This window comes from Mesocricetus auratus, unplaced genomic scaffold (assembly GCF_017639785.1).
Source record: "Mesocricetus auratus isolate SY011 unplaced genomic scaffold, BCM_Maur_2.0 Super-Scaffold_100009, whole genome shotgun sequence".
Taxonomy (NCBI): Eukaryota; Metazoa; Chordata; class Mammalia; order Rodentia; family Cricetidae; genus Mesocricetus; species Mesocricetus auratus.
The window spans coordinates 12,357,361-12,627,231 of NW_024429193.1; the positions used below are offsets into that span (position 1 = coordinate 12,357,361).

General features: G+C 44.0%; 7 protein-coding genes and 2 long non-coding RNA genes across 14 annotated transcripts in view; 5 read left to right on the plus strand and 4 right to left on the minus strand.

Annotated features, from left to right (window-relative positions):
• Positions 1-13,854, plus strand: part of Dnase2b (deoxyribonuclease 2 beta) — a 34,585-nt gene extending 20,731 nt beyond the window's left edge. Inside the window, exons 3-7 of the mRNA XM_040751626.1 lie at positions 2,349-2,517; positions 6,451-6,532; positions 8,981-9,142; positions 11,127-11,324; positions 13,180-13,854. Coding sequence (XP_040607560.1) covers positions 2,349-2,517; positions 6,451-6,532; positions 8,981-9,142; positions 11,127-11,324; positions 13,180-13,520 — 952 coding nt within the window. The 3' untranslated portion in view covers positions 13,521-13,854. The remainder of the gene's footprint in view (positions 1-2,348; positions 2,518-6,450; positions 6,533-8,980; positions 9,143-11,126; positions 11,325-13,179) is intronic.
• A 53,392-nt stretch (positions 13,855-67,246) lies between these two features.
• Positions 67,247-79,388, plus strand: Rpf1 (ribosome production factor 1 homolog). Its single transcript, XM_005081900.4, has 9 exons — positions 67,247-67,511; positions 68,795-68,851; positions 70,650-70,730; positions 72,615-72,710; positions 73,211-73,364; positions 77,524-77,606; positions 78,088-78,269; positions 78,388-78,514; positions 79,223-79,388. Exons 1-9 carry the CDS (start codon positions 67,284-67,286, stop codon positions 79,262-79,264), a joined length of 1,050 nt encoding a protein of 349 aa, XP_005081957.1. The 5' UTR covers positions 67,247-67,283; the 3' UTR covers positions 79,265-79,388.
• Positions 79,389-80,356: 968 nt separating this feature from the next.
• Gng5 (G protein subunit gamma 5) lies at positions 80,357-87,114 on the minus strand. The gene is made up of 3 exons (XM_040751632.1): positions 86,958-87,114; positions 83,297-83,436; positions 80,357-80,566 (listed from the first exon to the last, which is right to left on the minus strand). Exons 1-2 carry the CDS (start codon positions 87,036-87,038, stop codon positions 83,311-83,313), a joined length of 207 nt encoding a protein of 68 aa, XP_040607566.1. The 5' UTR covers positions 87,039-87,114; the 3' UTR covers positions 80,357-80,566; positions 83,297-83,310.
• A 114-nt stretch (positions 87,115-87,228) lies between these two features.
• Spata1 (spermatogenesis associated 1) lies at positions 87,229-127,805 on the plus strand. 3 transcript variants are annotated; one of them, XM_040751629.1, is made up of 15 exons: positions 87,229-87,317; positions 93,106-93,275; positions 96,130-96,236; positions 97,707-97,824; positions 98,989-99,042; positions 99,133-99,346; positions 106,943-107,042; positions 107,590-107,656; positions 110,605-110,701; positions 111,289-111,414; positions 116,342-116,520; positions 118,724-118,822; positions 120,601-120,688; positions 123,999-124,068; positions 127,486-127,805. In XM_040751629.1, exons 2-14 carry the CDS (start codon positions 93,240-93,242, stop codon positions 124,019-124,021), a joined length of 1,308 nt encoding a protein of 435 aa, XP_040607563.1. In that variant the 5' UTR covers positions 87,229-87,317; positions 93,106-93,239; the 3' UTR covers positions 124,022-124,068; positions 127,486-127,805. The 3 variants fall into 3 exon arrangements, with proteins under 3 accessions (XP_040607563.1, XP_040607562.1, XP_040607564.1); XM_040751628.1 differs by lacking the exon at positions 127,486-127,805 and having other exon boundaries at positions 123,999-124,257; XM_040751630.1 differs by lacking the exons at positions 111,289-111,414; positions 127,486-127,805 and having other exon boundaries at positions 123,999-124,257.
• Positions 122,323-135,994, minus strand: Ctbs (chitobiase). The gene is made up of 7 exons (XM_040751631.1): positions 135,829-135,994; positions 132,643-132,781; positions 131,986-132,194; positions 127,466-127,637; positions 126,425-126,522; positions 125,962-126,123; positions 122,323-123,359 (listed from the first exon to the last, which is right to left on the minus strand). Exons 1-7 carry the CDS (start codon positions 135,958-135,960, stop codon positions 123,168-123,170), a joined length of 1,104 nt encoding a protein of 367 aa, XP_040607565.1. The 5' UTR covers positions 135,961-135,994; the 3' UTR covers positions 122,323-123,167.
• Positions 135,995-141,194: 5,200 nt separating this feature from the next.
• On the minus strand, positions 141,195-142,558 carry LOC121142295. The gene is made up of 2 exons (XR_005879273.1): positions 142,220-142,558; positions 141,195-141,943 (listed from the first exon to the last, which is right to left on the minus strand). It is a non-coding gene; the product is annotated as an uncharacterized LOC121142295 (long non-coding RNA).
• A 771-nt stretch (positions 142,559-143,329) lies between these two features.
• On the minus strand, positions 143,330-179,541 carry LOC101842643 (SSX family member 2 interacting protein). Of its 4 annotated transcripts, none has more exons than XM_040751635.1 (14): positions 179,403-179,541; positions 165,528-165,656; positions 164,843-165,012; positions 163,557-163,769; positions 160,335-160,445; positions 158,567-158,702; positions 157,024-157,099; positions 156,769-156,949; positions 154,446-154,596; positions 152,733-152,869; positions 152,261-152,431; positions 148,525-148,639; positions 147,641-147,806; positions 143,330-146,747 (listed from the first exon to the last, which is right to left on the minus strand). In XM_040751635.1, exons 2-14 carry the CDS (start codon positions 165,568-165,570, stop codon positions 146,570-146,572), a joined length of 1,848 nt encoding a protein of 615 aa, XP_040607569.1. In that variant the 5' UTR covers positions 165,571-165,656; positions 179,403-179,541; the 3' UTR covers positions 143,330-146,569. The 4 variants fall into 4 exon arrangements, with proteins under 4 accessions (XP_040607569.1, XP_040607567.1, XP_040607568.1 ...); XM_040751633.1 differs by having other exon boundaries at positions 152,261-152,434; XM_040751634.1 differs by lacking the exon at positions 179,403-179,541 and adding an exon at positions 170,875-170,942 and having other exon boundaries at positions 152,261-152,434.
• On the plus strand, positions 175,808-181,402 carry LOC121142256 (vegetative cell wall protein gp1-like). Its single transcript, XM_040751521.1, has 3 exons — positions 175,808-175,895; positions 179,234-180,414; positions 181,203-181,402. Exons 1-2 carry the CDS (start codon positions 175,808-175,810, stop codon positions 179,956-179,958), a joined length of 813 nt encoding a protein of 270 aa, XP_040607455.1. The 3' UTR covers positions 179,959-180,414; positions 181,203-181,402.
• Positions 181,403-243,095: 61,693 nt separating this feature from the next.
• On the plus strand, positions 243,096-254,128 carry LOC121142296. The gene is made up of 2 exons (XR_005879274.1): positions 243,096-243,522; positions 249,500-254,128. It is a non-coding gene; the product is annotated as an uncharacterized LOC121142296 (long non-coding RNA).
• Positions 254,129-269,871: the final 15,743 nt, after the last annotated feature.

Here is a 269,871-nt window from a genome sequence, read left to right on the forward strand (position 1 = left end):
AGAAAGTGAGGTCCAGGCTAGACTGGCTTGTGTGAGATCTTGTCTTAAACGAATGGATACACAAAGTAATTAATCAAAAAGAAAAGGACTTGAAGTGTGCCAGTGGGCTCAATTCCCAGGCAGAGATGGTCGCTGAGTGGGTGAGTTGCCCCTGAGAAAGTGCCAAGCAGTTCTCTGGAGCCTTAGTCAGTGCTTTGAGGGAGGGGGAGCACAGTGTGACTGAGCTGACAGCGTCACTTGGCAATTTCCTTTCATCTCCTGTGCCCTTTCTGAGATACAAAGCTGGGAAAGCTTTCTAAAACTAAGGCGTAGCTTTCCCCTCATGGGAACAAGAAACGGTATGTGATGGAGACAAGCATTGCTTGTTAACCTTCATTCACAAGGCAGCCCTGGCATGAGCGACTGCTCTTTATCACCTCCTACATCAATGTGGTGAGGTCCTCCTTGGGAATCTGGTCTCTTTTCTACTCTTTTACTCTGGTGTTAGGTCCCTGTGGCAGTTGACAGCATTGTGTGAGCTAAAGAGCTTCAATCAGTCCAGTCTTTCAGCATTTTCAGGCCTACCCAAAGTTTTAAAGACAGAGATATGAACAAAACATAGTTCCTACCCTCCCGAAGCTCTGTTCTCTAGGATTGACACAGGATGTTAGGAAGCACACAGCCCAGAACGCTTCTTTGAGTAAGTAACGTTGAGCAAAGTTTTAAGAATAATTATGTAGCTGTTTTAAAAATAATAGGGAGATGCTGTGGCAGCTCGGGCTGACTGAGGAGGGAAGAGTTAGTGCAGAACCAAGGGGTGGCATGGAAAGTTTGGCACTCAGAGTGCTGTGATGTCACACGGCTTGAGACTCGGGAGGATGCTCAGAGGCGTCTCCTTGATATATGATCCAGTCTACGTGGCAATAATGCAAAAGACAGATGGGAGAGAATTGATCTAGAACCGCAGAGTAGAAGGATCGGTGGCTTTTGAGGTCATATGTTCCATAATAGCATAGGATGGACATGTTTGGTGCAAGATACTATGAGCTTGGTTTCAAGAATATGGAGCTGAAAGATTCTGGGCACCCTTTTGTCTAGGTATCTAACTCAACCTAGAGTTCTAGGCTAGGAACTGCATACAGAAATGGTCACCCAGGAAAAATGACTAAAAGTACCACTATCACCTAGTGACCATGGCATGGTAACAGTCTTTAGTTGCTCTGCTTGGAGGGGAGTGCCAAATTGTGATTGGTAGAATTTTTTGTGACAACTGAATGGGTTTATTTCTTAGTGATACGCATCAAAAAGACAGGCCTAGCTGCTTAGCAGAGAAATTGCTGAACAGTCACAAAGCCAGCATATTTCCTGTCACGTGTGAGGACTTGGACCTGTGGCTAAGAAGGCTGGACCTTGAACTGAAGTACAAGTTCATAGAGGACCAAGTGTGAGGAGTGTGATGCTCTTGGGTAGACTGCTGCATTGTGATGGTTTATGTATTGTGTTTGGTTCACTGAGTCTCTTGGGGCTAATTATAGCATTTCATGCTCTTGTCATGTATTTGGCTAGACCAATAGTTTTTAGATTTGCCCTTGGGGGACTTCTGACAAAGTCTAGGGACAGTTTTGATGGCCTCAACTTTGGGATACTTTTGGCCAGATAGCCTACAGGACACAGGCCAGCTCAGGAAACATAAACCTTGATCACAGTGGGACTAGAGCACATGAGAAAGCCCAGGCTCTCCCAGGGTGACCTAAGGCTGGCTGAACGCAACAGAGACTTGTTCACTTGTCCTCACTGGGAGATATGCAAAGGACATAACACCAGAATAATGACAGACGCATGAGGAGAATACTGCGCCAAACACTTGGTAAGCAAATCCTCCATTCACAACATTCCAATAAGCTGAACTGAAGAAAGTTGCTCAGGACCAAGCATGGGAAAGCCACCAGCTCAGACAAACCCCACACCCACCTGTCTAGCCCCAAAGAGACCAGGTGCTAAGCAAACTCAAGACTTCCCAGTGCAGACCTAGACCTTGGCCTTCTCTCCCAGTGACCACTGGGACTATGGGGACCACAGAAAGGAATCACTCTCAACACACATGAACTTTCCTTTCAGGGGTCTCAGTCACTTAGGCCAGCTACTGTATTAGATTCTGATCCTTAGAGCGTACCACCCATGCCAATCTTGCCTTCCCTGGAGAAAGGTAAAAAGAAGAGATAGAGAAAGGGCCGGAAACCCTGAGCACTCCCTTCACTTAGAGGCCTCCTATTAAATACAAGGAACAGTACACTTAAGTATTTTGCATAGGCTGTCATCAGAAAAGTAGCCAATAAATGATAGCAATTCATAACTATTCGCTATGTTAGGTTTGTCTTTTATAAGCTACCCAAAAAAGTTGGCGAGGATATCGGGCTGCAGTACATGTTCCTGGACTCCACAATGGCAAGCTGGAGGAAGAGTCGCCAGCTGGTAAGCAGCAAAGAAAGCATTTTGGGAAGGACCTTGGCGCAGCTATATGAGGCGTATGCCTCCAAGGTAGGTTACAGTCAATTGTTCAGAGGAAATCATACAAAGTCTCAATCTTCCCCCAAAAAGCTCCTTTGGAATCTCTCTCTCTCTCTCTCTCTCTCTCTCTCTCTCTCTCTCTCTCTCTCTCTCTCTCTCTCTCTCTCTCTCTCTCTCTCTGTCTCTCTGTCTCTCTGTCTCTCTCTCTCTGTCTCTCTGTCTCTCTCTCTCTGTCTCTCTGTCTCTCTGTCTCTCTGTCTCTCTCTCTGTCTCTGTGTGTGTGTGTGTGTGTGTATTGATATATTATTTATGATTTGTTAAAGCTTGCCTGAAATATCAGAGTGGAAAGCCAGCCATACTATACTATAGAAGCTAGGCAACAGTGATACACACCTTTAATCCCAACAGTCATACTAGCCAGCCATGGAGCCAGGCAGTGATGGCACATGCCTTTAATCCCAGGACTCGGGAGCCAGAGGCAGAAGGACCTCTCTGAGTTCAAGGCCTCCCTGGCCTACACAAGAGTGCAGAATAACAGAGCGCATGCCTTTGATCTCAGCACTTGGTATCACGGGCATTTAATCCCAGCACTAGGGAGATGGAGACAGGAGTGATATGGCTAGGTGGAGAGAGGTATAAAAGGAAGAAAAGGGGTCTCATATTATGGAGACTTAGTTTCCAGACAGGAAGGCATAGGATTGTAGTCTGAGAAGAGCGGTGAAGTTTGGAGATGCAATCAAAGAACACAATTGCCCTTTGGTCTGAGCATTGGTAGAGGTGAGAAATCTCTAGGGCTTGGCTGTTTTGCTTTTCTGATCTCCAGTTTGAAGCTTGAACCCCAATATCTGACCCTGGGTCTTTTATGATTTGAATTATACCAAGCAGTAACGGGAATCTCCATGAATGCATTCCCTGACAATAAGTTATGGGTGCGTTCAAAATGATTGCTTCTATTCTATGGTAAGTTCTTTGCTGGGCTTTTCACCTATTAAGTAATTTAATTCTCACCACAAGACTGCTTTAGCTTCTAGTACCACCACACAAGTCTACCTGAACATTCACCCAGGAGCTGTCACTTTGTGTGTGGTGGTGAAGAGGGGGAGGGTGGCTTGTTTTAGTCACCTGCCATTAAAAGCAACCTTGAAGGTAAATCACACAGTTAAAATGGCTCTGTAGGCTGTTTGAGTACTTGTGGTGTGCCAAGCACTGTTACCGTGCTTTTCTTGAAGTTATTTGATTCAACAGCATCCCTGTTTTAAATAACCAGGTTATTATGTAAAATGAAAACTGACTGAACGCTTCTGCTTCCCAAGGCGATAGGAACCTGGAGCAGAACCCATTAGTGAGAAAATAAGCCCCTACATTGTTCTCCTCTCCATCCCAGGGACACCTGGAACAGAGAAGATGAAAAGATAACACAGTCAAGCCACTGCCATTCACCTTACTTTGAGTAGATAGCATTTGACTTTTAGATTGGCAGATTGATAGTAATGAGCTAGGGAAATGAAAGGCAGCCCAGTAAGTGCCTAGGAGAGAGAAGGCATGACACCTGCTTAGCAGAACAAACACAGGGAGAAGGGTCAGGTGTGGCTTACACCTATAATCCTAACATTCAGGGGGATCACTGAGGCAGGAGGGTCATCATGAGTTCAAGACCAGCCTGGGATAGATAAGTGACTTACAGGCTTGTCTGGATTTCAGAATAAATTCTTGTCCACTCTCATTCTAAAACTAAAGGAATTAAAGAGTGTGTGAGAAATAAATGGGAAGTTGGGGTAAAGCATAGCAAACGATGATGTAAAAGCCTTCACTGTCGAGCCTCGCACGCACAGTGCTTTCAGAGCTTGGTTCTAGAAAGGAACGTGTCAGGAAAGGGGCTGGTTCTGTGTCTGATGAATGCAGAAGAAGAAAGCACCAGAGCAAATGCCACGTGGGTGTGACTGGGTGTTCTTTGGAAGACAGAACTATCTGCCCCCGGTGACGGAGAACTGTCTTCTCTACCCTTTGACCCGGTATTGATCTTCTAACTGAGAGTGGGATGTGTGATCAGACCAGCTAATTTTGTATCACAAATGTCCAAAGGCCTGGTTACACTTGGGATTGTTCCTACACTTTTACTTTTGCAAATAGGGACTCTCCACATTTCTTAAAACTCAAATCACATTGCAGCGGCTTATTCTTGCCTAACTACGTCTCCTGCTAGACCAGGATCAGAGGAGAATAATCCCCTCAATTCAAAATCCGATAATCAAGACAGCACTTAGCATATGGAGACAGAGCCAGCGGCCCTCAAAGCCGGATGTGGTGAATGCCTACAGCCAGCACAGAAGGTGGAGACAAGCAGATCTCTAGGATTTGATGACAGCCAGCTTAGCGGAACCTGTGACCTCCGGGTCCAGAATCTATCTCAAAGCAAAGACGGAGAAGTAAGGGAAGACACCCAGTATCGACTTCTGTCTTCGCATGCACCGCTCAGTCCAATGCACCCACGTAGACACACGCACATCCTAGAGAAGGGGCCTCCCTGTGTAGCCCAGGCCAGTCAGCTAGTCTCAAACTCATGATGCACCTGCCTCATCTCCTTAATGCTATAATTACAGGTATATGCCACCAGGTCTATCCTGTCTGTCCTATGATCTTTTCCACTCTTTTCCCACCAAGGCTGCAAACAATTTAATCATAGCTGTCTATTGTAACAAGATTCTTTCCCGCCAACTGCCTGGGTCCCACTGCTGTCTCAGCCCCCAAATAACACACGAGACACTATATGAATCATGAAGCTGTTGGACATTTGTTATGGTTTCTTAATAGCTAGCTCTGACTTAATTATTAACCCATAATTACTAATATATATATGTATATATATATATATATGGTCTTATCTTACCCAGAACACCAGACTTGCACCCTCTCCTCCCGGGATCACTTGGCGACTTTCTATTCTTGACTGCATTTCCCAGAATCCTCCTCAACTCCTAGTAACACCTATCTTGTTTCCCTACTGGCCAACAGTGCTTTATTTATCAACTAATAGGACAACGTATACACAGAAGGACTTCCCCATCAGTCTATTACACTCCTGGAGGTAATAAAGCATCTATTGCAAGAATAAATATCCTCGATAAGTCATTCTTCTGCATGGCACATGGAAGGCAAACATAAGGCCTTGTTACCACAGCCAATGCCAGCTCACAGTAACCAGAGCTCTCAGGAAGGACAGGCATTGCCATTCTGTAGCTGCTGTAATTGTGTATACAAACAAACAAAGAAACAAAAACCCAAGGCTAAGGAAACAGCTTACATTGGGAATGCCAATACAGAGTAGCCAAAACTATACTGCACATTTTAAGTGTTTTTGGATTGCCTCAAGTAATTAACTTCAAGAGATCTATTATCGACTTTTCTGTCTGAGGAAAGGATAGGGGTTATTTTTTTTCCTTTAAGGAATTGAGGTGTCCTTGTTGCTTTTATTATGCCACTAGGTTTTTTTTTCAATATCAACATCATTAGTTTCAATAAAAGTCGTGGCATCATGACACAGATGGGATGGAACAGATGTAAGATGTTCCCAAAACGTGACAAAGAAATGCTCAGACAAAGAATGGCTTTCCTCTGACTTAGAGGATAAATAACCTCTTTGGAGAATCTCGCCAGAAGAAATAGGAGGAAAACGTCAGTGTGGCTCTGAGAAATGATTTGGGGTAGGGGGACCCCTTCTGTGTGAGACAGGGCAGAGAGTGAGTAATGAAGAATCTGGACTGAGTACACAGTTATGTGAAGCCAGCAGACACCGGCAGAGGAAATGAGATCCCAACAGCCTGCCCCGCACTGTACCAGAGTGTCAGTGGGTAATTTCTGTGTGTACTAATGAAAGTTCTGTGCTGTAGGCTGTGTAGCCAATAGAAATAGTGAGAGTAGAAAATGGAAGATTTGTGCCATTGTAACTCTTATGTATTCCTGCAGCGCAATGACACAGCCTATCTAATATACAACGACGGGATCCCTGAGTCTCAGAATTACAACAGAAAGTATGGACACACCAAAGGTGAGTCAGTGGTTCTTGGCTCCCTTTCCTACTGGGAAGCAACATTTTCTTAAGCCTTTTATCGAATTCTCATAATCCACATTACAAAGACAGCTTTTGTTTCCATGACTTATCATGACTCACTGAGATATGATTTCTATGTAACACTTTACAAAATAATTGTATGACAGACAGACAAAAGAAGTCGCATAAGGCTTTGACAATACACCCACTCTTCTGGCTGCTTTTCTCACCAAGCAACAGCCCTACACACTGCCCAGCCCTCTGCAGAGAGAAGCCTGAGGGTGATCCCTCCCAGTCTGGAAAGACCTGGACCCAGGGTGCCGAGGCCTGGCAGAAGAAAGTATAGCCACAGAAGGAGAGGATGGTTCCTCAGCATGGGTGTCAAGGGCTGTTCTCCCGACAGACTTCAGAGCATGTCTCCCACAGTGTCAGTAGCCCAGAGTCCCCAGCTCTCTTGACTGTCCAGGGCAGGATGGTTTGGCACCTGTAAGCTCCGGTAAAGTCACCAGCAGCATCTAGTGAAGAGTTGCCCCCTGGGAACCACCCAGATGCTGGATGATGGGGGACACAGAGAGAAGGATGCTGCTCCTGCCTGGGTAGGAGGAAGACTTGGGTCACAAGGGGATGGTAAAATGTGAAAATCTGTGGCCATAGCCACAGGGTTCCTGAGTACTGGTCCTTTTCTCTGTTCAAGAATGACTGCTCTCTAACAAACAGCATGGTTTCCCGCCTCATCCTGATGTAGCTCGGGGGATGCCTGCAAAGCCAGGGAGGAGCAGTGGGGAGAGAGGAAACCACTGTGAAGACAGAAGAGCAGGGAGCCGTGTCCTCCAGGAGCACAGCGGAGCAGAACCCTGTTGAGGGCAACTGCTGGGGGCTCAGAGCAGAGGCATGGGGCAGTGTCTGTCACCACTGGTAAAAGTCCCAGAGCAAAGCCCTATCCAATGGGGTTGCATAACCTCCTTACACATGCAAGCATACAACTTACTCTGTCCCCACACACACACACACACACACACACACACACACACTTTAGCACACTCTGTAGATCCCTATCAGTGCACAGCCCTATTTGGACAACACACACACACACACACACACACACACACACTTTAGCACACTCTGTAGATCCCTATCAGTGCACAGCCCTATTTGGACAGCACACACACACACACACACACACACACACACACTTTAGCACACTCTGTAGATCCCTATCAGTGCACAGCCCTATTTGGACAGCACACACACACACACACACACACACACACACACACAGGTATCCTTTCTACTGGGCAGACATGAAGACACAATGTGACAAATGGTGAAGGCCACCCTCGTGAGATATACATATGTCCCTTCCAATCACCAGACAGGTGCATACCAAGGGCACCGATATGAAATCCGTTTGTGGGGATACACTCCAGCACGTTTTGTCCAGTGTTCCAACATGCCACATTTTCCATCCTCACCTCCAGTGGACTCTGACCCCCCTTTTTTTCCTGACCTGTTATTTGCAAAAAGGATTTGGGGAAACAAAAGAGAGTTTAATGTGAAGTTGGGCCTTCATTTGATCCACAGGTACACTAACACCCAGGAGGTTGGGATACCAAGGTCGTGAATCCTGTTAGACAACAGAATCTCCAACAGTTTCCACCACAGCACACTTTCTCAAGGGGAACTCTTTGAAAAAGCAAGTCAGGCATTTGAGTGGATTTCCTGGCATATTCATATGTAGCCTGGAGCTCTGGGGAGCCCGCTATATGTCTATAAACATGGAAAGTGTTTTAGACAAGGGACTTTCTGCCATGTCACAACCCGCCTTTGTGACTTATATTTTAGTAGGCTCCTGAGAATATTTTTTTATAAAAGCATTCTCAACAAGGATGGTTTCTTTTGTTGTTGTTGTTTCGTTTGGGTTTTTTGTTGTTGTTGTTGTTGTTGTTTTGCATACTTACCTGTTTTTGTCTCTTTTAAATGAGCTCTGTAGAGAGCCTTCTACAACCAGTGAGCAGCTGCCTCTTATAACCAAGTGCTGCCAGCACCCCACCCCCTGTTTGCTCTGTCCCTTTCAACTGGCTTCTAGCAGCCCTTTGAAGATAACCTAGGACTCAGCAGAAAGACTCCAGCTGGAGCTTGCTAGGTGACTGTATATTTAACAGGGTCAGATTCAGTTTAGCAAACTCTCCCAACTAGTTTCAACATGGGATTACTCCTCCCTCTTCACAACGTGTCTTTCTTGGTTCCCCTTTTCAGTTAGGGGGCACCATGAGGTGTACCTGAGTTGTTACTGAAATCCTTAAAAACTGAGTCGATAATTCTCAAGATCCTAAGAAAACATTAGCCTAAAGTGCAAGTAGGCTCAATACTACAGTTCCAAAATGTATTTTGAGAGGAGATCTGATTTTTTAGCTTTTCCAAATCAAGCGTGTCTTTCTTTGGTAGGTCTACTGGTATGGAACAGAGTCCAGGGGTTCTGGCTGATTCATTCTGTTCCTGGGTTCTCTCCGGTTCCCGAAGACGGCTTTATCTACCCATCCTCGGGGAGGAAGAACGGACAAAGCGGCATCTGCATAACTTTCAAATACAGCCAGTTCAAAGCAATAGGTAACGCTGGCGCGTACCTGAAGGGGGCAGTGTGGTGAAGAAGGAAGTGGAAGCCATATAAACAAGGGCACCACTTTGTCCGGTAACCGATTCGTAGATCTTCTGGTGCCCAGGTTCTCCCACCGTCTCTGCTGTGGTGCGACCCTGGCAGGATCCCTTACCTAGCCTCAGTTCCTGGCCTGCAGATGACATTGCTGAACTCGGCCAGGGGCAAAAATTTCACAAAAAAAAAAAATGGATGAGGCAGACAGATGTTACATGAGCACTGGAGACAGTGACAAACTTGGGTGGTGGCTTTCCCTTGGATGTCGTCAGAGGCCTCAATACCATCATAAATATAGAGAAACACAAGATGCCTGTGTGCGTGCGTGCGTGCGTGCGTGCGTGCATGCGTGTGTGTGTGTGTGTGTGTGTGTGTGTGTGTGTGTAAGAGACAAACCCTTGTTTTAAAACATAGACTCAATGTTAGTTTTTTGAAAATTTCTTCAGACCGAATGTTGCCTCCATACGGCCAACATGCCACCTCAGCAGCAGATAAATGTCTTCTAAGATCTCATGCTCAAATAGCCCAAAATACTTCAAACTATGGTGTGGAAGTAAGAAAAGACGTAGTGTGTTTTATCTTCAGGTACAGGAAGCTTAGGAAATGTTCCTCATCCAACTTTCACCTTAAACCTTAGACCAATGTCTTAACCTTCTTAATGCTATGACCCTTTAATACAGTTCTTCATGTTGTGGTGACTCCAACCATAAAATTTATTTTTATTGCTACTTCATAACTGTAATTTTGCTACTGTTATGAATAGTAATGTCAGAATCTGGTATGCAGGATACCTGGTATGCAACCCCTGTGAAAGGGTCACTTGACCCCAAAGGGTTTGCGATCCAAGGGTTGAGAACCACTGGCCTAGCTCTAGAGGAACAGAAGTGATAGCATGAATATATACATACATGAGATTTAAGAACGTGACTTATAGCTAGTCCATCATTGGTTGTCTACCAACGGAAAGTCCAAGAATCCAGCAGTTGTTCAGCCCACCAGACTGGATGTCTTAGTTGGCCTTCAGGGTATGGCTGGACCCCAAAGAAGTTAGCGTCTAATTTCAGTAAAAGATTGAACTTGACACTGAGAGTGAAAGCAAGCAGGCAAAGAGCAAAAGCTTTTACGTCCTTTACGCAGGCCGCCACCAGAAGGTGTGGCCCAGATCAAAGGTGGGTCGTCCCTCCCCCTCCCCGAGCCGCCTCCCCCCACCCCCACCCCCACCCCACCCCCCACCCCCCACCCCCGCCTCAAAAGATTCAAATTAAAGGTGGGTGTTCCCACTTCAGATGACTTTGTTAAGAAAAACCCTCACAGGTGTACACCAGCCACTTGGGTTCTCGTTAATTCTAGATGTAGTCAGGCTGGCAATCAAGAATAGCCAATGCGTCCCTCATCTAAGTAGCTGAAGTCACGTTAGAGTGCTGAACACTACAGAGATGAGATGGACAACAAGCTCATTATTCCTCAAGCTGGATGTTCGGTACTAGGAGTTCTTTACTTTTATATATGCCCACATGGACAGAAAGAAAGCATGGGACCTCCAAGGCAGGGCTATGTAAGAATGAACAAGTTAGAACTCAAGGAGTGACACCCGAGGTTGTCCTCCGACCACCACATACGTGCCATGGCAGGCACGTGCATATATGCACACACATCACAGATACACACATGCTTATAACATTATGCACCCCACCCCCCCAAAAGATTAAAAGGATACATAAAACCACAAAAAATGTATGGAGAGTAGGTATGTTCAATAGGCTTCAATTACTTTAACCACAAGACATTTGAGGGTCGTTGCTCTAAAAGAGTAGGGAGAAGTACCCACATTTGGGGAATTTTCTGTGTCTGTATTTTAATCCTCATAAAAATCCATAATATCAGTAAGTATTTTCATTTGTGCTTAAGTTCTCAACTTTTCTTTGCTGTCTCCTGGTTTAGATTCCCAACTCTTGATCTACCAGCCAAACATCCGCAGCTGCTCCATCCCAAACACCTTCCACAGGGAGCTCATCCACATGCCCCAGCTGTGCGCCAAGTCCAGCTCCTCTAAGATCCATGGCCGGCAGCTCACCAAGCTCCAATCAGCCCAGGGACTGAACTTCCTCCATTTTGCGAAATCCAGTTCTTATTCTGATGGTATGAAAGGCTATCCACATGTTAGTAGGAATTGTGTGGCTTGCTTAGAGAAAGCACTGGTTATTTGTGGATAGAGTGGGAAAGAGGGAAAGCTTGAGAAGGAAAAAGGACACCAGGCATCAGCTCCTGCATTTCCATGTCCTGTAGGACTGGCAACCGTTGCTGGCTCACCCACGGAAGTCCTCCATACACACACAGCTGGGCCTCTAGAAACTGTCTCTGCTGGGCATAGAGCCATGGCTGTTTCCGGGATCCGCTGGACAGTTGCTCTGAGCCCTCCTTGTTCTCAAACCCTTTAAACAACCCTTTCCTCTCTCTCATGGTGAGAATGAAGACCATAAGGGAGCAATCACTTAAGTTCGGTACCCCCCTCACGCTTAGCTATCTTTATGCTTTTGTACCTGGGTTTGTATATATTCCAGCAGCCACCATCACTCTCTGTAACCCACTCTAGCCTCAAAATACCTTGAGTTTTTTTCTACTGGATCTGTTTTGTCTTTCAAACCTCTCACCCTCACAGGTTCTTTCTTTGTAGAACACGGGTCTATTTAAAAGCATTCCTCAAGTCTAAACTGCCTGTCTCTCTGGCTTCCACTTCTCCACCCAAATTTCTTTTGGAACAACCCCTGAGCCTTCAGCCGCTTGATTCTCTTCACTGTGAGTCTGCTTCTGTCTATAAACAATCTCTCACAGTCACAAATGTTTGTGGCCTGCCATCCTCTTTGCTTTCTTCCTTCTTTTATACATTACAGGGAATTTACTGAATATCTACACCCTATGTCAGACACTAGAGATACAGAAACTAACGGGACAGAAGAAGGCATTGCCGGCCGTGGCACTGATGAAAACCTTCCCTTCACGAAAGCTCTCCTTCACTGATTTTGGGAGCATATTCTCTTGGCCTTCCTTCTGATGTATTGAAGTCCCTTGTGCCAGACCCACCTCCTTAGGAGATGAGATTGCTATATGGTTTTCTACCCTTCCTTATATGGCTCTGTGTACATAATTCCAGAAAGCCCTTAGATGATTTCCAAGGCTGGGATTTCTGCCCCAGACTTCTACATTAACGGATGTATCCAACCACGAATGGGCTGTTTCCACTTGGAGCTGGTAGAGCTAGACCAAATGCAATGTGCCAGATTGACCTCGAGGTCATCCCCCATATACCCACTCTTTCTTTCATGTTCTTCACCGTCTCCAAGACATTCCAGTCTTCCTCTTTCCCATTCTTCCAACAAACCACCAAATCCATCCAGTCTCAGGTCCTTGGTAGCTTTCAGGTCTCTCATATCCTCTCTAGCTCCCCCTCCACCATAATCCACACCAATGGTTTTGCCACAGTCGTTGTGAAAAATCTGATGTTTCCTACACTCTCTGAAATCCACCCTCCAGGTTCATCCTGGACATTTCCTGTCAACTGATATTTTTGACCATATGTTTCTCTTTGTCCTAAACTAACATTTTTCTAAAAATTCTCCCACTGACTTCAAAACAATTCAATTGTAATAGTATGGCTTATAAAAATCCTTGAAATTGCCTCTAGTTCTCCAGCCTTATTATTTTCAGCAGAAGTCTTTTCTTCATGTGGGAGAGAAGGCATTTGCAGACTCTAACATCTCTACAGTATGACAATAAGAACTTTTGTGTGATCGTTGCTTTAAGATTTAGAAACTATTTTCCCCATCCACTATGTTTATAATGTGGTCATGCTGTTACTGTTGCCAGAAGCCCAGAGCAAGGGTGAATGGAGGCTTCCACTCCCTAGCAAGGGTGAACAGAGGCCTCCACTCCCTAGGGTCTTTTCAGGGATGACCTGGCTGATCTCGTTCACGGTTTCTCTCCTCCTGGCCTCTAGATATCTTTGCAGCCTGGATGGCTCAACACTTGAAGACACATTTACTGGCAAACACCTGGCAGTGGAAGGCATACGCACTTCCTTCAAACTGTTCCCTTCCTTACCATGTCTACAACATCAAGAAACTTAAGACACCTGACCAATTTTACTTCCCTTCTTCCTCTGACCATTCCAAGTGGTGCGTTTCCACCAAGAACTCCAGACATCAATGGGTTTGTATTGGAGACCTAAATCGGAGCAAATACCAAGTCTTCAGAAGTGGAGGATTCATCTGCACCAAGAATCGGTACATTTACCAATCGTTTTATAGATTAGTCGTCTCTTATGAACCGTGTGACTAAGCTTGGGGAAAAGATGCATGCACTCTCCTTGGAAACACTGGAAATGGAATTTCTTGCCTTGGATCTACTCTCCATATGTTAAAGGCTTCTGAGTATGCACAACATAGCGTCCATTTACTGTTCTGTTTTCATCAGTAGAAATTTGTCTCCTTTGTGTTTATGGAACTAGAAATGCAAATGATGGCATGTAAATAATGAAAATGGATGAAATGAAAGAAGGCATTCTCTTTAGTTTGGCCATCTTTAGTGGCCTATCTTGTGTATTAAATTTAGTCTCTTTCACAAAGCTCTCCTGATTGTCCTGTTTGAAGAAAATAAAAGCACCTCCCCTTGCTCTGTGTCTCTGTCTCCCTCTCCTCCCTACTGGCTTACAGATTGGTCTTGCCAGATTTGCGGGCACTGTTTACTGATAATACACTCTTGAGCTGCTCACTTGAATTCTCCACGACATTTTTTATTATTTCAGTCTAAGACAGACAGATCATGTCTAAGCACGTTCAGGCAACTCATACAGAACTTGTCACGTAGCTCACAATTGAATCACTCGAAGAAGCCAATCCCAGCTACTCAGGAGACTGAGGCAGAACTGTTGATCACAAGTTCAAGGCTGGCTTAGAGTACAAAGTAAATTCGAGGCTAGCCTGGGCAATTCACTAAGAACTTATCTTACAAAAAATGAAAAGCATCTGGGAGGCAGCTCCGTGGTCGAGACTTTGTACAGCATCTGCAAGGCCCTGGGCCCGATCTCACCCCACTGTCATACAGGACAGGCTGTGAAACGCTGGCAAAATTCGACCTCCCCCATCCCCAATAAAATATGACACAAAGAAGTTTTATGAATGATTTTTAGAAAAAATTGGTGAAGAAATGGAACGAAAACAATGTAAGTATAAACTCATGAGTCTGAAGGAAATAAATGTAAATGAAGAAGCAAAAATCAAGGGTAGTAATCTTAGTTTCGGTGTTAGTTTTTCTGGCGTTCTCGGCATGAAATGCCTGGTATGCAAAGGGATAATGATAAAATGAAAAGACTTGGTTGCTCAGCAAACTGGGAGGTGTGCTTCCAAGTTCTGAAGCTTAGAACCAAGCAGAAGTCACCACACGGTGACTGCACCCGGTACGTCCTGACCACATAGCATGATGCAGCCCACGTCCTCTGCTCGCTGTCCCATTTAATCTTTCTGGCAATTCTTTCAGCCACAACTTTCACTATCCCCGACTTCCTGACAAGTCAATGGAAGCTTGCAAAACTGCTTGGCTCTGAACTTGGGCTCTTATCCGAGATTCCAGAAGACAATAAAGGAAGTGAACAAATATAGGATCATAATTATCTTGCATCCAAGGAATGACATCATTAGAAGCAGTGGGAGACGCTTCAGGGTGTCAGGAATGTTTTCATTAATTTCTCTCTGGAAGAAAGGGGAGAGCATAGGGCATAATAACGAGTTAAAGTTAAGTCCTAAACCATGGTTTAAAAACTGGAATGAGGGCCAATGTGGTGGCTCATCAGGTAAGAGTATCTGTCTAGTAAAGTTAGCAACCTGAATGCAAGGAGAAAACCAACTCCCTAAAGTTACTACACACACACACACACACACACACACACACACACACACACACACACACAAAGATTACACATCAGGGACTGGAAAGCTAGCCTAGGAATTATGAACACTTGCTGCTCTTGAAGACCCAATGCCCTCTTCAGGCCTCCAAGGGCACCAGTCACACACATGCTTGCACGCAAAGCACCCTACACATAAAATAAAACTTAATTAAAATTAAATGTGAAAATATTTTAATTAAAAAATCCGTATCTTAGTTAGGAGTGTATCTTACAATAAAACATAAGCTGGAAAACAACCGTGAAGAGAAGAAATTAGGGACGCATATGTGCCAACAAAGTTCTGAGACGGAGTTCAAGGCCAGTTCAGCTCTTCTTTCTCAATCTCCTAGAAGAGCTTTTACTCTCTGTCTGTTATTCTCAAGTGAACTTTTCCTCCGTAAACCCAGATGACTGAACCGTTGGCCAAGCTAAAGAGATCATATTTGGGAGTAAACTTAAAGTAATGGTCCCAAACTGAACTTGAGAGCTTTAGGCCTTAAGTCTGGAATAAAGTGCTTGCACAATGTAGGTAAGATGGTTGGGTTTTTTGTTTTGTTTTGTTTTGCTTTGTTTTGTTTTGCTAAAGCAGAAAGTCCTGGACTTCACCATTTAAGAAACAGTGTAGAGACACTACAAGAAGCCCAGGAGTATTGAGCAAATGCTACCAGTTCCACCCACTCAGACATCAGCTGAGTTCCTCATGGAGCTCAATGAGCCTCCTGGGTCACACATGTGCTATGACATTTCCCCTACATTTTTTTCACTAAGTGACCCCTTTTAGCTTGGTGCATCTATTGCCATGATGAAACTGAGTGGCCAAAAGCAAGTTGAGGAGGGGAGGGTTTACTTGGCTTGCATTTCTGCAGTCTATAACCGAAGGAACTCAGGGTAGAACTCCAACATGGCAGGAGCCTGGAGGCAGGGCTGGTGCAGAGGCCATGGTGGACTGCCGCTCACTGGCTCGCTCCTCATGGCTTGCTCAGCCTGCTTTCTTACAGAACCCAGGACCACCAGCCCTTGAGCTGGGCCCTCCCGCAACAATCACTAATTAGGAAAATGACCTACAGGCCTGCCTACAGCCCAATCTTATGAAGGCATTCTCTCAAATGAGGCTCCCTCCTCTCTGATGGCTCTAGCTTGTGTCAAGTTGACATAGAACTGCCCAGCACAAGGTCCTCGTGTATTTTCATGAAGGCAACCTTTGCCTATGTATGGACACAACAATGACAAAGTGAGTTTGGTACCAAGCCTTTTCAACAGAAATAATAATTGAGACATGGATTATGAGGCTCAGAGTGTTCCAATTACTAGCACTTTAAATGTCAACATGGAATGTGGGCAAAAGAGGAAATAAACAAGAATGTAGCATTAGATGGAAAAGTTTTCACAAGAAGCAGTGGAAAGAAATTGGTGGGATAAAATTAAAAAACTGTTAGGACTTCAAACATTCAGACATTTGTTAGGGTTCTTATCCAGCTGAAAGAATTGTTGATTGACTTTTGGCTTACTACACTGACAATTCCAACTCCCAAGGAGTAGATGTTCTATCTAGAGGAAATTCCAGCTCTGAATCTAACTCCTGAAAACAAAGAAGATTCTTCCAGTGAAATAAAAATAATGGTATCCTCGGTGACAAGTGTGTCTGAATGATCATTAGGAAAGAGGTGTTGAACAGACTCCAGGTTTGTAAGATCTGAGATGGAGCCACAGAAGGAAATACGGCTCAGTGGAAGAAGCTGCTGAGAGGGAATCCAGCTTGGGATGCTGAGAAGAAATAGTGACCGTGTGAGTTACCCAGCAGGAAGAGAGAGCAACTACCCAGACAGTGACGCAACAACACAGCTGCCATTTTAGAAGCTTGCTTACGACGTGAGTGACCTGAATACCTGCCTTTCTCGAAAAAGTGCTGTGATTAAAAAATATTTTATAAGGCTGGAGAGATGGCTCAGCGGGTAAAAGCACTTGTTTTGTGGGCCTGACAGCCTAAGTTTAGATCCCAGTTGCTCATGTAGAAGCTGGACACAGTGGTGATGTCTGTAATCCCAGCAGTCCTGTGATGAGATCACGAGACGGATGTGGGAAATGGAGTCTTTCTGAAGCTTTCAGCCTAGCTAGCCTGGAGCACAGCTGTCATCAAGGGAAACCCTGCCCCAAACCAAGTATATGGATACCAGAGGTTGTCCTCTGACCTCCATACTGGTGCCATGGCAGGGATACACCCTCATACACACACACACACACACACACACACACACACATACACAACACGCATGTACAAAGATAAGTATCTAGAAATACTTTGCATTTGTCTTTTTGGCAGAAACTAACAGTGATGAAATATGGATGCTAAAAGAAACCTGCCTTTTCTTTCCAGCGAAGCAGATAATATTTGAGTTAAGATGTAGGAAAATAATCAGAAATAATTCAGTCAAGATTGCTGCAAAGCAGTATCAAGACAACATAGATCTTTACACTTAAGTAACATTCCCAGGTCAATAAATGAAAGCTAGGACTTCTAGAAGAGTAAAGATGTTTGAGGAGACACATAACATAGACAACATCCTAACTTTTAGTCTCCAGCATCTTCCACAGTTTGAATCTTCAGTGGCTTTCAAGAGCCAGATTGTAAGCATGTAGAAAACTATCATCTAGATAGCCTACAGCATGTCTATGAATTAGGCGTCTCAGCAGTGATGGAGATGGAACCCAGAGACTCACATGTGCTACATAAATTCTCCACCTCTGAATGATATCCAAACCTGACCCAGACTTCTCTGGATACTTCATCTCCATCTACAACAGAAGGAATAAGACTGGTGTGTTGTAATAATGTCAAGATGGCACAAAACATAAGCCTTTCTTGATATCTTTATGGTCAACATGATAACACTGAGTGAATTCCCATTTGCATGCACAGTGATTATGAATTCATGCATTATCCAGAGGGTAGAAATAGTGGGCTCCGTCCATTTGAAAAGAGAGTTCAACCACCTTTCCGATTACATCCACTGGTATGTTCTGTCTCAGGAACACCAATGTGCAGAAAAGAAGGCAAACAGCCTCTGCTCTGGTTTCAGGGGTCTGATAGTTTACTGCCCTATGTTTGTTTTTAACTAACTGCTCAGTTTGAATCTTAAGATCCCCCAATGCTCATCTGTTAAAGGCGTCATCGCCTAAATAGGAGGACTGGCAGGAACTTCTTAGAGGTGGGGACTAGAGGTCTTCATGACATTACAGCCATGTTCTAAAGGTGACGAGGGGGGCATCTCATTCTCTCCTCTCTCTCTCTGTCTCTCTGTCTCTCTCTTTCTCTCTCTCTCTCTCACACACACACACACACGCACACACACACGCACGCTAGCCATAAAGTGAATAAGTTTGCTCTGCCATATGCCCCTATCAAGATGTGAGTGGCCACAGGATCAAACGCAATGAGACAAACCAATCAGTTACCTGAACTCCCAAAACTGTGAGCCAGACTAAGCCTGTTTTCTCAGGTATTTGTTATAATAGTGGAGAACTGACACAATGATTTGGGGTGAGCATTGAAAAATGTATTTATTTCCCTGAGAAATGGATAAGAGGAATAACAGATCCAGAAGAGATAACAGCATTGACTTCCCATTACAAGCATTAAATCAAATAGTACTAAAAATGTTAATGGTAGATTAACATCAAAATAGAACACCGTGGTGTGGTACTATATTATTTATGATTTATTAAAGCTTGCCTGAGGGTTCAAAAAGCAAAGCTAGCCACAAGACATAGAGCTCAGGAAATGGTGAGACACACCTTTAATTCCAGCAGCCATATTAGCAAGTCATAGAGCCAGACAACGGTGGCACACACCTTTAATTCCAGGACTCAGGAAACAGGAAGATGGATCTCTCTGAGTTCAAGGTCACCCTGACCTACACAAGAGTGAAGAGTAACAGAGTTCACACCTTTGATTCCAACACTTGGGCTCACACATCTTTAATCCCAGCACTAGGGAGGTCGAGACAGGAGGATATGGCTGGGCAGAGAAAGGAATAAAGGAGGAAACAGGAACTGAGAGTTTTTGCCTCTGAGGATTAATGGAGACAGGACAACCTTTTCAGCCTGAGGTAGAGGTAAGATCTAGGGGCCAGCTGCTTTGCTTTTCTGATCTTCAGCTTGAAGCTTTGACCCAATATTACTCTCTGGGTTTTATTATTCCTGCTACACAGTGGTCACAGAGAGATGTAGGGTGAAGAGACATGTAATGCAGCTGCATTAGTACAGAAAACTGTCTAGAAGTCCAGCCGACATCTCAGCAGGACTAAACAAGGAAGAGGCTGGAGAAAAGAAACAGGAAGAAGAGGCCATCACGAGGAAATAGCCGACTCCTACGCTGGTGATCTAAGTGTAGATTTTATAAGGATAGAAAACACAGGGAAAGTGTGGAAAAATTACTAAGAACAGCCAAGCTCCTGGGATGATAGGAAGCCCAAGGGGAAGAGATGGAGATATTTGTTTCCAAGTAGTCTCCCACGGACAAGACAGGGATCTCCCACTGTGTCAAAGGCTGGTGGGACGGAGTCTACACTTGTCCAATCTGTTGCCCAGGAGCTGAGACAAAGAGATGGGAAGGTGAGAATAGTGTATTTCAAACAAGCTGCAAAAAGAAAATGTGTCGTGCAAACCTCTTGCAATAGCTATGAACTCTAGATCTAACCTTGGCTTCCCACCCCAGCCATTCTTCTCACCCAGTTACAAGTCATCTACCTTCCTTCTCCCTAGACTGCCCAAGTAGCACGCTCAATCACCGCCCCGCCCCCAGCCATGACGTGCTTTTCCAGTTGTCTAAATATTTTCCCCAGATGTGCAAGCACGTGGCTGGACCTTTCTCACCATTAAAGTCTTTGTATTAAAGTGATTTTTTTTTGCCAATTATCGGAATGGGGTACTGATGCATATAGCCTCTCTCTTTTTTTATGCCTAATGTTTGCTTCATAAAGTGAATGTCCCGGTATTAGGCACATGTACATTTGCAATTATTTTAACTTCTTGGTGAATTTATCCCTTAATAATTATATGGTGACATTTTCTGTCTCTTTCTACAGTTTTGACAACATCTTATCTCAATGTATCTGCTGCTGGTCACTTAGTCACCATTTTAATAAAATAGGGTTTTAACTCCTTCACTCTTGGTCTGCACACCTTCATCCATGAACTGAGACAAAAACAAATGAACACCATGACAAAGTCCATGACTTAAGGAAGTGACTCTCTGGCTGAGTTGCTGAGCCTTATAATTAATTTAAACTAAACAGTGTCCCTCCAAGTCTACAAACGTTCATTCTTTTCTACTTTACTCCATTTTAAGAGACTCTGAAAGGCAATACTGATATGAGTGAATGAGAGAGAAGAGAAAGGAGAAAGAGAGAGAGAGAGAGAGAGAGAGAGAGAGAGAGAGAGAGAGAGAGAGAGAGAGAGAGATGCCGTGGTCCAAAACATAAAACAAATGGGACAAGACAAGCTCAACACGCATGACATTTATAGAAAAGTATCCAGATCATATGTCCAAATTGAAAAAAAAAAACACGTTTCCATACTAAGAACCCAAGCCATGGCAAGTATTCAAGAAGCTTTTGCTTATATGCCATGAAGCCCAGTGGACACTAGCAAAAGAATCTTCAGGCCTGTGTGTAGGAGTAGGGTGAGGCTTCCTTCAGATTCCTTTGCCAACAGTGTTCCCAAGGTGCTGACTGATCACACCGGGGCAGAAAAGATGTCCCGTATGTGAAAACACAGTCCCTGTTACGTGGCATATATGATGAGGCCTTACTAGGATCATGCTCTATACAGGCCACTGGACGTCTCTTGGTAGCTCGACACAGCCTCTGTGAAAACTGTTCCTAGCTATCCTGCTGGAACTTAGGTGAGTACAGTTCTTCCCCTTTAATCCAGACCTGTCCGTGAAGGCCTAGAACATCAGCTTCTCTGGAGACTGAGGCAGGAAGAGTATGGGTTCAAGGCCTGCGTGGGATAGAGAGTGAGTACCAGGCCAGTCTTGGCAGCTTACTGAAACTGTCTCAAAATAAAAAATAGAAAGAGGCTAGAGATGTAGCCTAGTGCTACAGTGCTTGCCTCGATGGTACAAGGCCCTGGGTTCAATCCCCAGCACTACAAAATAAATAAGTACAAATATATATTACATGTAAGTCCATAGATATTATATGAATGACGTTTTGCTCAAATAAATCTATTTGAAACATCATTCAAATAAATAAACATCACTCAAAATAAATACCCATAAATACATTATATATATATGTATATATATATATATATATATATGTAGCCAAATGAGTCCAGGTCCTTCAGTTTAGTATTTTAAAAACCTATCCCTCCTCCTTCCATCCTTGCCGCCACTTCTCTGTAAAGAATGCTTTCAGAAGCCACACACCAACCAAACACTGAAATCACCTCATCTTTCTGTGGCACTGACCCATGCCCTGTGACTGTGAACTCCCTTCAAAGCGTGACTTCCCACCTTTGGCTGTCTTGGGCAGAGAACGAGATCGGCCATGTCTAAACCATTTCTCCCTTCCTCGTTAACTGGTTCCTGCCTTCATCTCCTTCCACACGGCCCTCTCCATACGGCCCATTTATTTCTAACACGACTCGATTTGGTTGCGGTTGGGGCTCACCCGCATTTTTTTTTCCAAGCTCTTTGAATGAAGCGTCAAATAAATATGTGTTTCTTGAACCAATTAAAAGTGATACCCATGAGATCCCAGGTAGATTTGGGAGACACCGTAGCACAGCATAACGGTTTTGGAATCACCCAAGCTTGTTGCCCCACCTGACTCTGACGACCCTGGGCAATTACTTGCTTGTGTGACCTTGAACCAATTACTTAACCTCTCTGCCAGGTTCCAACTGGAAAAGCAAGCATGTTCATAAAAGGGATGAGGTAACTAAGTACGATAGTTCAGAGTTTAACATTTAATGTCTTTCCTCTGTCTTCCATTTTCAACTGCCAGGAAAACAATCGATATGAACTCTACTAATTAATCACATTACTGCAGAGGTTCAGGCGGGCCAGTTCTCTCTCTGAGCTGCATTTTAACAACTGACTGCATGAAGAACTCTGTCTAGCAGATTGCCTTAAATAGAACAAGCCACAGCAACTGCTGTTTGAATTGCCCCCCACCCCTCTGCGTGCCGATGGTGGTTTCTCAATAACAGAAAATCCAGTAAGTTCTACTTTACCTCACACTGGTAGAATCAAGTTTAGAAGATGTCAACTGTAGAGCTTACAAATAGCCATTAGGTGTGCACGTTCCCTACGTGGCATTGACAACCTGACTAACGGACGAGGCAGCGAGCATTTGCAGAGCAAACAGGTAGGAGGCTGTGAGGGCAAAGGGAGCCTTCCATTCCAGGACTGCCACTGCCCAGCTATGTGAGATTTGCTTAAACCCTCGAGGACGTGATTTCATATCTGCAAAATTAAGATAACTAAGGAAAAACAATACACATAAAGTTCTTCAAGCAGGTACCCAAACGTGTATGGAGCCCTTGCCTTCTGTAGGAAATGTTGGCTGGATCACAGTGTGTAGTCTGGCTGGGGTTGCTAAGCTACGCCATATTCGGTACACAGGAGGTTTGAGTACAAAGAGGGACTTTGTATCTGGGTGTTAGGCATTCGGGCGATGTTCCACAAATATCTGGTAGTAGTTTGCTTTGGCTTTGATAGAAGTACTTTGTGTGCCCAGTACCCAGCCTAGGGTCATCTTCATAACTTGTGCGGGTCAGAAGATCCTGGATTGTCTGGGTGTCCACAATCCACCATCAAATCCCATGACCCCGTCTCATTCAGCATGGTTTTTCTTCATTTCCTGTGGTCCAGAGCTCTCTGTAGAAAGCAAACTCCTTTAATGCAACTGTATTTAGGTAAAGTTTTCATTCTCCCCTAGCATGTCTGGATTTGAGACAGAATCGAAGGAAAAGGAAGAATTCAATGATTATCACAAATTGGCATCAATACCCTAATGATGTATCTATACATAATCTGAAACTTGGTCTGTGCCTCCTTTTTCTGTTTTGAGCTAGAAGATTAGAATAATCTTTAGAGGCTACTGACTCTTGGGGAAAGAGGAGTTTTGGACTTTGGAGACAGGGCTGGTCTGAGAGAATGGTTGGGGTATGTTTTAGGGGCAGGAAAAATTAGGAAAATAAAAGGCCTGTCTTTTTTTTTTAAAGACTTATTTTGTGTGTGTGTGCGTGCGTGCGTGCGTGCGTGCGTGCGTGCGTGTGTGTGTGTGTGTGTGTGTGTGTGTGTGTGTGTGTGTGTGTGTGTGAAGGTTCCCTCCGAGGCCAGAGGAGGGCATTGTATCCCCTGGAGCTAGAGTTACGGCTTGCCGTGAGTTGCCTAACGTGGGTGCTGAGAACTGACCTCTAATCCTCTGGGAGAGTGGCCTGTGCTTTGACCCCTGCAGCGTCTCTCCAGTCCCCTCAACCCTGTTTCTAACATAACTTTACAATTACTTTTTAAATACACGGTAATTTATTTCCTTTAAAATGTTCTCCATGAAAGAGCATAATCCCGTCTATGCAAAAGAGACAATTCAAAGCAACGTGAAAAAGATCAATAGTTAGGGGTGGATGTTACAGGAAATGAGACATACTGAAGGGGACATGAAGCGAGTTTTGAAAGATATGTAAATGCTTGGTTCTTTATTTGGTGGTGGTTACCTTATACATATAATTTACTAAGCTATATTCTCAAAAATCACAATGCTCGGGCAGGTGTCTCTGCAGCCCAGGGAGGTGCTGTCACGTGAGGGAAGAGCCCGAAAATTCTAGCCATGGCATAATCTGTCTCTAGGGTAGCTGGTTTCTTGAGACCCAGAAAGAAGGTCCGCAAACAACCAAATTTGGTGGGGACAAAATAATTCCTCTTGACTGGCAGAAAAACAACAATAGCAAAACACTCAACTTGGTGACTCACGCAGAGCGGTAGCTCAGGACCATCCGTATACAGGGGATTAATCAGCGCTTCCTAGTGACTCATTGTGCACTGCTGTGAGAGGGAGGTCTGGGAAGCAGAGACAAGCTGGTCCATGCTGTATGACTCGCCAGGTTTTTCCCCATCCCAGGAGTCAAGCCTGTAGCTCACTCTCAGCCCCCTTCTGATCCAGGTGGGCAGGAAGGCCTGAGCTCTTTTGGGTCAGATCTCTAAAAAAAAAGACTCCCCTAGCTGGACTGGCTGTCCCTGTGTCTGTGTCCTGCGGGGGAGGGGTTAGGATCACTCATTCTGCAGATGTGTCCAAGCGAATGTAACCCAGGAGGAACAGAAGTCGGGCACACTGACAGCAGATGACAAGGTGCTGAGTGCAGCCGGTTAGCGTTGGCCTGCAGCCCTGTGTACCCCAGACACTCCTAAGGGCACGGCTGGATCACACCACTTTGTGGTGATTGATGTCCAAAGTGAATCACCAAGGAAATGTCAAATTGTGTTCGGAACATTTTGTTTAAGAAGGGCAAAGTGCTACATAAAGCATCTTAGAGAAATTACTTTCCAAAATAAAAATTTTTTGATTGGTAAGTTTAGGCAGCATTGTGCTGGCTTTTAATATCATCTCTACTTAAAATATATGATGTATTTCAATTTACAATATTAAAAATCCCATCCAAAAAGAATTGTTTTTTCCACTCAGTGTTCTTTCTGATGTACAAGCATATATTCACACATAAATTATGCACATCTACATATATATTTCTGTGTTGTTTAGGGGGTCTGTTTCTTTTTATTTCGTGTGTGTGTGTACATGTCTGCAAATATGTCTATGCACTACATGCATGAGTTAGAGCTCCAGTTGGCTGTGAGCTGTCATGTAGGTGCTGAGAACTGAACCCAGGGCCTCCTCCGCAAGAGCATCAAGTACTCATAACTGATGAGTCATCTCTCTAGCTCTAGCACCAAAGCGAGTGTGTGTGCGTGTCTGTGTGTGTGTGTGTGTCTTTGTGTGTGTCTCTTTGTGTGTCTGTCTGTGTCTGTATGTGTGACTGTCTATATCTGTGTGTGTGTCTGTGTGTCTCTGTGTGTGTCTGTGTGTGTGTGTGTCTGTGTGTGTGTGTCTGTGTCTGTCTGCCTGTGTCTGTGTGTGTGTCTGTCTTGTGTGTCTATCTGTATCTCTGTGTGTGTCTGTGTGTCTGTGTGTGTGAGTCTGTGTGTGTGTCTGTGTGTGTCTCTTTGTGTGTCTGTCTGTGTGTGTCTCTTTGTGTGACTGTCTGTATCTGTGTGTGTGTCTGTGTGTCTGTGTGTGTGTCTGTCTGTGTCTGTGTGTGTGTCTGTCTGTATCTGTGTATGTGTCTGTGTGTGTGTGAGGTCTACGTTTTGATCAAGTGTCCCCACCAGTTACGCTCAATCCCGTTTCTCGCTGTCTCTCCCAGGACTTTATAGAATTGCGTCTCCGTGGCTCCACCAGTGCCCGCCTCTCTACTCTCTACTAGGTCTGCTCTCCCTCCCACAAACGTGCCAAAATCTGGAACTATAGCCTGAGTTCTACAACACCCCGTGTCTCCCGGCGCCAGCCTATGCCCCTCCTTCCCTTCGGGACCGCCCTGTGCCCACCAACCCAGTGTATCGTCTCTTGCTAACGTCCAGAGCTTGTGAAAGAGCCTTGGTTATACCTTCTGCTCATCGCACTGGACTGCGGCCCCCTTGAGCCTTTCTTTCTCGGTGATAGCGCTTTGCCTACCTCCCTTCCCTCTCTCCTATGCCGTTTCCCTTCAAGTTTTCCTTCCTTCCATCTGAACTCAAGAGTTGTGTTGCTCTGTGCTCTGTCCTGGATCTCATCTCGCTTGAAGTACTCTCCCCGAGCAGTCTAATCCACTATTGGTTGCTTTGATGACCACCATGTGTGTACTTGTGACAAGGTCTCGCTCTGTGTGAGTGTGTACAAGGGCACAGTCAATAGCTCTGTCTAGGTGGTGCTGAAAATGTGCCGAGCTGACGCCTCATTCTGACCAACAGACCTGTACCCATTGGTTTTCCCTGTCTGGGGGAAATCCAGTGCATCCAGTGATGTAACTTAGGAGAAATGAAGACCTTGTCATCTTCTCCATTCATTCGTCCCTGCAATCACCACTGCCTCTCAGCTCCCGGATCCTGCCTCCTCGATGCTACTTGACATGACCACTGGATGGAGAAATGTTACCTCTGCTCTCCTTCACTCCTCAGACCTCGCCTTTTGCCTCTGCTCCTTGACTCCTCTGGGGCATTTGGATTGGATTCGGTAGTGCAGGTCTCCCAGTCTTCTTCCCTACCACTGTCTGGGAGCTCTCGGTCTACACAGACCCACAATTCAGGTCCTAAGGCCCTATTCACATGATGTCCAGTGACCGCTTTTCACCCCCTCCTGATACATAAGGGAAAAATTAGTTTCTCCTAATCAAGGACAATTAACTACTGTCCCTTAACTATTTCTCAGTAGTTATGGTTCCCTGGAACTATTAATTCCTTGGTTGTCCTCCACTCCATGCTCTGAATAGTTTGAAGGTGTCTCTCCACTAATTGCCAAGTTCCCCATGGGGATTGTGTGCTCTGACTTGCCTGTTGATACTTGGTCACATTTTACTGCCTTGCCATACAGCCATTGATTTTGTACAGTAGAACAAGACAGTGAACATAAAAAATACCATAAAGATTCTGGACACTACTTTCTACAAAAGAGGGTTTTCATTCCCTCTGGTAAGCAGAGAGTTGAGGAGTTGGTCACGCCAATTATGCAAGACATTGGGGGCAAAGTTTGGGTTAGAGCTTGTAGATTCACTGGGAAATGCTCTACCTGTGGTCTGCCCTTGTTCCTGGTCCCTCAGAGCTTCTGCTTGTGTCCACTGTGGTGTCCATCTCTTCTATCCTAAAAAGCTTCAAGACATCCACACTGCCTCTCCAAAGTTCCAGTCCAGTACCCGTAACTTCAGTACCAGGGGAATTTCTTAGGGAAAGCCTGGAGACTGATCGGGATTGGGGTCTCTAGAGGTCGGTCCATGCTGCCTCAGCATTCCAAAGCTACGGAAGATGGGTGTCATTCTCTTTTAGAAGCTTTTGACCTGGATCCATAGCCTCCTGTGTAGAATCCGGATTCAGCAAACAAGGTATGAGGAAATCAGCTTTTTATTTCTCTCCTCTCTCCTTCCTGTCCATCAGAGCATCCCATTTTTAACTGCCAGGAAGTGAACTGGTTATTCTTTGCCCCATGGGATTCTCCAGCTGCCATCAAGTCAGCAAACTGCCTGACAAGACATATCTCAGCTCACCTTGGAGAGGGTCCCCTCTCTCTGGGATTTCAGCTGCCCTAACCTCCTCACTTCCAAAGAAACTCAACGCCTTTAAAACATATCTTTTGTTATTTCATTGGGCTATCTCATTTCATTGCACTAGAAATGTAGACAACTACATCTTGCCCGGAAGTGGAAGTGTTGTGTTTCCACTCTTAAAGGTCCTGTCACAGGGCTGCGGAGATAGCTCCGCAGCTGAAAGAACTTTCCATTCTCACAGAGGACCCAGGTTTGGTTCCCAGCACCCATCTGTCTGTATCTTCAGTTCCAGCAGATCCAACGCCTCTTCTGGCCACACCCAGGCACTGTACACACCACATGTGGTGTGCATACATACATGCAGGCAAACACCCATACATGTAAGAGAAAATGAATGCATCTTTTAAAAAAAACCCTCTGAAGTTATCTGAGTATTTTGTGCATAGTATAAAATAACATGTGAAACTTTTTAAAAATAAAAGAAATCATTTCTGAAGGAGGCAGTAATATTTGACATGAATTTAAGTTGTAATAAATACAAAATATCCTCAAGGAAGAAAATGTGATCTATATTCATATTTATTTTATTCTTACAATATTATTGCACAGGAGTTATGACCAGGAAGGTAAAGGCAGCCATGCGTACTGAAGTGCTTATGATGCTGTGTCTTGCTCTACACTGACCACGTTATACTTGTGAAGTCATTTCATGGCCATGACGAGCTGGAAGATAGGTACCATTTTCCTCTCTTCTAGGAATGAGTAAAGACTGAGAAAGGGTGAGGGAATTGCCTTTAAAAAGTTCATAACTAGCAAACAGGGAGCCAGTATTCAACTTCTGGGCCTCGATTCTCATTCGGCCTTACCTTTCAAGGCAGGTCAGCTCTGGTCTCTTGTGGTAACAGTTTCGCTGAAACTGGTATTCTTCCCTAAGCGTAATCATTCTGCGTTTTCCACGGATGACATGGAAACGCTAGGAAGTAGGCCAGCGAACTTGATGGATGCTGTTTTAGCATACTCAAACAACACTGAGTACCAGTATTGCCTGGTCTCAGATCAGCATTTCGTAAGATAAATGACCAGGATTAGGGATGTATCTGCAGCAACAGTAATAAGTAAGGCTGGGCCTCACAGGGCTTAAACTCACTGCTTTGACTTCGTTAGCACCCCAGCTGAACCCCTGAGTTAACTGATGGGGTAATGTGTATCAGCAGCAAAACCTGTCCCGTTGGTGTCCTTTAAATTCCTTGTTTTTTTTTTCTTAAGTTAAAACCCATACTGCTACATGTTAAATTATTTGTTGCCGTTTGGAAACAAAAAGAGATGTTGTGGGTGGGAAAGTCAGCCATTTCAGAGACTTAGTGGTGGAGATGCATGGTTTCTTAGCATGTTCATACGATACCTAATGGAGGCGGGTGAAGGGAAAATGTGCCCGCATGGTGTCTAATCAAGGCATATTATTGGATTCAGGTGGGTGTGTATTAGAAGACTTACTTGAGACATCATCTCTAATTCTTTATGAAAATGTGCTTGTGAAATAAGTGACATAAATTTCTCTTCACCAAATAAGAATCTTAGGAAGTAAAGCTTTAAAAATCCTTTAATATTTCTCCCTGAGAGCTATTACTATTCTCAGTGAGAGAGTGGAACAATTATTCCAAAAGTATAATACCTTGAAAAAGAGTTGTTTTCATTTTTGTGCCTCCTGTGTTATTTTTGCATCTAGATATATGCGTATATATGCTTGCCAAGCATATATAACCATATCTATGTAGCTATTATGCATGTATATGTGCATACACACACACGGTGCACATAGGCACTATGCAAGGATATTGTACATTTATGAGCCAAGCTAGGTCCCTTGTACGAATTTCTAGGTAGATATTTCGTGACTTGATTCTCAAATCCATTGTGTCTCTTCCTCTTTGTAAAATATGGAGCGTAGAGAGAACTGCGCAGAACAGGAAGTAAAATGCTGTCTTCGAAATCAAAGTAGAGTCCAGGTAAGAGTAGGGCCTCTCCTCCTGTTTCACACAGCCCTTCCCGCTGAGTCTGAGGACACCATGTCCCCATTTCCATCACTCAAACAAAAGGTCACGCAGTCTGGATGATTTCTCTCGGTCTACTGACCTTTTTTTTTAATGCGCAAATCGGAGTCTTTGTTTCTGTGTCCGGACGGTGCCACCTAAATCCTCCTAACCTGTGCTGAGTCCCAGCCTCCATGAGGGCTTTGAACACACCACAGCCTTGACGGAAACACACCCCACCCCATTAGAAGCATGCGAATGGACAGAAAGACAGAAGTAACAAAAGACAGCCACGGACCCCTTCCTACGGAAACATGTCTCAATTACACAGGAAAAAATCGCTATTTTTAAAAATAGCCACCATAAGGGAGCAAATGCATCGATCGTTTCATTATTTTTTTTTCCCTTCTTGTTGCTAGGATATAGTCATTATTAAAGGAGACGTGTTGCCTAGGTGAAAAAAAAATCTACCCAGAGCAAAGGAATGGTGTGCCCCCTGCTGGCCAAGAAACCAGGCTGTTGGATTCAATTGCAGGGCGCTTTTGTTATTTTTCTTGCTTTTGTTTTGCCTTCTTCTCCCCCATGCCCAAGTTTAAAACAAACAAACAAACAAAAAAGGCATCATTAGATGCCTTTATGAGACAGCTTCAGATTCCGCCTGCAGATTTACGTCCCAAGGGTATCAGAAACGGACAGAAAAACGATCCTGGAGAGGGGTTTTGTTTTTTGCACTCCCTCCCCTTCCGTGTGATGAGACATGAAGCCCATCTGTCAGGACACAGCTGCCCTGTTGCTGTCCACTCTTTCTTGTCCTCCGGGTTTTAACCCGGCATGAGCCTGACATTAAAGGCAGCTCTTGACTTGCTAATTGTAATTATTTGGTCATCTGTACTTACGAAAAAGCCCAAGACAAGCAAGTACCTGTATTACTAATGTTTGATTGTCACTTATTACTCACAATAAAAGGGAGAGTTCCATAGAAACGTTGGTTTCTTTCACCCTGGGGATAATTGGATGTTTCTAACTTCAAAACCAAGAAAGGGCAGAAGTGAGCATAGCCAAATGCAGTCTGGGCAAGCAGCTAGCCCCTGACTGAGCCCAGCTCGGTAGCCAGGTAAAGGAATTATTTATCTGTTAACCTGTACATCAGAGTTGAAATTGGGCATGGCTTTAATCAGTCAAAGAGAGAGTGTGTGTGAAAAGGGGCTGAGAAGGAGGGGCTTTTGGGGTGCACAACCAATACTGCTTAATAGCATTTTAATGGCGGGACTAGTCAGACTGTCCAAAGACTTGTGAAGACACCAAAGAGAGACTGTCGGAAGACATTGGAATTTCACAAGAAAAGTGGTCAGTATGGAAGGCAAAAAGAAGTCAAGAGAGATGAGAACTGGAGACCCCCCCAAGAGAGTTGCGGTGCAGTGGTGAAGTACAAATCCAACGTCAGTGAAAGGAAAGATAGTAAGAGGGAAAAATAAAACAAGCACTGTGAAAAGTGTGATGTGAGGAGACCAACAGGACTGCACGCGGGAAGGAGGAACAGAGGTTAAGCTTCCTGACATCAACAGACCGGACACTGAGGGCTAATAAGGAGAGCCGACGAACAGGGACACATGGAGGGACACCTGACTGGACTGTGCACGTTCAAGGGAACGTGGAGAGAAAGAAACACCGAGCGATCGAGCATACAGGCTGATGGGAAAGAGGAAGCACGCATTCTCTTCCGGGACCCCGACTGGACTGTGCATGTTCAAGGGAACGTGAAGAGAAAGAAACACCGAGCGATCGAGCATACAGGCTGAGTCTTGGGAAAGAGGAAGCACGCATTCTCTTCCGGGACCCCTGGAAACTGGGAGAGAAACAGGAGAGACTTCGGAATGGAGATGATGACTTTGGGGATGGCTGTGCTGAGGTGAGGGTTAGTGCCTCTGGCCGGAGCAGCCCTTTGGAAGACAAGGAAAGCAAAACTGGAAACAGACACAAGGGCCCCGCGAAGGGCTGAGGGTTTAGCTCGGTGTTAGAGGTCTTGACTGGTGTGAGCAAGACTCTGAATTGGAAGCAGAGCACTGCATGGGAGCAAACAAACAAACAAACAGACAACAAACAGCTTGTCCAGACTGGAGACATACAGCTGAAGTCAGCTCTGAGACCACATACATACGGGCAACAGTGTACCAAGCAGGCTGTGTTTACATACTTAAGAACATGTGTGTGTAACAGTGATTAAAGAAAAAGAGTCTGTGAGTTGAGAGATAGAAAGAGGTGCATGAGGAGAGTGGTGGGGGAAGGAGAGAAAAGGGGGATGACATAATTATATTACAAATTCAACAAATAAATATTATTTAAAAGCTGACAAGGTGGTTTTCTCCAGCGGCAGCAGATAAACAAAAAGTAGACTAGTGTTTACCATGGCATACAAATGAACTCTGGGAGCCCATTCCACATGGAGGGATGCTTTCTCAGCCTAGACACATGGGGAAGGGCCTAGGTCCTGTCCTGGATGAAATGACAGATTCTGGAGATCCCCCCAAGGAGGGCCTCACCCTCCCTGGGGAATGACATGGGGATTGGGCTGGGGGTGGAGGGGTGGGGTGGGGCTGGTGGAGGGAGAAGGGGGGAGCCGGGATAGACATTTGAAGCATGCATGTTTCTAATTTAAATTAAAAACATACATTAAAAAAAGTCGGGAACGAGTCACGGGGTGGACTCGGTTACAGACTGGAATAGCAAGGGGAGAGAGAGAGAGAGATGCTCGGTTAAGGAAGGAGCAGTGAGTGACGGGTGGTGATCTGGACAGAAAGGCCTGGGTTGGGGGCGGCTAGCAGTTTGGGAAACATCAAAGAAGCCATAGGGGTGAGAAACACAGTTTGTGGAAGGTTGGCTGGGAGTTGAGGATCAGGTCAGAAGCAGGAGCCTGGAAGGGTTTGAGAATGCATGATCTTGGGGAAGGAGCCTTTCCTGGTGTAGATTTTGCTGGAAATAGTGATCTTGAGACAAGATGAACCTACAGCCTGATGTCCAAGCCTTCATAGAATGAGGACAGATGGTTAGTTCCTGAGGTCAGGTTCAAATGACTGAGACGGGGAACCAGCGTTTTAACCCTCTTTGTCCCCAGCTCCATGTGCATGGTTTGTGCGTGGTTCCCATTTGTTTGGTGCCTCCCAGAGAGAAGTTAGCATTACCTCAGTTACAGAGTACGAAACTGAATCCCATCTACCCAAGTTCCCTTAGTTCACAATACAGTATACATGCACATATATAATGTGTATACATCATATCTATGCCATGGGGACATTTCTCTGAACTGTGAGCTCCAGATGACCAAGCTTCATAGTTGTGTCCAAAGCAACTGAAATTTCCAAACACATTTCAGAAACTTAGAAGTAAATAAAAGTAAAGTGAGTAAGGTGAATGAATAGAAAAGAAGGCAAAAAAAAAAAAAAAGGCAAGAAAGGTCTAGAAAGCGCATGCTCTTCCCACCATTCCCCAGGGATGTGGCCACTGCCCCTCCACACTCTGCCTTGCTCAAACCCATTATATTACATTCCTAAGGCTAGCCCCCAAGGTCTGTTCCTTATTTGGCCACTTTCTCCTCCTGAGGCTGACTAAAAAGTTTCAGGCATCAAACTATTGAAGTCCAGCAATCAAAATCCCTCTTTGGTTCACCTAATTAACATCGCAATTAAAATTAAACACCTCATCTTAACAAGCGTTTCCCATTTTACCTTTAAAAAAAAGCCATTTTCCTATAGGGCAAGTCTGTCTCCTCTCTGTCCAGAGGCAGCCAGCCCTTTGTCCCACTCTAAGACAAATACCCCTTCTCCCTCTCCCTTGTTCCCTTCTCCCTTGTCCTCTACCTCCTGTCTTTGTCTCTTATTCCCTGCCCTCTGGTCCCCTGGGTCAAATAAATCTCCTTTGTGCTGAGAACAAGGAGGTCCTGAACCAGTACTGAGCTCTTAAAGCCTCCCCAAAGCCTCTGCTGCTTAACGAAAGATTTTATTCTAAGTCTGAGCCTAAGTTAAATTAAGAGTCTGCATCAAGCCTCCTTGGTTACACTCTGTCTACCCTACATCGTCTTATGGGCCAGGTGGGTAAAACAATTGTCTCTTCTCACAAGCGCTTTTCCAGAAACTACCATAGCTGTCACCATCCTGATATTCCATTCCCATCCCCCACTCCCCTCCCCCTCCCACCTCCCCATCCCACTCCCAAGGGTGGGCAAACAGTTCAGGTTGTTCCCGGGACAGAAACAGACAGGCGAGGAACTCCAGCTGGATGTTTCATGTCAAAGGGGAAAGGGAGAAACAGAAGTGTTTTAAGTGTCTGGAAACCGAGGGAGCGAGTTCTCACCAGTCACTGGAAAGGAGAGCATGCTTGCAAGTCTCCACTCGGGGCTCAGTGTTCTGAAGTGTTTGATATTGTCACAAAAGGAAGCAGCACTTGTGCGTAGGCCTTTGCAATACTTTCTAGAACCTTGCTGATCAAGCCTAGCTTCATGACACTGGGGCAAAGTGCCGCTGAGCCTACCACTTCCAGGGGCTCGTAAAGCTTCACCCTCCACAGAGGCTGCAGGAAGGCAAATAAAGTCTCGGGTTCGTGAGAAAAGAGATCAGACACCGTCCCCGTGCCCCAAATCCACACCCACACCCACACCCCTCCAGGGTTAGGAAGAAGCACAGAATGAAACAGTTGGCAACCTTGATCCAGCTGGAAACACAGACGTGAGGAACCCTGTGGCTTTCCATCTTGCCTGGCTCTGCTCTTCCTTGTTCCGGAAATGGGGATTCCATGGAAGACCCCGTTGAAGCAGAGAGCATGCTGATTAGCAAAGGGAATAAGCGAAATGACTCTTTGATTCTAATCTACTCTTTCAAAATGCACTATGGTTGTAATTCTGTCAAGTAACTATGCTAAAGGTGGAGTGCTGCGGTATTATCTGGTTCGACAAGACCCAAAAGCATCAACTTATTAAGACGTCTGTTGTGTAAGATTACAGGCGGAGGAAGAAAGAAACCTGGAGAAAAATGTCCAGAGCCCCCAAAAGGGAAAGAATGCCTATCTGTCCACCTTGAGGTTCAAGGAATAATGTGGGGGGCAGAGGTTTAAGAACCCAAAGGGTAAGGGACCACACACAAGACTATGGAGTGCTTAGGAAAATTCTGTTCCAGCTAACACTAGCCGCAAAGCCAGATTGGGCAAAGGTTTGAGGTATTTCCTGTGGCCAAGAAACATAGTTAAGAAGACAGCATGAGCATCTTAGAATTTAGAGAGAAGCTCCTCTAAACTTTGAACATTTCGTTTGTGTTAAATAATCAGACTTGGCTGACTACGGGCAGAAAAGTATATGTTAGAGAACTTGGGGAATGGGAGGGAAGGATAAATGAAATAGACTCAACTTCCTTCTATAGATGCAATGAAAATAACGTCAAACTCAAATCCACGGTCAAAACAGAAACAAAATGGCGTCAGGATTCAGTTACGGTCTATGTTACGGCACTGGAGGCCAGGAGTAAAGTGATGGGAAGAAAAGCATAAACTAAAGATAATTCGCTAGACCGTTCCTTGCCTGTTTTCCTTCCTATCAGCGTGCTATGAACAAGTGGAGCCCTGGGATCAGCAAAGGGTTTGCTCAGCTGGGGCAGCATGTGGATGCTCCCAAGCGCCCATCAGTGGGACCTCTGAAGCATTATTATCACAGGCTTTCAACCTTGAGTTAAGATGTATTTGTGGAAATATTCTGTAAAGGCTCTCTGCAAACCTAAAAATACACACAGTCCCTTCCCAACAGTGTGCATGGCAACGGTGCCCGTCAGCTTCTGGAGAAACACTGTTAAACTTTTCCAGGCATTGGTGGTAAAAATAAGACGCACTCAGTGTGATCTCAATGTGTTGTCTTCAATGTCATCCTAGGAAAATGCCAACAGTGCGGTGTAATTTAAGGTTCTTCTGCAGATAGGACTGTCTTGAAAGCTTGGCATGAAAACTGGGTTTCTATATATGAAAGAAAAGAAAATAATTCTTTTTTTTCCTTATCCAAAGCTGTTCCTCTTTTAAATCTTTGAACCTGGGTTGACACTCAAGGAGTGTCTTTTCTCTCAGCAAACAAACAATCCCTAAATGTTGTAAATCAATCTGTCTACAGAATTTACATCTTTGTGAAATACCATTTTCTTCTGGAGTAATTAATTATCAAGGAGATTTTTCTTTAGAAACTAAGATCACATATGGGATAGAAAAGCAAACATGATTCTAACTAATATTTTCTATAAATCGTTATTAATAGGAAAAATTAATCATGACAAGCATCTCTATATATTAATAGCACATTATAGCCTCATGAGGCAATGTATATTCCAAAAATAGATAATGAAATAAAACTCCAACCTGTAGCCAACAATTTTATCTTCTCTCTTTTCCCCTTCCATTCTATTCTTAACACAAAAGTCTTTTAAAAGTCCAGATGCCTCAGACTTTTGGTCAAATCCATACAATATTAGAACAGCAAACACTGTGGGCTGGGGAGATGGCTCTGTGAGTTAAGTGATTGCCACCTAAGAAGGAAGACTGCACTCTGATCTGCAGCCCACATGAATGTCAGACAGGCAGGGTGACCTGCCTATAATCCCAGCACTCAGGTAGCAGACAGAGACAGGAGATTAGCCTGGGCAAGCTGGCTAGTTAAGATAATGGAATTTGCAAATTGTCACGCTCACTCTGGGTTCAAGTGAGAGATTCTTACTCAATAACATGGAAGGAAATCAAGGAAGACACCATCGTCAACCTCTGGCCTCCACATGGAGACACACAGACACACCATACACATGTGAGACACACAGACACACCATACACGTGTGAGACACACAGACACACCATACACATGGAGACACACAGACACACCATACACATGGAGACACACAGACACACCATACACATGGAGACACACAGACACACCATGCATATGTGAGACACACAGACACACCATACACATGTGAGACACAGACACACCATACACATGGAGACACACAGACACACCATACACATGTGAGACACACAGACACACCATACACATGGAGACACACAGACACACCATACACATGGAGACACACAGACACACCATGCATATGTGAGACACACAGACACACCATACACATGGAGACACACAGACACACCATACACATGGAGACACACAGACACACCATACACATGTGAGACACACAGACACACCATACACATGTGAAATAAAAACAAAACCCTCTCAGACACTGCCTGGCTGGGTCCCTGTGACTCTGCTCTGACTAAGATGGCCTTCTTGTTGCTCCAGAAATCCTGGCACCTACTTCTTATTCATCATCACTGAGACACTCGACCTCCTAGGCCTGCGCTGCCAAGCTGACCTTCACTGCATGATGATTTCCTGTGGAGGGCCCTAAATAAGAATAGCATAAGAAAAGCCATCTTAATATTCCTACTGTATTCTTAGAGACTAACAGTTAAGTTCCTATGTCTCTGTGCCTGCTTATCCTCCTATACAGCACATTTTCAAGGCCTGCAGTCCAGTCTCTCCCACCCTTCTGCCTCCTGGCCTGCACTCCAGACTCCCCCAGCTGCAGACTTGTGTCCTGGGAACATACCCTGCCAAGGAGAACTTCTGCTCCCCCGCCCTTCTGCTACCTGCCCTACTTAAGCCCTGTTGGTACTTTCAATAAATGAGACTTGATCAGAATCCTGTCTTGTCCCCTTCTCACGTCCCCCCCCCCAGGGTCCCCGTTGACTGACCCCACGGGCCGGGGTGATTTCCATTCTGAAGAACCCCAGCCCCCTTTCTGTGGTCCCTTCCCTTCTCTCTTCTCTCTCTCCTCTCTTCTCTATCTGTTCTCTTCCCTGTCTTCCCTCTTCTTGCTTCTCTCTCCCTCGCCGTTCCCTCTCTCTCCCTGCCTCTTCCTTAGCGTTTTTCCACTATCTGATGTAACCTGAATTTTCCTTCAGTATCTATCTTGTGTGTCACTCCACACAAGAAAATAAACTCCACAAGGATGGAAATGCTTCTGGTCTGTGTTCTGAGATATCTGTTTTTAGCCCCTAAAAGAGTTCCTGGCAGGAAGAACACCATGAATCCAAGGTCCCACCTGGACCACAGAGTGAAAGCTTGCCTCAAAACAAAACAGAGCTCCTGGGAGCCAAGCCCGTGATGGAGTATGCCTATAATCCCAACACACTGGAGACAGAGGCAGCAGAACAAAGAGATGGAAGCCAACTCGTATAGCAAGATCTTGTCTCAATAAAATACTCACTTTAGTATGGTGATGGACAGGCAGGCCACACAGGGAGTTCAAGGTCAGCCCTGACTAGTTACCTAGTAAGTAAGACTGCATCTCAAAACAAACAAAACCCAAGGTTTTGTACCTGACACAAAAACAGAGGTAATTGTTGAATGAAGTAAATGAAGCCAATTAACACCAATTTGATGAAACAGAACAGGAAGGAGTTGAACAAAAGCAACTTAAATTCATCAATATTTATTGCTTCTTGACAACACATGTGGTATTCTAGACTCAGTCCTAAAGCCTAATCCAAGATCCTGGGTGATCCAAGAACCTGCATTTCCACAATTTGGTTCTAGGAGTAGGCAGAATTCTTAAAAGCAAAGTTAAGCAACATTCTTCCCATACATTGAATGTTACCTGCTTTCCAATTATCCCACTGTTAAACAGTAACCTCACCGAGACTGGATATTACTGAAGTGTAATTTTAGGGCTGACAAGACGGCTTAGCTGATAAAAGTTCCTGCTGTCAAGCCAGACAGAGTTCACTCCCCAGAACACACACGGTGGAAGGAGAGAGAGGAGCCCTGGAAGCTGTCCTCTGGCCCCCATACTTTCATACTGGCCTGTGAATGCCAATGAAACACGATAAACAAATGTAAAGGACAATTTAACTTTTGCGTTGCATTTTTATTTTATGTGTTTTGCCTGCATGTATGTCTGTGTGCTACCTGGGTGCAGTGTCCACGGAGGTCAGAAGAGAATGTCAGACCCCATTGGACAGATGTGGGTGGGTGCTGGGTATCAAACTCAAATCCTCTAGAAGAACTATTGTGTGTTATCTCCCCAGCCCCAAAATACAACTTGTTAAATATGAAACAGAAATATTTTCAAAGCCATCCCCGTGGATACATGACAGCATTTTCCAGTGGAGGACAGAAACTGATAGGGTTCAACTCCGTGTGTACCACAGATGAGCAGGAGGGAGTGGAGCGAGGGTCGGTGGATGGAAAGTTACTAAGAGGAAAGATGAGGAAGTCGGATAAATTCCGGACTAAGTCAACTGTGCTTATGATAGGCCAAGGTGGTCAGATACTGGTGGGGTGTGGAAGATGGGGAACCCGATTAAATGTCAAGGTTGGGTAGATGTCAGAGACGAAGGTTCTTGCAAAATGTCCCCAGAGTTGTTGGCTAATCCAGACGACACAAGGAAGTACACAGCTGAGCCTCGCAGATGCTGAAGTGTGACTAAAGTTTGTCACCCTGTTTGCCAGAGAAGTGTTGGCATGCGTTTGAATTCGATGAAAAGTAGACTTGGGAGATTTGCAGATACCGCAATCCACAGAACATGTGTTACTGTTGAAAGCAAGACTTCTCTTCTTCAATAGAAAACTCTAAGACACTACAAAAATCCACTGAAACCAGATGTAACTGTATCACATGTGGAAAAAAAGAAATCTGAACTGAGTGCTCTTGATAAAAACAATCATAAGAAAACAAGCGCTTATGAAGACTCTTGACACCTTTTATTTTGACATATAAATTTTCAAACTTCAGGGAATGAGCTACTGGCACTCTCTTGTTTATTATTTTGGTCTATATTGAGCGTTCGGGTTTTGTTTCATATGGCTTCTCTGTGTGACACTGGTAGTCCATGAGTGTTTGACTCACAGGGTGGTTACTAACTAGAAGACTGATTTTAGGCGGCAGGCTGCCAAACTCCCACCAACAGGTCCCTGGCCAGAAATAGTATTTATAAGAGTGACCCCAAAAGTTCTTGTCCATTGACTTCTCTAGGCCAGAAATTCTGAAAGACTTAGGAAAGATATTCTGAAAGATTTCGAAAAGGCAGACACTTCTTGGAAGTAAATCCTATTTAGAATCCTGGTATTTAAGTGAACAAAACAAGACCATGCGTGTTGAAGTGGGAGTGGAGGTTCCGAGTCCCTGTCTCATCCTCCAACAGCTGTAGGATCCCATAAATACCTCTGTCCAACCCTGAACTCTGCAGGAAGTGAATTGAGTCCACTGATTGGGAGGTTCTCAGATTCGCTGCTGAGGCAAGCTAAGCTAGCAGTAAGAGATGCCTATCTGAGCAGGGATGTGGATCCTTGTAAAACTAATTCTCTGAAAAGTCACTCAGACTTCATTTCTTTACTTTAAAGGGTGATTAAATTTATTTCAGGGGTAACCCAAATGCCTATATTATTTATGTTCATGTTTAGAATGGAGACCAAAAGAGTGGACTTTGGGACTAGGTTTCAAATCCAAGTTCTACCATTTATTACGTGTGCCATTGTGCAAATTATCCAACCTCCTGGTGCTTTGCCTCCTCATCTGATGAGAACAGCAATGGACTCTGCTTTGGAGACTGAATATGAACTAAAGAGTACAAAGTGATGTTATGTATGGTTTATGGAGTGCTACGGAAACTTCCTTAGCCTTCAGTAAAATGAAAATTTATCTTAACCCTGAAAACTATATTATTTTGTATTGTGAAACATTGGGGCTATCTTTTTAAATATGGCAAAATACAAGGTTTGGTCTCCCGTTCCGCATCAGGATTCACAAGAGGTAAAAACCGTCAGTCTTTCCCTCTAAAAAGATACAACATTTGACAACACTGATCTACACATAGCTTCTGCTAATAATTCAATGCTGGTGTCTAAGTTAAACCTACTAGCGTCCCCAGGCAAGTCTTCTGCAACATAAAGAGAAGAAACACCATGACCAAAGGAAAAATACAGGGAAATATCAAAAATATACATAAATCAGTGAAAGTAAGTGTGGTAAATTGTACTAATGAATGCAGATCAACATGGGACAAGCAAAGTGATCCTTTGTCATCTGGAAACACCTTAGGAGGCCTTTTGCAGGCTCCACTGTCCAATTTGGTTCAATCATTCAATGTCAGCATTGGGGAAACTGCTTCACAGAACAATCAAAAGACTTAATGCCTGTTGTTAAAAGCCACACTGCTCTGGATGACAGACCAGCTTCAGTAGATAAAACAAAATTTTCAGGAGAGATGGTAAAACAAGTATTTTGGAAAACTTCTACAAATGATCAAAGACCAAAGCTAAAAATACCAACAAATAGCATTGAAATGGAGGGTTTGATAGACTCAGATATAGATGAAACTATAATTTTATGTAGAGTAATAACTAATTCTAGAAATAGGCTTCATCTAGCTTCCTATACATGATTTCAGGGTTGAGTCTGAATCATGTAACTAGGAATTAAACTTGCATACTCCAGATATACTAAATATATTGTGATCCTTTAACCTCTCTGAGATTTAAAATGTTCAAGCTTTCTTCAGGGAACCATGATCATTCCTAACAGTGACCTTGAAATCTCCAAAACTATGATGGGCCCACAACAATTCTACCTGGGTCATGGTGTTGCTATTAATCTGACAAACACCACCCAAAGATCAGTTTTGGACTACAAACTGTTCAGGACCACTTCAAAGCTGTTAGTTGAGTACATCCAGTTTCACAGACTACTCGAGTCAGGACTTCAGGCAAGCCCTGCACTTTCCCATTAAACAGAAACTGGACAACAAGCTAGCTCTCCCAGGAATTGATCATTATTTCAATTTTCTCAGGGTACCCTAAAGATGCCGTCCCTCCCAGACAACAGGAAGCAATTTTAAAAATACAATGCCCACATTCCAAAGAGCTGGGGTTTTTGGTAGTTGGGTGGGTTAAGAATGTTTGTCATTGTTTAGGCGAGTTGGTTGGAAATTGTTCCTGGTCATGGGAAGAAACTAAGCAAGAGAGGTTGAATTCAAGTATCTCTTTCTTTTTAAAAAGAGGGGTGCGGGATATAGGAATGGTAGGATAAAAATAGATTATTGAATCAACATTAAACTAAAAAGCAACTATAAATTCCAAATATTTTACATTGGTATGGATTTTTGTATATGGATACAAACTTAAGGTTATTTTTGTTAAAACATACTCTATCCATGTTCCTACTTTGTTTAAGGTATTTTTGTATATTGATACAAATGTAAAGTTATTTTTTCTAGAACAGACTCTCTATATATCTCTCCTCTTGTTTAAGATACTTTTGTATATTTATACAAATTTAATGTTAGTTTGTTAGCTGTATGTATGTTTCTACTCTTGTTTAAGGTATTGGACTTAATAAGCTCATTTAAAAATATAACAGATATTTAAGAAATACAGTTAGTCATCTACAACAATCAAACTTGTTATGTTAAGCATGTTTTCAAGGTCAGGCAGAGATGTATTTTAGATAGATATGAGGTCTTCAAACACTTCAGAGACCTACAGAATGTGGCATTTAAGATGTCTTATTAACATACGGCTTTTCATGACAGTGAGACACATCTGCTCCTGGCAGCACCAATTCACTTCAAAAAAGGATGATTGACATTGAAGAGTCTACATATGGAGTTTGCTTTTCTTGTGGCAAAGTTAGCACTGAGCAAAAAATTGCCTTTGCCTCAACTGCTGACAGTATGCTGTCCAAATTGAACAAACAGGACACACACAAAGAAATGATTATTGAACTTTGCCAAGACAAGATAGGACAGTTCTTCAAAATTCCTGCTTCACAGAAAAACCTATCAGATATTCTAGGCCTGTAGGCCAAAGATGAACACCCCGACATTGTAGAGGAAACTTGGGTGACTGTCCAGGCAGCCAGGTGTTTCTGACATTTGCATAATCTTAGAAGTTGTTTGCTCTGCACATCCTGTTTACTTAGGTAATATTATATCCTTCTCAGGTCTCTGGTGGAGTTGAAGACAAGACAGTAAGAGTTACAGTTTTCCTTGTTACCAATGGAGAAAAGAAACTCACAAAAGAGGTGTAAAGTGTATAAGGTTGGAGACATAAATGCTTACTGTTTATCTAAGAAAATGTTTTGAGGTCTAAAAAGATATTTCTAGGCTGGTAATACAAGTTGGGATAGAAAGTGAATTAGGTACAAAACTTCAGACTCACCACGATGGGGTAGATAATATGGTAGTTTCTCTGTATTTGCCAAATACAAATTGCCTGAACATTATTAATATAATCCTTACCTGATAATTTTTCTTATTGTATGTAGTCTTCCTGTGTTAGAATTAAAACCTTTCCTTCTTATTTAGACAAAAAGGGGGGAATGTTGGGGGTATTCTATCACTTTTCATTTGCATTAACTAAATAAAGTTAACCTTGGGTCAGGAGGCTGAGTTAGCAACTAGCTGACAGGAAGTCATCATAGAGCATCAGAGGGCATCTGGGAGAGATGGGGAGAGGAACCAGAAGTGATAGGGAGGGATTTAGAGTGTCACAGCCAAAGTTAAAACAATAGTTTTTAATTAAAATTAACCACTGGTATTAAATAATATGAACCTCATAATCCCCTAAGGTAGTAAGATTATTCCTGTCTTACAAACAGAAAAACTGAAGCAGAGGGAAGTTAAGAAACTCCTCAGAGTCGCACAGGCAGCAAATGCTATCCCATTGACGAGAATGACTTTTCACCACCCTTAAGACTCTTCCTCTTTGGAGGTGGGAAAGAGAGCTGAGCAGCATGGAGGTGGGAAAGAGAGCTGAGCATCACATCAAAGTCAGTCCTTCGAGGATGTACCTGCTAGAGGACACAGGGTGAAGAGGAGAGGGGCTTAGTAATAGTTGCCATTATGCGATGAACACACATTACGTGGTAAGCAGTCACCTGAGTGCTTTGCATGCTTTGTGTCTCTGATTTCCCACAATTCTGTGGGGTTTGCATAACCATCCTTCCTAGGTAACAAGAATGGTAACTAAAGATGGGAAAGCTTAAGCAACGATACATGTGTAGTCCTTCCCAGAGCTGAGACTCGAAGCCAGCTCTGCCACCTCCAAACCCAGGTTTCCAACTATTCACAAGCTGTGGTTTTGGGCCGCTTGTGTGAAAAATGATAGCACAGAAGAACTAAGATTGGTGTCACACACACCTAGTGTTTCAACGTAGTGTCGAGGGCTGGGGGGCTCAAAGATGAGTCACTTGGAAGACAGTGATAACATTTGTGAAAATAGTAAAGTCGGAAAGAACCCAGCCTCTAGGAAGAACACAAGATTCTGTCTTGATGACTCCCTGTCTAAGTAGGGAGACTGCCTGCAGAGCAGAGACCTGAGGTAGCTCACACCATTTGTCTGTTAAATTCCCCTCATGGGGTGCGGACTAGCAACCCAAGTTTTACTTGCTTAAATAGACCTTCCCCCTGACTTCCGTCACCAATGGAACAATTGGCATGATTTGAAAAGTAAAGTCTGAAGGAAAAATTAGAGGTTTATTAAGGAAGAGGGTGGCCACTCTCTCTTTTCCTAAGGGATCTGTGTTGAACCTGAATGCAGCTAACACTTGGCTAATTATGATGCCGCCAACATTATGCCACATGATATGCAGGGGCTATCATAACAGACAATGCCAGAAAAAGAGAAAAGAAAGTTCTACCATGTTCTGAAAATTTCTGCTTCCTCTACCTCTCACTGACACCAAGCCCATGGCTAACAGTAACAACATGCCAAGTCTTAAGAGTGAAGTTCACTTAGTTCTCTCCTCTAGAAACTAAGTGGATTGGCTAGATTAAGTTAAGTTATGCCCTGATTTACCTAACATTTACTGAATAGACGATAGGGTCCATTCAAATACTTGGTTTTCTATTATTCATAAAGAGAGAATGGGAGTGCTACCATCTTCCACCCAGAGCGTGAGAGCTAAGTCCTGTGTCACAGGAAATGTCCTTCACTTAGCTGAGAAAGTGGCACCGAGGATGTTGACTTTGTCCTGGGTAAGAAGCCAGTTAGCTGGATACTTCCTTGCCATTGTGTGTGCTTTCTGTACCATGATGTCTTTTCTCAGCACCTTGGAGAAACTCTGAATGAGTTACAAGAGGGATTAAAAAAAAAAACTCCAAGTCTAGCTGACCTGAGAAAGATTTATGTGCTGAAGTTAAGTTCTTATAAAGTGAAACCCCATAACACTTCAACTGCAACATAAAAGTATTTGGGCTGAGTAACAAGCTTTTTATAGCTCAGTATACTGGCTAAAAGCCTCACAGAGGACTTCTGGTCATAATCCTGCAGACGTAGCACAACGGCTCACATCGCTCTGAAGTTTACGTCACTCTCCCTCATAGGGAGAGCCCTCTGTCAAGTCTGCATTTGGTGTTCATCTTGGTTTTGCTCTCGGAGGAACAAGGGAGGAAAAATTGGTCCTAAGCTAAGTAGATGGGGAAGAAGGTGATGGTGGACGGAGACATCCGAGTCCTCCACAAGCATCTCAGATCCTCATCTCTAACTCCCATCTTTTTACCGCTAGCCCGGAAAGATGAGGGGGCGGGGAAGAGGGAGAGGAAGAAAGAGAGGGAGTGAGAGAGGGAGGCAGATAGACAGATAGAGGGAGGGGAGAGGTAGACACACAGAGAGAGACAGACAGAGAGAAATAGCAAACATGAAATTTTAAAAAGTGAAGCTCATGTGAAATTGTGTTCCGCACTTCCGGAAAGCTATGGGTAGACATGTAACCGTGGCTACCCCGGGGCTTGGCTATGCTCAACCTCAGGCTGAGCTGTGGGGTTCAACATGACTGCTTGACTGGTACCTAGGGATTCATAAAAGACAGGCACTAATTAACATGGGGAAAACTAATCAACACAACAGACTCATTGTCTTTACACACTAGTTCTTTTTACCTTATAACTAAAAGAGAGAAAAAAACTGAACAAACCATGTGCTCCTTTTAAGGTAAAATTATCTAGAATATAAACTAGCTGCCCAGTCTGTATTCAAGAGGTATTCTCAGTATCCCTCTGACACTGGGAATCCTAGAGCTTCTTTCTGAAGGATAGAGTTCATCACAATCACAAATACGTTAGTCACTGTGAGGAGTCGCATTCTCATTCACTTGTTCAATCAACCGGTCACCAGCAAATGTTAGCAGAGTGAGAAGCATCTCTGTGTCCCCTAGGCAGATCCCCGTGCTGGGATCACTGCAGAGCAGTAACTGTATGAGTCCCCGAGCTCACAGAGCGGCTGTCTGTCTTCAACTGTCAACTGATACATTTGTATGAATCCCCGAGCTCACAGAGCGGCTGTCTGTCTTCCAACTGTCAACTAATACATTGAATAAGTGGTAAATAACAGCTGGTATAACTCACGGGACCAGACAAACTACGTTATAAAACGTAAGAAAAATGTCTGAATGTCACCAATTAAACATCCCACCTTCATCTCCCTTAAAGACCCCCTTTTCATTTCTGGCCAGCCAAGAAGTAAGTGTAATTCCCAGGAGGTCTTTTTACCAAGGCACACAGGATCAAGTAACAAGAGAAGAGGGTTTTACAGGCAAGAGGGAACCTGGGCTGATCACCCTCATTTGTGGAACTCTACATTGAAACACCTCAGATTTCCACAGCAAATGTTTAAAAAAAATGCGAAGGCCCCAGAAGTGGCATCACAAAAACCAGCAGTAAATACAACCCAGTGAAAACTTACTTCAAGAAGGTTTGGAGACGATTCCGAACAGCTTGGCCTTGGGGCTTCCATGTTAGCCTAAGCTCTTCTGGAGTCAGTGCAGGGCTGCTAACCTCCAGTCAGGGTTATTTCATCTTCACAGTGGCCTGGGTGGTGCAGCTGAAGAGGGGTGGGTCCGGCAAACCCTAGTGTTTCATCATACAGCCAGGTAGAGAGCGTGTCCCTGCCTCTGGGAAGTCAAGTTATGAGGACAAAAGCTTAGAAGGAAATCAACTGCAGCACCAAGGAATGGCCGCAAATTTGGAAACAGAAACATCAAAGCCTAGGTAATTATAAAAGCAGGTCTCTAAAGGAAAGAAAGGCGGTCACTGGACAGAGTCAACCTCGGAGCCAACTGGATGAGGGAAGAAGGTGGCTTCCTACTATATCAGGAGGGAAGGAAAGAGGAGAGGAAGGAAGGGAGGGAGGGAGGGAGACAGGAAAAGAAAGGAAGGTGAGGAAGGGCATGAGGGAGGGAGAACAGAAAGGAAGGAAGGGAGGGAGAGAGGAAAATGAAGGAGGGGGGAGGAAAAAAGGAGAAGTATGAAGAAAAGAAGGAAGGAAGGAAGGAAGGAAGGAAGGAAGGAAGGAAGGAAGGAAGGAAGGGGAAGGAAAGAGTCAGAAAGAAATAACAGGTGAATACCAGCACTTCCTAGCAGGAATACTGATACCTTCATGTCAGATAAACTTGAGCAGAAGGCAAACCCATTTTAAAAGGAATGAACGAAACTTTCTTCGATATCGTGTTTAACAAATCAGCATTTAGTTGACTACCAGCTACATTCATATAAAAGAAAAGTGTGAAAGCTAAGAAAAACTTGGCAAATATTGGCACTAAGATACAGGATTTTTAAAAAGCCAGAGAAAACAAAACATGTTTACGAACAAGCATAGAAAAGCAGCCCCAGGGAACCCAGAACACAAGCTACTTCCACTCAGAGGAGAGCGATGAGAGGTAAATTTGAATTCTGACTCCCACCATTGAACATCATCTCAAACAGCCTGGAAAATGGGCAACTTCACTCCACAGCAATGAGGCAGTAGAAACAAATTCCTGTTTCATTGGAGGAACCAAGGAATAAGGACCATCACCCCGAGTCAAATAGCCAAGGAAAGTGTTGACGATGGCTGAAACTTTCCTAAAATGACTCTCTTTATGCACAGCTGGAAATGTCTGTATCGGAACCATTTGGGGAAGGGGAGACAGATGGGGTGGGTGCAGGTGTGTGAAGACAGCAGGCAAGCGTGACATTTTAGTCTCTTTTCCTTGTTGACTACATTTAAACCTTTGCTTTTAAATACTTTCAAAATATTTTGAGGGTGTCGGTTTCTCCTTCGCACTCACGTTTCACTGTCATCTCTGGGTCCCTTCAGTTGTTCTCTTTGGTGTCTTTTTCTTCTTGCCTCCATCTTCTGCGTACTACGCAGTTCCAAGTCTCTGTAGCAAAGGAAGAAATGATATGAGAAAGAAACATCTGAGTGTGGAGGAAGAAATGATATGGGAAAGAAACACCTGAGTGTGGTCAGGATCAGAGGGAGCCCTGGTTTTGCCCACAAGTTCTACTTGGCTTCTCTCTTCCTGGGATAGAGCACTGACCAGAAGTCCCTTGAGGAGGAAGGGATTTATTTGATTACACTTCCGTATCACAGTCCACCGCTGAGGAAAGTCAGGGCAGAAAGTCAAGCAGGAACCTACAGGCAGGAACGGAAGTGGAACCGCCGGAGAAGGCTGCCTCCCGGCTTGCTTCCCATGGCTTCCTCAGCTAGCGTTCTTATGCAGCCAAGGACCGTCCACCCAGGGTGGTAACATCCACAGTGGGCTGAGCCCACACCCCTAAGTCAACCATCAATCAAAACAAAAAGAAAATGGCCCCACGAATGTGCACGCGGGTTAAGCCAATGTAGGTAAATTTCTCGGTTAAGGTTCCTTTATCCCAGTTAACTCTAGTTTGTGCCATGCTGACAAAAGTTAGTCAGCACACCACACATCTGCTTAGCTGTCACAAATGTCTGACCACACATCTGCTTAGCTTGTCAGTGATTACTGTCGCGAATGTCTGGGATACTCAGGAACTAAGGAGTGTATTAACACTCACATTCTTCTACTGCACCCCGTAACCCCCACCTTTTGGATCGGTGACAGTCTACAAAAGTAGACAAGGAAGTTTGCATTCCAGAAGTCACAGGCATGCATAGCAAAAATGACTCTGTGAGCCAGGCACAGTGCCTTAGACCTATAATCCCTTCGCTGAGCAAATGGATCGCCACCAGTCCGAGGCCAGCCTGGATTCTAGCGACACCTTTTCTCAGAAAAAAAGAAAGAGAAAGAGATAAGAGAGACAGAGACAGAAGGGAGAGACAGAGAAGGAGAGGGGGTGTGGGGAGGAAGGGGGCAAAGAAGGAAGGGGGAAAGAAGGAAAGAAAGATTGCTAAATGCCAATCCCTTGTCAGAGATCCAAATACCAACAGTCATGGCTGAATACTGACAGTCTACACCCTAAATGCTGTGATGAGAAGTAAGGCTTCTGACTTTATTACTCATGTTCAGACACGGTGCAATTACTGCTGGAATTTCTGTGACTAAAACGAACCATTTTTGGAGCTCAGGATGTGGCTCCATTGGTAGGGGGTTCTACTCGCATGCATGAAGCCTGCATTCAGTCTTCAGCTTCACATAAATGGGTCGTGGTGGTGTATGACTGTAACTCCAGCACTTAGGCTGAGGAGGGGGGAGGCTAAGAAATTCAAGACATCCTCTAGCTACTTAGCAGTTAAGAGACCAGACTGCTGGACTACATGAGGTCCTGCCACTACTACGACAAAAACCCACTATGTACCAAGGAAAACATCTAACAATATAAATATATACTATATGTTAATAAAGAATAAAATAAAAAAACGCACTAAACACTTGTAAAAACAGTGCATGAATCTTGTTTGGTTATTAAATGACAGAACATTTTGAAGTGTTTGTTTGATCCTTTCCCTTGTTCGTGCCCTTTCATTTTCCTTCTGTTTGCATCCTGTCTCCCAATTCAGGCACACAATTATACATTTATAGCCTGTAAGTAACCTTGAAGCAGGAGCAAGAGAGAAAGCAATAGAGGTCTATGAGGTTTGAAATCCTTATCCTTCCAAGGTCATAAAAATGCATGGGTGTTTTGTGGAAAGAAATGGTGTGTTGGTTAACTATAAGGTTAAAAAAAAAGACTTTCTTACGTAGAGATTCCACTTGCTCCAACAACGGGATGAGGAGAGAAGAGGCTGAGGTCTGCCAGCTCTGAGAGCAAAGCAAGCCAGTGTCCTGTGCACAGTGGTACAGCTTCAAGAACCAGAGAGGAAAGGGCTGCCGGCTGAGGTCTAGGATGCAAAGCAAACTTCGTTTAACATTTCCAGCTAATTTCAGCAGGGAAAGAAGTAAGAAAATCAGCTCTTCACATGGGGTCTTAGCTTGGAGACAAAGGAAGTGTAATTTGAACAGACTCTTACCTCCAGCAAAAATGGAATGTATTGGGAGCACGTAGGGAAGCTCGGGAAGTCAGAGGCGGTCTGTGAACACCTTCAGGAAGGGGAAGACTGAGGCAACTCTGGGAACCTGGCTACAGGAAGCACATGTGAAAATCAGTTGGAGCAATTTGAGAGTTTGGTTATTTGGACACTAAATTCTTTGTCCTACCTGCTGATCGCTATTATCCGTTCCCTCATTCTTCTGTCCCCACCTACTCTTCCAACTCACGTCCAATTCTCTTCCTTACCTGCACCCATATCTCCGTAATATCAAAAGACCTATGTTCTCTTGGTGTCCTTTTTCATAATCAACATCTTTCCTCATACCATCTTCCCTGCCTGGACAGCCCTTCCTTGTTCCTGGTCTACCTGGAGAACAAACTTGCCCAACTCAAACTCTTCCTCTTTAAAGACGCCTCCCAGATGAGTTCATAGCCCTTTTGTCCTTTTCCCATTACTTCCCATCATACACCTGGAAAAAAATCATCCCTGGTTTGCATTTTTCTTTTGCTGTGTTCTAACTATTTATATCAGTGTTTATTTCCTTATGGATCTGATCTTTGTGGGGAGATTTTTGAGCACTGATTTTTGAATAAGTCAATGGCCTTTCCCATCAGAAACCAACATCCCACATTGCGTAGACTCACAGACAGTGTGTACAGAACGTGTACTAAAAGCACTTGCTCCTTGACACAGGTGGGCAGAGCATTTGTGGAGAGGGTCAGTTCATAGAGATAGGGCAGGAGGATTTTATTAAAATCTCCAGACATTTGCTCTTCCTAACCTTCACCTTTAATCTCAAACATAATGTGCCCTTTTGCCTACTAGATCCACCAACATTTAATAACTTTTTTTGTTTTTATGTCAGTTGTGGAATAATAAACTTACACTCCAAAATGTCATCATATGTTTGATCACTAGCAAGACAGTATGCTTTATATGTTGAAACATTTCATAGCATGGCCACTGTGGATGTAAGAACTAGGCTGCCTGGGTGTGAATTCTGGATCTGACCAGGTAGTTAGACCTCTGCTCTGGAAATGCGGCCCATCGGCGTCCCCAGTGCTTTGGGTTGTCAAGAGGGTTAAATGAATCTGGGACAGAAAGTGCTGAGAACGTTGGGGTGTCTGAGATGAACTGCAGTGATTCCTGCTATACAGTGCAGCCCTCATGACCGTGCTGCTTGGTCAGGGGTCACATCTACTTAATAGGTGATATTCGAGCAAGTAAGAAGACAGTGACTCAAGGAAGAGAAAACCAGGAGACCATTTGTTTCCATCACAGCAGGGCCCAGGGTCTTTGGCAATGGGACTCTCAAAACACAAGAATTAATTCAAAAACCACTGTAACAAAGAATGGTCCATAAAAGGCAAAGGTCACCTGGTCTGAGGCGAGCAGGACAGGAAAGGGAGCTGCCTTTCGGTTTGCCAGGAAGGCAGCTGTGGGAAAAAACCAGCAACCAACCCTTCGTCGCGGTGGAGAAAGGAGCTTTGACCCCTCCCGGCCTGAGGAACTAAAGTTAATCATCACTTCCAGCTAATCTGGGAGTCAATAGTTCATATTTCCAGTCAGTCTTATTCCCTGGAATTAGAGTAGCAATGCTAACAGAAACTGATTTTATCAAGAGAAATATAAATAGTCTTTTCTCCTGTAAGCATATAGTGTAGTTAAAGTTTGTGGCATCCAGAATTAGTAGTTTTAGCTTTTTTTTGTTCTTAGTGGTAGAGTTTTTCATTTGTTTGGATGCACTAGCCTCTTAGTAAAGAAATATAATGGGATATACTGTAAGCTTGTTCAAAAGTCTACACCTAGTCACTTTTAAAGCGTATTTTTATTGGGTCTCATACAACCTAAGCCATAATGACTTTGAAATCCTTATCCTCCTGCCACCGCCTCCAATATACTAGAATCATAGGCACACGCCACCATACCCAGTTGGTCATTTTCCTTTGGAGAAAAATTCCTGGTAATCCAAACTTATTTCTGTAGGTTTTAATTCTTAAAAGTTTACTGCAGATGTTGTTTTGTATAGTATTTGCAAAAGCAAGCGTCTGCCCTTAATGACTAGGGAAGAAGCCAAGGTCATAACCAAGTCTTCAGATTTCTGTGGCATATTTTACATCCCCTTCTAACCTCTTAGTTATATACTCATGAACAAACCGAGAGTATTAGTTCTGTGGAAGGTAACTTGTAAGCAGTAGAGAGATGACTAAGAGGTTAGAGAGCTTACAGCTGTATCAGTGCACCAGAGTTTGGATCCCAGCTCGCGCAGCTCACAAACGCCTTTTAGTTCAGCTCCAGATGATCTGACACTTCACTTCTGACCTCTGTGGGCATCCGTGTACATCTGCACATCTGTGTGTGTGCCTGTGCACTCACACACACATGCAATTAAATCTTTAAAATTTTGCTTTAAAAAGATAACTTGCCTTTTAATTATTTTAAAAAGAGAACATGTCTCCTTGGAAAATAGCTTAGGTGAAGTGGAATCTGACGTCTAAAGGCTTCTGAGATCATAATATAAGAACCAAAGTGAATTCTTTAGTTTTGGTGCAACTAAAATCTCCCCCACTTCAGCCCCACCCTGCTGTGCTATTCACCCATGTCTTAGAGTGCAGATTCATTATTTATTACTTTCTCCTCTCTCTTATCACTTCCAATATTTAGCATTTCAAGATGACAGCTGTTCTCACACTGTGTCCTGTGTCTTCACAATTGTTGCCTATACTCCAGAGTTGAAGATGATAGATACCAAAGAACCTTGATCGTTACAGAGAACCAATGGAACACTAGACGTCATTAAAGTAGATGTGTTTCTCCAAGCACCCACCTTCCGTCCTCTCCTACATCCCTTGCCTTATACATCATTATACACTAGGTACATGAAGAAGTCCCGAAAACAAGCAACATGATTCTTCTTCTATCCCCAAACCAAACTGGGAAACTGAAACAAATTGTTTACAAAGGCAAGAAATACCTGTAAGAAGGAAATAAAAATCTGTTATGTGGTTGGGGTGTGTGGATGAGTGGTGGACTCTGTAGTATCCTGAGCAGAAGGAGACAAACAAGAACTTCAGTAAAAAGACAAGTGACTACAGTCAGAGCAGCAAAGTGTTTACAGTTCCCAGAAGTCACAGAGGCTCAAGCTTTAGCTCAGCTGCCGGCCAAAAAAGGCCCAAGTCGGGTAAGGGGGCCAACAGGAAGGAAGGGGCCATGCATGAAGGAAGAGGGTCAGACGTGAAGGAAGGGGACCGCACATGAAGAGGGTCAGACATGAAGGAAGGGGACCACACATGAAGAGGGTCAGACATGAAGGAAGGGGCCCGCACATGAAGTAAGAGGGTCAGACGTGAAGGAAGGGGACCGCACAGTAAAGGGGCCCAGCATGGGCAAGGCAAACATGGTTCTGGCAGGCCTTCCCCTGTTTCCACTGCCTTGCTTGAAAAAACCAAACAAACAAAAAAGAAAACATTAGAGTGCATTCCTAAAGTGGCCACCAAGTTCTATCCCCTTATTTGGCTACTTCTTCCTCCTGAGGCTGACCACCAAGTATTGAAGCCCAGCAATCAGAAGCCCCTTTTGTGGTTACCATGATTAACCTGTCCAATCAAAATTAAGCAGCTCATCCTGTCACAGGGTTTCTCCTTTCACCTTTGTAAGCTGCCATTTGCCTATGGCCACACCTGTCTCCTCTTCATCCACAGCCGTCCTTGTCCTCTGGGACACACACCCCTTCTCTCTCCCCGTTACACTTCTCCCTCGTCCTCTATCTGCCGTGTTTGTAGGGAGCCTCGGGAAAACGACATAACTCCATCCCCGTGGCCAGAACAAGTCTTGTTATCTGCCTACAATAGGTAGGCATTTTATAAGGAATGAATAAGTATTCAAGCTAAAGATTTAAGTTAAAACATGAAATACATCTATTTCATGTCCTTAACTAATATGTAAAATGCTGATGCATTAGTTTAGAGAAGGCTGGAAGGTAGTTTTCACAAATTCAAACTGTAAACCTAGGCATATTAGCCCATAGTTACACCTCTCTCTGACTGATTTGCTTGTATAATCATATCCAGATATTTGAAAGTCATTTGATTTCCCCAAAAGAAGCTTAACCTTGAAGAAAATATGTAATTCTCCTGGCTTCTAACCAATAATTCTGTAATTATACCAGTCAATAATTTTTAATGTATTACCTCATTTCATGAGATCATAGAGAACTATTTTCTACTTTGCTATAATTGAGAATACCTAAAATAAGTCCCTAAGGTTTAATTATAGAAATGAGAAATTATTTTTAAAATGCATATTTTCTTAATTTTATCAAAACTATGTCAAACTGTACTATCCACTCAATAGAAATCATGGGTTAAATAGTTCAACCAAAGCAGATATGGCCCGTGCATTCACTGCTGCACACACCTGCCTTACTTCAATGCTCTAAATGGAATTCAAGTGGTTTGTTTATGAAAGCAGATCTGAGAGCCAAGAAAATGAGCTCCATGCAAATGTGTTGGACTGTTTCCATCCATTCATTTGCCATAAGCAAGATGGGCCTACGACTGTGCTTATGGTTAGTTAAAAGTGACAGTTTATGGTAAAAGGTTATGATTTATAGTTTAATCTGGGTGTTATTTCCATATCTTTGGATTTCTATCTTCCCACTGGACAAATGAAGGTCCTTCCTGCCTTAAAGCCACCATAGAGGAATTGTATAAAGGTTCAGATGAAACAGTGGAAGCACTTTGACAATAATATCTAATGTTAGATGTTCACTCTTGATTCCCTTAAATAGCTTTGGCTGTTATTTGCATAGATAATGCTGAAGATAATCAGAAAGGGAAATGGTTCCTCCTAATACAGTCTTTGTTCAGAATTTCTCCAGCTATAGCAACAACTACAGCAAGATAATAGTTATGATTTTTGATTATCTTAAAAAATAAGATGAGTAACTAAATTCTATTCTAGAAATGTTAACTTCACCATGAACTGTTTACCTCCAGTGAGTTTTTTATATTCTGGTTTCTAGTGAAAAATTCTGCAGTTTGACCAGTTTTTGACGATGTCTATACACTTTAAACAATTTCTGCAAGCCCAAATTGAATAGTTGGTATTGAATTTATCCCCTAGAGTTCCTAGAACACAATTTAAAATATAATTACAGGTAGCACACTGAGTCAGTAGGTCAAGATCTGAGCTTGGTGAATGCCTACTTCCTGCAGCATATTGCACTAAGTATTCTGGAGGAGGGCGGGAGTGGGTGGGAACAGTCACCCATGAAATGATTTATGGATTATTATTAAAACAACATGTCATCAAGTGAAAAGCACTCAGGTAGAAACTGCATATAAAAGTTAAAGGGATGGAGAGGGATGGGGCTTCTTCCCAGTTTAATGATCTCTATATGTATAGTAAATGTGTTTTGAGGCTGTTGGTAGCTTTGGGAGCATACTGACAAAGCAAGTTAAACTATTGGTCTATAAACAGGCAGGCTGGGTTGGTACAAAGGATGTCTGTAATTTCTTCTAAATGGACATTCTTAAGGAACTCGGTAAAATGGTCAAGGAGAAATCTTTTATTTTTGAGCAATTTTAAATTTACAAAGAAGTTACAAAAAAAATAGTGCAGATAGTTGACGTGTCAACCTCCCCAAGTATCCCCAAATGTTAACATCTTACATCACCATAGCAAAGTCTTCAAAACCAACAAACAACACTGGTGCATTACAATTAAATAAATGAACTTTATTCATATTTTATCTCTTTCTCCACTAATATTTGAGGGTTTTTTTGTTTTTTTCTGTACCTCAATACAGGTACAAAGATACTTGAGTATCTCAATATTGAGATTCAAACAGCATAGGTTTCTCAACAATGAAACAAATCCTTCCAAGACATTATTGTTTGTAGAAATAAAATGAACTGAGTATCCAAGAGTCATCTGGCAGGTTGTTAGCCAAATTAAAAGAACAGTAAGCCGGATTTTTCAGTCGTTGATCTCTCTTTTATTTTCCTAAAGGTGCTGATTACATCACATTTTTACCATAACTGCTAAGTATTTCATTGCACATACATAATAACATGTTGCTGTAAAATTTTTTAGTAATGCCTGGTTCTGTCTTCTAGATATTTCTACATGAAGGAAGAAATGGGAGGAGACTGATTTGGACACTAAATCAGCTTGTGAGGACAGATCACTGTGGAAGTCAAAGGAACAGAGCCCTTAGTGACCTGCTTCTGGGTGTCATAAGAAGAAAACAGACCAACACTATTGGGTCTCTTATAACCAGATGCACGAAGAGCACCTGGAGGGCTTGCTAAAGTGGAGGTGTGTTGGTCCCAGGGCCTCTAGCTCAGCATGGCCCAGGCATCTGTACTTCTCATAAGCTTCCGGGTACTGTGGTCACTGCTCACGCCACTAAGCTAATCTTCGAAGGTACTTGTCCAAGAGGAACACGCAGGTACAATCATGGGTTCTTAGATTGGTTTGTTGCTTACTGGTCAGATGTGGGATCTGGTAACTGTCACTCCAGTTCTGAGCAAGAATAAAGTTAGGGACAAAACCAAGCATATTCAATTCCCGCAACACTCTTACCGTCTGGTTTTACCTTGAGCCACTAAATGAATAAATAAATAAATAAATAAATAAATAAATAAATACATCCTTAGTTTTTGACAACAAAATAGTATTTAAAACTAATCATAGGCCGGACGTTGGTGGCACACGACTTTAATCTGAGCACTCAGGAGGCAGAGGCAGGTGTATCTCTGTGAGCTCGAGGCCAGCCAGTCTACATAGCGAGTTCCAGGACAGCCTCCAAAACAATACAGAGAAACCCTGTCTCAAAAAACCAAAAAAAAAAAAAAAAAAAAAAAAAACTAGTCATAGCTGATCATGGAGGCACATGCCTGTCATCCCAACCCCTGGAAGATACAGGCAGAAGGACCAGGAGTTCAAAGTCATCCTCAGCTGTACTAAGGCCAGGCCCCCTGGGCAACATGAGACTCTATTTCAGCCATGCCCTTCATGATAAACAGAGAAAAGAAAGAAAGAATAACCCACATAATAAAATGAGTCTAATAAACTTTTTGTACTTTTTCTAGGCCTCTAATAAATTCCTGGAGAGATGGCTTAAGCTGGTGACGTGCATGTCATGCAAGCATGAGGACCTAAGTTCGATCCTTGGCAGCCACACTCCAGTCATGCCAGCGCACGCCTGCAATCATGGTTCTGGGGAGGTAGAGATAGGTGGGTCCCCCCTGGAGCTTGCTGGCATGCAAGGCTAGCTACACGTGGTCACTTCCTTAGACTTTACCTTTCGCTCTCCCAAAGGCCCCTTGGCTGTTTGTGGCAGTGATTATAAAAATACTTAGTTTTATTTTTCTCCTAAAATAAAGCTTAACTTTCAATGTTTTGTGAAACCAAGGCAACATTATACTATACTTACAATCCCTGTTACAGTGTAAGAGATAAAAGGTGACGAGACTTTATCTCTAATTTGTCTGTTCGCTGTAAGGTGTTGTGGGGTATTTGTTTGCACTGACACTCCAAGAATCACAATGAAGTTCATTTTGAGTCAAAGGGCAGAGTCAGCAACTAGCTGACCGGAATTAGCCATAGAGGTTTTGGAGGACCCAGGGTACATATAGAGAGCCACAGGAAGTAGTAGGGAGGGGCTTAGGAAGATGCTCCGGCCTTTTGGATCAGGGAAGGAGAGACAGAGAGGAGGTCTCTGGTCAGTTCTCCACCGCTTCTCTATCAATCAGGTTTTTACCAATATCTGCCTGCTGAGTTTATTTAATAACAGAACAATAAATATGCAAACACTTCATCCGATGCCCAACACAAGGCATGAGGTCGCAGGACGGCTACTTGCCTCCAGCTTTGCTGCTGCCTTGAGTCACTGCCCCTGACCGGCTGTGTCCTTCAGATCTCCCGCCCTCACTTCCGACCTTGTGTGTTTCTCCTGTATGTGCCCGGGTTAGCTTTTCAGGCAGCGCGCTCCCTCTCCCCACGGGTCGTGGGCTTTCCCTGGACCTCCTCTCCAGCCACCGCCGTGCACGCTTGGCTTCCTCGGCACCCCCTCCCGCCCACTCGGGCTTCTACTACAGCTGTCCCCACCGCACACCGTCAGCCCCCAGTGACCCCAGCGCCCACCGCTCCAGTCTGCACGCCTGGGTGCCCGGCTGCCACCCGTGACACAGCTAAGCACAGCCACCACACAGCGCTGTTGCCGTCATCATCCCTGTTGTGGAGAAAAGGAAGAGTCATCAGATCTGGTGGGGCACCTGGGAATTCTTTAAGGAGGGAGTTAGGTTTTATTGAAACAAATCTTTCCCGCGTTAAGAATGGGAAATGTTACAATGCAGGGAGTTAGGTCCCTGTACAGTTCACAATGGATGGCTTGAAATTAGAAAAATAAAATGAAGTAAATGAAATAACTGACATATCTGGGATTGACTTAGCGTCAATTATAATTAGTATCAGTTTGGTGATTCATTTTTTACCCTTAAAAAACGTGGTTTGATATCTGTGCCACATATGAAGGATTGGATGGTAAGATACAAATCTTAGAAAAGCCTGCCAATGAAATTAAGACAAATATTCACACAGAGACAGAGGGATTTAGGTCAGAACCTTCCACATCATGGCATGTTCAAACTGAAGAAGAGCAGCCCAAGGTTATAAGAAAACCAACCTTAGTCTATCCAGTTACCATACGAGAGTGACCACCAGATGATCAGCACCCCCAAGCTATGCAGAAGGTAACTGGAGTCCTGTAGAAATGTTAGATTTGTGGAGATTTAAGGAAGCAGTCATTTCCTGTGGTAGGCATTCACCCTTTGTGAAGCAGATGTTAAATTCATGAACAACTTGAAACAGAATTATTCCCCAAGACTGAAAAGATTTAGCTACAGAAATATCGGAAACTGGTCCTGAATTACAATAGAAAACATATTTAAGAGAGGAAGCTAGAGCCATAGGTCAATGAAGTACGGCTAGAGATACTGACATTTCCAACGATCATAAGAAAAATTACAGGTACTAGAACAGCTGGTACAGAAACAGCTAAATGCTTAATAAATTGAAGAATAGACTGTTCCTTAGAATTCTTCATTTGTCATTAAAAAGCAATCTGGACAACATAGAATAATACAAGTTATTAATAGGGGAATAGTAAGAGATCGAAGTCAATGGGCTCTTTGCAACCTGGAATTCGCTTGCTTGCTTTCTTACCTAAAGGATGGTGATTAATTTAAAAGACTGCTTTTTAGTATACCTTTATAAAAACAGGATAGAGAAAAATTTGCCTTTACAGTGCCTACTTATAGTAATTCTCAGCCTGTTAAAAGATGTCAGTGGAAAGGGAGGCTAAACAGCCTCATCCTGTATCAATATTTTGTACGATAGCCATTGGAAATCATTTATAAACATTTTCCTCAATCTTTAATTTACCACTATATGGATGATATAGTATTAGCTGATTCAGATACAGATACCGTAAAAGTGTTTGAAGAAGTAAAGAAAAGTTTGCCTTGTTATGTATTACAAATTGCTCCTGAAAAAAATCCAAAGAGGAGTTTCTATTGATTACCTAGGATAGGTTTACAAAAAAAAATCAACCACAGAAATACAAATCAGAAGAGATCAATTACAAACTCTTAATGATTTTCAAAAGTTTCTGGGAGATATTAACTGGCTATGGCCCACTGTTGGATTAAGAGCTAAGTAATTTATTGCAACCTTACAAGGTGATAAGGACATACATAGTTTAAGAACATTTTCAGCTGAGCCTGACAGAGAATTGGCTTTGGTGGGCAGAGAAATTATAGGATGCATATGTGGACCACTTGGATCCAGAGCATGATTGTATCCTGGTAATTCTACCTTCTACTCATTCTCCCACAGGAATTCTTTTTTTGTTGTTTTTGTTTGTTTGTTTGTTTTCAAGACAGGATTTCTCTGTTTTGTTTTGGAGGTTGTCCTGGAACTCTCTCTGTAGATCAGGCTGGCCTCAAACTCACAGAGATCTGCCTGCCTCTGGCTTCCGAATGATGGGATTAAAGGTGTGTGCCACCAACGCCCAGCTGCCCATGGGAATTCTTATACAAAGAGAAGATAATATCTTTAAATGCATATTTTTACAACGCAAACAGTGTAAAAAAAGTTTACTAAATTGATTCTAAAAGAAAAATTGATGCTTCATTAATTAACGGAAATAGATCAAACAGAAATTGTGGTGCCTTCTAGTACTGCCAAAACTGCCTCATTTTAACAGTAAATGAACATTAACAAAGAGGATGCAGTACCCAAAAGTAAGAGACTTCAGTTTATAAAACAAACTAATTACATCCTTCATCACACTGTATGAGGAACACCAATTTCTGGAGCACCCACATTCTGTACTGATACAAGTAAATTTAAAAAAAAAGACAGGTTATAAGTCAGGAAAAATAAGTACAGTGACTCAAAACCCTTACAATTTCATTCAGAAGTCAAAATTATGTATGATTCTAATGGCATTATTAGATTTTCCAGAACCTTTTAATATAGTTATTGACTCTCAATATACAAAAAGAGTTAGTTTACATATTTAACCACTGAACTTATTCCAAATGAGTCAGAATTAATGTTATTTATTAAATTACAAAGCATAATCAGAAACAGAATTATCTATTATATACAACACATATCAGATCTCATATGGGTCTACCAGGCCCTCTAGCATAGGGAATGATGAAGTTGATCAGTTGTTGGTAGGAAATGTGATAGAAGCCTCAAAATTTAGTAAGAGACAACCTGTGAACAGCAAAAGTATAAAGAAATGCTTTTGTATCACTTGGCAGCATGCCAAGGAAATGTCCTACTTGTTCTTTGTATAACCAAATTCCATTGTCTGCATGAAGCAATCCAAAGGGTACTCAAAGAAATGAATTTTGGCAAATGAATGTGTTTTATTTTGCTGAGGTGGAAAAATTAAAGTATACATACCATACCAAAGACACATATTCAAGATTTTCAATGGGCAACTGCTTTGAACTCCTAAAAGGACGATTCTGTAATTATTTGAAGTCATAGCCATTACGGACATACCCTTACAAACTAATTTAAAAATTTACAAAGCTCCAGAAAATGTCTCAAATAAAATGAAACAGTTTCTTTTTTTATATATTACAACATAAAGCATATTACATGTATACCACACAATCCTACAGGACAAGCAGCTATAGAAAGATCTAATTTCACTTTAAAAGATTGCTTAATAAACAAAAGGGGGTAATAAAGATACACAGAGATAAATTACACAATGCTTTGTTAACTTTAAAGTTTTTTAAATGCTAATGAGAAAGACACAACAACTGTGGAGCAATATTGTATAGTAAAAACAAAACAAAACCCCCCAAAATGCTGAATTAAATCAGCAAGTATACCTTAAATATGTTTCAACCCCAGAATGGAAACCAAGATATGTGTTACATTGGGGAAGAGGGTTTGCTTTTGTTTCCATGGGAGAAAAAAAGCTAAGGATGCCATTAAGGTTAATAAAGATTAGATTCCAACAAGAGAGACTTCTTGATTAGAAGAGGCAATAGTTCATCAAACTGTGACCATTCAATCTAAACAAATTTACAAGACTAACAAATACCTTTCATTTGGTCAGATAAAACCTGACAAAAAGGGAACTCCCCAAAATTAGGTTTGAGGTAGCATTTTGTTTTTGTCTTTCAGGAGAATATAACCATCCAACTAAGGAATCTGAAGACCACTGGACAAAAGAGACATGAAATTAATGAATAATCAAGAGAAAAATGCCCCCTCAAATGAATAAATTGACCCAATGGTATAGCATACTTCCAACAGTATAAAATTTCATAAATCTTCCCACACGCTTGTTTCTGATGTTTTCTCAAGATATGGAAGGCAAATGGTCTTTTTGTAGTCCCAGTCAATTAAAGGTTAAAGCTGGCTTTGGAGTTGAATGTGACTCTCTCCTTCTCTAAGCCCAAGCATGCTTGAAAAATCCAAAATCTCTGTCTCATTCAGAAGAGTCACCTGATATGGGACAGAAGGAAAAAAAACAAAAACTAAAGTAATGGTCTCTTCTATTGCCACTAATCTCATAATCCTTTGGTTTTATTTTGACTCTTTAAAACTTTTCTTAAGGTATACATGCTACCTCAAAATTTATCAGATTATTATATATATTTAAATTTCCTGTAATTATATTAATGGCAGTATAAAGTACTAATTTTAAAAATAGGCTTCATCTAGCTTTCTGTATGTGATTTCAGACTTGAGTCTAAAGCAGACAACTAGGAACTAAGTTTGTGTACCCCATATATACGTAATAAATTATGTTCCTTTAATCTGATCTGCTGTATATGACATTTAAAATGTTTAAGTTTTCTACATTGAACCATAACCATTCCAGGCAGTGACCTTTGAGGTCTCTAAGAAAATGATGGAGTCCTCCAACAATGAGTCCACCTAGATTGTGGTAATAACACTTAGCTAACTAACACCACCCAAAGATCAGCTTCATACTACAACCTGCTCAGGTCAGTTTCAAAAATGGTTAGCTAAGATGGTCCAGCCTGAAGCAGTAGTCCAGCCAGGATTCCAGACAAACCCTGGACTTTCCCATTACACGGAGACTGGACAACAGGTAGCTCTCCCAGGAATTGATCATTATCTCCATTTCCTCAGGGTCTCCTAAAGATACTATGAAGCATGGGGGGGGGGTCCGCATAATGCCAGAGTTCCAACAACACCCACATTCCCAAGAGGTGGGGTGGGTGTTTTCTGGTCATTCAGTGGATTATGGATGTTTAGGTTACAAGTTGTTATTGGTAATGGTCAGGGAGAAAACTAAACAAAGGAGATTAGATTCAGGGATCTCATTCTGAAAAGAAAAGGGGGAGGGACAGGAATTATAGCATAAAAGGGTAGATTATTGAATATACTTTCAAACTAAAAAAGGCAACCACTAATCTTAAATAGTTTACATTAGTATAGATTTCTGTATACTGATAGAAATTTAAGGCAATTTTTGCTAGGACATACTGTATATATGTTTCTACTCTTATTTAAGATAGTGTGCTTATACAGCTCATTTGACAAAGCAATGTAAAGTTATCCTCCTTGAAAGTTATTACAAACTAGGATAATTAAGAAATACAGGTTAGTAGTTAGTCATCTATAACAATCAAATTTATTCCCATGTTAGGTATATTTGCAAGGTCAAACGGAGATATATTTTAGATAGACAAATAGTCTTCAAACACTTCAGGGACTTCCAGAATATAGTGCTTAAAATGTTTTAATAACATAAGACTTTACATGACAGTGAGATATGTCTGTTCCTGGTAGCACCAATTTACTTCATAAAAAATGGCCATGGGCATTGGAGAACCTCCATAAAATGTTTGCTTTCATTGTGACAAAGTTAGTCACTGGGAAAGAAATTGTCCTTGTCAGCCAGGTGTTGGTGGCGCACACCTTTAATCCCAGCACTCAGGAGGCAGAGGCAGGCGGATCCTGTGAGTTCGAAGCCAGCCTGGTCTACAGAGTGAGTTCCAGGACAGCCTCCAAAGCTACAGAGAAACCCTGTCTCTAAACACCCCCCCCCAAAAAAAGAAATTGTCCTTGTCTCAACTACTGACAATATGCTGTCCAAATTGGACAAGCAGGACACAAAAGACAGTGACTGCCAGTCTTTGCTGACACAAAGTAGGAAAACCCTTCAAAATTCCTGCTTCACAGAAACATGTGTCAGATATTCTAGGCTGAAGATGGATGCCCATGTTGCAGAGGAACCTTGGGTGATTGTCCAGGCAGCCTGCTGTGTCTGTCGTTTCTATAGTTTTGGAAGTTCTTTCTCTGTACTTCCGGTTTACTCAGGTAATATTATATTCTTCTCAGGGAATAAAAAGAATTTTCAGAAAAACATGCAAAAGTTTATTACGATTGCCTGAAGGATAGTCATGGAAGCTGTGAGAAGCCTTTTTTCCTGTAGTGGGTCAGGAGAGAAAAAATCTTGTATAAACTTTGGTTCTAGTTAGGTACGGTCATACAGTGCAGTGTGGTTTGCACCATTGAGTAGCTGAAGAAACCCATAATGCACTCTTGACACTGCTTCATGGGCTAGCTTTCATTTTACACTACGACTTGGTGTTAAGATCGTTCTTGATATTTGATTAGTGGCAGCAATAGAAAACCCCACTGCCCATGACTCCTCATTTCTCCAAAGCCTTAATACTTCGGTCTCACTGGGGGTGTTACTCTAGTGATATGGAGCCAAACATAGCCCTATTAGGCATCCACCACTGTGAGCTTAACAAGTTTCAATACCTTGCTGATTAACTTAGTAGGTTTTTTCTGTTGTTTTTTATTTTGAGAATTTTTCATATGCTTAGTGTTTATGAAAACTAAGTGGACACAACAGTGTGTGTGTGATAATAATTAAAGTATAAGATTCATGAATTTGAGAGGAAATTAGGAGGACAGAGGAAGAGTAGAGGGAGACAGATGGACTGGAGCAGATGATTGAGAAAACATCTTTAAAGTTCTGGTAAAATGATGGGTGGATGGAAAAGGGAGGTGGGTCTGGGAAAAGTTGGGACTGAGTGAGTATGATCAAACCAGGTTGTCTGAAACTCTCACAGAAAAGTAATATTTGTTTTAAAGAATGAGCAGTCAGGAATAGGGCAAAGAAATTAAATTCACAATAACTTCAGCTTCAGTAACTTTGACCCATTGGTTTGCATGTTGTTTGTATGTGCGTGTGCACTTGTATGTCTGTGACCAAAAAGCAATAATGGTATATGTAATGTATCAACTATTGAAAGATATGGTAAAGCAGTATCTTCCAAAAGATGAATAAATGCATACTGTTACAAAGACACACACGGGTAAAAGATCCATTTGAAATGCAAGATGGAGTACTACATTTTAAAGTATGTAACAGAATATTAAACACTCATTGATATACTTTATAGATGTTTACTTGTTTTTGAGACAGAGCTTCACTATGTATCACTGTCTGTCTTGGAACTCAGTATGTCAACCAGGCTGGACTCAAAGTCACAGAGATCCACCTTACTCTGCCTCTGCCTCCCAACTTCTGGGATTAAAGTTGTGCTATACCATGCCCTGTCCTCATATCAATTAACCTTTAAGAAGATTACCCCTTGTCAAAGTTTGATGCAGTGCTAAATATCAATAATTTTCTGAAAAATCTCTTAAATATCCCTCCCTCAACTAGCTGCATAACTAAGGCCAGAGTTTCTCTGCATATTTCAATGAAAATTTTCTATAGAGATTACACACAATAATAGGTATTAATCTAGCTAAAAGTTCATAACATAACTATTTACAAATGTTTTTGTTCTCCAAGATAGTCATTTTCATAATGTACATAAATTGCTAAATAATGGTTTTATTGCTACTATACTTAAATATTTGCAAGCTTTATAAGTCCTAATTTAGATTTTTATTTTGACAGGTATAACTACATAGACAATAGTTCTTTAGGTTTCAGTAACTTTTAAGAATATTCTGAGAAAAAATGTCTGATAATATTTAGCATAAACTAAAGATTATGTTTTATTGCCTTACATTTGAAGTATTTGTGTCTCTTGCCTGGCTGATCTGATCACAGTGTATCAGTTTGTTTTTTTTTTTCTATTTTTGGTTTTATGAGACAGGGTTTCTCTGTATTGTTTTGGAGGCTGTCGGTCCAACCTGGCCTCGAACTCACAGAGATCCGTCTGCCTCTGCCTCCGAGTGCTGGGATTAAAGGCGTGTGCCGCCACCGCCCGGCTTAGAATATACATTCTTAATGATAGATTTCCAAGTATCATGTTTTTAATAGGCAATTTTATCACTGAGCAAACAACATAGTGTACTTATACAAACTTAGATGGCATATAGCTATCATTGGCATGCTCCTTTGATTTAATCAAGAAATATGATAAAACATGAAATATATAAAAACTGTTACAGGTGTAACATGGTACATTGTTTTACAGGAAAAAAATGGAGAAAGGAGTACACTCTAAAGATTAACAGTGTAGGACAGCAAACACATAAACCAGCAGCATTACATGTGCCAGTAACATAATAACTTGTCATAACTGTAATGTTGTAATTTTATAGGATTGTCATCACGGTGGGTTTACACCAGCATTACCACAAACATGGACTGTGTTCTGGTACAACTTTAAAATAGCTTCATCGCTAGCCAATAGGATTGGCGTCAACTCCATGGTAACTGGAGACCTGGAGTCGGGGTTTCTCACTGTTCTGTGACTGTCTTCTCAGTGTCTCCAACGGTGTATTTGGAAAGTGTCTTGATTGATGACTGTCCTTAGTATAAAAAAGCTTCACGAACCTGCTTCCACATTGGAACATGGTATTTCGGGAGACCTAAGCCTATGTTTCCAGGGCATGGTCACTCATTTGGCTCCAGAATTAACTACCTCTTTTATTATTTATGTTTGTTTGTTTATAAACAATCTTCATTTTACATACCAATCCCAGTTCTCACCCCCTCTCCTCCTCCTGCGATGCCCTCCTTCCCCCCAACCCATCCTTCCCTCAGAGACGGTAAGGCTTCCCATGAGAGTCAACAAACTCTGGCGCCTTACTTAAACTACCTTTTTCTCTTTGGGGCGAGAGCTGTGCTTATGTAAATCAAGGCTGTGAGTCTGGCTTTTGTGACCAGCACAGGCTCAACTTCAGCAAAGCCCCGCGTTTGGGCCATAGTGCCTCAGAATCAAAACCCCCGTACACACCGAGAGCCCTGCACCTCACATAAAACCCGGGGTCTTTACAAAATTTCCTCTCTCCTCTCTCTTGACCCTTAGCTGGACTTCTGGCGTCCTTTAAGCAGTGGTCACGGGTGCTGCTGCTGCGTGGCAGCTCTTATCTGCTTGTTTGGGATTAAAGGCTCTGCTGTCGGATTAGTGCATAAGCATCTCAACTTCCTAAAACCTCAGATGGGGGTAGACGCCCCTTTCCTTTCTCTTCATCCTCTTTGATTTTCCTGGCTTTATTTATTTATTTGTATTTATTTATTTATTATAACAGTACCCAGAACTCAGCACACAAATGTGTGAGCACTGTGTTTCTTCGCACCAAACTGTCACTAAATACTGCAAGGGCTGTCCCTCAGAAGAGGCTCAGTGAAGGCATCCGGGAACTCCTCTGTGTTAGCACACCGGGAACAAACCTTGGTTCTTAGCCGCTTCTCAAACATCTAAACCACAAAACAACAAGCGGGACGGTGTTGTTGATGCGCGCCTTTAACTCCAGCACTCCGGAGGCAGAGGCAGGGGGATCTCTGTGAGTTCTAGACCAGCCTGGTCTACAGAGCGAGTTCCAGGACAGCCTCGAAAACAATGCAGAGAAACCCTGTCTCGAATGAAAACAAAACAAGTCACAAAACAACAGACTTGATGGAGAACTTCGTTCCCCCCGGAAGTGGAGGCGTACGGAGACACTTCCGTTACAGACGGAGACACTTCCGTTTCCGCGCGGATGCAAGCAGCATGGCGAAGGCCGGGGAGAAGAGCGTCGGGGGCGGGAAGCGCGGCCTGAAGAGGAAAGCGGCCGCGGAGGAGCCTCGGGAGGCCGCGGCCGCGGACGATGGGGCGGCGGAGGGCGGGGCGCAGCCCCGGGCAGCGGCCGCCTTCCCGCCGGGCTTCAGTATCTCGGAGATTAAGAACAAGCAGCGGCGGCACTTGATGTTCACGCGGTGGAAGCAGCAGCAGCGGAAGGTGAGGGGGGGCGCGTGCACGGGGTGGGGTGGGGGACGCAGGGCGCGCGCACGGGGTTGGGGGGGCTGGGGGGGCGCGCCCCGTGCGCGTCCCCGCCCGTCGCTCCGCCGTCGGGTCTCCCGGATGATCCTGGCCGGGCGATCCGGGCCCTGCTGCTCCCTGGGCGCTCTCGGGGCAGGCGGACGGCTCCGCACCTCGGCTTTGCCCCGTCAGCCCCAGCGTTGGTTAATTTTCGCGGAGTAAACTCCAGTCCCGAGCTCTGCTGCTCTGATTCTCCCGGGAACGCGCCCTTCCCGAAGTTAACTGCTGTGAAGTGTCCCTAGTAACTGCATTTGGTGTCCCTAGTGACTGCGTTGGCCCTGCCGCCTGGTGCTCGCCCAGTGCTGGGAGTAAACACAGGCTGAAACAGACTTGTGAGGAGGCTTGCCCAAGGTCATAAAAATGGCCTGCTTGTGTCTCAGTTGCAGTTTAAAAAACAAAGTTCCTAATCGCTGCATACATAGAAACACGATGTTCTCTTAATTTTTATGTGCTTGTCGTGTCTCATTTGCTTGGCTGAATCTTTTTGTAAGTGCTAGGTTGCTACGGAGTTAATACAATGGACGAGTCATCTTTTGGGCTTGCAAATAAGAGGGAGATGAGGGAGGAATGTCTTAGAAGTCTTCTTTGCACTGTGTGGATGTGTAGACACCACAAAATTATACTTTTCTGTAGTGTCAAACATTGTCTGGAAGCCAGGAGATCCTGGTGTATAGCAAATTAATTTCCTATTTATCGTAAACGCTTGTTTTGGTTATACAATAGAAGAATGATTAATCGTGATTTTATTTGAAACTCATCTCCCATTTCTCTTTATTTTTAGTGGTTTCCAGAAGTAATCGTTATAACCACGTTCTTTAGGATGTAAGCACTAGGGGGAAATATTTTTTATATGTTTAATTGCAAAATGTATACTAAAAATTAAAACTACTGAAAGTTTAAATGCTCAGACTTAACATCAGTTTGACAAAGCAAGCTCTTTGGTTATGCTACCCATTTGTGGTTCCGTAATTCAGCTATTAAAGGAAAACCTGTGTCTTGGGGGGGATAGTAGTATGCACCTGTAATCTAAACACTAAGGAAATAGAAGCAAGCCTGGGCTAGCTAGCAGAGCTGTAAAAAGTTTCGTGTGCTCACTTTTAAAAAAATTACAATAATTCTCAGACTGTTCCTAGAACTAACGTGTTGTTTCAGCATGAATTTGTGAAATACCTGCTCAATATTGTCTATTTTTATCCCGTCAGGAAAAGTTGGCAGCTAAGAAAAAACTTAAAAAAGAGAGAGAAGCTCTTGGTGATAAGGTAAGTAAGGTTTTTAGCCATGTAATATATCTTAATATTAAGTAGTGTTTTCTGGTATTATGTTCATTTCTTCTAAAACATTTCAGAGGTTTAAAAATAATGTAACAAATCCCTTTCTACTCTATGTCAAACTTAGCAAATAGTGGTTTGCCTCTTCTCAAAGTCAACCACACAGATGAAATTGTTTAAGTCTCCCCTGAACTACACATTACTTAGCATGTATTTTCCAAACAAATAAGAACAGTATCGCTGTTGATTCTCAGGAGGCAGAGAATGCTCTCCCTGACTTTGGGATTTGGGAACTCCCTACTATAGATGTGAGGATTTAGCTCTTGTGACTTGAAGCTAAAAGAACTACTACATATTCCTGCATTGTTGCACAACTAACTGTTTCATTTTTCAAAGTTTTTGCACATATGCTTAGTTTATAATTTATACTTATAAAACTTTCAAGCATGTGGTTCTCCCCACTTCTATCTCATATAAGTACAAGTAAGAATAAGGATTCCTGGCCGGGCGTTGGTGGCATACGCCTTTAATCCCAGCACTTGGGAGGCAGAGGCAGTCGGATCTCTGTGAGTTCGAGACCAGCCTAGTCTACCGAGCAAGTTCTAGGACAAGTTCCAAAACAATACAGAGAAACCCTGCCTCGAAAAACAAAAAAAAAAGGATAAGGATTCCTGAGGAAGGCAACAGTGTTCAGACTATACACAAAATCACATAAAATCATCAATATTAGGCTATTTTGACCTTCAAAGTTCTAATATATCGTGTAATAGTTGTATGTCCGAAACTCCAGTAATCAGCTAATCGCAGCAAATTGGTATGCTAATCAACCTTTAACATTATCACTGGCCCTGGGTTGGGGGTGTAGGGGGTGTAGCTTAATAGGCTTTTGGCTAGAGTACACAACACCCTCCCTAAAAAACACAACACAAATCAGTTTGGGGACTGAGAAATGACTTCCTAGAATTAGCTTCAAAGAGTATGTAAGGGCCAGCAAGAGAAGGCCCTTGCTGCCAAGCATGGCAAAACGAGTTTAATCCTCAGAACCCTGAGGTGGAAGGAGAGAAGCGCCCCCACAGATTGCACACCTTAAACACATATGCACACCCAACGTCCTAAATCATTCACCACTCCATATTTCCTTCATATCACTGCATAGTGTCCACGTATTTTGGAATAGTTTTAGTATATCGTACGTCCGTTCTCCTTGACAGTTAACCATTTCTTGAGCTAAGCTGCATGGTAATTCCACAGTGTCCGGTCATTGATGTGTAGTTAGCTAGGTTACCTACTGTTGGACGTTTGCTGTACTGATGTTTATCTCCATTACGAATGACTACCTCCTACAGACCTTTTATGTCTTACCATAAATTTCCCCAAACAGTTACTAGCCCACTGGATAGACTTGTCACATTTTCTGAATACATTTAAGGAAGTATAGAATCAGTCCCCTAGATTTGTCCCCTTGTGATTTTTTTTTCCTTTCCATTCTGTTACTTTCCTTTTTTACTGTTAGGTGTCTTTCTTTGAGATGGGTAATTTTTGTGATGTCTGCTACCTTTGCCTGTCTTTAAGTCATTTGGTTCCTATTTACCATGTAAATGTCTCTTCAGATTGCTAAAAGGTAGCATTGTCGCTCCATTCTGTTTCAGGGATTTATGTGACAGGAGTTGCGGTTTGACATAAGGGACAGATTGTTTGGAGGTTTGAGGACTTTTTGTCTCCCGGCTGTAATGTAAATGCTTCTAAATGAAATGCTTTTTCTAACCCCCGTGCTTCCCTTCTTACTCAGGCTCCACCAAAGCCAGTTCCCAAAACCATTGACAATCAGCGAGTCTACGATGAGACCACAGTAGACCCCACCGATGAAGAGGTAATGTCAGAGAGCCCAGTGCTCACCCGTGCTGTGTTGCTGTCTCTCGTGGTGGCTGTGAGAGCCGAGTGCCCCTACCCCCCCACCTCCTTGTCCCTTGTCCTCTCTCTGTTTGGCCCTCTCAGGCATTTGGAATGGTACCACTTCATGCCAGCATGGGGACCTGCATAGGCTACTTAGCTTAGATTGTTCTTAAATACTGAAAACATGTTTCTGTAAATTTCGTGATCTTTTCCATACTGGTTTTGCATGTAAGTCATGTTAGAGCTCCATCTGTCCTGCAGCTCTTCTGTAGGGCACACACATCTCTGGAACTAGTGATCCCCTAACCGTAGCTTACCTAAACTGCTTCTAATAATTTATGTAAATGTTGGGAGCAATCATTTTTATTTAAAACCTCTTGTAAATATTGTCAGTCTTTTAAGAATAGCCCATCCCCTCCCCAGCTTCCTAATGAATAGAGCCTGGGCTCACAGGAAGAGCTGATAGACAGGAATATTCATCACATGATGTCATCTCCAATGACAGGGAGAGGCTTGTAAACACCCCTGGTCCATGAGACCCCCTGACCTAAGACAGGCACGGCCCTCTCATGGATATCCCCACCAATGGCCTTTTTATTTCATACCTGTAAGGGCCCTAATATAAGGGTGACACCGTAAAAAGCCATCTTAGTACTCCCATTAAGATCCTAATAACTGACACCTACTGCCTATTTCTCTGCCAACTCTCAGACCTGCAGTCCAGACCCCTCTCCTTCATCAATAAAAAGTAAGGGAGGAGATGTTGGGGACCAGGTCACTGGATCTACTTCTGACCTCGGGACACATCCCAAAACTCAGACGCCTTTCCACAGATGGCCTGGTGCCAGAGATAATGCATCACTTACCAATGCTAACACCTACATTCCCTGGTGAGATGTCCTGCATATCACACACGCCCCTAACAGCCCCCTGCCTTACTTCCTGGCATCTCAAATCTAACAACCCGGATCCGCCCCATGACCAAAGCCGCATTCCCCTATGTAAGCCTGTACAGAACTTTCATTAAACGGCAGCTTGCTCAGCCGGGTTGTCCTGCTGTCCATCTCCCCCTTGTCTCTTGTCTCATGCATTCCAGCTTCCCTGGGCTGGAACCCGTTGTGCTCTGCAGGCCGGGGCATCTACATGCTGGCTCCTCTGTAGATTTCAGATGATCACTTCTCCAGTGACAAGTTTATTTCTTGCTTTATTTTGCCCTGCTTTTGTGCTGACTGGAACTTCTGACACAGTGTTGAGTAAATAGAGAAGGCAGTGATGGTGCCCTTGCCTTGTTGCTAAGATGAAAGCATGTTGCCGCTCTGTGTGTTTCCCCACGTACCCTGTGTCTGGGTTTTCCAATGTTGAAAGGACCCTGCATTCTCGGGATAAGCCCACCTGTGTGTTTGTGGTGACACTGTCTTACGTGCATCTGCACCGCAAACCTCAGAGCGTTGCTTCTCCATTTCTAGCTACTCCACGCTTACCCTGACCCCGGTTTGACACAGCCCTGTGGTTCCACCTTTGCGATTCTTGTCCTCTGCTTCCAGCTGCTGCCCTCATCCCGGAAGCTGGCACTGCTGTTCTCTTCCACCAGCTGGTCGGATGCGGGTAGCTTTGGTCAGGACTGGTATTCCTGCCCAAATCTGTAACTATTTTGCAAGAATATACACATCTTAGTTTGTGTCCTGAAAGTGGTTTTTGATAGCTACCCAGCTTATACTCGAACTGTGCAGGTGAGTCAGTGTCTTCATGTCCCTGTCTATGTCACCATCTCCTGCGCCTGTCAGCTAACAGTGTCAAGCAACACTTAAAATTCGGGCTCAGTGAACCATGTGACATAAAATAATCTTTCCTCTATCCTCAGGTGGCTTACGATGAAGCTACAGATGAGTTTGCCTCCTACTTCAACAGACAGACGTCTCCTAAGATTCTCATCACGACGTCGGACAGACCCCATGGGGTAAGCACGTTGATTAGTGGAGTCCATGCATTGTTATGTCATATTTAAATAGTTAATTGCCTTTGATAGCAACAGTGAATAAGTTAAACAAAAATAACTGCTGATATGACGTAGGGTTACTGAGCACAATCCTTCAGGATAGTTTTATAACCTTGACAACTGTTAACATCATGCTGGGTAGCTCCTTGTTAGGAAGTGTTATGGTTACGGGATGTTTATCAACATCCGCAGTCTCTGTCCATTATTAAGCCAGCAGCAACCCCACACCCTGCACGAGTCCTCGCCACAAAATGCCTCCAGATAGTGCCGTGTCTCTGTCTCTATGAAGTAGCACTATTTCTTGCTGAAAATGTATGCTTTAGGGTAATTGGCCTTTGATACATGAGACATTGTCCTGTTTTCATTCACTTTCGGTAGTATTATCTTAGAGTCATCATTATTATTCCTGTCCTTATAAGTATATCCTTATTCCTTTACTTTCAGTAATTCTTTTCTTACAGAGAACAGTCCGACTCTGTGAGCAGCTCTCAACAGTTATACCAGATTCACATGTTTATTACAGAAGAGGATTGGCTCTGAAGAAAATTATCCCACAGTGCATTGCAAGAGATTTCACAGACCTGATTGTTATTAATGAAGATCGTAAAACACCAAGTATCCTTTGAGTTTGTTTTTAAGGAAACTTCCTTGTCCCTTTCCTCACCTGTTTTTAGACATTTTAGACTAGGAAAAAAGAAATCCTATCAGTTTTAGAATGGACATTTTTCCATAACGTTGTGGCTCTCTCCAAGATGCTGTAAGACTTTTGTATTCATGAAAACATTTATCAGGCTAGTGTCATAGCTCAAGCACTGCTGAAACCTTAGTAAAGACTATAACAACAGTCCGCATGCCATAGTGAGTTCGGGCAAACAGTCGTCAGCTGATGGCACTGTTCCAGAGACGTGTGGGGAGGAGGGCTTCACGGGGACACTTGAGCCAGGTCTAATGCACAGAGGGACGAGTAGTCAGTGGGAGAGGAGGCGGATGAAAGCCTGGCCCAGGGACACGGTATATGTTGGTGTGGCTTCCTCTTAGGTTGTCAGGAAGCATGTCATTGTTCTGAGGTAGGAGTGAAGCCGTGCTGTGTGGGTGCTAGCAACGCTAAAACTTCTGTGAGTCTCACATTGACACTAATGTCGTCTCACCCCGAGGCATGTCTGTCGATGAAAGAATATAAAATACATGCAGGCTTTTGTTTGTAGTTGCTACTATTTCTTGAATAGTGCCTATCATTTCATTATCTAGGAGATGAGCGATTGGGTGAGTCAGATTAGTAAAGGATGTATAAACATAGCAATGGGTCTTTCTGCTCCGCCACAGGACAACACATCCTTTTCTGTATCGGTGAACATTCACTGTTCTAATGCACAGTTGTTTTAAATCCATTTCTCACAGCCTTCATTCTTTTAATATAAAACTTGAGTGTATTATTTTGTTTCCCTATATTAGTTTTCCAGAAACTAAAATAGGCAAAAACTAGCTTTTTGATGTGTGGTGTTTGTTGACTAGCTTATGATTTGGATTGACTAGATTATTACAATTTTTTTATTCTAGTAAAGAAGTATTTTTAAAGTGATTGCTGCCTTTATAACTGCTTACGTAAATATAACAAGGTCGGTTTTAACAGTTAAGTTGTCATCATTTAAAGCTGCTAATAATGAGCCGTCATCATTTTATGTTTTCTCTTTGCTGTAGTATTTCATATAGGTACAAAAATGACACCATTTCCAGCTTGTAGAAGGTCTGCCTGCACTGTCTTTGCAATACAAGTCTTTTTATCTGCAGCACTGTTATTTTGTTTTACATTTAATCACCTTGTAGGACAGCTTGCGGTCCCTTTTCCTCATTACCGAAACAAGCAGTGGCTGCTTAATGTTGTTTGTGTTGTTTAAGAATACAGCTTAACGCATGTACCAAACAAGCTGAACCAGTTTATTCGGGAACCTATGAATTTGGAATCTGTACTTTGTTTTTGACACAAGCTACAATTTAATGTGGTTGTAGGTAGAATTCAAGCCTTTACAGACGTTGGAGGAAGTTATTTTAATCTATTAGTCTCCTTAATTTCCATGGTTTGTGGATGTCCAAGAAGTAAGAAAGTACTTGGCTATACTTCATGACACTGAACCTGGAGTGAGTCTTTGAACTCAATATTTGCCTTTAGTCTGTTTAAAAACAAACAAAACCAGTTATAGCAGCGGGGTGAACTAAGTTGGGTAAAGGGCATTGTCCTGACTCATAGCTGCCATTTTAAGCAGTGGGCACTATGGTAAGTTAATTCTAACTGCATGAAAAGGTGGGATTTGCAACAGTCCCTAATGGAGAAGCAAAATATTGAGGCAAAAATAGGTTCTTTATGTGTAGTATATAATAAGATTGTATGAGGACCTGCAAGTCAGGAAACATTTGGGAAAATTGGATATAAGAAATGTAGTTTGTGCTGGGCGGTGGTGGCGCACGCCTTTAATCCCAGCACTCGGGAGGCAGAGGCAGGCAGATCTCTGTGAGTTCGAGGCCGGGCTGGACCCACAGCCTCCAAAACAATACAGAGAAACCCTGTCTCGTAAAACCAAAAAAAAAATGTAGTTTGTACCAACATTACTGTGTCAAACTGTTGTCTTTATTCTGAACATGAGTCAGTGATGACAGAGAGTAGGGAATTAGCTGCAGCTATTCAAACTGTGATATGTGGTTTTCACTTGTCATTAGAAAGTATGGGGCAGATACAATGACCCAGCTAAATTCTCTATGGGTTAGAGAACCAAGGGTCCAATCCAGACTTGATTGCCATCTATATTAGAAAATGTACGTGGAGTACAGAGCACCAACTGTAACCTTATTTTAGTGATGCAGGTGGAAAACATCAACTAAGCAAGGTCAGGAGGAAGTGGTTTTAGAAGTGATATTAAATGAGAGCGGTAGTACAGGATGGATGAGTGACAGGTTGAAGAGAACGGATGATGGCACTGTTGTTTGTAAAGCTCATATTGTATGCACATAGACGTGAAATGGGGGTAGTCTTAATTTCCTACTACTGTGACAAGCCACCATGACCAAAGCAACTTGTAAAAGAAGGCATTCAATTAGGGGACCGCTTACAGTTTCAGAGAGTGGGTTCCTGACTGTCACGGCAGGGACCATGGCAGCAGGCAGGAAGGCTCATAGCACTGGGAGCTTACATCGTATCTACAAGTTGGAGAGGGAGAGAGAAAGGAGAGACAGAGATACTGGGCCTGGTGAAGGTTTTTGAAATCTCAGAGCTCGTCCCAGTGACAAATCTTCTCTAAGGTCACACCTCTACTCTTCCTGAACAGTCCACCAACTGTGAAACAAATGAGTCAGCTTATGGGGACCATTCTCATCTGAACACCACATTCCAAGGTTGCGTGAAGGCAATAGGGAAGTAACTAAAACCACATATTTAGGGTGATTTTTTTTAAAAGATTTAATAACTATGTATGCATGTATGTCTGCAGACCACAGGGGCCACCAGATCTCGTTACAGGTGGTTATGAGCGGCCATATGGTTACGGGGACTGAACTTAGGATGAGCAGCCAGAGCTCTCTAACTGCTGAGCCGTCTCTCTACCCTGACTGATGCTCTTTTAAAAGTGGGTGTAGTGTGGCTTCTCTAAGCTACCTTTAGTCCAGCAGTGGGTCAGGACCCCTTATAGGAAGGGTTGAACCCCCTTACACAGGGTCACCTAAGACCAGCAGAAAACTCAGATGTTTACATTATGATTTATAACGGTAGCAAAATTACAGTTGTGAAGTAGCAACAACGTAATTTTATGGTTAGGAGTTAGCACGATGTGAGGAGCTATATTAAATTTAGGGTTGCAGCATCAGGAAGGTTGAAGACCACTAATTGACTCAGCAGCCAAAGGGTTCAAAATCCGTGGTTCTGGTAAACTATCCCCATCCCTTTAAGTATTTTTTAATTTTGAGATTGGTTCAAAGTTGCCCAGGCACAGACAGGCCTTGAAATTTTAGCCTGTTGCTTAAGTCTCTAGGTAGTTGGGACTGCTAGCCTGGGCCATCAATCCAGTTTTTTATTTCTGTTGTTTCCCTCTCTTAACTAACAGCTGTCATTAACTGAAAGCCCTTGGTCAGCCGCCGCTGGCAGTTGTGTGTGCTTGTGATATGACTGGACGCCAGCTGTAACTTACTCACTGAAAAGCACGGGCGTGATTCCACTTTGTGCCACCAAACCGTGAACGCTAGTTTGTTCAGCGCAGCTGGACCTCTGATGCTTTTGCCTGGTATACTCGCTGCTAGGTGTCTGGCATCATTTGTTCATGCTAGATTATAGACGGATTGTGAAGGTTGATTTTAATTGCTCAGTAATTCAGAGCTTTTCTCGTAACAGGAATTTGCAATGCTGTGAGTTGATAACTCTCTCTTACCGTGTCCTAATCTTACAAACAGGGCACACAAGGGATGTGAACATTACATACTAGTAGCATTGAATCCCATCTTTTTTCCTTCGTCTTGAGTAGTGGTCATTGGATAGATTTCTATTGTTGTGTACTTTCACTTTGAAAGCCCAGTTTACCCTCTTGAGAATGATGTTATTGTAAAAACAAAAAAAAAGTTAAGAGTATTCTAGATAAATACGTGTTTTCTTGTAAGATTTGATGCAGTTTGACTTTGGAAGAACAAACATCCTTCCACTACTTTCTAGGTGCTTTCGAACATACAGAAGACAACTTATTTATGCACTTTAGGGCTTACGTTATAGTTTGATATGCTTCTTAACCTTTATGAACAGATGGCCTTATTTTGAGTCACTTGCCAAATGGTCCAACTGCTCATTTTAAAATGAGTAGTGTTCGTCTTCGTAAAGAAATTAAGGTGAGTCTTATGTACTCCTTTGTAATATTGATCTCAGGTTATCAGTAGATTGTTAATGATCTAATCAGTTTTAATTATTTAGCAGGTATTTTGTGAGACTGCAAACAATTTGGACAATAGCAGTAGTCCTTGTTACCACGAACGTTGATATTATAATAGGGTTTACTTTATGATGTGTTCAATGCATGTTAATGTTTAAATATATCTTTGTGTGCTCGATAAGCCATTTCTGTCATTTTAAAACTTTTTTTTAAGTCAGTATTACTGTCCTGCAGTAATCCCAGAACATGGGTGCCTGAGGCAGAAGGGATCAGAGTTTTAGGGAAGCCTGAGCTAAGACGTGCCAGACCAGTCTAAGCTAGAGTGACCCTGTGTCAAAACAAATTCTTCTTTTAAATGTTGTCTAAATTCTGAACCCCAAATATACTACATGATTTTTCTAATTATCTTTCTAGACATTCTATTTTTTAATTTTTTCCAGAGACGAGGCAAAGACCCCACAGAACATGTCCCTGAGATAATTCTGAATAACTTTACAACACGGCTAGGTCATTCCATTGGACGAATGTTTGCATCTCTTTTTCCTCATAATCCTCAGTTTATTGGAAGGCAGGTTGCCACATTCCACAATCAGCGGGACTACATTTTCTTCAGATTCCACAGGTAAGGGCAGACATTAACTTACACTTTTTTGTCAGCAAGATGTAACAAGTTCGTTAGGCTTTGCTATAGAAAATTAGTTTAAATGAACTCAACTGTTGTTCAACTTTTGTCTCTAAAGGTATATATTCAAGAGTGAAAAGAAAGTGGGAATTCAGGAACTTGGACCACGTTTTACCTTAAAATTACGATCTCTTCAGAAGGGAACCTTTGATTCTAAATATGGAGAATATGAATGGGTCCATAAGGTATGTGGCGATTATTCCACAACTATGCAGTTATGTTAAGGTGTGCAAGGTGTGTTAAGAGTTTCTTCCCCCATGAATTACAAAGAAGCAATCTGATGTGGTATCTTGACCAGCTGTTAACCTAGATTTGTTTGGCCCAAAGAATGGTGATCTTTTTTTTTTAAGATTTGTTTATTGTGTATAGTGTTGTCTGCATGTGTCCCTGCAGACCAGAAGAGGGCGCCAGATCTCATTACAGATGGTTGTGAGTCACCATGTGGTTGCTGGGAGTTGAACTCAGGACTCTGAGAACAACCACTACTCCTAACCACTGAGCTGTCTCTCTAGCCCCAAGAACGGTGGTTTTTAAAAGGGTCCAACATCAATGCAGGAGTGGGAAGTCTCAGCCCAGAACTGCCATGCCAGGTCAGCTTCCCAGGGAGTAGGTCCAGCAGTCTCAGCCTGGTGCAGCGAGTCTGCATCACTGTTTGAGAACTACCTCTGCTGGACTCACAACATTTGGAAAGCATCTTAAGTGAGAATGCTGCCTAGTTAGTGGCATTGTGACCTTCCCATCTTTACTTTAAAAACTCACATGCCGGCCTGAACAGAAATTTGCAGGGTCTCAGACATACCCAGTGTTTTGACGCCGTTACTCATAAAGATCTATGAAAGCCAGCTTTCATGTTACCTAAGTTGTTCTTTATCTTTCTCCCCTTTAATTTTCAGCCACGGGAAATGGATACAAGTAGAAGAAAATTCCATTTATAAAGTACTGAGGGAGTAGTATTGAATTTTGCTGGACAGGCCTGTCTGGAAAAACTTGGTAAATTATTTACACAGCACCCTTTTCAAATGGAATTTATTGATTTTATAAATCTTATATTTGAACAAATGACTAAGTGCCATGAATTTCTACTGTTGTAGTAAATATAAATTTTGGTGAGGGTGTAAAGTCCTAGAACTTGCTGTCATTTCACATTAGTTGTGAATAACTTAGCTGGAAATCAGACTTTCTAATTTGCATGGCCAGAAAAGGTATTGTTGTAGTTGGTGTGTACCCTGATTTAATACACTATTCTCAGAGGCTAGATTACCATAACTTGGTACAAAGTTAAAGGTTGCTGGAGTAAACTTTCAGATCCTGTTCCAGTTACCTTCTAATGCCCTACGTCATTCAGGTATTGTTTTTTGTTTTGTTTTGAGACAGTTTCTCTGTGTAGCTCTGGCTGTCCTGGAACTTGTTCCATAGACCAGGTTGGTCTCGAGTTCACAGAGATCCACCTACCTCTGCCTCCCAAGTGCTGGGATTAAAAGCGTGTTAACACTACTACTACCAGTCTCAAGTTCTTGATTCTTCTAATGGAATTCTTTGTTTCCAAACTGAAGCAGCTACCTTCCTGGTGTAGCTTAAGTACACTCCAAAGGGTCTTGTCTGGAATTTTTTGTTGTGTGAGGCTGGAGGACAAATGTCAAGTGCCTATGATCCCTTTCTGCCGCATTCAACAGGGTCTTAGTAAACCTGGAGCTCACTGTTTAACCCATGCTGGTGGCCAGCAAACCCTCTCCCCCAAGTGCAGGGTTACAGACATGTGTGGGTGGCAGGGATCTGAACTCCTATCCTAACCACATAGCAAGTACTCCTACCATTGAGCCACCTCTCCACCATATTTGGAATATTTCAAGTAATTCCTGTAACTAACTGAAAGATAGAAAATGCAAGTCTCCCAATCTTTGAGCAAAACTTTGCAGTTGTTCTGAAAGCTCCTAGAAGCCGCCTTGCCAATGTAAAGCACTGAATCTTCAGAGTTGGTGTTAGGAAAGATCAATATACAGCGCATTTCATAATAACAGGGCCAGAAATTTGCATGCTGTTTTATTGTATTCTACAGCCAGTGTATATAAAATAGTCAACCTTGTGAAACAGAAATCCATGGAAATTCAGAGAGGTAGATGTTAAGAACTGACAAGTAGAAGATTGTGTATTATGGCACGTGTTACAGAGCTTTTGTACAGACTTCAGGTTTAGTTCTCTTGAATAGTCACGGGTTCATGAAAAGTGGTTTGAGAAACCTGACGGGAGGGAAAAAAATAAAGTATCAATAACTTTGTTAAACATCTTTTATCACTGACACTAAGCAAGGACAATGATCTCACGTTTGAAAATGTACAGCAGAGCGGTGACATTCCCTACCTAGTCCATTCAGCTTACTATGGCCGGTATACATACACCGTAAGTCAGCCCCTCCATCTCTACGTGGCTCACTTGAATATCACTTTATAAAGGGTTTTCAATTAAATTGAGCCTAAGCCTACTATGTATCTGCTAACAATCTACAAAGGCACTGAAGTCCAACTTTCCCCTAGTTTTCACAATTGACAGAGTACCTATCCTGTTTTACAGACTCTTATAGATTATATCACTAAGATTACTACTGAAATCTACTTACTTTAGCATAATAAAACGGTAAATACAAAAATGTGCGATAAGGAAAATTCAAAGATCCTTTGAAAAAATGATTTATAAGATGGAATCACTTCTACTTATGTTCATTTAGAAAATATGCAAAGATTATTGAACATACTACTGATTTGTAAGATGCAATCGCTTCTAATCATCTACACAGAAAACTTGCAAGGTACTGAACATACTACTGTCAGCAGTATCAACAACCTTAATGCAGCCCATTAGAGCAATGATAGACAGTATGTATGTATCAGAATATTATTTAGCAGCTTAAATGACTGGACAGTCCATATAGGATAAACACAGATCTCAAAATTGAAACAATAGTTACACACTTAAAAACAGTATTATCTTGAAACTATAAATACAGTTGGGTTTATGAGTATAGGAGAAAGAAAAAACAGGCATAACAACTTCATACCAGGTTACTATAGAAAGTAGTAAAACCTGTTTTAAAAATTAATAAGGTACAAAAATTAAAGTCTGAGTACTTCATAACAAACACTGAAGAAGTATACAGCCTCAAGGACGGGGAATAGAAAAAAACATTTAACTTCACTTAATGGCAAATTTATCTCAGACACACACAAAAAGCACCCATGCCCAGAGTGGAAGACCAAAGATGGGCAGTAATAATCAAGTGTTATTAAATTTCTAAGTCATTGGTAGTTTTACCTAACTATACTGTCTATACTAGCAAGCAATGGTACCATTGGTAGCCACCAAAATGTCAGCCTTACCCATGGTCTCAAACTTGGAAACTAATAGTAAGTGAAGTAAATAATAATGTGTTACAGCTCAGCTGTTGATGTGAGATAGAGATCTTCTCAAGAGGAAACATAACAAGGGTCATTTCCTTTTCACATTCTTTGTTACTAAATTGCTAAAGTTGGCTTTGTTTTTAAAGGATTATAGACCCCAGTGATTTTCTTTTAATCCATGCCTTTAATGTACACTAGACTATCAACATAGCTTACAAAGAAATGCGCGTCTAGAGCCTCACCTTGGACCCACTGGGTTATAATATGCACTTTCAATATGTAAAAATCGCTCATGGTTTTACAAAGTAGTGCTTGTACATCTAAATGCCCTTTCCTTACTCAAATTGCTTCAAGGCATAATATCCAAAGTTTTCTTTTTCTTAAAGTTACAATTAACAGCCTTAATTTTACTCTCAGTCACTTATAAATGTAAGTCATTTAAATACTTAAGTGTGGACTCTTAAAAACAAAAAGGCTGTTATCAGAACCTCAGACTTAGCATCTTATATTAGGTGAAAATCAATTAATCTGCAAATATGCAGGAACTGAGTCTAGAAAAGAATCTTTAGTAAGTCTCAAAAAATATGAAACTCCTAGAGATCCCCAGTGAATACTGCCAAAAGCCAGAAAATATTACCTTAATGTTAACGTGAAGGATGAGCTGAACTGTTCCCAGTATTTCTTTGTGGAGAACCTGTTACCTAAAAGCAGCTTTATTCCCCTTCTAGTGTTTCAAAAAACTCAGTCATCTAACTAATTATACTTACTGGAACAGGACTTACACTTCCTGGATACTCCCAAATCTACAAAGTCTATGTAACAAGGTATTTTAGGAAGCAGCTTCCTGTACTTTTCAAGTCAGAAGGTTAGCATAAGGGTGTGTACTACACACAAGGTATTTTTTACAGCAGTTTACGTTTGCTTCCCAAATCAATATCAGCTAATGTACCAGAGTTAATTACAATTTAAATTAGCCACAGTTTTGGCCACATCTTTTGACCTTGGACAAGAACATAAACTCTTGACAGATTTACTAAGCAGCAAGTGATTTACTGTCTTAACCCTCCAGTCCAGCCCACTGCCAACACAAGTACACATCTCTTCTCTCCTGTTTTATCTTTGCCCAACAAATGGAAATAGAAGGTAGAAGTTATTTCTTATTCCAGATGCCTGTGCTAAGTTTGCTTATCCAGGTACCCCAACTACCTGGCTCTCCTACCCGGAAGTTATCCAAATCCAGAGTACATTCCTATAAGTACTGTAAGTTCAAATTTCAATTTGATGGATAAATAATTAGTACTTTAGAAGCTCCAAATATACATGCTTTTAAGGCCAGTGCTTTACAAACACATGCCTGCCTGTATTAGCGGTGCAGTTTGTGAATCTCCCATACCTTTTTAACAGTTATTACATCGAACTCTTTAGGATAAAAATAGAAACTAATCATTAGTATTCTAACTACTAATCAAGTTTTCACTGGCCTTCAAAAACAGGAAATTTGGAAAGCAAAATTATAGGGACAGATGCTACAACTAAAGACCTAGCTGGTTCTTCCTTTAAATGAAGAAAACTTACCTTTAGATACTTGACTACAAAAAGGAGCAGACTTTCTGGGGTCTGAAGGGATTTGTACTTGAAGACACTCCGGTCAGCAAAGGGTCATGTTGGGCATTCTGCAGACAGAACTGTTTCAAGTCTGCAGCTGCCTGGGAAACCTATAAATAACAGTGGAGAAATGTCTGTTGGTAAGGTTTTTAATGGTCTTTATGCATCTAAAAACACTTCCGCACCTCAAAATAATTGACGGCTAACAGTTCTATACTGGCTCAAACAGTCAATGAAACTGGTTTTTAATACTTTTTCCATTTACCACAAGCATCAAATGGTTCAATACAAAGTTCAATCCCACTGATCTGTGAGGCACAACCTGTCTTGTTTTTATGACAGGCTTGTTTTGTCTCTTGTATAGCCCAGGCTGGCCTCAAACTTTTTATGTGGCAAACAGCCTTGAATGTCTGAGCCTCTTGCCTCTGCCACCTGAGTACTGGGATTAAAGGCCTGCCCCATCAAGCCAGGTTTATTCAGTGTTGGGAATCCAACTCAGGGCTTTCTGTATCCATAGGTAAACACTCTTAACAACTGAGTCACATCCCCAGCCCAATAGCTTGCTTTTTTTTAAACAGTAGTATTTCAACAAAAAGATTAACATTATAGGGAAATTGTCTTGAAAGCAAACTAGAAATGCCCATGAATAAACCCAAGGTAACTAGCATAGAACTTATGAAACCAAACACTTTATACACTTCAATTTTTTTTGTTTTTTGAGACAGGGTTTCTCTGTATTGTTTTGGAGGCTGTCCTGGAACTCTCTCTGTAGACCAGGCTGGACTCGAACTCACAGAGATACACCTGCCTCTGCCTCACGCGTGCTGGGATTAAAGCCATACGCCACCAAACCCAGCTATACACTTCAAATTTATACCCATCCTTAACACTATCTTTCATTTAAGAGAGACATACATTCATTCATTTAAGCACCTACCATTATGTATTCTGGCTAGGAAATATAGATCATAAAAGACAATACTGAAATCCTCTTTGGGTTGCACCATATCCGTGTAGTAACACTGCCAAATCACAGCTGAAGCAAATACAGTGTTTCTTAAAGACAGGCAATTAAGAAAGGCGGTTCAGTTGGGCCTGAGTTTGGTTTCCAGAACGAACATAAAGGTGGAAGGAGGGAGCCAAGGGCTCTGTCAGATTGTTCTCTTAACTACCTCCCGATATGCACCTTGGCACATATGTCCACACACACCATGCATACACAGTTTCTCCAAAGTTAAAGCTGTTAATCTAAGGTACACTTAGCTTTTCAAGTCACCTGAAACAGTGCAGAAGGCTGTCAGTGTCGGGTTTTGTAACTAAAACAGTTGAGTTCAAAGCCAGCCTGGCTACTTGGCAAGAAGACCCTATGGCAAGCTTGGTTGAATACAACTACCACTACAACAAACTGATGGTTATGTAGACCATGCATGACTAAAATGCACCCAACCCATCTAATTCCCTTGTTTTCTTTATTCTCAATCTCAGCTATCTCTAGGGTAACAACAAATGCCTATTACCCTGGTGTTGTGTCTTTAAGCCCTCAGACAGCAGCTGTACTGTGACCAGTTTGACTCATGCAGTAATTCAGGACAGGAAGTCCCATGTTTGTCTCTGAACATGAAGTTCCTGCAGTCTTTGAATGCTTGTATAAACAGCAATACCATGCTTTGCCCCTTAAGATGTATGGGGGGTGAAGACTCAAGTTTCCACAATGTTACACCATTTGGCTTTGTTCACACCCATCAGTAAGCATCAACTGCCTGTTAATTGCTTTCCCACAAAATTTTCACGTACAATTATGTAAGTATGGACTGTACTAGGACCCGAGAATAATAAAGACGAGTGATGAAATGATTGACAGGGTAGTCACTTCAGGAAAGGTGTGTGTCCCTGAGTTGACATTCTAGCTTTGATTTCAATGGTAACAAACCTAGCTCAATAACCACAGTGAAAAAACAGCACTCTCAACAGGAACCTTCAGATGCAAAATGGAAAAGCTACTAGTACCCCAGGCACAGTAACAGTCACCATCCAGGAGGCTGACACTGTGACAGTTAGTCAGGCTTCCAGATGCACTGACCTACCTCTGGGAGTTTTGTAATTACCAACTAAACAAATGCAGTAGTGAGTTTATGCTAGCTTTGAAATGGCACACACGCAAGCATGGCACGGATAATGGGTGACGGCGCCCAACCTAATTTAGGAATCTGAAAAACTCGTTTAAATTTCCTCAGTGAGATGTGCCTTGTCAACTCCAAAACTGTGTTTATTTGTGGTGCTTTGAATGGTTCCAATCCGAAGCCTTCAGAAGAATTAAGCTTCCCCGGGCAAGATCAAGCTAGGGAGTAGCCGCCGAGCAGGTAGGGTTTTCAAGGAAAAGTTCAGTCTGAGAGCTCGTTTTTTGGCCACCAGGGCTAAGTACCACTGCTCTAATTATTACGTTCACCGGCCTTTCCTTTTATTTCCTCCCCCAACCCACTATTTTTTTCTTCTTGGCCTACTTTCTGGTAGTTAACACATATGAACGATGATAATAGGCTGCTTCCGATTTCAGAGCTCTACCTGGCCAAGGCTGTGTCACTTGGATGAGGTGAGAATTTGATCAGAGAAATGGAGTCCAAATGGTCTGATGGCGTCTCCCCCCTGCCCTCCTAAGGTTACCACAAGGAAGTCAAGCGGGTCTCTGACATTTCTTCTTGGGAGCTAAACAGGAGTCCTCTCCACAAAGCACGCTGGAATTAAAGCCTGGTCTCCTGAACATAAAATCTAATCACCTTGGGAACTGGCAGCTTCTGGCAGGGTGATTTATACTATCGTTTCCTTTTATAATCACGGGAGGGATTTCACATGTAACCCGACCTGCCGATGCGAACGAAGCCAATCTGTTTCGGATTTTTAGAATACGCAACAGCCCTCAGAACTGCATTAGAGTACCTGGTCGTCTGTCAGTCAGCACGGCCACAAGGCCTTTCCCCAAAAGTCAACAGCCCAAGAAAGGCGATCCTAACAAACAGGCGCAAAGCCAGCCCAGGCCATGCGGCGCTAATCGGTCGCTCCTCGGGCACGGCGAGCAGTAAACAGCCGGCCCAGCAAGGTCAGATGGGGCGAGCCGCGCCAGCGGGCTCGGGGCGCTCTTTGTTCGAGGCTCGGCTGCGAAGGGTGGCGACCTCGGGCTCCCGGGACGTCAGAAGTGTCCCGGGCAGTCTTAGGAGTGCTCCGAGGCCGAGCGGGGGCAGCGTGCGGTGAAGACCGGGGCCAAGAGTGTGAAAACGAAGTCGGGGCGAGACTCGGTGCGCAGGGCCGAGACCCGCGGGGGGCAGGGGGAAAGTCCGCGGAAGGAAGGGAGGGCGGGCGGGCGGCTCATCCCTCACCCCTCCGTCCGCGGCCCACAGCCCGCCGTAGCCCCGCCGCTCGCCCACGCCCGCGCCGCCGCTCGCCCACGCCCGCCCGCGCCGCCGCTCGCCCGCGCCGCCACCCACGCTGCCCGGCCGCTCGCCCACGCCCGCCCGCGCCACCACCCACGCCGCCCCGCCGCCGCCCGCCCGCGCCACCACCCACGCCCGCCCGCGCCGCCGCTCGCCCGCGCCGCCACCCACGCTGCCCGGCCGCTCGCCCACGCCCGCCCGCTCACCTTCACGCGGTTGAGCCCGGCCTCCAGCCGGAGCTGCTGAACCACCTTCTTCATGGCGGCGACGCTGGAGGAACCCGACATGGCGCTCGGGACAGCCGTGCCGACTCGTCAGTCCGGGCGAGGGGCGGCGGGTCGCGGGACGGCGGGGGCGGGGCTCCGAACTTCGCCGAAGTTTCCCGGGCCGCGCGCGCCGCGCATGCGCGCCACCTCCCCCCCCCCCGGGGGCGGCCGGCTGCCCCGCGGGCGCGAGCCGAGGAGAAGGGGCGGAGCGGCCGGTGGGCGCGGCGGCGACGGGGGCGGTGCGGCCCGACGCCCGGGCCGGCGCCTTCCGCGTCTGCAGGCAGGGCTGGTTCGGGCGAGGTAAGCAGCACGCCGTGTGCCGGCGCGGGGGGAGCCGCCCGCCGGGGGGGATCGCACGCTCCGACGCTGCCGCCGCCGGCCACGGTGTCCTCACGGAGCCGGCGGCCGGGGGAGGGCGCAGGGCCCGTAACCGCCCGGGGCCGCGGGGTCGCGGGCGAGCGGAGGCTGCCCAGGGGTCCCCGGCTGGCCGCTGGGCACCGCTTCCGGTTAGCGCGTTCGTCCGGGAAGCTGTTGCGTCCAGGGCACGTTTGCGCCTGTGGTTCTCTGCTCGCTGACTTCGTGAGGGGTTTTCGGGAGTTTTAAGTTAGCTCAGGCTCCGGGGTCCCGGGTGAGACCTAGCCGCTGCGAACGTGAGTTTCTTCCGAAGTGCTGTGTGTGCCACGTGAATCAAGGGAGGGAAAACCAACCTCAGCCCACGAATGGCATCACTGACCGGTTAATGTCAGTTCCCAAAAGTGTGCGCTGGGCGTGATGAACGTACCAGCAACCGTGCTTCGCGTTTGTTCTGCAGCCTGTCCTGGTTGGTAACCCTCGGCAAGCGCTTTAAACTGCCCAGGCTAGAGAGCTTCCTGGGCTTCTCGAGAATGAAATCGTCTGAGTAAAGAACGGGAAAGAAAGCCAGGCCGGAGAGAGAGAGCCCTCAGAGGTCTGAGGACCTGAGCTCAGGTCCCAGCTCACAAGCGCCAGTACTCCATCTCCAGGAGTACTGTGGCCGCCTTCAGATTCTGGAAACCTCTGTCTCACATACACCCAGACCCACATTCATACACGCAATTTTTAGGTTAAGACCCGGCCCCACTTTGTAGCTCTGGCTAGCCTGAAACCAGGCTGGCCCCAAACTTGCAGAAATCCCTGCTCGGCTGCCATCCAGGTGCTGTGATTACAGGCTTGCGCCACCAAAATGAATGAATGAATGGACGAATATGAAAGGTAACACATTTTACCGTGTGCCTTGTTGCTGAAATCTCAAGGGAGATTTCTGAGATAAAATGGGCAACTTAAGGAATGTTCTACTTCAGTTGCAATAATATTTAAGAACTGTGGAATGTTAGTGCTGGGAGGCATTTCAAAGATCTTACAAGGCACAGTACTCACTACTAAGTAAACGTTGAATAATAAACAAAGCTGACTTCGTCGTCTTCTCTGGAAGTTTCTTCTTTTTCTTTCTCCAAACTACTGAATTAGGAAACCACAGAGTGTATTGCTGTCTCAAACACCAGCTGTTATCTGTAGGGAGCGATCTTAGGTACCTGCACCGCTGACAACGCCCGAGCGCTCTCTGATCTCCAACCATGATCACAGCCCCAAGAGAACCCTGGCCTCCTTTCCCCAAGCTCTTATCTCCAGTCCCTACTACATACCAGTCAGCCGTGCAGGTGCCTAAGATCTGTCCTACAGTTGCCTTAGTTTTTTATAGTATGTCTAATAAGCAGTACATACTGGCATAGGAAGGAAAGAGAAACAGAAACCCCTTTAAGCTATGGGCACTAAATGAATTATCGCCATCTCCTAATAAAAGCTTGTTTTTTAAAATCTTCTACAGTGTTCTAAAATATTTCAAAGGCTTTACCGTATGTTTGCATTTTAGATGATTAAAGATCGACTTTACCAAAACAATACAGAGAAACCCTGTCTCGTAAAACAAACAAACAAAAAAAGATGGACTCTGTTGTCAAAAGTAACTTGACACAAGAGAACCTATTAATGAGTGGCAAGAAAACGCAAGAATTCTTGCTGCTTTGTGTTTTGTCAGCAGACACTGCCAGTTTAAATTTACCTAGCTTACACACCTTACTCAACCTTCATTCATTAGACCTGAGTTCAATACTGAATAAATAAAATACTTCCAAGATTCACAAGCCTTTGCAGTGAAACCAAAAGCCAAGCAGTCTCAAAGCGAGTTTCTCAATGGGTTTACATTCCTCGTGGGTCCCGCCATGGAGTGAAAAGCATGCTGAATTCCCAGGTTTACATTATTCTACCTTATAGTAGCTCTAGAAATTGGAGTTTGCACAAAATGAGCGACTTGCTTCTAGAAAAGCCACAACTTAGGTTTACCAGTTTTTATCCTACTATATATGTATCCACGGTTTTGCTCATGTATTGATACAATAATTGAATATGAACTTATAAGGATATTTTGTTAAAAAGAATTTTAGCCAGTAATAAGTTGAGTCATAACACTTGTGTTTTTAGCTCAACCACTATGCATATTATCGCCCATTTTCAGGGAATGGGGTAGTAAATATTCTTAGTCTGAAATGTTACATTTATTTTCCTTCTACCTAACCTCATGCTATGGGTTCTATCCTCAATACACTCAAAAGGCCTAAATGCTAAAGCTTGCTTGCCTGCCTGTGGTGCTATTGGAAGATTGGCCCTTGGCAGTTGCGGCCTAGAGGAAGGAAGATGACCATGCCTTTGATGGAGATGGCAGGGCTTGCCTCCTCCTCACTCTTTCATGTCATAAAGTGAGCGGCTCCTTTGTTTATTCCCTGCCAATTTCGTTCTTTATCTCTAGGGTGTCCTTGGGCACTTTATGTAGCTAACACAAGTTACCTTTTAGGAATTTAGAACTTTATTAGGTTGCCCATGAATTAGGCGGGACAAAACTCTCAAAACAAATAGAACCTGAATTTATCCTGATCAGAGAGACCTGTACCAAGAAGTATTCCAATCATTAGGTTGACTATATGTGATTTCTCTTACTTCCTGAATAAAGAGATTGTCATTTTTTAATGAATTTAAGAACTGAAAAGGGTCTTAATGAGCCTAATTCACTTTCTTGTCAGATTTAAGGCACTGAGACATAGACCACAATGAATGGTCTTGTACACTATAGAGGACTAGAACCTGCTTTTCTAGTGCCCAAACCATTTGATTACTTTATGTGGGATTCTTCTATACTTAAATGTAGCCTATGTCAAACTCCCAATTTTAGTGGTTACTTAGGATTGCTAGTTCACTGAGTATCTCTTTGTATAAGCTAGTATTAAGTCAAACAATTACTAAAGATTGTTCAAATCCTTATTTGCACTGAAGAATACTAGACTTTATTAAAATTTGATTTTAGCTCTATACCTGAGTCCCAAAGTTATTTTTAAAGATCTCTGTAGTCTTTTTCTGTTAAGAGCAGATATGGCCTTGGAATACTTTTCAGTAACTTACTTTATTTCATATTTTTAGCAGATTGTTCTGGGGGCTCAAAGCTAAGGGCCTTCCACACACTGTGCAAGTGATCCTGTACTGCACTGCACCCCAGCTTAAACAACTCACCTTTAGACGAATTGGTCACCATTTATTGGAATTCGTGTACAAGATAAGGTTGATTGCCCATTCTTGGCAGAAAGGTTGCAAAGCAAAATTTTGCAGTACATGAAAGATTATTTTAGAATTCTATAATCATCTTTTCTTTGCACATCAAATCTCCTTTTGTTTGAATTGTTGGCATTACTTTGTCCATTAGCTAATTATTATAAATAAATAATTTTAAAATTCCAAATGTTCTGTTAGGATTCAGTACGTGAAATGAATTTATTAGGTCAACTCCAAATTCTCATCGTGCCTAAATTTCAATTTAAACTTACTATTAATTGATTTAATAACAGAGTCAAGTTAGTCAAACATTGGGTTTGTATAATAAAGATAACATAGGCAAGTCATGGAAATTGATTCTGTGTGAAAACCCCCAAATTAGACCAATCCCACAAGTGCCAAACTGGGGGAAAATCCAAGGTTCAGGATGTCAACAACAAAATTTTTGGCCTTTCTTGCTTATAAGTAGGTTCAGCTATATATGCATCTCCTTTGTTTGCCTGCTATAGTCAATTTGCTTAGTCAATCTGTTTTTTCAATCTGTAAATCTCAATAAATTACAGCTTTCACATAGTATGAGCATTTCTTGTGCCTATGATAATGGCTTCATGGCTTCTTTCTCTAGATTCAGTTTGATTCAAAAGATTGTATAGCCCACAAAATGATATTTTAATTTTGATACCACAACTAGATACAACAGTCAGTGGTATCTAGTTGTATTTCATAGGTACAAGGTCAGAAGAGTTTTGAAATTTGTATGGCTTAAATTGCTACTTGGAGATCACTATAAAACAGTGCTTTGAGATACAAAAAAGCATTTGTTGTGCTAGTATAAGTATTTTTAGGTTAGTATATGTATCATCTGGGATTGGCCAACTTAGAAAATTTCTTTTTAGAATAATATTTCAACTACCCTTTTTTTCAGTCTTATATTTATGATATATTGCCATAAATTCTATGAAGAAAACCACAGGAAATAATACAAAAAATAATGCTTAATATCTTTTAAAGACTAGTTCTTTTTGCTTTTTTAAAATTTTATTATTTAAATTTTAAATAGCTTGTTTCACATGTCAATCCCAGTTCCCTCTCCCTCCCCTCCTCCCGCACCCCCCCCCACCATCCCCCCATCCTCCCACCCTATCCCCACTTCCTTCCACATAGGGGATATCTAGAGTCTGTCATTTCACTCAGGGTAGGGTCCAGGCACTTCCCTAAGAGTCCAGGCTGAGAGAGCATCCCTCTTTGTGTTATGGACACACGAAGTCAGTTTGTATGCTAGGGATAAACACTGATCCACTGCCCAGGGCCCCATAGGATGCCCAGGCCTCCTCACTGACTCTCACATTCAGGGGGTCTGGTTCAGTCCCATGCTGGCCTCCCAGCTGTCAGTCTCGGGTCCAAGAGCTCCCCTTGTTCAGGTCAGCTGTCTCTGCTGGTTTTGCCTGCCCATTCTTTGTCCATTTGCTCATTGCTCCTCTCTCTCTGTCACTGGGTTCCCTGGGTTCAGTTCACTGTTTAGCTGTGGATGTTTGCCTCTGCTTCCCTGTCACTGCATCAGTCACTGGATGAAGGCTCCAGGATGGTTATAGACATCAAGTTCATTATCAGGAATGGGCAATCGAGGTGGTCTCTCCACTATTGCTTAGCTTGCCAAGACTAGTTTTTTTTGTTTTTGTTTTTTGGGGGGGTTGTTTGTTTGTTTGTTTGGTTTTTTTGAGACAGGGTTTCTCTGTATTGCTTTGGAGGCTGTCCTGGAACTCACTGTGTAGACCAGGCTGGCCTTGAACTTAGAGAGATCTCCTGCCTCTGCCTCCCAAGTGCTGGGATTAAAGCCTGGCCCAAGACTAGTATTTTCAACTAGAATGATTGCTTATATTTATTCTATGTCCTAAAAAAATGCATATAAGAAAAAGTTTTCATCATTCAATGGCCATTGATATACACTCAGGCTTTCCCCTTGTAAAAGTAAATTCTACATTATGTATGTATTTAACCCAAATTTTGACTTGTAAAAACGAATCGTTTAGCAATAGTAAAACATGTCTTTGTCAAAAAGCCATCATAATGTAATTAACAGTTTATTATCCTCGACTGGCTTGGGGCTCCATTATAAGTTGAAAACAAAATGCATTTACTACAACTAATTTACTGAATTTTGTAGCTTAGCAAGAGGCTCACCGTTGTGATTCTGTAACTGACAGAAGAGCTGTGGCTTACTGTTAATGCCCAGCATTCCAAGAAACTATGGAGCCACTTATTGCTGGTTCAAGAAGAGACAACAATTCTAGAACTCAAGGACAGTATCACTTCCACCCCATCATAAGTTGAGGAAGATGTCTATACCACCAGACTACTTAGTGTTTAATGTCTTTTTAAACGAGAATGATAAGATTGCATACATTTGTAAGCTTATATTTTAGGTTTGTATTAAAGCCCTTATGTTTTTCTTTTTACCCTTTGAACACATCAGAGACCAGAAATAGCTGGAATACTATCTTAAGCCAAAAATCTATTTAAACACTTATTTAATGCTGCTTAAATGAAGAAAAATATATAAAACATCCAAACTCCACCTGGTAACTATCTATTGAGACACTGGTCAATATGTCACTCAATCCAAGTCGACCTTCTTCATCAGAGGTAAGAAAACCATGCCTACCATTGATTTTGAAAAAGTATGAATGACATAAAATGTTAGATGCTGATTCTTCCATGATCCCAACTTCCCATATCACATTATCAGATTGTGTGATTATGCTTCTTGCATTTCTAACCCACTTTATCTATTGTGACCAGCAATGACTTGGTCTTACCACTCTTTTTACTGTTTCTCAACTGGCAATGCCCTCCAGGCTTAGCTTAACTTCTGTAGGGCACAGGATCACTCTGGCTCATAGTTTGGACACTTGTTATCTCTTGCTTTGTTGTACTTTGATAAACAACAACCCTAATAGATATATTTCCCACCTAATCTTCCTGAAGACTTAAGGAAGAGTATCAAGTATAAGGACCATTTCCACTTTAAATTCATGACCTTGAGTCTCAAATGGAGTCTTTTGCTGGAAGGTTTTCATGCTATGTGTTATTCATTGACTAATTGTTTTGTACAACTTTTTGTACCTCCTTAAACTACCAGCCACTTCCTATTCTTGATCCACCCCATTCATGCTACCACTTTTCACAAACCTGCTCTTGTTAAATTCACCTCTTCATCAGGAAATTTATTAGTTCTTCTAAACATACTTGATCTGATTGAGTACAACAGCTGACATAATTGGCCCTTCTCTTCCTTGATAGAATTCCTTCCCATTGCTTCTTTTGTTTTGTTTAGTGTAACAGGGTTTCCCTGTGTAACAGCCCTAGCTGATAGGAAATCATGATACCAGATTTACTTTATTCTGTCAAGAAAGAGAGGGCATGCCAGACATGGTGGTGAATGCTGCTAATCCTGGCACTTGGGAGACAGAGGCAGGAAGATCAGAGTTAAAGTCTACCCTCACCTGTACAGTGAGTTCCTGTCTAGTGTAGGCTATATGATACCCTGTCTAAAAAATGAAAGAAAAAAGAGTAAACATAGGAAAATGTTAACTTTTATGTAAATTGTAGATATTTAAATATGCATGATACTTTAGAAGGATTTAAAGAGATAGATCTGATATCATGATTCTACTTTGAAATCTAATGCAAACAGAAAAAATATGAGACCTATATAGATATCTTTTAGTGTGTTTTGGGTTTTGTTTGTTTGTTTTGTTGGTTGGCTGGTTTTTCTTTTTTAATATATATTTTTTATTTTTAAATTTAAATTAGAAACAAGGTTGCTTCACATGTCAATTCCAGGTCCTTCTCCCTTTCCCTCCCCTCCTCCGGTGCCCTGCCACCAACCCCCCAATATCCCCTCATTTCCCCAGGGAGGGTGAGGCCCTCCATGGGGGTGTCCATAGTCTGTCATTTAATCCAGGGCAGGGCCTAGACCCTACCCCAAGAGTCCAGGGTGAGAGTGCATCTCTCATTGTTGGATGGGAACCCAAAATCCATTTGTATACCCGGGATAAATACTGATCTACTGCCCAAGGCCCAATTGATTACCTACGCCTCCTCACTGACACCCATATTCAGGGGGTCTTGATCAGTCCCATGCTGGATTCCCAGGCATCAGCCTGGGATTCAAGAGCTAACCCTTGTCAGGTCAGCTGTTTCTGGGGGTTAAACCAGCCCAGTCTTAACCCCTTGGTTGGCTGGTTTTTCAAGACAGGGTTTCCCTGGCTGTACTAGAACTTTCTCTGTAGCTCAGACTCAACTGAAACTCACAGAGCTATCTATGCCTGCCTCTGCCTTCCAAGTGCTAGGATTAAAAGTTTATGCCATTGCAGCCCAGCTTAATGTGTTTTTAAATGGCTAATGGTTTTAATGAAAATTATTGTTGATGAGTTGTTTGCTAAGGTGGTATTTTGAAAGAATATTTAACTTACATTTAAAATGTTCAATTTTTTCAACCATTAAACTTATAAAAATTACATGTGTTCCTTTTAAACATGAATATGAATATAAACATTTTAATTCAGGAAATATTAATATGTTTGTTAAAAATAAGGTCTTAATTAATTTCGTATTCTAACTAGGGAATAACATTTAAATGTTCTGTTTTTGAAAAGTTAGCATATGCCAAACATCCAAGTCATTGGTAATGTTTAATCATCAATAGTATAGGCATGATTTATTTGGCTGACAGTATACAAAGGGTAAGGATTCCATGAGGTCACTTTAAAGGAATTGAGAATGTAGGATGGAGGTGAGGGATAAAAGCTGGCAATAAGAAAACACCATCTCCATTTCTGACTTATGATCAGTGTTTGGGGAAGAAGCCACAAAGGGAGCAAAAAGAAGCCCCTGAAAGAGCACAAGATGTAGACCCAGGGATGGATGAGGAAGATAAGGCTTTCAAGCAAGGCTGTGAGGAAGACCCCCCTGACCACAGATGAAACTAAGAAGTCTGGCAAAAACAAGCTGTCCCTGTACTGAAGAAAGTAGTGAATTCCTATTTAAACATTTGGATTCCCTGCCAGAATATCTTTTGGCACTTAAAGTGAAGTTTTACCCTGGAGCCTGTTGTACATTGTAGTAAACTTTTATTGGGAGGGAGGGATGGAGGGAGAGAGGATGGAAGGAAGGAAGGCAGGAAGGAAGGAAGGAAGGAAGGAAGGAAGGAAGGAAGGAAGGAAGGAAAAATAGCATCTAATATTCTTACTGGATGCCACAGGAAGAATGTCATTTATCAAAGGTATTGAGTATGCTGTGAACCAACAGGTATTATTTTAAAGGAAAATGTGCACCAAGTATCAAGTGGTCAACTTAACAAATTTTTGTTTTGTCATTTGTTCAGATGACTGCAGACAGTCTATATTTCAATTCTGTTTGTCTAATTTAAAATTGTATAATAAATGATTCTTTTTCTACTTTAGAAAAGTTTTAACTGATACTTTTTCTTACTCAGTTGGTGGAACTTCATGTCTTTTATGTCCCTGAAGGATCGTGGAACTATAAATTAAATACTATTTCAATAGAAGTTATTAACAATTTTATTTCTGCTGGATTTATAAGGCAAGTGTTTTATAGCCGTGAAAACTGAAAGTCTTCTAAGTGAAAAATGCCTTGTTGATTTGAAGGACCCATTCCTAGTTCAGTAAGCACTGTTAGTAACAGCACTGTCAATGTTAGTGACATGACTCGGGTAGAGTAGAGTAATGATAAGATGCCAGGTGTAATCGCTAGTACTGCAATAAATATATAAGCTTTGTATCTTAACATTGCTGGAGGAATAGACATCGCCTACTCATAATACTGCTACTGCCCATAAAACTGTATAACTTATTAATAAGATTATATACAAAAATAGCAGAAATAATCTGAAGTTTAAAACCAGTTAAAATGTGAACAGTAGTTAAAGCAAAATATTGATAAGGCCTTTATAACTGTTTTAAGGGATATAACTGTAGGGGTGTGTGTGTGTGTGTGTGTGTGTGTGTGTGTGTGTGTGTATGTGTGTGTATTGTTCATCAAATAGACATGACACTATGTGATCTGGCTATCTGGCTCTTTGTTTTCCCCTTGAGGGTATCTCACCTCTTAAAATTCTCCATCACTTTTCCCAGTCACACTGATTTCCCTTCTGTTCTAAAACACATTACATATATCTTTTATACACAGTCCTGAGTTGCTGAGATTGCTCAACAACTAAGAGTACTTACCACACAAGTCTGGCGACATGAGTTCAATTCCTAGAACCCACACAAATGTGGAAAGGGAGAACCAATGCCACAAAGTGTCCTTTGTTCTCTATACACACAGTGGTATGCACACCCATACACGATTGATGGCGGATGTTCTTCTGTATGCTGTGAGTATGTGTTTCTCTTTATGGTTGATGAATAAATGCTGATTGGCCAGTAGCCAGGCAGGAAGTATAGGCGGGGCTACAGACCAGGACAATGCTGGGAAGAAGGAGGTAGAGAGGAGCCCCTGGGGAGATGCCATGTAACTACTGGGAAGGTAGGATCCCGGGCATTTTCTGGTAAGATGAGGCCATGTGGAAACACATAGACTTATAGTTACGGGCTAATAATTAAGAGAGAGCTAGCCAGTAAGAAGCCTAAGCTATTGGTCAAACAGTTTATAATTTCTATAAGCCTCTGTGTGTTTATTTGGGACTAAATGGCTGCAGGACCAGGTGGGAACTCCATCTTCACACAATAATAATATTTTTGGAAAAAGCATATAAATTCCAGGTTTTGTTTAAATCACAAAACTTGGATGTAGATTAGAAAAAAAGGCAATTCTTTTTCAATAGAAAAATCATTTTTGTAAACTATATTCATTTGTACAATTTTAAAAGACAGATTTTTAATCATTTGTTTTGAAAAATGCTTGAAATAAAAAGTTTGAGGCAGTATAGAAACATAAGACATTATATCTAATGCACTAAATTAGTATTTACATTTAAGTTAACTGAATAGACCTGCTAATTAATTAATAAATTCAAAATGTTTTTAAAACAATGTCATGGTATTTCAGAGTATCACCTCAACTTACTTTACAAGCTTTGAGGGAGCGCCTCGGTGAGTTTCTTGGTGTAGATGCTGTTGCAGAAAAGTTTTTATTTCTGAAATGCATTGGAAATAATTTAGCTGTGGTAAGTCTTCTTGCTTTTTTCCTTCTAAGTAAAGTCTACATTATCAAATTACATTTCTTAAGTGTTTGTCAAGTCAGTCTGGCGGTGATGTCGCACACCTTTAATCCCAGCACTTGGCAGGCAGAGGCAGGCGGATCTCTGTGAGTTCGAGACCAGCCTGGTCTACAAGAGCAGCCTCCAAAGCCACAGAGAAACCCTGTCTTTAAAAACAAAAACAAGAAAAATATTTATCAAGTCAGTTCCTTCACCTACTATGAGATAACTTAGGTGAAATTCTAAAATGTTTGTAATATCTGTTTTAAACAGACATTTATTAACATTTTACTGCATATAAAGATAAATATGGAGCCTGCCCTTACAGTGTACTCAGTGTAGTGGTCAGGGTAAATTATGTAATATGAGTAAGTCAGATGCCACATTTTATATAGTGAAGGAAGTGAGATTTTCCATCAGAAGAGGGTAGGTGGAGAACACTGAGGGAGAAGTGATACTCAGTCGTGGATATATTTGATCTTGAGAAGAATGAAGGGTGAGACGAGATTTCTGAGCAAAGGCGATGAGGAGAGGAGTAGAACGTCAGGCAAACAAGAAAGAATAACTGGTTGTCTTTGTTATGTTAACTGTGCCGAAGAGCGGGAGGGCACGGTAGAGAACCAGTTATAATGCCAGATGAGTATTAGTGATTTTTCTGAAGCCTAGGAGTTTAACATGAATAGTATGATTAGATCCTTTAATGAAAATTACTTTATCCTCGTTGAGAAGTGGGAAGACATTGTGGGCACAGATTGTAGCCAGTTACATGATCTGAGCAAGTCACTTAATTCTGTATGCCTCTATATCCCTATCTATAGATTAGAGATGATGTTCATGTTCATCTCATGAAATTGAAAAGACTAACTGAGCTAATTTATGTACTGCACACAGAATAGTACCAGACACACACTGATTCCCATGGAAATGATTACCGTAATTATTATACAGGACATAGAATTTTGGTTATGTTTGGTTCAGTGACTAGAAGTAGGATTGGATTCTACAGTCTCTGTGATCTAGCCATAGTTACTATTTTATTGATATGCTGTGTGTCTTCCATAGAAAAGCGCAGAAAAATAATTGAAAAATATTATCAAAGATTTAATTTTTTTCTTATGAATTTAAATCTAGGTGAAGGAAAAGCAAGAATCAGAACTGAAACTCAAATCATTTGCTCCTCCATATGTATGTACTTAGGATCTTAAGCTCAACTGATTTCAGAACCCAAAGTATATTTTGTTGTTTTGACTTTTTAAAAAATTTCCTGTGTTTTAGGCTCTTCAACCAGAATTATATTTGCTTCCTGTAATAGATCACTTAGGAAATGTTTATTCAGCATCATCAACAGTTACTTTAGATGAACAGCCCAGTAATAATGATGCTACTACAACAGAGATTAATGGAACAATCCACAGACCAGATAGTGTAACTTTATCAAAGGATGAACCTGGAGATCCAAGTTTGTTGGCGAATACTTGGAAAGAAGAAGGTGATTGTAACTAAACTGGGGAAGACAAAGAGTTTATTATGTGTAGTAAATATGAGCTGTCAAGCGTATATGTGAGTTTGGGGAAAATATAGCCTTACAAATAGAGCAAAGATACAAGGAAAGCTGTAGTTCAATTGTAACCTAAAAATGTACAGGTGGAAAAGAAATTCAGTGAAATACTCAGTTAAAAAATGAAATAAGGGCCATAGAGGCAACTCAGAGTGTAATATGTTAGACTTCCAAACATAAAGACTCTAATTCAGTACACAGTATCTGCATTAAAAACCAAAAACAAACAAACAAACAAAAGCTGGGCATGATGGTAGGCACTTAGTTGGACCGCAGCACTGGGGAGTCAGACAGGCAGAGCCTTGAGATTTACTAGCCTACCTAGACTGGTCAACTTGGTGAGCTGGAAGCCAGGGAGAGACCCTGTCTCAAAAACACAGTGGTGGGAGCTGGAGAGGTGACTGGGAGGGTAAGTGCATTTACTGTTCTTGCGGAGGGCCTGAGTTTGATTCCTAGCTTCTGCATCAAGCTGATGACAGATGCCGTTAACTGCAGCCAAGATCTGACTCCTTCTTCTGGCCTCCATAGGCACCTGGGCTAGTGTCCACATCCACACAAACACAAAAGCACACGCAGAAGTAGATGTTCCAGATATTATTATAGTTCAATATGAAATGTTTCTGTAAGACCATGTATTTTAAGATTTTGTCCCCGCTCTGGTTCTGTTTTAGAAAACTTGGCAAACCTGTTGGCCATGGGCCTGTGGGGGAGAGAAATTCAGTGTTATAGCTTGAATATGAATGTACTCCACTGTACATGTGTGTGAACACCTGTTCCCCAGCTTGTGGAATTGTTTTAGGAAGGTGTGAATATAGGACCTTTTAAGAGTCTTTTCTGTCCCACCATCTAGGTCCCAAATGACATGGAGAGTTGTTACTAATTTGGAAAACATGGCCTTACCTTAGGCTTGTTTCTAACTAGCTTTTATAACTTGAATTAGCCCATATTTTAAAATCTTATTTTTCCACATGCTCGTCTCCATTATACCCATCCTGGTTATCCTGCCTCTGCCTGGCTAGCAACTCTGCCTTCTTCCCAGCATCCTCTCTGCCCAGAAATCCTGTGTATCTATTGGCCATTCACCATTTTATTGAACTAACCAGAATGACACATCTTCACAGTGTACAAAAAGATTAATACACATTTCCTCCTTTTTGTCTAAATAAAAAGGAAAGGTATTAACTCTAACTTAGTAAAACTGTATACAATAAGAACAATTATCAGGTAAGAATTACATTCACAATGTCAAGTCCATTTGTATTTGGCAAATTTAGAGAAAATGCTCCATTATCTATTCTATCTTAGTCCAAAGTTCTGTACCTTAACCATTTTGTCATAATTTGTATTACTATGCAAAAAATACCTTCTTAGTCCTTAAAACATCTTTTTATATGAACAAATTAAGGTTTTATGCTTATCAACTTGGCTAACTTTACATCTCTTTTGTTTCTTTTCTGAATTTGGTAACAAGGAAAACTGTAAAACTATCTAGTCTTCAATCCCCACCAGAGACCCCAAGAAGGATAAAATATTATTTGAGTAAACAGGAAATGCAGAGAAAGCAAATTCCAAAATTATGAAATGACAAGAGACCTCTGGCTACCTGGAAAGTCACCCCAGGATTCCTCTGTAACATTGTGGCATCCATCTTTGACCCATGGGCCAGCCTAGAATATCTGACAGCCTTTTCTGTGAAGCAGGAATTTTTGAAGGACTGTCCTTCAGGAGTTGCCTTCTTTTGTGTCCTTCTTGTTCAGTTTGGACGACATACTGTCAGCAGCTGAGGCAAGGGCAGTTTCTTGCCCAGTGACTACCTTTTACCACAAAGAAAACAAACTCCACATGGAGGTTCTTTGATATCCATCATCCTTTTTTGAAGTAAATCGGTGCTGTCAGAAACAGATGTGTCTCACTGTCATGAAAAGTCTTATGTTATTAAAACATTTTAAATGCCATATTCCATATCTATCTATCTATCTAAAATACATACCTAACACGACTATAAGTCGGTTATACAGGACTACTAACCTGTATTTTTTTGTTATCATTTTTTGTTATCCTTTCAAGGACTAAAATTTTATATTACATTTTAAAATGAACTGCAAAGCTATAATATCTTAAGCAACAGGAGAAACATATATAGTCTAACAAAAATAACCTTAAATTTGTATCATTATAAAAAAATTCATACCAATGTAAAATATTTGAGACTAGTGGTTGTTCAAAAGTAGGCTCAACACTATCCCACAATTTTTATCCCATTTTGGCACTATATTGCCTTTTTCCCTTCCAAAAGACATCCCTGAATCTAACCTCCTTTGTTTACTTTCTCTCTGCCCACAACTAGTAACAATTGTAACCAAGCCTCCTAAATGATGACAAATATCCATAACCCACCAAATAACCAAAAGCTACCCACCCCACCTCTTGGGAATGTCGGCATTGTATTCTCTAGACTGCGTCCTGTTGCCTGTGGGTGACAGCATCTTTAGTGAACCCAGAGAAAATTGAGATAGTGGTCAAGTCCTGGGAAAACCATCCATCACATTTGTTGTTCAATCTCTGAGCAATGGAAAAGTGCAAGGCTTATCTGTAGTCGTGACTGGAGTAGTCTTTGGGGCTGGACTGTCTCAACCAGTAACTGTAGTTGTTTTTTACTCTTACTACTCTTTGTTTCTTTGCTCTTTACTCTTTGGGAGACCTGCCACCCAACTCCCAGATCACACACGGAGGTTTGTTATTACTTATAAATGCCTGTCCTTTGCTTGGCTTTTTTCTAGCCAGCTTTTCTTAAATTTCTTAAACTATCTCGACTACCTTTTGTCTCTAGGCTTTTTCCTTGTCTTAATTGTGTAATCTTACTTTCACTCTTACTGTGTATCTTGCTTGTAGCTGGGTGGCTAGACCCCTGATGTCTGTCTCTCTTTGTTCTGTCTTGCTCCTTTTTCTTCCAGAGTTCTCCTATTTATACTCTGTGCCTGCCAGCCATGCCTATCCTTTCTCCTGCCTCGCTATTGGCTGTTCAGCTCTTTATTAGACCATCAAGTGTTTTAGATGGTCAAAGAAGCATAATTTCACAGAGTTAAATAAATGCAACACAAACAAAAGCAACACATCTTTACGTCATTAAACAAAGGTTCCATAGCATAAATAAATGTAACACACCCTAAATAATTTTCACAACAAGCAGACTCGAAGCTGTTCTGAATGTAGAACTCTGAGGAAACTGCAACAGAGGCACTCTGAGAGGCCACCAATTTTAATTGGTGCCCGTAAACAAACTTTCAAAGGTAGCATATAGATTTGTATTATCACGATTATGGAATGTACAGTGTGCACAAGTCAGTTAAAGATGATTTTTTTAATGTTTTATCAGGTAAAATATACGTCACCTGTCTTGTAGCCTTTTGGGTTTATTTCTTTATGTCTGTAGCTAAGATTTTCAGGGGGTCTCCCCCCATCAAATCTGATCTCTATCAACCTTGAATAAATTCATAGCCTTTGCTTTTCTGTGGAAACATAAGCATAACATCTTCCCCAAAGCAATATGTTTTCTGACTTCCATTTTAAAGTTAAGGCACTCCTAAAGTATCTAGGCTGGTTTAATTCTGCAGTCCCTTCCATAATCCAGTGTCTCAGCAGCTGTCATTTTCTGTTCATTAGCATTCAAAAAATTCTGAATTAAAACAACACTATACAGAATCTCTCACCTTTACATGGTTTATACTTTTTATATTATTTTATTCTCTCTCTAAAGATTTTATCTTATTATTTATAAACTGTTATCTTCTATGACAGTCTGTACTCATTTTTTTAAGCCTACACACGTTTTTAAGCACACTGTAATCTTTTATTCCATCTGGATCTATCTTTGCTGAGCATCTACAGTGTTCTCTGATAGTGTGAGACAAATCTTTTTTAAAAGATTTTATTTTATGTATATGAGTGCTGTATTGGCATTATTCCTTTGTGCCAGAAGAGAGCGTCAGATCCCGTTATAGATGGTTGTGAGCTGGGAATTGAACTCAGGACCCACCAATGCGCTTAACCGCTGGGCCGTTTCTCCAGCCCTGTGAGACAAATCTTAGTCTGCTGTGGCAGACACCAGCCTGGCTCAGTTTGGTGCATGGCACTGGCGTATGGTGCAGAATGCCACCAGACTGCAGGGCTGACTGCAGTCAGCTCCTTGTCCAAAACTTGTCTTAGCTTTCTTAGGCCCTATGTTTGGATATTCAGTCTTCCACACTGGATGCCATATATAGATGGAGTTTTCTTTGGGTTCACAAAAAAATGACACAGAGACTTATTATATGAAAGCTCAACCTTAACTTAGGCTTGTTTTCTACCCATTTTAAAAATTTTATTTTTTATTTTAAATTAGAAACAAGTTTGCTTTACATGTCAACCAGCTCCCTCTCCCTCCCCTGTCCTTCACCAACTCACCCAGTCCCCTACTCAATTCCCACTCCACTTCTCCAGCGAGGGTGAGGCCCTTCATGGGAGATCTCCAAAGTCTGTCATATCATCCAGGGCAGGGCCTAGGCCTGAGAGAGCATCCCTCCATGTGGAATGGGCTCCCAAAGTCCAATCAGATGCCAGGGGTAAATACTGATCTAGTGCCGGAGGTCACAAAGAATGCTGAGGCCTCCTCACTGACACCCATTTTAGGGGGTCTGAATCAGTCCCATGCTGGCCTCTCAGCCATCAGTCTGGGGTCAGTCAGCTCCCTCTTGTTCAGGTCAGCTGCCTCTGTAGGTTTCACCAGCCCGGTTTTCACTCCTTTGCTCATCACTCCTTCCATTCTGCAACTGGTTTCCAGGAGTTCAGTTCAGTGTTTAGCTGTGGGTGTCTGCCTCTGCTTCCACCAGCCACTGGATGGAGGCTCTAGGATGGCATATAAGGCAGTCAGCAATCTCATTATTGGGGAGGGCTTTTAAGGTAGCCTCTCAAGTATTGCTTAGATTGCCAGTTGGTATCATCCTTGTAGATCTCTGGATAGTTCACTAGTGTCAGCTCACTCCTCAAACCTATAATGACTCCATCTACTATGGTATCTCTCATCCTGCTCTCCTCTATTCTTACCTCGGCTCAACCTTCCTGCTCCCTCATGTCCTTCTCTCATCTTCTCTTCTCCCCATCACTTTGCCCCAGCTCCTTCTCCCCTTCCCCCATGCTCCCAGTCCACTCAGGAGATCCTGTCCCAATCCCTTTCTCTGGGGTACCATGCATATCTCTCTTAGTGTCCTCCCTGTTTCCCAGATTCTCTGGCAGTGAGATTGTAGGCTGGCACTCCCCTGCTTCATGTCTAAAATCCATATATGAGTGAGTACAAACCATGTTTCCCTTTGTGACTGGATTACCTCACTTAGTATGGTTTCTTCTAGTGCCGTCCATTTGTCTGCAAATTTCAAGATTCCATTTCTTTTTCCATGCAGAACAGTACATTGTGTAAATGTACCACATTTTCTCTATCCACTCTTCAGTTGAGGGGCATCTAGGTTACTTCCAGGTTCTGGAAATTACAAACAATGCTGCTATGAACATAGTGGAAGAGATGTCCTTGTTGTATGAATGTGCATCTTTTGGGTCTATGCCTAAGAGTGGGATTGCTGGGTCTCGAGTCTACCATGTTTTTAAATCTATGCTCCTCTACACTCTCATTACCTCACCTCCATTATGCCCATCCTGGTTCTACCACCTCTGGCAGGCGACTCTGCCTTTTTCTTCCCAGCATATTCTCTGCCTGGAAATCCTGCCTAGCTATTGAGCATTTAGATTTTTATTAAATCAAGCAGAGTGACACCATCTTCACAGTTACCCAAAGATTATTCCACAACAGGACCTAGGTCATAGGTGCAGCAGGGTCTGTAGATCATTTCCACTTGCACCACAAACTCTTGGCTTTCTGGTCATTTCTGTGTCGCAAGCAACCGCCAGCAGAGCTACAAGCCGCCTCTGAGGCCATCAACGCCGCCATGCCTTGCCAGCTGTGGACTGTGGACCTCTCCGTCTCTTCATTTAGAAATTTGTGTCAGTAAGCTGAGTTCTAGTAATAGCAATCCACAGTTTTATGCTTAGCCAAATAAAATTTTGAAACTTTCAAGCTTTATATTTTGACTCATCCATTCCATTTGGGTTTGTAATATAGCTGTTTATTGTCATAACAATAGATTTTCATCTGCATTTCTTTTCATCCAACAAGAAGGAATTTGTTATTTTTTATAAGTCATTTAGGTTAATATACAAAAGAATTTTTGTAAATGTTCTATTAGTTTATTTTGTGTAGAAGAAAAGACCTGAAATCATTTCTTTCCTTGTGATTCACCCTATTAAGTATCCTGAATGTGAATTATCCTTACTGGAGAAGCATGACTGGTGAGAACGTGTAAATGTGTGTTCAGCAGGTGTATTAAAAGGGGGAAAGACAGATTTGGATATCCCTAATATGAAATGTGAAGTCCAGCACTCCAAAATTCAAATACCCCTAATCTGAAACTTGTTAAATGCTAACATGAATACCTCTGCAATCCATCCTTCATAATCATGATGTGGATGGAATTTTCAAGATTTACTTAGTGGGGATTTGGTCAAGCATTTAATACCATTATAGTATGAGGAGAGAGAATGAACGTATACTGTGTATTTGTATTTCTGGAGAGGTAGGTAAGGAGTTAAGAATCTGTACAAGCTAAAGAATTTTCTAAAATTTATTTAAATTATTATTTTCTGTGTATGGATGTTTTGTCTGCATGTATGTATGTATGTATGTATGTATGTACACCATGTGTATGCTAGTGCCCCAGAGACCAGAAGAGGACACTAGTTCACTTGGTGGCTGTAAGCTGTTATGTGGGTGCTGGGAATTGAACCTGGATGTTCTGGAAGAGCAGTCAGTGTTCTCTAACTGCTGAGCCATCTCTCCATGCCCAAGAATTGCTACTTAAACAACAGGAGTTTGTTTTGTTTTGTTTCAAAACAGGGTTTCTCTGTATTGCTTTGGAGGCTGTCCTGGAATTCACTCTGTAGACCAGGCTGGTCTCCAATTCACAGAGATCCACCTGCTTCTGCCTGTTGGTATTAAAGGCTAGTGCCACCAACACCTAGCCAACAGGAGATTTTATAAGTGGAAATATACATAAAAGTTTCCTTCTATTTTCATATCAGCATCTTCTTTCATGGGTTTCTCCAATCATTTCATATGTGTCTTTAGACAAAAAGTTTTATGAAGACTAAGCTGATAAAACTTAACTCATTTCCCCTTTCAGATTCATGTTGCACATAGAGAAATATTGCAGTTGCGTGTGTGCACATGTACATGTTTGTGTTGTTGGCGAGGGTGGATGATCAATTGAGTTCACTAAAGAATCTTTTATTCATATGAACTAATGTTTTGTGAAACTCATTCCAGAAAATATGCATTTGTATTTGCAAAGTTCATGAGATATGGTTATTACATGCATATGAAAACAATGCTCATTTTACTATTTTCTTAATATTTTGATTTTATTTGCCTTGTGTGAACGTCAGCATCAGCTGAGGAAGGGCAGACTCCACAAGATAACGGTGGAAGTTCCGAGTTGCCAGGAACAGTGGAGGAGTCAAATGATGGTTCGGGAAATGTAAAAAGGTAATTAGTGCAAATAGTGATTATACATAGCCTAATCTGGTGTATAAGGAAAGGAATGTATTTATACAACAATTTAGATTGCAGTCTTTTCAAATTAAGCAACAATTGTATAAGCAAAAAAATTATATTCACAAAAGAATTAATGTTCCTAAAATTTCTAATTATTTTTAACCTTGCCTTAGATCCAAAATGATGTCTTATTTTACTACTCATATTAAATATAGTTTGTGCTGACTATTTATTAATGAGTTTGAGAGAAAATATGTAGCCCAGCATGATTTTTTTTAAAAATATGAGGTGGAGTCCCGCACTATGATGCCTAATGTCCAGACTGATCTTGAACTAGACTCAAGTAGTCCTCTGCTTCATCCCGGGAAAAAGTTAGTACTACTGAAACAAGCCACCCATCTAGATTTGTATTTCAACATCTTCAAAGTAATTATTTGTGTTTATGTAACATCAAAGCAACCATACGAATATTTAGGTAGTAATACTCATGGAATGAAGCTTTTTAATATGACTTTCAAATCTGTTATTCTCTTTTAAGTCCGTTTCTTTGGAAAGAAGATGATGTTGATGGTAATGCAACTACCAATAGACAGCAAGCCAAACCGGTATGATATTAAAATTTTTATTTTAGTGTAGCATTGTAATGTAATACTAATCCAGAAGTTAAAATATGAGGTACACATTAAATATCTGCGTTTTTGTAATGCCATAAGTATACTGTTGTAATATCAGTAGTATCATGAGTGGTTCTGGGTGATATATTATAAATATATGTATCAATTTTTGTTTCTGCTTTTGTGGAGAAATAATATGCCCAAGTAAGTGAGATGAAAATGTAATCTAGAACAGCCTTTTAGATCATTTTATTAAATGCTTTCACTGTTTTTAAGGTACTCTAACCTTTAATTGGTGATTTTGTTAGATACTTGTAATTGAATGCACTGATATATGCACTTCATTAACTCTGCTCTTTAGAACAGATGTCTTGAGAATGGTGAAAGGGTGTATAGTGGTAGTTGGTTGCTATTAGTAGTGCCTTTGGATCTGCTGCTCCATGTGGCTAGCACCATTCTAAAAGAGCTAATGGAGAATATATCGCCAGTTTATTCCAAAGAAGTGAAGACATGGAGAGAATTTTGTAAATATCTGCAGCATGAATTAGGGCATTTTTCAGATGCTAGCAATACTAGATTTAGTAATAGCTAGCTAGGAGTATCTATTACCAAGCACTAGTATAAGCATTTTACACTTATAGATCCATTTGATTCCCTTTCCCCGGCAAACAAAACAAAACCTTATGAGGTAGATATTACTATAAATATTGATTGTTGACATAATTAGGTTGAAATATGTGGTGATATATTATTTATGATTTAGTAAAGATTGCCTGAAGTATCAGAATGCAAAGCCAGCCACAGTAGTTAGCTGTAGAAGCTAGGTGGTAGTGGCACACACCTGTAGCCTCAGGACTCTGGAGATAGGCAGATGGATCTCTGTTAGCTCAAGGCCATCTTGAGCTACACAGAATTGACCCAGTCTAAACGAGAAGCAGCTCACACAAAGGTGATCTCAGCACTTGGGATCCCACGCCTTTGATCCCAGGGTTTGAGAGCTGTGAAAGGAGGAAGAAAGGGGCTCATGAGGGAGTGAGTCTCCAGCCACGCTGAGGACAGGACAGCCCTGTCAGCTTGAGGCAGAGGTAAGAGCTAGTGGCGGCTGCTTTGCTTTTCTCATCTTCAGTTTAAACCCCAATTATCTGTCTCTGGGTTCATATTATTTGTTACAGAAATATGCCTAGGAATTAGTAAGGCACATTTGTGAATGAGACGGTGTTTCCAGAGAGATAAGTGGAGACCCCACTCTCCAGCATGCTGGGACCCTATATGGAGTACAAGGAGAGGAGGGAGGAGCCATGTGGTGGACACTCTTGTTCTGGTGCCTGCTCACTATGAAGTAAATATTTTTCTGGGCCACACTTAGTATTCAGGCATCTGTATTGGCCTGCCTTTGGGGTTCTGACAGGATGCGCCCTCAGCTGCTGCCATCAAGAGCACCTCCTGTGCATATTCACTGTGCTCCCGTTTATAGTCCTTCTCCCTTAATAAAAACCCTCTGCTTGAACTCTGTCGCTTGATGTCTCTCCTGAGCTGCTTTTTTACAATGACAGCACAGACAGTCATGCTTTCATGTGTGCACCTCATCAGAGACACATGGACAATAGAGAAATCCAGCCGTGTGCTGAGACCTCTAAAGTAGAGCAGAAACAAACCCTGCCTGCAGTAATTGAGATATGGTTGTGTTCAGTGGCTGAGCAGTTCTCTTCTGTTACCTCAGTGGAACTCTCATCTTGGCCACGAGTCCCCAAGAAACACCTCTTCTTTCAGAGCACTCCCTCCCCTGTCCTTCAGAAACTGTCTGCTCATAAGCATTCCCAGGCCTTGCTTTAGGACCTCTCATTCACAGTGCTGTGATTTACCAAACACTGCTCTCAGTGAGTCCTGCCCTTCTAGAATGGAGCAAGCTGGCATTTCCATGCTGTCTCTGTACAGTGCTCTGAAATATAAAGTGTGCATCTGACTTTGCTTAAATGTGAGCCCCTGGCCACACTGTGGGTTACAGTTCCTATTTCCACACTTGTGTGTAAATTGCAGGACTCTGTACATGTAAGTTATCTGCCTTTCTTTTTATGGTATTTGGAAGACTGTGCAGAGAAATTCTAATTTCTGTTACCATGTAGAAAATTAAATTAAGCTGTACAAACAATAAAACAAAATATGAACAAGACTTGAGTAATTCAAAATTAGTATCTAGTAAACTAGAGAATTAAAAGTCTACCAGAATTGAAAACCATTCAAAGTCTATAAATGTAATGAAAGAAACATCAACATGGCAAGGCTTGAGCTATTTTATTAAGAACAGGTAAAATATGAAAATTAAGAAAATTAAAGCAAGAGTTGGCAAGATGACTCAGCAGGCCAAGCCACATGATACCAAGCTTGGTGTCACCAGGACCCATCTGGTGAAAGAGAGCTGAGTCCTGCATGCATGCTGTCCTCTGGACCTCCACAAGTATAAATACATGAGAGGGGGGAAGGAGGGGAGAGAAAGAAAGAAAGAAAAGTTGAGGAAATATAAATACAGAGCTTGTAAAAATAAGATACAAAACAATATGGTAACATTTTGAAAATGTGATAGACTTATCAATTTTGTTGGCAAATATAAATTGTCAAAATTGACAGGGTAAAAACTCAATAGCCATCTTCACTTTAAGAACCTATTATATTGATTGACTAAGATTAAAATCTTAGAAATTACATTCAGAAAGATAATTAGCCTTTGTTTATACTGTCTTCATAAAATGTTCAAGTCATAGTGAAATGGAGAGAACGTGAGAAATAATCTATAGCTATAAATGTAGAATTGGGAGTTCATCACCGTGTAATCAAAAAGAGCATTGCTGGTGTGATTTAGCAAACACTCGTGGATGAAATAAAAGGATGCTTCACACTGTTGGTTTCTGTTCTTTCTTATGCTTGCTTACATGGGTGACAAGGAGCACATCACACTACCAGATCTCATTGATTTTCCTTCATTACCTTCTCAACGAATTTCTTCAAGATTAACTGACTCCTCTTTATTAAAAATTGAGAGTAAGTATTTGTAACATTGTAAGTATGGATAATTCTGTGTGAGGCAAGGTTAACTATGTTAACAAGGAGTTATTGTTTAATGGCCAAGAAGTTGCCATTTGTGAACGTTTTTTACAGTTGAGGAGGTGGGTGGTGGGAATGGGTATACAACACTGCAAGTAACATAATGCCACCTAATTGTACATAGAAAATAGCTAATGGCAAATTTTGTTACATATTTTACTATAGATTATATACAAATCATATTAATTTTATGTTGATTACAGTATATATTTAGTCACTAACTTTGGGCCCAAAATAAATTTACCAAAAATAAGAAACTAAAAAATATAAGAATAACTTAACCTGACTGACTGCCTCGTTTCACATTTATGTAAATGCAGAAGAAATATACTATTTTATAAATCCAAGCAAATCAAAATGTCTCTTCTGTATTCTCCATAGTGGTAAGAGCAGAAAGAAAAACATACATTTTGAATAAATTTTATTCTTTCTTATACACTTTCAGGTTTGTAAATCTGTCTTTTGGGATATGAACCATCTTTTAACTTTTCAGAATTGATGAGTATGGGTTATAATCTCTCTAGGAGAGAAGATTATTGAACAAATGAAACAAGTAAAAGAAGAAAGAAAATATCTGGAAAATATTAGAGAAGACCTAATAAAAAAAGTTGAAAAACTATTTGAACAAAGTAAATCGAAACGATATCATGGTAAAGTTTATTACACAAATTTTATAACTATAAAGAAAAGTAGCCCTAAATTTTACAAAATTAATACTTTCAGTATAAATAATACAATTATAATTAATATTTATTGTTATACTTGTCACAGTTTAATACATAATTGAAGTACATTAATATAGAAACAATCATTATTTGACTTTTATACAATAAATGCTTTGTATAAGGCATTGTAAATTAAAATTCAAATATTTTATATCAACTCATTTTAAATTAATTCTTTCACAAATGTATTTTTAAGTGTTTAGCATATTTAGACACTGTTGTAAGGGATGAGGAGATACTAAGTGTTATACATACAATCAGGGAAATTGATAACAAGTTAAGACTAAGTGATACATTGTGTTTAGTGCTATTGCACTTGTATAGAAACCTTAAGGAAGAACACCTAACCTGGAGGGAGGAAGCCAAGCAAGGACTTGGATACACTGGGATCCAGGTGTGCTACTCGGTTCCACGTCCTCTGTCCTCTTCTCCTAGTCCCCAACCAGTCTTTCTCTTACTGGCTTCTACTCAGCTCACTGGTTTGTTTCCTGCAGGTCATTCAAAATCGTGTATCACTTACTCTAGAAGCCATCTTTGAGTCTTTGAACTGCCCTAGATGCTTAATTTGGGGATATATGTGCCTTGCTGCTTTACTAATACAAATGAGTGAGGGAATTTGGGGCAGGGGAGTCATTTTCTTGCAAGCAAAACAAATGAAACAAAAGCAATATGATTGAAGCCGGTGGGAATGAGAGTGATGCAGCGTGGGGCTTTAGCTAGGGTCCCCAGGAAGGCATTTCTGAACAGAGACACCCAAATCAGACTAATGAGGTAGGCATTGTAAAAAAATCATTCTGCATAAGAGGAACAGTAAATATCAGGCGAAGAGATAAGGAGGGTTTTGTGGTAGTCAGCCTTGAAAAAAAGGCCAGTGTAGCTGGAGCATGCTAAATAACGTGGAATGTAGAAAAATAAGACAAAATAATCAGCAAACCCAAGTCAATGAGACTGGATTGTGTTCTAGTAATGTTAGAAGAAACTGGAGGGTTTTAAACTAGGTTTTTACATAATCTTAAAAACATTTGGGACCAAGTATGGTAGGATGCACCTTTAATCACAGCACATGGGAAGCAGAGGCAGGTTGAGCTATGAGTTCAAGTCCAGCCTAATCTACACAGTGAGTTCCAGGTCCTATCTCAAAAAACAAATGAAGTAAAAACCAATCACAAAAAAATAGGGCCTTGTAGTAAAAGCGGTCATGTGTTTAAGTCCCAGCACTGTAAATTTTTTTTAAATGAAGATAATCGCCATTGTGTAGAGTATTGTTTACAGGTGTAGGTGGATAGCTCAAACGGTAGTGCTGCTTTCACTGACTACAGTTGTAGAGACAGATGTAGCAGTAGCAGGTGAAGGTGGACTGTGCAGGCAGTGGCACTAGTAGAAGCAAGGAATGAACCACAGAGCTTAACAGACCCACATGGAAGTTTATTAGGAAAAGAGTGACGGGTAGAGAGTGCTGGTGTCAGTCGACCAGGAGAGGAAATAAAGGGGCAAACAGGCTGGTGGAGCTTGCTTAAAAGAGAAAGCTTGCATATGTACAGAGCCTTGTGCAACCACGTAACACACAGTGCAGCCACTCAATGCATGGCATAGTGACCTACAGCTGCAGGGTCTTTGAGCTGGCTAAGTATTTGCCTTAATGCTGGTGGGTGCATCTTACCTGTTGACAGGGATCAGCCAGGATGTTAACAAAACCCTTCTCAAAGAGTTCTTCCAACTTCAGATCAAGCATTCAAATATATGAGCTTGTAAGGACCATTCTCATCCAAACCACCACATCTGTTCCATGGCCTTCATTAGACTTGTAGCCATATCATAATACAAAAAGAACTTAATTCAACTTCAAAAGTCTCTATAATCTTTCACAGTCTCTACACTACTTAAATGTCAAGTCTCTTATGAGAATCAAGACAATCTACTAAGTGTAACTGCCTGTAAAATGAAAAGACAAATTACATACTTTCAAAATACAATGACACAGAATATACATTATCATCCCTAAAGGAAGGAAAGGAAGCATAGTAAGGAAATACTGGAGTAAAGAATGACTGAAATCCATCAGGGCAAACTCCAGATCCTGTATCTCTGTGTCTGATGTCAAAGGACATAGATGGCTCTTATAATCCTTCCAGATTTGCTGACTGAAACACACATCTCTCTTTTGGGCTGTTTCTACTCCTTGTGTGCAGCTCTCAGCAGATATCCCATGATTCTGTCATCTCCAACAGCTTGGGGTCTGTTGCAGTTCAGGATTCACTTTCATAGGTTCACACGATGACCTCTCCAGGCATCCATGCAATGACTCCCCTGCCACACACCTGGCCTCAGCAGCTTTTCTTAACCTCGGGGGAAGATTCCACACCCTTTACTTGTGTTCCCTTGACTCTAAAACCAGAGCCATGTGGATGAAACTGCCATGTTCTTGCTTGGGCCAGAGCCTGGCTCCTTCCCTAATTACTCTGCATTACCTTTTCTCTGTAGTTGGCTTTTAGTCTGAGGAAATCCCTTGAATATTGTTTTGTCTTCAGCACAGTTGCTGCTCCTTAACCTACTGCTGCTTCAGCCAGCAATTGTGGCTCCGAAGTTACCAGCCTGCTTCTCCGGCAGTGGCCTGGCCACTCAGGTGGGAATTCTGTTCCCACAGGCACTGACTCTGCCACTGCCACTGATGGTAGCTTTAACTAATTCTCTATCATTCTATTTATAAATAAGACTTGAGATCCAAAGGCTGGGGTGAAAACCTGCTAGCTCAGAAAGGTTGAGTAGCAACTAGCTAACTTCTCCTTACTGGCATCTCCCAAAGAGAGCATCCTTAAAAAAACAAAACAAACAAACAAAAAAACCCAAAAGCATGCCAGATAAGCAAAACAAACAAACAAACAACAACAAAATCTTCCCACTTCAAATCCCTCCCAGTACATCTCTCTCTCCCAGAGATGCCCTCTTATAATGGGAGATGTCATTCTGTAAATATGTCTCTTAATGGTTGTTGAATAAAGCACTGTTGGCCAATAGGGAAGCAAGATAGGTGGGACCAGGAGTCTAGGAGGATTCTGGGAAATGTAGTGAAGGGAGTCGTGGAGATGTGATTCCTGGAGGAGAGGCCGCAGGTCTGCTTTCTTGGAATGATAAGTCCTTATAATATATATATATATATATATATTATATACCTATATATATATATATATAGGTAGTTATGGGTCAATAATTAAGTCAGAGCTAGACAATGAGAAACAATAGCAAATGGCCAGCAGCTTCATAATTAATATAGCCTACTGTGTGTTCATTTGGGACTGACACAACTCTGGAACCAGGCTGGTGGGAAAAATACATGTTACACTCTGATGCTCTATGATTACTTTCTGTCAACTAGGTGCTAACTCAGCCTCCTGAACCAAAGTTAATTTTATTTAATCAATGCAAATACAAACTCAGAGCTCATGGTGTGATCAAATATCACCAAACACTTGGGCCTTTCCTTTCACAGATTGCCAAATTAGTTGAAGGCCCCCTCCCATTTTTTCATTTAGCACCAGACCTTTCTTTAAACTTCTCATTTCTTTTAGCACAGGACTTGGCACATTCCCTGTGCTCCTTTCTCCTTAAACTTACATTTTGTATTTTTGCCACACTTGCTCTATTTCATTGTAAACCTGTATGAGTGGTCACAGTCAATACTATGTTGTCTTGAAATTTCTGCTGCCAGTGATACTAGTCCAAAATTCTTCAGTTTAACCTCAGGGAGATTCTTAGAAGAAAGAAGGAAAAAAGAAAACCAGCCACTTTCTTTGTCAAAATACTACAAGAATTGTCTCTAACCCAGTTGCTAATATTGCTCTCCTCCGAAACCTCTTGACCTGGGCCTCCATAGTCCACATTGCTCTCATCACTGCTGTCAAAGTTCTTACTAGGATGGTCCATTAAACCCTGCTTACAGCATTCAACCATTTTCTTAATCGAAAGCCCCAAAGTCAATATTCCACCAACAAGCAACATGCTAAGGCCTGGCACAGCAGTAGCCTAATCCTTAGTACCAACTTCTGTCGTGGTTATTTTTATATCGCTGTGTAGAGATACCAAGACCAAGGCGACTTATAACAAAAAGCATTTAATTGGTGGCTAGTCTGTGATCATAATGGCAGAGAGCAGGCAGGCATGGCACTGGGATAGTAGCTGACACACAAGTAGGAGGCACAGGGAGGGAGGGAGGGAGGGAAGGAGGGAAGGAGGGAAGGAGAGAGGGAGAGGCTGATCCTAGCATAGACTTTTGAAACTTTAAACTCTACTTCCCTTACTTCCAGTAGTACTTATCCAGATAAGACCACACCTCCCAATCCTTCTCAAAGTAATTTAATAGCTTCAGACCAAGCACTCAAATATATGGGCCTATGTGAACCATTCTTATTCAAACCAACACACTGTGGTTTTATCTAGCAAACATTTCTCTCAGCTTTAGGAACTGATAAGTTTGTGAGGGCGGAGCTGAGAAAAAGTAGAGAAGGAAAGTGTTTTAAATTGGTATTTATTTTTTTAATCTCTAGAGTTCTTTCTATCTTGAAACTTTAATGCCTTAACACAGTGGTTCTCAACCTTCCTGATGCTGTGAGCCTTTAATACAGTGCCTCATGTGGTGACCCCCCCAACCACCATAAAATTATTAGTTGCTACCTTGTAACTGTAATTTTGCTACTGTTACGAATCATAATATAAATATCTGTGCTTTCCAGTCATCCTAGGTGGCCTCTGTGAAAGGGTCATTCAGCACCTAAAGGAGTCAGGGCCTGCAGGTTGAGAACCACTGTTTTAACAGTATCTATCTGCTGTAATTTTTTAATTTGTGTTTTGTTTGTAGCCTGTGACAGCTGGAAGAAAAAATACTTTGACACCAAGAAAGTCACAGCATCGTTGGAAGAAGTCTTAACAAAACTTCGAGAAGATTTGGAACTTTACTATAAAAAACTCCTCATGCAGCTTGAAGCTAGGGAGATCAAAATGCGACCAAGAAATCTGGCAAATATCTCAGATTCCAAGGTACTGTAAACTGTGCCCCTTCCTCTAGAGAAGCAGGCTTATACTTGTATTATTGTATTTAGGATTCTCTGGGTTACCTGTAGCAAAATTTGCTTGGACAGTAAAAACCAGAGTCTCTGGTCTGCTATGGCAGGAGAGCTGACAAGGAGACAAAGGTCAGGGGACGATGTCTCCTAGGAACTTGATGCTGTTGGTATTTCCCCAGAGTCCCTGGTGTGCTATGGCAGGAGAGCTGACAAGGAGACAAAGGTCAGGGGACGATGTCTCCTAGGAACGTGGTGCTGTCGGTATTTCCCCGTGTTTTTATTGTTGGCTTCAGGAGACAGCTTTTTTCTAATAACAACAGTAGAGTTGCCAGTGGCTAACGGGACAGAAACTGGTCCACAGTGTTCGGAAACAGGGCCACTCCAAGGTGTAATTTAGGCAGTCAGTGGCAGCAGAGAGGAATGGTTTCTATGAACTGATCCTCCAGCCTTGCTGTGCAAACGCTTATTTAGATTGTTGCATAAAAGTTGGTTTTGGGGTAAGCAAGTTCCTCATACTAAAGCTCCTGATCTAATCTGTCTTTTGAAGGAAAGCACCCCACCCTTACCACTTTAGTCCTTATTGTGAACTGTTTGCTGTACAGGACAGTCTTGTGACCAAAGTCAGGAGAAGGCTGTGAAGCTGCTTCAGAAAAGCGACTCTACAGCTAACAGAAAGCTGCCACTGTTCTCCATGAGTTCTTCAAGGTCTAGAAGACAGCTGTTCATCCTGCTATTTTCCCTAGATACAGTGAAGAACAACTATTTCATTCTAATGTTTACCCTAGATTCAGCTTCTACTAGAGTTCCTACTACAAAGAGTCATGAAACATAAAAATCTTTCCTTTAGCCTGGTTGAGGTTAACTAGGCAGAACTCTGAATCAGTAACAGTTGCCAAGGAATGTGCTGGCTGCCTTAGGCTAGTTAGCATTACAAAGAGACAAATAACTGATAGAAATAAGTAACTGATAAGCAAGACAAAGGTGCTAATATAGCTCACTGTAGTCCTTTCGGGAGAGAGTTACAGCACCCACAGAACTCAAAATTACTGATATTCTAAAGAACCTTTGAAATTTTATGAAATTTTGATCAACTCATTTTTTTTCTTGAGATAGTCTTGAATCTTACATCACAGATGAGAGTATCCTTTATTGTATAATTCTACCACATAATTAAATAGGCAAAAATAAACAAACCCAGGAGTCATCTAACAGTTTGGTTTTTGTTAGATTGATCTCACATATCCAAAAGATTTAAAATGTGTTAATTATGATAATGACTTCACTTTAGACATGATGAAGTACAGAATATTTGCTACTTTAGATGAAGTTAATATAAAATCTAGATAGGCTAAAATAATTACTTACCATAATAGTCAATACTATTTTAGCATAGTTACTTTTATCTTACCATTTTATTGTTTTAACAGGAGAATCTGCTTCACAAAGGAAGTTTAAAATTCTTTTTGTTGTTGTTGTTTGTTTTCTGTATTTTGAGAAAGGATTTCTTTGTATAGTCCTGGCTGTCATAGAATTTACTCTGTAGACCAGGCTGGCCTTGAACTCAGATTTGCCTGCCTTGGCCTCCCAAGTGCTGGGATTAAAGGCTTGTGTACCACCATCATCCTACACGGAAGCATAAAATTCCTAAATAACTTCTTTAGTAAAGAAAACTACTGCATAAATTTTTTTTAGGAAAAATATTTTTATTTTTTGTATATTTTCTTATATAGAACAGTTTAATTATTAAATATTTTAAATAATCCAAATCTGATCGAGCTAACAAAATACTATGCTGAATTCTAAGTGTTTGCTAAGATCTTCATAAGTTCATAGTGTAAAGAATATTACATAAATGGTCAGTTTTACAAGCATGAATTTTATTTTCTGAGACAGGATCTTACCCAGCTTGATCTTAAACTTGAGGTCCTCCTGCCTCAGCACCCCTCCATACTGAGATTATAAGTGTGTGCCATGATGCCAGGCTCCGCTTTTAAAGACAATAAATGACAAGAGGTAGACCAGAAGAGAAACTCATCCCTAAAGCACAAGGAGCACATCCAAAGCAATGATTGTTCTCTGAATTGGATTTTTTCATGATCACTTCATAATTTGTGTTCATAAGGCCATTATTAAGTACACAAATATTACACTAAATAATGATTTTATGTCTCACACAGAATTACCTTATAATCCAGATCACTGAAGTACAGCATGCAATTGACCAACTTAAGAGGAAATTGGATACTGATAAAATGAAACTCATATTAGAAGTTAAGGTAATCTATATTTATGCTAATCAGATTATAACATTCATCTTGAAATAAAACTGTTTGGTGTTTTAACCTTGAATGTCAGTATCATAAGGGTAGCCAGGACTGGCTCTTTAGGTTAGTATTTAACATTAAGGAACATGAGTGAAATGTGGGAAGAAAAGTAAATACTATAAAAAAAAATACATGTTATAACAAGGTCAAAGAAAAGTAAGGAAAAGTGAGGAAATTGTACTAAAGTAATTAAAAGTTAAAGGACTGTATGAGTCAGTACAATATGAACAGAAAAAACACTTTTAAATAGTTTTCCTACATTTTCAGACATTCATAAGTCTGACAGATCTCCACATGAGCCCCTGACTCACACTTGATTTGTCGCTTTTTTGGGTAGTCAGTTTGCTGTTGTTATTTTCATACATATGAAGTGTAGCTCTTCTGCTAGGTGCTAAGTTTCCTTCAGAGCAGAGACTGCCTTCGTATGAGCTTTATTTCTTGGTAGGAACTTTTCTCTACAGAAGTCTCATAGATGATTTCCAGCATTCTTAGCTTCCTTATAAAATGGTATATAAAGCCCATTGACAAGCACTTCCCCACACAGCTACAACCCTATCCCTGAAATTTTAAAACTTTCTTGTTGAGTTAAACAGAAAACAAAAGACTGTATATTCCTTCATTAAAGCATGTATACATGAAATAGGAAAGACTGATCACAGAAATTCTCCAATCACTCTTTTTCCAGAATAACGAACGTCATGATACAGAATAATTATCATATTCTAGAATTAGCACTAACCAGTAGAACTTTCTAGAGATATTTATACCTCACCATTGAATATGGTTGCCACTTACCACCTAAGGATTTTAAGCACTTCAATGTAGTTTGTATAATGAAGGACCTGAATTTTTAATTTTATTTACCTTTAGTTAATTTAAATTTACTACCATCTACTACATTGGACAGTGCAGTTCTGAGTGTATTTCAGTTCCTTCAAGGCTGGCTCAGGACTAGGATGCTTCAGATTTAAGAGGAAAAGAACAAAGGATTACGTTAATAATACGAGTTAAATATTAAGTATGCAATAAAAAACAATCTATCCTGTGACATATAACCAATACTATTTATTGATTTCTGAATGAACCACCTAAAGCATTGCCACCAATACTATTGAGAAATAGGAGGCAGAAAACCAAGCTCAAGTCTTTTGCAATCTTATTTATTCAAGGTAGTGGAGCATAAGTAGTGTTTCTAAAAGTTTAATCATTTATCTTAACAGGAGAATTGGTTCAAAATGCAGTATTTGACTCCATAAACCCAAGGAAGCCTGAGATTCTGTTCTTAACAAATTTGTAAGCTGTACTAATGCTCTTGGTCCTTAAATATGAAATGAGGAAAACCAAAGGTTTAAGACCCATAGAAGCATTTTATGCACAAGTGTATCCTATCCTGCACCTTAACTATCTATTTATTTCCTAAAGAGACTTTAGGATCCTGTTAGCGCTGGTTTTACTTGTTACACATTGAGATTTTGAAGCTAACGTAAAAATTAAAGTTCCTTTTATTGTATATTTTAAGACATTTCAACTGTCCTTTATATACTCATAAAAGACATAATTTCTTGCGCATCTAGCCAGATAAGAATGCCTGTTAACCTAGATGTGTAACGTGAATTTACTGTACTAATCTAATGAGTGAAGGCATGAAAGGTGAATGAGGCAGTTCCTACATGACATCCTGTGAGAAGGTTGAGATGCAGTGCGTTTTTTAAAGGCACCTCTTTCTACAGATGAGAAAACAAGCAGTTTCAGATTTACAGACGCTGAAAGCTGAGCTGACACACAAGAAAATGGCCACATCCTTCAGATCTCCAATGTGTATGTTCACTTAATTTATCTCTTGAAATTTCAGATAATGATTTGAACAAAATTAGCCACTGTGTTGCTTGGCAATGTTTTATATAAATCATAAGGATGATGTATCAGTTAGAGAATACATTTAAGATTTAATTATTAGTTTTTGTGTGGGTATTACAAGTTACAGTATAAATCTAAATAGTGACTGTTTATTTAGAAAAATTTGAGTCTGTTACCTATTTTACAGTATTATATCTTATAATTTCTTATTTTAATAAACTTAAAGGCTAGTATGATGGCAAAATTATTAGCAAAACATATGTTTTAGTAAATACCAGTATATTTGCTTAGAAATAGAATTTGTTAATATTTTGATTAAAATCTATTGCATATACATGTGTGGCAATTTTGTGTCTAATAATTTAATTTATACTATTTTTAGAAATATAAAATGATTTTTAGAAATAAAGTTATGCATATTCTGAGGAAGTAAACAATTTTACTGTCATAAACAACGATCTAAATAGAAAACAGACAGTTGTGCATCAGTTGTTCCAGCTTAGAAGGGATCATTTGTAAAGAAGATAGGATTTATGTATATGAAATTCACAGGATACAAATGGTAGTCAGTCTTTCTCTGCCCTGCCAGACACTTCCAAGTAATGACACAGAGACTTGTTATTAGCTATGAAAGCTTGACCAGTAGTTTAGGCTTGTTTATAACTAGCTCTTACAACTTAAAGTATCCCATTTCTATTAATTTACTTTCTGCCGTGTCGTTTTGTTACCTCATCTCCATAGTGCCCATCCTACTTGCTCAGTGTCCCTGGTGTCTTTGCCTTCTTCCCAGCTGCCTCTCTGCCTGGAAATCCTGTCTAGCTATTGGCCATTCAGCTTTTTATTAAACCAATCAGAGTAATGCATCATCATAGTGTACAAAAAGATTATTCCACAACAGCAAACATTTAATCTGTATATTTTCAGGAAGTAATATAAATACAATGTTATGATTTATTTTATTTTTACTTAATTTTATGTGCATATATGTCTGTGTACCATGTGTGTGCCATAACAGTGTGTCAGATCTCCTGGTACTGGAGTTAAAGATCCCTGGGGAAATGGAGTTGTGAGCTACCATGTGGGTGCTGGAAATTGAACCCAAAACCTCTGCAAGAGCAGCCAGTGCTCTTAACTGCTAAGCCATCTCCAGTCCTGTAAGGCTGCTGTTAATTGATTTGAGAAAGAGAACGAAGACTGCCTTACATTAGAAATTTAGTTTCACAAAACAGAAATTTATTTTCACAAAACTTTTAGAAAAAAGAGAGAATAATGTTCTTATGTAGCTTAAAAGCAAAATGCAAATATAGAAGAAGAACATGAAAAGAAAACTAGGCAAGAAATGAGTGTTAGGAAGTGTAGGGCCATGAGTGACTAGATGTATAAACAGGGACTAGAATCAAGTTCAACACCAGCTTATTATTACAAGAATTTTACACAGAAATCTCATCAGGTACCTTTACCAGTTCAAAATTATCGTCTCTCATATTGTTTGTGTGCATGCTTTTTTTTGTCATACACTGTTTCAAGGTTTAAGTGACTCTAATGTATGTCATGACACATTAGTGTGTAATATAAGAGGTCAGGAAGCAGAAAAATCATGTCTAATCATTTTAATCAACATAAAGAGATTCCAAATTCCTGATTCGAAATTTAACATTTGTTGAAAATAAATTCACATACACTGCTTCTCAAAGACTAGGTCATAAAGACTGTTTGAAGCCAACAATTTCCATTTCAAGATACACATAGTTCTTGTTAATTTTTTATTAGCATGTATTAATTGTAAAAAATAATGGGCTCCATTCTGATATTCTTACATATGTGTATAATATAATTTGATCATATTCATTTCCCACCCCATTATCTTCTCTTGTCTACTGGTTACGCATATTTTTTTATTTTTATTTTTATTTTTTTGGTTTTTGGTTTTTTGGAGGCTGTTGGTCCAGCCTGGCCTCGAACTCACAGAGATCTGCCTGCCTCTGCCTCCCGAGTGCTGGGATTAAAGGCATGCGCCACCACCGCCAGGCACACATATTTTTTTAAATCAGTAATGATTTTTAACAGTATATTTTAATACCAGGAGAGAAAATTCAGCATGAAATTTTGAAAGCAATTTTCCTAATTAAACTATAATATTAAAACATAGAAGAATATTTAATAGCATGTTTGACTTGTTTTTTGTTTTTATATTCCTGGATATTAAAGTTAGAGCTATCTATCTATCTACCTATCTATCTATATCTATCCATCTATCTATATGTATATATATATATATCTTTTGTGTTCTAATGAAGAGTTTCTTTATTTCTTACCCATGTGTTGAGTACACCATAGATAAGTTATGTCAGCTTGACAGAATATATACAGGAAGTTAGACCCACTTAAACAGCTCATTCTTTTAAGTATAATAGTCTGACAACAGATGCTTCTCTCTCTATCAAAGCCTTGGCTGTAAAGCTCCCCACATTTCTTCTGTTTGCTGTCTGGCTAGAGCATCTTCTGAGTAGTCAAGACAGTCTGCATTCCACATGCCAATGCCCCGCAAGCCATAATTTTTGACGTATGCCGCCTTTAGTGAAATGCTCTGGGGGTTATCATACCACACTTGATGAAAATGGCCAGCAGGATCCTAAACAAAAACAATTGAATTGGAAATTTAAAGAGTTCAATACAGTAGGGGAAGAATTCTTAAATTCAAGGACTCAAAATGCATGCAAAGAAATAATGAAAATGTTATGTCACATAACTTTCCTGCTCTCTTAGTTCAGGGTTATATACATGGTACTTCTAAATGTTATCTTGTGGTACTTTAGCAACAATAAAGATAATCACTTTAACCTTCTAATGTATTCTGTTTAAGAGCTTCCTTGTCTTAAGATTATATTTTCTGTCCTAATGATTATCAACTAAGACGTACACTTAAATCATTGTAGACCATGGAGCTTTGACGTTTACAGACTCTAGAAGGGCCTGGAGATGAGCACCGGGCACTCACAAGGATGAGGCAAGGTCATGAGTTCCGGGCAAGTCTAAGCTACACAGCGAGACCCTGTCTAGAACACATGAAACACAAGTAGCAGTTCTGATTCCTGCGTCTCACTCTGCATAAAACATGCTGAATCAGATCCTTGTAAGGCACTGCTAGGATCCATATTTGTTATCTACTGTTTTAGTATTCCACTGGGTAGCTGATACGCAACCCAAGTTAAAAAGAACAAAACCAGCTTGTTTGCGTGTTTATGTGTGTATTTATTTGTATTCTTTACAGTTTCTGGAAGTGTGCCAACCTAGGGGTTCAGAGACGGATATTGTTTGTGATAAACCGGCCAGATGAGCAGGTAATAGTGGTGGAGGAGGAAAGTACCACCTTCCTGGGTCTGACAGAACTGATTCTAGAAGGCTGTTGGAGGTGACTCCCTGGATGACTTAGCACACAACAGAAACTTTTGTACTGTGACTAAAAATGAGGAACATAACAGTAACAATAGATTGTTGTTTAAAATACCATTAAATGGCCTCCAAAGCTCCCAAAGTGTTTCATGAATTATTTGAGCTGAAACAGTACATTCTGGATATACCACCACACACTCAGTCAGATGAAAGGAATATCTCATGAATAAGAGGTAAGAATATAAGGGTTTCAGACATGAAGAAATTATAAGGGAAAATGCTATCAACCGTGACTGTATCAGTAGATGTTGTGTATTGTGTTGAAAATCATACTGAATCCCATTGGCATGTACAACTAATGCACGCGAATAACAGAATCTTAAAGTGTGTCTAGGAAATAAACATACTTAACTCAAAAACAAATGTGTTCTTTCAGAGAAACTAAAATAGTAGTTATATCAGAAGATGTGAATGGAGAGAATGTGAAACGTTCAAAGGACACACTATCCTACTCAGACAAGAGAAATAAGTTGAAAAGATCTAGTAAATACCATCGTCACTATAATTAAAAGCAAGGTAGCAAGGAATTACATACTTTAAAATTGTTGATTTTAACTGATCTCATTATAAAAGAACTATGAAGTAAGTGGATATATATATCAAAGCAGGTTGTATACAAAAATAGTTACAATTCTGTCAATGGTATCTATTTATTGTCAAAAATGTTAATTTTTTAAAAAATATGTTTCTGCATCTTCTCACTTAGTAAAGAAAAATTAAGCCAATAATTATAAAACAGAGCATATACTATCTTTACATAGATATTTCTAAATTATACATAATTTTTGATTAGTATAATGATAGAATACTGTTCCCCTGCTTGGTTCTGAATGAATTGAAGCAGGCTATGTTAAGTAAATAGCTTTATGTATTGCGACACTTATTAAATATTTTAATGTAATTCCATACAATAGAAATTTCAGACCAACAGATATTGCCAAGTGCTTTCTAAATATATTTGGTCATAGCACATGCATGCATACTTGTACATGTATGTACATGTCTATGTATAATGTTAACAGTTCTTAGAAGAGTTCTAGTAATATTGCTTATATATATGTGTGTGTTACACATGTATGTGTATATATGCTATTCATATATGTATACATGTCATATATGTTTTTTACATAATGTTTTTCTGTTTCTAACTTTTAAAATCCCTTATAATTTGTATTACTTGCAAAATAAAATTGACAGATGCCATTTTTCAATATAAAAATCTATAATTACTCATCTGTTAATCTTAATCTATTACTATTAATCTTTTGTTCCCACCTCTCTGGATCTCATCAGAATTGTTAAGCTATTTTGAAATAAATGGAGACTTTCAAACATAAAACCTACTTTGGCCAAAGCCCTTTGAAAAGCAAACTACCTTAGCACAGTTGTCAACTATTAAGGAAGTCCTGTTTATGATATGTGTAAAACATTCAAAGGGAAGTAGACCAAGCAGAGTATTACATTCATAATGTAACTTCAATTCTTCCCCAGGCAACTAAATTTCCTGATTACACAGACACAAAGACAGGTTTATGCACATAAGCAGTAAAACTGGTAAATTATTAACAACAAATATCTAATCACAAAATAGCGTTATGGAAACTAATGGAGTAAATGTTATTTTTTTAATTTTTCGAGACAAAGTTTCTCTGTGTAGCTTTGTAGACCAGGCTGGTCTCGAACTCACAGAGATCCACCTGCCTCTGCCTCCTGAGTGCTGGGATTGAAGGTGTGCACCACCACCCAGCTTGAGTAAATGTGCTTATTTTATGAAAATGTACCTGGTAGTTATAATAAGGAGCTTGCTGGTCTTTATTCCACTGGCTTCCAGAAACTGAACTATTTGCTTGCTCCATGATCACTTTGTAGGGCACCTGGCGGCCTGCAGCATCACTGCATGGCGCCCCTCGAAAAGGGATCTTTGCAATGGTGCACACGTCATCCTAGAAGTCCAAACATGTCCATGTTATCATAAAGGAAATGCAAAAATCCAAGTGAGACAAATGATAAAGCTGTTAGAAATAAAAGATACGCTATAAATAATCTGACTATACAGAATAATCATGAAATTGATAATAAAATGAAAATGCATGGCAGTCAGAAACTTCCATATTAAAGAATTAAAAAGAAACAAAGTTTACTTCAACATATATTTTAGAAATTACTTTTAAAAAGTTTCACATACTCAAAGCAGAACAAAATATATAATGGAGTAATATCCCATAACAAACAAGTAGTTCTTACCTGTGATAGATTCAGGCAGGGGTAATCATAACCGTACCAGGGAACACCCATTACGAGTTTCTTAGGGCTAATGCCCATCCTGATGTAGTCACTGTATCCTAGTCACACGGGGATAGAAAAACATGTAATTCTTCTGCTTGTGTATCTGTTAATCTGTACAAAGAAGCTGGGCAACCACACCAGATCTTAAGTTTGTAGAAACAGGTACATTTGTGCAAATAGCATCTACTTAAGAACTGGAAGTCACTGTATGGCTTGCTTTCTAAGCTTTGTTTTTTAAGAGATGGTATCCAATAAAGACGACATGGAAACAAAATACACAAAATGTAACTGGAGAAATGAAAATTACAAGAAATCATACTGGCTTTATGTGTTAGCAGTTGACATATATTTGATATTTGGGATTCTAAAGCTTCAAAATATTCTATAAATCCTTAACTTTGTGGCAGTGATACTCAAAATTTCTTATAGAAACTCAAGTGTTCCATGTTTTAAAAATTCTGCATGTTTTCTAATGATTGCTGGAGATAAGAAATGTCCTTGCTCTTATACTGTAGTAGCCTGTAGTTTAGGACACAAAGAATGTGAACAAACTAATCACTACTCCTAAGAATGGTGACTGGGTAGATCTTGTGGCAGTCTTGTGGAGGCAGCCACAGCTGCTATAAACTTCCGAATGTGCAGGCCTGTCATAGCAGAATTTCTGCATTAACTTCTATAATATTGAAAAAATATCTTGCCATCTGACAAGAGCATTAGGCTTGAAGTAGAATCATATAGGATCAGTGATAATATAGCTATCCCATGAGGCTATAATAAGAAGTAATTGAAATTTTCTATTTTTTGTAAATACTAAAGCTCTCCAATGTATTTTTATTTTATTTTATTGTATTTGATTTATAATACACTTTATTTTATTTGTAAAGCAAATGTTTATATAAGAGGGGTATATAAATAATCTAGAAAAACTAAAAGGTACTTTAGCATGAGAGGTTTTGTAATAAATATTACAGATTAAGTGATTATTTCTTGTATTCTTACCAGTTAATGTCTGATTATAGGGAGCATTGGCTGCTGCAATACATTCTGACCAGATCTGACTTTGTTCATCGTAAGACATCACGAAGAGAAAATCACAGGCAGCCGCAATTCCAGTATAATTATAGCACCTTTTGTCTATGTTCTTTGGTGACCAAGCTACATCAAAGGTTACCTGTGAAAAAACCCTATTATTTAATATAACATGATAAGGTACATTATATCAGATTTTTATCATACATTCTCTTGCCTAATTCCACTCAAGAATAAAGAAATGCTTACAGTGTATGCATATGTGATCTAACCCATGTAGAAGAGGTCTAATAAATATATTTTGTTACTACATTGGACTGGCCTACACATGTATCTGCATACACAAGGACCAGGAGCACAGCACTGTAAAGAAAAAGAAGTTCAATCCAAATGTACTCAGAGGCTGGGCCGGGGACTCACTGGCTGAAAGAGGCCAGTTTAATAGTAACACACAATGGTGGTCCCTTAAAGAAGAGCTAAGTGAAGCCACATGAAAATAAATCAAACATAGAAAACTTTACTGTGTGGGCTACATAGGTCACCTGTTGGTACTGTCTGATGGTATTTTGAGTTAGTCCCTGATTCATAATTGTATGACATGGTAGGGAGGGCCCAATATTGCAGTCAGAGAATTGAGCTCCATCCATCAACTCGAAACGCTTAACATATCACTTAAATGGTTTTCGTTTCTGGAAATAGCCAAATGAAACAGGTAATAAATTCTCCTGTACTTTGAATGTGATCATCAAGGCTGAGTCTCTTAAAATATGTTTACTTTAACTAAATATTAAAGTTTTGTTGTATAAAAGCATTCTAAAATTCCACCAAACGTTTTCCCCTTAATCAGGCACCCAGTAAACACTTAGAAATTATAATGAGTCTATATAAAAGCTTTGTATATTTTCTAATTTATCTTAGCAGAATTTCCAGACTTTCTCAAAGTTTTCCTTATGATTCATTGACTACTAACAGTTCTACTACAAATGGTTATGAAGTAAAATTTTTACATATTGGATCCATTTTGTCACTGCCTCTTAATACAAAATGGGAGTTGTGTGGCAGTAATACAAAGTGAGTGAGTGCCTCTAAGGAGTTAAATTTCCAGTCTACTCTGTTACTATTCATATATCTTGAATACTAAGCATATTTTCACTTGAATTGCCTGTCACAGTTTATCTTACACTTCTGAGAAAGTAGTGGTTAGAGACAAAAAACTCAAAGCCTTGAGTTTTAGTATGAGCTCTTACAGCTTAGTCACATAAAGCATCTGTCTTAGGGTTTCTATTGCTGTGAAGACACACAATGACCATGGCAACTCTCATAAAGGAAAACATTTATTTGGGGCTGGCTTACAGTTTCACAGGTTTACATTGTCGTCATGGCAGGAAGCATGGCGGCATGCAGGCAGACATGGTGCTGAAGAAGTATCTGAGAGTTGTACATCTTGACCCTCAGGCAAGAGGAAGTGAACTGTCTACTACACTGTATAACGTGAGCATATTAAGACCTCAGAGCATACCCCCACAGTGACATACTTCCTCCAACAAGGCCACACCTCCTAATAGTGCCATGCACTATTGAACAAGCATTCAAGCACATGAGTCTATCGGGCCATTCCTATTGAAACCATCACAGCATCTGAGTCTACTTTCAGAACAAGGATATAAAAAGAACTCTCTGCAGGTACCTCTAGCTCTTCAATGCTGACTGCATTCCAATGAAGCTCAGATCCCACTCAAGGCTCTCTTTTTTCCCGGAATTTTTGTTTTTCTGATCTCTAGCTTAAGAACTGTTGAGCCATGTCGTGAATGACTCCTTTTTGAGTGGTCTAACATTTGTTCTGTTCCTTTTTTATAATGAACTTCTCAAGTATTATTTCAAGACTAACCCTGTATAAATGATATATACCTTTTAAAATATTCCTTTTAATTTATTCAGGACCAGCAAGATGGCTCAGAGTAAAGGCACTTGCCACCAAGCGCAGAAACCAGAGTTTGTTCTCTGGAACTGATTGAAAAAGAGAAATGACTTCACAGACTTGTCCTTTGACCTACACACACACACACACACACACACACACACACACACACACACACACTCATTCATACACAGACTAAATAAATGTAAACTTAAAAAGTAATTCTACAAATATTTAGCAAACATTTCCTGAATGCAAGAGTGGTGCCAACATCCCAATAGAAACCATAAATCTCCTTCCCACTAGGTATGTCCATCCTTGTGTCATATAGCTTACTAATGAGTCAAAAATTCATGACATCCAGCTCTGCTAGAATCACCTAAAGCACATGGTAAAAATACAGTTCCCCACGTTCTATCCCACACTCAATAAATTAGTGTTAGGAAATTTTAAATAGCATCCTCACGTGATCCTGGAGCAAGTTTCAAAATCATTGGTTTATAGTACTTACAATGTTATATCTTGGATGAATATTACATGTATATATAATAGATACCCAGTATATATTTATTGTACATATTCTATATAATTGTGAGTTCTGCATTCATTGATTCTACCAAGTATAGGTAAAAATATTTGCTAATTGTCTATAATGAACATGTGTGGAAATTTTTATTTATAGGATCAGCAATATAATGATGTAACAACTATATAGGTAGCATTAACATTGCATTAGGTATTATAAGCAACAGAAAGATGTTTTAAAGTATATGGGCAGTTTTTTGTTTGTTTTTGTTTTTCGAGACAGGGTTTCTCTGTATTGTTTTGGAGCCTGTCCTGGAACTCGCTCTGTAGACCAGACTGGGGTTAAAGGTGTGCACCACCAACACTCAGCAGTATATGGGCAGTTTTGCATAGGTTATACCAAATACTTTGCCATTTTGTACATGACATTAACATTTATAGATTCTGATGTCCAGAGTCCTGGAAACAACTTCCATGGATACCAGGGAGTGTGTGAGTCCTGCTTAAATATTTTGGCTTTATTGAGACAGCATCTCACTATGTAGCTCAGGCTAGCCTTGAAATCCCAGTCTTCCTGTCTCTATCAATTAAACACTGGGATTAAACATGTACCATCACATCTAGCAGGACTTTAAATGTTTAGAGTCAAGGATCATTAATTTGCCCAGTGTGGAGGTTTGAATAGGAATGGCCCCCATAGACTCATGTGTTTGAATGCTTGACCCATAGGGAGTAGCACTATTAGGAGGTGTGGCCTTGTTGGAGTGGGTGTGCCATTGCTGGAGGAAGTGTGTCACTGCAGAGGTAAGCTTTGAGGTCTTATATGTTCAAGCTATACCCAGTGTGACAGTCTCCCTCTGCTGCCTGTGAACCAGGATGCAGAACCCTCAGCTGCTTCTTCATCAGCACCAGAATGCTTGCATGCCACGATGCATCTTGTTACAATAATAATGAACTAAACCTGTGAAACTATAAGGCGGCCCTAATTAAATGTTTTCCTCTATAAGAGTTGCCATGGTCATGCTGTTGCTTCACAGCAATAGAAATTGTAGCATGAATAATAAAACCCAGGGACACATTGGGGTTCAAGCTGAAGATCAGAAAAGCAAAGCAGCCAAGCCACCAGAACGCTCAGCTCTACCAAGGCTATGGGGAGATTCTATCATCAACATGGCTGGAGACTAACTGCACTCAGACTGTGGCTGGAGACTGAATACAGATTGCCCAGCACCTGTGTATATACCTCTCTAGTGCTGGGACTAAAGGCGTGGGCTCTGTTTCTCCTTTAGACTGATTCACTCTCATGTAGCCGAGATCCATCTGCCTGTCTCCTGGGTCCTGGGATTAAAGGTGTGTGCCACCACGGCTCAGCCTCTATGCATTCTGACTTTCAGTGTCTTTATTAGATCATAAACAATATATCACCACAAGAAACCCTAACTAAGACAATCTTTTCTTCAGTGCTGGAGGTTTGGAGCCATGCGCATATTTCTGGAAGGGACTCTCCAGTGTGTGTACACAGGTGTTGAGGTGTTTATTCTTTTTTCAGACCCCAGGTTCTCTTAATACATGGGCATGCTTGACAACTCTGACCTGGAGGCACATGGCCCTTTGCTACTTACTCATTGTCTGGCAAGACACCTTGTGCGGAGATCTGCTATCATTAGGGTCAAGGCCTGCTGTCACAGTTCTGCCTGGCTGTACGGAGTTAGTCCTTCTCTCTCGTGGGCCCCAAGTGTTTTGCAGATAATGTAAAGACAGAGGGCGAGGCGACTCCCCAGCACTCCACCTCTCCCTCCGTGCCTGCAGTTGAGGCCCCATTGGCTTCTTGCTGCCCCATAGCCTGCAGGCCAGCAGACAGAACAGTCCCAGTGTTGATATGAATAGAAACTTAAATAATATTAACACTCCGAAAAGGTGTCCTGGGAAATACACGCAGAAATTCTTTTCACCATTGCTATAAAACTAAGATACCTAAGTCACACCTTCATGAATATAATTTTATTAAAATGAAAATCCAGAAACAACAAAAGTGAACTTCACTTACCTGAGACCCCTGAATCTCCCGATGGAAGTGCTCCGTGGTTTCCTCAACCAAAGCTGTCAGGGCTCCATACTCAGGTGATGAGCAATCAACTTCTTGCTCTATGTCTATATTAATTCCATCCATATATTGTATTTTGGCCAAATTCACTTTTTGAGCTATCCACGATGCTCTGAAGGTAGGGTCAATGATATCCTTCAGGGAGACATCACCTTTGGAAGACACAGACATAATTATACAGATGCCTTTTCATAGTTAAAAGCCATTTACGTCACTAAGCCACTCCCAGAGCCGTCAAAATGGCCTGGAGACACACAGTAATTTTTGGAATAATAAGCCTCTAATTTGCTTTCCAAATGGAGAAATATTTTGCCAAGTATCAGCCACTGCTTACTAATCTTCAAAATGGTCATTATGAGTAAAATCACTGAAAATTAGAAGCAGGACTTGTAGACCCTGACTAAAAGTTAGCAGGCTGCAATTAGGCAATCACATTTTATTTAATTCTTTTTTTAAAAATTATTTTTGGACTAGATTTAACAGTATCTACAATTAACTTTAGGTCTTGATAAAAAGAAAGGCATAAAAATGACTATAGTAAATAATTCACTTTTGTTTTTTCCCCCATTGGCTAGACACATGTGTCTGCTAATAACATACCTTTTAGCACTACTCTGGCTCCTTTTGAATGAGCGTAACACATAAGTTCTGAGTCATATTTTCCAAAAACTGCCACAGTTGTAATCTGTGACCAGTCATAAGATTTCCAGGTCTTCTGTCCAACATCAAATACAAAGACCTACCAGGAAAGCAGGGGCGGGCAACACTTAATCAGCGATTATCATACTGACATCCAGACACATGAACCGCCCCCATATGTCAGGTATTGTGGTGTTGGACACGTGGACAGAGCCTTCGGGTTACCTAATGGAGTGCCGGCTATGTGAACCTGGAAGAACTGTGTGAGCCCTGAAGACAGCGAGAACACAGTGACTGTGAATGTTTGGTGTGGCAGATACCTAGAATTTGGAGGAAGTACAGAAAAGAAACAGGGTGGTTAATCTGGGGTACACGATGAACAGCCATGTCAGTAATTCAGCCCTGTTGAGAAGTTAGTATCCTGAGGGGAAGGGAGAGGACAGAAGCATTCTTTTTTTTAGTAAAACCGCTTTATTGTAATGGACTCGCATAAGAAGGTCGCTCATCTACACTAAGGTAGCCACTCAAACACCAAATTACATCTCATTGAACCTCTACGTAGACGGAATGGCCTTTCTGAAGCCATGGAGGTTCACTTAAGGTTTTGTACTTTTACTACGGCTTAATTTTTTTACATTCATCCTCCGAACAAGCAAAGATCTGTGACAGAGTTGAAACGAGAAGAAATCCGCTTTACACATTTATGGTTTTGTATCCTTTTGTTTGTATTCCTCATCACCTAATGCTAAGACACATGATCAAATTTGTTCCTCCAGCATCCCCTGCCTCAAAGATAATTCCACAGGCACAAAAGATTCCCTGATTGTGTTCCTTTTACTTCAAGGTATCAATTTATGGATTTATTAAATACTTAATGGATTCCAGTAAAATGTAGGAGTGCTCTGCACTAGAGGCACAGAGGTTAATCTGTACCACTGTCCACTAGGAAATTAATTACAACAGCATTAAGGCTACAGGGGCCTGTGATACCATATAAAGGGAATCTGCTAGCCAGGTGATGCAAGAAATCCAGGATGACTGCAAGTTAGGGGAAGTCTGGAGGACGAAAAGGAAGATGTACGTACAGACAAGTGAACATCTGTAGATGAGGAACAGAGTCAACATCTTTGCAACTATGTATTCTAAGATTCTGGAACTGAAAAGAAGGTAGATACACACAGAAATGCTAAAGAGAACACAACACATAGAACTAATGATGGGTGGTGCTCTCAAGCAACACTCGGAGGATCACAGAATTGTCGTTTACCTGGGGCGCCATTAGTGCTTGAATCAGGGATGGCACATGGCGCTGGCACTATAATAGGGACCAGGGGGCATGGATGGGGAGGGCTGTGTATAGCACCACAGTAATAAAGGCCAACGTTTCATTTTCTCATCCTCCCTTTTACATTTCAGAATCAACTATCTAATAAACTGAACACAGAATGTGAAACTAAATGGCCCAGTGTTTTAATTCTCATAATTAAGATCAGTTTGTTAAAAGGAAAACAACAAACAGCTAGAGCCTGTGATATAAAGCAGCCACTCCCAATCTTGAAAATACAAAGGAAGGGTGTATTGGGTCTGTGATATAAAGCAACCACTCCCAATCTTGAAAATACAAAGGAAGGGTGTATTGGGTCTGTGATATAAAGCAACCACTCCCAATCTTGAAAATACAAAGGAAGGGTGTATTGGGTCTGGCACAGGGGAGTGTGGTGTCTTATTTAGGGTTACTATTGCTGGGATGAAACACAACTTGGGGAGGAAAGAATTTATTTAATTTATGATTCCACATCACAGTTCATCCTTAAAGGAAGTCAGGACAGGAACTCAAACAGGGAGGATCCTGGGGGCTTGCCCAGCCTGTTTACTTAGGGAAGCCAGGACCACCTGCCCGTTATGGGCTAGGCCCTCCCACTCTACCATGCCAATCACTAATTAAGAAAATGCCCTGCAGGTTTGTCTACAGGATCTTCTGGAGGCATTTTCTCAACTGAGGATCCCTTCTCTCTGACTACTCTTGCTTGTGTCAAGTTGACATAAAACTAACCAATACAAATGGTGTTTACCCTCAAAGCACAGTATCTCCCCACACACACAAATATATACAGTGGGGAGGAAGATTGTATAATCTAGTCTTCCGCGTTCAAAGAACAAAAAGCCAGAAAAGGCCTCATTTACTAATGGATGAATGAGCATAATTTTCTTTCTGTGCGTGTGTAACTCAAACTGCTTACAAATACTAAGTCACCCACTAAGTATCGAGTGAGTGCCACAATAAATCAGATTGTTATAAAAAAAATCTTAATCAGGGGAGGAGCTCCAGTCTGAAGCAGCTGAGTGCCTTAGAGACCTACTTAGCCAATCAGAACCAGCCAGCCAATCATAAACAAAAATGTAAACCGCTATCCATTGGCAACCAATTACTCCTCTTCCGGATTCAGCCCATAAAAGGCCCACTACACGGGATTCTAACTTCTGAGCTTTCTATGCGTGCTGCCAGTGACCATTGCTCAAATAAACGTTAATGGACCTAAACTTTTCCTTTTAAAGGACGTTAGGTTTTCACAGTAGGCAGAGTCTACAAAAACACTGTTTTTTTTCTAAACAGGGATTTAAATATCTATGGCTCAAAACCAAATTCAATAAATAGACCCATGAGCTGTTCCTTCGTTGTGCAAATGTTTTAGACTCGACCCTCTGACCTCTCTGATTTCCTCCAGGTCGAGCTACCGCTGTCAACTCCAGTTAGGTGGTTTCAGCATCGCTCCTAAGAATGTGACGTTGCCAGAAGCTTTATAAAGTTGGGTTAAAGGAAAATTTACTCAAATACTTGTTTTTTTGGGTGAGCGTCCATACGAAAGAACTACTCAGCATCAAGAGTAAAGGACGGACTTTGGGGGGCTGAAACTTTTGGCAACCGAGAACCGGTTGCCCTGCCCTCCCGGCAGGAGGCCGTGGCAGGAGCACGAGCGGGGATCCAGCCGGCAGCGGCCGGGGAAGCGGCCCAGCCTCGCGCCCAGAGTTCCTGCCTCCTCCGAAGGGAATCCGAAAAGAGGAAGGCTCGGGTGGCTCAGGCTGCTGCGAGCGCCACGACTTCTCTCGCGGCCTTGAGGACCAGACGGGTGGCAAGGGAGTGCTGACCTCGAAGTCGCGGCGTTGGCGGATCGGCCGGCAGAGCGCAGCCTCGGAGCACGGGCAGTCCCCGGCCGAGAGCCCGGGCGCCAGCAGCGGCAGCAGCAGCAGAGCGAGTCCCGCGACGTCGCGCAGCGCCATGCCTGGGGCGGAGGATGCGGCTCAGGCACCTCCCGGAGGGCGGGCCCTGACGGCGGGAGGGCAGGGGGCGGGGCCTCCGCTGGGGGCGGGGCTGCCTCTGAGGGGCGGGGCCTGCTGCGAGTCGTGGGTGAAAGCAGCCTGCCGCGGGTGGGGGAGGCCCGGGGGCGGGGCCTGCTGCGGGGGGAGGGGCCAGAGGGCGGGGTTGCGGGCCTACAGGGCGGGGCCTGCTGCGGGGTGTGTGGGACCCCTGCCCGTCAGCAGCTATGCAGCGTTTGAGTACAGGGAAGAGGCAGGTCTCAGCTCCCCCACTTCCATCCTGTCCGCGGGCTCTGTACCCCGCCATCCACAGCTGTGTGCTCTCGAAGTTGTCTGCTCACCCATCCCACGGTTGTTTTGGAACCACTTGCTTAGAATTGCTCCCCCACACACCCCTGCCTGAAGCTCAGCACAGTGCTTGGCTTGTAGGAAATACTTCATAAGTAAACTTCAAGAGCTCATGCTTTAAAAAGAAAACTCAAATTCGATTTAAAGAAAAAGGGGAGACATTCTTTTCCAAGTCTCTACACAAGACTTGGTTGTGTGTATTGTGATTTTCCGGCATAAAATAAAGTGAATTTAAAGATAAAACAGACCCTGTGCTGTTATCTTAGCATGAGAGCTTGGCTTCAGGAAGAATCTTTCCTTTTGTTATGGGAACATGACAGGGGAGTTTCAACAGATTCTGTCACAGTGGTTCCCAACCTTCCTACTGCCGCCACTCTTTCGTACAGTTCCTCATGTTGTGGCAAGCCTTCCCCCACCCAATAAAGTTGTTTTTGTTGCTACTTCTTAACAAAACTTTTTGCTACTGTTTTGAATTGTAATGTAAATGTCTTGTGTTTTCTGATGGTCTGTGAAATAGTCGTTTGACCTCTCCCAAAAAACTGTCGTTGACACACAAGTTGAGAGCCATCACTCTGTCAGATCCTGTGACTGCGCCTACAATTTTCTGCTTGGCCAAGTGCAGTAAATGCTAGGAGTAAAGTACAATTACAAATTACCATGTTTCTTTGGGGGATTCTCCTGTCAAAGCATCAACAGGAATAAATCTTCTCTTTATGGCTTTAAAGGAAACTGAGTGTCGTTAGACTCATAACAATTAGAACACCAATTAGAACACATGAGTTTAAGTTTACTGTAAATCCCTAAACGCCAATAAAAAATGAAAGTATTATCAAAACAAAGATCTCTCTGAGCTCTCCAAGAAGAGGATCAAACAAGACAGCTAGAAACAGAACAAATTAATATGCTTCTAATCTTTGCAGATTGGCTTTCTTGTCCGAGTTTCTCTTCCTGTTGCTGTAATTCAGAAGTTACTTAGAACCGGCCATGCTGGTTCCGGTTCAAGGGTGCGCTCTGCTATGGCAGCCAAGTCAAGGCAACAGGATCGTGAAACACCTGGTCACAGTCAGAAGACAGGATGAAAGCATGCTGGCACTCAGCTAGCCTACCCTTTAGAATGCAGGGTAGGAACTAACCCAGAGAATGCTGCGGCCCGTGTTGCTGCCTTCCTCCCACAATTAGCTTGATCATAGGCACGCCCAGTGTGTAACCTAACCTAGATAATCCAAGCCTGGAGGCGTGCCTCCTAGATTCCCCTACATCTGGTCAGGCTGACAAGTAACCCTGTACCCCAATTTCATTCTCTGGAAGTCTTCTTGGGGGTCTGCAGGAGCAGCATCCTTCAGTCTTATGACCAGTGTGTTGAGAGGGCTTTTGCTCTGCTACTTTTGCTCTGATATGCACTGACTCCTTACCCTCACGTCAGAGTAGCAGCCATGGTTCCCAGTCTTATGTTACAGACAATAAAGCCAAACTGTAGGTGGGTGGTCCAAGGAACTGATGTTGGCAAATGGGAAGCAGGGATTTGACCTGAGCTTGCCTTAGCAGGTACTCTTGTTTTGGGTGTTTTTCTGTCTAAAGCCTGATTTGTGCCTCAAGGGTTGATTGTAGCTTGGTGATAGTAAGGGTGAGGCTAGGGTTTCAATGTGGACAACGGAGCTCCAAGTCAGTGATCTTCACGATGATGCCAAGCAGTCTCCATTTTCCATCAGGGAGGTGCAGCACTCAAGCTGCTTCAGAACCTATCACCTGGCTCTGAGCAAGTAATCTGTCTGCTCAGGTAGAGTTGCACAGCATCCCAGGGCCATAGGACCTCTATTTTCAATGGTAATCTCAATTCAAGTTAGGTAAGCCTACGGTCCATCTTACTGAGATAAAGGAAACATCCAGCCTTAGGGTGACATCTTCAGACTGACATCAAGTCAGAGGCACAGGTCAGGAGAGTGTCTAGAATCTCCAGGGCCATTTTTGAACATTGGGTGTTGATGTTACACCCATCTTTCTTTCCATAAGATAGAAGTTTCAAAGCTGGGAACTGTGACACGTCATTGATACCAGCACTGGGAAAGCTGGGACAGACAGATCTCTGTGAGTTTGAGGACAGCCTGGTCCATATAGTTAAGTTCCAGGAGTGCCAGGGCTACATAGTGAGAGCCTGTCTCAAAAAAAATGTTTTTAGCTTAGCTTTTTTGCTTGGCTCTTTCAGAATATGCTTGCCATTTTACGAAGCAACACAACCTTTTTAAAGAAAATTAATAATTGCAGACAGTTTCTTGACCTTTGGTTAAAAATTGTCTTATTGTTCCTAGCCCTGTATCTTGGGAACTTGCTAGAAATGGTGATCTCTCTTATGTGGGGGCGGGGAATCTTCACTATTTGAATACAAACAGCCAACATTTCCTCCCCTGGCTCCCAACTCCTTTCCTCCTCTAGCTATATCAACCTGCTTCTCCAGTCCATGACCTAACAGTTTCCTGACTGTCATCATCCCACTCTGAGTGCTTTTCAATGACCTCTAAGGACAGCGTGTATGGTACTGGTACTTCCAGACACTCCAGCCTGGGAAGGGCCTCTGCACCTACAGCAGAACTGGTAGGTACTCTTACGAGCTGATGTGCCTTTGTGCCTGTCACATTCCTGTGGGCTCGTAATAAATTCACAGTCAGTAAAACCTCTGTCTGTTTAAAGCCCTTCCATTCCCCTTTTACTAATGCACTGATCTTGTTTAACTTGTCTCAGGAAAATCCTGTAAAACTGCATCTTACTTGAACCAGTCCATCCTGCATGTGAAGACGGTGCCTTGCGTGTACTTCAGGGCCAGAGGCTCGGAAAACAGGCTGACAATCTGCAAACAGAATACCCATCGATGGCTTTTAGTGGCATGGCAATCATTACCAGAGAAGATTGGGGGAGGCAAAACCAACAGCCATGAACCCTTCCAACCAACGGCATGCTTCCCATGGCCTCAGGCTCCCCTGAAGAGGCCCACTATCTACACCATCATAATGAGCACCGAGCCTCTAAAAGAAAAGACCCTCTGTGAGTAGAAACCACATCCAAGCCATAGCCACAGCTGAGAAGCAAAGCTGACCAGGCCCGGCAGTGGTGTTGCTTTTCTGCCGGCACTCTCCCTGCCTGGACAGGAGAGGGAGAGAGATCTCCCACTGACGATGCATCCAGGTCTCCATTGAGATGCTTAAAAGACAGACGTGAAAACCTATACGCCAACACTGCTGTAGGAAGGTGCTCTTTGTGTTTACCGCCTGTCAGTCAGAGGCACACATTCCTCACTGAACTTAACATTCAGTCAGAGCGAGAGATACACTGTATTCACCCTCAATGATGAGTGCCAAGGGACTGTTACCCCCTTGCTGACGCTCCATTGTGTTCAGGGAGAACGACCAGTTTGCACCTGAGGCAATGGGAACGCAGTCACCATGCAGGAGTCTGGAGGAGGCCCGACTGTGAGCAGAGTACCCCTTTCCCACTCCTAACTGCAGTGGTGACATTGGAGAAGACAGCTCTGCCCGCTTGATGGCATCAGGTAGTATTTCTTGGAAAAAAGAAGGAAATAAGTTTCACAGAACAAGTTTCACAGAAATGAGCTCACCAAGGTTGAAAGAAGTAGCCAGCTGCTGATGTGTTTGCGGCTATGGTGCTACCATACTTTGCAACGATCCGAGGCAAAGGGCTAAGGATGTAAAATGAAGACAAAGACTGTGGCTCATTCTTACAAGGAGAATGGCGTTTATTATTACAAGGGCAGAGCCTTAAATACCAAAGGCAGGCATGGTGGAAAATCCCCAAGGTCAGAAACCCAAAAAGAGGGACATGACAGATCCAAAGATGAATGGGGGGGGTGAGTGTATGGTCTTGGCTATGGGTAGCAAGGCATACAGTTGAGGTTGAGCGGCCTGAGGGGGAAGCATCCATGGAGGAAATCTTTTTTAAAGATTTATTATGTATGCACGAGAGCACACACACACACACACACACACACACACACACACACACACACACACACACACACACACACCAGAAGAGGGCACCAGATCTCATGACAGATGGTTGTGAGCTGCAATGTAGTTGCTGGAATTGAACTCAGACCTCCGGAGGAGCAGCCAGTGCTCTTAACCCTGAGCCATGCCTCTAGCCCCCATGGAGGAAATTTTTATAGTTGTCCTTTTGTGAGTGGTGCATGCTAATGTGCCTTTGTGTTAAGACAGCAGTTGCATGGTTTCTGCAAGGGGTAGTGAGACATGCAACCCCATTAACAACCTAGACAGGAAGTCACTGAAGAGAGCCTTAAAAACTGAGATAAGCGTCCCTAAAGTGTAGTTCTCCACATAGAGTCTACTGGTGGGGGTAGGGAAGGACACAGGGAGTCTGACCATGCCCCAGTGACTATAAAGTCAACACAGACTGGACCTGTTTCCGCCCCTTTTTAAAGATCTTTTTTGGGGAGGGAGGGGGATGCCACAAGGGTGGACCTGGGAGGACTAGGAAGAGTAATCTGGGTGCTTTAGGTGAAATCCCCAAATAATCAATAAAAATATCATAACCATATATGACTATACACACAGTTGAATTAACAAGGACCTAGAGATTGGTAAGCAACTTTGGTGGCTTTGCTGAGTCCTCTGGTGGGACAAGACCTTTATAAAGCAGGAAAGGCTTTGGTGGCTCCCAGTGACATAGACCAACATGTAAAGAGTGTCTGTAAAGGTAAAACACCAAACTAGAGGAGTGTGGGGCCTTTCCCTCTCGGCCTGTGGGGAAAGAGACAGAAGCATGCCAGAAAGCTTTGCACAAGGCCCACGAGCATGAACAGAGACAGGCCTCCGGGACACAGATTTCAAAGAGTCAGCTCAACTTTATTCCGGAGTGTAAGGCATATATAGGATTGGGGAGCCTGGGGACAAACCCTCACGTGTGATAGGCACGCTCCTATCACAAGGCTTAGTATGCAGCAGCAGGGTCCTATAGCAGAGCTCCTAGTATGAGTCTTCTCAGCAGGGATCTGTGCCAAGGGTCAAGCTAATGATGAGTCTGGCATCCGGTTTACAGACAGCTTTTAGATGAGGTCAGTCCTCCAGGTCCAGAGACAAGTCTCCTGAAAAGGGTGGGTGGAGAGCAGGAAGCCTGCTGGGAGGGGCGGGAGTTTCCATATTGCTGGTCCTAGATGGTTGCTAGGATACGGCAGACCGCAACCTTTAACCATCCAGCAAGGCATTCCAATAAGATTTCTATGAATGGTTGCAGTGGCTCTCGAGAGTTGTTGGCAGGGGGGAGCCCCGGGGCCCCACAAACAATAAAAACTATTGCTCCTGCTGTTTGGGTTTTATGTCAGAATTAGATGGGAAGGCGCTCTTGCTAAAGACACTGTGGGCACATGCTCTGAGTGCGGAAAACGGGGAAATTACGGTGGGAATGAACTGGGAGCTCACATCTTCCAGGCGGGCTCTTTCACAGGGCCAGAAGGAGTCACCACGCAGGCTGCTGGTGGAGAACTGTCACCAACATTGCTGCGTGGCTGTGGACCTGCATGCCAAACTACACGCATGCCAGGTAGATATGCCGGGTTGTGCTACAGCGGCCAGAACTATTAAAAAAAAAAAAAAAAAAGGTCAGGAACTGCGTCAGCGGGAGACGGGGGAGCTGGAGAGATGCTTAGCATTCGGGCTCACTCTCACAATCTGTCCTTGGCCTATCGCTTAACGTGGGCTTGTTAAGTCTTACGAGAAGGGTGTTAATATTCTCTCAAACGTCTATGACAGTTCCCAAACAAAATGTGTTCTGTACACCGTATTTTAATAATTAAATGGGTCAAATATCATTTGAACATCTTAAAATCTATCATGAAAAAGATTTTACATACCAGTGTTAAGGTAAATGCTTCTTCCAAAGACAGACTATTTGAAGTTCCCACTGTTACTAGTAAATTCAGTGCAGAACCGTGCTTTTGTCATCACTGAGAGATGAAATACCGGTGTCCGCGCCATTCCGCAGCAGATGTCAGGGCTGTCGGGAAGGGCTAGCCTCTCAGGTCTGGACCTCAGGAGCGCGGCTCACCTTCCGCCAGGCTACTTTCTCATCTGACAGTGCTGGGACCACAGTTGTCCTTCACTGAGGGGAGAGACCCCAACTCAACATTTCTAGACCCCTAGTGACTAGCCCATCACAGAGTGACTTGCCCTTCTGCCCTCTCCTGAGAAACCAGAGACCTCAAGATAAACCTAAAAGATAACCCTCCCTGATCCAGGAACTACCTCACCACATTCCTGCTCAGTGTTTAACTGTATAATGCCCACAGAATGCTTGCTTGAGATAACCTATAACCTTCCTGTTAAGACATAAGCTATCATTTAGCTTCCTCATCCTTTATGATGTTTGCCTAACTCCCCGATTCGGTTTTTCCCTTTTAAAAACCCCCGACTGCAGTTACTAGGGGTTGAACTCCTCTGCCCCTTCGAGGGTTATGAGCTAGGCCCCAGTGCACTGGTTCCCCGAATAAACCTCGTGTGCTTGCAGCAAGAATGGTCTCTCTTGAATTATTGGGGTGTTGGCTTATCCCGAGACTTGAGTGAGGGTCTCCCCACTCTGGGGGGTCTTTCAAGGGGAAGATGGGGCTGGCTGAGATACACAGGACTCACAGGAATCAGAGCCCTTTGGATTATGTTGTGTAACTTTTACTATGCGGAGTGCGATCTCTTCTACCCTAAAACTCTGCTAAGAATCAAGCCCAGACATTAGAAACAGAAAACTGGCCGTCTCGGTGGGCAGAGCTTTAGAACTAAGGCCACTGTTACTGTCCCTTCTTCCAATGAAGAAATGTGCTGCTTAATTCAACCCAGCAATATTTACAACTTCCCAACACATATTATGCTGCTATCTGTTAATGGGTACACTTGACAAAGATATTCCAAAATTTTAAACAGGCAAACACTGCTATTCCCAAGAATTCACAAAAATAAAACTAGTCAATTGGTGGTTTTAGATCAAATCATTTAATCAATAGTCCATTCCATTCTAATTTACATTCAGCTCCCAGGAGAAAAAAAACAAAATCACCAAACACTCACTTTAGGAAAAAAGACTGAAATCACCCACGTCATGATCTCACCACGGGCTCTCATCTCTGCTTGGTTTCTGTGGGATGGTGATCCATTTCCCCCAGTGGGGATGAAGTCTTAGCTGCTTTGCATATCAACACTCGTGAAAAACAAGCCCTGCAAACGAATGCATGAATTCAATAGTGTACCCCACAGGAAAGGCCAGCAGGACTGCTGCTGTTATGAAATGGACGAGCGGACCTGGAACAGCCCAGATGTGTGACGAACGATGTAGTTTTGCAGCTGGCATTCAACTCAGGGATTCTCAGTGACAGTGGCGGGGTGAGTATACCCCCCTCTGATCCTCGGGGTCTACATGACAAAACCCAACATAACAGCAGGTCCTCTGCCCCTGTTTACTGAGGGGAAGACAAAACACGAACATAGGGCAAAGGGTACTTACTAAAGAACCAAGATTCAACCCAAGAGCATGCTCTACATCGGTGTATGTCATTCTAAGAACGTTTACAGCAGGTAATCAGAGGGCTGCTAACCTACAGTGCTCCAAACTCCCACTTCAGAGGCCACCCCTGGGGTCCCGAGGCCTTCCAGATGGACCTCCTACAAGGGAGGTTAAAATTGGATTTCAGGCACTCTCCTCAACATGCAGCATAGAACATGTTCCCCACAAAAATCAGGTGATCACAAAGTTTTGGACAATCCTACTTAGCTAGGATAGGAACCAAACAACATCCTGCATTTCATTTATATAATGAATGAGGCAAACAACTTGCTGTGGATAGTCCTGTAAACCAGAGTCATTTAATATTTGCTTCTGTAAGAAAATACTCCTTTATTGAATCTTAGCCATGGTTTCCTCCTGTTACTGATTTTTCTATTAAGTTTCTAATTATTTTAACTAACAGTTACTTAAGAGTAGGAAACTATCAAGTTTTCAGGGCCATTCTTAAGTTTTGAAAATTCAAAGTGGGTTTGTCAAGTATGTAAAAACCAACTCGAGTTACAAAGTTTTAGATTTCCATGTTGATAAACAAGAAAGCAGGAAGATTACCAGGAGGCTTCTGAGCAGAGACACTGACAGTATCGATTGAGCCATGACACCAGCATGGCTGTGTTTCTTGCATACAGCAAATGCCTGCACTAGAGAGGCAGAATCCCATCAATTCGTGCTTTGCAACACAGTACCACCCAACCCTCTGGGAAGTCTGGGTGATTGGGGATCATTTTAGAATTGGAATGGGCAGCAAGACAAGAGAGCTAGGAAGATACACAGCTTTTGGCAGATAGCAAGGGGATCTGGCTTCTATGGTTTCCTTCGCACCCTAACGTCTCAAGGAATTCTTTCCAGTCTGACAATTCAGCCTGGACACCACCCCCGCCAAAAAATCAGGTGTTCCTTTCCAGAGAACCCTCCTATGGAATACAGCACAGTTATGATGAAAAGCAGCACGGGTTGTAGCCTACAAAGGCTGTCATGGAGACAGACCCCTGTGGGGCAGAAATAACCAGTAACTACTTCCACACTTTGATTGCCTTTCTGCAGCAGCAAGGTAATTATCCCAGCTGGCTGGCTGCTCTGGACTATAGCAGTGACTTTAAAGAGTAAAGAAGTGACTGTGCGACTCACCCTCACAAGCCAGCTCCTGGAACTACGGGCACGGCTGCTACCAAGAGGACGCTTACTTCACAGCAATGCCTCATCAGGTCCTGCGTCTTACCAGCGCCAGCCAGACAAATGGCCGCTGCTGCATGACCCCACAGTCACGCCGTCAATGAACGACACAAGTTTTCTTTTGGTAGCATGATGAATTTAATGCAACAGCCACAACAGGGGCAAGGAGAGGGAAAGGCAGACGAGCCTAAGCTGCATTGTGGAGCAAGGACTTGTGTAGGCTTCTGTGTGCAGAGACAAACAAGCAGGGAGGCACTTAAAAGCTTTTGGATGAAAATCCATCCAAGAGAAGCCTGGGCCTCCTCTACAATTATTATTATTGTCATTACTATCAATAGGAACATACTTCTCATGAAGAAACATGCAGCAGAAACATTGGAGACAAAAGAGCCTAAGATTGTTCTGAAAACGAAATGACACAAGAGTGTCCAGAATGTCATATCTCAATTATAAAAGTCAATGTTTCACATTGTCTTATTTCTTTAGTAGTAGTATCTAGTTGAAAATTTTTTAATTACAAAATTATTGGCAATGATATAAAGCCCTGGCTGGTACAGCTATTACTATACTGGTACCCATTTGGTAAGGAAAATATCACCATCCAGCTATCTTAAATATCCTTTATCATCCAAATATCTTAAACCAATGCTCTTATATTGTTATTCAAAGATACTCTTTTTGTCTTTCCCCCATTACTCCATAATCAATATTCCTCTTAGAAATTATAACATTCACATATATAAAATAAAATATAATGCTTTAAAAATCTCAAAAATGTAATGTTAGTAGTTCTAGTTATCTCAACTTAGCTTTCATGGAGTGGCTTTGAGTTTCTATTGCCCAGATGGCTTAAAATAAAATCTTAAATGTCATGTGGCAGTTGTCCTAACGCATCTGTAAACACAATGCCACTGAAAACATTTTATTGGCATGAAATACTACACTCAAGCACTGTGTGAAATTTTTAAACCTTAAAGCCTCTCAACATAATCATGTATATCTCTATGTACAGAACATACATAAATTTCACTTTATGTAAAACATATGAAAGAGGTAATCCCAAAATCACACTAAACATAATAAATATAGAACTTGCTTTGTTAAAAATCTACAGTATACATTCAAGTAAAGGCTAAACTTCCAATGCCAACCATACTGGGACAAAAATTTAATGTTTACAATAATCAGTCCCCTAAAAGTGCTATTTTCAATACCTGGAGGAGGAAGCCCACCCGTGCCTCTGTCCCATCCAAACACCACACATCCCTCTAGTCACAGAGCCAGCTGCTTCTGTCACTAACACACACCCAAAGCTTTTGCATCCTTTTCAATAGCTTACACTGCAGCTCTTTGGGGAAGACGGGAAGTCCGGACAAACAACCCAGACCATCTTAAATTAGATGACCGACTTTATGATACACCCTGTTTAACTCAGATGTGACCTCGGATGCACATTTGAGTGAGAACACCGCAGTCTCTGCATCTAAGGTAAGTCGTCTCTTTCCAGGTGAGAATTGGTGTAGGTGGAAGAGCAGCCACCGTAGCAGCCTTCCCGCGAGCCGGGTCTCGACACCACACTCCACTTCTGAGTCGCACATTCTCTTCCAACCTCATGTGGCTTGGTTTCCTCAGGAGTTAGAGTCAGCACATTGGGTGAACTCCTGAAAATAAGGCAAATCTTAACAGCTAAGAGCAGATGACCCTCAACACCTCAAGTCTGGCTGCTCCGTGTCTGTGCTAACAAACAACACGTCTTGGAAAGTGAGAGGGCACGCTTAGAACTGCCTCTATCTGAGAATCCCTTCTACCCACATCAGGTACAGACTGAGCAGCAAGATCCTCACGGAGCAGATTTAACCACCAGTTAATGATTTGCTGGCTGCGTTCACGGATTACAGTGTGGACACCACTCTGTCTCCACAGGAGAGGAGCACTAGTTTCCACAGTGAGGACTCCACTCTGTCTCCACAGGAGAGGAGCACTAGTTTCCACAGTGAGGACTCCACGCTGTCTCCACAGGAGAGAGGAGCACTAGTTTTTTAAAGGTCATGTTTTTCTTCCCCCTCCTCCTAGTATTTGCTCTGTGGCTCTCAGAAGATTACTACCTAAAAATACAGATTAAATGTTTTATACAATGATATGTATAAGGAACTTCTTTATCACCCTGAGAAAAGGCTTGATTGGCCCTTTGCCTTTCAATACCAGTGCAATGGCACACCAAAGAACTCTGGAAAACTATCAAGATGGCATTCTTTAATACAATTACAGTAGTGAGATTTTTAAGTGATTCCTGAAATGTGGTGTCCCTGTCCCTCAGGGTTTAAGGCAGGGACTCACTATGCAGCCCTGACTTTAATGTGAAACGAGCCAGATCCTCCCTTGTTCCCCACTAGACTTCATTACCTAGCACACAGCCCCCCACACTGGGCATCTCTGCACACACAGAATCCCATTTCTCTCCAGAGCTTCTACTGTACAAATACCATGTGTAACAACTGTTCCTAAGCAGCGCAATGTTAGCCATTCAGTATGAGAAGTCATTTAAAAACAATACCTGTGTTCAGACACACAGGGGCGTGTCTGGCAAATGTCTGAAGTAGAAGGTGAAGCAGGAAGAGACTTCGTCAGCTTTGATGTGGAAGTTGGTGCCCCGTTAGCCACACTGTGTGGCTTCTTTTGCCGCGGTCGCGAGTGCGCTATGAGATTGTCTGGATCAGAACCTGGTTTTTAGATAAGGGAAAGAGCAGGACACATGGTGAAACACCAGACACAGTGAAGACAGCCCACCAGGGTTAACCACTGCAGTTTGGAGAAGGATTTGAGAAAGATCAAGTTAACTGACGTCTCTGTTACATTTTCTACAAACAGAAGAATCTAGCTTAAAAATGGTCAACACCTAAAATCATGAATCTTCAAAAACATGGCATTATTATACTCTCACAAAATTAGTTTTTACGTACAAGGTCCTCCTATGAATCCACTATGACTTCAGTAAATAAGCCACTAAGTTGATTTTGGGACCAGAGGGACAGTTCCTTATTGAGTTGTATCCTATTATGGGTTGGATTCTGGGTTTGACTGCCAGCATCTGAACACACAGAGATTAAAAATAGAAAACGATGTTTCATCGATGAAGTCCTAGCAGCCAGAGTGTTCATTCTGCACACAGTGAGGCTGCAGCTCCCCTCTGCACAGAGCTGCAGCTCCCCTATGCACTGAGGTCAGCCTGCGGCGTGAGGTTGCACACAGCTCCCTCTGCACAGAGGTCAGCCTGTGGTGTGAGGTTGCACGCAGCTCCCCTCTGCACAGAGGTCAGCCTGCACACAGTGAGGCTACAGCTCCCCTCTGCACTGCGGTCAGCCTGCACACAGTGAGGCTGCAGCTCTCCTCTGCACTAGGCTGGTGCACAATCAGATCCGACAGCTTGTGAGCACTTACTTCCTGAGAAGGCACTGAAAAGTTTCACATTTTCTGAGTTCTGGTGGTCAAAGGCCGTCATGTTTAAAAACTGCTGCTTTAACCAGCTGGCTCTTTCTTCTTCGAATGCCTTTCTCTAGAGTAACAAAACAAAGAACCAGCAATTACTCCACTGTCATTTCCCATAACTTCTCCAGCTGCTTCCTCTCTGGTCACCTGTACATTGCTTGTATGAAATGGTCACCTAGAAACTTAAAAGACGCTTGAGAAAGTTATATTGAAAAAATAAAATTTGGGGGCTGAAGAGATGGTGCAATATTTAAGAGCACTTGTTGCTCTTACAGAGGACCTGGGTTCAATTCCCAGCACTTACATGGTGGCTCACAACCATCAGTAACACCAGCTCCAGAGGATGCGAGACCCTCCTGTGGCCTCTGAGGACACCAGGCACAGACCGTGCAACACAGAGACATGCATCCAGGTACAATACCCTCCTACATAAACCATAATTTTAGTAATTTAAATAATAGTAAATCACAGATTTCACTCACTGCATGATCAGAGCATTAGCAGGATTTTGAACACAACACACAACCATAAGACTGCTAGCAGAAAAATACCCTGCTTCCTTCCTAAGTCAGTCGCCTGGAAACGGATTTCCTTTTTGTTTGTTTGAGACAGGGTTTCTCTTTTCTCTGTACTGTTTTGGAGGCTGTCCTGGAACTCCCTCTGTAGACCAGACTGGTCTTGAACTCACAGAGATCCGCCTGCCTCTGCCTCCCGAGTGCTGGGATTAAAGGCGTGCGCCACCAGCGCCCGGCTTTGGAAGCAGACTTCTGACTGCATCAGGCATGTCTTTCGTCCTCCAGCAATCTGCCACAGCCACTGCCACCGCGTCACCAGAGGGCAGACCCACATCATACCAAGCATCTCCTCTGCTGGTCAGCTGTGACTCATCTGTCTGATCTGTCACTGTGCCTGTATCTGCAAGCAGGCACTCTCAGATGGCTGGAAGGACACACGACAAGTTTGTGGCCTGAGGAAGACAACTACTGATGAAAGGAACTTTACAATTGTGGAGGAAATCGGTGTTAGCCCTTAAAATAACCAGGGCGGAATCTCTCTCATAAACGGGAACGTGAAACCAAGTATCACCAGACAGCAAAGAGAACCAATGGCAGAAGAGGGAAAGGGCCAAGATGATAAACTGACCGCAGACAATGTTTCAAGAGTTCTGAAAATACTGTCACATGTCACCAGATTCTTAAATACATGCACAACAACGATAATAGGGTACAAAGAACAGGAAAATTACAAAATACTAAAACTGACCCTGAAGACAGTTTGGTGATCCAAGCTTATCCAGAACTAAGAACCCAATGTCAGCCACATCTGACAGCATGGAGAAGCCAAACATGGGGAACAAGCAGAAGAAACAGTCTCTGAAGGGTCATTTACTGAAGACATTAGACTCTTCAGGATGGAAAAAACTACCATGGATCCTGGCGAAATTAGGAACTACAAAAGTTCCATAACTTCCACAGAAGGGCATAGGGGTGGGTGCTCCACAAAATTACCTACAAAGTAACACATGCTATATTGTCATCTAGTTTCCCCTCAGCAACAGAAATTAATTCTTTCAGGTTTTGCTGATGCAATCTAACATAGTTTTAGATATTCCAACACACAGAATGGTGATGGGGGAAGTCCTGTACATTTGTTAATAAATACTGTTGAGCCAATAGAAATCTAGATAGGAGGGACTAGGAGTCCAGGAGGACTCTGGGAAGGAGAAACACAAGAGAGTTCGAGATGTAACCGCCATGGGGTAGGAAACCCGGAACTATTCTCCGGTAAGAGAAATACTTAGATTAACAATTATGGGGTAATTACTTAAAGCAGAGCTAGCCAGTAAGAGACAAGCAAGGCCAACAGCTTCATAATTAATATAGCCTCCTGTGTGTTTATTTGGGACTGATGCGGCTCTAGAACCAGGCGGGCGGGAAGGCTTCTCTCAAAGAAAAAGCTTCTCTTAATAGAATGGTTGTCACTATGCTGTGTTTCTTCTTAAAATGAGAGGCAAGAGAAGGATTAACGTGAGCAGTGGGAGCAGAGCCTCAGTCTGACTTGGCAGATTACAACATAAACACGGGTTTCTGTGAGTGACACGGCTTCCCCGGCAGGGATTTATGTGAGAGTGATCTGCTTCTCGGGCAGGTAAAGTTTCGCTGTATTTTCAGGGCCAAGACTAGCTCAGCAGCAGGAGGAGAGCCTTGAACGATGAGGCCCTGAACTCTACCCCCATTGATCATGTGTTCAATTCATTATTTGTTTATGGATTGAGTAAGATCACATAACCATAGGATCAACATTTGCTTCTGGCTTTCAATCTTTAGGCCCCAACTTTAGATGAATGGCGGTATGTGTAGGTATTTTATGACACAGGGCAGGGTATACATGTGGCAGCACTGGACAATGGGAACAGTACCATAAAGCTGCAAAGAGGAGGGCAAGCAAAAGAGGTGGGGGAAAGCGAACACAGGATTCTGCTCGACACAGCGGCACACGCCTTAATCATTCAAGGTCAGTTTTACACAGCAAATTCTAGACCAGCACAGGACACAAGGAGAGACTGCTCCAAAATAATCAAAATAAAACAAAAAAAAAGTCCACTGGTAATTTTTTTTGAGAATTTTAACTTTAACATACAGCATGTTAACCATTTTAAAGATTTAATTTTTACTTTATGTGTATCATGTATGTATACCACATGTGTAGCTGGTATCCATGGAACCCAATGGAGGCTCCCCCGGAAGTGGAGTTACACATGGTGTGTAGGAAGCCAGCCAGTCCTCTGCAAAAGCAGCGAGTATCATACCTAGCTTCCAATAGACATTTTTAAAAATCAGTGGTTATTCCTAAGGGATGATATTGGAGATAAAGGGGACGCTGTGTCACCCCATAATATTTTGTATAGGTGGAGTTTTAAGACAGTTTGGGGACACTGTGTCTTCAGTTTCTGAAAGGGCACTATGGAGGCAAAGCACTGCTATCAGAATGCAAACTGTGGACATGTATGATGCAGAACTCCAAACCACCAACTGGTATACAATCCTCTGCGAGGACGGGATACAGAGTCCTTTACTGTGTTTTCTTTTCCGTTAAACAAGGATGCTGGTGGTACTATTTTCTGACTGCACATGTATTGAAAGTGGGAAAAGGAACTGAGTATCTAACACAAGACCATCCACACGCCCAGCCAGCCTCTCCCCGCCAATTTCCAGTTACTTGTAATGTAGCAGGTCCCCAGGCCTTAGCACAACTGACTCCATGATGTAAGTCCACTCAAGCCATGAATCTCAGCACGCAGACAGCAGCTCCAGCCAAACTGAAACAAAGGCCTAGTCCATCAAAGCTACAGTTCTCGGAAAGTCTCTAAATGGACTGACCTTGCTTTCTGGCTTCTGTACTTCTGCTTCTGGCTAACTGCTCTTGTTAACTGAAGTGTGTCAACTCTTCAGTTTTGGTTTTTGTGCTTAACAGCTCAGCCTGGGGAAGGCTGAGATCCCAAACACACAGTGTAGTCACTGGCTGGATAATAAAGACTTTTATTGGTTTAAGCCCATACCTGAGCAGCCATCTAGGGTAGTAAGTGGTTAGTGTGACACTTCCAGTGAAATGGACAGCAGAGGCAAATGGGATCAGGAAGCACTCGCCCACACCCCCACGCCCGGGGCAGCAAAACTGTGGAGCTCACCTCCAGCCCCAAGCGGATGGCAGCTTCTGTAAAGCTTCGTCTTTCTCTCTCAAAATTCTTCTTTTGCTCTTTAAAAAGGGACCACTCCTCTTGAAGGCGTTCCTTTTCTTCCAGCAAGTAACAGTCTCGCAGCAGTGAGGTGGTGTCATCGTCACACGTGGTGGCCAGCTGCTGCTGTAAGTTTTAAACACAGTAAGTCAGGAAGCCCGCACAGCTCACTCATGCACACTCAAGTGGACGCGGGGAAGATGGGCTGAGCTCGGACATACACGAGGAAGCACCACGAGCCAGTGAGAACCTGCTTTCCCAAGTCTACTTCCCTTGGCAAAGCAGGGGCCAGGTGAACAAGGCTGCGGCTCATTGGCTGCTGGTGCGGGTGACTCTACCAACAGGGAGTCAACTCCACAGACCTCGGGAGACACAGGAGCAAAATCTAGCAGGTTCAGGACATCCTGAGGCCATTCCCGTTTACCTGCAAGAGTTGCTGCTGCGCTCGGATCATTTCTTTACACTGCTGGATCTCCAACTCCAGTTTTTCAGTCTCTTGTTCATGGTCTTGTCGTGAGATGACATCCTCATCACTGAGGCCTTCTAAGTGGACCTTTGAAACTGACACAATCCCAGTGTGCTGGTTAGTGTGCTGTCAGCCTAACTCTAGCTAGGATCATCTCAGAAGAGGGCCCTCAACTGAGAAAATGCGTCCACAGACAAGCTTGTGAGGCATTTTCTTCAGTAATCATTTGTTTTTGTTTGTTTTTGGAGACAGGGTTTTTCTGTGTAGCCCTGGCTGTCCCGGAGGGAGGCCCAGCTCAGTATGATGGCGCCACCACTGGGAAGGTGGTCTTGAGCTTTAGAAAGCAGGTTAAAGGAAGCCGTGAGGAGCAAGCCAATGTGCAGCACTCCTCCATGGCCTCTGCCTCAGCTTCTGCCCTGACTTCCTTTCAAGAGGGTCTGTGAGGTACACGGCAAAATCAACCCTTTCCTCCCAAGTTGCTTCTGGTCACGGTGTTTACCAAAGCAATAGAAACACTGATGAGAACAGTCAGAAACTGGGCACAGATTCTAAAGCCACCGTCTGCTTATGCTGGTCATGAACAGACATTTAAAATAAAAGGCTCACAACTTTTCCCTTTCTGGGCTTTCACAGGTTTTGTAAAAGGAAGTTATTTTCTTCTTACAGTCTACATTTTCTAAATTTGTTACAAAATTAAATGTTTTAAAGCAAAAGAAACCCAAGTTCTAACTACTATACAGTTACACACTTTTAGGACTAATGGGATTTACATATAAGCTTTGTTGCCAACATTTAACTTATAAATCACATTTATTCAAGACTATCATGAGAAGATTATTAGTAACCTCCCTGTGCCTCTGGTTCTTGCTGCTCGGTCTTCAAGAGCTACGGGCTCAGCCACAGAAAATGCCAACAAAGACGACAACTTTACAGACTGTTTTTGATGGTGATTGAAAGAGACTAGTAACCGTGTGCTCTCACATTAGAGTCTACAAAACCAGAGTCCAGGCACGCTGCTCAGTAACAGCGATGATGAAATGAGTCCATGTCATGCAAGTTAGGGTGCAACTGTAAGAGCCGTGCTGTGCCCTTCACCACCTACAGCATTGGTACTAAAATTCAGTTTTGAAAACTCCAATAAATTTAAGTAACTTCAGGAAATGGCAGAGGTTAAAAGTGCACTTGTTCCTGTAGGGGTCCAGGTTCATTTCCAGCACCCATGTTGGGGTATCATAACTATATATAACTTCAGCTCTGGGGAGCCAATGCCCCTGACCTCCACAGAAACCTACATTCACACGATATGCCCCTTTGCAGACACACAAACATAATTAAAATGATAAAAATAAACCTTAAAAATCACAAAATTTGACTTTCCTGATTTAGAAGCATGCAGACTTTAATACACATACGAGGGCTCGCCTTCGTGCTCGAGTTACAAGTTGTTCAGTTCGCTACCGAGCTGCCTGGGGACGTCAGTGTGAGCGACACTGCTCTCTGACACTTGTTCGGGAGCCAGGTGCATCTCTCTCAGTGAGTGCAAAGCCAGGGGCAAACCAGGCAGGACCGGACACTCAGAGCAGCAGCCGAGCCCAGAGCCCCGCAGTCCCTGCGACTGGACAGCAGTGGCTTCCATCACGCCCACTTGGCGTGCACAGGACGAGTGGTTACCTTGGTTATCAAGGGCTTCCACGTGACTTTTCAAGATCCTCCACTGCTTCCTGATGCTGTTTGTAAGTTGTTCTCTCACAGTGTCACAGGAGAGGCCCCACACGCTCTCTCTGCTCAGCTCTCCAGCATCATCTTCAATATCAGAGATAACCTACAGCCCAGGGAGAACGAGGGAAAGACCAGTAACTTATGATGGCATTACACCCAGGCAGCCATTTCGGGCTGATGCAAGCTCTCCCCCATTAGCCAATATCTGTCTTATAAAAACACACTGAAGACAGAAACTCCCAAATTCAGTGGACTCTGACAGAGCTGTCTGAGGAGAGACAGCTGCTGTCTGTGCGATGCTGTGTTGGATGCTGTCACACATTTACTCTTCAAACTGTGCAAAACAGAAACTCAGGTCAGAGGCAGCTTCAGTGTCACACAGAAGACAGTCAGGGCCGAGACTGCTCAATCTGTCTCTGAGTTAAGACTGCTGCAACAAGTATCCTTTGGAAATTATCAACTGAGTCGAACGGTTAACCCCAGTTCTCCTATCATTTTATGGCTGACATGTTTTTCCTTCTGTTGTACCGGAACATGAAATTATAGGAAAATGTACCAATGGTGGTTAAGTTACCACAGAAAACAACATGGGATGTGTTAAGCCAAACATGTATCTACATAAAATAGTCCTTATTTGTTACTAATTTCCAGGAAGGCCAAAATACTTGACTATGAAAAATACCTCTCAGGAGAAAGGCGGCAAAAGGTTAAAAAGAAAGAAGAATTATTAGAACCCCCCACCCCCGTCACAGTGACGTCAGCACTGGGTAACAGCACCGTCTAAGGAGACGCTGTGACGTCAGCTCCATCTGAGTGGGCAGGCAATTAAGACTTAGCGGATGGCTCAGTGACGACAGGTCTTGCCATCACTGGTCTCCAGGGGCTATAGGCCTGTAACCCATTTTAAAGTCTCTTAGACTACAGACAAAGCATTCCTCACCAGAGACTTGGGGCTTGAGCACTTGGGATTTAAGATACTTTGGGATTTTACAGTATCTCTCTCTTCTGTATGTCTGTCTGTCTGCACATGTGTGTGTATTAGAGATATGATACAAGCCTAAACATGAACTCTATTTCAAATGTACCTTGTCTGCACAATTTGAAAGTAAGTTTATGTAATATTTCTGGCGGCTCGATGGGAATCGAGCCGTCTCAGGAGATCCAATTTGGAACCTCCTACCTGCAGCATCAGGTCAACTTAAAGCTGCGGCCTGTGGAGCAGGATGGACTCATCGGGTGCTACACCCCGACTAAAAACCTGCTGGTAACCCTGACCAGCCAGGCAGATGGTAAAGGCACCAATGGATGGCCACATACTGTTATTCCATGCTGACATGAATCTCATTGTACCTGGCTTGGAAATCAGACTTCCTCATACACAGGGAGAATGGGACACAAAGGACTTGCTTTGGTACTATCTACAGTTCCAGGCATCCGCTTGGGGACACGAAGGATTGTGTCCTGTGTGATAAGTAATAAGGGAGGTGAGATGGCCAATTAAGAGCCCACGAAATAAGCAGTCCTTGAACACAGGCTTACAAAATGTACTTTGGCAATTGACAGACCCGACATCAAACTGCCATCTTCCAATTTTAACCACCGGGAGCTGAAGTTCAAGGCTGGAACTTAGATTCAAGCAGGCTTCCCCGTGTTTTCTACCTTGAGAGCATCTACTCATTCTGGAAGAAGCCGCTCCACAGTCACTCTCTTGTGACGTCTTCACTGAGCAGTGAACAACTGCCACACTTGGCGCATGTGGTAACCATCTCTCTACGTGTCTCCAACTTCCCAAGGTGCTTCCTGAGGGAACTGTCGAAATCTTAGCTTTGTCTTTTCAAGACTCAGAACACAATGAGCTTCAATAAAGGCATGGACTGAATGTTTCTTTAGCTCCAAAGAGACAACATGGGTGAAGACCAACACATATGGCATGGTGCTTGAGTGCAGACGCAAATTCAATCCTATTCCTGCGTGTACACTGTGCTAGCATCTACTGTGCCTCAGTTTGCTCATATCTAAGATGGGTATAATTAAGTATAGTCAGATTGTTGTAACATTTTAAACATTATAATCCTCCAGGAGAAATCTGAACGAGATGATGCTCATGAAGTACTAGATGGTCATCTGCAGGTGACTTCCGGCATGTGCCTGGAGATGCGCGGGGGCGGTTTCCAGCTGTCAGTGACTACAGGTGGCAGAGCAATGCCCTCACAGAGTACGTGGGTCTGCATGGTGTGGGTTCGCCGCTGGGCTGGGGCTGGAGAGGAATACTTACAGCAGTGCCTGCGCCGTCCTCTGCTCTTTCCCTGGGTTTCTTCTTCTGGGGAGAGAGAAGAGAAATCATCTCCTTCTTCATCTGCTGCAGGACCTTCTTCAGCTCGGCGTTCTCCGTTAGGATCTGCTTCTGGCGGCACTCATAGTCACTCAGCAGAACTTTGTACATTTCCTCTTCATTCCTGGGGGAGAAACCACGCGTGTGAGAACACATGGCCAGAGAAACCAGGCTACATTGCAGGTCACATGGCTGTACCTGGCTTCTGTTTTATCAGTCCTCCACGAGCCTCGTTTTCCATCAGCTCGACCCACATAATTTAAAACGTCCATGGCTACAATGTAAGCACAAAACATAATCAGTCTCTGCCATGTGCTTAAAACCCTACCACCTGTGAGACACACGAGGGGCTGGCTGGAGCTGACCTGGAACACAGGTCAGGACCCTTCGAATACCCTGGGGTTTGGCAAGCTCCTCCAGTTGCTAAGCTTACTTTTTCCCTGGCCAGGGGGAAGGAGAGAAACACATTCCAGTTTTTAAGGACACAGCGATGTACTCACAGGGGGAGCACAGTGTCTGGTCCATGATGCTACTTACGGATACATGGATGTACTCACACAGAGAACACAGTGTCTGGTCCATGATGCTACTTACGGACACAGGGATGTACTCACACAGAGAACACAGTGTCTGGTCCATGATGCTACTTACGGACACAGGGATGTACTCACACAGAGAACACAGTGTCTGGTCCATGATGCTACTTACGGACACAGGGATGTACTCACACAGAGAACACAGTGTCTGGTCCATGATGCTACTTACGGACACAGGGATGTACTCACACAGAGAACACAGTGTCTAGCACAGTTTTCCCAGAACTCAGCCACATCTGCCTGTCCCTGTGATAGCAGAGAAGCGCGCTAAACTTCCTCACTGTTTGGGCATTACAGAGAAGGCCTTTCCTGCCCTACTAACCACGTAACTGTTGTCATCCTCACAGGAGCGAAAACTTGACAGCACTAATGTCTGTCTGCCCTAGATACAGCAGACTCACTTCCATAAGAAAAAAGTTATTCTGATTTTGAACTAGTAAGATAAAATCCATCTTTTCTGATTGGGTTTGGGACAAGAAACGGCTATCCACCCCAGGCTGCACTGTTGCTGCTGCCGCCATTTACAAAGCTAACTCTGAGATGCTCTTCTCTGACACTCAGAAACCAAGGTGCCGCTTCCCATTTCCAGTTCTTTATGGAGGTCAGCGTCGCGGGCTTATTTTTCAACTCCATACCCATCATGTTAGACACACACATGTGAGGTGGTCGGAATGAGAAGGTCCCCAGGGGCTCTTGTGTTTGAGTCCTTGGTCCCCAGCTGGTGGAACTGTTTGGGAAGGGTTAGGAGGCGTGGCCTTGTTGGAAGAGGTGTGTCACTAGGGTGGGCGTGGGCTCTTCCTGCCTCATAGTCTGTCTCAAGCTCTTAGCGGCGCTCTAGCACGATGCTCCCTGCTATGACAGTCGTGGGCCACTATCTGAAACTGCAAGCCCAATAAACTCTCCCCGAAGTTGCCTTGGTCACTTAGTCTTATAGCAACAGAAAAATAACTAAGCCAACATGTGACTAGTGGTGCAAACTAAACGACCCAGTTTTTTTCCTCCACAACCCGGCTGTCTCAGTTTCCACTTTCTATGGAAATACCTGAATCCTAAAGGCAACCTGTGAGCGTGTGACAGCGCTTCGCTCCCTCACGCTCATGGGCGCAGCAGCGCAGGCACACCGCTCATGCTCAGAAGCAGCATACCTATTCTCTTATCCTTCTTGTTCATAACAAGCTGGTGCAGACGCTCCTTTAGTTTATTGTATTCACGTTCTTTTCTCTTCATATCATGATTATACTGAGTAGCCCGACTGGCTATGATATTTTGTAATTTTTGTACCTGAAACACAAAATACTTTCTATCAAACGAGTATTCATAAACCCACTGAAATCCATCAATTCAAAGGGTAAAACCAGTCCTAGCGTCCATCTTCCCACGTGCTGAGTTTTCACGTCTCGCCAGGGGAAGCCCGTTAAAAACACTAAGTGAACACAGCAATTCCCAGAGGCACGCAGCTGCCAGCAAGCCGTCTTGTCTCTGAGCAGCCACCGCTGGGAGCCTAGGTCAGGTGCTGCTCTTCTGAGACCGCCCACCTGCACACAGTAGGCTAGCGCCTACTGCTGAGCCACACCCCCAGACCCTTTTTACCTGGAGGCTGTCCAGGCTGGACTTGATTCTTTTTCCTGCCCAGCCCCTTAGCAGCTGGGTTTTAGGCCTATGCTACCAGGCTCCAATCGGGCAGGTCCCGACAGGAAGTATACTTTGTTCTTTAGAGCCGGCTCAAGCCCAGCCATGGAGTGGTGTTTTAGCTTACTCCATACCAAAGACAAATTTCAAACTAAATGTAATCAACATATCATATCACAATTGCCTATGCAGTGACCTTGGTTAGATAGTCATTGTTCACTATTAAATACTAATTAATAGTGTAAAAAGAAGTCTATCTGTTCATGGGCTTTTTAAGAACTAGATTATCAGGTTGGAGAGATGGTTCAGTGGTTAAGAAACTTGCTGCTCTTACAGAGGACCCGGCTTCAGTCTCTGTGCCCACAAGGCGGCTCACAAACACCTGTGACTCCAGTCCATGGGGTCCAATCTTCTGGCCTCCCAAGGCACCAGCCATGTACGTGGTACAGACATGGAGGTAAAACACCCATACACACATACAAGAAAGAAAATAGAAATAAACTCCCTTCCAAGCCTCTGAGTTAAAGAACAAAACCCTGATAATAATATTCTTATAGCTGTTATATGGACGGGGTCAAGACACAGAACGAGGAAAACCTAAGGGCTTGTTCTGAAATGCATTATAAATAACGCCTTCCGATGCGCTGACACTAGAGTTCATGTCATCACATGCTGTCAAAGCAGCTGAAGACAAGGTCTAGGTGCCTACCAAGCAGAGGCTACAATCAGAGCATTTTGAGTTACAAGGGATCTTTTTAATGAGTCGGCACAGCTTTGTGCATCCTAGGCAAGTGTTCCACACTGTGGCCATTTAATCAGGTTAATTCTTTGCTTTATGAAAAAACGGTAACATTTAAGATCACACAAGAGAGGAGGAAGGGGGACAGTTCAGTGGCAGGGCACTCGCCTAGCTTTGATGTGCACGGCCCGGGTCAGCCAGCGAGAGCCAGGGAGAGCCTTCACTGTCAGGGACACGGGCTGGGGTGAGGCGTTGGTGCTAGGAGACAGGTGTGGAGCCCTGCACCTGCGCCAGTGCCGGGCAGACGACGGGTGCCTTGAGCTCTCCTGTGCCCGAGAAAAAGCCGCGAGGGCGGAAGGATGGCAGGAGGCTCTGTCTGCTCCCAGCTGTGGCTCATGTCCTAGGACGGGCCCAGGAGTATCCACCCACTACGCTAGTGTGACACAGAACACACAGTTCTTTATAAAAAGCAAAGTGGCCACTATGTCACACCTCAAATTCTACAAACCAATAGTTCACCTCATGCAAGGTAACAGAAAGCTCACCTCATCTTTTTCATTCTTTAGGAGCTGATGCAAATTCCTGTTTTTGCACTGTAGCTGCCTGTCTCTCTCCTGAAGTCCAATCATCTCTCGCCTTGAGGCCTCCAGTTGTTCCTGGAACATAAAACATGACGCTTGACTAAAACTGAAGGGCTCACAAAGTCCTCAGAAGAGCTGTGACAGAGATCACACACAACTTCAGCAGCACATGAATATTTACTTACAGCAATTACTACCAAATTCAATAGATAAAACCACATGGCTCATTTAAATTCCCTTTTTTTCTATTTAGAGACAAGAATGGCAACATGCTCTCAAAGGCTCTTCCTCGGTGCTGCTGCCACTGAGTTCCCAGGATTCTCTTGAGGCTTTCACACTCTGAGAACACACTTCAGAAGGCCCTCATCTACAGTGATGCTTCCCTCTGCAGGGCTCTTGGCTTTAGGAAACAATAAGTGCCATTGAATGTGAAGAGACTAGGAGCACTATCCTTCACACGGCACAAGTTCAAGTCTGAACTCTGAGAAATTATAAAAACAAAACAAAACTAAACTTCACAGAGAAGCACAAAGGCCCAAGCAGACAGAGCAATCACATGCGGAAAACATACATAAATCATAAACACAAAGAACACAGCTTAAGGTGCCATAAAACCTGATTCCAAATTATACAGCACAGCCACAGTGATGAAAACCAGCACTTCACTGCCATGGAAACAGACTTGACAGCCATGGAGCACAGCACAGGACCCAGAGGAAACCCACAAAGGCCCCTCGTTTATGACCATGGTACGAAAGATACACCAGAGAATGAACAGGCTCCTCAACAGCTGTGCTGGGAAGTGGAGCAGTCCTCGTCCATCCTCCGCAAACATGCACTCCAAATACATGCAGGACCTTAGCGTAAGACCGCAAACTCTGAAGCCGCCAGAGCAAACAGCAGAGAAAGTATTTCAGACAGAGGCTTAGCAAGGATTGGATGAAAAGGACTCCAATGACACAGAAACTGACCTCATGAATGGACAAGTGACATCACAGAGTCACCAAAGGAAGCAGTCAGTGCAGGGAAACAATGGGAGAAAATCTCTGCTAACTACAGGTCTGGCAGGGACTAATATTTATTATCTATAAAAAGAACTTAAAATACTAAATATCAAAAAATGAACAAACAGTTTGGACTAGGCATTCTCCAAAGAACGACAAATAGCCAGTAAGTATATAAAAAGTGTCCAACATCTTTAGCCCTACAGGAAATGCATAAAACTACAGTGAGATTGCAGAACAGCCACTACCATCAAGGCTATAAATAAGCGACTCCAAATGCTGGCAAGGACGCCGGCAAAGAGAGGACTATGCACTGGCGAGCCGAGGCTGACACTAAGGAGGTCACGGTGGAGGTCCCTCGAGAAACTGAAGCAGAAATACCGTACAATCCTGTACACTCCCGGGTCTAGTCTGAAGCACTCCCCGTTAACACAGTGCTGCTCACTGCAGCTAAGCTACGGGACCAGTCTAGATGCACCAACAGACAGATGGCTACGGAAAACGTGACATGTGGGCGCGCGTGTGTGTGTGACTGAAATAATTGGAGCTGTGGCCTCACGTATTAGACTCCATTAGTCAGAAAACTCATGAGCAGACACTGGATTTTCTTTTTTCTAGTACCTGATGAATTAATCACTTTAGATCTAGAAACCTCACAAATTTCTGTCCTCGGCTAAGTCAAGTAACAGATCTGACCCAGGTCAAATTCAAGTTAAAAGACATCCTCATAGAACAACCTGTTGTGGGTAGTTCTAGTTCATTCCTGAAAGGCCTTCCACAGTCACTCCAACTTAGCCTGCACCACTGTGCAGCTGGGCACTAACTACTCACATGGCACTTGGCCAATGACACGCAGCTACAAGAACACTGCCTTCAAGGTTTATAGGTTCTGATCAGTCTCATTAGCATCCAGGTCCCGAGAAGAGAACCTGGATCAATGTGGCACTCACAGCTCTAGAGAGCACTAATTCCTTCTCCACCCCAGGCTCCCCAGCTAGTCCACACACACGGGGTACTCACTCTCCTGTCCTTCAGGCAAACAGGATGTACAAGAAGCTAAAAGCACTGTTGAGAGAGACGGTGGCGTTACTGCGCCTGGTCTGAGGACAGACAGGACACATGGCAGTGATGGGCTAAAAGGAGTACATGCCACGGAGGATAGGTGACACTTCTCTAGGGCGTCTCCAATTGTGCTCGGCGTTCACAAACGGGGCAGTGCAAACCACAAGCACTTTACAGCATGCGCTACTACCCTGCAAATATTCTCCTCGGAGCCCACAGTCAAGGTTCTTTCGCTTTTCTTATCTGTTTTAGACGGGTGGGGTAGCAAGAAGATATACAGAAGAGGGCCAAGGACCCGCAGATAGAAAAGCACAAGGAAGCCATTGCCGAGGGCATGCTCACACACACACACATACACACACACGCACACACACACACACACACGTGTGCACACACACACACACACACACACGCACTCACACGAAGCTTTGTGTTCGTAAGCAGGGCCTTCTATCAGGTATTGAGGAAAATGGGTTCTATGGCTTATGCTCTTAATAATACACAACTATAATGTAAGTCTGTCCTATACCATGATTCAAACACTTGCCCCTCCTTTCTCAGGGGATTATATTTCTTACAAAAACACACAGGGAAGCTTTTTATGAAGGAGAAAAGAAAGCAACCAGAAACCAGCAACAACACTGCACGCTAAGGTGGCAAGCCCTTTGTCTGGGAAGGGTTATAAGAAGCACAGGGACTCCCGTCTCCCCTGCAGGCGGGGGGAGGGGGAAGCACTCCTTGCTGTCAGCTGCTGTGTGGCCTGCTCCGTCCCTGAGCTCTGCTCTGGTATATACGCCTCGGGAATATTCTTGGAATCAACATGTTATGAAGCACTAACTTTGTCAAGAAGCAAGATTGGAGGAGGTGAGAGAACCCACCCGACTCTCCCCAGACCCAAAGTATCTCCTAACTTGTTACAGCTTCAGAAGGCCCTAGACCAGACCATCAAGGCCTTCAGCACAGACAGCGAAAGGCTGAGCCAACGACCCGTGCAAGTGACTGGAAATCACAGTTAGTCACAACATTTGAAACACAGCCCCGGATCTCCTCTGAAGCGCAGGCCACCTGTGGCACCGTGCCCTGTGGCAGAGTGCTGAGGCAGGAGATGAACAACTTGTACCTTAAGTTTGGTGTAGCAGCTCTGCAGGTGGTCCATGTCACTGCCTAGCTTCAGGTTCTGCGTCTCCACGCTTTCCTGGGCCAGAAGGTTCTTCCGCTGAAGTACAAGCAGCTCATTCATACAGTTTAAGACAGCAACTATATTTAATTCTCTCTTCGTCTCTTTACTCTTGGACTCTTCATATAAGGAAGGAAAACCGAAGGTAGTCAGTTCCTGAGAGGAGAGAACGGTTTCTTAGCGGCCGGCCGGTTATCTCTGGGAAGATGTTGGTCAAAGGACAGTTCGGCACTACAGAATGCGCTACTGCACTGCCTGGTGATAAGCTAGCAACAGTGTTGACTCTCACTGCAGGCTGGACCTGCAGTCACCCTGACACACAAATCTCACTGTGTGCTCTTCAGAGCCATTCCACAATGGACACATATTTAAAAACATTTAGTACACAATGTACACAGCTGCTAACTTGTCACCGGAAGCTTTCACTATGTAAGTTCATTTTTTTTAGTAGATTAACAGACAACTTAGTGAAAAAGAAAAAAGAGGAAATGAAAAACCATTCCTAGATCATTATTAAGTATTCAGAGAACGGACACTTACACAACTTTACATTCTTTGCTGAACAATTACCCATGTCCTGGTGTAGCGGCATCTGGCTGTGCCAGTGGCCTTGTGGTGGTGGCCACAGGGAGGGGCTGGCTCGCTCGCTCGCTCGCTCTCCTGGGTTGTGCTGAGAGCATCAAAGGGTGGAGGCTGCATCTTCTGGGGCAGGAAGACCTCGGTGATTACTTACTGTTGTTTGTGTAAGCTCTTCCCTAATAAATGTTTGTCATTTATCTTTAGTTTTGTGGACTCAAAATTTAAACCCGCCTTCATCTGGGCCCATGGCCAGCCTGGAGTCAGACCCAGGAGTCTAGCCTCCTACTTCACTCCCTCACACGAGCCAGCCGCTCAGCTTCCTTATCGTGGGTCATGTGTGCACCTGGAGCCACGCCCCTAGGTGTGGCCACCACTGTAAGCCCACTGGCAGAGCGAGATGTCACTACAGTCTGGCCTAAGTTATCCAGGTTTCTCATCGATGAGACGGGGTTGGGCTCTGAGTGTAGGAGCCTGGGACGGAGGGTGCCGGCTGCTACCACAGCGGCTAACCTGTGTCAGCCCAGGGCTCACCTGCACGGCTAAGTCTTGGTCCCCGAGTAACGACACACTCGGGTTTGACAAACACTTCTTGTAGCTTTGATATTTTCCGGTATATAACATGCTCTTACTTCTTACAAAAAACACATTACCTGATCAAGATATGAAATACTTTGTTCAATGTTCTCTTCTGTGCAGAAGGCACTGAAAACACTGTGTACATTTTTTGATAAAGGTATTGAAGAGCATAGCACTTGCTGGGAGTATAAACTTGATGGAGACATCTTTGTTTCTGAGGTATATTGAGAGAGATTCTTTCTTTCTGAAAATAAAAACATTCAGACAGTTATAAATCTAAAAATCTCCATTACCAAAAATTCTGAATTATATACAAAGTATATTTTAAAGTTAGGGCAAAGACGCTTGTGTGAAATCTATATATACTTTTATTTTTAAAAAATGAGAAAAGATACAATTACATTGACATTCTGTCTTGGTAGGTATGTTAAATGGATTCACACCTTAACTTCCACTATTGGACTTATAAAAATAGGAAAAACACTTGCCTATGACAATCAGCTGATGCGATTAAAGGAGTTAGACTGAAGGAGTCAATAAATGTATTACAAATGCATAAACTTTCCCTCAAAAGTGGTGATAAACACTCTACTGTCCACTCACAGCCTAGCTTAGCTTTTTATAACTTTACAGAAAATGAAAACTGAGTATGTGCTAACCATGGACAGCTGTCACCATGTCTCCTGTGTCTGTGGTAACCAGTTTATATTGTTCTCAACAACCCCTCTTTGATGGTGTCTGCTGTTTAGACTCTGTTACCTGTACACAGACTTGGATCTGTAACAGTCATCCAATCTCCCATAGCAGTCTCCAGAGCCAGGATACCTGAGGAGGTGGTTCAGGGCTGAAGCATGTACAACAGCTTCTGTCACGCTACGTGAGCATCTCCTTAGAAAGCAAGGGACAGAGGCATCGGATGAAGTAAAACATCGTGTGTGTGTGTGTGTGTGTGTGTGTGTGTGTGTGTGTGTGTGTGTGTGTTCCTTTCAGTTTTACTCCACTTCTATGCTTATAAATGTCTTGAATGCAAGTATGTGAACCTTGTGTGTGCCGGTGCCCACAGAGGTCAGATGAGGGACAGCAGCAAGTGCTCTTAACCACTGAGCCACCTCGTCTCTGCAGCCATTTACGTGGCCTTTACAACAGAAGGGCTCTGCAGAGAAATACCAGGTGCACAGTGTGCTGTTTGGCTTTACCTGTCAACAGACACAACCTAGGATCACCTGGGGAAGGAATCTCCATAAGGAATTACCCAGATGGGGTTGGTATGTGAACATGCCTATGGGGCATTTTCATTATTAGCCGAGGCGGAGGGACACACCCAGGATGTGGGCAGTACCATCTCATGGGCTGGGCCCCCAACTATGTAAGAGTGAAGACAGCCGGCTGAGTCAAAACAGCAAGGAAGCCCAGTCTACGTCTTACTCCTCGCTGCCCTAACAATAGACACAGTGAGCGGCCATCCGAGGCTCCCACCTCTGTGAGCAGCCGTCCAAGGCTCTACCTCTGGGACCTGCCACATGATAGACCATAACCTGGAATTATAAACCAGAGAGACCCTTCCTCCCTTAAGTTGATTTTGATCCAGATGTTTAATTACATCAATAAAAATGAAAAGTAGAACACAAAGACATAGGCTGTGTGTGTGTGTGTTACAAACTATACATATTTGTATTACAGTTAGAGGTTTCCCAAGACCCATGGTACCTGATTTGACTCTCAGGTACAGCACTCAAACAGGGATTGATAACCATAATAGGGATGATAATAATAATGTCCAACAACAACTCTTACTTATGTGGATGAGAAGATGAACCCTTCTAGGTCATTATCCCATGCCTTGTTTCTCCCAATTCTATCAGCGCATCTCTTACATGCTAAGGCCTAGTCGCACAGAGCGGGGAGGAAACATTCCTATGTGTGGCCCTGTAGGCAACAGCATCTCACACTGCAGGAGCAAAGCTGGCAACGTGGATCTGAAAACGCTACTCCCAAGTTTATCCTAAGAAGATAACGTGCACAAAGATTGGTCTACAGAGTGCTCTTCATAATATGGAAAATCAAGGCAGGGACACGCAGGACATGCTCAGGGAAAGTGGACTCATGCAATAGGACACGGAACAGGTTTAAACAAAACTGGAGAAGTAAAAGGGCTAAGGAATATCAGTCTAGGAATACAATGAGAAAAGGAGACTACATTTAGATGTAACTTTTGCTTTTATCCAGGCTGCCACCTTTTAACAGATGAGCCGTGGTTCTACCACAAGGGAAACACTCAAACGGCAACTGGCAACAGATTTCGCCGTCGGGCGAAGGCAGACGGTGAAGAGCGTGGGCAAATGGCAGGACACGTGTGACACTTTGGACAGCTGCTTCTCAGCCACAGTACCCTGAAGAGATGACAGTCCCTATGCTGACGGCTTTCAAGTTTCAGAGATGCTGGAATCCTGCACTCCTGTATGAAATCTTCCAGCTTTTACGTGTTAGAAGCTAATTAAAAGTAACATTATGCAGTTTATCCCATGGGAAGAGGGAGTGAAGGGAGTATATTGTAGCCTTCTGGGGTTCTAGAAACATCTTGATCTGAGACTCAATTATGTGAGTACACATACAATTCATTAAGTTGTACGTGTAAAGTCTACGCTCTTGACTATATGCTATAACTCAACATTTAACACGCCAAATCAATTCTATCATATCATAGTATACCACAGCATACAACAGCATATTATAACATACCATGATATAGACTCATGAGCATTCACTCTTTGCTGAATATTTAACATGGATAGAAAACATGGCATGATTTAGTGAAGGCTAGTCAAAGCTTGCCCTCACTAAGTGTGACTTGAGTTCCCACTACCACTATGCTGCAAGCACACTTTCTAGGCACAAGGGAAGCTAAGTTCTCTAGAGTTCACATTCTGGGAAAGGTGAGCAGGACACACTACAGAAGCAAACGTAACATGGAGAGATTAGAACTACAAAGAAAGTCTTGCCACCATCAAGTGTTGGGGTGGGGAATATCTAGATCAGTCGGGGAACATTACACAGGGAGGGACCAGCTCTGGTTTGAACACGAATGTCCCTTAGAGGCTTCCCAGTTACAGGCTAGCTCCCCAGCTAGCAGCACTATTGGGAGGTACTGGAGACCAGGGGGGAGCCTAGAGGAATCAGTCACAGGGTGAAAGTCCTTGGGGCTGCCTGTGCATTGCCCCGCCCTCTTCCGTCTAGGACAAGGTGAGCTAGTGTTTTCTACTGCAGGCTTCCCACTGAATGTTAGGCCACACCGCAGGCCTGTGACAGTGGCACTAGAACCAGCCGGCCATGGATGGAAATCTCCGAAACTCAACAGCGGGACCAGAACCAGCCGGCCATGGATGGAAACCTCCGAAACTCTGAACCCAAATCCATCTCCCCTCCTTCTAAGCTGATTGTCTGAGGTACTGGTCACAGCAGACACTAGAGAAGGACACTTCAATATAGACTTACATGCTGTGGAGTCAGTCTCAACACGACAGGGGGCCAGTGTAGCCCAGGTAAGGCAAACAGAAAGCAGAAGGACTTCAAACAGAATTGAGCTTGGCAAGTAAGAAAAAAATCAGAAGGACAGCATGCCTGGGGCACAGTGAGCAAGGCAGGAGGCAGCAAGCTGGATTGCTGAGTGTGTGGGAAGCTGCTGAGGGGTCTGAGGCAGGAGGGCTCCTCTGTGCTTTAAGAAGCACCATTTTTATTACACTGGGCAGACTACAGGAGTCGGCAGGACAGACTGTGACGGTGACAAGGTTCCTGCAACAGCACAGGTCAGATCAGTGCCACACCACAGTTCAATCACAGAAACAACATCTGAAGAAGCGGACATGTGTCCTGGAGAGAGAACCTGTGGTAAAGAGGAAGCCGGGCACTCCTAGATCACAGAGCATCACCACCCCCCAGAGCAGAATCATTGAGGAAATCCGCACGCCATGGCGTCTAGCACTGGCATCTTGCTCTACTTGTGTGATATGCTAAAGAAGGTGTCTGGAACTACTTTATCGTTGGTGGATGATTCCAGCACTATGAAAAGAAAAGTAAGAAGGACCAGTCTTCACCAAGTAAGAAAAACACATTAACTTTTCACTCCGGGCCTTCAGGGCTCTAAGCAAACACAGAACAAGAGCAAACAAACCATGTGTCTGTGGCAGCTTGGCTTTGGGTAGACGACTTCACCTCTCTGAGCCCTGGGTTTCACTGGTCATGTCTCATAATGGTGACATGTACTTTAGTGTCCTTAAACGAGGCAATGCATGGAGAATTTACCACGCAGCTTGGCACAAGGGATGAAAAATTAGATTGAGTTCACTGTGTCCATATTCCTCATTGCCATGACCAACTATCAGAGATAAACAAGGGGGGAGGAGGATTTTTTGGGACTCACATCACTGGTGGTGGTGGGGGGGGGCAGAGGCGGGGTGGGGGTGGGGATTATGAGACTGTGACAGCCACACCAACAGGCTTTCCCCTTCAGTCTGCAACGCCAGCCTATGGGATGCAGCTGCCCAATCAGAGTGGGTCTTCAGGGTTAGGCAATCCTGTCTGATGTGCACTCATGTCTGCGAGTGGCCATGACAACCAAGAGCAGCCTTCACACTCATCTCCTAGACACAGCTCTGCTAGTGTAAGTGACAGGATTCCAAGACAGGCAGAAACACATTGCTCTCAAGGAAAGAGGACACTGACTCGGAAGACACGGAACTGATGTCTGCATAGACACCTACAGTGACGTGATCCACTGCAATAGGCTGTCCGCATAGACACCTACAGTGAGGTGATCCACTGTAATAGGCTGCCCACATAGACACCTACAGTGATGTAGCCCACTGTAACAGGCTGTCCACATAGACACCTACAGTGACGTGATCCACTGTAATAGGCTGTCCACATAGACACCTACAGTGATGTAACCCACTGTAACAGGCTGTCCACATAGACACCTACAGTGACATAACCCACTGTAATAGGCTGTCCAAATAGACACCTAATCCACTGTAACCAGCTGTCTGCATAGACACCTACAGTGATCTAATCCACTGTGATCCCAGGGCTGGGGAGATGCAAGAACAGAACACCAGTTTTTCTAAGACGCCTGCTCTTGGAAAGAGAACAGAAAGAGAAAAGAGCTGTGTGGCTCTCCTCATTCACAAACACTGTGTCAGAGTGAGGTCACTCACCTGCTCCTTAAAACTAAAGGCCTCTGTGCCCGAGCTTAGCTGCTTCCTCCCTCCCTTCCTCCCTCTCTTTCTCTCCCCCCCGCATGCACACACAAACATACACAATCTAAGGAAGGACCAAATTATACACCATGAGAACTTGGAGAAGTGGCTCTTCCAGCTGTTCTCAAGAAAAAAGGGCAATGTACACCAGAAAACCAAGAGCAGCATCTCCATGAAGCACAAGGCTCACACTATCACAAACCCACTGCATGCGGAGGCACCAGCAGCAAACATGGGTTCGCACTGCAGATTCACCACAATCACCCATCAGTTATACGAGACTGCGACAACCCATGACATCACACCACGGCAGCTTGGCTGCACCTGCAGCGTCACTGACACTTCACAACAGGGAAGGGTTCGTAAGAACAATTTGGGTCAAGTAATCTGGCCCTGGCGTTCTCTAACTTCTTTCAGTGTACACGCGTCACTGGTAGGAGAGCTGTCCAGACTCCAAGACAGCTCCGGTCCATGTGCACATTTTACGGCTGAAATATCAAGAACTTAAATGGCACCCAAGTCCATTTCATCCATCTAAGATTTAGAGGGAACAAAATCTACGTTATAGCCCGTGAGAACATTCTCAGGCTGGAACACAGTTCATTCAAAGAGCATTTGCCTAGAATGGGAGGCCCTGGGTTCGTCCCCAGAACTGCTTAAAGTAAAAATCTTTCTCTTTTCACGTCAGAGAGATGCCATTTTACTCACTCTTTCCAGGCTGCATGTACACAGCCATCTAATGAACTCTCCTATGGGGGGTATTCCCAACACAGATTCTGATCAATAGTCTCCATAAGCAAAAACTATATTAATTTCAGAAAATAGCAATAACGTCAGTAGAAAGGTTACATTACCACTTTTGAGGCAATTGGTTCTGGGCGCCAAGGTTTGCCGTCCTCTGGGAGGAGTAATTATGCGAAGCTTAAGCTGATCTAGCAGTAGTTTCTAGGGTGGAACCGGACAGAAAACCAGGAGGCAGTGAGACGTCCACACTTAATGTTGTTCTGTCTTCGCGCCAAGTCCAGGCCTAGAGCAGAGCTCAGCACAGCTCTATACAGGGACCTGAGGCCTCAGCCCGGCCGCTGTGTGCCCACTGTGCCTGCTTCACCCACCCCAAAAGCAATGCTTTCCAGAAAGACACATTTTCCAAACGCATCATGCTTTATGCCAGACTCAGTTCCTGCTTAGGTCTCCCATGTCCAACGCTGGAACTGGGGATCGGAGAGCTCAACCGGATGCCTGAGCTATGTGTGCTTTCAACACTCTGGGCTCCTGGCGGTCTACCACCACCTTTAAAACAGCGTGGGGCCACCTACAATGCTGACAAGTCAGAAAGAGTGAGTTCCTCTCATCAATTTTAAGTCACTTCACTGAGAACACACCTCTCCTGCAGAACTTAGTCTCAAATCCAGGCTAGCCTGTGAACTGTCTCTGCACATCAACACTAAGACATTACACATAAACACTTGAGTTCTGATTAAACATACCCATCTTTCCTGCCAGAGAAGTTTGTTACCCTTTCTGAAGATTCAGGTTCTCAACACACCAACAATCTGCAGAGCTTTGGTGTAGACATGCTCTACGAGTCCCTTAGCCCGTTCTTGCTGGGTGGGATAGCCTTGGGTCATTCTGCACCTAGCTAAGGGCTAGACCTAGTGAGCAGCTTCTGCAGGACAAGCGGCATGGTGTGATCTCACTTTGAAAATCAGGCTGTTGATGTGTGGTTCCGTGTGAGCCTTTCCTGCACCGTCAGGTTCTTTCTGGACCAAGCAGGCCATTCTGCTGTGAGCAGCCCTGAGAGCCTCTGTGATAAGGAACTGACATCTGTGGCCAAAAGGACACCAGGCCTGCCAAGAGCCAGAACCAAGTCGGAGGCAGATTTGGCCTGAGTCATGGCCAGTATCTAGATGATGACCCTTGATGAGAGCCTGAGCCAGAGGCATTCAGCTAAGCTGCACCCAGATTCCTGATATAAGAGATAATGCATGTTTGCTCTGTTAAGTTGGCAAACTAGTAGGTAATGCAAGTTTTTTGTTGTTGTTTTTTGGGGTTTTTTTGTTTTTTGTTTTTGTTTTTGTTTTTTTTTTATTTTTGAGGCAGGGTTTCTCTGTATTGTTTTAGAGCCTGTCCTGGAACTTGCTCTGTAAACCAGACTGGCCTCAAACTCACAGAGATCCGCCTGCCTCTGCCTCCCGAGTGCTGGGATTAAAGGCATGCGCCACCACCGCCCGGCCATCATCACCTTCTTCAGCTACATGCAACCATAAATGATCAACAGTAATCACTGAGAACTCCAGTGACCAACTCGTGACAAGTCAGTGTGCCCACACGGGCAAATGCGTACCAAAGAAAGCGGCAATGGGAAGATGCAGATGCTTGAGAAGCACAAGCGATCTAACGCCCATCTCTCCCTCCTGCTCACCTAAGCCTGTCCTCATCTACAAAGGGAAAAGGAATATGGCAGCAACCCCACCTTCATGGTCAGGGACTCTTTACACGATGCATTCTCTAAGTGTTCTTTCCAAGTTGACTTGCAATTCAAGCTTGAGAAGGCACAATGACTACCTCATCAGAATTCCACAACAAACACCATCAAGTGTCAGAAAAGAACAGCTTTCCATTACCCAGGAACACAGTACCACAGTGCCAGCTGGCCTTCTAAATACTGCAATGAATTTTAGATAGTTCACTAACATTTCTGCTAAAATACCACCAAGCTGAGTTACCAGATTGTTGAATACGAAAATAAAATTGTTAAAACTAAATCTTCAAACATTAGTAATCTTCTAAATTCAGTCATAGAACTTGAAGACTCAGTTATGTCACTAATCTTAAAAACAAAATTCCATTATTTAAAATATGAGTAATACCTTTATAATTTCACTCTAGAGGAGACTACAGCTTTTAATTGCTAACTGCAAGTACAAAAATACACTAAATTCAACCTCTCAGTTTTACAAATTTAAATCTAAATTATTTCACCTATATGGAACAGTACTATAGGCATGCTCCCCAGATGCAAATTCTTCAGAAGAGCTCTAGTGATGTAACCAGTGGGCACGCAGCACTTACACCAGCATGAATTCTTCATAAAGGAAAGAGCACCACAGACCAGAAGGGCCAAAGTTTAAAAAAAAATGCTATTATCCTTATTGATTTGCCTTCATGTTGAGTTTATGGTTATTAAAGTGCAGCCAGAACACAGGACACGGGTCTATAGGCCTCACACATATTTCCAAGTCCACCCCACCCCATCCCTTCTCTGTATGCAGCACTCACCCTTTCCAAGCGTACGACAATTAGGGCCGCTGGGTTAGGTAATGCATCCAGGGTCACAGGGCTAATGAGGAGCAGAGAGCCTCACAGGACTCCAGCCCTGGTCCACACGGCCACTCTCTCGGCCATCTGGCCCTGCACTGCATGACAGCAATCTCCTCTATGAACCCTCCAAACACAGAACTCTAATCTTATCTCCCAATGGGCAAAGGCTGAATAAAATCATGTGGGGACACAAATTATGACAAAAGATTCCACGTGACGACACAATTTTAGTGATGCTCCTAGTCAAAGGTGGCGTCAGAAAGCTGCTTTCTTTCTCCCGTGGGATGCAGGGCCCTGCATGCATGCAGTCGCAGTCCCCACACTGATGTCACATGCGACATCCTCGCACACCCTTGACTGTTGCTGCAGTATGACAGACTGTGCAGCACACATGTACTCCAGGAGGTACCTCACACAGCTCAGGCTGTGACCCAAGCACTCACCCTCCAACAGCAGAAGGGACAAGTGGGACCTACCCCAAGACAGGCTGTTGTGCAGCTATCGGAAACCTAGTGACACACAACAGATGAATTATAATGCACACACCACTAAAAGATCTTCCAAGAGACGGGGCATGTAACACTTGGTTTTTATTTACACACACGGAAAACAAATGGGATAAATCTGTAAGGCACAGGAAGGATATAGGATTCAGTGATCTTTGCCTTATGAAAAAGGGACGGAGGGGTCTGCAGTTACATAGAGGTTATTGTCAAAGCACCCCTTTGTATTTGATGGACTTTATCATGAAAATAAATAAAACAAATTAGCAAAAGAATGTGTGATGAGAGTTTGTCTCACGAGCCTGAGGAACTGACTGTGGATTCCAGGAACCATGGGAAAGTCGGTAGCAAAGTCAGGCAAATCCAGGGGTGGTGGCATGTGACCTATCATTCGCCATGTTATTTTCTAATGCTGACATGGGTGGCCGCATGTGACCTATCATTAGCCACGTTGTTTTCTAATGCTGACACAGGCTCAGACAATTCCCATCATCTACTCGACATTCTGAGTTAAGAGCGGGGCAGGGTGTGTGAGCATCTTAGAGCGTTGTGGTCCTTCTTCCTCCAGGGTATAGCTGTAGACAAATACCGAAATGAAGTAAGGCATCTCTCTCTAGTTCTTTCCATCGACAGCGGCACAGTCCCAGGTCAGCAACAGACCCTGTCTCAAACGAAAGGCAGAGGCGCCCAACGACCCACATCTGAGGTTGGCCTCCGACCTTCCGCACAAGCACGCTGAGCACGCACGCACCCACGCCATGTGACCCACATAGACACACACGCACAATGTGTGGTGAACCAAGGAATACAAACGTTCATTCTTCATAGCTCAAGTCCTTTATAAACTTTAGAAATGCACACTGCTCAGCACATTAAAAAAAATCTGAAATTCTTTCCAGTCCTTAAGGCCACGGGGTACAATTAGCCAAGGGTTCTGGGATTCAACTGTTTTACATCTTCCCTGAAAAGTATAAAGACCAGGAGCTCTAGCTACAGTTTCAGGGATCTATGAAGCTATCCAGAGACTGGCAAAAAATCCTTGGCATGAGAATAAACAGCGCGTGTTCCATCTGTTTAAGTAATGCTAGCTAATGGAGAAGATGACAAGCCCAGCATCCACGCATCCACACGTGCTTACTCCTCAGGTAGCCATAGGAAAGCAGCGAGTGGGTACAACCCTACTCTATTGATGGAAGAAACTAAGAAATACTTTATCTACAGCCAGCGATAAGCCTGGAAGGGAGAAAACAAACTAGGTACAATTTCTAGGACTCTGGGATCCTGGCCCACTAACTGAGCAGGCATTCTGGGAGAATGGTGGAGGTTCCCTGAGCCCGTCTCTTCCTCACAATAATACGGCTACTTGCTGACCATTTCTTAGATGAGACATCACATTATCATTCTAGAACCCACATAGAGAGACAGTCTGTGAAGTAGAACCCTGAAGGCGCTATCTTCTAGAGGCAGACAACCAAATCCATAACCCAGAGCACCCTACATTCTGTCACTAGCTGGTACCCTCAGGATTCTGATCATCTGCCAACCACGAGAATATTACAGGACTGGAATTCTTTCAGAGCAACATTTTGCAGATTTCCTCCAAACTTAACATTTCTAAGTAAGTTATTTTAGCAACCTGACACACACACAAAAAAAAACTTTTTAGTGCTGACTGTATTCCAGGAACTAAAATCAGAAAATCCTAAAGTACTTTTTTGTTTGTTTCTGCTTTTTAATCCCAATTTGTTTTCAGTTTGTTTGAAACAGGGCTTTTCTATGTAGCCCTGGCTTTCTTGGAGCTCACTATGTAGACCAGGCTAGCCCAAGTTCACAAAGACCCCACCTGCCTCTGTCTCCTGAGTAATAGGATTAAAGGCATGTAGCACCATACTAAGACCCAATTTTCATTATACAAGTACACATACTTTTATTTAAAAAACATTTTCAAGAAAGAATGGTCATGATGACTGCTTGGTGGAAACAAGGACTGAAGATAAATATGCCAGAAATTGGGCAGAAAGATCACATTCTCAAGTACAAGGCTCTCTTTGGTACTAGACAAAGTTTTCTTAGAACAGAGGGGTAAGGTTAATGAAACTGGGTTTGGGTAGACGTGTAGAGACAACATCAGGGCAGAACACACTGATGCCTACAGAGTGTTCAATGGAGTAAAATCAAGGGCAGACACAAACAGACTTTGACATTGTGAAATGATATGATCATCCACAAAGTTCACCCATGAGAACTACACAACCGAGTTACAAAAAAAACAACAACCAAAAAACAAAACAAAATTCAAAAAAACCTCACCCAAATTTCACATTTTAAGTAAACTTAGGAGTTTGTGTTGAGTCACATTTAGGTTTTTGCTTTAGTTGTTCTGAGAAAGGGATTACCTAGCAGCCCTTTGTGGGTATTACCAGGACACACTTATGGAGTAGGTCACAGTACTGCCCTGCCTTCTCCTCCATGACACAGAGGACCAGCAGTGTGGTGAGGGGCATCTCACTGAAGGAGAGCTCGGAGCTGTCACAGGACAATTCTGCTTGGCTTCCACTGAGAGCCTGTGATCGATGCACTCTCCTCTCTGACTCCCACACTGCTTCCTGTGACGTGTGTGGGCTGCCCACCCCGCAGGTCCCGCCCTGCCCTGTGACTACTGTTCACTGGCGCCAGCATCTTTCACCCCTGGAGCTCTACCACCCAGTCCTGGCCACAGAAGACAATTCACCAAGACTGGTGTGGTGGAGTATCTGTACACGGGGTGAAGATGTGTTGCTGTGACTGGTGTGATAAGAAGTTGAAGGGCCAACAGCTAGGCAGGAGAGGACAGGTGGGATTGCCAGGCAGAGGGGGAAGTCACAGGCAGGAACGCAGGCCCGAGACGCCAGCCAGATGCAGAATGAGTTAGACACAGAATGGAGGTAAAAGTCATGGTAGAACATAGATTAATAAAAATAAGAATTATTTAAGTTTTAAGAGCTAGTTGAGACAAGCCTAAGCTAAAGCCCAAGCTTCCCTAACAAGTTTCCATGTTATTGTGAAGCCTGGCTGACGAGAAAGCTTGCCACAGACCTGCTTGCAAGGAACCAATGCTGCTTCTTAAGGGTTCTGTGGGCCCCAATTACATGTCCACTGAAAAGCACCCACTTTCAGGCATTACTGAACCGTCTGAGTCTACAGCCCCATGGACTAGGAAAATTACTGACTTGGGTGGCCATACTCTACTGTGTCAGAAGCAACCTAACCCCCAATAAAACGGTTTAGATATTCCTTACTGCCTTCTGGCCAAGGTTCACCACACTGCTCGCTCGACTCATCACAAATGCAGCTCCAGCAGCCACCTGCAGCCCCTCAGCCACTCAGTCAGTCGCCAGCCACCTGGAACACGCACCTGTTTTGCTGTGCAGACGGCACCAGGTGCTTGGTAGTGCCTGCCAGGACACGCTGAAATGCCTTCCTTTCTAAAGCCCGCCCACGCTTGCCTTCTCCCCCTTCTCCACACATAAAACTCCCTAAGTACAAAACATTTAGGGCAACATATAACAAATCTGCTCATACACTATACAAGATCCTGGACCAGCATCAGATGGTGTGAGTCTAGGTCTGTCTGTTACTAATATCGAGATGGATGACATATTTCTCTATTGTCTTATCCCATAAGTCCTAAGATAAGATGTATGCTCATTACTGGCTAACCATAATTACCCACAGCACAGAACAGACTCACAAGGCCTCTTGTTGTGAACCCACGGCTATGTCAACAAGTTGTGTTCACAGCTACTGTAAAAGACATAGGAGCTATCACTAAAAGTCGCTTTTGAAGCTGGGCCGTGGCACAGGCTACAACCCCAACTACCTGGGAGGCTGAGGGAGACGCAACCCAGCTTCAAAATAAAGGAGCATGTGACCCTAGCTCAGCAGCAGAACCCTTGCCCCTGGGTCTGGTTCCCCAAGGAATGGGTGAGGACAAGAAGGAAGGGGTGTTGTTTGTTTTTAAATAGAATCAGTATGTTGTCCCACTCCTAAACTCAAGCTATCCTCCTGCCTCAGCTCCTGGAAAGCTGGGATAAAAGGCATTAGCAGCCGCACTAGGCTTACTGTTCCAATTTAAACAAGAAATGAATTCAAGTCACTGTGGCAAGGTGTTTTCTAGTCTTTCGATCTCCGGAGCTGAATATTAAATAGGACACGTTCACAAAAATCTGTATCCTAGGCAGTTTGGGCCAAAGAGCCGGTTTGTCCAGTTTTGAGAGTCCAGGTATATAATTTGACTGGGCTGGGTTTGAGGCCTCTGGGTAAAAAAAACAAAAACAAAAACAAAAAAACCAAAAAACAGCTAACTTCCCATTTCGTGACTGCCCGCCTCAGCAAGTCCAGGATGCTAAGCACTTAATCGGTCGTGTCACAAGGCTCACTGTGTTATGGGGAGAGTTTCCACATTGCATCTAGAATAACCCACTCATCTTCAAGCTGCTTCCCTCGGTTACTTAATCCCTGGACCTTATTATCTTCACTGTACAGATGGGGAATGAGGGGACCGAAGGGTGTGAAATGACTAAGCTGGAGAGGCCCCGCTAGTCACCCTGGCTTGAACTCTATCCATCCCTAATCCTCTCAGAGAACCATTTTTGTGCAGGAACTCGTATGCACACCAGGCGGGACAAAGTGTCAAGTGAGATCCCGGCTTTTCCTACTCGTTTAGTTTGAAAGAGCACTGTATGCTCCCTGGGCCGCCGAGCTCCTGGGGAGTGAGGAGCCTGGATGGATGAATTTTTACTAGACCCAAATTTTACAAATCTGTGTCGGTTCTAAATTTCATGACAGCATGTTTCTAATCCAGATCTTTTCAAAGTTCATCCAGCTTCGTAAATGTGTCACATATACAGGCCTTCCCAGTTCAAGATCAAATCCTGGGCTAGGAGGGTTTTCTTCCAGCACCTCGAGGGCTCTGTGGGAGGACTATGCTCATCTAATTCCAGGCTTGGGACTCTAATCTGAATGGGAAGCAAATTCCAAATCCAGGAGGCTCTCACCCATTGGGTATGGGAACTGGGTACCCACCCCCCCACCTCCCATGCAGTCTAGACTCTAGACAGAAATCCCAGTCATCATCAGTCTGGTACTTGGACTAAGGAGCCTGAACTGGGGGGACGGGGGGCGGGGGGAGGCGTTAAAGCTAAGATTCCTCTACTGGTGCTGATGAGGAATTTCTTGGCAAGTTCTATTTCCTGGGCCCAGGTGACTTGCATAACCCGGCGATCTGCACTAGGGAGAAAACACATGCTGACCTGAGCTCGCCGTTCACTGTAGTTCTGCAACTGCACTGGGAAATCCGAGGCCAAATAATGCCCCAAGCAAGCCTACCTTCCCGGGGCGCTGATGTAAGTGCTTCCCCTGAAAACGTGGGGTTGGACCACTGGCAAGCACCTTCCCCTGCAGCAGCTGGGGACCACGGCCGCCTCTGAGACATCGCCGAGCCCGCGCGCCGAGGGGATCCCCGCCCGCGCCCCATCCCTCCCGCGGGGGCGCGGGGCCCCCCACCCCCGGCAACCTACCTCGCACCTCCCGCTGCAGGCGGCGGGCAGCAACGCTCTCCAACCGCCGCAACGGCCGCGCCGAGCCCGCCCAGAGCCTGCCCCGGTGCCTTGCGCCCGCGGCCAGCCCGGTGGCCTCCCCGGCTGCGCGTCACAATCCCGCCGCTCGCCGTCACCGCACCGGGAGCGGCTCGCGCCCCCCGCAGCCCGCGGGCCCGCACCCGCGGCGGCACGCAGCGGATCCCCGCCCGCCCGCTCGCCCGTCCGCCCGCCCGCAGCTCCGCGCAGCCTCCGGCCCGCCAGGCCCGCCTCTCGCCGCCTCCCGCGGCGGACGCCCATCCCACCCCGCCCCGCGCTGGCGCCGCCCATTGGCTCCGCCGGTTGCCAGGCGACGTACAACCGCGGCCCGCATTGGCCGGGAGAGGACCGGAGCTCGGACCTCCCCCCTCGCCCCCGAGCAAACGGCTCGCGGCTCGCAGCTGCGGCCACCGCACCTGTTACCCCCCGGGTTCACCCGGCCGCTGCTCCCTGCCCCCAGCTCTCCCCGGGGGCAGGGGGAGGGTCCCAGCCGCTCTAGAGCCCCGGCCTCCGAGGCCCCCTGCACCCCAAGGCTCCTGTAGCAGCAAAAGTGGGGCTCCCAGGAGAGCCGGGGGCAGCGACACCGACGGGCACCCAAAATTAGGTCAGGTCCTGAAGAAAGGGAGGTGTAGTGGCCTCTGGAGTGCGGAACAAAAATCCGTGTAAAGCTAGGGCCAGGACAGTGACGGTGGAGCCCTGGGTTCGGTCCTCAGGACCGCACACCACAGGCGCCTAAGGATGCGGGTCTCTGATCCGGCAGAACTGAAGTTCAAGGTCATCCTCGACTGCATTGCGAGCTCGAGGCTAAGCCTGGGTCATCTGAGTAAAACAGGGTACATACAATTAGGGCGAAGAAGCGGGCCTAAGGCGGGGACAGCTGCAATGGGGGAAAACTAAGAAATGGCACTTGTGAACTGTAAATCGGAGACAAAAAAAAACTTCCTGGGCCCACGCGGTGAGTGCAAAGAAAACACATAAACAGCACAGGGCCAAATCTGTCTGCCCCTCCCTATGAAGTCTGCCTAAAATTCCCCGAGGAAAGGGAGAGCTTAGACGGAGAGATCACGATAAAGGGTGAGGTGGGGGGGGGGGGGGGTCTGGTCAGGGGTTTACTGAGGAGGAGAAAAACGGGTCTGGGGCTTTTAAGTGGCTGCTGAGAGCAGTCTTGAGACTGAAACCGCATAAAAAGAAGACAAGTATGAATGCCACCGCCACCAAAGGAGAGAGAAATGAGGGCTGCACATCCCCTCACTCTAGATGGGAGGCGAAGGTGCAGAAATAAGCATGAATATAACGGAGATGGACTAGATGCTGAATACAGATGGATGCAGTCAGAAACAGCAAGGACCCGTTTTGTTGTTTGTTGTTGTTTTCGGTTTTTCGAGACAGGGTCTCTCTATTGTTTTGGAGGCTGTCCTGGAACTCGCTCTGTAGACCAGACTAGCCTCGAACTCACAGAGATCCGGCTGCCTCTGCCTCCCGAGTGCTGAAGGACCCATTGTTTTAACGATACTTTGGGACGCAGGACTGAAGCTAGTGAGAAACAAATTAGCGACAATGTTTATCTTGATCCCTAAGTAAGACCATTAATGGGGTGTGCTTGTGCCCGTCACCCAAGGTGCATTTTGAAAGTTCCGCTGTCCTCCAGGACGTCACTCTCTTTTCTATCTCAAGGAAATACCTTAATACGAATTTGTTCTTTGAAACAGCAATTAAGGCTTCATCTTTACCATTTCATTCCAGCGCTGTAATGGAACATTCACTCGTGGCTTAGCCACATCAGTCAGTCCAACCTGTCTGAAAGAATGAGAGGCGTTCAGGACGTGCTTCACACAGTACCAAGGTGTCCCCAAGCTCTCCTTTGTGGGGGTCACATCTGTGGATAAATACCATCCTATGGAAATGGGAAACACAAAAAAATTAAACATCAATGTCAACATGGATAGCAGGTTTTAATGAAAATCTTTATTGTTTTCCATTGTAATGGTATTTAAAATCTGCATGCATCTTTCCATGCAAAGACGGTAGGAGGGATACAGATTTTCAAGTTGTTTCTACACGCCGTCTGTGACGCTATTTCTGGTAGCATCTGGAACACCCCATTGTGTTCTCAGACAAAGTGAGAAAGGCAGATGTCGGGGTGTCATAACGGAAGTAGCTCTGGCCTCAGATTCCCTTTGAGGATTTTGGGGGAGACCCTCCCGAGGGTGCCACAGACCATCCTTCGTGATTCACTGACCTAAACTGTGCTCTGTGCCTTTTTCGACGGGGCTGGCTGAGGGGCCGGCTGAGGGGCTGGCTGCAGGACCTGGTCAGAGGCACAGGAGTGGGACACGTCAAGAGAAGGTTGTCTCCCTGTCAGCCGTAAGAGGTCTTTTCCTTATTCCTCCTGTCCTTGGCATCTTCCAGTCAGGAGAGAAAAGCTGGAAGAAAGGGTTCCCTAGAACCCAAATGTTACTGAATGGCCCTGTGTAACAGCTCCGGACTGCTCCTCAGGTGACATAGTAAAAGGCTTTTTGCTTAAGGCTTTGGGGTCAGGTGCTCAGTTACTCAGACCGAGAAGATCCTGACTGGCACACGGGGCAGTCTGAAGGAAGGTCTCAGGCTGTAGCCCAGGGCTGGAAGAGACTGGGCTTGAGAGAAAGTACTTTATTATGGTGAGGAAAAGTAGGATAGGCTAGGGTTGGCTGGTTTGTTTCCTTTCAGATTTACTTCTGCTGATTTCTTCTCCAGAAGAATTAAAAACATACGTAATGCCGTTTTTTGTTTTCCAAGGCATGAAGATGTTCACCTCTGTTCCCCTGCAGTCCAGTCATGTCCATTTAGAAAACTTTGTATAAAACATCTCTCTACTTTGACTTTATACTCATCACTAAAGCCAGAATGTTTCCTAGCTACAAGGTTCTAGTGGCCCACCCTTCTCCATACACATCTTTCTAGCACCCTGACCTTGTAACCTATAAGCCTATCCATTAACAACTTCTATCTCCCTCAGTGTCCTTCAACCCCACTAGACACAGGACCGCCTCAGGACCATTGCCCGCCTGTACCCTAAGCAGTGTATTACTTCTCCCTTTTCAAATGCCCTTACACAAACGCACCATCTTTGTGAGGCCTAACTAGATGCCCTCCAGTTCCCAAAAATCCGTTTCCTTGCTCGAGCCTCACCATCAACCACGCTTCATTTCTTCTGACTGCGTGTTTCCTCCACTGGTATAAAACCTCAGCAAGCAAGAGCCATTTGGTCTGCTATGTTCTCGGTGCCTGGAGCTTTTGATTGGTTTTCAGTACTTAATGAAGTTCAGATGAACGTCTTCTATTCCAAAGTAAACGCTTTGACCAGTGACATCTATACAGCCTCCAAAGATGCGGCTCATACCTGTGTCCTCAGGATGTATGTGACAGGATGCTGTCTTTGACACTAAGCCTGATTTCCAGAATCTAAGCTCTGGTTTACTTCTCAGTGTATTTGGTATGGATCAAACCTTCCATTCAGTTATGCTTGGCTTAAGTTGAACTTAACTTTCTGGAATTTCTTATTCAACACAGAAAGTTGTTGCAGAATACTTGTTTATGCAAAGATGTGTTGTATTTGTTTATGTAAAGATGTGTTGTGTTTATGTTGCAGAATATTTACCTATATAAAGATGTGTTCTATTTGTTTAGTTATGTAAAGAACTATTGCTGTTTTACCTTGCCTGCCTAAGGCACCTGATTGGTCTAATAAAAAACTGAACAGCCAATAGGAGGGAAGAGGTATAGGCAGGGTTTCCAGGCAGAGAGAGTAAGTAGGCTTGAGGGGAGAAAGTGAAAGAGACTCTAGGGAGATACCAGGGGCCAGACAGACAGACAGACACAGAGAAAGCAGAGCAGTATGAGACATGGGAATGAAAGAAAGATTTAAAAAAACCTGAGGCAAAAAAATTGATGAATAGGAACAGGTTAAATTAAGTTAAAAGGGACAAGCCTAAACTAAGGCCAAGCATTCATAATTAATAAGTCTCTGAGTCTATTTGGGAGCTGGTTGACAGCCTAAAGCAAATGACAACTACAGAAAGTGCCAGCAAAGAGACCTGCTATAAATCCCCTGGCCTCCCGCACCTGTCTCTCCATCGTTATCTCAGCCTTCTGTCACCATGCCCAAACACCTGGAATAACGTTAAAAGGAATGAAGACACATCGAGGCTCACAGTCGGGCTAGCGGTCCACTGCTCGCTGGTCTGCTGCGCTGGGGCTGGGTCAAGGTTGAACATCATGGTGGGACGCACCTGAGGACAAGGCGGCTCACTTTGAGGAGCCAGAAAGCAAAGCAGAGCGTGGTAGGGAGGCAGGGGCCGGCATTCAGTCTTCAAGGACACATCCCTAGCAGACAACTCTCCGCTATGTCCCCACACCAAAGTTCCTCTACTGCCACATATCGCCAGCGTCTGGGGACAAAGGCATCAGCCTGTGGGCTTTTAGGGGACATTTCAGATCAAACTAACGTATTTCTGGAGATTCCGTCCCACAAAAACTCAGTAGTGACTCCTTTTCATGGTTCAGATCCTACCTGAATGTAGAACAGCCTTCTCAGTTCGTTTCCTTGCTTGTCCGTCTCCTCCCACTAGAATAGGAAGGCAGGGTCATGTATGTGTTCAATTCTGTAGCCCCAGCTACTCATGACTTCACTAAGCCTCCACTAGCTGAACTGTTGTGATTAGGCAAGAGGCAGGTGGCGAGAAAGAAACGCATTTCAGCTTACTAATTTCTGCTATGCAAGAAATTTTTAGAGGTAGGTATTGCTGTGATCTTTAAAATATAGTAATTCTGCTAAAACAGCTTCTGAACCACCCCCAGTTCAATTTGTCTGTCTTTCTCAGAGACGAGTATTACAAATACCCAAGCAAGCACTCAGATACACAGTTTCTTCTGGTCTGCACATCCGGAACTGGGTAGGATCAGGCCAACGCCTGAAGGCTGTCTGCTGTGGTCATACCATCTGGATTGTTTTATAAGCAATGATTTCTGGATCCTCGGAAGTTCTTCACTTGTCAGGGCCTGCGTGCGTGCGTGCGTGCGTGCTGGAACAGACAAGGCTGTGAGCTGAGTCTCTTCTGCTAATGGTCCTGCTCCCATTACTTCTGGGTTCTGGCCAGGACTACCTTTATGAGGACAGCAGGGTGGGTAAACTTAAGAGTGGGCTGCTTCTGTGTTTATGGTTGTTTTATTTGTAAGAACAGCGTAAAGCAATATGACAAGAGTTCAAGGGCCAAGAGAATTCAGTCTTCTCTGCCAGGGAATTGTCCACAAGGGAGTAGACAAATAGGTGTAGAACTTTAAAACAATGTCAACTCTGCTAAATAGGTAATTCTAAGAGAAAAAGGAAGCGAGGGAAGAAGGAAGAAAAGAAGAAAGGAAAAGAAAGGAGAAAAAGGAAGAAAAATGAAAAGCCAGTCTGAGAGCTAGGAATGTGGTTGTGATAGAACACTTGCCCTAGCGTGTGCAAAGCCCTGGGTTCAACACCCACCTACCCCCGACACCACACAAACAAACGGAAGTCTAAAGCAGCTGTGAACTTAATGGGACCCAATCTCCTACCTGTCCTCATGGACTAGTGACATCATGCTATATTTACAAAACTGTCTCTCTGGGTTTGGGCCATTAGTAGACAGAACTGAAATGACTGTGGGCACTGCTTTAAAAGAGCAGCCTTTGGGAGAAGCAGACAATGCCTGCTCTTCCTATTGGTCCAGGTAAACAGCCCCAGGAAAACAAGCTACCTGTCCTTGAAGGCTCCACCCTGCCACACAGGTGGATGCTTGGGTGTTCCCTACTTAGCACTCTAGACTTTGGTCTGTTCTGTTGAGAGTGTTTGGCCTCGTGGCTCCTTATGAAATGAATCAGAGTCACAGTACCTGATGAGTTTTAGCAGACACTAACACAGTGTTTCCCGACTTTTGTCTTAAGATTGAGCTATAAACTTTAAAATGTCATGCAAAATTTGATCATACATAAATCATTCAAGCAACTGATAAAATATATCATAGAAAGGTGGTTGCCAGGTTTCAACCAGTGTGTGTGTGTGTTCTTGTGTATACACCTGTGTGTTGACATCACATGCACATATATGTAGATGCATGTAGAGGCCATAAGTTTACATCAAGTGTTTGCCTTGGTAACTCTCACCTTATTTTTTGAGACACTATCACCCATTTAATCTGGAACTCTTTTATTTTGTTAGAATGGCTTGTCAACAAACTCCAAGGACCCCTCTGTGTGCCGGGATCTCAGGAGTATGCCTTTGTCTGGATTTTATGTGGGTGCTAGGGATCAAACTCAGGTCTTTGTGTTATTGACTGAACCATCTTCCCAGCCCCTCAGACTGCACTTCTAATAGACACTACCTCCAGTAAAGGGTGTGCACACACATGACACTCACGTGGATGGCAAGCACACCGGGGAGGGCTGCTCTAAATTACCATCTCACACCTCATCTCGAGATCTTGACACTCATCTTTACCCTCATTCACACGAAGAAAGACACAACTTTCTTTTTAAATCAAGTCTATGTTGCCCAGGCTGATCTTGAACTTTTTTTTTTTTTTTTTTTTTTTTTTTTTGGTTTTTATGAGACAGGGTTTCTCTGTATTGTTTTGGAGGCTGTCGGTCCAGCCCGGCCTCAAACTCACAGCGATCCGCCAGCCTCTGCCTCCTGAGTGCTGGGATTAAAGGTGTGTGCCACCACCGCCCGGCTGATCTTGAACTTCTAAGCTCAACTGTTCCTTCTCCTTCAGACTCCCAAGCAGCTGGAACTACAGATGTGCACCACCATGCCCAGCACGTATAATATGACATATAAAATGGAAACTTTTGAGGTCTTAAGACTAGTAAAAATATTCACCTTTTACAAAACCATTGCCAACCCCAACTAGGCAAGAATAAGACTACTTGAAGCCAGCTTTACTAAATACTAGCAAGAATGATGTACCCTGGCCAGGTCCATACCCAGGACACCCAGAGAATGACCAGGAGAATTCAGAGAATGGATCCTATAAAGACAAAACCCACCAGGCTGTGTACTTCCATCCTTTGTCCAATCAGGGGCAAGCATACACCCTGACAAATTCCCTCCCACCTCCCACCTAAGTGTGATCAAGCACATCCCATCCTGTATAGATACAGTCCCATGCAGTTGGGGCACCAACCTTGTTTACAAAAGTGAAAACAAGGCTTGTTATTTTACAAGAACAACAGCCCCCAGCATTCCAAGAAGTTACCTGTCCTTCTGCAAGTGGGGTTTATAGATCAGAGGCATTTTTATTTTTAGATCTCTTAAGCACAGTAATTTAAACTGAAAACATAACCTTAGCCCTCATACCAGCCCCAAACACAGGTTCTCTCAATCCTTCTCAAGTCTCCCTTCCTTTCCAGCACACGCACACACAGACACACACACACACACACACACACACACACACACACACACACACACACACACACAAAGCTACCTTATCAAACAGCAGAAACCCTTGCCTTTTAAAAAAGTTTAGTTTGCTTTATTCTCTTCGACATGAAAATTTAAATATAGAGCTTTGCTCAGCTGATGAAGGACCTTTCAAAGAACTAAAAGATTATACATAATCCCCAAATGTCTCTCTGCCCTACAGGAATCAGTCTAGAAGCACAATCCAGCCTAGCGAGCAGCTCAGATGCTCCATTCTGTGTGTAGCCCTCCAGCTTCACCATGTCCTAGGCTGACCGTCTGGCTTCGTGAATATTCACTAAGCGGTGACCTCGTTCTCTGTCCACAACAGGAACTCCAGTGTCTGAGGAAGGGGAAGTAACGGCAGTGAGCTAACCTCTGAGCTACACCACCCAGGCTGAAAGTTTGACTTGGCCACCTGATGTCATTGAGCTCCCAGGCCACTGGCACTGACCTCATGCCTCTGTGTGTTTTCTTAGTAAACCACAAAGGTTCCAAGCCCCGGTCAGGCTGCCATTCTCCCGACCAAGAGCGCTACCTAACAGTTGCAAGCAAACAAGACTCTCAAGAAGTGATCTGAGCCGTGATGTTTCATTTTACTGCTGTAAAAGTGATCAGCTGTAACAACTGTCAATATCGGACTCTTTCCTTTTTTTCTTTTCTTTTTTTTTTTTTTTTACAAAGCAGTGATTGAATGGAATAATTAAGAGGGAAAAACATGGTGCATGCATTAGTTTCCCATTACTGTGACACAGTATGTTTTTGGGATAATGAACTTTTTAAAAGGTTACGGTACCGGTTGACCCCACTGTTTGGGGGAATGTGACGGGGCAGAATGTCATGGGTTTATAGTTAACCCATCTGCTCATCTCATGGTGGCTGAGAGGTACAGAGAAAGGAGGCATAGGGCCCCAGTATCCCCTGCAAGGCCACCTTCCCAGGGTCCTGACTTTCCCCAGCTAGGTCCCATCTCTTTGAAAACGTGTGTGCGGCATATGTGCCTGTGTGTGCACCAAGACCAGAGGAGGGTGTTGGGTTTCCTGGTCTCTTACCATCCCTTTGAGATAGGGTGTCTTCCTGAACTGGAACCAGGGTAACAGGGAGCAAGTCCCACTGTGTCCCTCCAGTCTCCACCCACTCCGACACGCACACAGTGCTGGGTTCCAGGTATGCACACTACCATGGCCAGCTCTCCCACGCCTTAAAGTTCCTCTGCCTCTCAATAGCCACGTTGGCTAGGGAGTGAGCCTTCGACATATGATGTCTCCCTTGGGGACAATTAAGATCCAAATCATAAAAAGGCAATCTATGGCCTGTGTTAGAATTGTACGGTGAAGGCAAGAAAGCTTCTCAGGGTCCTAGTCACTTTCTTTGCTGTTCTGCGTGTGTATGTGTGCGTGTATGGGGGCACACAAGTCTGTGCACGCATGTGCTCGGCCTCAGTGCTCTGTCTGCCTTAGTTTAGGAAGAAAAAGTCTTGGGGCCCGTGGACTAGGCAAGACTGGCTGTCCAGCGAGCCCTAGGGATCTGGCTGTCTCTCCTCTCCAGCACTGGGATCACAAGTTGCACCATCGCCATGCCCAGCTGGGTTGAAGACCTCAGGCCTTCATCCTTGCATGGTAAAGCCATTTCCCCAATGGCCTGTCTCCCCAGTCCTGTTTATTACTCTAATTGGTCCAGAATATTAAAGAATTTTTATTGTTTAATTTTTAGGTCACATGACCATGTCTTCTTGCTTGCGCTTGCTTTATAAAATGGATACCTGCCAGGAGAGATGATATGTAAATAATACCTTTACAAATATAATCATATTTTAAATGTAGTACTGAAGTCACATATTTACAGGGAAACTTGATACTCCCTTTTACATCATGAGCGTGCCGGGAAGAACAAAATGTCTACCATACATTCGTGCTAGAAGACCTTTCTCCTTATCCAGGTCTCCCTTGGAAGAGTTCTCTCTGCCATCAGTTACAACTGTGTCTTCTTTTTTTTAGATGATTACAGAAGACCAAGCAAACATTTAATCCTGAAATTCTTCAATTTTATTTTGAATTTGTATTTGGCTTTATGATTTATATTTCATTAGGCACTTCCTGTTTTTAAAGTTTTTTTTAATTATGTGGGGGTTGGGTGGGAGGACATGTGCACTTGAAGGCAGGTGCCTCAAGAGGTCAGAGGCGTTGGATCCTGTAACATGAAAAATAAAAGTCCCAGAGACTGATATTGGGGTTCAAGCTTCAAGCTGAATATCATAAAAGCAAAGCTGAACTCTTCACCAAGTCTCAAACTGCTGCCTCTCCTCAGTGTGGCTGGGGAAGGAAACCCCTCTCTGAGACCTTGTTTCTGTCTCATATAATTCCCTAATGTTGGGATTACAGGTGTGAGCCATTGTTCTCTTTAGACAGATTCACTCTTGTGTAGATCTGGGTGGCCTTGGATGCACAGAGATAGAGATCCATCTGTCTCTTAACCATGAGTCCTAGGACTAAAGGTGTGTACCACCACTTCCTAGCTTCTGGCCGGGATTAAAGGTGTGTGCCTGGCTTCATGGCCTGTGACTGACTTTGCTTTCTGAATCCCCAGGCAAGCTTTAATAGATCACAAACAATATCTCACCACAGGATGCTCTTGGAACTAGAGTTATATAGGTGGTTGTAAACTGTCTGCTGTGGGCCCTGGGACTTGAACCCCAGTTCTCTGCAAGGGCAGTGCTCACTCTTAACACTGGGCCATCTCTCTGGCATTTTCAGTGGCCACCAGAAAATAACTGCTCAAGTTGAATTCTTGTGGAATAGGATCCTCTCTATAATCAAAATCAAAACAAACACACAAAATTTCGGATGTGAACATTTTTGCACCAAGTGAAACATTGTGCTCCAGAAAATGTCGTTTAAGACTGCCTGTCCCTTTAAGAAGAGAAACAGTCTGGTTTAGTTGCTAGGTTGTCTAGATTTTATTTTATCTGAACAGCTGTGCCTGAAGGAAGCATTATTCAGATGGGGATTTTCAAGCTTTGTTGTGTTTTTCAACTTCACTATGCTATCAAACATAAAGCCTAAATTTAGACTCAAATGTGGAGGGTGGATACAATTAGAAGTTTGGGGGAAAGAAAACAATATGAGAAAAAAAATAAGTTTCATTTAGTGAAAATAAAACTGTTAAGCACAATCTAACTGAAGTTCAGTGACAGTAGAGACCAAAGCCCTAAATGTCTAAGGGCAAAAGGCTGTAGTAAATGTGTGTGTGTGTGTGTGTGTGTGTGTGTGTGTGTGTGTGCTGTGTGTATGTGTATATATGTGTGTGTATGGTGTGTGTGTGGTGTGTATGTGTATATGTGTGTGTGTGGTGTGTATGTGTATATATGTGTGTGTGTGGTGTGTATGTGTATATTGTGTGTATATGTGTATATGTGTGTGTGGTGTGTATGTGTATATATATGTGTGTGTGGTGTGTATGTGTATATATGTGTGTGTGTGGTGTGTATGTGTATATATATGTGTGTGTGGTGTGTATGTGTATATGTGTGTGTGTGTGTGTGTGCACGCGCGGGCAGGGAGGAAGCATTGTAAATGGAAATAATGGACATTTATGTGCCTATGAGAGATGAGGGTAAAAGCCACAAACACTTCTCACTGCTCTGGAAATAGGGATATTGCAAACTCCGTCTAAAACGTGCCACCATTTGATCTAGAAGGTATCATCTTCAAGCCTACATGTCTCCAGTTTCATTTATTTTTGTCATTTGTCTTTCAAGGGGCACAACACAGTCCTTAAAGTGGAAACGCTGGGCAAGAATCCTGGTTCTGACACATAACTGCTATCAAAAGGGAAAGGGAGGAAGAAGAGAAAAAGAAAAACATCATGCTTTTTTGTCTTGTTTGTGAATAAAACAGCTTTCCTTAGCTAACAATAAATGTGTGTAGAACCTTGACTTGTTTGGAGCTATTGTACCCATTTTATGTCATGTGACTTCGTATCCTGGCATTATTTATTCATGGACTAGCTGCAGTGTCTGGAGCACGGTTTGGTGCTGTCTGTACAAACTCAGTCCTTCTAACCCTGTCTCCAATGCCTCACTTCCAGAGGAGGATTGCCCGGGAGAGGTCAACAATTCTACCTAGGGCGTCTTAGAGCTGCGCTGGCCCAGCTCTCCTAACACTGCCGGTACCAATCTGCTCCTTCCCTGTGGTTGACTTCTGCCACTTCTATTCGAAAGACTGCTGATTAATTAATAGGAACCGTCAGGCCGGGCTAAGTGCCCCCTGCCAGCATTTTCTGTCCTGACCTCGAGGTATGTGAAGTCTCTTAGAGTGGTACCTGGTATGGGGCTCACTGACCCTCCAATCTAATCTCTGCTAAACACTTGGGATGCAAAATTATAGGCGGCAACATAAAAATGTGGGATACAAGGCTGAAGGCCAGTGGGCAATACTGAAGACGGTGGAACTTAGGTACTCAGAACCTGACTGCCGTCATCATTAGCACAAACACTGTACATAGAACAGCACAGCTCCCATGCAAAAGGGAAGGGGTTGCTCACTGCTCCTCATGGCCAGGGCATTCATCAAACAGTCGAGAACTGAGCTTGTCCTTACCCAGAGACTAGGTTATCCTATATGCTTTAAAATATTTTTATGTGTATGAGTGTTTTGCCTGCATGCATGCCTGCTATCACATGCATGTCTGATGCCTGTGGAAGCCAGAAAAGGGCGTGGGATTCCTTGGGACTGGAGTTACAGACATGGGCTGTCGAGTGTGGACTGGGAATCAAACCTTAGTCCCTTGGAAGAGCAGCCAGTGCTCTTAACTGCTGAGCACCCCCCCCCCATCCACACTCTTTACTGAGATATGTTAAGCAGCTAAGATCTGTTTCCTGATTGGTTTTATTTGGAGCAGGAAGTCTAGCCTTCAAAAGCATGGGTAGAGATCTCTTACTATGATTTCAATCTCAGTTTTGCCCATTTTTCCTGTGTTTTAACCAATTCTGTAAAAAAAAAACTCATTTTCTTCTAAGGTTGTCTTGGCGATTCACTTGGTCAATATAAAAGTTGTTTTAAAGAAATAAACAACATTGTTCCCATCTATGTAGCAAGAGCAGGGATGCTCTTATTTAGCAAAAGTCCTGAGCATGAAGCCATGTTATTAACCACAGTGCTGTGACTTGAAGTACCTGGAAAACAAAACATGGTTTAGAGGCACCTACTGAAATTAGTATTCTACAAAGAACGCCCAGGAGACATGGGAAGAACTGGCCAGAGATGCTCAAGCTGTGAGAAAGGCCAGGAGACAGCTGTTATAACTCAGGGAACCTGGGGATCCCAGGAAAGACAGAGCCAGCATAGACTGAAGAGGAGGGCAGTTGGAGTCAGTGAGAAAGAAGACTAGATCCTCACTCAGCTGGACTCCAAATTTTAGTTCCTGTTCCTTCTTTGCCTCAGATTTGCCTGACTCAAGTTCCAAGAATTATCCCCTGCTCTGAGCAATCACCAGATGACCCTGTAAATATTTATTTCAGGGACCAAAGAATGTCCAGGCTTCTCTGGTCATCCCTCCTACTCACATTCTCATCTCAACATCAGGGAAAAAAATCTCCTGTCACCACGTGTTCCCTGGGTAGGTTTTGCTTTTTGTCAAAGCCACAGAGAGCGGTGATGAGTTTTCTCCCGCATGCCATGTTCTACCAGGTCATTGGGTGGGGTAGGCGGCACTCTTGTTCCTGGCTGTCACTCCCGAACCACTGTGTCCTCCTTACCGTTTCCCACCAGAGCTTCTCTCACCAGACTGTCGCTCTTACTCAGCTTCCTGTTACTGTAACAGATACCGGAGACAGTCTCCTACAGAAAACAGCCTTGTTTTGGAAGGTCCATACTCTGTCGGCCCTGTTGCTTTTGGGGTTGTGGATAAAGCATCTTAGTAATTGACAGCGCATCATTCATGTAACGATCAGGAGGTCAGAGAGGAGGAGGGGAGGGCTGGCGCGTGCCTATTCCCTTTGAGGGTGTGCCTCCAGGGATTTAGCGATCTTCTACAGGCACTGCCTCTAGAGTTTCCGCAACCTCCCAATAGAGCCATATCGGGATGTAAACCTCCGCCGTGTGGTCCTTTAGCTGGTGCATTTACGACCTACACCAGCAGCTCCCTCCAGACACCCCTGGTGTCTTGGTTGTACCTAAGTTTCACGCTGTCTTGAAGACATACTCCCTTCACTGTTCTGCACTATTCCTGGTGAGGTTAACGCTACACGCATGGCTCTCCATCAGTTGCTTTACCCCAGCGAGCTTGTCTTCTACCTCTGCATTTCAACCACCGTCCCCACGCTCTCCTCTCTTGTCACTGAAAACAGCTACACCTGCCAACCACCTTAGACGCTGACTTCCCGCTCTCACCCCTCATGCCCCAGATCTAAAAATTCTATTTTCCCAAGCACCTCGTTCTCTGGACCATGCTGCTTTCCACTGTTCTTCTCCCAAGACCCTCACTCCTCTCTTGCCTCCCCCAATTCCACTGTCCGTCATCACAGAGATCCCTTCTAATATGTTTACTTTCTTGACTAGGCTATGCTTTCCTCCAGGGCTGCCGATCAATCTCTGTGCCCGTTCCCGGTTAATGTCTTCTTTGAGTCTCCCAGTCTTTTGTCCTCAGAACCCCATGACCTTCTTCCTACTTCACTGGCCATGACTCCTGTTTCCTTAATTTTTTTTTTGCATTTTTAAAATTTATTTATTTTTTTACATTTCAATCCCAGTTCCCTCTCCCTCCTCTCCTCCTGTTTCCCCAACCCCTCCCCCACCTCCCATCTGCTTCTCAAAGAGGGTAAGGCCTCCCCTAGGAAGTCTACTAAGTCATCTCATTGATGACTCATATTTCTTAAAGAAAACACAAGCAGTACAATCAAACGCACCACACTGCAGCTATTCCCATACACTCCCCTCCTCCCTCTGTGGTAACAGAGAAGCTGCTTGCCTTGGTACCCGACACACACCTTCTCTGTACCTTGGGTTCTTCTGCAACCCCCCACAAGCTGCTTTCTTACACTTTATGTTCAAATTTTTCTCTCACCGTTGAATTGCTTCCATTAGCAAACAAAGGTCATTTAAAAAACTCCTCCTGTTAACACCGTTTTCTCCAAATATTGCCACACCGGCCCACTTTCCTTTACAGAACAATGCTAAAGTCTTTAACTTTTTGTCTTTGTAGGCGACACTGCCCTTTACCAATTAAGTTTAGTTTCCACTGTGGACATCTCTGTTTCTAGGTCACGTGGTCACTTTAAACCAGATCACTGTGTCCTAATAAATATGGCAACAACTAACCTAGCTTTGGTCATGATAAAATCCTCTGCCAGAGGCAGCGTGGCTGCGGTTGGCAGTCCCACCAGAAACGTGGAAGTAAAGAGAGGCCACAGAGGGAAAATGCTGCCACCAAAGGGGAGGGGATGGAGGATGGAGGAAAAATTGCACAAGCCCACTGAAGTCCCTGAAGAGAAAGAGAAATATGGGTAGTGGACAAGTCCAAGGAGATAGGACTGAACTGCATTTAAATTATAATTATTCCATACCCAAGTAGAGTTGTGTCAATGTATTGAGAATGCCTTGCCTGCTCATTCATAAATGTTATGAAACATTAAGCAAAGACCATAACATGTGAAGCTTAGAGAAAGGTCAAGGGAGTCTAATTGTTATGCTCTAAGATGACAACATGCATCAGAAAACTCTAACACCTTCAGTTACCAGTTGTAGCCAGGCGTTGGTGGCGCACGCCTTTAATCCCAGCACTCGGGAGGCAGAGGCAGGCGGATCTCTGTGAGTTTGAGACCAGCCTGGTCTACAGATCGAGTCCATGACAACCTCCAAAACAATGCAGAGAAACCCTGTCTTGAAAAACAAACAAACAAAAACAATCAAAGTTTATTTGTAAAGAAGGTTCTGTCATATCATTTACTTAGCAGAAGGTTAATTGTTGGAAACCAAATATTTTCTTTGTACAACTATGTTGAACAGCAAAGCAAAATGAGTAAAACAGGACAGGCCACCAATTCTGCTGCGGGTCTTGAGAGGCGAGCGTCTTGAGAACTGCTGCTTGTGCTTCTAAAGCCTCACGAGCTGTTTGTAATCTGTGCCTTTGAAGGCTCTGGCTTATTTGAAGGCTGCTGGCTGACTTTGTAAGCAAAGGGATTGGAGCTAGAGCTGCAGGCACCATGGGTACAGCAGACAAATCCAGACCAGATGGCTCTTACTGCAAGTGGAGTGGGCTGGTGGTGAGACACCCTTACATAGGGATCCCCTCCCCGGAATCGTCAAAATTATCTTCCTCATCTAAAGTCTGAGGCCTGAAATTCCACCTTGAGCAACAGGAGTGGGCAGAAGACAAGGATTTCTTTGGACTACCCAGTACCTGTTCCCCTGCTGGTGACCTCTACAGCAACGTTAGGATAGATTGATTCTAACCCCAAATTTGAAGACAGTTATGAGACACAGTCTTGGCCAACGAGAACACTGCACTCCTTGGTCTCAGCAGTTGGTTAGTGGATAGACACATAACCCAAAGGGACATGGGCATAGGATTATGGGAGGGGGACTCTGAGAGAGATAGCACTCCTTTCCCTGACATGAGCCTGATTGTTGGGAGCAGTTTATCCCACACTCAGACTAGCCACCCGAGGGGCTGGGTTTGCAAAAGCTTTTGAAGCCTCTTGCCTCCACCCTCAAAAGCCAACCACACCTCCCGACATTTTCTAGCTCTCTCAATGCTCTACGACGATTCGTTGAACTCTGTAGAGCCCAAGTTTCGTGTTTCCTACAGAAACTCTAGCAGACATGTTTCAGAACATTCGCGTTGCCCTAAGCATATGTACTGGCACTCACACAGGCAGAGGAAAGAGCTATTTATCTATTTGCAAAGAATCACTGGAAATTTCCTTTTATTTGGCCTCCTGGGAAGGAGCTGAATGGATATTTGAGTTTTCCCATTGCAACAAGTCTGTAAATATTGAATTTACTGCATAAACAGAAAAGGAGCCCTATACAGTGTAAAGATGTTACAGGTGCTGTTGTCAACCAAGAGCCTTGACATTAATCCACTTGCTTCTATTCTTGGACATCTTCTGTGGCAGCCAACAAATACCAAAATGAGAAGAGAAGGCTATACCATTTGTCTGAATATTGCCAATCGCTTCCAAATTTGTCAAGATTCCATAAGCAATGGTCTCCAGAGGGAGAAGTGCTTAGTAATAGGACCTATTTTACAAGCTCTTAGGAGAAGACGGACCTCAGTCTAGGTGTGTGATTTGCCCCTTCTGGTCTTACATTCTGCAAAATCAATAACATGTGTGACCATGAGCAAGTTAGGCATCACCTCAGGAACAGCAATCTCATGAAGATCTAGGGCAGGTCTCTCCAGCAAAGACAGCAGTAAAGGCAGGTATCTCCAGCCAGCAAGACTGAAACTGCATGTCAGAGAGAGAGGGATTAACTTCAAATGCTGCAGTAACAAACAAATTATCAGAGACTTTAGTGGCTTACTATGAAACACAGTGACTTGGTTTGGAAAGCAGAAATCCAAAATGGATTCACTGAACGGAACTCAAGGTAACAAGGCCACCCTGCCTCCACAGAGGCCCTAGAGAGAGCATGTCTCCTCGCGTTTACTAGCTTCCAGAGGATTCCTGGACGTCTTAGCTTCAGCCTGGTCTTGCATCATCCAAACCGCCAGGGTGATTTCTGTGACCCACCCTCTTCCTGTTCTTCTAAGAACCTCTGTGACTATATTGTTACCCCCAACACACACACACTCACATCATACAGGGTACTGTCCCCACCTAGGCTTCTTAATCAGATCTGCAAACAGTCTTTTTTTTTTTTTTTTTTTTTTTTTTTGGTCACATACACAGGCTCTGGGTTTTTTAGAACGTGGGTAATTTGGGCAAGCAGAATGAAGTGGAGAGTCTGAGTTCAGTCATTGGGTGGTAGGGGTGGAAGTGGAGAGTCTGAGTTCAGTCATTGGGTGGTAGGGGTGGAAGTGGAGAGTCTGAATTCAGTCATTGGGTGGTAGGGGTGGAAGTGGAGAGTCTGAATTCAGTCATTGGACGGTAGGGGTGGAAGTGGAGAGTCTGAATTCAGTCATTGGGTGGTAGGGGTGGAAGTGGAGAGTCTGAATTCAGTCATTGGACGGTAGGGGTGGAAGTGGAGAGTCTGAATTCAGTCATTGGATGGTAGGGGATGTCGCCAAGGCAGGACTTGGTCTGATATGAATGTTTAACATGGTTTAACAAGCTCCAAAGGTTGCTTGAACAATGGAGGTAGTGGTGATAAGAAGGGACCAAGAAGACCAGTTAGGAAGCTGTTGCTGTGATTTAGGAAGGACAGCCTGGAGTACAGGAAGGCCTTTAAGCCTCTCTGTGTTTTTTGAAGTGTTACTGCAAAGTTACAATAAAGTGTTACAATATGTCTAATGTCTTAGGGCCCTCCAGAACTGGTAAGCGTAGTGCTCAGCTCCATAGAGCTTAAGATGTGACACCTGTGCTGTCACTACCTACTGAAGTTATGTTTTCTAAAAGAGTCAGAGCATCAAGAAGTAAAAGGAATCTTAAGAACTGAAAACATGGAGCCCAGTCAGGAAGGAGAAGCAATTTGCCCAAGGATGTCCGGTAGTCACTGGACGGCTCCCATGCACTGCGTTCAAGAGAAGAAGAGAGAAAGAGCCCTTAGATCTCCAGAGAAGGTGGCTCAGAGCTCGGCGGGAGTGCACAGTGTGGCCTGCGCTGTGGGACACGCAGACACAGTGGAGATGGGGGTGTGGGTGAAATAGACTGGCAGATGGCACCCACTCTCCAATCCCATTACGGTACGTATTGGCTACTGGGAGCAAGGCTCCTAATCTCCCTTTACCCCATTTCTTTCTGTTAAGAATGATCATTATACGGCACCACACAAGACTGTGCAGTTAGATGAGAGATTCATTCTGTAAGCCGCCAAGACCACGAAAATAAGCAGACTCACCGGCTCTCCACTCCCTTCCAACCCAAAGGCACTAGAACACAGTGTTTCCTGTTGTATAGCAAATCTCATCTTTCCCAGAGTTTTGCCCAAGTGACAACTTCCTAAAGTCCCTGTCAAGACAATGCATCCCAGCCGGGCAGTAGTGGTGCATGCCTCTAATCCCAGCACTCGGGAGGCAGAGGCAGGTGGATCTCTCTGAGTTCGAGGCTAGGCTGGACTGACAGCCTCCAAAACAATACAGAGAAACCTTGTCTCATAAAAAAAAAAGACAATGCACCCCACCACATTCATCAGTTTCAGCTTCTGGGTCTGTCAATGTCCTCTTCACAAACTGACATTCCAACACATAATGCACTTTCCCCGATAATGCAATTCAGTTTTCATTTCTCAAAACCCTTCTCTGCTTGAAATGCATTTATTAAAACCTGAAACTTAATGCAATAAAAATAACTATACTCTTCATAAAGATAGGATAGATTTAAAGTTACAGGCAACTGAGAATTTTTTATAGCAAAGTCAGTCTAAGAACACAGTTATCTAAGAATATATATGTGCATGCACGTATGTATTTTTTACGTAACATGGTATGGAAAGGTATTAAAAGTATTAGGAATAACAAAATTTTGAGGTTGGGTAAGAGAGCATAAGGCAATGCTGCTATAACCCTAAGGCTAAGCTAAAATGATGGCGGCATCTTGGCCTCTTCCAGCATTTACATACACAGTAACAGTGAGGCCAACTCAGGATGGCTTATCTGACTTTTAAGCCCCAACCCCCTGCTCTGAATATGACATGATATCGTCTTTCCCATGGGCTTTGCCTTAGAGTGAGTTCTCAGCTGCGAGTATATCAAATGATGCCCAGGGTTAGGCTCACCTTCCCCTAGGGGAAAACCCACCAGCCAGTCTGGAAATAAGTCAGCCATTCAGTATGTCTAATCAGACAGAAGTTATTCTCTGAGGAAAACAGTTAGTCCTGCAGTGAATAGGAACAGGCAGGCGTATCAGCAATCCCAGGGCATGAGGCATTGTCTGCTAAGCAAAAAGAAATTAGAAGCACTGTGGTGGGGACTCGGGATATGGGTCACCAAAGGCAACGAAAGCTTTGTGTGTGTTCGTGTGTGCTGGTGTTCCAAGAGAGATCTCTGGGAAACGGTGAATCATCTGTGGATAAGTGATTGGTTAGGCCACAGACAGGAAGGAAAGAGCTCACTCACTCAGCAAGACATGCGAGATCTGGACCTCACAGGTGAAAGTTCACACATTTAAAATAGAGACAGCTCCCCTCCCAGCCAACCTTTCCTACAGGCTGGCTTTGTTTTCAGTCAGGGCACATGGAATATTATAGACATGTGGATAGCTAGAAGGATGGATAAAGATTTAAAAGTGAGACTAAATATAACACCAGGAAGCACAGAAATCGACAGCAGACAGAGGAGCGGGTTAAACCCTGGGAAAACAATGCTAGGATGTACAAAAACCTGCAGAGCGCATGCTCTGGATCTTCCAATAATTAAAGTGCAAGCAAAGAGAAATAGAGGGAAGAGAAACTTTACAGAATAAAAGGAGACACAAATGTATCAAACAAACACAACACAAGCATCTTATTTGAATGTTAGTTTGAATAAACATATATACTTTTAAAAATCCACCCATGGGTGTATCGTTCCTGTGCCAGACAAAGAACTTTAGGCAACTAATGACTGCTGGGAGAGAGAAAGTCAGCCTTTCCCAAGAATGAGCCCCCTGACTTGTTACCTAATACCAAATGGTTAGCCATGAAATCAATACACATACACTTATATCTATATGTGTAATAGATAGATAAATACATGAATATGGAAGATAATGAAGGAAAAGAGGCCATGGATCTGAGAGGGAAGGAGGCTTAGAAGGAGTTAGAGGGAAGAAAGGGAATGGGGAAAATTACATAATTGCATTTTAATTAAAAATTTAAAAACACCAAAAAGGGAAAGAAAAAAATCCATGAGACAACTGAAAATAGATTGAAGACTAAAAAAAGTGTCTTAACTATAAAACTTCTGTCTAAAAAACAAGCACTGATGATACTAAGGCAGCAGGAGGAACAAGATTCCAAGGCAGCCTGGGCTGCACAGCAGGAGCCTCCGACTTCAGATTAATCACTGCTGTCATTTTCTTAAAAACAGGAGATGTATGTGTGTTTGCAGCACGGGCAGTCTAACCGGTAAGGACTCTACCACTGAGCTCTGCCCCAGCCCTTCAGTGTGAGTTTAGATCTTAGGGTTCAAATGAAAGTGCTCAAGAGACAGAGGTCTGTTTTTTTTCCTACGCCTGAACATAATCTCCTTTTCAACCCCACCATCTCCTGAGTGGTAAGGAAAACTCAGTTCCAGGCTCCTCTTGAGATTTTCCTTTATAGATTCGAAGGTAAATGAGATCTCCTGAGATGAAGCTGCGTCTGTCAAGCTGGTTGGCTGATTAGAAGATCAGTACTGTGGAAACACTGGAATGTTGCAGGTCCAGAGGCCAATTTCCTTATCTTCCCCCCCAGATAGTCAATCCTTGCCCGCCTCTGTGTCAGAACTAATATCCTGTAACCAATGCATAAACATGTCTTTAAATCTGTAATTTAGCAAACCACTAGCTTCTACCAACTCAAAAGCTAAGAATGTCACCAGACAGCATCTGGGGTCCACAGGAAAGTTTCCCCCATCTTGTTGTAACTGCCTCTCCCATGCACCCACCAATGCATGTTAAACCTGCTTGACTTGTGACTTTCACTGTTCCGTAAAACTATAAAGCATGAAACCGCTTCCATGCTGGAACATGGAATTTGAGGTGACCTAAACCTGTTCCAGGCCATTGTCACTCAGAGTGGCTCCAGAATAAACTGTCACTTGTGCCCTTTAAGACGGGAGCTATGGTTTTTGCATTGACACAGTATTGGAGATGGAGGTATGGAGGCAGTCTCTCTAATTTTTCAATGTTCCACACGACCATCTGCTGAGACAACCATCAGGTCCCACAACCTACTCACCTACTCTCTCTTCTCCGTCGTTGGATTGTCTAGTGCTCCTAGGTCTACCAGATGGCCCTGTGAAATGCACTGCTACTCTCACCACATTGGCATGTCCATGAGACCCTTCAACACCATTGCTTCCCTGCATTCTCCCAACTCTTTGGGAATCCTTCCGGAAGACAAGATGCTGGTTTCTGCTTCTGTCAAACCTCAAAATCTGGGTGAGACTTAATTGTTCCCTGGACTATCCTAATCCTAAAGAGCTGCCATAGGACATCATTTCTTCAAGCAGCTACTCAATCATTTTCCCAATCCTGTCTTCTTTTCCAACCAAGAAAACTCTACCTCCATTTCAGCTATGGTGAATAACTGCTTGCTCCTCTGAAACTCAAATGAGGTCAGGTGGTGGTAGTGGAGGGGGTTGTGGAAAGGGGAGAGATGTCTTTTCCTCTGCTTCTTCCTGTCTTATTACTGAAACAACAGTTATAGAAAGTGTGGCAGGCTAAATAGAGAAAGGAAATGCTAGGGGAATCTGTTCGTAAATTGTTCAATTATGTTTTCTTTTCCCATCACAGCAGCACTCCAGTGGAAAACAAAAGTTTACAGCAGAAAGTGAGCTTGCATTCTTCAAACTTTCCCAATTGGAAAAGATAGCCATGTGCGTTCCAGAGCAAAGGGTGGGGAATGTCAAGCCTCGACTCAGCCCCTGGCAAGCACAGATGAACACACTGATGTTGTCAGTGTACATAGGTGGGCATGTATGGTTTATAGAACAATAAAGTCAGAAGCCTAAGTCAGTTTTCGTTGGCTGCAGTTCAGAATGTAGTTGGATTTCCTTCATATCTGGCCCTTGGCAAATGCAAGCTCTTTGAAAATAGTTTTAATATCTAATCTGAACTCCCTGATCACGCATTGCGTGTCACACAGCTTGACATACACATGTATCCATTTGCATATATGCAGGCTACAGAAGAGTTCAAAGAGGCCTTCCTGGAGGCAGAGACAGAGAGACACTGATGGGGAGACAGTCACTTCAGATGGTTATATGAGGTAATCAGGAGCCCAGCGGAAATCTGCCAGGGGCCTACAGAGCTCAGCAGCAGAGCAGCAGGGCCACGGCATCAAGCTGAGTCACAGAGGCACAGAACCAGAGATGCAAAGTACAGACTGGGCTTAGGAGGATGAGTGGTGGCCAGCAGAGGAGAGATGCCGAGTCAGGGCTCCTGGGACACTTGGGAGCTCTTTGCTTTGCCTGTCTGTCCCTTGATGCACAGGCTAGGTGGTCAGATGACGGGGTTTTTCAATACACTCACGTGTTCATGTGTTCCCAGTCTGTAGACAGAAGTTTCTGTCCTGCCCAGTCCTGCAGCCATTCAGTCCAAAATAAGCACACAGAGGTTTATATTAATTCTAAACTGTTTGGCCAATGGCTCAGGCTTCTTATTAACTAGCTCTCTTAATTATTAACCCGTTTCTATTAATCTGTGTATCGCCGTGTGGTCTTGGCTTACCAGTGATGCCCTGGTATGTTACTTCCTTGGCAGCTACAAGGCTGACTCTGCCTTTTTCTATCCCTGTTTGGATTGCCCACCTGGCTACATCCTGCCTGTCCATTGGCCAAAATGGCTTTACCCATCAACCAATAAGAGAAACATTTATTCACAGCATACAGAAGGGCATCCCCCATCACCAGTCTACTCTGATAAGTTTATAGATGGCTACTTTTTACTTTTAGGAGTGAGCTTCCAGTCTGGGTCTCATGGGTGGTGCTGGACAGTGTCTATTTACACACACATGATGTAGAGTCCTCCTGTGTCTGTGTTCACACACACACACACACACATACACACACACACACACACACACACACGCACAGAGCCACATGTTGCTTACAAAACAGAGCCACCAGGTGAAGGCATAGCCGGGAAGCCTCTGTTTCCCAAAATATGGAGTAAATTAGAGCAGGGCACAGTCCAATCCTCCCACAGTACACAAAGGTTTTCCAAAAAGACGTGCCATCTATTCCAACTGAATGAGTGAAACTGGCAAGCACAGAACCAAGACGGCTGGCGGGCAGTCACCAGTTGTTGGTGTTTTAGTTAGAATGCTCAAGTTAGGAGAAGAGCATTTCCTCAGTGACAGAACAGAAACAAGTAAACATTTGTGCTTCGAGACCCATCCACTGCATGTTCAGAAACCACCCACTCCTTTAGAGTGTAGGGAGTCGCCGTGCGGCCAGTCACGGGACTGAGAACTTTGCAGCATTTTTGTCCCTGATTCTATCTGATCCGTCTGTGGATTTGCATTTGTAAAAGCACGAACTCACTAAGCACGAACTCACTAAGCACGATGGCTGGGAACATTGATGGAATGTGTCACTGGGAGGTGGGTGACCGAGGAGAGGAAATGCTATTCCCGCTTTCCGATTGAGCAGGCAGAGAACAGGATGAACGGCCTTCTATCCGTGTGCAACCGTGCGAACGGAGAACAGTAACGAGGCGGCATTGTGCCTGGCCGGCAGGTTAGATGCCACCGAGTTATTGCGGCTCTGGAGAATTTTGAAAGTTACCATCCCAGCGCAGATCGGGCGAGGAGCAAAGACAAAGACGTTTTGCTGCCCACACTCCGCCCCTGCACTTTCTAACCTGCACACACTCAGGCTGGCTTGCACTGTGAGCCCAAACTCAAAACAAATGTCTCTTGGAGCCTGAAGAGAAAGCGCTGATTGTAGTCAAATAGGTCAGGAGCCCAGAGGCCCTGAGCTCACCTACACTGACTCACTGAAAGCAAACAAACTACTTCCCTTTACCTGGGTTAGAAAAAAAAACTAACCCTCCCCACCCCTACCCATCATGCGTTCTTTCCACCAAAATAGAAGATGCTGGGCTATCCGCTAAACTTCTTTCAGCTAGTGATAACTACAGAGCTTGTAACTGGTTGAATTGGGTCATCGGCTAAATAGAAAGTCTCTTTCTTTACTCCCCAGTGGCAGCCATAATTTTATTATTTACAGACCAACTAATGGGTCAAAGCTATTCTCAGATGAGACGTAAACAAGAGGAGTATCCAAATGAGCTCCTTCTGGAGATGGGGAACTTGGGGAACAAAAGGACAGAAAGGCATCCCTCTCCATTATGATACCGCATAAGGGACACAGGCGCCTTTCACACACCGCTCTTACTCAGATCACGTGTTGCAGCAGGGGCCATGCCTATGCAAACCTGCACACGACAGCGTGGAGGGAGACTGAGAGAAACTGCGTCTGCAGAGACCAGGCACTGATTAGAAGTTCAGTACCTTGGAGAGATGGGAACGCAGCTGGTCCAGAAGCTGATCTCATTGTCTGAGCTAGTTCTGTCCTTCCCGGAACAGCCACTCCCTGTCACCTCCGTGTCAGAGCGAACAGGCTGGGACTGACAGATAAAAGCATTTTGGAGTCTGTTAGCTTATCAGACCAACCCAAAAGCTAGGCTTGCCATCAGACATGTCCTGGAAGAGCTTACCGTCTCGCTATAGTGGCCTCTCTGCTGTACTCATTGATGTACTTTAAATTCGTCTTGGTTTGTGACTTTCTTTGTCCTGTAACACTATGAAGTCTCACGAAACCTCTCCCACATTAGAGCATGGAGTTTGAGGTAAACTGAACCTGCCATCTCGGGCTGTGGTCACTGGAAATCTCTCCAGGATAACCTACTGCGATTCCCTCTGAGAACTGTGATCTTTGTGTGGACAAAGGCATATAAATGAAGGATTGTCTTCAACCAGGACCCATGAAATACTTCTCTATGGAAGTGCCTGGAGCTGTGACTCCACTCAACACAGACCTCCTGACGGGGAGGGTTCAGTCCAATGGTTAATGACAACTCACTAATTTATTTCTAATTTTTCCAGCTAGCCCCATGCCGGGTCCATGGATGGCTTCCATTTTCAGCATCTGGCTGTTCTTTCCTGAGAGCAAAGGTTATTCCCTCCAGGTTCCTCTTCACTTTTGACTAGAAAAAGGAGCTTTGGACAAAATGGTTTTCCTGGATTTGAACTAGAATTGGAAATCCTCTCTCACTGTCTCTAGGTTTCCTTGGACCAGGGTTAGATGGTTTGCCTTTCTTTCTAGGGAAAGTCTGTGGGCGAAGGAAGGGCTGGCAACTTAATTTTCTGCTTTATACTCTGTGAGCATCTTTGCAGAACCTTGTAAACGGACAGGACACCCAGAGCGCCCTCACGTCAGCCTGGGGATGGGTGTGGCTCCACATGGTTCTGTCGTCAGCACAGGCAGTCCTTAGAGCATCTCTACGCAGCCAGCTGGTGCTTTGGTAACATTGCGTTGAGCTTGGTGTGATAGAGGAGGACCAGTTCTCTGGCTGAAAAATTGAAACCCTGGCCCTCGCTCTCATCATCCATCTGGTAGCAGCTCCCTTCCCTCCCCCACGCCCTGTTTACCACAGGGCGCCACCTGCTCTCCTTTTCATCAGTCAGTCTGAACAACAGGAGTTGAGATATCCAGTTAGCCAAGGCAGCCATTGCTGAGCACGTTATGCTGGCCATCTCCTCCCTAGATCTGTCATTGCATTAGATACAACCAAGGCATGAATGATTAAGAAATGGGGGTACATGCCTTTAAATCCAGCATATGGGAGAAAGAAGCAGGAAAATCTTTTAGTTTGAGGTCAGAGTATCAGGAAAGGCATGGCCAAATAGAGGAGCCCTGTCTCAAAAATGCGAGAGATGGGGAGGGGGAAGACAGAGGCAGAGAGGCGAAAAACATGGTAGCAGTGGAGAAGAGATTCCCCGAAAGTTGTCGTCTCTCCTGTACATGCATCCTATGGTGTGCACATGCCTGCACACACACACACACACACACACACACACACACACACACACACACACGGGTGGGGAGAAGGCTTCAAACTTAGGGCAAACTGGTTTCTATCAAATGTGTTTCTTATAAAAGACCTACCCACCATCGCTGGATGGCTGTGAGTTTCTGATACGAGCACAGGGGAAGCAGAGACTTGAATGGAGACAGAAGGGTACAGACAGGCACTATCTCTGGACCCTTGCTGCCTGGAAGGGAAAAAGAGCTGACATCCTTAAGTCTCCCAACTCTGGCTGCCGCTGTGGTCCACCTTCCCTGCAGTCCACTTTGCCTGGGGAAGTAGGGAAAAAATAGTCAGAAGGGAGTTAAGTGTGCTCTCCCCCAACCTTATTTTTAGAAAGAAGTGAAAATTTCTTTCCCTCTGTGAACACATAAAAAGTGGGAACTGTGTCCATCTCTAACACACTTGTCCATACTGGAAGATTTCAAGACAGAGTGTAGACCCATTTAGCTAAGTGGCCCAGACCACCTTATCAATACAGGCTTGCCTGGGACTTGGGAATACGGACTGACCCTCTTTAACTTTGCCCCTGGCAAATAGCCCCTGGAAAATGTTGAGTTTCTGCAACTCATGGCTTATACCTCTCTTCATCACTAGTGCCTGACTTCCTAATCAGGTTCAAAACAGTCACGAGTTCTTGGAGTGGACCCCACATGCCTGACCCAAAACTTGGGCCTTCACTGGTGCTTACCTGTAAAGCTACTTAATTTTAGTTTTTTTTTTCTTGTGACTTTTAGCACATTAGGAGAAAAATTTGCATCCATGGAATTCTAAAGAAAGTCACTGAGTGATGGTATGAAATTTAATAGAGTTAGCCTTGGCTGGGGTGAGGGAGAGGGGACATAATTCTTAATTTAACCTACAAAGTTCCATGCTTCATCTTCTTATCCTAGAATATTCACATCTTCTTGGTATTTTTAGAAGCCAACTATCTTAAGAAAAAACACTCGTTTCTCTTTCCAGAAGAAATTAAAAAAAGAAAACTTTCAGACAGTGAATCACGTTAGTAACCTGGAGGGGTCTCTCTCTTAGTTACTGTCTCTAAAAACAGCCACGTGTGCATTGTAGACACCCAGAGATCTGTGTGTATTTACCCTAAGACAGGATTCTAGTGAAACAGCACAGTCTGATTAGTTAAAATATCTACCAGCACATATTAAGCATATTGGAGGGTCAGCATCAGAGGTCACGCTGTTGAGAGTCAAGGGGAAACTATTTTTGCCGGTGCTACAAGCGAGAAGACACCATAGCTGATGAAAATGGGGAAGAGACAAGACGCCAAGAGTTGGACTGTCCTACGGGGATGTTTCCACACCTCTCGTCAATGGGGCCATTCTTTATTGTCCCTCTCATTCTCTTCACTTCAACTAAGGTTTGTTTATATAGGAAGGAATCGGGGTCACACTCCCGTTCACCAGCTCCCAGGGCGGCCAGAGGAGTAGTTTAAGGAAGAGGGAAATAATACAAACACTAGGTCAAAGGAGGCCAGGTGACTGTATGCTTGAGTACGGTGGCATCAGCCTCCCCCTGCTTGTTCAACAGTGACACTCAGCTCTCCTTTCCACGGACATTCCACCTCTTCATTCTCTTTCTGTTTGTTTTTAATATTATTTAATTTTGAGACATGTGGTGGTTTGAGAGAAAATGGCCCCCAATGGAGTGACACTGTGCGGGAGTGTGGGAGTAGGTGTGGCCTTGTTGGAGGAAGTGCGTCACTGAGGGGTGGGCTTTGAGGTCTCCTACGCTCAAGCTATGTCCGGTGTCACAGTTCACTTCCTGCTGCCTGCAGATCAAGATGCAGAACTCCAAGCTCCTCCTCCAGCACCGTGTCTGCCTGGATGCCGCCACGTCCATGGACCAAGCCTCTGAAACTGCAGGCCACCCAAATGAAATGCTTTTCCTTTATAAAAGTTGTTGTGGTCATGGAGTCTCTTTACAGCAACTGAAACCCGGAGTAAGACAAGGCAGGATCTGGCTTTTGTAGCCCAGCCTGGTATGGAACTCGTGATGTAGCCCCGGTTAGTGCTGAAGTCATCCCAAACCTTCTGCCTGAGCCTTTGATGTACTAGGCTGGTAGGTAAATGCCACCACACCCCACCCTCCCAGCTCTGCATCTTAAGAACCACACACGTTCTTTCCTTTGTTCTCCAGACTTCCTGCAGTGAGAATCTGGACCCGAGGGCCACTTCCTCCTGGGTCCCACTCTAGGATCTGCAGCTTTCTGCTCCTTTTAGGCTCTCAACTTAGATTAGAAGATGTCTGTCCCCATTACAGACAATTTTACTTACTCAAAATGCACTGATTTTCAAGTTATTCTCATCCAAAAATGTTTTCTAAGTTGGCACATAATTAGTGATCACAGGGATTGTTTGCTTATTTTTGGAAGCAGATGGACAGGGATGAATATAACATGCATCTGTATTCTATACTATTGCCAAATCCTGTAGTTATTTATCTTTCCCTGCAAGGAGGAAAACAAATGATGACACATGCTTATGATTCCAGCACTTGAGAGATTCAAGCAGTGAGATCAGGGGTTCAAGGCAAGCCTCAGCTATACAGAGTTTAAGATACTCAGGGTTACGTGAGACCCTGCCTCACAGTTAAAAATAGATTACAATTACCTCTTAATAATAATCCTTTTACTCTGAGCTGTAAGAAAGGATAGCAGAGCTATCTGGAATTGGTATAATCAAAATATTTATTGTAATTCACTTCCCACAACCCCTGACAAAATAACCCCTTCCTTCTGAAGGCAGCAGTTTTAAATTATTACAAGCCCAGAGCAAAGGTACCCACTTTGGAACATAACAGAGCTTAGTGTTATACCATAAGTCTCGCATCTAAGTGTAGAATGCAATATCACACATCCTTTTCCTTCCTTCAAAATTTTAAGTTAAAGTATGGCCTCATGTGGCTTGGGGGTTGCTGTCTTCAACACACAGCCTGGATGGTCTACAAAGACTATAATCAATCACGTGTCAATTAATCATTTTACAAAATCGACATAGTATGAAAAAAATTAGTACCAACCTAGGGTAGAAGGATAACAGACGTAAAGGAAAGATCATTGCATAAAACATAGCATGGCATTTACATGTATTTGCTAGTGGAATGCCTTAAATTTGGCTCCGGTATTTGTAGTGGCGAGTGGGAGTGAGAACTCAATCGTCACAGGACTGGACATTTTCCAGAAGACAAGCAGAAGGGAAAAGTGTTCAAGGGAACTATAGCTCTCCTCGACTGTGAGTCTCCTGTGGACATGAAATAGCATGAAGAATTATGATTCATAATGTCTTGACTAAATAGATATTTTTGTTTGCTTGTTTGCTTGAGACAGGGTCTTTTTTGTGTAGCCTTGACTGACCTAGAAGTATGACTACAGATTTCCACCTGCTTCTGCCCACTTCATGTTGGCATTAAAGTTATGGTATGATATTTCTAGGAAAATATGGACAATTGTGCTTTACAGATTCCTGCTTATCACAAGGGATCTTAAAGTGGATTAATTTGGCAGAAAAATATTCTACAAAGTAGAAAAATAATAAGGTCTCTGTGTCACTCTCTGCAGCTTAACCTAAGGACCACATCTGAACACTGGGATGATGGACAGCAGCTGGACACTGGAATGATGGACACTGGAATGATGGACACTGGAATGGTGGACACTGGAATGATGGACACTGGAATGGCGGACACTGGAATGATGGACACTGGAATGGCGGACACTGGAATGATGGACACTGGAATGGTGGACACTGGAATGGCGGACAACAGCTGGACACTGGAATGATGGACACTGGAATGGTGGACACTGGAATGATGGACACTGGAATGGCAGACAACAGCTGGACACTGGAATAATGGACACTGGAATGATGGACACTGGAATGATGGACACTGGAATGATGGACACTGGAATGGTGGACACTGGAATGGTGGACACTGGAATGGTGGACACTGGAATGGTGAACACTGGAATGGCAGACAACAGCTGGACACTGGAATGGACTTTAGCCATGCAGGTAAACACACTTCCATCTCACAGGTGCTCCTAGAGACATCTGAGTTTGGCACCTGGTTTGAATCTGATTCCTGGTATCATCTGTTGTCCTCAGAAAGGACTTTTGGCCTCAGGCTTTTACAATTTGTTGGGGATTGTGGTGGTTTGAAATAAAATGGCCCCCATGGGGAGTGGCACTATTAGGAGGTGTGGCTTGTTGGAGCAGGTGTGGCCGTGTTGGAGGAAATGTGTCATTATGGAGGCAGGCTCTGAGGTGTCATATATGCTCAAGCCACGCCTAGTGTCTCAGTTCACTTCCTATTGCCTTTGGATCAAGGTGTAGAACTCTCCAGCACCATGCCTGCCATGCTCCCAGCTGCCATGCTCCCCACCGTGGTCATAATGGACCAAACACCTCAAACTGTCAGCCTCTACCTCAGTTAAATGTTTTCCTTCATAAGAATGGCGAGGTCATGGTGTCTCTTTGCAACAATAGAAACCCTAAGTGAGACAGAGATATTTTCATCGGTGCTTATCAGAGGTGTGAGCCCACAGTTTTCCTTTCTCTTCTGTATCACGTGTGGGTGGTGCTTCCCTTGTAAATATACAATGCTGCCCTCCTTCTGTTCCCCAGAAGAGACTCACAATCACGAATTTTGATTTCTGAAATATTGATAGAATTTTCCCCTGGCACTATCTCATATTATTTTACTTTTTCATGGCTAGGTCTCACCTAGGTAGAATAGCCAAATAAAATAAAACATTCCAAATTAAAATTGAAGCTTATATAAGCAATGGATTAATCTGAGTGTGTTTGTCCCATGAAATATTGTAGACAAACTTACACTTAAGTAACATTTATTTTAAATTGAACATACTTGAGAAAACTGAAAATATGTTCACAAAAAACTTATACATGGATGATCCTAACAGCATTATTTGTAAAACCTTCAAAGAACAAATGATGAATGGATTAACAATGGTCTATCCAGATGGATAGGGGCACAGTGGTTCATGTGTGTTAGGCAGGGTTCTCCAGAGAGACAGCACAGTAAGATGTGATCATAAATTTATTATAAAGCGTGGTTCACATGACCATGGAGGCTGATAACCCAGAATTTTCTGCCTGTTATCTGGAGACCCAGAAAAACTGGGATGTGATTTAACCCATGTCCAAACCCCCAAGAACCGGGGGACCTGATGCTGAGTTGGGGTGCCCCACCTCCACAGAAAGGCAGAAAAAAAGCAACAAATCTCTTTCTTTCCTCGAGTTCTGTTTTAGTCAAGCCCTCAGCACATTAGACTGTACTTATTCCCACTGGGGAGGGAAATTACTTTACTGAGGGCAGCAGCACAAACACAGGCCTTTTCTAGAAATTGCTACACAATTACAACCAGAACGAATGCTTAAGGAGATATCTCAGATTTCCTTATTCAATTCAAATGCACACAAATTAATTATACCATCATGAAATGGAATGTCATCAGTCACAAAGGAATGATATAATGATTTATACTATAATATCGGTGAAACTCTAAAACGCTGTATGAAAGAGATTACACATGAAAGATTACATATTGAGTCTACTTGTGTGTATAAACATATTCATGGAAGAGAAAACAGATCAGTGTTGCCAGGGGCTGGAAGAATGGAAAAATTGGGAATGATCATTAGTGCATACAGGTTTCTTTTGGGAGATGTAAGAACATTCCAGAATTAGAGAGTAGTGATGGTCACAGAACTTGGTGCTTATATTGAAAAATCTCTGTTCCGTGTGCTTTCAAAGTATAAATCATAGGTGTGAGTTATATATGAATAAAGCATGCATAAAATAAAAATTGGATATTTTGAATTATTTGCCAAATTTGGGTGCATTTTCCTGGTAAAACCGAAATAACATCTCTCTACATTTTAGAGGCAAGGGAACCTCATTGTCTTGATCACCATTCTATTGCTGTGAAGAAACGCCATGGCTGAGGCAACTCTTACAAAAGACAGTATTTAATTGGGAGCTTGATTGTAGTTTCAGAGGTCTAGTCCATTATCATGATGGTAGGGAGTAGGAGCATGGCATCAAGGAGCATGGTAGCAGACAGACATGGTGCTGGAGAGGTAGTTGAGAGCTATGTCTTATATCTTGATCTGTAAGCACAGAGAGACAGAGAGAGATAGAAACGACACACACACACACACACACACACAGACAGAGACAGAGAGAGACAGAGAGAGATAGAGACCACACACATACACACACACACACACACACAGAGAGAGAGAGAGACAGAGAGACAGAGAGAGACAGAGACAGAGAGACAGAGAGACAGAGAACCTGGGTCTGGCATAAGCCCACCCCAGCAATGATACACTTTCTCCAACAAGCCCCCACCTATTTCAACAAGGCCACACTTTCTAATCCTTTCAAACAATTCCACTCCCTGGTGACTAAGTATTCAAATATATGAACTTGTGGGGGTCATCCTTACTAAACCACCACTCTCATGATACGGGAACCTATCATCACGTGGGGAGAAATTTTAAAACATGTTAAGCATCCACAAACGGTGTTACTATAGGTTCTGAAATCGGCTGCCTTGGATTAAAATGTTATCTCCGGCACACACCAGTTAAGTGACTAGGAGGCTGTCACCTGGTGTTGGAGATGCTGTTCCCCGAGGAAAAGAACCATCACATATAAAGAGGGAGAGTGCAACACATGACACACGCAAAACGCATCTCAGCCATCATCATTGCTGGCGACAGAACCGTTACTCGAGATGGGCAGCAGGCCATGCGGCACAGGGCAAACGCCATCTAACTCTGTCTGTCCCGGTTGTCCTATGATCTGTTGTCCCCTCAGACGCTAACTTCTTCCTATGGAAGAAAAGACTTTTGGTGCGTGTGCTTGTCTTGCTGGAGTTCCCACGGCTGCAATGAAACACTACGACAGAACACCACGACAGAACACCACGACAGAACACCACAACAGAACACCACGACAGAACACCATGACAGAAGCAAGTTGCAGAGGACATGGTTTACTTGGCTTACACTTCCACCCTGCAGCCCATCACTGAAGTAAGCCAAGTCAGGAACTCAGACGAGGCGGGGTCCTGGAGGCAGGAGCTGATGCAGAGGTCATGGAGGGGTGCTGCTGACTGGCTTGCTCCCCGTGGCTTGCTCTGCCTGCTTTCTTATAGAACCCAGACCACCAGCCCAGGAATGGCACCAACCACCATGGGCTGAACCCTTCCACACCAATCTCTAACTGTAAAAAAATGCCTTATTTTTGGACCTTATGGGGGCATTTTCTCAACTGGGGTTCCCTCCTCTTAGGTGACTCTAGCTTGTGTCAAGCTGGCGTAAAACTGGTGAGCACAGCAGTTGTGGTTTGAATGGAAACTGTCAGTAGGAACGAGAGAAGAATTTTTATCTTTAAGGAACAAGCCTGAGCTGGGCATGGTGGCCCACACCTATAATCCTAGCATCTGGAGTCTAAGGCAGGGATGCTGCAAGGTTGAAGGTAGCCTGGGCTGCACAGTGACCTCCAGGCTAACCTGGGCAGTAATGTGAAGCCTTGTTTTGTATGTGGGAGTTCCAGGATACAGTGACCAGCTCAGGTCCCTATAAACTCCCGAGTGCCCAGATTGGATTCTAAAATACTTCTTCCCATTAAAATTACCTGGGTTCTCAGTCTTGAAAGCCAACCAAACAAATGATAAGACTGACCGAAGCCTTGAACCAGACAAGGAGGAAACGTCTCCTCATTCTAGATGGCAAGGGAACTGCCAAAGACAGGGACGTGTCAGGAAGATTGGGAGTCAGTTTCCAATCTGTGTCTACTGGCCTATAATGAAACAGCTTGAGTGTTAGAATCGGAACTACACGGGCTTTATCCATCTTGCCAAAGCGCCATGCACAGGGTGGCTGGCCTCTTTGTCTTGGGTGGCAAATACAAGGTTTTGTATTAGTACTTCATTAAGTCACATATTTGTATGTTATCTTGTCTCTTTTATCTTAATTCATAATAAAGTTCTTTAAGACTGTTGATCTAGTGACAGTGTTTAAATGCCCTGGGCCACAGCTTCTTTGCCTAGGTAACGAAGAGATAGCTTAGGAATACACTCTGGAGTTCGGCCTCTTAACATAAATGCTGTTGATTTTTCTAACAGTTGTTTGTCATGGCTGTAGGAAATGACTGTGTGCACTGTAATTCTCCAGGTGGGTGATTTAAGTCACCCTTAGGGAGTAGAGTCAGCGGCTTAGTTTTAATAGTAGCTGTGACTCCTATAGTCTACTTACAACTTCCTGAGAGAGAACGCTTCCATCAGAAGCTCCTGGGGAAGAGTAAGGACAAGAGGCCCCTCCTCTTCCTCTGTGGGGACCTGTGTTTACAACCATGATCTCCTGATCCTCAGGGTAATCAGAAGTGGCACCCAGTCACCATCTGCTGAGAGCCATCGCAGACTACACTACTTCCTGCACAGCACCAACGTCCAATATACCCCATGGCAATTTTTTTCCTGTTACATCAGTCAGCTCCCTTAATGCCAATTTTCACTGTGTGAGGAACATGGTCTATGCTCCATATACAGTAGCGTGAGGAAAGGACATGTCCCTTCTGAATTAGAGAAAAAGAACATTGGTCAAGGAAGACTGTGTGTGTGACGATATATTATTTATGATTTAATAAAGCTTGCCTGAGGGTTCAGGATTCAAAGCCAGCCACGCTATAGAAGTTAGGCAATAGCGTATACACCTTTAGTCCCAGGACTCAGGATTAAGAGGTAGATGGATCTCTGTTAGTTCAAGGTCACACTGAACACATGAAATTGATCCAGTCCTAAAAGAAACAGTTCACACAAAGGTGATCTCAGCATCTGGGATCACATGCCTTTAATCCCAGCACTAGGGAGGTAGAGACAGGAACTGAGAGCTTTGGCCACTGAGGATTCCTGGAGACAGGATTGCAGAGGTAAGATCTACTGGCTTGGCAACTTTGCTTCTCTGATCTTCAGTTTGAGCCCCAATATCTGGGTCTTTTATTCGTCATTCTACTCTGTATCATCTGCATTTATGAACGGCAGCTTCTTACACTGTATATTCCGCCACTCCAGACGTAATAAGGATCTGTTGTGCTCAGAAACTATGCTAAGGAGCTGAGCTCACAACACTGAATAAAACTCAGACTCCAATCTGTGTTCCCATTGTCCAGTGAGGGTTGGTGTGTGGCTACTACACAATGGGATTGGCAGTTTCTTACCAGTCTTCAAAAGTGCCATATCTTTAGAGAGCATCACTTCAGCATGAGTCTCTCTCTCTCTCTCTCTCTCTCTCTCTCTCTCTCTCTCTCTCTCTCTGCATCTCTCCTCTCTCTCCTCTCTCTGTCTCTCTCTCTCTCTCCTCTTTCTGTCTCTCTCTCTCTCCAGAAAGGTATCAGCGAAACCATCAAGCTACACCTCTGAGACATTCTCCTTGTATTTGTGTCTAAGGAACAGCCAATACTTACATGTGGCACTTGCCCGGTAACAGGATCGTTGAGTCTGTGGTGTGTTGGTGTTTTGTGATTGGTTTACAATGCAGGAAACACTGGCACTTAGGATGAAAAGCACTAACTGAGAGGCCACCTCTTCAACAGAACCCTCTCCTGGGAAGCCCAGATTGGAAGTGATTCTCAAGAAAATTAGATATTTTGAAAAATTGGTGTGAGAAGAATGGGGGGTTTCCAGGGGAGTGGGGGATGGGAGGATAGAAAGGAAAAGGAGACGGCTGGTGTTAGAGGAGGGTGTGGAGTGGTAGGAGCCGGGGTATTACTTAGAGTGAAGTAGTCAGAGAGCCCTTTCCACAGTGGTGTAGACACAGGGTGATGCCTGGGAATCCGAATAAACCACAACAGTGTGTGGCTGCAGTGAAGTGTCATATGCCCTCCTTTCCACTCACAGCGTGAGAATGAATGGACACTGGACTGTGGGGTAGAGGGACCACGGCCTCAGAGGCATCCTAAACTCTGGAATCTGTGGTCATGTTAGATGACATTACGGACACGGTCAATTTAAGGTCCCTGAGCAGAAGATAACCCTGGATTGCCCACAAAGGGGGACAATACAATCACCAGTCCCTCTAGTCAAACACTGGGAAGGAGGGCGGAGGGATGTGATCCTAGGAGAAGGGTACAGGTGGCACTTCTGGCTTTGAGCACAGAAAGAAGGTGATTGTGCCACTAGGAACCCGACAACCACAGAGCCACTGGATAAGAAAACTGGTCTGTTGTCACCAGGTCTGTTCAGACCCATGAGGCCCACGTTTGACTGAGAACTCCACAGCTGTGGGGTAGTAAGTTTGAGTCCTTACGTCACTAGCTTTATAACCACCTATTACAGCAGCTGTGGAAACTTATACACGATGTAAATAGGGTAAGAGCCCAAGGCAAATACAGGAGAATCTAAATATGACTTAGGAGCAGCCGTGACCCCAGACGATTCCTGTCAGCGTGTAATTGAGTTTCTAGTCAGAAAGGTCAGCTTGAAGCAGACGGAGGGAAACCCTAACAGAGATGAATGGATTTAGGCAACGAAGGCTGTGGAAGCCTCAGGAGTATGTCATTGTAATGAACAGGACTGCAGAAGCAGGGACCCTGAGAGCTCTGAGGGGCAGGCTAGCTCCCAGTGAGGTTACCCAGGGCTGCCTGGGGCTCTGCATGTTGAGTGAACAGACCCTAGGACAACCACTCTACGTGCAGAGCCTTGTTTAATTTTCTTCCAGTTTGCTTTTCATCTGAACTAAGGATTCTGCAGCTAAGATAATCAAATGGACCCTGAGAGCTCTGAGGGGCAGGCTAGCTCCCAGTGAGGTTACCCAGGGCTGCCTGGGGCTCTGCATGTTGAGTGAACAGACCCTAGGACAACCACTCTACGTGCAGAGCCTTGTTTAATTTTCTTCCAGTTTGCTTTTCATCTGAACTAAGGATTCTGCAGCTAAGATAATCAAATGAAAGTATCAGATGAGCTTGGCTTACTGAATGTAGGTGTAAGGTGTTTCTTCCAAGCTACCCAGACAGAGGCAGTGGGTAAGGACTGAAGACCTAGGAGTGACTCCCCGGCCTAGAGGCTTCTGTTGTAGGGCCAGATGGATCGGGAAGGGGAGAATAGGCAATGTGTGATGTGGCTGAACCATGAAGCCGTAGATCACGGAAGCATCGAGCGTGAAGGGAAAAGCCTAAGAATGAAGGGGAAGATCCTCCAACTAATGATTCTGGGAGAGCAAGAGCAACTAGAGGCACCGTGGCTTCATTCTCAGGCCAGCAAGGGTCAAGGAGAAGCACAGCCCTTATTGGGCTTGGTAAGCCTCAGACAGACCGTACTGGGCACTGAGATTTGGGGTCACATTAGCTGACCCCAAAGAGGACAACTACGGAATAGAAAATGCTTTGTTCAGGCTGGAGAGATGGCTCAGTGGTTAAGAGCATTGACTGCTCTTCCAGAGGTCTTGAGTTCAATTCCCAGCAACCACATGGTGGCTCACAGCCATCTGTAATGAGATCTGGTTTCCTCTTCTGGCCTTCATACATACAGACAGAGCACTGTCTACATAATAAATAAATAAATCTTTAAAAAATGCTTTGTTCAGTAGAATTCAGCCTTGGACCCACAGGAAACCAGGGTATAAAGAAAGTGACAGCAAGGAGACATCTAGGCTTGTGCATCAGCCACCAAGGCCAGAGGAACACAGCCCAGACCATCAAACTCCCATATCCCATTCAAGGAAAATGGTAAAATCCTACCCCAGAGACTTGGGTGAGGGCCTAAAATGAAAGTTTAGTTCCTTGTGGTTCCTAACCATCTTTCTATTGTCAGGGTGCTATTACTCAGGCAGGCAGGGTGCAATTACTTGTGCGTTATTACAATGCACAAGCTGGCTTAAGAGGGAGGGGCTTTGGTTGATTGCCATTCTTTCAATTCCTTCAGCTTTGCGACCTTGCTCAGAGGCATGTTTGGAAAGTGTGCAGATTTGTGCATGGAAAGCTGTTCTACCTCTTCACAGATCTAACCTTCACATCTAACTCGTCACATTCTAAAATGAAATTTGAAAGCCTTTCTAGAAACTTACATTTTCTATATTTTAAACTATATGAATGGACAAATGGGTTTTCCATCTGTTCACTCACACCAGAACGAAAGTTCTGGAGATCATCTTCATTCCGTCTCTCATCTCATCTCCTAGTGCTATTCTTTATATTTACATTACACCAACCTCCAAATAATGATGGCAGACATTTTGAGTGCCTACTATATTCCAGGCTTCATTGCTATTTGATATTAAAAATGCATCATTGTAAATCTTGGAAAATTTGCACTATTATCCTCATTTTACAACCCAAGAGCCTGGAATACAGAGATATTTATTTGCTCCAGACTCATCTGCTAGCTGGTGGCAATCGGGATGAGATTTTAAGCTCGTGTCTATAGAAACTGAACCCATGTTTGTCTACATAGAATAATTAGAATAGCTCTGAAATTAGAATACCCACCACAGGCCTGGAATACAGCTCCAAGCACTTACCAAGCATGTGAGAGGCTCTGGGTCCAAGTCCCCACACGACAAAACAAACAAACAAAAGCATAAACAAAACCTACAGAAGACCAACATACAGGAAGCAGGTGATAACACCTGACTTTAATAACTCTCTAGGTAATTCTACTTTGTAGCCATCACTAAGAGCCAAGCAGCGGGCTAAAACAAACAGTAATGGAGTCCTGTAGGGAATAAACCCCCTGGGTGTGCAGTGTGACTCACTGATGGGACACTCACCCTTAGTCACATCCTCAGTACCAGGAGAGAGAGGGGAGGAGGGAAAGAGGGAGAGACCAGTGGCTGTTGTCTGTAGTCGCCTGGCTCAAGCAGAAAGACTGGAAGGGAACCCTAAGCTGTGGTACCCAAGCCAAAACCGAAAACCAAGGCTGCAGTTTCTCTTTTCTTATTTTAGGAAACTGATGATATTAAGAACAAGGAGAGAGGATGATAGGTTATGTATGTTATGCTTGATGCAAACACAGAAATAATCAACTTTTCGTGATTCCCTCTGGTGATCGCTGCTCTTCTCAGCCCATTATCCTCACAGTGTCTGTGCCCTTAGACAGCATTGTGACATCTGAAATCTTAATGGAAGATTGAAGCTCTGAATGTCACAGGGAGTTAGAGTGGAAAACTGCACAAAGACCCTTACGATGCACATAAAAATCCAGTCGTTTTAGGTTCAGCTAGAGGCATTATTTATTTATTTATCTATTCATTTATTTATTTATTTAGGCTACTACGTAGCCCTGGCTGTCCTGGAACTAGCTCTGTAGGTAAGACTAGCCTTGAACGCAGAGATCCTCCTGCTTCTGCTAACTGGAATTGTGCTGAGATTAAAGGTATGTGCTGCCACATCGCACAACAGCTGGAGATTTTATGTTTATGTTTCAAAGCAAAACTGTTTCAACTTTGCTAAGTAAAAGTCGTAAATAATGAAGACTGAGCAGGAGAAGATGACTCTCACACCCCGGGCAGAGAGGAGGAAACACAGTCAGATAGTCAGGCACTTTCAGCATGAGCAGAGGCACGGGGGGGGGAGGTTGGGGGATGGTGCTGAGGGACATTTGATCACATTGTGAACCCCGGGGATTTATTAAATAAAATTAACCATAGGTCAAGAGGCAGAGCAAGCAACCAGTTGCCTGGAAGTAACCACAGAGAGTGAGGGGAAGTCAGGAGGTTGGAGAGAGAGAGGCACAGGAAGTAGAAGGGAGGGTGTAGCCCAAGTTCTAATCGGTCTTCATAGTAAAAACACAGAACTAGATATTGGAGTATGTGCTGGAAGATCAGAGAAGGAGTCAGCCACTAGAGAGACATCTTTCTTCTCTACCCAATCCTCAGACGGAACGGGTGATCCTGTCTCTAGGAATCTTCAGACTGAGTGCCATGAGCCCCTGACCCCTCCCATCTTACATTCCTCTCTCCACCCAGCCATGCCACTCCTGGTTCCACCTCCCTAGTGCTGGGATTGAAGGCGTGGGATCCCAAGTGCTGGGGTTAAAGGTGTGAGCCACCACCACCTGGCTCTGTTTCTCTTTTAGACTGGATCAATCCTGTGTAGGCCATGGTGACCTTGAACTCACAGATGTCCACCTGCCTCTACTTCCTGAGTGCTGGGATTAAAGGCGTGTGCCACCACTGCCCAGCACCTATAGCTAACTAGTGTGGCTAGCTTTGCACTCTGGTCTTCAGGTAAGCTTTATTTGTTAGATCACAAACAAAACATCACCACAGAGGGACATCCAGTTGGAGGAGTTTTTGTTACAGACAGGATAGGAGAAAAGTCTCTTTCTGGGATGACAGCAGAGGAGGAAACAGCCGGGTGCTTTCTCTGCCTCTCTGAACTAGCAGGTTTTCACCCCGGCATGTGACTCTCCAGTCTTTATTGATAAAATATAACAATAGAGAGTTAGTTTAAAAAACAGCAGAATGGTTCATGTCCTGTGGAGACAGGCATATATCAAGAGGTGAACCAGACCAATGAGGAGTGAGTGGGCTGAGGCGGGTGGCCTGCTTGCCACCGAGGGCCACCATGATGTCCTGGCCTCAGGTTCTGCGGAGGCCTTGTCTGGATCTCCCATCCCGAGGCAGCCTCTGTCTGTGTGGATGTCTGTGGCTCCTGTTACCACTGAAGGCCTAGAGGATAGGGCTGCACAGAGTTGGTCCCACCTCTCAATGGCTGCAACACTAGGAAGAGCTTGTCAGCCCTACTGTGCTGCCCAGATGAGGTGCTGAAATCATGAGACCAGAGAGCTGTCCCTGCACCTTGCCTGGATAACACAACAGAGCTGGGCCTGATGGTATAAGTGTGGGTGAGCTCACCTGAGGGTGTGAAAACAGACCTGCCCCTGCCTCTTGCTTTTTGCTGGGGCAGTGCTGGAGAGCGCACCCTGGTGGTGAGGGTGGGGGAGAGCTGGTGGGCTGATCAACCCAGCTACCACCCAGGCCCAGAAATATGGTCTGCTGCAGCAAGAGAAGGGGCCAGTCCTGCAGACCCAACGCTGCAGGGTCTCCACGACACAGGGCAGTGACATTATACCCAAGAGGAGTCCCAGCGAGGGCCCAGCATCAAGGGTAGGAGAAACCAGAGGCCACGACCCAGACCAATGACTTTGCAATGAACGCTTGCCGGTAAAGATGCATGGACTAGAGGGCATGCTGTGTGACTTCCTGTGTCACACTACAGTTCCCACGATGGGGTTTTCGTTTTTGTCTTTTCACTGGAAAGGGCAGCGGACAGATACGAAGGGAAATGAATGGGATGGGGATGTGTGATGTGAAAGCCACAAAGGATGAATAAAAATTAAAGAAATACAATAATAAGTATTTGCGAGTTTATTACGGTTGCATCACATAGGCCAGCTCTGCTTAGCCATACTGGTTTTACTCTTAGAATATTTACACAGGCAGTCCCAGGCAGTGAAGGAGGAACGGATGTGCCCGCGCATGACGCAGGGGGCCAGACTGTCTCATGTCCAGTGTTCCTTGCCAGCAATCTGTTGGTTGGGGTCAAAATGGCGACGTGTCACCTTTTGACATGGTGACTGTCCATCCTTAAGAATCCTAGAATTGAATAAAAACAAGTAATTAAAAAGTAACAAAAAATTTAACAACATTTCCCCCCACTACAATGTACTAAGTGGCTTCATGTGGCCCACAGGCCCTGGGTTGGCAGTGTCCTGTAGAACACGAGCCAGCTTGCTTCTCGTGCTGAGACGAGCTGACTCCCACAGATCCGCATCTGGACTGACGCAGATGGAGGCAGGTGGTGACCGCACAGCGTGGGTCATCTCAAGGTCATCTCCGTTCTGGCAATCAGGATGGTGAACGCGTGAACTTCTGGACCTCTGCTTCTTGTGACCGCTCTCAGGAACATGAGATCCAGGGTCTGAACAAAACCAGAAACACTTAAGAGCCTTGGAAAAGCCGTATCCCGGGCCAGCGGTGGGTGGCCGGACTCAAGGTGGGTCAGCTTGGTCTGTGTAGTGATGAGTATTAATTATTAGCTTGACAGAAGTCTAGAACCACCAGAGAAATGGGCGTCTGGGCATGTGCTGGCGGGTGCACCTTGATTCCTTAGGCGTTGTGGGAAGACCCGTTTTAACTGTGAGTGGCTCTGGGCTGTGATTGATTCCAGACAGACCAGAGAGCACTAACATGAGTGCTCATTACTCTCTTGTGACTGGGTGTGAGGTGACCAGTTCCTCGAGCTTCTGCTGCTGGAGTTTACCTGCCATGATGGACTACCACCTGGGCAGGTGACCTAAACAAACCATTTCTTCTTTAAGTTGCCTCTGTCAGGGTATTCCATCCCGAAACCAGAAAGTCACTAAAGCAGCCTGGTATCTGGTGACTTCCCTAGACTTCAGGCCTGGCTGTGACCCACAGTAAGCGCTGTCCATTCTGTGGGTTGTGGTACCTGCAGCCCAGGAGCTCCCATCCTTTCTTTCCTCACGAGTGGCTGTGAGCGGGCCTCACAGCTCTTGAAAATCCATGCTGGATTTTCTATCTGGAATCAGTCACTCATCTAAGAAATCTGAACAGGAGATGAATGCTCATTCATGTGAACAACTTCACCAGCTCCTCGGTCAGTGCCGCCTGACAGCTGCCACAAGTCGTGTAAGGTGTCTCGCTCCCTTTAGAACCTTACCCTGCATTTTGTTGGAACAGAGTTGGGCGATCTCGGGAAGGGAGCATGTCGTTTCTAGGCACACTTGCCAGAATTTCACCGGCATGCTACGTCACTTGTTTTTCTGGGGCTGGGGATAAAACCCAGGAATCTTGTTCATGCCTGGTACACACTCCCACCAAGCAGCATCCACAGAGCTCCTTACCTGTACACTGGTACACGCTCTCCTTACCTGTACACTGGTACGTGCTCCCACTGAGTAGAGGCCTTGTCTCATACTACTGCAGGAGTTTGAATCTGACGTACTAGAGCAATCATTTTATAGCAACTGATTATTGCTGGCCCTGCTGACCCAGTCACACAGCTACTGAGTTAATTGCCTTTGTCTGTCTAGGAAGGGCTGGGCTCATTCTTTTGTTCTAGATGTGTGGTCCTCCAACATCCATCCCGAGCCATTGACTCGCTCAATGCTTGGTCAGGACACAAACTGGTCTGGTGTAGACAGCAGACTCATTTGTCCTTGGATTTCCAGTACCCCCAGAAGGGGGATTGGAGGCCAGAAGCTCAAGGTCAACTGAGGGAGTTCAAAGTCCACCAGGGCTACACAAAAGCCTGACCCATAATAGTAAACTAAATAAATAAATGAGCAGGCAAGGTCTCCCATGGCCTTCAGGGGAAAGAGCAAGAATTACCCAGTGAATGATAAACCATAGCGTGGTCCTGTCCAAATTTACTTGTGTTTCCATGGTGTCTATTCGGGGCATGGTGTCGTCCCCAGAACCCACCTTGCAGCAAGATACCATTTAGCTGTCCTTTGTGCCGTGCAGAAGCAAAACAGACCATCCTTCCCACGTTTGGTCAGCGTTCGCCAAGAGAGACAGAATCCCCAGAAAGTGACAGGGTGGGCAGCACTCACGGATGCAGGACTTTTTGCCGCCCGTTTTCATCTGTGTGTTCCTCCCATCCTCGGAGCCCGTGTCCAACTGCTGGTGCTGCGACACCAGCAAGAGCTGCACCTGGGTTCGTCTGAGCTTGGCTGTACACTTCCAGCCACATGCAGCAGGAGGGGGGGGGCAGGTCTTGAGAAACTGTGGCGGTATAGCTGCCCACCAGCTCCCAGGCTGCTATAAGTAATCAGAATAAGCTCACTTTCGACGCCAAACTGGATCTACCACAATCCTTCTCCACCAGTCTGTGCTCTCCTTATTCAGGAGGTAGATATTTCTTGGATGTCTCTCCAGGAGAATCACCCTGACACACACACACACACACACACACACCATAAACCCCACATCATGCAAAGCTCCAGGACCTCACTGGATCTGAGTTGAATCTGGGAGTGGCAGAAGCCAGACTTCACAGACTCCTAGTGGTGTGGCATAGCCTGGAAGTACTTCATCAACAGGCTTGGCAGCTCTGAGGGGCTCTGGGTGGCTCTTTCAAGGGGCTCTGGGTGGCCTCCCTGGCACAAACGCTTCGTGACCCTTCCTTTGGCTTGTCTTCCTTGCCTTGTGGACCTCAGAGTGTTCTCAGAAAGCCCTTTCCGATCTGCTCACGCTTGCGGTAGAGGAAGAGTTGGGAATATTTTAATGCTATACCAAGCAAAAAAATCTGTTTGAGAAGTAAGCTTATGCTTAGAACTAAAGCACACTTCACCAAATTGTATCGTTGATTTACATGTTCTTGGGAATCAGAGAAAAATCTAAGCTTAACAGAGATCTCAATTCTATGAAAGTTCAGAATTTCCGTGGCAGTATCTAGTAAGGAACCTTGTCCCCGAAGCCAGAGAAGGATCACCTAACAAGGCTGCCACTATCGCCACTTACACTCAAGATATATGTGTGTGTGTGTGTGTGTGTATGTGTGTGTGTGTATGATGTGTATGTGTATGATGTGTGTGTGTATGATGTGTGTGTATGTCTGTGTGTGTGTATGTGTATGATGTGTGTGTGTATGTGTGTGTGTGTATGATGTGTATGTGTATGATGTGTGTGTGTATGATGTGTGTGTGTATGATGTGTGTGTATGTCTGTGTGTATGTCTGTGTGTGTGTATGTGTATGATGTGTGTGTATGTGTGTGTATGTGTGTGTGTATGTGTGTGTATGTGTATGATGTGTGTGTGTATATGTCTGTGTGTGTGTATGTGTATGATGTGTGTGTGTATGATGTGTGTGTGTATGTGTATGATGTGTGTGTGTATGATGTGTGTGTATGTGTGTGTGTGTGTATAATAATGTAATGCACTTTATCAGCTTCCACTCTAGTCTACCCTGCTTTGAAAATGCTGCCCACATCCCCTGTATCGATTGCCTGACCCACACTAATGGACTGTGACCTGCAGATGGAGACACACCCCAGCAGGAAAAGGAAGAGTGTCTGCAAACTAAGGACTGACTGGAAGCCCACAGGCTGCCTGGAAGGTTGGGGGATGTGGTCAGACCCATACTCAGGATACGCTGGTCCATGAAGGACTGAGGCCCTGGTTGAGAAGCCGCACTGTGTGCGCAGAGAGGGTACTGATGCCCTAGGCTTCTAAGAAGGGCCAGGCATGGCTAGGAGCAGCACCACCCCGTACCCAGTGGCAGCATGCTCTGCAGTCCTGGAGGGGACCTCCATCTGGAGATGAAACTCCAGTGTCACCTTTGTGAGACTCTGCTTAGCTCTGCGGTTGCAAAGTCATCTCCCCACCCCAAAGACACTCAATCCATGCCTATTTTATATACTTCCTAAAATTCAGACCAGTTGCATCGGATTTACTTCTTTTGCTGACTGTAAGCATCATTATGGCAATACGGCTTTACTCGCTTTTGCATTCCTGTGTCTACGACAGTGACTTGCACATAGTAGGTACTTCACTCGCATTTGACATGCACAAGGAGGAAGGCTGTGAAAACGCTTAGCCTTATCTCTGAACGTTGAGGACCTGTCTCCAAAACCCTGTAGAAGACTCAGAGAGCCTGGCCAGACTTCTGCACCTCTTGCCTCCTGCCTGTCAATCCACTCATCAAACCCTCCCTCTCTCTAGCCAGCCAGTCCTTGCTCCCTGCCGCTCTCCTGCCCCGCCCCCATTCCAACACTTTCTGTGTTGCTGTGCCAAACAGTGTTTTTACTAAGATGAGAGAGGCTGCCTCCGCCTCTGGATCTGAGAGACTGCTCCGTGTTGTAATCACGTAAGAAATTAAGGACGACAGAAATGGAAACCGTTACATAGAAGGCTGCTCTCCACGGTCGAGCACTCTCTCACCAAAGGCTTTACTCACCTCAGACTTCTAAAATTGCGTCCCACCCCTCCCCCCATGGCTGTGCTAGACCTGATGGCCTGTATCCGTGTTGTGACCACAGCCATACAGAAGTATTAAACTGTTATAGTACTGAATAGGTTTTCCCAAGTGTTTACACACATCAAAAGCAACACACAGTAAGCAGTCCACACAGCAAAGGGGGGCTGCTCTGCAGTGTGAGGCGCTAACTCTGCAAGTTGAATAACCTCACTCCACTGCTTAGCCTCGTCCCTTGCTTCCATTTGGCTAAATTAAAGAGCTCTGACCAGAGTCCATGGAAGGTTTCTCCCTGCACCCAGCCAGGTGACCCTGTCTTGATCCTCTGCTTGGTGCTCAACTCCTCCACTCCTACAAATTCATAATCAAGATCTTCCCACGCCTTGTATAAAGGCGGTCGGGTCGCCCACCTCAGCCTCCATCACCGGGGGTACCCTTGCCATGCACACCTAACCACAAGCTTAAAGATTCCTTTCGTTCAGTCCTCCCTCTCCCTAGACTGAGCGTCACTGACTGCTGCTCGCCACTCTGTCTCGAGGCTCACGGAGTCTACGGCACAGAGTAGTCATAAATAGGGTCTACAGATGGGGTTGCACAGAGGAGGAGCAGGGAAGGAAGAGCCAGACCGAGGCGGAGCAGCGGTGGAACAACAGCGACCCCACGTGGTCACTGTCGTTTCCCAGCAAGCTCTGCTCTCCAGACTTCGCGGGCCTTCGGAGGGCCCTTGTTGGCATTCTAGCCTGGCTCTTAACCCACTAAACTTGATTTTCCATTATTTCCTTAATTAAAAAAATTAAAATCTGCCCTCGAACCTCTCCCCGCAGAGAAAGACATTTGGAAACACGCAGTGGCTCAGACTGGCGTTGCTATGGTAACTCCTCCATACCTCCTTCAGCTAACCATTTGGAAATCTTACATTTTCAGATTTGTACGCTTTAAAAAGTCCCGTCTACATCCACTTTGCTTTTTACAGGCTTTAATTCCTTCATTCTACTGTATTTAGTTTGTTTCGCCTTTTAAATTGTTTAAATGACATATTATTCAAATTCCTCTGCTAGGGCCGGTGTGGGTGATACCTGAGTTCCGTTCTGGGACCCACCTGGTAGAAGAGGGTTGCCCCCACAGTTGCCTGGCCTCTACACCTAAGCAAACCAGTAAGGGTAATAAAAAAATAGTTAAAATTCCCCCAGGTAACCAGCAGGAGAATGCTCGGGACCCACGCGTTCCCGACAAGAATTTGGAAGCCAGTCAGGATGAAGGATCTAAGTCTGGACTGGAAGCTGCTGTTGCCTCGTCCTGCAATCCTGATGTTGGTCACCGATGATCTGATGCCACCATCCCGAGTGACCCCGACTGCCTGTTGCACACACGTGTTTTCCATTATAAGTCACCCCACAGGACAAGAAAGCGAGAGTGAAGGGAACGGAGCTTTGACTCTCAGTTAGAATGAGCCTGGTACATGTCCCTGAGGTCATCTCACCGAGAGAAGAACAGGTCACTAACAGCCAGGGGTCCTTCTGGATCTGGGAAATGCAGGTGACTCCTTTACGTTCTGTAATGGCAAGTGAAAGTATTATGATGGAAATAGTGAACAGCAATTTTTTAAAAAGGCCCCAGAAAAACTTTCTGTTGTTTACAGAGCTGACCCAACCCCGGAGGACAGTTACAGAAAAATAGCTACACTGTAAACAGGCTGTCTTGTCCTTCTTCCACCAAGGCCCAAAGCCCTTAAGTGTTAGTTGTTTCATTGGGATGCATGCCTGCTATAAAAGAAAATTCGTGCACAGAACTTCTATCATGAAAGTCGTTCAGAGTGAGTCCCAGAGCAGGCTCCAAAGCTACAGAGAAACCCAGTCTCAGGAAAAAATACAACAAGCAAAAGTTCTCTCATCTTTTCCAAAGGCTGCCTTGGAACAGTTTGATGTATAATTACATATATGTGCATACAAATATACATACATAGTGTCCAACTGTCCACCTATGTACAATTAGATATAAAAATTAGGTATACAATTGGTATAAAAATCCAACCTAATGAGAGCTTCAGAGTGCAGTTAATAATGTTACTTTGAATTTGAGTTTGGGTCTTAGGCCCACAGGTCTTTGCACTCCTGTTTCTGGATTCTCACTCGAGTCTGCCCTCTACTGGATCCTAGCCTCCTTACACTCCACTGGAGTTCCAGCCAGGTTTGATATCTGCGGCACCAATGAGCAGTCTGGACTTGGTCTATGACTTCCTGTTGCTTTCCCCCTCTAAGGGTGGATAACGGATATAAGTAATGGAGGAGGATTCTTAGTTCTAATTCTGTCATGGATTTTTTTTTTATTTTTGATGGTGGACAAGTGCATGAAAGTATATCCCATAGAGAAAATGTAAAATACAAAGTGGAACCCTAGGGTTTCAGAACGGCTGTCCTAACTGTACAGAGGTTCATTGATTTGTATTGACTTCGGGTCTGTTTAATTTTGGTGTGTGATGTGTAGACGGAAGTTTCTGCCCCACCCTTATTCTGCAGCCTTTCAGTCCCAAATAAACACACAGAGGCTTGTATTAGTTATAAACTGGCCTATTGTTCAGGCTTATTACTAGCAAACTCTTACAGCTTAAATTAACCCATAATTCTCATCTATGTGTGGCCACATGGCTTGGTTCCTCTTCTCAGCATGGCATTCTCTTCTTGCTTCCTCTGCATCTGGCTGGGGACTCCTCTGCATTTCCTCTTCCCAGAATTCTCCTGGTCTTCTAGCCCCACCTATACTTCCTGGCTGGCTACTGGCCAATCAGTGTTTGATTAAACTAATAGGAGCAACAAATCTTTGCAGTGCACAAGAGCATTGTCCCACATCGGTGATGTTTATCTTATTTGCAAGTTAATCTTTGTAATACAGTCAATAAAATGAAGGAAATTTAAAACAAAGCTGTGACGGTGAACACTTATTTCTCAGAGCTATTCTGTTTAAAGAGAGATCACCCTTCAGTTATTGTTGGGTCTAAAATGTCCCCCACCGGCTCATACGCTTGAACCCAGCTAGTGTAGCTATTTCTAGAACACAGGGGACTATAGAAGCTGTAGGAAGTTGGTTGATGGAGATGGGCCTATAAAGTGATATCCACTCTGGTTCTCACTAGACTCTCGACTGCTCTGTGCTGTGAGTAGCCACAGGCTGCCTCTGTCAGGCGCCAGCTACAGGAGTCACCATGCTTTCTCTACAATGATGGGCTTTTGCGCCCTACAACTGTGAGCCAGGACAAACCGTTCTTCCCGAAGTCACCTCTGACAGGTATTTTTGTCACAGCAACAGGGAAAGTAATGGGTGGCCTTCCTTTATCCCACCTACAGCACCACAAGTCCTCCAGAAGCTTCCGTTGTGTCCCACCACCTCTAGACACCTCTTTGGATTGCACCTCTGTGGGCCCAGGGCTCACCTGAGCTCTTCCCACAAAGCCTGTTGCTACCTTCCTGTCTTACGACGCAGGGCTTGCTGGGTCAGTGCTAGGGTTTCCCGGATAGACAAGGGCACGCTAGTCATCCCCACACAGTGGTGATGTGTGTGTGTGTGTGTGTGTGTGTGTTTGTGTGTTATCGCACAATAATAGCTGTTTCACTTAAGAATCAAATAGGAAAGCAGTGTTTCATTTCAATGCTTACACAAGCCGTTTCACAATGAAGTTACTTTGCTCTTTGTTTCTAAGTGGAATTGTAAGGTCCAGTGGCTTCTAGATTCTCCTCATCCTTCGCATCCTTCGTTTTCACGGACAGGTCCTCTCATATCGAGGGGGAAGGCGTTTATTTAGGTGTCGCCCTCCGTTAGACACTGTGAGGGATATGAAAAAGCCATGGGGCCAACTCCGTTAAAAAGGTGTTAATTGGATTTTTCCCGTATAAAACCCCCTATAGCATTTTATTTCCTGGCTCTGCTTCTCACAGTCAACTTCATTTGCCCACTTAATGCAATTTGCTTCTCATGATAAGATTCTATTAGGTGATTATTAAGACATTCTGAGTTCCTTCAGCCAAGCCCGCCTACAATCATTCCCTACCTCCTGGGGGTGATGCGAGGTGTAATTAGTTAAAGCTCACTGTCCCCTCCCAGCATCCAGAGCTCCAAACAGAGACATCCACACAGCAGCCCCCAGCTCCTGAACTCCGTCAAGCGCAGCCTGGTGCACACAGCAGACCCCCTCCCCGCCCCTGAACTCCGTCAAGCGCAGCCTGGTGCACACAGCAGACCCCCGCCTCTGAACTCCGTCAAGCGCAGCCTGGTGCAGCGAGCGGACATTTGCATAAGTCCCATAGATGCTGGATGAGACTCAAGGTTGAGCAGATTGTGTGAAAATAGCACACTGGAAATTGCCTGTCTTTATTTATATCAAGTTGTATCCCTAAGGGTCGATTTCTTTTAGTTTCTAAACCACACGATTTAATAGTCCTAATCTTAGTGTTAATTAAAGAAACACACATGAAACTGCCACTGATAATTGAAATATGCTGAAGCAAACCATCCTAGCATCACTCCCAAGCTTTCACTCTGTCTCCCAAGTTCCTAGTGTACGTGAAACCCTGAACTGGAATCTGAGGCTTGTGATGCAGAGAAACAGAGTCACCGGCCTCAGCTGGGAATTACAAAAAAAGTGGACTACAAAATGGTAAGGGATGACTTCTCCTATTCATTCCAAAACCTACCTAGGAACTAAGACAGAGCTACTGAGAGGTGGAAAAGGAGATGCAGAGACTGACCTAGAGACAGAGGGGACACAGAGAGAGAGACAGACAGGAGAGACACAGTGAGACACAGAGACACAGAGAGACACAGAGAGACAGAGAGACACAGAGAGACACAGAGAGACAGAGAGACACAGAGAGACACAGAGAGACAGAGACACAGAGAGACACACACAGAGATAGAGAGACACAGTGAGACACACAGAGACAGAGATTCAGAGAGCGACACAGAGAGACAGAGAGACACACAAAGAGATAGAGAGACAGAGAGAGACACAGAGATACAGAGAGGCACAGAGGGGAGACACACACACACACACACACACACACACAGATCCTTGAAGTGGTTTAAATCCTGTGCCAATAAAACCGCTCAACTCAGACACCACAGGCTCCAGGCCCCTGGTGTGTGTGCACTCAGGGTGAGCTGCTTTAAGATCAAGACAAGATGAGAAGCATTTAATTAAGAAAGGGAGGGAACTGTGTCGGCAGACGCACAGACACAGTGAGGAAGGACACGGATGGCATCCTTGTAATAAGGGATCAGGCAGAGAAACTGAGACGAGAAGCAAGGGTTCATGGGAGCTTTCAGCAAGAAGGCAAATGGCCCCACAGACCCCAGGGCTCTCGAGGGCTTCTCTGCAGTACAGCGGGATACAGTAATTTGTTTCCGTAATGGCTCCTTCACATCAACAAAGTTCGCAACACCATCAGCAGGCTGGGCCATAGGGAACTGTTGCCATCGAAAAAGCATCCCTAGAAATTGGATCAGTCCTTAAAGCAGTTCCGCGGTAGTGGGATGAAGCAGACAAATTCCAGGCCAACGTAAAAATGCTAGCAGCTTCTGGTGTGCTACGTGGAGCTGGTGACTTTGGAAGGCAGTGGGTCTCCCACGGCGTGGAGGTAGCCAAGCAAAGCACTGATGTCTTCCGTCCACGAGAACGCGGTGCAGAGACTTCGAATGTCTGCCTGCGGGCTCCACGCAGTCCCCCGTTTCACACAGCTGGAGGGCGAAAAGCCATTCTCCTTTCCCCATGTAAACTGTGGAATGAGTGGATACTGCACATCTTTCCCCATGTAAACTGTCGAATGAGTGGATACTGCACATCTTTCCACATGTAAACTGTCAAATGAGTGGATACTGCACATCTTTCCACATGTAAACTGTCGAATGAGCGGATACTGCACATCTTTGCACATGTAAACTGTCGAATGAGCGGATACTGCACATCTTTCCCCATGTAAACTGTCGAATGAGCGGATACTGCACATATTTGCACATGTAAACTGTCGAATGAGTGGATACTGCACATCTTTCCACATGTAAACTGTCGAATGAGTGGATACTGCACATCTTTCCACATGTAAACTGTCAAATGAGTGGATACTGCACATCTTTCATTTCAGGACTTCCAAGCAGGTGGGGTTCCTTTGACACTTTACGAAACATTCACTTGGCGACCCACACCACTCCTGAAAACACACTTTTCCCATGACCCCCGTGGGTGCCCTGGCTGCCACTGTTTTCCTACGAATCTGAGGTGGCGGGGGCAGCGACGTCAAACTACCACGAGTGACGGATGGATCATGACTGAACCTACACGCAGGGCTTCCCTTCCCCACCAGCCTCCCCAGCCCTTTCAGTCCCTTTACTTTCCACCTCTGCCCTTCACCCCGAGGCTTCTTAAGAGCCTCACACTTCTCCCGGAGAGTAGGCTTGACTTCAGCATGTAAGAAACGGCAGTCAGGAGAGCAGCGTTTTCTCAGTCACAAATCACGCTTGGTGTCATCCCTCTGCTCTCCTCTCTCTTCCCCCACAGCCTGTTCCACAATTAGAATTCAGCTCAGAGAGAGACAGAGAGACAGGGAGAGAGAGACAGAGACAGAGAAACACAGAGAGAGACAGAGAGAGAGACAGAGACAGAGAGAGAGGGAGAGAGACAGAGAGAGAGACAGAGAGACAGGGAGAGAGAGAGACAGAGAGACAGACAGACAGAGAAAGACAGAGACAGAGAGAGAGAAAGACAGAGACAGAGACAGAGAGACACAGAGACAGAGAGACACAGAGAGAGACAGAGACAGAGAGACAGAGACAGAGCTGACATTGAGCAGGTGGCTGCAGGCGGTCCCCTCATGCAGCCTGGACACCCACTCCAGCCCTCAGCTGAGGGGGCTGGGAGAGGCAGCCATAGGTTGGAGCGCCACTGCAGCCAGCAGAAGATAGGCTTTTGTTCTTTCCATGGGTTTGTTTTGAAAGCGGAGCATAAATAATGCACAGGCTACTCCTTCCCCGACAGTGTGGGCAGAACTTTGCGGGCAATGCTTATAGTGGTAGCTGACTGCTCCCCCGGTGTGCCGGGTGTGAGGACTGGGCTTGGCCACCGGATAGAATAAGCGGGATTAATTGCCAACATTAGATAGTAATAAATAATGAATTGCCTTTCCCCCCATTTAATCAGTAGAGAGCTTTTCAAAGAAACAGTCATGTTTCTCTGCAGAAATTAAAAGCTCTATTTTCACACATTGCGATGACCGGTGAGCCTCTCCATTGGCCACTGTGTCCATTGGCATGGAGGGGACAGGATGACAGGACCGGGGTCAGAATGTCCTCACAGTCCGGGAGGAAAAGTGTCCATTGAAGGGGCCATCAGGGCTGCCCCACCACCAGCCAGCCGACCTCACTCCCTACAGCAAGTCTACGGCCTCCAGAAAGGTGTTCACCTCGAAAGGAACCCAATGGCTCCTGGCGCAATGCGGCTGTGCTGTTCTCTGCGCCCCCCAGATGGGGCTCGGGCATCTTAACATCTGAAGTTCTTGACTTCTGCAGGAGAGCGAACCAGTGGCTCAGTGGATAGCTGTTTCTTGGGCTAGACAAGTTCTTAATAGTATAAGATGTGCTTTAAGGGTGTGTGTGCATATTTAAAAAGGATGGAAAATAACCTAGATAATCTAGCCGTAGAATTCACAGCACGGGAACCAGCCCTAGAGACTGGGAAATGGCTCAGTTGGTGAAGGTGATATCCTCGGGACCTCTGGAAAAGCTGGGCAGCTGGCTATGGTGGCATGAGCCTGTAACCAGTGCTGGGGGCTGACACAGGCACACCCCAGGAGCTCACAGGCCAGCATAGCAGATTCAGCGAGAGACCATGTCTCAAAAATAAGGTACACCATGATTGAGGAGGATGTCTGTGTCAATCTCTGGTCTCCATATAGACACACATGCATGCATATCCATCCATAGAAATATGTGCATATACCACACACACACATACATGCTTACATACAGACACACACACTTATGCACTCATTATTCATTGACTGTAACACACATTCCACTCCGGTGAGCATGCTAACAATTGGGAAGCTATGCTGCGTGTATCCGTGGGGAGGGGCCTTACGGAAGCTCTTCAGACTTACCGTTTAATTCTGTCAGGAGTCCAAACATCATCCATGAATGCAGAGCAAGGCCTATTATTTTAGTAAAGGAAACCAAATGTGCAAACTGCTTAATTTAATTTGTTGCTAGTCTCTCTCTGTGTGTATCTCTGTGTCTCTGTCTTTGTCTCTGCCTCAACCTCATGGGCTGCTCTTAATATTGGGGGAAAAGCTTCATTTAGGAAAAGAAGAAAAACATAGCGCTTGTCCGGGGATCTCCAGCTAGAGTGCTGGCCGAAAGGAACTGGAAACCAGAGCACTATAAATCATCGTGGTAAGTGTGGTTTGAAAAGAAGCATTTTTTCTTTTAATTTTTTAATTAAATTTTTTTCATTTTACATACCAACCTCAGTTTCCCCTCCCTCCCCCCACCCCCACCCCACCTCCGCCTGCAGCCCACAGCCCCCACCCCCCACCTCACCTCTGCCTGCAGCCCACAGCTGACTCTGGCTGCCCCATGGACCATCACTTTCCAATACAGGATTCTCCTCCCCAGAAAGCTTCCTTTTCTAGCTTCATTCTACACACCCTCAAGTGCACTCTCCTTTGGTTGTGGCTCAAGATCTTGACTTTTTTGTGGGGTGGGGTGGGACAGGTTCTCATGTAGCCCAGGCTATACTCACTGTGTAGCTGAGGATGACCCTGCCTCTATCTCTCTAGGGTTACAGGTCTGTGCCACCAAACCTGTTTGATTTGGGGGACCAAGCCCAGAGCTTCATGCGTGTTGGGTAAGCGCTCTTACCAACCTTCTTGACTGTCTTTCAGTTTCCCATTGGGTTCTATTCCCACCTATTCATAATGAACCAACGCAAATATTATCTTTCCTACAGAGATTTCCCTTATCCCATAGACCCATTTAATTTAACTCCATAAACCTTTTCCTCCTACTGTATTCCCTTGTTCCCATCACCTGTCTGGCTCACATCCTAGGCATGGCAGGGAGCTACACCCTTACAACACGGAACGATTTAGAATGAAGAGCTAGTGGATGATGTTAATTTGATGACCAGAGTTTTATCAGGCGTGATAAACCCAGTAGGCACCATGCAGAAAATCCTTCTGATTTTCATGCAACATTCAAGTCATGTGAACAGTATGGTGATTCATTCATGATGTCTGCTGAGGTTACAGGAAGCAGGCGACAGCATGCATGACATTTTTGACATTTTTTTTTCCACAGCATACTTCCAAAGAACACACACTTCCGTGCCGCTGGTAACATAATCTTGGTGTTTACAATGTTTTGTGAATGTAATGCAGGTCTTCACCAGCACGAGCGAGCCAGCTTTTCAGCTGCCTGTTGCTTTTCTAATTGACATCTTCCATGATTGGCTTAAGAGTTCTTGGAGGCTCCCACGTATCTGAAGGTTCCCACCATATACACTGTGTATGTGTGTGTATCTTTTAAAACCCCAGGACACAACTCAATTGAGAGAGTATTCGCCAAGCATGCATGAAGCCTTGTTCAGAGCCCTAGCATGAACCAGGCGTGGCGGCGCAGGCGCATTCCAGCCCTTGGAGGTCAAATAAAGATCTGAAGTACAAGGTCGTCTGCAGCCACACAGTGCGTGTGAGACCCACCTGAAATACATGTGTCCCCGTGTAAAACAGAACAAAACAAGCAAGCAAACAAAACAATAAAACAACAAAAATAGCTGCGCCCAATGCCTTCCATATCTAGAATAAGGTCTGATCGTTATTTGGAAGTTTGTTTTCAGTATTCTGGGCCTCAAATTGCCCACACACCTAATGCTTTCTCCACATTCAGTTAATAATTTGTTCTGCGTGCTTAACAATGAGAGTCGGAGTTCTCGACCAGCTACTTGGAGACCAAATGTACGTCCTGCTATGCTTTTTGTTGTGACTGTGCCCACAGCTGGGTGAAGCTTGTGCCCAGAGCTCTATCCAAGTCTCCAGTCTCTGAGCACAGGATCCCCCCAATGAGGTCGGGTGGCCCCATGTGGTCCCACAGTGCTCTGTGCTCACCAACCCACCTACAAGGAGGCCTGAGCTGAGGGTAAAAGCCTGTTTGGATCACTCTGGGTATTTTTCACTTTCTCCATAGACTCTGCAAGTGATTATCTTCACAATCAGGGAACAAACTCTGTAAAGCCCAAGGGCACACAGGCTTCCTTAACCAGAAACAAGCCCCTGCAGCAGGAAGGCCAACTGGGATGTCTCCTCTGCCAAGGGAGGCTTGCAGACCCAGCGCAGCAAGGGGGAATGTCAACGCTTGGCTGGAGGGCAGGCGGCTGCCATTTGAACTAATGCTTTTGAAAATCTCCCGCTGGGAAGAAACCGGGAAGTGCTAATGGATGTAATGAACCAAGCCTCCCAGGGAAGCCACAGAGAATTTCACCAGCCAGTCATTTAGAACTAGAGCAAGGAAAATGCTTTGGTAGAGGGGACGGGTGGGGCAGCATCAGCCAGACCTGGGAAGTGGTCAGGGGCCCTGAGTCCAAGAGTCTGGCACTCAGCACCTTAGCCCTGTAGGCCCCTAGTGCTGGCAGCAGAGGTGTGTGTGTGTGTGTGTGTGTGTGTGTGTGTATGAGTATGTGTGTATCTGGGTGTGTGTGAGTGTGAGTGAATATGTGTTGATGTGTGTGAGTGTGTGTGAAAGTGTGTATGTGTGTGTCTATGAATGTGTGTTGATGTGTGTGTGAGTGTGTGTCTGTGTGTGTGTCTCTGTGTGTGTGTATCTGTGAGTGTGTGAGTGTTGTGTGTGTGGCAGGGGAGGCACTTACAAGCAGGGCTCCTGTGTACCTGGTCCATTTGAGGGATAGTCAGGTGAAGTATGGACCTATCCCCACAGTTGAGCTGTGTCCTCACAGGGACCCCACCCCACCTGACCATGTCACCCTTGCCTGCGTGGACCAGCTTTCACTTTAGCACTCAGGACTCACTTCCCATCGGTGTCACAAGACCACTAAGGAGTGGTCAAACATCAGCAGTCCGGCACAGGCCTTTGCAAAAGCGGGGGGAGGTAATGGAGACTGCACGGGGCAGGGATTCCTTCCTGTCTTTCATAGTTCCTAAAAGCCAACTGTATCTCTTACTCACGATTCCCTCCCCTCTTCAAGGTCAGCAACACTTCCAGTCTCTCTCTGACCCTCCTTTCTCTCCTTGGCCATCATCGGGGGGTCTTGTGATTAAACCAGGCTCCCTCAGATAATGCAGGGGAACCCTTCGATCCTAAAACCCTTAACTTCAATATTTGTTGTCATGTCAGGCTCCAACAGCAAGCACAGGGCGCACTGTGATACAGGGCATACAGAGACACTTTCCAGAATGCTTCATTCCCTAGAATTTCATTCCAGCTGCCAGAGTCGAACTCCCGGCCTGTCCCTGGGCCCGGGGTGCAGCAGGCGAGCTGGACAGGGACAGGGGAGGCTGCGGGCTGCGGCTGGTTTGCCGCCAGCTTGACACAGGCTAGGAAGAGGGAACCTCAGCTGAGAAAATGCCTCCATGAGACGGGCCTGTAGGCAAGGCTAGGGTGCAGTTTCTTGATTGCCGATCAATGTGGAAGGACTCACTGTGGGTGGTCAAGCCTCAAGGCTGACAATCCTCTCCCAAGGGACCCACTTTCTCCAGTGAGGCTCCACCCTCAAAGGTTTCACAACCTTCCCAGACAGTGTCACCAGCCGGGAATTAAGTGTTCGAATACATTAGCTGAAGGCGACATTTCACATTTAAACTACAACGGGACACAGTGGAGGCCATATGGTTGCCAGCCCAATGCTCAGTTCCATCCTGCCTGCCTCGGGCGGGACAGACACAAGCTTCTTCTGGTTCTCTCTGCAGCTGGGGGATGATCACGCCAAAGCTCTGGCTACCGGGTCGTAGTGGGGCATCTGAGGAAATGGCTTCCTGTATAAAAGGAGTAGAAAGAACTCTCCCCCACCCCCTGTTCTTCCTGCATTGTGTGCGGCTGTGTACAAAAATAATATCTGGGTCTGTTATAACCATGTCCCCACGAAGGGAGGCCACCAGCACAGAGATATTTGCAGGGTTTGATTTCTGCCACTATAACACAATGCCACAATCGGGCAACCCACAAAGAAGATAAAGTTCTTTACTTATAGTCTAGAGCCTGGAAAACCCAAGGTTGAGGAGCGGCTCCCAGTGAGGGCCTTCTTACCATGCTGTACGCTCTTTGGAGGTATCACATGACCAGAGAGCAACCAGGACACAGAGGGGACCAGAGGGGTGAGCTGTCTACTCACTCCTGCAAGAATGACAGTATCGCTTCTGTGAAGGCTGAGGCTTTGAGTGAGTAATCTCTCTGAGGTCACCTCTGGCAACACTGCAGCAGTAACAAGTCAATTTCCAGCGTGAGTTTTAGAGGTGGCATTCCAACGCAGAAGATGCTAATCTAACCCATGCTGCCCATTTCGTGCTGTGAGAAGATTAAATGACTGACTGCATACCCAGACCCTAGCTTCTTTTGAGTTAAAGAATTCTAATGAATACTAATGGGGGCACTGGGAAGGTTAACGTATTAACACCTGGGAAAATAAATATTTACCGTGGTTGGCTTTTTTTTTTCTAATCTTCCTGCTTTTCCACAGTGCTAGTTCATCGGTTTGCTCCCTCCCTCCCCCTTGGGTTGGGAAATTAGGTGAAGTCTGTATTCAATGAGAAGAATGTCTTCATGTATGTCTGCTTGCAGCTGAAGTGTGTCTTGTTTTCATCAGTGAGTTCTGTACCTGGCACGTAGAACCCTTCGGTCCTTGCTGCTGGTGGATGGATGGATACACAGACAGATGTGACAGGTGGACAGATGGACTCACCCCACAGCTTTCACAAAATAACTTCTAACCGCCATCATGGGTGGTACCTCCCTCTTCTGCATATAAAAATGGGGAGCAGATTAATATTGTCTTAGTAGGGTTTTGTTTGTTTGTTTGTTTGTTTTGCTGTGAAGAGACACCATGACCATGTCAACTCTCATAAAGAAGACGTTTAGTTGGGGCCTTGCTTACAGGTCAGAGGTTCAGTCCATTGTCGTCATGGTGGCAAGCATGGTGGCGTGCAGGCAGACACGGTGCTGAAGCTGAGAGTCCTACATCTTGCAGGCAACAGGAAGTTGACTGTGATACTGGGTGGTATCTTGAGCATAGGAAATATCAAAGCCCACCCCCACAATGGCACCCTTCCTCCAACAAGGCCATACCCACTCTGATAAAGTCATAATCCGTTCTAATAGTGTCACTCCCTCTGAGATTATTGGGACTAATTACATTCAAACTACCACAAATATTTTTATAGGGATTTTGTACTTTTTTTTTTTTTTGGTTTTAGAGACAGGGTTTCTCTGTATTGTTTTGGAGGCTGTCAGTCCAGCTCGGCCTCGAACTCACAGAGATCCGTGGATTTTGTACTTCTAACATTAAAATCTTAACCAATGACAACTCGTTGTATGCTTAGAGAGGTTTTTGTCTGAGCTAAAAATATCAACTGAGTCTTCTCCCAGCCCAGAATGGCCTGACTGCTTTTTGCTTTGACAGAAAGTCTAAATATGTTGTAGACTTTTCTATAAAGTGCCCCCCTAACATGACTTACATATAAGAGATTTTAAGAAAACTTCTCACAGCAAAGAAAGGGAAAGGTATTTTCATTTTCCTACCAGGAGAAAATGTTTTCAATAGCGATCTTCTCGTGCAGCCTCACTCAAGAAGATAACCAGATTTCTGGAAGGCCCTAGTTGTTCTCACTGGAAGAGAAGACCTTCTATGTTTGGGAACAGACTGCAATGTGAAGCCATTTGTCAGTTGGACCAGGTGACATCACTTGTTATTCTGTGTGGCCCAACATCCCTCAGCCATGTAATTAAAACTCTCTCTCATGTAATTAAAACTCTCTCTCTCTCTCTCTCTCTCTCTCTCTCTCTCTCTCTCTCTCTGTGTGTGTGTGTGTGTGTGTGTGTGTGTGTTTCAGACCATTCGTGCCTGTAACATTACTTTCTTGTGCACAAACATGACATAGTCCGAGACAGAGGTTTCTGTTTCTTACCATTTACTGTAGCTCATGGGTGTCCATACTCCTGTCCCCATTCAGTATTTCTGATGACTGACCTGAACTTCTGTGTGATGCTTGTGTAGTTTGGAGGCAGAGGGAATGGGAGTGGCTTGGCAGTTCTGCAGGGAAATCAGGAATTTTTCTTCCTCTCTCTCTGCATTTTAGCATGCAGTCTCCAGCCTCATGGTTGCTTTAAGTTTCACGTACATCCTCGATAACACCTGCCATTAAGTCTGCCTCCCATATTGGAAGCAATGCAAAAGAGGGAGAGGGAAATCATCTCCACCCCTGTGTTCTGTTTTCAGAAAGCTTCCATGGAAATTCACCTAGCAGCTGCTGATGTTCCATTGGCCAAGAGTTAGCCATGTGGGAACCTTGTGCGAGGGACAGTGGGAAATGCGGTCTTTTTGCTCATTACTGAGGATGCAGAGACTGTGAGACACTGCATGGGAACAATCAGTAAACGCCCGGCCTTACTGCATTCTACTTGTCCACTGTCACCTCTGTTGAAACTTAAGAAAAGCAGCGCACGAGAGGAAGACGCCATGCAGCAGGGTTCAAGCAGAGGTTTTTTTTTAATTTGGGGAAAGGATTTTAAAAAAGGAGAAAGGGGAGGGGGTAGACTGGGCTCCAGGGACAGGAACAGCAGGGGAGAGGAAACCTGGGCACACAGGGGATGGGGAGAGAAAGAAAAAGAGGAGGATGGGAGGTGGGCAGGGCCCCTTTAAAAGGGAGCATAGTGAATGTGCACAGGTGGTGCTCTCAGTAGCTGCAGCTGAGGGTGTATCCTGCCAGAACCCCAAGGGCAGGCCAGCACATCTTTTTTATTTATTATAAAAAGGTGAGACATTAGAAAGAGGTGGCAGGTGAGATGGGGATGAGGATGCCATGTTCTCAGGGCTACTTCTTGATGACCTGGGGGCTGTCATTCATTTTTGGGGGGCCTGGGAAAACTGGGGTGCTGGCCACATCCTGGCATAGTTGGTGGTTTTATTTCACTGTCCAGGCTCTGTGGAACCATCAGGTGCCACCTGAACCTGGCAAAATGCTGTCCTTGGTGGATCCGAGTGGACTCCCTAGGGCTTAAAGGACCTGATCCTTTCCCATCACCACAGCCACCTGGACATGGTTGGTGGCCTTGCGCCTGCAGCTCTATGGCCAACAGCGGTGGTCCTGCAACCATAGCTGGTTAGGAATGGTCAATGCGTCTCCAGAAAGCATCCCAATGGGAGCAAGGAAGTTTGGCCATCGGCACAGCTCCCACAAGTGAGGCAGAGAAGTGAAACCCAAGGGTCTGCAATGCCTAGTGTCCCAGGAATTCAGAGAGGGCCAATTTCGAGACAGGTACAGGTCACTCAGTGGGGCCAAGGGTGGTTTCCTGGTACCAGGACTTAACTAAGCCAAAGGGTGAGAAACCACGCTCTGAAGATGAGAGCAGTGCTCACGCATGGAACAGCCAGAGGTGGGGAATGGAGAAGGGCTCACCAATCATGCCAGCTTGGGATGGAGGGACCCAGAAATCCGGAGAAGCCAGGCCGTTGTATGTGAACTGGGTTCCAGGGTTCTGGTGTGCCTCAATCTGCCTGAGGGCAGGGGGAGATGCAGGAGAGTCTTCCTGTTCAGGGAACCAATGGGGCTGAGGGGCAGAGAGAGAGGGGGGAGAGGGAGGGAAGGAGGGAGGGAGAGAGAAAGGGAGGGAGGAAAAGAGGGAGGGAGAGAAAGACAGGACTGGGAGGTGGGCAGGGCCCTTTTAAAGGGAGCACAGTGAATGTGCACAGGTGGCTCTCAGTGGCTGCAGCTGAAGGCGAAGCCTGTCAGAACCCCAAGGACAGGCCAGCACAGATGCCTGAATACTAACAACCTCCAAGGCTCATTTAAATTACAATCTCTGTTTTGTGTGGATTTCCCCTTAGGTTAGTGCTCTTCATTCCTCGTTTATTAATTGCAGTTAAATAAGGAAGATCTGTCCCTTACCTCCTTGTAACACAATTCTTTCTTTATAACAGTATTGATTCATGCCCGATCCCTTTAATGGCGAATGGTGTCTGGAAGAGAAGAGAAGATCTGAGTGCTTCATGGCATTACCTACCCCTAGGAGGGTTCAAAATAGCAGCACAGCTTCAAGTTCAGTTATAAGAAGTGTGGAGACCACCAAGGTTACAGTGTTGGGTGTTGTCACAGCCCAAAAGTGGCAGGAAAAAAAGAAGATCAAATTAAAGTAGGTCCACTAATGTAGAGTTCCCATTTGTCAAAAATATGAATACATAGTTGTCAGGGGGGAAAGGGCAGTTGAGTTAGACAAATATGATTTCTGGCTGGCAGGATATTAGACAAAACAACTCATGCACAAACAAACAAACTTGGCATCCAGTAAGTAGTTTGATAGGTTCAAATCTTTCTTGGATTGCTTAGTTGTCCTGTAAGTCCTTTCTGAAACATGGTAGGGCATATGCAAACTAATAAAGAACATTGTCTTAGTTACCTTTCTGCTGCTAAAACTGCATGGTCAAGACAACTTACAGCAGGAAGGGTGTATTCGGGCTCACAGTCCCGGGGGATAAGTCTATGACGGCAGAGTTGGAGCAGAAAGCTGAGAGTTCACATCTTCAAACTCAAAACGGCTGACCCTTTAAACTCCCAAAGCCTACACCTTGCAACATACTTCCTTCCGCCAGGCCAAGCCTCCTGAATCTCCCCAAACAGCACCACCAACTGCAGACTGAGTATTACAATGCCAGAGACTGGGACATCTGATTCAAACCGTCACAACCGTATGAATATATTATAATGATGGTAAGTCCTCCTTCTGAAAAATGTCCATGGCTCGGGCCCCAGTGGATGCTGGGTGAGTAGTGATTAAGAGGAGCATGACTCCAGGTCTGCTGGCTGGAGTCCCGTCTGCATCCAACCCTCGCGGTCACTGGATGCCTGGGGGGAGAGGACGTAGGAGGGCATGTGCTGTGTGGCCCAGGCTGTGGCTCATAGCAGAGGTGAACCATGGACTGACACTCCTCTTATGAGTCTGCTTTGAAATGCTAAGTCCACCCCTCCTTCAGAGTTTGGCCAAGAATCCAAGACAAAAGCATACCTAAAAAGGGGATGGGGGGTGGGGACTTAGTGGCTTGTTGAACAAGTTTGTTCTAGAAATTGGAGCCCGGGTTTGCAGTCTTGGCCAGAACGCTAGAGGTTGCCCACATCAGACAAGCGCCTTCATTTCTCAGAGACCTCCTTTGCTCACATAACACGATAGGGTTGGGCCACGTGATGTCTCTCGCCCTGTCCTGCTCTGAAATCACTTGAGGCCTCCAACTTCTGTCTAGGATTTCCTTTCTGCCTTGGAGCAGCAGCAGTCTCTTCGGTGGAACTCTTTCGCCACCTAGTGGCCAAACGAGAAACCTTCACCTTACCTTGCCTTCTGCACTCCTTGAGTGCAGCAGAAAGAACAAAAGCCGGTTTGGCCTTTCCTCTGCAAGAACGCAGCAAGCTGCCAGAGCTGGAAGGAACACATGTTTAATGCATATCTTGGAAGCTCCGCTGGGTGAACAAACAAAGCGCCACTTCCTACGGTAGGCAGAGGCCTTGGTGCGGCGGGGGCGTGGTTACAGAGCGGCTCCAGACAGGGAGAACACCCAGCAGGAGCCCTTATAAATGCAACCCCAAGGAGATGTGTTTGCGTTACTCCCCGTAAGCTAATCTGTAACTTGCTGGTCTTTAGCACGTTGTTCAACTGCTCCCAGGCAGGCATGCATGCAGCGCCCACCCTCCTCCAGAAGCCAAGAGGGGTGGTGGGAAGGGCCCATTGGATCCTGCCGATCCGGAGCAACCCTTCATCCTACGGTGGTCCCTAAAGGGTCGCTCCTTCCCCTGGCATTTCCATTAGAACAGGGGCCACTCGCGTAGCTCATTTCAGCCTCAAATTTCCATCCGTCTGAGCGGTGGGGTACGTGTTTTGCACACCCCAGTATTTGTTCAACGATACCCGTGTTCTGGGAATGACAGCTCACCTCCTGAGAGGTTGTCATGCAGATCTTGGCGACAGCTGTCCTCATGGATGGCCAAGTTCCGGCTCTCTTCACTTCTGGCTGCTCTGTCCAGGAAGGCCAGCACACACAGTCTGACCGATGTCCATTGTGCGGGCAAGGAAAAGGAGGTTTGAAACTAGGCTAGGTGGCTCCTCAGTACCCCATCGGGGAGTGGTGGGACTATTATATAACAAGGAAGCCCCAACTCTGTATCCAACCACCCAGTGTCTGAGGGAAGGGGTTTGCTTGTCTAGTCTCAATGGGGGACCATTGCTTCGTTAGTTCTCACCGTGAGCTTTAACGAAAACCATTCATTGCTTGTGATTTAAGTAGCAATGTGAGATTTTCTTTTTTCTTCCTTGCCAAGCCAAACAGTGCAGTCAGCAAGTAGAAACAGTGGCCCGGGACTCAGAAGGCCTGAACTCTTGTCTAACACAGCCTACACCAAGCTACTGAGCCAGGGGACACTCCATTCCTCCAGAGGGCATTCCTCTGAGAGCCTGCAAGGAGCTTTGTCTCCATCTTTATTTGTATGCATACGTGCACGCCACACATGTGCGAGTGACCCCAGGTACCATCCCTCTGGAGCTGGAGTTACGAGCCGCCCCCACCGATGCTAGGAACTGATCTGGTCCTCTGGAAGAGCTGTGTGAGCTCTTCACTGACTAGCCCCGCTGCTGATTTGGGGGTATGTCTCAGTGTCTCTCGCCTGAGTCCGTCTAGATAAAAAGAATCAGGTGAGGATATTTTTGCTAGTAAGTCGGTGTCATTAAGAGGTGTGCCTGGTGGGCTTATTGTCTTATTGCTTTAATTTAAATACTATTTATCTTTGACAAATCCATACATGTATATATTTTCCATACATGCATATAATTTGATCATATTATCCTGTTTCTATTCCCCTCTCTTCTCCCCCTCCCACCCCCTCTGAGACCTTTCTCCCAACATGTCTTCCTCCTCCTTTGTGTCCTTAAATAAACAGACATTAATCAGGGTTGCTTGCACTGGCATGAGTGTGAGGTTATTTGCTGCACCCTGGGAAACTCGCTAGTAATTACTGCTCTGAAGAAACACAACCCCTCCCACCGCATCCATTAACTGCCATTAGCTCCCCAGATCGGGGTGGGGCCTTACAGGCTCTCTCCCCATCCGGGCTGGAATGTTGGTGCTCAGTCTTGGGCAGTAACCACTGTGAGTTCCTGAGTACCAGGGCCATGCCATGTCTCACAGCCCTCCTCCCATCCTCGCGCTCTCTTCCCGCCTCCCTCCTGGGCAATGGTTCCTGAGCTGTGGCAGGGTTAACACTGATGCCATGTTCGGGGTTGAGCACTTAGCAGGAGTTTATTCTCAGCCATAACTGCTGCTTGCTCCTTTTGACTAAGGCAGAGAACAGCGCTGATCTGTGGGTATAAACATAGGTGTTCAGAAGGCGGTTTGACACCATGTTTGCTTAGTCAAACAACAGTTGTAGGTTCCCCCGTTGGTCTATGCCCTCCTGGCTGTGGGCTTTTGGACCATGCACAGATTCCCTCCCTTGAAGCAGCCTCAACTCCGTTCAGAAGGTGGTTTGCTATTTCCACAGTACTGCACCATCAATGCATTAGTGGGCGCATCTTACCTGGAAGGGCAGCCTTGCAGCATGCGGGGCCCTCTCCTGGACAAGACCACCGATGCTCTACTCCCCTAGGGACAAGCATAGTACCTTCTAGAGCAATGAAGTCTTGTTAGCTGGGGGGAAGTCCCCAAGTAGTGCTACCTTGACTTCTCTAAACCCTGCAACCAAAGTGTATCATGTCTTCAGGAGTATGGTCTCACCATCTGCTTAGGGCGAGCAACCAAGAGCGATGGCAGCAGACTTGTTATTTTTGGGGGGGTCTCTGGGTCCTCCTAATCAACAATTCACATGGAGGCACTGGGATTTTCATTTAATAACCCATGGCTGCTGGGAGCAGCACTATCCACCCGTGCAAAGTATCTCCGCTCCAAGTCCCCCGTATTTAAATTAGCTTGCCCAGTAGTGGGTTCCGTAAGACTTTTCACACACGATTCGATTTGGGGTCTGTGCCTCCATCTCTCCTTTCTCTGTCCCCACACTTCATTCCTGCTGACATCTTCCTCCCCCGTATTCCTGCCTCGTCCTCCCTCTGTTCTGCTGTCCCCTCTCCCCCGAAGGCCTCTTCCCCTAGCTTCCTGATCTCTATATACACTCCAAGTCACACACACACACACACACACACACACACACACACACACACCTACAAACATGCATGTGTTGTTTGTCTCTCTGGGCTTGGGTTATTCTTTTTTTTTCTTCAAAGACAAAGTCTTGCTATGCAGCCTAGGTTGGCCTCAAACTCACAGTTTGCCTCCTGCCTTAGCTTTCCAAGTACTGGTATTGTAGGCGTGTGCTGACACCTTTGGAAAGTTTCTAAAAATGAAAAGGCCTGTTTTATTTTATGTGTATGAATGTCTTGCCTGCATGTGTATGCCGCATTCATCCAGTGCCCGTGCCAGCCGGAAGTGGAGGTAGGGTCTCCTTGGAATTGGATTTATAGATGATTGTTAGATGCCATGTGGGTGTTGGGAATCAGATCTGGGTCCTTCATTAAAAACAGCAAGTGCTCTTAACCACTAAGCAATCTCTCTACCTCCACCTGGCTGACTTTATAAAGGTCTGTCTGTCTGTCTATCTGTCTATCATCTATCACCTAGTCTTTGAGGGACCTGCCCTACTCTTCACACTGAATCCCACTGCATTCTCAGGTTTAGGTTAGTGTGGAAAGATCAGCTTCATCTTGAGTAGACTTCAAGTCACTGAGCAGTCGTCAGGAGCTCTGTATTGAAGCTGGTGAGGCCATATCCAAGGTTAAACAGTACAGTGGTCGATTAGTCATGCCTGCCACAGACAGGGGCTGGGAAGCACGGAGAGCCAGAGAGGCACACGTTTGTTAGCACCGAGCAATGAGAGTGAGCAAAGGGAATTGCCACAGCTGCAGAGGCTTAGAGCTGCCTGCGGTGGCAGCAGGAACCAGAACCTAGCTCCACGCCATCTCTAGCTGTCTCCTACCCACACCTACCTAGGGACCTTTATCCAATGGGACCACGTCAGTTGCTTAGAAGATGGTTTCTGAGAAAGATAGGACCAAATGCCTGCCACGGCTGACAGGTGGGAGCAGGAAGGGAGGCAGATGCTGCCACAGGTGGGAGGATGGCAGAACAACGAGGCCAGCCTCCCCAGGCTCAGGGAGAGCCTAAGAATGAGCAACGACAGCAAAGGCACACTGGCAGAGAGGCCAGCCATCAGGCTCCCCGTCTGGATGGATGCACTGCATTGTGAAGGGACGTGGTGAACTCCCTGGCTGGTAGCAGCACCCAACCCACCAGCCTCCCTTGACTCCACGGCAAGGGCCGCGATGGCTTTCTCACAGGGCACCCTGGAGCTTCTGCCCTGGGTGGCTTCATGTTCCCACAGAGGCTCCTTGTCTGAGAGAGAGGCGTCCGTCCTCATCTCCATCTGGGAGGCTGCTCTGCCCAGAGTGCACACAGAGAGCTTTCTCATCTGTCAGCCACCAGACCCTGGAGGATGCTGCATGGCAGCCAAGCTGCAGCCTGAATGCTCCTATAATTTGCAAGGGAAGAGAGCATCCCCTGAAATGAAGACAACTATTATTATGTGTATGTGTATTCTACGGAGTATGTGTGCAAGCCAGAGGACAGCCTACTGGAGTTGGTCGTGGGGATCAATCTCAGATCGCTAGACTTGCTTGGCAGGATTCTGTATCCCCTCTCTCTTGCTGGCCTAAAACCGACCTCTACTAAAAACCATCGTAGTGTTTAAATCCCTAGTAGATGGGGGCGCAATTGCTGTGCCCTGAGGCAGGAATTCCTGGCACTCCAAATGCAGCACAGCGAAGGCTCAACACCAACAGGTGTTGATGGATTCCTTCCCTGGAAGGCAGATGGGAAGGGGTGAGGTGTGACCAGACCATTTCAGGAGCAGCTGCAGAAAGCTTCTGCCTTTTGAGTTTATTTTCCTGGGACAATTCCCCTTACAGTTAGTTAGTCCCTCCTTTAGGCAGAAGATTCCCTGCCCTTTGAGGGGGCACAGTCTGTGGAGGGCCCCTTCTCCCACCTGATGCTGATGTGACAAAGGGACACCATGCACAGGTCCTGATGTCTAGTGATGAAAAGAACCCAGTGTCATCCTATTTTGGAAGGTCACTCTCTTCTTTGCCATGTGCTCCTTACCAAGGGAACATGAGGAGAGTGGATGTCTGCCTCCCGGGGCCTGTGTTTATCTCTATGCCATAATTACTGCCAAAAGTTATTATGAAATGAGCATAGGCTGAGTGTTGAGTGAGTTTAGATAATCAGAAATTATATGTATATATATATGCGCACATTTATGTCAACATAGAAATAAGGGCCACCTCATATACAGAACTCCAGCTATGGACCAAAGGCAGATTCCTCTTTGTCTTAAAGATCTCACTGTTCAGTGCAGACATGGGGAAACTAAATCCTAGCATGAATGATTACAATTGACGGGTCATGTAGTGTTCATGACTCATTCTTTCCTGTTTGCTATTCCTTATTTTTTCTGATGATGATGGTGATGATGATGATGATAGTGATGGTGGTGATGAAGATGATGATGGTGATGATGATAACGGTGATGATGATGGTGATAGTGATGATGGTGATGGTGATGATGATGGTGATGATAATGATGGTGATGATGATGGTGATGATGGTGATGTTGATAACGGTGATGATGATGGTGATGATGATGGTGATGATGATGATGATGATGGTGATGATGGTGATGGTGATGATGATAACGGTGATGATGATGGTTATGATGGTGATGGTGATGATGGTGATGGTGATGATGATGATGGTGATGATGATGGTGATGATGATGATGATGATGGTGATGATGGTGATGGTGATGATGATAACGGTGATGATGATGGTTATGATGGTGATGGTGATGATGGTGATGGTGATGATGATGATGATAACGGTGATGATGATGGTTATGATGGTGATGGTGATGATGGTGATGGTGATGATGATGATGGTGATGGTAATGGTGATGATGATAACGGTGATGATGATGGTTATGATGGTGATGATGATGATGGTGATGGTGATGATGATGATGATGGTTATGATGGTGATGATGATGGTGATGATGATGGTGATGGTGATGGTGATGATGGTGATGATGATGGTGATGATGGTGATGATGATGATGGTGATGATAATGATGGTGATGATGATAACGGTGATGATGATGGTTATGATGGTGATGATGATGATGGTGATGATAATGATGGTGATGGTGATGATGATAACGGTGATGATGATGGTGATAGTGATGATGATGATGGTGATGATGATGGTTATGATGGTGATGATGATGGTGATGATGATGATGGTGGTGATGATGATGGTGGTGATGATGATGATAGTGATGGTGGTGATGATGATTTACCTTCTATTTGATTCTCTGCAGTGCCTCATATCTGCTCACTACGAGCTTTGAAAGTATTAGGAATTTACAAGTCTTGCATTTAGGAGAAGCCCCACAGCCTGGAGAGTCACCCTAAATCCATGTCCACAGGAAGCTGACGTGCATCATCATGCCTCCCTGGGCCTAATTCACCAGCCATCTGGATCTTGTCAGAAATGATGATCAGAGGAGCGGTCCTGCCATAGAGAGAGGCGCAGTTCAATCAGAGTCAGACCAAATACGGAAATGAGTGAATGAAACTGAAAAAGGCAAAGAAGCCAAGCTGTATTATTGATCAACTAAATCAGTGATCTTTGAACTGCAGGGTCTTCAGCTTAGTTGTGGCCATGGTTATGCCAACTTTCCTAGCAATCATGACATACCCAGGAGAATATGCCTTTAGTAAAGGTTTTCCTTCAGTGCTGTCTAGAAAAGAAAACAAACACCACTCAAAATGGCTAGTGGAACATTCCATTCCTATCTTGTTGGTGTGAAATATCACCGTGCTGCAAAGTGGCTTTGGTTATTGCATGTTTGAACAGTAGCTTTGTGTGTTGATTGTCTCAGCCAGACAGAGATGTCACTGAAGGATGTTCCTGAGGGCAGAACCATCACTAAAAACATCTGTATTGAGACAAGGGGGAAAGGATCTCAAGACACACTTTTTGACCATTCACTGTTTGCTATGATGCTATTGATACTATCCAAGACATGGGAATCCTTAAGCGTCATTAGTGGATGAATTCATAGGAAAACTATGGCATAGACAGATGGCATCATTTGGATGTGAAATATACCCACCAGGTTCATGCATTTGCATTTTACTCCTCAGTTGGTGGTGCTGTTTGGGGGTTGTGGAAACTTTGCCACTGTGCCCATCTGAAAGGAGGTCTCTGGGGGGTAAGACCAGAAGTCGATTCCACTCGTGGTTCCTGCCTGAGGGCTCAACTCTTCTTGACTCACCCACAGACAAGAAACTGTCCTGTAAGCCGTGTCCCCAAGGATGGAGGTACTTCAGACACCATGGCTTCCACATCACTGGAGCCAAATGAACGTCTCTACCCTGAAGATGGTTCTGTCACACTTCTGTCACAGCGATGAGAAAACTGAGATGACAGATAGATATGATTGACAGATGGTTTGCACTCTACAAAAGGAGTCACCTGTTTGATGCAACACTGATGATCCTGTACGATTTTGTGCTAACAATAATGCCTCCCAACACCACATGCATGTGGAATCTCTATTAAAAAAATCAAACGTTAAAATGGAGAGGAGGGTGGTTGGTGACCACTGATAGGAAAAGTGAAGAAATGGAGTTTACCAAAGAGGAACAGACTTACGTACAATGATAATTCTAGAAAACTACAATCACTAATATCGAAAACTTGTTAATACAGTTGATTTCAGGTGCTTTTACAGGTATGTGGGGGAGGAGAGCAAGAGAGAGCAAGTGAGAGAGAATGGAAATTTAAGTACTAGCTATATTAACTTGATTGTATATTATAGTCATTTTTCTATGTATGAATAAACCAGTCTACTTATACCTCAATTATATACAGTAAAGATCAAACTGAAATAAAATAAACACATTCGGAATTTAGAAGACCCGATATATACACATGTACATATACCTTTGGGAGGCTGTAGTGTGCCTGAGAGTTAGGACATGGATTCTAAGACAATCCCTTTGTGTTCAGATTATGCCTTGTCTACTTTCTAGCTCAGCAACCTTAAGTGAATTAATCAACACCTCTGAAGTTTTTATTCTTCTATGATATTGGCCTAATAGGGTTATTTTGAGCACAAGTAAGTAAATATGTGTAGGCACACACACACACAAACACACAAATATGTGAGCACGCACACACGGACACACACGTGCACACAAACACACACATGCACGCACACACATTCACACAGACATGCACGCAAACACATGCACACACACACACAGAGTGTCCGTGGTTGCAATAGTTTCTAATAAATTAAGTAACGTGAAAGAGCGGGCTATTAGCATAAAGGAAATTCAGTAAATGCGTGCTTCATGTGTGTCAGTAAGAAAAAAAGATACAGGAGACACCCTGGAATCTTGTTCATATGTGTCAGTAAGGAAAAAAAGATACAGGAGACACCCTGGAATCTTGTTCATATGTGTCAGTAAGGAAAAAAGATACAGGAGACACCCTGGAATCTTGTTCATATGTGTCAGTAAGGAAAAAAGATACAGGAGACACCCTGGAATCTTGTTCATATGTGTCAGTAAGGAAAAAAGATACAGGAGACACCCTGGAATCTTGTTCATATGTGTCAGTAAGGAAAAAAAGATACAGGAGACACCCTGGAATCTTGCAGTGAAAAGTGCATAATTTTAGAGTCACTACAAATATTACAAATATTACAAGCCATGGGAAGGCTCAGTCACTTAATTATTCAGGGGCCCACTTTTTCTCTAGGAAAAGAAATCCAAATCACACCCTGGAAAAACCGTCACCTTGGCTGAGGACACATAGGGTGGCTCTTGGCTGGATGAGGATCAAAGCTCAGCTCCCGGGCTCCAAGCCCACAGGGAACAACAGGGACAGCAAAGGCAGGCAGGATTGTCGTTAATTTCTCAAGAGCTGCAGCAATCAGGAGGTTCACTAGTGTGCTGAAGCCTGCCTTTCCTTTAGAGAATTCGCTGTGTGTGCGCCCTTAAGGATCCGAAACTCCTTCAGTGTCTTAGTGGGGAGACAGAACCCATGACCTGTCTCTGAGGAAGAAGAAAAACCCACACAAGCTTCTTTAATCACAACAAAGAGTGACTAAGCCAGCAGCAGCGTGGGCTACCCGTGGAGTCTCAAAATATTAGCGTTTGGACTTGGCCATTCCTCTCCCCCTGCAGGACATTTAAAGATGCCACACACCATCGCCATCCGTATTTATAACGCTCCCAGCAGGGAGCCCGATTCTGAATGGCAAACTGAAGGGACTCCCGGCCCTCTCTGAGGTCCTGAGACATGGGCAGAAGAGGGCAGGAGGACCTGTCCATCCCCTACTGGAGACCCAGTAACGTGGCCAGACTGGGAGCTGAGGACCAGGGAGAGGCTTCCGTAATTCTTCAACACCAGGCTGGGGACTACGTGTGTCGTTTCTCATCCTCGTCTTGACCTGGCTGGAGTTTCAGGCTCTGAAGTAATTCCTTTTTCTGTGTGCTCGGCACGTTTCAGACCGCAGGATGGTGAAGATGCCAGAGCTGCCAAGAAGAGCCGCACGTAGGGGCTGGAACCAGATTGAGAGAGAGGTGTATGACGCGGGCACCGAAGTTGGAGATGAAGCCATCCTAGCCGGTTGGCACCAAAGCCTCAGATACCAGACAGTGGACTTGCAGGATCTGAAGATTGCCCTGCTGGATCTCGGTCTTGCTTTGGTCCGGTATTTCCTCACTGTGCCCCAATTCCTCCTTTTTGTAATGGCAATGGGCATTCTGTGACGCTGTATGTTGGAAGTGTGTATTTGTTGTTGTTGTATGGGGCTATGGTATAAGATTTCACAGAGTCTCAGAAGACATTCTGGACTTTGAATGTCTCAGCCATGTTGAGACTAAGGAAGTCTTTGGGGACCTTTGCATTCTGCGTCGTGAAATGGCCACAAGCTTATGGGCTTGGATGAGAGACGGCCTCCAAAGGCCAATGTGTCTGCTGCATACTTACTCTTCCGCTGATGGCTCTGTCTGGGGAGATTGTGGAACTTTCAGGACGTGGGGTCTTCCTGGAGGAAGCGGGCTTTGAGAGGCTATAGCCTGGCTTGTAGTCCACCTCTGCCTTTGCACACGCTTAGAGATGTGAGCTGTCAGCGGCTTGCTCTCGCCGCCTGCTTCCGTGCCTCCCCCGCCATGATGGACCCTCTCTTTGGAACTGTAAGCCAAAATAAACTCTTCCTTCCTTAAGTTGCTTTTGGTCGTGGTGTTTTGCCACAGCCACAAAGGCCGTTAATTTGGGTTTGATCCCAGCACCTTTGAAAGCGGGATGTGATGACACACGCCTCTAACCCTAGCATTTTGGGTAGGCAGGCAAGAGAATCAGAAGTTCAAGGCTGTTGTCAACCTAGAATGCCAAGTAACCTGTGACTGCCTACGTGATCCTAACAACGTTTCCTCTTCAGTCCATTTCCCACACTACTACTAAGCTCTCTAGGGGATGCTGCGGATGCTAAACAGAAAGGGCGTGGCTCCGCAGCTCCGGAGGGACCTGGAGCTCTGTTAGCCAATAAGCAGCCACGAGTGATAAATGGGAGCTCGCAAGCCAGCCTAGGCTTCCTGGGGTGGGGAGTGAAACGCTGGTTGGTTTCCAGAACCTAGGTAGGGTCCTCAGTTCTGAGGGTGGGGAGGCGTTCCAGATGCGGGCACAGAGGGATGAGGAGTGTGCCCCTGAGGTGAGACAGTGCTTGGAACTGTCTTGAGTGCCAGACCTGTGTTCTGTAGGATTTGATTCAAGGGGGCGTTTGAATCAAATGCATAACAGGAGAGTCTGTCATATGTATTTGATGTTTTCCTTCCTAAGTCAGGTCTTCAGAATCCTGGGGAACTGGCCTCAGAGACCATTGTCTCCGGACTGCTATTCCAATAAAAATGTTCCGTGCCACATTACAAAAGATTGCTTCTTTATTACTCAAATTTGATAATTTACTGTTTCACTTCAAGACAGTTGGGCAAAAATTTTATAGGGTGAAACTTTAGTTTCAAATCTGGGACCTAAGCTCCTGAACTTAATGGAAATGTTTTACAGCTCTTGGACGGGTCCTATTAACAAGGGTTTGCTTCCACTTTCTGTCCACAAACCCATATAATCAGCTGTCACAATCACGAGCGGACGCCAGGTACAAGTGATTTGTATTTGTAGAGTGCCCCTCACAATACGGCAGTCTGGATCAGGTTCCAAAAATAGGAAGAAATGTGTTATATCATAGGAAAGAGTAAAATTCTAGGCCTGGGCAAAACTGAGCCAAGACAGATACTCAGAAGAATTGTGTTTATTGCAAAGTCTAACGTTAAATTAGAGCCGCTACCCTCTTTAGGAGCTTCGCTACATTTTAATGACTTTTCTGAAGATTAAATAGAACAATGAGTAGCGTTTGAAGACGCTCTGCCTGCAGTTGTCATGTCCCGTTTGTCCTTGTCAACGGGATGTTCTGCTGAGGGGTTGAACCCTGCATGCTCCTAGGGGTGAACAGAAATGACCTACGAGTTATGCTTATGTCTTGGCCCCATATGGTTACTTTTCCTGTTTGTGATGACAGAATGCCAGACAGCAATGTAGAAGAGGAAAGGTTAAATTGGCTCTGGGTGTGAGATGATTTGGTCCACCCCAGCAGGGATGGCTTGGAGGCAGGTGACTCCATGGCATCAGCAACACCCACTGGGACAGCTCAGCTTCTCACTTGTCTCTGCAGAGCAGAAGCAGAGAAGGGTAGCAGTATGGACTGCAAAGTCAATCTCAAGGTTGACCTGACCTAGAGATCCCTTTCTTCCAGATAGGCTCTACCTCCAGAATATTCCACAACCGCACCCCAAGCTAGGGAACAGTTATTCAAACACACAAGCCCGTTGGGGGCATTTTGCATCCAAACCGTATCAGCCTTCTAGTTAAACTATAAGGATAAGAATTTACAAACAAGGGTTTGTAAAAATCCAGCACCATTCCCAACACGTAACCTAAATAACAAACATGCTGTCTAGATTGACTAAATGCTAGCAGGGTTCTATAAGGACGTTAATGTGTTGACCACACCATAGGACTTGGCTAGCAATGGCTGACAGTATCTTACCTGGCATTTCAGGAAAATGAACAAGCCAGGATTTCACGGGTGGGTGATGAGTCCTGGGGACAAAGTGGCCTAACCAGCCATTTTTGTGTCACTGTCACACTATCCTCTTACTCAGCAAACTTCACGACCTTCTCTGACCTCCAGGCTCAGGGGCCTATATGCAACATCTGCTCACAAAGTTACTTTTGGTAGCACAGTCCAAAGGCCTCTCCTGAAAGTGAGGAGAAGAATTAGAGAAAAGACCGTTCTTAGATAACACCTCCAACGAGTCAGGGCAGACAAGGTTGGCTCTGCCTTCCTTTTGCAATAACGAACCATTCAGTCTTGGGAAGAGAAATGAGTCAGCAACCCGGGGGCCCTTCCAGTGGGACAGACAGCTGCCAGCTGGACTGCTTGTTTCAAATAAACAATTACGATGAGCACAGCAAGCTGATCGGAACAAATCCAGGCACCTCTCACTGGACTGGCATGCATTTCTTCATGGAAAATGAAGTTGGTCTACCTTCAATGGCACTGGTCCATTCCAAAGAATAAGCTTTATTTCTCACAAAACTTGGCATTATTTTGACTTTCCTGATTTAAAAAAAAACATGTAAAGTCGTGAAGCCTACTACAGGAAATGGATCCCAGAAGAATAAAAGACATCTTGCCATTTTTTTTCCTAACCAAAACGTCAGCAAGTTGGCCTTATGAATAGACAAAATTCTTTTACCAGGTTAAGACAATCTATTTCAATTGTCTATTGAAATTAGACGTAGCAGGCAGTGAGGACTAGAGCTGCTAAAGCCAGTACCCTGACTCGCCACTTACGTTTCTCCTTCTTGTTCCGGCCGCGGTATGAAAATCACAGAGTGAATTCAGCTCTGAGCGACGGGGTCTTTCTCTTTCACGTGGAATGAGTCACAATTCGTCCTCCTCTGCCTGATGAAGAGGGGCCGTATTCCCAAGACCACATGGATGAGAGATGCCACAGTGTTCTATCCACCCTTCATCCAATACTCCCCTGGCCGTGAAGAGGTGTCGGTGGAAAACGGAGACCTGTGAGGGTGGGTGTTAGTGAATGAAACACTCACTCAATGCTGCAATTCTAAGGAGTATTTTTAGCTGCAATTCTAAGGAGTATTTTTAGTCTGTATCTTCTTTACCCACCTTGTGTGTCTGCATATGCACGAATGTGTGTGTGTGCGTGTGCATGTGCATGCGTGTGCAAGTGTGTGTGAATGTGTATAAAGGCTGTGCGCATGTCTTCCTCTATCCCTGTCCACACTATTACACGTGTCTGTGTGTTGTCATGTTCAGTTGAGTGCTGCGCCCACAGAGTCCAGAAGAGGGTGCTGCATTCTCTACAGTGGGGTACTGTTGTAACTTAAGAAAAGCAGCGCTGGAGAGAAAGACGCCCTGTGACAGGATTCAAGCAGAGGGCTTTTTTTTTTTTAAATTAGGGAAAAGGATCATAAAAAGGGAAAGGGACAGGAGCAGCAGGAGAGAGGAAAGAGGAGGGGGGGGGGTGGGGAGGGAGGGGACTGGGAGGTGGGCAGGGCCCTCTTAAAAGGGAGCACAGTGAATGTGCACAGGCGGTGCTCTTAGTGGCTGCAGCTGAGGATGTATCCTGTCAGAGCCCCAAGGACAGGCCAGCACAGAAGCCTGAATACTAAGTTACAAGCAGTCGTGGGCCACGATACTTGGATACTGGGAACCAGACTCAAGACCTTCCCAAGAGCAGCGCCTGTTCTTAACCACAGAGCCTTCTCTTCAGCCTCTCTGTGTTTTCTTTTGAGACAAGCTTTCTTACTGAAATGGAGTTCTGCATTTCTCCTAGACCGTCCGGTCACTGAATGCCTGGGGTCCACTTGGCCCCCTCCCTGCTCTCTTGGCTGGGGCTATCGGTTCCAGGAGGTGTGTGACGTCACATCTGTTAGCTCGCCCTTTTGATTCTACACTTACATGTCTCTGAAATGGTGGAAAAGGAAAAGAGAGGCCAAGAGAGTAAAAGCCAGGCCCCCTTGTTCTGGAGAGACATCTGTTAAGCTGGGCTAGAGTGACAGAGGAGACGGAGACGCTCGGAGTCTTTCTACACCTCGGTGCATCCAAGGCCTCTGCTTTGATTGGTGTCTCTCTGTGTTATCTGAAAAGTCTTTCACAAAAGCAGAGACAGGCAGTGCTTCAAGGAACAGTTGACGAATTTGTGATCAGAGAGTGATTTATCATCTTTCACAGTAATTGATGGATCAAACAGCCCAAAAGCCCCAGTGACGTTATAAAGACTTTGATAAATATGATTAAAAGTCTGATATGAAGCTCTTGTATGGAACACTGCCCTCAACCATCAGAGAACATATGTTCCTTTCAGAACTGCATGCCATATTTATGAACACTCCCAGCAATTCGAGACATAAAGCAAGTTTAAATTAAGTTTCAAAGAGTCAGTATCATAAGATCACATAACAATTAAGTTTGAAACCAGTTAGAAACATAAGTTAAGGTTCTGGGGCAATGGATCAGTCCGTAAAATATGCTTGTGCATGTGCGAGGACCCTAACTCAAACCCCTGGAAACTACATTAAGCTGGATGTGATAACACGTGTCTGTAATCTCAAGACACCCGCAATGAGCTCGGAGGCGAAGAGCCCCAGGAAGCTTGAACGCCACCCAGCCCAGTGCATGCAGTGGTGACAGTAAGAGATCCTGACTCACACAAGTTAGGAGGCCAGGACCAACACCAGAGGCACACCTCCACGGGGGTGCTGCCAAGTGTAGTGCTCACACACAGCATAGACACACATCATTCACACGCCAAGATTACTATACATGCACAGCTAAAAACCCTCACATATTAATAAAAATGGAGACGTAGTGCTTCCAAATCTGCAGAGACAGAAAGTGGCTTGGAGTTGCTGGGGACCTGGGGGAAAGGAGAGGTTGCTGGTGAGATGTATGGGCACTAGATGGAGAAGATGACTATACATCACTGGGAAGGTGCTAAACGCCACTGGATTATACACCGCAATATGGTTCGATTTATACTGATTATGTTTCTACTGAATTAAAAACCACTCCAATCTCTGTGCTTCCGTCCTAGTGTGTGGATACATGGTTGTGCACAGTTGAGGGATTCATTTGATCTATACCCTTATCAAACACACTGTTCTATAGTATATGTGTGTTCACCTCTCTGTATTACGTTTAATAAGGAAGTTTTAAAAGATAAGCACGATGATGTACACCTGTAATTCCAGCACTTGGGCGGTGGGAATAGGAAGAAGTTCAGGTCCAGCCTTGTCTACATAGCAAGTTCAAGGTTAGCTTGATCTATGTGAAAACCTGTCTCAAAACACCATGAAGGAGAATACAAAATTTCAAAAAGATCGCATCAATACATTTATAAAGGTGCACTAAATGAACTGTCTTGGAAATATAACTTACACAACCCCACCAAAAAATTAGAAAGCTTGAGTAATAAACAATGAAAAGGTCAAAACAAGTGTTGTTTGAGCCAAGAGAGTGGTGTTTGTGAATTTTGTGGGACCTTTCAATTATAGCTTTGGTTTAGAAACAGTCTGATAAGCAAGCAGGAGTATGGGATGTACTCAATAAAGCCATCCAGTAGTATATCTAATATATATATAGATATCTAACATCTAATTGTCCCTTTGGGTCGTTCATGCATTGGGTAGAAACAAAGGTGAGATTCTTGACTTGATAATATTTATAGTATTTTGTGGTTAACATTGGGCAATAGAGTACCTGTCTTCACTTTTAGATGCAAACTCAGTCTCCAATGAGTAACTTAAATGTTTGCCTGATAAAAAGCCAGGTCCTCAACTGAAAAAGGAAGGCTGCATTCCACCTTAAATTCGGACTCCCATGAGTAACTCAAATGTTTGCCTGATAAAAAGGAAGGCTGCATCCCGCCTTTGGGGGGCGGCAGGCTGCTCCCCGCTGCCCAGGGAGGGAAAGCCAATCTTCTGTGTTCTCTCCCATCCTGTCTGTCACCCCTCATCCTCTCTGTCACCCCTCATCCTGTCTGTCAGTCACCCCTCTCCTGTACTACACAGAGTTCAGTCGGGAAGCAGAAAACACCCCAGTCATCTCAGAAAGAATCACTTTAAAGAATTATTAACTGCACGTAAAACTGCTAGCTAGCTAACTGAAGCAATTAGAGAGAGAACTCTAAGCTAATAGCGGGGATGGCTTCAGGAAGCAGATGCCACCCCAGGGCTAAGGACGTGCAAGGAAAAGGTTAGAATTCTTCCTATGTGAAATGTTTGTGTGCACCTAATGAATGCCCATAAGTGACAGACACCCCGAGAGCTGCACTCAAGCCCAGATCAGAAGCTTACTTTAAGTATGGTGTGTGTGTGTGTGTGCGCGCGCGCGCGTGCATGTGTGTGTGTGTGTGTGTGTGCGTGTGTGTGTGTGTTAAAGGTGTTTTTGCAACTTAATTGCACGGTTCTCTAGCGTGAACTTTGTAGGTGATCACTGTCCTGTTACAATGTAGGAAAGCTGACATAAATGCCTCAACTCTGATTCCTGAAAAGAGTGTGAACACTGGTTAGCGCTGAGGTCTTAGAGATCAGAGGAGCAGCCCGGGGAGACCGGCGCATGGGTTCTGAAAAGTGTGCGCTGGTGGCATGTAGGGCCACTCAGGGCGAACCAGGAGGAAGTAATGGAAACGCTGGAGGAACTACGGCCAGGATGGCAGAGATCACCCTCCTTCCACAAAGACGCAGTGTTGGGAAGATGGAAAGCTCCCAGCAGCCAGGGCCAGGGACCATGTTCTCCTTGCCCCTCCAGCCTTCCCGTCTGCCTCTAGCAGGCCAGCGTGCAGATCCCAACAGGCAACAGCTGGCAAAACAGAGTCATGGGGGCTTCCTCACGGCCTCTGTTTGCTCAACTGGTGTGGTATCCGAGTGCTTTTTTCTCTACGATTTGAAACTGGTCTTTTCTCAGACTGTTTTCACCTGGACTTTGGAGAACTTGCATTCCTCCCCCCACCCCTGCTCCACCCTACCAGGACTGACTTCTGCATTCTGGAAAATGTCTGCCTTAGTGCCAAGGGAAGCAAAATGCACACCCAGTGTCGGTGTCCTGTGATGAAGACTCTTCACCTCTTCACCTGATCTAAGATGACTGAACACCAGTTTTGTTGTGCACATCTGGCTGTGCTCGAGCCAAGAACACACACATCTCTTCCTAGTCCGGGCACATTTCTGAACTGACTCAAGCCCGCCAGCATCCTTCAGCAGCACCAAACATGCCAGATGGTCCTCTTGGCTTTTGTGTTTTGGATGGAGCCAAATACAATGTCCCAGATGTGCCAAGCTGCAGAGGGTGATCCCCAAGGGAAACTGTAGAGTCCCTTATGGGTTGGCTCAGTTCCAACAGGGAAATTCTCCTTGGGAAGTCCCCACTGAGCTTCACTATCTCCAACTGTTTACGTGCTTGACCAAGCGAGGAGGTGTTTGTATCAAGGAGTAGATCTCTTTGGTTTTTCTTTGTAAAGGCCAGCAAATCCTGTCTTTTAAATTTTGGTGCTTCTATGGGAAACCAGTTCAGCATAGTTTTATGCCAATCTTAAATTCTATCTGCTCACCATAAAGTTAGTGTAACATTGATTATAAAACAAAAAATGATGAGATAGCACAATTATATGCCAATCTCATTCATAAGCAAAGTTTAAAAAGTGTTAGGTAGACTGTAGGTTGTCCATCAGAACCGGACAGTAAGACTGTGCTGATGAAGCCACTATAGGTTTTGGCTGCAGGGCACGGTGATCACTTCAAGTATGTGCCCTGAGGTCTTCTCTGCGGGCACAGGGTTTGTTTTATCCAAGCAAATGAAAGAAGGAGACACTCAGGTGCTTGCCTGGTTGTGGTATGTGCCCCATGAGTTAGAGGGAAGACGAAGATGACAGGAAGGAAGTCAGGTTTGATGGAATGTCTGCTTAGTCACTAAGGCCCCTGGACTTGATGTCGTCCCGTGTGGCAGAGGATGCTTGGCCTTAGGTACTCAGCAGTGATGTCCACAGCTTTCTGCTACAGCACATGGGGACCTCACACGTTCTACACAGACTTAAGTCTGCTGACCTTGTCGCCTGACCCTGTCCCACAGGATGGAATAAATGAAAAGGTTTCCTTGAGTTTATGTTGCTTCTACTAGAAGTAAGCTTTTTTTTTTGGTGCCCTTAAATGGTTTTTGAGGGCAGTAAAAACTGTTTAGATTTTAACATTGCTTTTTAAAAATTAATATTCAATATATTAAAGTTACAGATGGAAAAACTAACTTTTTCTGGAATTCTTAATTTTTTTTTGTAAATTTCAAGTAGCCTATGTGATCATTTGAATGAGAAATTCCCCCCCATGAGCTCAGACATTTGAATGCTTGGTCATCAGCTGGTGGTGCTGTTTGGGGAGGCTTAGGAGCATGGCCTTGATGGAGGCAGCATATCACTGGGTCAGGCTTTTAAGATACACAGCCTTGACCTGCGTCCAAAGTATTCTCTGCTTCGTCCTTCTGTTTGAAGACGCCAGCCCTCATCTTTCCCTCTTGCCAGCCACCTGCTGCCATGCTCGCCTGGTGTAGCGCCTCTTCATCTCTCAGGAGCCTTCAGCCCCAATCAGCTCTTTCTTCTGTAAATTGCCTTGTCATGATGCAGTTTGAGCAGCAGAGTCCTCTCCGCTCCCATGAATACCTACTGTCACAATTATAAATTCTGTCTTGAGTCTGAGCTTTGCTTTCCTTTCTCCAGTGTCTTTCTTGGGACCAGAGCAGTACCTGGCCCACGGTAAGTGTTCTGGAAGGTTTGCATCTGGTACCTCAGCTACTTTCTTGGGTCAACAATGAAGCTCAGACAAACACAACCAATTATACTTGGACGTTTCCATGTACACACCTGTCTTAAGGTTTCTAATGCTGTGACGAGGCACCATGACCATGGCAACTCTTATCAAGGAAAACATTTCATTGGGGCTGGCTTACTGTTTCAGAGGTTCAGTCTATTGTCATCATGGCAGGAAGCAGGGTGGCCTGCAGGCAGACACGGTGCTGGAGATGGAGCTGAGAGTCCCACATCTGGATCAGCAGGCAGCAGGAGGTGGTGAACTGGCTTGAGCTTCTGAGCCTTCAAAGCCATCCTCCTAGTGAAACACTTCCTGCAAGAAAGTGATGGGGGATGTCCGTCGGTACATATGTTTCTCTTATTGGTTGATGAATAAAACACTGATTGGCCAGTAGCCAGGCAGACAGTATAGACAGGGCTACCAGATGGAGGAGAATTCTGGGGAGAGGATACAGAGAATGAGCCTGAAGAGAGATACCATGTAGCTAATGAAGGAGTAACATGTTGGAGCATTCTGCAGTAAGATAAGACCACGTGGAAATGCTTAGATCAATAGTTATGGGTTAATAATTAAGAGAGAGCTAGCCAGTAAGAAGCCTCAGCCTTCGACCAAATAGTTTATAATTATTATAAATCTCTGTGTGTTTATTTGGGACTAAATGGCTGTGGGACAAGGCAGAAAAGAAACTCTGACTACAAGAAAGACCCCAACCTCCAGCGTCCCCAGCTTCAGGTGAGCTTGGGTCTCCCTGGGGCCACTCCCCATTCCCCACCCATCACCTACTCCCTCAATCTTCGGGGGGCTCGCTCCTGGCATCGAGAGGACCTGTCCACAAAGGAAAGTCCTTCCAGACCCCACCCTCCTGCGTCCCCAGCTTCAACTTCAGCTTCAGGTTCAGGAAAAAAGGAGACCAGTGGAGACAGAAAGACCCCATCTGCACCCACTGGAAAAGAGATGGGAAGAGCTCACTCAGCAATAGAAAGACCAACATGACTCCACCAGAATCTAGAAACCCAACACCAGCAAAGACCTGAAAAGCACTACATAGACGAAGCAGAAGAAACAGACCTTAAAAATTATTTTATGAAGATGATAGAGACCCTCAAAGAGGAAACGAGGAAACCCCTTAAAGAAATAGAAGAAAAGCAAACAATAAATACGTGAATTGGGGGAAAAGGCGAACCAAAAATTAAAAAAATAAACAAATCTCTCAAAGAATCTAAAGAGTACCAAGAAAAAACAACCACACAAATAAATGAAACAACTCAAACAGTTGAAGGATTGAAAGCTGAAATAGAAACAATAAAGAAAACACAGAATGAGGGGATGCTGGAAATAGAAAAGCTGGGTAAACGAGCAGGAACTACAGATGCAAGTATCACCAATAGAATACAAGAGACAGAAGAGAGAATCTCAGGTATTGAAGACTCATTAGAAGATATACAGTCGTCAACCAAAGAAAATCTCAAAACCAACAAATCCTTAACATAAAATATCCAGGAAATATGGGACACCGTGAAGAAGCCAAACCTGAGAATAATAGGTATAGAAGAAGGCAAAGAAATACAGCTTAAAGGTACAGAAAACATATTCAACAAAATCATAGAAGAAAACTTCCCTAACCTAAAGAAGGATATGCCTATGAAAACACAAGAATCTTACAGAACACCAACTAGGCTGGACCAGAAAAATAAGTCATCTCACCACATAATAATCAAAACATCAAACCTACAGAATAAAGAGAAAATATTAAGAGCAGCTAAAGAAAAAGGCCAAGTAACGTAAAGGCAGACCTATCCAAATTACACCTGACTTCTCAATGGAAACTATGAAGCCAGAAGATCCTGGACAGATGTCTTACAAGCGCTAAGGGAACAAGGATGCCAGCCCAGACTACTATATCCAGCAAAGCTTTCAATTATCATTGATGGAGAAAACAAAATATTCCATGACAAAGCGATATTTAAACAAACGTATCCATGAATCCAGCTCTACAGAAAGTGCTGGAAGGAAAACCTAGACCCAACGAAGATAACTACACTCACAAAGACATAGGCAATAGATAATCCCACTTTACCAAACACCAAAAGAAAAAAGGGAGGAGAACCTATACACAATAACTCCACTACCAATAAATCAAGCACAAAGAAGAATCATCAATCAATGGTCATTAATATCCCTCAATGTCTACGGTCTCAACTTGCCTATAAAAAGACACAGACTAGCAGAATGGATACGAAGACAGAACCAATCCTTCTGCTGCATACAAGAAACACATCTCAATGTCAAAGACAGACGTTACCTCAGAGTAAAGGGCTGGGAAAAGATCTTCCAATTAAACGGACCCAAGAAACAAGCAGTTGTGGCAATCCTAATATCTAACAAACTAGACTTCAAATTAAAATCAATCAAAAGAGATGAAGAAGGACATTTCATATTCATCAAAGGAAAAGTCCACCAAGATTCAACATCTATGCCCCAAATACAAAGGCACCCATATTCGTGAAAGAAACATTACTAAAGCTCAAATCACACATAAAATCTGACACACTAGTATTAGGAGACTTGAACACTCCACTCTCACTGCTAACCAGGACCTCCAGACAGAAACTTAACAAAGCAACAAAAGAACTAATAGAAATTATGACCCAACTGGGTTTAACAGACATCTATAGAACATTCCACCCAAACACAAAGGGATATACCTTCTTCTCGGCGCCACATGGAATCTTCTCTAAAACTGACCACATAATAGGAAACATTGCAAACCCCCACAGATACAAAAAAGTGGAATATCCCCTGTATCTTATCAGACCACCATGCATTAAAGTTAGAATTCAACAATAACACAATTCGCAAAAACACTACAAACTCATGGAAATTGCACAATGCACAATTGCACCATCCCTGGGTAAAGGAAGAAATTAAAGACGTCCTGAAATTCAATGAGAATGAAGACACAACATACCTAAACTTATGGGGCACTGCTGAGAGGAAAGTTCATAGCACTAAGTGCCCACATGAAGAAACTGGAGAACAGTCACACTAGAGAATTAATAGCACAGCTGAATGCTATAGAAAAAGAAGCAAACTCACCCAGGAGGAGCAGACGCCAGGAAATAATCAAATTGAGGGCAGAAATCAATCAAGTAGAAACCAGGAAAACATTGCAAAGAATCAATGAAACAAGGAGTTGGTTCTTTGAGAAAAGCAACAAAATAGACAAATCTCTGTTGAAACTAACCAAAAGACAGAGAGAGAGCATGTTAATTAACAAAATCAGAAATGAAAAGGAGGACATAACAACGGACACCGAGGAAATCCAGAGAATCCTCAAGGTATACTTTGAAAATCTGTGCTCCACAAATTTCGAAAATTTAAAGGAAATGGACAATTTCCTGGATAGATATCACTTGCCAAAACTAAATCAAGAACAGATAAACAATCTAAACAGACCTATAACCCTTAATGAAATAGAAGCAGTCATCAAAAGTCTCCCAACCAAAAAAGCCCAGGCACAGATGGCTTCAGTGCAGAATTCTACCAGAAATTCAAAGAAGACCTAATTCCAATACTCCTCAAAGTATTCCACACAATAGAAGCGGGAGGCTCACTGCCAAACTCTTTTTATGAGGCTACAATTACCTTGGTACCCAAGCCACACAAAGACACAAATAAGAAAGAGAACTATAAGGTTAACTCTTGAATCCCAGGCTGATGCCTAGGAATCCAACATGGGACAGATCAAGACCCCCTGAATGGGGGTGTCAGTGAGGAGGCCTAGGTAATCTATTGAGCCTTGGACAGTAGATCAGTATTCATCCCAAGTATACACATGGACTTTGGACTCCCATCCAACAATGTGAGATGAGCTCTCACCCTGAACTCTTGGGGGGAGGGTCTAGGCCCTGCCCTTGATGAAATGACAGTCTATGGACACCCCCATGGAGGGCCTCACCCTCCCTGGGGAAATGAGGGGATAATGGGGAGTTGGGGGGAGGGCACGGGAGGAGGGGAGGGAAAGGGAGAGGGACTTGGAACTGACTTGTGACCCAACCATGTTTCTAATCTAAATTTACACTTAAAAATTTAATAAAAAAGAAAGACAACTATAGACCAATTTCCCTCATGAACATCAATGCAAAAACACTCAATATAATACTAGCAAATCAGATTCAAGAACACATCAGAAATCTCATCCACCATGATCAAGGAGGCTTCATCCCAGGAATGGAGGGATGGTTCAACATTAGAAAATCTATCAATATAATCCACCATATAAACAAACTGTGAAAGAAAAACTACATGATCATCTCACTAGATGCTGAAAAAGGCTTTGGCAAAATCCAGCACCCCTTCATGATAAAGGTCCTACAGAGACCAGGGATAACAGGAACATACCTGAACATAATAAAAGCAATATACAGTAAACCAACAGCTAACATCAAACTAAATGGGGAGAAACTCAACGAGATTCCTCTAAAATCAGGAATAAGACAAGGCTGTCCACTTTCTCCATATCTCTTCAATATTGTACTTGCAGTTCTAGTTAGAGCAATAAAACAACAAAAGGAGATCAAGGGGATACAAATAGGAAAAGAAGAAGTCAAGCTTTCACTATTTGCAGATGATATGATAGTTTACATAAGTGACCCGAAAAACTCCGCAAGGGAACTCTAGAGCTGATAAACACCTTCAGCAAAGTGGCAGAATACAAGGTTAACTAAAAAAAATCAGTGGTCCTATTATATACAGATGATAAAGTGGCTGAGAAAGAAATCAGAGAAATATCACCCTTTACAACAGCCATAAACAGCATCAAATACCTGGGGATAATGTTAACCAAAGAAGTGAAAGACCTGTATATCAAGACCTTTGAGTCTCTAAAGAGAGAAATCAAAGAGGATACCAGAAAATGGAAAGATCTCCCATGCTCTTGGATTGTTAGGATCAACATAATAAAAATGGCAATCTTGCCAAAAGCAGTCTACAGATTCAATGCAATCCCTATCAAAATTCCATCACAATTCTTCACAGACCTTGTAAGAACAATAATCAACTTTATATGGAAAAAAGACCCAGGATAGCCAAAACAACCCTATACAATAAAGGAACTTCAGGAGGCTTCACCATACCTGACTTCAAGCTCTATTATAGTCCTGAAAACAGCTTGGTATTGGCACAAAAATAGACAGGTAGATCAATGGAACTGAATTGAAAACATTGATTTTAACCCACACACCTATGAACACTTGATTTTTGACAAAGAAGCTAAAATTATACAATGGAAAAAAGAAAGCATCTTCAACAAATGGTGCTGGCATAACTGGGTATTGGCATGCAAAAGAATGCAGATAGATCCATGTCTATTGCCTTGCACAAAACTGAAGTCCAAATGGATCAAAGACCGCAACATAAATCCAACTACACTGAAACTCTTAGAAGAGAAAGTGGGAGATACTCTTCAAAGAGTTGGTACAGGAGACCACTTCCTGAACATAACACCAGTAGCACAGACACTGAGATCGACAACTAACAAATGGGACCTCCTGAAACTAAGAAGCTTCTGTAAGGCAAAGGACACAGTCAGCAACACAAAAAGGCAGTCCACAGAATGGGAAAAGATATTCACTAACCCCACATCTGATAGAGGGCTGATTTCCAAAATTTACAAAGAATTCAAGAAGCAAGTCTCCAAAACACCAAAGGATCCAATAAAAAAGTGGGGTACAGAACTAAATAGAGAATTCTCAATAGGGGAGTCTAAAATGGCTGAGAGACACTTGAGAAAGTGCTCAACATCCTTAGCTACCAGGGAAATCAAAACAACTCTGAGATACCATCTTACTCCCATCAGAATGGCTAAAATCAAAAACACCAAAGACAATTTATGCTGGAGAGGATGTGGAGAGAGGGGAACACTCCTCCACTGCTGATGGGAGTGCCAACTGGTACACCCACTTTGGAAATCAATATGGAGATTCCTCAGGAAAATGGGAATCAATCTACCACAAGACCCAGCAATTCCACTCTTAGGCATATATCCAAAAGATGCAAATTCATACAACAAGGACATCTGCTCCACTATGTTCATAGCAGCATTATTTGTAATAGCCAGAACCTGGAAGCAACCTAGATGTCCCTCAACTGAAGAGTGGATAGAGAAAATGTGGTACATTTACACAATGGAGTACTACTCAGCAGAAAAAAACAATGGAATCTTGAAATTCGCAGGTAAATGGATGTCACTAGAAGAAACCATCCTGAGTGAGGTAACCCTGTCACAAAAATACAAACATGGTATGTACTCACTCATATATGAATTTTAGACATGGATCAGGATAGTGCCAGTCTGCACTTCCACTGACAGAGAGTCTGGGAAACATGAGAGAGATATGCATGGTACCCAAGAGAAGAGGAATGAGGCAAGATCTTCTGAACAGATTGGGAACAGGACGAGAGGTGGGGGGGAGGGGAGCTGGGAAGAAGAGAGGGGGAGAAGAGGAAGAGAGAGTAGGTCATGGGGGAACAGGAAGGTTGAGTGGGGGTAGAATAGGTGGAGAACAGGATGAGAAATACCGTAATAGAGGGATTCATATGTTAGAAGAGAGATCTGGCACCAATGTGACCTCTAGTGATCTAAAGGGATGACACCAACTAGCAAGCTAAGCAATAGTGGAGAGACTACCTTAAATGCCCATTCCTGATAGTGAACTTGACGTCTACACTATATGCCATCTAGAACCTTCATCTAGTGACCGATGGGAACAGAGGCAAACACCCACAGTTAAACACTGTTTTGAACCCATGGAACCCAGTGACAGAGAGAAGAGTGATGAGCAAATTGGCAAAGAATGGGCTGGTGAAACCAGCAGGGACGGCTGATCTGAACAAGGGGAGAGCTCTTGGACCCCAGACAGACAGCTGGGAGGCCAGCATGGGACTGATCCAGACCCTCTGAGTGTGAGAGTCAGTGAGGAGGCCTGGGCAACCTATGGGGCCCTGGGCAGTAGATCAGTGTTTATCCCTGGCATACAAACGGACTTCGTGTGTCCATAGCACAAAGAGGGATGCTCTCTCAGCCTGGACTCTTAGGGGAGTGCCTGGACTCTGCCCTGAGTGAAATGACAGACTCTAGATATCTCCTATGTGGAAGGAAATGGCGATAGGGTGGGAATCTGGGGGGGGGATGGGGGGGTGCGGGAGGAGGGGAGGGAGAGGGAGCTGGGATTGACATGTGAAGCAAACTGTGTAAAATTAAAGTAATAAAAAAGCTAAAAATAAACAAAAAAAGAAAGCCACACATACTCCAAAAAAGCCACACCTCCCAATAGTGTCACCACCTGCTGTTGACCAAGTATTCAAACACATGAGTCTGTGAGGGCCATTCCTATTCAAACCACCACACTACCTAATTGATTGCATACTTTAAAAAGATTTATTTTACTTTTATGTCTGTGGTTGTGTGTGTGTCTGTGTCTGTGTCTGTGTCTGTGTATTTATGTTTGAATCCCCTCAGAGGACAGAAAAGGGGATCTGATCCCTGGTAGCTGGAGTTGCAGGCAGTTGAGATACCTGATGTGGGTGCTGGAAACCAACGTGGACAACCTGCCAGCTCTCAACCTCTGAGCCACATCTCCTTTAATGTTTTCTGACATTTTATTTATTTCTATTTTATGTACATAGTTGCCTGCATGTGTATCTGTGGACTGTGTGTGCAGTGCCTGAGGA

What these genes read in the sequence shown, in the direction of transcription:
- Rpf1 (XM_005081900.4), top strand. Translation starts at nt 67,284, where the DNA reads ATGGCGAAGGCCGGGGAGAAGAGCGTCGGGGGCGGGAAGCGCGGCCTG. An exon ending in GTCTTCGTAAAGAAATTAAG is followed by an intron (nt 77,607 to 78,087) that starts GTGAGTCTTATG and finishes AATTTTTTCCAG; the next exon opens with AGACGAGGCAAAGACCCCAC. An exon ending in AATATGAATGGGTCCATAAG is followed by an intron (nt 78,515 to 79,222) that starts GTATGTGGCGAT and finishes TTTAATTTTCAG; the next exon opens with CCACGGGAAATGGATACAAG.
- Gng5 (XM_040751632.1), bottom strand. Translation starts at nt 87,038, where the DNA reads ATGTCGGGTTCCTCCAGCGTCGCCGCCATGAAGAAGGTGGTTCAGCAG. An exon ending in CCGGGCTCAACCGCGTGAAG is followed by an intron (nt 83,437 to 86,957) that starts GTGAGCGGGCGG and finishes TGTTATTTATAG; the next exon opens with GTTTCCCAGGCAGCTGCAGA.
- Spata1 (XM_040751629.1), top strand. Translation starts at nt 93,240, where the DNA reads ATGTCACTCAATCCAAGTCGACCTTCTTCATCAGAG. An exon ending in GTCGACCTTCTTCATCAGAG is followed by an intron (nt 93,276 to 96,129) that starts GTAAGAAAACCA and finishes TTTCTTACTCAG; the next exon opens with TTGGTGGAACTTCATGTCTT. An exon ending in ATAGACAGCAAGCCAAACCG is followed by an intron (nt 107,657 to 110,604) that starts GTATGATATTAA and finishes ATGGGTGACAAG; the next exon opens with GAGCACATCACACTACCAGA.
- Ctbs (XM_040751631.1), bottom strand. Translation starts at nt 135,960, where the DNA reads ATGGCGCTGCGCGACGTCGCGGGACTCGCTCTGCTGCTGCTGCCGCTG. An exon ending in GCCAACGCCGCGACTTCGAG is followed by an intron (nt 132,782 to 135,828) that starts GTCAGCACTCCC and finishes CTTTCCTGGTAG; the next exon opens with GTCTTTGTATTTGATGTTGG. An exon ending in CTCCTTATTATAACTACCAG is followed by an intron (nt 123,360 to 125,961) that starts GTACATTTTCAT and finishes GTTTTTGTTTAG; the next exon opens with GATCCTGCTGGCCATTTTCA.
- LOC101842643 (XM_040751633.1), bottom strand. Translation starts at nt 165,570, where the DNA reads ATGGGAGATTGGATGACTGTTACAGATCCAAGTCTGTGTACAG. An exon ending in CAAGAAGGATAAGAGAATAG is followed by an intron (nt 157,100 to 158,566) that starts GTATGCTGCTTC and finishes CTTACATTGTAG; the next exon opens with CCATGGACGTTTTAAATTAT. An exon ending in GGAAGCCCTTGATAACCAAG is followed by an intron (nt 152,870 to 154,445) that starts GTAACCACTCGT and finishes GGATTGTGTCAG; the next exon opens with TTTCAAAGGTCCACTTAGAA.
- LOC121142256 (XM_040751521.1), top strand. Translation starts at nt 175,808, where the DNA reads ATGACTGCTTGGTGGAAACAAGGACTGAAGATAAATATGCCAGAAATT. An exon ending in CAAGTACAAGGCTCTCTTTG is followed by an intron (nt 175,896 to 179,233) that starts GTACTAGACAAA and finishes CGCTGATGTAAG; the next exon opens with TGCTTCCCCTGAAAACGTGG.